The following is a 288358-nucleotide window of genomic DNA, read 5'->3' as shown; positions in this document are numbered from 1 at the left end:
CTCATTTGGATTCCAAGTAACAGAAAGTCTCAAGTACTGAGACTGAGTACTTCTAGGCCTCACCTCCACCCTTTAATGTTCCTCCTCCTTCCTCTATGCTATTTCTCCTTCCTCCACTCTACTACTCCCTCCTCCACACTACTGTTACACATAACCCACCACCTATTCAGTCACCCTGCTTCCACTCAGTCCAAAACACTTCACATCCACTCCTTACACTAGCTCCCCTTATCACTCTTGTTACTCTTCCACACACACTCTCACTGCAGCACCACTTACACTTGAACCAATACCACAGCTGCTCAAGACCCAAGAAATCACCTTCACACTCCGCTTCTCTGTCCTTCTTTGTCTCTTAGCCTTCCACTTCCTCCTCCTATGACCTCACCCAAACAACCCACAACTTCTTTTCCTTCTCTTTATCTTTTGTTGTTCCCCCTCTTGTTTTCTATTGGTCCATGTTTTCTGCCCAATCAGCCCTACCGTCCCTACCCTTGAGGGGTTAGTTACAGCAAAGATCTTAATAAATGGGCTTGGCCCCACCTCCTTTGTCATATGGGACTGCTGCAGTATAGCAATGGCAGCCCGGATAATGCATTGTCCATGTACGTATTTGCAGAGTCTTTGTCCAGATTCCCCTAAGTGAATGAGAGTATGCATGGAGGCCTGTGGCCCCTTATTCAGCCCCAGGTGATGTAGGGTGTTGTCCGCTGTCCTGAGCTGTTTGTAGTTGCTGCAGTAGAGTGCGCTGCAGGCCGTCTTGCTGTTGATTACATGCAGCTCTTCTCCTGTGGTCTCTGGCTCTTCACTGTTACTCTCGGTGTCGGCTGCTCGATGATGATGGTGTGAGCCGCTGGAGGGTCGTTCATACCTGCCCGGGTTTCGATCTCTGTCCGCCTCATGCGTATAGTGTGTAGCGCTGTACTACTGCCCTCTCTCTGCTGGTTCGCACCGATTCCTCTGCCTGGTACGTAGTTCCTTTGAGAGAGAGACCCTGGCAAGCATTTTGTTTGCAAGGTATGTATAGCGTGAGACAAGCGTGTGCTGCACAAGAACATAAATGCACAAGAAGGGGGGGTCGAAATGGGGGTCCTTTTCAGGATAAGGACTGGCTCTGGATTTGTACCTGGTTGGCCTTCCACCCCGGTTGAGAGGTGTTCCCATCACCTCTTGACAAGGCCCAATGTTGAAACCCAAACCATTTGTAACGCTCACCTGACTCCCACGGAGGCGCTGGCCTGGTTCGCGCTGCTGTGACCTCTTCTATGGTGATGCGCAGGGTTCGGAAGACGGACTGGACCGAGCCCCCAAATCTGGCTTGTCTGGCTCGCAGAAGTATCCTTCTGTAGGCGAAAATAGGGGATTAACTGTCTGCGGGGTAATGCAATCAGCCTCCCACTTTCCCCTCTCACCCTCCTCAAAACCCTTCTGTGATTCCTCATAGCGTCTCACCTTAGGGTCTGGAAGGACGAGCTCTCCATCTGCTTCTGATGCAGGGGCGCGTTGGTATCCAGTTACTTCACTGGATTTTCGGATTGGTGAGAACCAAACTTGCTTGGCTTCCAGGTCATTTTTTTGATAAGAGGTTCCCCTTGTGTCCATGCATTAATGTACTAATGCTACTCTCTTTTTCCCCATAGGGGCCGGGGTACAGAATGCCGGGGAACAGGCACCGATCCGAGATGAGAGGTGAAATCCTTGTAGAAATCAGGTAAGTCTTTAATGAGTGTTTTTTGGTAATGTCTTTTCATTCGCTCATTAACGCTGATGTCTCTTTTTCCCCTTAGGGGCCGGGGTCCGGAAATGCCAGGATGCGGCGCGGACCCGAAATGAAGAGGGAATGAATCAACAGGTAAGTCTTAACATGGAGATTTAGATTTCCTTATTCCCTTCTCTCTCTCACCTTTTGTTCTGGTCTTTTTCTCCCTAGGCGCTGGGGCGTGACTGCGAATCCGGATGATCGTTGCTGAACATGGAGGCGCCCTGTAAAGGTGAGTGGAATGTGGCGCTGCAGCGACCGACGCGATGAGCTTTTAAATAAAAGTCTTCCTTTTCAGGATTGTCGGCGAGATGTCTCCGGGATGCGGATTTAGCAGGTAAGGACTTTTCCTTCTTCTGTTCTCTTCTTCTCTTCCTTTGCAGGTGATCCAGGATGCTGGCAGGCGTGGCAGAAGTCAGGATGCAGGAGCAGACATGGTGAGCGTCCAGCTGCTAGATGCAGAACAACGCGAAGCACGTGTGGCTGTTCGGGTGGGGTTTAAATATCCTTGGAAGAAGTTCCAGGTATGTATCCTTCCTCCAATCAGGTATGTATCCTTCCCCGACCACGCCCGGATGGTAAATTAGTCCCACAGGTAAAGTAGTTCCTTTCAGGCCTCAAGGAGGCCGGGATCCTGCAGTATGGTCTGCATCAGGTAAGTGCACCCAAGCACTTCCATAATGAGCCTGGCGCCTATGGCGCCAGGACTGATGTCTTTTATGAGCCTGGCGCCATAGGCGCCAGGACACTGTCCAAAGGGCCCCTATATGGGGTTGCTGGGTCCTTCCTTGGGGACTGGATGTCCGCTTTCGGGGACGCAGGGCTTGAACCGGCTCCCCGGGAGCGGGCATCATGACAGCACTCCCCCCCAAGGCCTCTCCCAAGGTTGTTCCCTCCAGGGGTTTTGGTTTGTCTGGGAAGAGTCGGTGGAATTTCCTGACTAATCGACGTGCATGCACATGGTCGCTGGGTTCCCACAACCTCTCCTGTGGTCCGTACCCCTTCCAATCAATTAGGTAGAACAGTTTTGACCTAAACATTTTTGAGTCTAAAATGTTCTTCACTTTGAATTCGGGCTCCCCATATATTAGAATAGGTTCTGGAGGTTTGAGTAGTCGGGTTCCGGGTACCACTGATTTCAGAAGTGACACATGAAAAACAGGGTGAATTTGCATACTAGCTGGTAAATCAAGTTTAACAGCCACTGGGTTAATTATTGCCGTAATAGAATAAGGTCCCAGATATTTTGGGTTAAAAGTTCGAGGCCCTTTGAGTGGTAAATGTCTGGTAGCTAACCACACTTGATCCCCAATCTGATACGGAGGTGCTTCACTCCGATGTAGATCAGCATTCTCCTTGTATTTTCTCTTGGCTTGTTGTAAATGCGTAGTTGCCTCTTTGAAGGCTTGGGTAATTGTAGAATGCAGATGTTCTACTGCAGGCATTCCGAGGTTCTGAGGTGAGTCAATGTTTGAGGTTCGAGGGTGTTGCCCAAACAAAGTATAAAAAGGACTGTGGCCAGTTCCAGAGTGTACCGAATTATTATATGCGTATTCGGCTATCCAAAGAATGTCTTTCCAGTTGCTTTCAGATTGCTGTAACATACACTGTAACTATTGCTCAAGGGTCTGATTTGTCCTCTCGGTCTGACCATCGGTCTGAGGGTGGTGACTGGTCGATAATCTTACGTCAATCTGTGCCATTTGACAACATTTGCGCCAGAAGTGGGAAATGAATTGGCTTCCCCGGTCAGAGATTAGTATAGATGGGAATCCATGTAGCCGAACAATATTTTCGAGGAATTCTTTGGCTAGGACAGAAGCTGAAGGTAAACCTTTCAAAGGAATAAAGTGGGCCATTTTGGAAAACAAATCCACAATTACCAGAATAGTATTGTACCCCGAACAAGGAGGCAGGTCCGTAATAAAATCCATTGATAGAGTATGCCAGGGTGCTGGCGGTATGTGTAGAGGTTGAAGGAGACCAGCTGGTCTTTTCTTTTGACTTTTATTTTGGGCGCAAACACCACAGGACATCACAAAAGATTTAACATCTTTTCGCCAAGATGGCCACCAAAATTGTCGTTTCACCTTTTCCTCTGTCTTGGCAATACCGGGGTGTCCCTCTATTAATGCATCATGATAACCGGAAATAACTAGTTTGTGTAATTCCTTATGTGGCAGGAATAAGCGTCCTTGGAAATAAGGTAAACCATTATCTATGGTAAAGTCTGATCCCTTCTGTATCCACTCCTGTAAGGTTTTAGGGTCCAGGAGTAGTTTCACTCTGGCTTGAATGTCTTCAAGCGTCTGTAACAAAGTCATGCCTAGAATCCTCTGTTCGGGAATTATTGGTACTGGTTCTGAGTTTGTATCAGATTCTCCCATTCCAATTCGGGATAAGGCGTCTGCTTTGCCATTCTTGCAGCCAGGTCGATAGGTAATCACGAAATCAAATTCAGCGAAAAACAAAGCCCATTGGATTTGCCGTGATGACTGAGCCTTGGCGGTTTTCAAATACTGTAAATTCCGGTGATCAGTGATCACTGTGATGGTATGTCGAGCGCCAAGCAGATAATGCCGCCAGGCTTTAAAAGCGGACTTAATGGCTAACAGTTCTTTGTCCGTGATTGCATAATTAACCTCGGGTGCCGAGAATTTTCTGGACCAAAATGCTACGGGATGCAGTTGGTTGGTTTCGGGATCTCTTTGGGACAGGACAGCTCCCATGGCTAGGCTTGATGCGTCAGTCTCGACGACATAAGGGGGATCTGGACTCGGGTGTTTCAATATAGGTGCAGAGGTAAACTTAGCTTTTAAATCCTGAAAGGCCTGCTCGGCTTCTTCAGACCATTCAAAACGTTTATTTTTCCTCAAGAGTGCAGTAATGGGTTGTACCACACGTGAAAATTCCGGGATAAACCTGCGATAGAAATTGGCAAAGACGAGCATGCTTTGAACCCCTTTTACAGAGCTAGGTGATGGCCATTTGAGGATGGCATCCACTTTTCTTGAGTCCATTCGGACTCCTTTGGGTGTCAGGATAAAACCTAGAAACTCGACTTCTGTGGTATGGAAAACACATTTCTCCAATTTAGCAAATAGTTTGTGTTGGCGCAGTTTTTCAAGTACTGCCCTGACGTGTTTTCTGTGATCAGATTCCGAAGAGGAGTACACCAGAATGTCATCGATATATATGACAACACAAACATCGATGAGTTCCCGAAGGACATCATTCATGAAGTATTGGAAGGCAGCCGGCGCGTTACACAATCCGAAAGGCATCACCTGGTACTCGAATAATCCGTATTTAGTACGGAAGGCAGTTTTCCATTCGTCGCCTTCTATAACTCGTACCAGATGATAAGCCCTCCGGAGATCTAACTTGGTGTATATGCAAGCGTCCTTCACCTGGTCAAGGAGTTCAGGGATCAGAGGCAGAGGATAACGGTTTTTAACCGTTATCTGGTTCAATGCGCGGTAATCGATACAAGTTCTAAGGTCGCCTTCTTTTTTGGGCATGAAGAACAAAGCCGAGGATGCCGGGGACTTTGACGGGCGAATAAAACCATTAGCTAGGTATTGATCCAAATATTGTCTCAAATGCAGATTCTCAGGTTCGGTAAGGGCATACATCCTGCTACAAGGGGTTGTGCACCGGGCACCAGATCGATTTGGCAATCGTACGATCTGTGAGGAGGTAACGTGTTGGCCTGTTCCTTTTGGAAGACGTCCTGAAAGTCTTGGTATTCCGGAGGTAGTTGCATGGAGGCAGAGGTTACAGATGCTAGATTAATCTTCAGGTTTTCTGGGTAGCAGGTTTGTGTACAATCCGGGAAGGTTATTCTCTTAGCTCGCCAATCAATTCGAGGAATATGTGTGTCTAACCAAGGGATTCCAAGAATAACCTGAAACTGTGGAGCCTTGATTACATCAAACACAACACCCTCCCGATGGCCGTCGGGACCAATAAGAGTCACCCCAGTAGTGGAATGTGTTACCGGTCCAGAGGCAATTTCAGTTCCATCGACTGTGGTGATGACATCTTTGCTGGTTTTAGGACGGAGAGGGAGGTTAATCCTAGAGACCAATTCACGATCCACATAGTTTCCAATAGCCCCACTATCGATGTATGCCTTTATTGCATGCAACCGCTTAGGCTGTTCTGGTTCTACGAGAACCATTGGCACAATGAAATGCAAGGTCTGAGAGTTAGTTTTCAAGCTCGGCAAGCGGACCCCTACACTTGTCGGGCAGAGTCGTTTCCCGAGACAGAGTCTTCATGGTTTTTATCAGCGGCTCCTACCGCCTTTCGGGGCGGTTTTGCCGGGCAATCCCGTAGAAAGTGTCCAGAATTCCTACAATAAAGACATAATTTTAACTGCTGCTTCCTTTCACGTTCCTTTTGAGTTAAGGGTCCTTTAACCCCTCCAATTTGCATAGGCTCAGAGACATCAACTCCCTTGGGATTAGCATGGGTCTTCACCAACACCCGGGTCTCAAACCTGGACCGATCTGCTTTTCTGTTTTGAAGTCTGTGATCCAATTGGACCACTAAGTCTATATACTCTGTGCATTCTTGGGGCGGATTTACAACTTGGGCCAAGACATCTTTAAGTTCTCCGCATAGGCCTCGATAAAACAACGTGACTCTTTTATCCTCTGGCCATCCCGTTTCCACAATTAGTCTATTAATGGTTGCAATATAGGATAGGAGGTCCTGAATGCCCTGTCGCAGGGATAGAAGTTCGTCATCCAGAGCCTGCCCCTGAGAGTGTCGAGCAAATAACCTTTCCATGCTTGCTTGAAACCTTTGAAAATCACGAAGAATCGGGTCATCTTGAGTAACCAGTGGAAATGACCAATCGGCAGCGCAGCCGCTGAGATATGACAATACAAAGGCTACCTTGGTCTGATCATTAGGGAAGGCCCCAGGTCTGCATAGGAAGTGCAAACGACACTGATTCATGAATACGGCGAATCGTTTGGGGTCCCCAGCAAAGCGTTCGGGTGGGGCCAGCGGCATGTTTCCAGGTAGATTAATCTGCACAGGGTTACTGGAAACCACAGGAGCGGGGTTCCCTCCGGAACCGGGTAGAGGAGTTTGCCCAGCTTGACCTTGCAAAAGCTGTCTGGCCAGGTCATCAGTTGTTTCCTTTGATATTATTAATTCCCTCCTGAGGGCATTAGTCTCTTGACGAGCGGCATGTACTTCGCCCCGTAATTCCCCCAGTAATTGGGCCAACTGATCAGTCTCAGAACTTTCCATAGCGCCTGGGTGGGAATTTGTAGGAAGGCTTCACGTTCTGTAACGCTCACCTGGCTCCCACGGAGGCGCTGGCCTGGTTCGCGCTGCTGTGACCTCTTCTAAGGTGATGCGCAGGGTTTGGAAGACGTACTGGACCGGGCCCCCAAATCTGGCTTGTTTGGCTCGCAGAAGTATCCTTCTGTAGGCGAAAATAGGGGATTAACTGTCTGCGGGGTAATGCAATCAGCCTCCCACTTTCCCCTCTCACCCTCCTCGAAACCCTTCTGTGATTCCTCGTAGCGTCTCACCTTAGGATCTGGAAGGACGAGCTCTCCATCCTGCTTCTGATGCAGGGGCGCGTTGGTATCCAGTTACTTCACTGGATTTTCGGATTGGTGAGAACCAAACTTGCTTGGCTTCCAGGTAAGTTTTTTTATAAGAGGTTCCCCTTGTGTCCATGCATTAATGTACTAATGCTAGTGTCTTTTTCCCCATTGGGGCCGGGGTACGGAATGCCGGGGAACAGGCACCGACCCGAGATGAGAGGTGAAATCCTTGTAGAAATCAGGTAAGTCTTTAATGAGCGTTTTTTGGTAATGTCTTTTCATTCGCTCATTAACGCTGATGTCTCTTTTTCCCCTTAGGGGCCGGGGTCCGGAAATGCCAGGATGCGGCGCGGACCCGAAATGAAGAGGGAATGAATCAACAGGTAAGTCTTAACTTGGAGATTTAGCTTTCCTTATTCCCTTCCCTCTCTCACCTTTTGTTCTGGTCTTTTTCTCCCTAGGCGCTGGGGCGTGACTGCGAATCTGGATGATCGCTGCTGAACATGGAGGCGCCCTGTAAAGGTATGTGGAATGCGGCGCTGCAGCGACCGACGCAATGAGCTTTTAAATAAAAGTCTTCCTTTTCAGGATTGTCGGTGAGATGTCTCCGGGATGTGGATTAAGCAGGTAAGGACTTTTCCTTCTTCTGTTCTCTTCTTCTCTTCCTTTGCAGGTGATCCAGGATGCTGGCAGGCGTGGCAGAAGTCAGGATGCAGGAGCAGGATGCAGGATGCATACCTTGGAAGAAGTTCCAGGTATGTATCCTTCCTCCAATCAGATAGGTATCCTTCCCCGACCACGCCCGGATGGTAAATTAGTCCCACAGGTAAAGTAGTTCCTTTCAGGCCTCAAGGAGGCCGGGATCCTGCAGCATGGTCTGCATCAGGTAAGTGCAACCAAGCACTTCCATAATGAGCCTGGCACCTATGGTGCCAGGATTGATGTCTTTTATGAGCCTGGCGCCATAGGCGCCCAGACACTGTCCAAAGGGCCCCTATATGGGGTTGCTGGGTCCTTCCTTGGGGACTGGATGTCCGCTTTCGGGGACGCAGGGCTTGAACCGGCTCCCCGGGAGCGGGCATCATGACACCATTACAGTTGTGCCCCCAAAATACTCTTGAACCATATTTAGAGTCTTGAAGTTTTGTGAAGCCATCCATGACCGCAGGCATTGGGAGGGGCAGTGAAACACCGGGAATATGATATCCCTCCATGACCACAAAGAGTCAGCACCGAGAAAGAAATGGTGCCCATGGGCTTGAACTGCTACAAAGCGAAGACAGGAAATCTGAGCACATTGCAAAGCAACCTTCTGCATCTTGTGCTGACTTATTAGAGACTGTTCTAACCTGGCAATGCTAATAATCCTTCTTCTATTTTGTTCTTTCTAGTGCTCGCAAGTGGCCATCTTGGACTGGTGCTGTGTTCAATAACCCCCTCCTCCTATTAACTGTTGGTGATCCTAGCTGCCTAAATCATTCCACATTTCACTCTAGACCAATATTTCCAGTGTCCCTTTGTCCTCCTTCTTGATGAATCCTGCTGTTTTCCCCTTTGGATCCTGACAATTGTCGGTGAGGTGTAGCTTGGGTATCTAGGAAGAGCAGGCTAACCCACTCAGGGCGACATTTGCAAAACTGAAAATTAATGACTTGAGCATTTTTTATTAATTATAACCTCTGGTATTGCTATGGGAAACCTTGCAGACCCTTGTTTTTCAGCCTGTCTGCCTGGCTTGTATGTGGGCCAAGTGAGACCATACCCTCATAATAATCACAACATGACACACTCTCTTTTTCTACATGGATATATTGTTCTTTCTCTCTGTTGTCGCGTGCCTCCTCTGTCACTCGGGGCTCCTTTGTCTCCATCTCTTGGTCACCCCTATATCCTCTGTCTCAGGGCCTCCTAAGTCACCTCTGCTTCTCAGTGCTCAGCTCTCTTTGGTATTCTCTGTCTCTCTGCCTCCCGTTTCACTCATCCTCCTGTGTTACTTGGCCTTCGTAGTTTCTTATGTCTCCTCTGTCCCTCTACCTCCTCCCTCTCCTCTGGCATTGGGCTTCCTCAGTCTTCTATGCCTCCTCTTTCTTAAGAGGCCTATCTCTCTCTTGGTGCCCCTCAGTGTCAAAGGTCTCCTCTTTCTCTCATCCTCCTCAGTCCTTCAGCCTCTAATGTCTCTCTGCCTTCTCTGCGTCCCTTTCCCTCATTTCTCTATATCTCTCTCACACTCTCTACTCCTTTTCTCTTTCTTTCTCTTCTCTTATTTCTAGTCTGCGGTTATTATAGTCACCTAATTAATTTCCCCTAACTCCCACACCTCTGAAGGATTTTACATACTTTGGGAAGGCCACTGTGAGAACGTAAGTTGCATTCCATGCTGCGTAAGAAAGTACACCTAACATAGAGAAAACAGAGCACATTTCTCTTCATCCTGCAGTGAAAGGAATATCAATGTTCACTGAGCTACATCATGCCACACCTCCTTTAAGAGGAAACTGGTATCTTTCACTTCGATAATGTCAAGAAATTATTAACTTTTGCACTAAATGTAATCTCAAATCAACCATTTCTTTTTTTTAATAAATAAAATTCTAAATCAGCATAACCTGCCTTTGCGATGAATTCTACAGAGTCCTCAAAAAGACCCTATCTAATGTCTTCTCCCAGGTGGCCAGGGAAAGGCAGCTGCTACCTGATCCTAACCCTCGGGGTAGTAATAGCCGGGAGGATTACCTGGGAGGAGAAGGGCCCCAAGGGAATAGGAGGAGTCTGTTGGGTAAGACGCAGTATCTGTCTTCCTCACAGGAAGAGATGTCAGTGATGCCAGAATATGTAATGGCTTGTTGTCAAAGTGTGATTTCTTGCTCCAAAGCTATTCGTTCTGGGGGTTGCAAAAACTATCCTAATCAGGCATTTATTAGGAATAAAACTCCCCATCATAAAGTTACCCACATTTATAATGGTAAGAACTATTGCAGCCAACAAGAGAATGTTAAATGTAGACATCAGAACATTACCATATTAAGTTCTGATAATGCTAACTCTCCTTTGACTCCAAAACAATCATTGACTCCTTTTAAATTTGCTCCTGAAAATGTAGTCAATAATAGAGGTGAAGTAAGTTTATGTAGAAACAATGTTCAGCAAGAAAGGGATAATTTGAACATTGGAGACTTCAAGTCTCACAATGCCCAAAGTACTGGGATGTGGAAGAGGGATTTGGAGGCATTAGACTGCAGGGTGCAATCTAAATATTCTAATGACCCACACCTGAGAGGTTCTGGTGAGTATAAAGGACCCCCTCAGGCGCAGGCCATTAGATGAAGCAGAAGGTGGAGTTCTGATCGAGACTCCAAATTGCAGTGGCAGCAGAGGTTGAAGGGAAGCAGAGATACCGGGACCACTGCTAGTTGTGAAGCAGATGCTGGTTTCGTGAGGGTCTCTAACCATGATGACCCTGTATGCAGAGGCTGTGCATCGGGAAGTGTTGTTCTAGCAAACTTTTCCCCTGGTGGCTGAGAATGCAGATGTTGCGCGGTGGGAAGAGTAAATTCGAAAAACTTTCCCCAAACTAACTTTTGCTCTGGTGGCATGCAAGCACCGGAGCACTCTTGGAGCAAAGAATGCTCCTCTCCCGACCGGCTCAGGCCGCAGGAAGAAGGCAGCAGACTAGGTGTTCCAAAGAGCAGAAGAAGCAGAATGCAGAGTGGCATCGGAGTGAGTGGATGCTTATGCAGCACCTGGTGAGCTCACTAATAGTGTATGACCCCGGAACGCTCTGTAACCACCTGATGGCCATTAGTGGAACTATTGAATACTGAATTAATGTAAGGAAAAGAAAGTGGCAAACTACAAACAATTTTGCATATCAAACTGATACAAAATAATCAAAGTGGCAGAATAAGATCCTTGGAAACATATACAAAGGTCAGAATTGTAATTACAAAGATAGAAATACTTGCCTATAACAAAATAAGGCAATATTGAAAGAAGGTTGTCAAAGCCAACAGAGGGAAATTAAGAAGCAAGACAATTGTAACCCCTATTGCTATAGAAGAAGAGGCAATAGTTCATAAAGATCCAAACACGCATATTATAAGCCAAAGAAGAGCAAGGGTGATAAAAAGCCATTTTCACCAATCGGTTGATGTAAGATTGGGAAAACAACAGTGGCAGAAAGGCTGCCCTTCTGACAGAAAGCACTCAGGAGGAGAGGAGCATAATCTGCATTGCATGTGGTATTAATAGCATCAATGTGTCTCATGCCTTTTGAGAAGAAGTATTAATTGCTGATGTTGTTGAAAATCAAAAGACTTTACTAAGTTGTTGAAGTGAAGTTTACCACAGAAGTACTTAAAATAGGGTTCGAAGCGTTTGGTCCAGGCAGGGGTGTCTACCAGAGCAAGATACCTTCTAGTGGTAGACCTGGCAGGTGAGTGGACGAGGTAGAAGTTGTTGAAGTACTGTGTAGTGGTGAAACACTGTGAAGAAGAAGTGGCTAAAACCACCACATTATCTTGTGAAATCATCCTGACAAAACATTGCTGTTGCTAAAGACGAACTGTTGAAGTGTTGTTATTTCCTAAGAAGAAGTTGTGTTGAGCTCTGGTACAAGGGGAGAAACACAGAGTTGTCATTTCTATTGAACTGTTGGAAAGTCCAAGTGAGAAACTTCTGGAGCAAGAAGAACCCTATCACCAGAATGTTGTTATAGAATCGAACTTTCCTAATTTGGAAATATTGATACAATTTCCTGCTTTGAATCTGGGGAAGGGGACATTACCCAGGCTACCAGGAACAGCAGTTATTAAGTTTGTGTTGGCTATAACTGTGACCCTTGTTATATTTGAATTGCCATATATTCCCTTAAAATGTTTGTTGTATGTATAAGTATGAGGGACATATTCCTTTTCTTAGAGTATTTCCTTTAGTTTATTTTGATAGGAAGGGAAATCCTATTTAGGGTAGGGATAGTGTGGTGTTTATTAAACCGTTTTGATTTAATAAAATGGCATCTTTTGATAAACCTTCATAAAGTTGTCCGCTCACATACCTGACCCCTCACACCTGCCAATACTGTTTCATGAGTACATTCACTATAAAGATGCCCTTTATGAAGTGCACATGTTGGTAGATTAGAAATGGAGGGGTGATCCATTCTGTGTGAAACAATGACAAGTAGGTGGCATTTTCTTTCGCTGTTCTCCGGAAGTCACCATGGCACAGCTGTACTGTAAAACCAGAGGGGTTCTTTTGTAGGCTTGAGTAGGCACATATCTGTCCCATCCAGAGCTTGGAAGATATGTTGTCAAATAGTTAAATTGCAGATAGGGCTGAAATCCCAGCTCCACCACTCATTCAAAGTGTGTGATTCTTGGCAAATCATTTATTCTGAATGTGCCTTGCATGTGCACGGCCATCCCTGGAAGTGGGCTATTTTGCAATATATAATCCTATTAAAAAAAGCTTCAGTTGTGGTTTTCTATAGTGTAGCATTGATCAAGCAAACACTTATGAATTAGGATCGTAAACAATGTTTCTTTGTTGCAAAGGTATTACTACTAGACAAAGAAACATTTGCTGTTTCCAATTGTGTGGGTTTCCCTTAGGGTCTTGGTTACAGTTGCTATTGCTGATTGATGAGAGGAGTTTCAGCACAATAATATTGATAGACACATACTTTAAGTCTTTAATGGCTAAGGGTGTTCCAAAACTAATAACAGAGACAAATATGCAATGCCAATGCAATGGACATAGAAGATGAACATTGAAGGATGAGCCCTAAAATATATGGAACACCACTGATTTAACCCACGGAACGATGGCTCGCACAGTTTTCTTCATTCAAGCTGGATTGTCATGTTTATGTATTTTTAGTCTTTCCGAGTCATCTTTGTGTTATAACAACTATTTCAAGCACATTGTGAATAGCTGTAACCTTTTTACAAAGATTGTGTTAATTTTCGGTGTAATACTTGTATGCACCCTTGATGATAAATGGTGATGACGGGGCACTAGGTGTCCGTCTATCCCTTCTATGCTTCCTTCTTTTAGAGAAAAAATGTATTTCATTAGGTAGCTTCTAATACCCGATGCTTTCCATAATACATTTCTTTCTTTCTTTTGCATCCCATCGCTTGGACCACAATCCTCTTGCTCTTTTTCATAGTTCCCAACTCAATTGCTTTTGGCTAATGGTTACCATAATGGAATCAGTAAACTCACCCACCAAGCTGCTTACTGTTCCATAAACATCAACAGGCTCTCGCCATCCAAAACCAAAATGATCGATTTTCACCTGATATGGCAACTCAAATGATTGAGAGGTATATATTTTTTTTGCTTTTTGTTTTACCCAACTCATCTTTTGGCAGCAATGAGATGCTTGTTTTATTATGCACCTTTTTTTATCAGAGAAGTGTTCTGATAAGGCACTTGCTTCAAGGCCTTTTCCAGAAATTGAAACATTTAACTTGTTTGCAAAGGTTTGTTCGAACCGGGTTAAGGGGCGGATTGGCCCTATCGGTCGTTCGGCCACTGGCCGAACGACCTTGAGGACCTGGGCCCGGTTTTCTGGCCTGGCTGTTTTTTTCTTATTGTTTTTTTTATTATTACATTGTTTTCATTATTAGTTACACAAGACAACTGCCTGCGGCCGGCCCGGCCCACCCGCACGCCGCAGTGCACAGTGAGACAGTGTCACTGTCAGTGTGTGCCAGCGGCTGGGGCCGCGCGTGGCATTAAATTATTGATCCCACATTCCCTTGCCGTTGTCTTGCCCACGCACGCCAGCAGCCAGGACAGCACCATTGGCGGATCAACTGCCGCACTCTCTGGCAGGGGCGGCTGGGCTAGGGCTGCGCAGCATATAATCATCAAAGCAAGGCAACAATGTTACAACGTTAACAACGTTACCTTGCTTTGATTATTGATTTAATTTGCATGCATGATGTGATGCATGCATCATAAACCATGATGCATGAATCAGGCAGCATACATGCAAAGTGCATGGAAGAGGGGCGGGGGCCGACGGTTCCGCCACTCCAGGGGGTGGGGCCGCCGCGTGGTGCTGTTCGGTGCCCGGCTGAGACAGAGCAAAGTGAAGTGAACTTCTAACACCTGGGCTGGGGCAGCAGGCTTGGAGCCTGCAGGCTGCCTGCAGGGCTGGGCTGGGAGGGGCCTGGCTGGGCCCAGCAGTGCGCACATTAAATTACTTTCAACTTTGAGGAAGCAACAAATTTGTTGCACTTCAAAGTTGAAAGCAACTTGTTATGCCTGCCTGGGGGTCGCCGGAAGAACAGGCTTGCCATTGTTCGGCGGGCCAATGAAAATGTGGCTGCAGCAGCCGCCAAGCCTCTGTGCTGACAGCCTCAGTCACACGTCGTGTGTCGGTGACTGACTATATTTTGCTTGGGCCTCTGGCACTGTCATACAGGAGGTCAGAGTCGTCAGACTGGACTGGAGCTGCCTGCAGAGAGAGCCACGCTGCCCGCGCACACAGTGACACCAGGAGGACCAGGGCCGCAACTACACTGTCCACACAGGAGTCAGGGCCACAGCAGCAGCCACTCCAGCAGTAGGCTGAGGCCAGGGGCCAGCCCCAGGGCACACAAGCAACCTGCCAGCCACTCCATCCCAGCCCAACAGGGCACAGCCAGCCACCCACCCACAGCCACAGGTGCGCGCCACAGTCTGGCAGCAGAGACGGAGAGACAGCCCTGTCTGAGCTAAAGTAAAACTAAGAGTCAGACCCAGTATTTTTGGGTGGCATTTTTCTCTGACTGTCGAGTGTCGACCAAAGTATAATTAAAGCAAGCCGTGGCCGTGTGAAGCAGGTGGTTATAAATTATGCACTTTCCCACTTTTGATTTCCACTCCTCCCATTTTAGTGTTGCAATGCAACGTCGTTACCCAGAGTGTCAATCTATGGCAAGACTGGAGGCGAGCATTATGCTTCAACTTCTTTAATTACTACTCCTCAGCAGTTTCAAAAAACCATCAAAACCAATAGCAAAACACTGAAAATGTCTCAATGGACTTTTCTTCTTTTGGAACTACAATCCCCATAGTCTCTGTCTCACTCCATCTCACTCCATGCTCATCTATGACCACTTCCTGCCCCTGAGCTCCTCCTCTTCTTTTAGTGCTCTTCATGCAGATAAGTATAGTTTTACCTCATCTCCCTGTATAGCATGTCTGTATAGGGGTTGTAGAATATTACAAACGTGAATATGATAGAGTAATACGAGGTCGTACAGCTTAGCAGCGTTGTAACCGGACAGGAATACCTCATTAGCGCGGGGTGAGCGATACCTTGGCGAACAACCGGCGCGAGGCGCGCGAGATCATCTTGCTAATGCGCTGCGTTTTAGAGGCAAGGGTAAAGTAGTATTGAGGGGCCCCGCGGTGCACTAACCCTGTGCCGCATACCGGTATGCCAGGGGTTGTTTCTGGCGCCCGCGGGAGCCCAGAGAGCCTTGCAGAGGCAGCTGTTCACCGAACCGCTCCAGCCCCCTCCCTCGTGGAGGCAGGGCCAGAGCCCGAACCGTCAAGAGCCCGCATCGCATTTGCAGTGCGACGCAGAGCCAGGACGAATTAAGCCCGGGCACGGCGGTGATGTTCTAGAAGCTTCCTCGATCCCAAGGGGAACATAATTAATTAACCGAACACAAGCCGGAACGGAATACGCTGTGGACCAGCAGCCCCACACGCTCGCGACCTACAGCATGATATGATTTGATATGGCATTTGTTACGCGCCTATACACAAATGTTTCAAGGCGCGATGAGGCAGGGGGGGGGACAAGGGGAGACAGACAACGATCCTACTAGGCCAGGTGTCATTCAGATCGCGCAAGTGCAAGGGTAGAGGGGGCTGGGAAAAGTGCAAGGGGAAGGGGAGAGGGGGAAAAGTGCTGTACATGGTTAGTAGAATACAAGATAAATAATAGGGCCAGCTGGTGGCAAGTGCAAGGAAAGTGCAGTACATGGTTAGTAGAATACAGGATAAATAATAGGGCCAGCTGGTGGCAAGTGCAAGGTACGTGCTGGGAGAAGGGGCTGTAGGATACAGAGACAGTCCCGTAGTGCAGGTAGGCAGTGCAGGGAAGAGTGGCTGGGCCAAGGACCGAGATCGGTGAGTGGCCCAGTAGCAGATTCAGTGCAGGTTCAGTGATTTTAGCAGGGGAGAGAGGGAGAGAGAGCGGAGGCAAAGAGGAAGGTTTTGAGGTGCTTCCGGAACCGGAGATGGTTCTTCTCAAGTTTCAGGGAGGCAGGAAGGCTGTTCCAGAGGGAGGCTCCAGCTGCGGAGAGAGATCTACCCCCAGCTCGTTGCTTGGAGAAGCGGATGACCCTGAGGTAGTTGGAGGTGGATGAGCGAAGATCTCGAGAAGGAAGATATTTCGGAAGAGAGAGTTGAAGGTATTTTGGCCCAAGGCCCCTGTGGACAATGCAGAGGGTTTTGAACTTAATCCTCGCAGCCACTGGGAGCCAGTGTAATGATTTCAGTCCTGGAGAGATACGGTCCCTGGGCTTGAGGCCAAGGACAAGTCTCGCAGTTCTGGATGAGTTGCAAAGGGCGGGAGTAGAGGCAGGAAGATTTAGATAGAGGCTGTTACAGTAGTCCAGCTTTGAGAGAACCAGGGCTCTGGAGACAGTGAGCTTCTGGGCGAAGGAGAGGAAAGGAAGGACACTTCTGAGGAGGTGTAGCTGGTAGTGTGACTTGTTAGAGATGTCAGATATGTGAGGAGAGAAAGAGAGTGTGGAGTCGAAGATGACCCCAAGGTTTTTTGCCTTGCAGGTAGGCGCAGGAAGAGGGCCAAGGGAGGCCGGCCAGAGAGGTGCTGGGAAGGAGGGAGTGGGTGTGCTGATAAGTAGAATCTCAGTCTTACTGGCATTAAGGCAGAGGTCATTGGCGGCACACCATTCCTGGATAGCAGAGAGACAGTCAGAGATGAGGGAAGGGGAAGAGGAGGCCGAGGGTAGCCTGAAAATGCGCTGGGTATCATCCGCGTAGCACTGAAAGTTGGGACAGAGAGCGGCGATGCGGTGAGCAAGAAGAGCCAGATACTGGTTGAACAGCCAGGGGGAGAGGTCAGATCCCTGGGGGACACCACAGGTAGAGAAAAAGATGTCAGAGAGGAAAGAACCCAGTTGGACCTGGGAGGGTCGATTGGAGAGGAAGGAGGTCAGCCACGCCAGAGCCTGGCCAGTGATACCCAGGTTATCACGGAGACGGTTGAGCAGGATGGTGTGGTTGACAGTATCAAATGCAGAAGAGAGGTCGAGCAAAACGAGAACACAAGGAGTGTTAGAGTCAAGGTTAGAGAGCAGGTCCTCACGGATGATCAGGAGAGCAGTTTCCGTGTTTCTGGCAGCTCTGAAGCCTGACTGGTGGTCATGAAGACTACCAACAGATTCAGCATGGGGATTAAGCTTGGAGATGGCCAGTTTCTCCAGGAGCTTGCCCAGGAAGGGAGTGATAGAGATTGGCCGATAGTTAGCTGGGCAGGAGGGGTCAGAAGAGGGTTTCTTAAGAAGGGGGTGCACAAGGGAGTGCTTGAGGGGGATGGGAAGACTCCAGAGGCGAAGGAGCGATTGCAGAAGTCAGCCAGGGCAGGGGGCAGGGAGTCGATGTGGTCCTTGATAGTTTTGGAGGAACAGGGGTGGACCTGTTTTGACGAGACTTTCATAGATCAGACTTGTCTCGAAACCTTGTCAGCAGAAAAAAGGGGAAAGGCAGAGAAGGAGGGAGGAGGGGTGTCTGCAGAAGGGCCAGAGGGAGAGCAGGGAATAGAGGGGGGGAGGTGATATGAGGAGAGTGAGGACAGGATGTCCTGAGTTTTTTAAATGAAGTGAGAGGCCAGTGCCGTGCAGAGGGCCTGGGAGGGGACAGGAGAGGTGGAGACTGCAGCAGGGTTGGCCAGCTTCTTGCAGATTTTAAAGAGTTTGGCAGAATTGTTAGATGCCGCAGAGATGCAGGCTTGGATAAGGGCTCTCTTCTTAGTGAAAACGGAGAGCCGGTATTGCCTTTGGAGCAGGCGGCAGGCCAGTTTGTCAGAGAATGAACATGAAGCACGCCATTTCCTCTCTGCCACCCTGCACTTGCGTTTAAGGGTGACGAGATCTGAGTCATACCAGGAGTTACATTTGGCTTTGGGCTTCAGGCGGATCCTCATGACAGGGGCAAGGATATCAAGGGTATCAGATATAGCAGAGTGGAGAGTGGAGAGGGCTGTGTCAGGGTGGGAGTCAGCCAAAGGGGGAGGAGGGGGCGAGAAGGTGGTAGCGAAAGCTTCAACTGACACACGCTTCATGGGTCGGATGACCGCGAAGGTGGGTGGCAGTGATGAGGGTGGCTTTGCCTGCGGGGTAGGGAGGGTGAGGTGGGAGGATAGGAGAAAGTGATCACTCCAGGAGAGAGGAGTGGAGAGAGGGACAGAGAGGGGAAGGTCAGAAGAGATCAGAGCATCAAGAGTGTGCCCTGCAGAATGGGTCGGCCCAGACGGGAGAATAGAGAGTGAGAGAGAGTCGCAGAGGTCGCGAAAGAGTCTAGAGGGAGGACAGGAGGCATCAAGGTGGATATTGAAGTCTCCAAGAAAGAGGAGTTGAGAGTTTGAGGCCAGGAGTGAGGAGGAGAGGTCAGCCCACTCAGAGAGGAAGGCGGAAATTTGACCAGGTGGCCGATAGATAGTAGCCACGGTAAGGGAATGGCTAGGCGAGAGAGTCGGCAGACAAGGCATTCAAAGGAGGAGTAGGTCTGCGTAGGAGTGACAGTGGCAGGAATCCACTCAGGGAAGATAAGGGCCACACACCCCCAGCACGGTTGGGCCTGGGCAAGGAGAGGATCTTGTAACCGTCAGGTAGGAGTGTGTCAAAGCTGGTGACAGAGCTGGCAGTGAACCATGTCTCAGTGAGGCCGAGGATGTCATGGTCCAGTTCCTCAAGAAGGCGACGGATATCACAGGAATGTTTGACGGCAGAGTGAGAGTTGAGAGTGGCAATGTGGAGAAGGTTGCCATCCTTCGAGGACTTCCGGGGAGGGGTACAGATCAGAGGTACGCCCTGTGGAGGTGAAGAAGAAGGAGCCAGAGAGAGAGGGCAGGGTGAGAGGGTGGAGGCAAGGTAGCCAAGGACAGGGAAGAGGGACAGCAGGAGAGGAAAGGAAAGTACAGAATCAGCTGTACACGAGCAGGGAGCAGATAAGCTCCATGGAGAACTCGAGCCCAGGCTCCATATATAAGCGGGGCTCCCAAGAAGACCCCTTAAGACACTGTACGCCCATCACAGGCACAAAAGAACAATTTACCCAGTGCTGCCCCAGAACTAGCAAAACAAAAATTGAAAAAAATACCAAACATTTATTTCCTACATAATAATTGCGGAGGTAAGACAATAGTTGCCAGAGATTATCAGAACTATCTGCAAGCACCAGCTAGTGAAGTGGGCGTGCTCAGACACCTGTCTCATGTATAAAAGGCACAAAGCAACCTCCCAGAATGTCAGAGTTTGAATGGAGCGAAGAGGAGCAGTCTTTGGACTTGGCTGCCAGCTTCAAAGAGGTACTGGGAAACTCGATAGTGGATGCCGTGGCACAAGGGGTCAGACCCCTACAAGAAAGGCTGGAGACCCTAGAGGCCATCCTACAGCAGCCTAAAGACAACACCGGTATGGCAGATCGCACGCCCACTGAACCCTCGACAGAAGGGTTTAAGGGGAGTACTGGAGTACTCAGGCTCGAAAGAGGAAAACCTCTTGTGACCTCAGGGCCCTTCAGATGGGTCAAGCCCAGCGGAGGCAAGAAAGTCTGCAAAGAGAAACACCTTGAGGAGGTAGAAGAGGATATGTTCGACCTGGACAACATCCAAAACCCGAGGTCATTGGACTGGCAGCCATCACCAAGAGTGGCACAGTACATGACCATGAGATTAAGGAAAGCACTCGACAGAGAGGCCCGACAGCGCCTTCGAGCAGAGTGCCCGAGACCAGACCTCCCGGGTAAAGTAGCCGAGATCCCGGAGCTAGACCCCAAGATGCTTACGTTTGTATCCAAAACTTGCAAGGATCCCTATAAGGGTATCGACAGATCTTGGAAGAGTTGCCAAGAAAAGGTACTAGACATAACCGGCCCGCTCGCAAAGATCATGGACCTGGTGGAGAGGGCTAGAGACACGGTGGAAGAGGCAGACCCCGACGCCCTGGCTGGCTGGGCACAAAGAGCAGTCTGCCTACCAGGCAATGCCAACTGCGCCATCGCCTCGAAACGGAGAAGAGGTCTATTGCTGGAGATTGATCCCAAGCTCAGCGACCTCGCATTTTACGAGGCAGGAGAAGCGGCACAGGGACTCCTCTTCGGAGAAAACTTCCGAAAAGAAATGTGCCGTTTCGTAGGTACCTACACTTCCCTGGAGAAGGTGCAAGCCTCGATCCGCAAGATCTTCCCTGAACCGGGCTTTTGCCGGGACCAGTCACCACAGGGGTCGCACGGCTGATCGAAACCAGGGAGGTAGAAGACCCCCGAATCCCAGAAACCAATACTGGGAGAACAGGCAGCAGGATTCCTTCTTTCAAGCCATAGGACGTTTCCTGAGGGGACACAGAGGGAGAGGATCCGGCTGAGGGCAAGGATTCACACAAGGTGAGAACAGCTCATTACCCTCCAGTAGGGGGGAGAACTGGTATGTTCTGGAGAAACTGGTGCGCGCTTTCCAGCGATGTCTAGGTGTTGCAAACTGTACTAGGTATGCAACTAGAATTTATAGAACCACCCATACAAAAGCGCAGGCCACACCAACAGCTATTAGCGCGCGCAGAGCAGAGACTGCTAGATCACAAGCTATCTGTCAGGAATCAGGGATGGCACAGGCATGGAGTGCTACAATACGCCTATTGAGACATTATGTGCTGGAAGGACAAGGAAACTACAGTTCCCAGCATCCTTTGTGTTATTTTGTAGTTTGACCCGTGCGCGCCTTGCCAGATGTACTGCATCAAGAATTAAGGCAGCTTAAAGGCAGGCAACGGCAGCGGGCAGGTGTGGCTTATTGTTGATTTGGAGCAGGAGGCAGGCGGCCGCGTTCGGCAACAGGAGGAAGGCGTCCGCGTGCGACGAAAAGAGATGCAAGGGAGAAACGCTTGATCGCACGCGTTCACGGTGCGGTAGGAGTAGGAGGGGCGCTGAGTAGGCGGCAGAGACAACGCTTGCTGTTCTTCATCTGGGAAATCCCATGGGGCTCTCCAGACTCAAGATAAGTACCCGTGGGGGCAATATATTTCTGAACTGCTTGGAATGATTTACCGCTGTTTCAATATTTGTCTGGGAAGTCCCGCGGGCTCCCCAGACCTGAGATAAGTAACGCCCTCATCTCTTTGAATTCAATCAGTGGGAAAAAACAAAGTGTGTTTGTTACTCGTATGTTACAGGAACTTTGGCAATCTTGTGTTGGGTTAATGCAGGAAGTACTGCATATGGACAACGACATTTCACTAGTGCCAGGAACTAAGGGAAATGCATTTATGTTGTATGTTGCTAACGCTGCCCGAAGGGCCATGTGTATTGTCTAATCATTTTGGGAAGCTTTCCCTTATGTGTGGTCATATTGCTTGCTTATGTGTTGTAAGAGCATGATATGTCAGAGCAGGATTCAGTACACGTACTAAGGTGTGCTATTCAGGAATCAGGTACATGTTAATAGTGCAGGTGGAATTTCTGTTCATTCTATGTTAGATAGAGTAGGGTTTTTCCTGATGTTTCCCCAGTCCCATCCACATTAGGAGTTTCCTTACCCTCTTTCCAGTGTTCCTAACTTCCCCTCCCTATCCACAACCTCTCCCTAACCCCTCTTCCCCCCATTGGCTGCCACGTGGCGACCTGTTTTCTAAATCAGGCGCCTGTGCCAACCACGGTGGGAGGGTCGAGTTAATTCGGCTTCCGTGGTTCGGGGGAGAGTGTCGATCTCTCTTCCTTTCAGTTAGTGTGATTGTGACACTATCCGCAGAAGAACATCATAGAGAGATGTTGGAGAGCTCCCAGCTTCGTAAGCAACATGTTCCTGGTGCACAGGAAGGAGAAAGCGCGACCAGTCATAAACTTAAAAGAACTGAACAGTTGGGTAGTCTACCGTCACTTCAAGATGGAGGGTATCCATCAGCTCCGGGACTCCCTCAGAGAAGGAGACTGGCTGACGAGATTGGACCTGAAGGATGCCTATCTAACGGTCCCAGTATTAGAGGAATTCAGGACCTTCCTGGCTTTTCGCTGGAAAGGGCGGTTTTGGCAATTCAAGACCATGCCCTTCGCGCTTGCATTGGCTCCTCAGGCCTTTGCCAAGCTGATGAAGCTAGTGGCAGCAGCAATAAGGGAGAAAGGTATAAGGCTGATCATTTATTTGGACAACCTCCTGCTGTTGGTCGAGGACCGAGAAGCACTTATATACCAGACAAGAAGGGTTCAAGACCTACTATCATCCCTAGGGTTTCTAGTCAATGTAGAGAAGTCAGACACTGCACCAGCACAGAGACTAGACTTCCTGGGTTTTGTCTTAGACACCAGGAAAGCCACGCTGGAAAATACGCGACATCAAGAGGGAAATAAGAGGGTGCCTACAGAAACAGAGAGTTTCGCTCAGGACGCTGGCGAGAATAGTGGGGTTACTTGGGGCTCCATATTTCCCGGACCCTTAAAGTATCGCGCGCAGCAGCAATTAAAGATGAGACACCTGCAGCAAGGCTTGAGGTATCATCAGTTGGTACCTTTGGATCAAGAATCTGTGATAGAACTGGAATGGTGGTTGAAAAATATGGACGCCTAGAATGGGCGAGCCATCTTGGGCGATCGATCAGACCATATCATAGAATTCAACGCCAGGCGGTTGGGCTGGGGTGCATGATGCAGGGACCTGCAGACCGGGGGGAAGTGGAGCGAAGAGGAGCTTCGCCTCCACATAAACTGCCTAGAACTATTAGCAGGGTCTTTCGCTATCAAGGCCTTCACGAAGGGAAGGATGAAATCATGTTCTTATTAAAGATGGACAACATCTCTGCAGTCCGATACATAAACCACCTAGACGGCACCCACCAGATCCAAGATGCTAGCAGAGCTGGCGAAAGATGTCTGGCATTTTTGCCTCCAGTCAGAGACATCTGTGACAGTGGAATACCTCCCCGGAACATTGAACGTAGTAGCGGATTGGAACTCGCGCTACCTCACGGACTCCAGCGATTGGAAACTGGATCCGTGAAGATGAATCAGTAGATGAATCAGAAATGGGGACCGCTTCACATAGACCTCTTTGCATCCCGGTTGAACGCTCAAACAGCCTAGTACTTCAGCTGGAGGCTGGACCCGGGTGCTTGAGGGACATACGCGTTCCTACAAGAATTGAGCGGCGGCTCGCACTACGCTTTTCCCCCATTCATGATGCTGAGCAGAGCTCTAGCGAAATGTCGGAGGGAGAGAGCAGAACTGCTGCTAGTAGCACCACTGTGGAAGTCACAAGTATGGTTTCCAATGCTTATCGAGCTAGCAGTGGACCTGCCGAGAATGCTACCAGAAGGAGAACAACTGCTCACGGACCCAGTTGGGTCATATCATCCTCTGAGAGTGAGAGGGACACTCCCACTCATCGTGTGCAGGATATCAGGAGACGCTGGGCGCTGCCAGGCATTTCGCCACAGGCTGCAGAGCTCATAGCAGAAACCTGGGCTCCGTCCACTAGAATTGGGCCAAATGGATTAGCTGGTGCAAGGGGAGAGGTGTTCATCCCATTTCAGCACCTCTAGTGATGATCCTAAACTTCCTAGCACAGTTAATACAAGACGGAAGAGCGTTCCGCACGATAGGAGTATACAGATTCACAATATCTGCATGGCACCTGCCGATCGAGGGTGTGCCAGTGGGAGAACACCCAGCAGTGATCAGACTCATTCGAGGCGCCAGATTTAAGGTCCCCCCAGAACCGCAATATAATACAGTCTGGGACGTATCAATTGTCCTCCAGCTGTTAGAAAGTTGGCCTGTAGACAGATACTTATCCCTTAAGCAATTGTCGGGTAAACTAGCAATGCTTTTGTGCCTCGTTTCTTGCAAGCGCGTATCAGACATGAGAGCGCTGGAGATAAATAGAAGGTTCTTCGGTCCGGAGGGAGTAAACTTCGCAATAGTAAAGAGGACTAAGACAGGTACTTCCTCAGTACACTATCCTTATTTTGCAAACAGACCGAAGTGGTGCGTAGCGAGCTGCGTCAAAGAGTATGAAGGTAGGACAGCAGAACACAGAGCAGCCAGTACCATGCAATTGATTATAGCACAAAGGAAACCTCTCCCGGGCGTATCCACGGCTACTATTGCTAGATGGGTTAAGGAGATCATGCAAGCAGCAAACATTGACTTGGGGAAGTACGGGCCCATTCAGTGCGTGGAGCTATGGCATCTAAGGCCTTTACGACAGAGAGCTATCTTTGAGAGATATTATGTTAGCAGCAGACTTGGCGAATGACCGTACATTTAAAGAGTTTTTATTTTAAGCCGACCGAGACCCTAGCGGTCGCTGTATTGGGAAGCTTTAAACAAGCATAATGCTCGCCTCCAGTCTTGCCATAGAATGAAGATTACCCCTGCTATCTGCGCAGGGAGTATTAATTCTATTAAAGACTAGGAGGCGAGTATTATGCTTCAACTTCTTTAATTGATACTCTTCAGAAGTTTCAATAAACCAATAAAACCAATAGCAAAACACTGGTGTGCCCAGACATACAGGTCCCAAACTGGCTGTACCCATGGTACCGGGCTACACTTCGCCAATAATAGCCTGGAACGGCTATAACCTTGTGCAGAGCAGATGCAACCTAGTGGGTTTAAGTTGACCAACACTGTTAAGGTAGCAGTGGTTCTTATGTGCGTGTGTGTTTTGCTTTTCTGCAACTGCACAGTTGCCCGAGAGATTGTAGAGTGGGAGGCAGTCTAGAGCAATTTCTGGTGGATGTGTTTAATTTGGCTAACCTTTAACCAAATTTTCCATCTCGAAAAAACGAGCGCCGTTTTATTGAGCAGCCGTGTAGTAATAAAAAACCTCACATAATGTATGCTGCTGTTTACATTGTCAATTTAGTTGAAAATAATATTGGGCCCGTTTTTAAATGGCAACGGATGACATTTGATGTATAGGTTTAAAAAGATAAGACGTTCACGACAAGGACGCCCCTTTGGAAATGTTATTTTTCAAGAAGTAGGCACTGATTGGTGGGACAGGTGACGTTTTTAAAGGTGAGTGGATGTCCCGATTAGGGAGCTCATCTTTGTATCTGGTGACCCGGCCGTAGCACGCCACGATGCTGCTGGCACACATTTCTTGATGTAGTTGGAGGCTATTGCTAGCTAGTCATAGGACACTTGGCAGGCCTGCATTCATCCCTCGCAGTAGCCAGCCACTGCATGTTTCTAATGACAACTGCCTCCTCCTTAGGAAGTATTATTAAGACCCTTTTGCTGCATAACAGGGCACCCTTTCCTGTGATTGGTAGGCTCTTTCTCTATATGCTCCCAAAGAGCATTGGTATTGGCCATGCCAATGGGAACCAAGCTAGCTGCACTGAACCCAAGCCTAGCAGAAAGATGCCTCCCAGAGATATATGCTCCCACGGGGCATAATAAACAATGTGCAGGAGGGAGATTTGACAACAAAGCGCAGCATCAGAAAATGCCTTCCAGTATGCCCATGTTCATGCCTAATTTTGACCCACATGCCCTTGCAGGTATGTAAGTTAAAGGCATGGTCTAGTAAAAATTGTTATTGTCCCTACGGGTCGGCCATGTTTTTTTAAGCCTAAGTGGCTCGATTTTAGAAAACTTTCCTATGGACCTTACCCGAGTTTTCGTCCATTAAACGCACGAGAAAACAAGCACCAGGGAGCCGCCATTTTCTGATAATCCTATCTTTTCCCCGATCGCCCTGGCTGACCTGCTTTTGCGGCACTAAATCAATTCCCCCGCCCCAGAGCCTGTCATCAGCAGACTCGTACCGGCCATTTCCCAACGCCAAAGCACGTCTTGTGTCAACATTCGCTGCGCTTCAGCTAATGACGTGTCGCCATGAGTATTCTGTGACTCGTTTCAGTGCTCTGGTCAACTACCTTCACCCCTTGTAGCCCGTGTGAACAGATACCAGTACCACCACTATAAATTATTTTAGTTTGTTTAACACACAATGGCTACAATAATGCCCTACATGTACGAGCTCGAGTATACCGAGGAGGAACTACTGGAAAGGGAAGCACGCGAAAACGATGGGGATTCGGACGGCAGTTGGCAGGACGAATCAACAGATGAAGAGCCTGGGCCTAGTCGAATGGACGGCGTCTCCACCTGGTGCACATGCAATCGGTGCGAGCTAATGCCAACTGAGGACGAGAACTGCTGCCGAGAAAACTCGAGATGCCTGGCCTACATTTCGGAAGGCGAGCCACGACCGCAATGCATCACCGAGCTGCCAGACTTCAGGGCAGCCTGCCTCACACGGGCCATGTTGAGAATAATGATGGTGCTTATGCACGAACTTCGCGCAACTGTTCGTCCTCGTAATCCGAGTAACGAGTAAGTATACTCTGCTTGTCATGCCACTCCTATTTCATGTTCTTCTACTATATCCAAAATTACATCTACATATCATTGTAACGCATGTAAGTCGTTCAATAGTGTGCATTGTCTAAATAGCATTTGTCCGTGCAGAATGCCATTAGTTACAAGAATTGTCATTGACAACAAACGTTTATTAAACTTATCTTGGTCATTCAAAAACAGTTTGTTTCATTCCTTTTCACAGGTGGTACAGGCTGGTGGCCTATCGTTCCTTTACATGGTGGCTCCACAGGAGGTTTGGACACCGCGTTCGAAGAGTGATACCCGCCTGTGCCGTTCGTGCCATTAGAGAAACGTTCCCGAGTGACAGCGGTCAGTACAGGGGATTTTCTCTCGCTGTGCTGCAACCTGACCTGTATAATCTTTAAAGTCTTGTATTTTTGTGTCATGAAAATAAGATACAAAATAAAACACCACATATATTTTAACAACGGTTGTTTTGATTTTTTAAATGAATCAAGTGTGTCTCCATTCAAGGATGGACGTCAGACATCTGTGCTCCGAATGGGTGAAGGTCTGGTCGCTGTGAAGCAGGGTGGTCACTATCTATCTAAGCTAACATAACATATTCTCGATAATGCATGCACTAAATAACACTTGTTCAAAGTCTTTCAGTGGGTTATGTCTCTATAAAAGTCACACATATGTCTATGCTAACAATTACCATTGGATTATACAGGCCTTAGGGTCTTGACCACTATAATACACCGGTTGAAGTGTGGGTCTGTGCTCACAAGAATCTCCGGTATGTGGCATGTTATTGATAAGCAACGATATACTGATATAAAGGCGGTTCGCGCCAGTGGATGCGCGCTGGCATGGGGGGCTGTCAGGGGCGCGAAAGGCCAAGTTGCCAAACTACATGTACACTTCAAAAAGTAACCCACGCCAAGGGGCCATCGGTCACATGGCCTCCTCAGACCCCGTGTCTCCAGCCAGGCCTCCCCTTGAAGTAGGCCGCCCCCCTGCAATCCACATAAGTGTGTCTCCATTCAGCAGTCTTCCTTTGCCTTATCTGCACGCCCCAGGCCCATCCATCCCACCCCCCTCTATCAAAGGCGGTTCGCGCCGGTGGATGCGCGCTGGCATGGGGGGCTGTCAGGGGCGCGAAAGGCCAAGTTGCCAAACTACATGTACACTTCAAAAAGTAACCCACGCCAAGGGGCCATCGGTCACATGGCCTCCTCAGACCCCGTGTCTCCAGCCAGGCCTCCCCTTGAAGTAGGCCGCCCCCCTGCAATCCACATAAGTGTGTCTCCATTCAGCAGTCTTCCTGTGCCTTATCTGCACGCCCCAGGCCCATCCATCCCACCCCCCTCTATCAAAGGCAGTTTGCGCCGGTGGATGCGCGCTGGCATGGGGGGCTGTCAGGGGCGCGAAAGGCCAAGGTGCCAAACTACATGTGCACTTCAAAAGGTGTCCCACGCCAAGGGGCCATCGGTCACATGGCCTCCTCAGACCCCGTGTCTCCAGCCAGGCCTCCCCTTGAAGCAGGCCGCCCCCCTGCAATCCACATAAGTGTGTCTCCATTCAGCAGTCTTCCTGTGCCTTATCTGCACGCAGCAGGCCCATCCATCGCACCCCCCTCTATCAAAGGCGGTTCGCGCCGGTGGATGCGCGCTGGCATGGGGGGCTGTCAGGGGCGCGAAAGGCCAAGTTGCCAAACTACATGTACACTTCAAAAAGTAACCCACGCCAAGGGGCCATCGGTCACATGGCCTCCTCAGACCCCGTGTCTCCAGCCAGGCCTCCCCTTGAAGTAGGCCGCCCCCCTGCAATCCACATAAGTGTGTCTCCATTCAGCAGTCTTCCTGTGCCTTATCTGCACGCCCCAGGCCCATCCATCCCACCCCCCTCTATCAAAGGCGGTTCGCGCCGGTGGATGCGCGCTGGCATGGGGAGCTGTTGGGGGGCGCGAAAGGCCAAGGTGCTAAACTACATGTACACTTCAAAAGGTACCCACGCCAAGGGGCCATCGCTCACATGGCCTCCTCAGACCCGTGTCTCCAGCCAGGCCTCCCCTTGAAGCAGGCCGCCCCCCTAAGACCACGACATACATACGTCATTCATTCACAAACACACCCCTGTTTCTAATACTTTATAAACCACTTGATATGTCTCATGAGAACATCTTTGTGCTTTGCAAGTCAACTCCTGAACGTGTTACCTGGCAACCACTGAGATCTATGCTAATCTGCTTGTTGTCGTGCTATCCGTGAGCTTCTGTGACCGCTTAGAGCAAACCCATCAGAGTGCTACCTGTGGCCACCCACCTATTCTCCTGCAACATACTGCTCTGCTTGCTGAATCCAACTGTTTGTTGGTCAAGGTAAGGCCATGTATCCTAGTCATATTTCGCAGATTTTTAAATTTCTATCTATTTGCGAGTTGAGTACACAATAGTGCTAGGTTCATTGGTCTCATTGCTATTGACTTGAGTTTCCATTGCTATGCTATCAATAGATCTATTTATTTTCATCTGTGTCTATTGTCATCGAATTGCACCCTTCAGGGGTCCAGTCTATAATGTAAGCATGTTTCCTTCTCGTGCAATACAGAACATCCAATAGATGAGTCACATGTTCAGTTTTTAGTCACATCATTTATACATTTCTGCAACTTATGCAAATACTAAGCCGCACATAATGAACTGGTATAGTTCCTGCGACCATAACAAACCTTGCATTGATCATTGTATGATTCATTTACTTTTGTATCAAATCTTTATTCTTGAAGATTGTATAATAATGTCATTATTTACTTTTCAGATTTATCAACAATGCCTGCCTGTTCGATTAGCGGTTGCCCTTCGAAGACCCATGCTAAATCTGAAGGCACTACAATGCATGTATTCCCGAAAACTGTTGATCGAATAAGAGAATGGGTCAGACATTGCGGCTATCCATTGGATGAGCTGGAAAGTAGAGTCCAACAAGTCTTACAGGACAAGAGGGGTGATCGATACCGCATCTGCAGCCGGCACTTTTCCTTGGACATGTACACAACATCTTGGGTAACAAAGAAGAATAAACGGTGAACGACACGGAAATTGCTCGAAAACGCTATTCCCACTCTATTCGTCCACATTCCGCCACCGGTGAGTCAAGTGTCCGGATTTAGCTTTAGGCCTTGGGGTAGTGTGTAGGTATCCGAAAGGATTAATTGATTTTGTAGGTGTTCTATCCCTTGTAATAATTTCGATTTTGATATGAGTGTATAGTTTTTTGAAAAATGACATTTACCGATATATTCTTTTTAGATTTCATAACCCACAAACGCAATGTATATATATGGGAACAGGGAACTGTGCTGTATTGAGCATTTTACAAGTATTCTGTCGCCTTACGTGGCTATTTTTAATATTGGCATTTCATTATCAAACACTAATTTACCTTTACAACTTCTTGACTATCCCTTGAATCTGAAGCAAGAACATTCTACATCCTTGACGTGGTCGCAGTTATCAACCACTTTTAGCGCGTATCAGGTAATCTTACTAGGCTAATCCGCTACAGACCTGTTTTATGCATGTCAAGTAATATTTTTATTTTATCGTGTAATCATTTTACCGAATGTTTGGTTAGTGCTTTCCAATTGATATACACCTTAGTTATCGTCCACTGGTGTTTGTTTTCAGTTATAATTAGTGTTATCCATACTAATGTACTGTCTTTCAGGGAGATGCTGAAGCGTCCGCCATATCTACAACATTTCTAGATGTTCAACAGCTGGAGGTATGGATACTGACAGCTCCATCGAGCGTCATCATCAGAGCTGGAATTCTTGTCGTTTGATTGTTCTACACAATGTTTCATTCATGGTTAGCCATTGATATGTACCTGTGCTGTTGTCATGATGCCTACCTCCAAGGAGCCAGGCCCAGCCCAGCAACCACAGAGGCAGACATCATTTTCCCCAAGGACGTCTCAGCGGGCCCAAGTAGGGGCCTTTTGGACGCAGTCCTGGTGCCTTCGGCGCCAGGCTCATTCTGGACCCCAGTCCTGGCGCCTTAGGCGCCAGGCTCATAAAGCAAGACATGTGTGTAAGTGTTTTAATGTGCACTTACCTGAAGCAGACCGTGCTGCTACATCCAGGCCCTCTTGAGGACTGAATGGGACTACTTTATCTTTTGGACTACTTTATCACTCGGGTGTGGTCTGAGGAAGAATACATACCTGAGTGGAAGGATACATACCTGGAACTACTTTACAGGCTATTTAAACCACACCCGAAGAGCAGCACATGCTTCGCGTTGTTCTGCATCTAGCAGCTGGACGCTCACCGTGTTTGCTCCTGCATTCGGACTTCTGCCAGGCCTGCCAGCATCCTGATCACCTACAAAGGAAGAGAAAGAGAGAATAGGAGAAGGAAAAGACTTTACCTGCAAGATCCGCATTCCGGAGTCAGCTCGCCGACGATCCTGCAAAGGAAGACACTTAATTTAAAAGCACATTGCATCGACCGCCGCAGCGCCGCATTCCACTCACCTTCACAGGGCGCCTCCATGTTCAGCAGCGATCACCCGGATTCGCAGCCACGCTTCCACGCCTAGGGAGAAAAAGACAAGAGCAAAGGTGAGAGAGAGAAGGGAATGAGGAAACCTAAACCTCCATGTTAAGACTTACCTGTTGGGTCATTCCCTCTTCATTTCGGGTCTGCGCCGCATCCAGGCGTTTCCGGACCCCGGCCCCTATGGGGAAAAAGACATTAGCGTCAATGAGCGAATGAAAAGACATTACCCAAAAACGCTCATCAAGACTTACCTGATTTCTACAGGGATTGCACCTCGCATCTCGGGTCGGTGCCTTTTCCCCAGCATTCCGTACCCCGGCCCCTATGGGGAAAAAGACATTGACATTAGCATATTGATGCAAGGACAAAAGGGGAACCTTTCAAGGAACTTACCTGGAAGCCAAGCAAGTTTGGTTCTCATAAAACCAAGAATCCAGTGAAGTAACTGGATACCAACGCGCCCCTGCATCAGAAGCAGGAAGGAGAGCTCGCCCTTCAAGACCCTAAGGTGAGACGCCACGGGAAGCACAGAAGGGTTTTGAGGAGGGTGAGAGGGGAAAGGGGGAGGCTGGTAGCATTCCCTGCAGACAGTTAATCCCTTATTCTCGCCTACAGAAGGATACTTTTGCAAGCCGGACAAGCAGGAATTGGGAGTCCGGTCCAGTCCATCTTCTGAGCCCTGCGCAACACCTTAGAAGAGGTCACAGCAGCACGATCCTGGCCAGCGCCTCCGTGGGAGTCAGGTGAGCGTAACAGATCGCGAAGCCTACCCACAATTTCCCACCCGGGCGCTATGGAGACTTCTGAGACAGACCAGCTGGCCCAGCTGTTGGGGGAATTAAGGGCAGAGGTACACTCAGCTCGCCAAGAGACTAATGCCCTCAAAAGAGAACTCATTCTCTCCAAGGAACAAACTGATAACCTGGCCAAACGATTGCTACAGAGTCAGGCTGGACAAATTCCTTTACCTAGTCCCGGGGGAATTTCCACTTCGTTGGGTTCGAGTAACCCTGTTCAGATCAATCTGCCGGGATCCATGCCTTTAGCACCGCCTGAACGTTTTGCGGGGGACCCAAAGAAATATGCCATTTTTATGAACCAATGTCGCTTACATTTTATATGCAGACCAGGAGCCTTCCCTGATGATAGGACCAAAGTGGCCTTCGTGTTATCGTACCTAAGTGGCTGTGCTGCCAATTGGCCTGTTCCCTTGGTGAACCAGAACGATCCAATTCTCCAGGATTTTCAGGGCTTTCAGGCCAGCATGGAAAGGTTGTTCGCTCGACACTCGCAGGGACAGGCCCTTGACAACGAACTGCTAGCTCTACGACAAGGTAGTCAAGATCTTTTGTCTTATATAGCCTCCTTTAACAGACTGGTGGTGGAAACCGGATGGCCTGAAAATAAAAGGATCACTTTATTTCACTGGGGTCTGCGCGGAGAGCTAAAAGACATTCTGGCTCAAGTAGTGAATCCACCCCAAGGCTGCGCAGAATATATTGACTTTGTGGTACAACTGGATCACAGACTTCAGAATAGGAAAGCAGATCGGTCCAAGTTTGAAACCCGGGTACCGATCAGAACCCTCGTAAACCCCAGGAATACCGAAGCTTCGGAACCTATGCAAATAGGGGGAGTTAAGGGGCCATTAACTCAGAAGGAACGTGGGAGAAGGCGACAAAAGCAACTATGCCTCTATTGCGGGGCTTCCGGTCACTTTCTTCGTGATTGTCCGGTAAAACCTCCTAGGAAGGTGGTTGGTGCCTCTGACAACAACTTAATGGAACCTGTTTCGGGAAACGACCTGGCTCGACAAGCGTAGAGGTCCGCTTGCCGAGCTTGAAAACAAACTCTCTGACCTCGCATTTTGTCTTGCCAATGGTGCTCGTGGATCCAAAAAAGCCCCAACGGTTGCATGCCATCAAAGCATACGTCGACAGCGGAGCTATCGGAAACTATGTGGACCGCAAATTGGCCTCCAGGATGAACCTTCCTCTGCATCCAAAAATAAACCAGGATGTCATTACTACGGTTGATGGTACCGAAATAGCCTCTGGGCCGGTAACGCATTCCACCACAGAAGTGACACTTGTGAGTCAGGATGGACATCGGGAAGCAATAGTGTTTGATATAATCAAGGCTCCACAATTTCAAGTAATCCTCGGAATTCCTTGGTTAGAAACACACAATCCTCGAATAGACTGGCGAGCAAAGAGAATAACTTTTCCAGATTGTGGTCCCACTTGTTACCCTAGAAATCCAGCTATTGGTTTAGCCACAGTAACCCCCGCCACTGTTCAACTACCGGCAGAATACCTTGAATACCAGGACGTTTTTCAGAAAGAACAGGCTAACACGCTACCCCCTCATCGTTCTTACGATTGCCAGATCGATCTAGTTCCCAATGCTCAACCGCCGTGTAGTAGGATTTACGCTCTCACTGAACCTGAAAACCAGCATTTGCGTCAGTATTTGGATCAGTACCTTGCCAATGGCTTTATTCCCCATCAAAGTCCCCGGTCTCTTCCGCTTTGTTCTTCGTGCCTAAAAAAGAAGGAGACCTTAGAACTTGTATTGACTACCGCGCTTTAAATCAGATAACGATAAAGAATCGTTATCCCCTGCCTCTGATCCCTGAACTTCTTGATCAAGTAAAAGATGCTCGTATATACACCAAGTTAGATCTCCGGGGAGCTTATCACCTAGTGCGAATAAAAGAAGGTGACGAGTGGAAGACAGCTTTCCGCACCAAAAACGGGCTCTTCGAATATCAGGTAATGCCCTTCGGTTTGGGCAACGCGCCTGCAGCTTTTCAATTCTTCATGAACGATGTTCTGCGAGAACTTATCGATGTTTGTGTCATCGTATACATCGACGACATCCTGGTGTACTCATCTTCTGAGTCAGATCATCGAAAACATGTTCGAGCAGTTCTAGAGAAATTGCGCCAGCACAAACTATTTGCCAAGCTGGAAAAGTGTGTCTTTCAGACCACTGAGGTTGAATTCCTCGGATTTGTTCTGACTCCTAAAGGAATTCGAATGGATTCACGAAAGGTGGACGCCATCCTCAAATGGCCATCTCCCGGTTCAGTGAAAGGGGTTCAGAGTATGCTTGGCTTTGCCAACTTCTATCGAAGATTCATCCCGGAGTTTTCACGAATAGTCCAACCCATTACTGCTCTTTTACGTAAGAATAAACATTTTGAATGGACTCCAGAGGCCGAACAAGCCTTTCAAGACCTAAAAACCAAATTCACTTCCGCACCTGTGTTGAAGCACCCGCGTCCTGATCTCCCGTATATTGTTGAAACTGATGCATCCAGTTTAGCCATGGGAGCTGTCCTGTCGCAAAGGGATTCGAAAACTAACCAGCTACACCCTGTAGCCTTTTGGTCCAGGAAATTCTCAGCTCCTGAAATTAATTACGCAATTACCGACAAAGAGTTACTGGCCATTAAATCTGCTTTTAAGGCTTGGCGTCATTACCTCCTCGGTGCAAGACACACCATCACTGTAATTACGGATCACAGAAATTTGCAGTATTTAAAGAAGGCCAAAGCCCAATCTTCACGACAACTCCGATGGGCTTTATTCTTTGCAGAATTTGATTTTGTAATTACCTATCGCCCTGGCTGCAAGAATGGCAAAGCGGACGCCTTATCCCGGATTGGCATGGAAGAACCCAATTCGTGTTTAGAACCTGTGCCGATAATACCTGAACAAAGAATCTTAGGTTTGACTTCATTGCAAACCATCGAGGACGTTGAAACTCGAGTCAAACTACTTTTTGACACTTCAGCCTTACTGGAATGGACTCAAAAGGGTCCCCACTTCACCGTTAAGGATAACTTACCGTACTTCCAAGAGCGGTTATTTCTGCCAAGTAAGGAATTGCAAGAACTAGTTATTGCTCATTATCATGAATCGTTAATGGAAGGACACTCTGGTATCGCTAAAACGGAAGAAAAGATCAAACACCAATTCTGGTGGCCTTCTTGGAGAAAAGACATAAAGTCTTTTGTGATGTCTTGCGGAGTTTGCGCCCAAAATAAAGGTCAAAGGAACAGGCCAGCCGGCCTACTTCAACCCTTGGAGATTCCACCGGCACCTTGGCACACCTTGTCTATGGACTTCATTACGGACCTGCCTCCGTGTGGTGGTTACAACACTATCCTAGTAATCGTGGATCTGTTCTCCAAAATGGCCCACTTTATCCCTCTAAAAGGATTGCCTTCAGCTTCCATCCTGGCCAAGGAATTCCTGGAGAATATAGTTCGAATACATGGCTTCCCTTCCGTACTAGTCTCAGATCGTGGAAGTCAATTCATTTCCCATTTTTGGAGGAAGTGTTGCCAACTAGCACAAATAGATGTGCGATTATCCACCAGCCACCACCCCCAGACCGACGGACAAACCGAGAGGACAAATCAGACTCTCGAGCAATATCTTCGGTGCATGTTGCACCAATCCGAGTACAATTGGAAAGACATTCTTTGGATCGCAGAATATGCATACAGCAATTCTATGCATTCCGGAACCGGTCAAACTCCTTTTTATACTTTGTATGGTCACCATCCTCGAACCTCTGACTTAGATCCACCTCTGACCCTGGAAATGCCCGCAGTAAATCATCTGCATTCCACAATAACCCGAGCCTTCAAAGAAGCTACAACTCATTTACAGCAAGCCAAAAAAAAGTACAAAGAAAACGCTGATTTGCACCGAAGTAAAACACCTCCTTACCAAGTAGGAGTCCAGGTTTGGCTAGCAACTAGACATTTATCTCTCAAGGGCCCACGAACTTTCAATCCCAGATTCATTGGGCCTTACCCCATCAAAGCCATAATCAACCCAGTGGCCTTTAAACTGGATTTGCCTTCCAACATGCGTATTCATCCCGTTTTTCACGCATCACTTTTGAAACCGGTACAACCAGGAACCCGACTGTCCAAGCCTCCAGATCCTATTCAAATTGATGGGGAATTAGAATTCGAAGTGAAAGACATTTTAGACTCCAAAATGTTAAAGTCAAAACTCTTCTATCTTGTTGACTGGAAGGGTTATGGACCTCATGAGAGATCGTGGGAGCCTAGTAACCATATTCACGCACCTCGATTAATACGAAGGTTCCACCGTAGATTCCCGAACAAGCCAAAACCCCCGGAGGAAACAACCTTGGGAGGGGCCTTGTGGGGGGGTACTGTCATGATGCCTACCTCCAAGGAGCCAGGCCCAGCCCAGCAACCACAGAGGCAGACATAATTTTCCCCAAGGACGTCTCAGCGGGCCCAAGTAGGGGCCTTTTGGACGCAGTCCTGGCGCCTTAGGCGCCAGGCTCATTCTGGACCCCAGTCCTGGCGCCTTAGGCGCCAGGCTCATAAAGCAAGACATGTGTGTAAGTGTTTTAATGTGCACTTACCTGAAGCAGACCGTGCTGCTACATCCAGGCCCTCTTGAGGACTGAATGGGACTACTTTATCTTTTGGACTACTTTATCACTCGGGTGTGGTCTGAGGAAGAATACATACCTGAGTGGAAGGATACATACCTGGAACTACTTTACAGGCTATTTAAACCACACCCGAAGAGCAGCACATGCTTCGCGTTGTTCTGCATCTAGCAGCTGGACGCTCACCGTGTTTGCTCCTGCATTCGGACTTCTGCCAGGCCTGCCAGCATCCTGATCACCTACAAAGGAAGAGAAAGAGAGAATAGGAGAAGGAAAAGACTTTACCTGCAAGATCCGCATTCCGGAGTCAGCTCGCCGACGATCCTGCAAAGGAAGACACTTAATTTAAAAGCACATCGCATCGACCGCCGCAGCGCCGCATTCCACTCACCTTCACAGGGCGCCTCCATGTTCAGCAGCGATCACCCGGATTCGCAGCCACGCTTCCACGCCTAGGGAGAAAAAGACAAGAGCAAAGGTGAGAGAGAGAAGGGAATGAGGAAACCTAACCCTCCATGTTAAGACTTACCTGTTGGGTCATTCCCTCTTCATTTCGGGTCCGCGCCGCATCCAGGCGTTTCCGGACCCCAGCCCCTATGGGGAAAAAGACATTAGCGTCAATGAGCGAATGAAAAGACATTACCCAAAAACGCTCATCAAGACTTACCTGATTTCTACAGGGATTGCACCTCGCATCTCGGGTCGGTGCCTTTTCCCCGACATTCCGTACCCCGGCCCCTATGGGGAAAAAGACATTGACATTAGCATATTGATGCAAGGACAAAAGGGGAACCTTTCAAGGAACTTACCTGGAAGCCAAGCAAGTTTGGTTCTCATAAAACCAAGAATCCAGTGAAGTAACTGGATACCAACGCGCCCCTGCATCAGAAGCAGGAAGGAGAGCTCGCCCTTCAAGACCCTAAGGTGAGATGCCACGGGAAGCACAGAAGGGTTTTGAGGAGGGTGAGAGGGGAAAGGGGGAGGCTGGTAGCATTCCCCGCAGACAGTTAATCCCTTAATCACGCCTACAGAAGGATACTTTTGCAAGCCGGACAAGCAGGAATTGGGAGTCCGGTCCAGTCCATCTTCTGAGCCCCGCGCAACACCTTAGAAGAGGTCACAGCAGCACGATCCTGGCCAGCGCCTCCATGGGAGTCAGGTGAGCGTAACAGCTGTCGACCCCAGGTGTGTGTTATGTTTTCACTATTGTAATCCTCACTAATGCAAGTACTATGTTTCAGGCAGTTGATGGAGTGTCAACCCCTGCACTTGATGCAGAGCCTGACATTCAAGTAATTCCAGGGGAAGTGGAAGCGGGACCATGCATATACGAATCGGCGCAACAGCTTTCGGAAGTGCGCACTACATTTGCAACATCCATAGATATTCTTCAGCAGCACGAGGTATGGATAATGACAGCTCCATCATGCGTGATCATATAACGTGATTCCATTTGCTATACTTTCTTCCCTATTAGTGCTGTGTTTCAGGGAGACGACGAAGCTTCCACTACAATCACAACATCCAATTTAGATGATGCAGATGTAAATAAATCGGAGAAATAAGTCGATGAAATGTGATTATATTTAGGTTTTCCTTGATTCTTTTGGACAATGCATCATTTGCGGTTATCTCTTTATATGTACCTGTGCGTTCGACCCCAAGTGTGTGTTATGTTTCCAATATTGAAAACCATACTAATCCAAGTACTGTGTTTCAGGGAGACGACGGAGCATCCACCACAATCACAACATCTCATTTAGATGATGCAGATGTAAAGGAATCGCTGAAATAAGTCAATGAAATGTGATCATATTTGGATTTTCCTTGATTCTTTTGGACAATGCATCATTTGTGGTTATCTCTTTATATGTACCTGTGCCGTCGACCCCAAGTGTGTGTTGTGTTTCCAATATTGAAAAGCATACTAATGCAAGTACTGTGTTTCAGGGAGATGCGGATGCCTCCTCTCCAATACAACCATTCATGGCAGTCCATGCAGAGGCAGAGGTATGGATACTGACAGTTCCATCGAAATAGATCATCACTGGTCGAATACTTGTCGTTTAATTGTTGCACACAATGTTTAAATCGTGTTTGGCTGTTGAGATGTACCTGTGTGTTCGTCCTCACGTGTGTTTTATGCTAACAATATTTTGATACATAGTAATGAAAGTACTATGTTTCAGGGAGACGATGGAGCCTCATTCCGTGCTGTCTATGCGGATACAGAAAATATAGTCATTGCAGCGCAAGAGGAAGGGAGGACATGCGGAAACGAATCGGAGCTACAGCGTGCAGATGTTGAAGGTCGAGTCAAAAAAGTTGCAAAGACAAAAAAACAAAAAAGGTTAGTTACAAACAGTTCATAACTTTAAAAAAATGTTTGTGCTGGGGACTATTTTATGTTTTTTTTCCAGTCAATTCTACTACACTCCATCTTGTGTTTAAACTGAACATCCCTTTTCCAATCTCTCCTCCAGTTACCCGTGGGTGTCAGAACTATACACACACAGACAGTGAAGCGAATGAGAGATGTGGCTTGCCAGACCGTGTACACTATGGAGGAACTATTAATTGAGGCGAGGCGTGTTCAGGCTCAAGATGCTCATGTCCAATGGCCAGAACATGAATTAACTGTGTTTGGAGACTACAGCAAAGTTGCATTGGACCATAGCTACAGTGCGAGCGCACCAACACAAGAAGATGTTATTGAATGTATTGAAGATAGCTCTGAAGTAGTTGCACATCAATTTACACAATCTACACCTGCCAAAAATTTGCCACCAAAAAACCTGTCGACATTGTTGTGTTCTCCCATCAATGTTGAAGTAATAGATGTCGAAATGACAGAGAATGAACAAGCCGCAGCATCCATAGACGCATCAGAACTTGATATGAGCGATATTACTTTCCAATGTGTTGAAATCTCCACAACGTCACAGGCCGAAACAACGTTGATGCAGGATGACAGTCTAATGAAAGAGAGCAAATACATTGTATTCGACAGTTGTTTGATTGAAATTATAAGTATGCTGAAATGTGTGCATTCCATTAGAGGGAAAGTATGTGGGAAGCCATTGATTAATGTGACTCGTCAAATAAAAGGCAGTAACGTCAAAATGAATGCTGCCTGTAGATTAAATCATAGGTTCTCATGGTCTGCACAACGATGCTGGGGAAACTTCCAGCAGGCAATCTACTGTGTGCAGCTGCATCACTTTTTAGTGGCTCCAGTTTTAGAAAGTTAGAGGCTTTCTTTCAGTTTGTGGGACTCCATTTCATTTCTAAAGCGCTGTACTACATATACCAACGTGATTATCTGTTTCCGCCCATTAGTGATGCATGGAAAATTGAACAATTGTCTCTAGCAAGTACATTCGAAGGCAAACGATTCAGGCTAGCCGGCGATGGACAGTGCGACAGCCCTGGATTTTCTGCCAAGTACTGCACCTACCACTTTCAGGACATGGATAGTAAGAAAATGGTGAGTTCGGTGGTCGTGCAAGTAACACAATGTACATCGTCAGTGGCCTTGGAGAAACTAGGATTTATAAAATCAGTGGAATATCTACAATCAAGGGGAATGCACATCGACCTCAAAGCCACGGATAGACACGTTTCAATTGCCAAGACAATGAGAGAGCAGTTCCCACATATTAAACATCAATTTGACGTATGGCATCTTGCTAAATCAATCAATAAGAAAATCTCGGCTGCAGGGAAAAAAAAGGTTTTGAAAGTATTTTGCAGTGGTCACATTCTATCACCAACCATCTTTGGTGGAGCTCAAAACTTGTGAGGGGTCCGTGGAAATACTACTTGAAAAATGACGGTCACTGATGCACCACTGTACCAACGTTCACCGCTGGACAGAAAATGAACATTTCCACCAATGTGAACATGGCCCTTTGTCCCCAGAGGAGGCACGGAAGAAGAAGTGGTTGACTCCATCTTCACCGACACACAAAGCCATTGAGAAGATTGTTTTCGACAAAACTCTATTAAGAAATTTGAGAGGACTGACAGAATTCTGTCACACAGGAGATTTGGAGGTGTTCCACAATATGTGCCTAAAGTACAGGCCAAAGCGCTTGCATTTTAGCTTTCGGGGCATGAAACATCGCACTCTACTAATGGTCTTGGCCCATAACAGCAATGTCGGACGTGAACAATCTAGGACTAGTGGTAAAGTAAGGATGCCTCGCTACACTAAGGTGTTTTCAAAACGAAGTAAGCAATGGGTGATCAAACCAGTCTATGATGAAATGCAGTTCGACTTTGTGAAAGGCCTTATTGTTGCTGTGTTAGAGAAGCACAGATATGGAATTTTGGACGTTTCTGTGCAGAGCAGTGATCCATTGCCACCGAACATTGCGACTGTGCCATGCCCACCCGAAGCACAGCTGATTGTGAAGTACAAATCCCGGTTTAAATAATTGCAATACGATTGTCTTTTTGTAAATAAATGTTATTGTACAGTGCACCTGTAAACCTAACCCCTACCTTCACCATCATGGGTGGCGAACAAGCTGGGTGTCATCTTTGAATTCTCTCTATTCACCTCACATATGTGTATGTATATATTTTTCTCATGTCTCATCTCATGTAAATGTAAATGCTGCGCACTGTTAACGGAGGGGAGGCTTGCGTATTGCAAATAATAAAACAAACAAACAAACCATAAATCTCACTTTTAACTCAACTCCTGTGGTACTTTATACTTTCCCTGACCTTCCGCCAAAAATTAAATGTCTCAATTTGGGCTGCAAAGCTCGCAGACAACGGGGACAAAATTGGGGCACTTAGAACGCGCCAGCCAAGCGGGCCATGGCATTTGGGAGAGAAGCCAGTTCGCATTTGCAGATTGAGGCGCACTACATAGATGGATTCTAAACTTCAAGTTCTCACAGATGCCTATACTACGTGATGTTGCAAATAAAGAATGCGAAGGACAGCGCCCAGATGAGGCCCGCAAGTCGCACTGGAAGTATAAGGGTCTATTGTTTTTGACCTTGAGACAGGGACCATGCCGAAAGAACTACATTTGAAGGGAGTGCGCAATATAGTAAAAGACGATAAGGCAGAAAATTCAGAAACTAGACCGAGTTTCATTTTAGTTCAGTATACGAAAAATCGTTGTCAAGAGCATGGTCCGTTTTACAGACTGCATTACGAAGAGACACAATGGAAATTTCAAATATAATGTAAGTAAATCTTTACACGCTTTTATACCGGAATGAAAATTTAATGAATGGATCCATGAATAAATGAATGAATGAAGAGCTAGGAAAAGCAAGTAAAATGTGTTCGTAGTGGGCACATGGGCATGCAGGTCCACTGCTCTCACCGATCTCGGTCCTTGGCCCAGCCACTTTTCCCTGCACTGCCTACCTGCACTACGGGACTGTCTCTGTATCCTTCAGCCCATTCTCCCGGCATTTACCTTGCACTTGCCACCAGCTGGCCCTATTATTTAATTTGTATTCAACTAACCATGTACAGCTCTTCCCCATGCGTGATCAGAAAGACACCTGGCCTAGTAGGATCGTTGTCTGTCTGCCCTTGTTCCCCACCTGCCTCGTCACGCCTAGAAACACTTGAGTATAGGCGCGTTACAAATGCCATATCATATATCATATCATTCCTCACGGATGTAGACTAACTGTCGTTTATCATTGTGTGTTGGCCTCGATTTATCTCGTTACTTTTCGCATTGATTTTAGAGACGAACATACTCCATTGAACTATCCTTGCAAGCAAATAGTTTCTGATTGATCGGCCGTAATAAATAAAATGAGTAATATTAATGAAGTTCGGCTAGCGAGACTAATTATAATTTTTTTGTTTTCATAACAGGTATTTGATCCCATTCTGCCACTGCCATCTGATTGAGACACCGACGGATGGATTCTTCAGCAGACACCTGCAGCTTCGTGTCAACAACTGGAGCACGATCACCATATTATGGGACGATCGCCAAGGGCCCACATGCCCTTACGCTGTACTAGTGGCTAGAAGCAACATACCAACCTTTAGGCTGGACTAGTGCCTAGTTGATGGAACAGCCTTGCGGTTCACCGTGCTTCCAAAGTGATTCTTTTTACGAAAATGAACACCCTGTGTACCATAAAGGAACAGCGCGTGACTCAAGATGAAACGGAACAGTTATTACAGATACAGATAAAAGAAAATAAATGGCTTTCGGAGTTCATATGGCAATTGCTGAATATTCTCTAAACATTTAATGTCAAAAGCAGGTCAGTCAGGGCGATCGGGGAAAAGATAGGATTATCAGAAAATGGCGGCTCCCTGGTGCTTGTTTTCGCGTGCGTTTAATGGACGAAAACTCGGGTAAGGTCCATAGGAAAGTTTTCTAAAATCGAGCCACTTAGGCTTAAAAAAACATGGCCGACCCGTAGGGACAATAAAAAATGTTACTAGACCATGCCTTTAACTCAGTGAGCTATTCCGATTTCTGGTTGCAAACAGACATGGGTACATATTATGCCGCCTATTTATTCTTCCAAAGTGGATTCATTGAGTACCTCTAAATTGGGACATTAAGTAATAATACCTATTATTAGAGTGATGGAATTAGAATGGATTAGAAGAGGATGGAACTTAGTACCGTTCTCCTACAAGGGAAGCACTGGTTCCTTTTTTTATTGGTCTTTTATACCTGAGTTTGGTTTCTAAGCGCGAATCCGGGAGTCAAGCCTTTTTGCTCTGCATAATCTTGCTTCCAAGACCAGCACGTTGCCCCTGTGCTATCCTCCTTTCAGTCAGCATGCACATTTGATGTAAGAGCCCATATGATATGTATGCATGTACTGCACAACTATTTTCCCACAAAACTGTATATATGCTTACAATGCCTACTAATGCATATTTCACCTAGTGTTTAACTAATATGGCACAAAGATGGCCCCCTGAGCACGGAGCTCGCAAACCCCATTGTCATCCTAACCCTCCTTCCCTGTGGGGTTGCAGAGCACTGTATAAGCATCGACTTGCAGGTCCCAAGACCTATCACGACTGTGCCATTTCTTCTAAAAATCTTAGATAAAGTGGCCTATATTCAAATACAAAATTTCTTGGAAACAAACCTCCTCCTAGGATCTCGTCAATCTGGATTCCGCCCTCAACATGGCACCGAGACGGCTTTAATTGATCTTAAGGCCCAAATAGATGAGTCTAGAGACAAAGGCCAAGCAGCACTACTCCTTCTTCTAGACCTCTCGGCTGCATTTGACTTGGTCGACCACAAAGTCCTATGTAGTCACCTAGACTCTGCAGCCCATTTCACCAAGGATGCCATAAGCTGGATCGAGTCTTTCCTGAGTAACCGGACCATGAGAGCCTTCTCTCCCTCTGCCTCAGCAGACCCTATACCCATAACCTGTGGCGTTCCACAGGGATCCTGTGTGTCACCCACACTCTATAACGTATTCACCAAGCCCCTCTTCGACGAAATGGACCATTTGGGTATCGCCTACACTAACTACGCAGACGATACCCAAATCCTCCTCCCGCTTTTAGGAGATTACGCCATTGATCTTGCTTTGGTGAATAGAATTTACAGTATCGTTCAGGCATGGATGGCCACTCATGGCCTATGTCTGAACAACGACAAAACTGAGCTCATCATTCTAGGCACCCCGACCCTCCTAGCCAAATTTAGCCCAGATTATGCCAACTTCGCTTTTGATGGTAATAACATAAAAGTAGCAAAGGAAGTGAAGACCCTAGGTTTTTACCTAGATGCCAACTTGAACTTAACTAAACAAGTTAACTCCCTTGCATCGGCTACTGCATATGCATGCAAACTTATCAGAGCCAGTAAATAATTCCTCTTCACTGACAGTTGCCTCACGCTGGCTAGAGCCCTCATACTTTCCAAATTGGATTACTGCAACGCACTCTACATCGGAGCGAACAAACAAACTATCCATAAAATACAGGTTCTCCAGAACAATGCCTTGAGAGAAGCATTGAAGATTAATAGAAGTGAGCATATCTCCTCTACAAGAAGAAAATACAAATGGTTATCTACCTCTGATAAAAATCAAACTCAAGACTGCCTCCCTCACCCACGAGTGCCTCAATTATAAGACAGAATCTGCAAAAAAACATCCTCCAGACCGACGAGAATAGCTAACTCTAACTGCCTCCAGGTTCCACGATTTAGACTTTCCACTATTGGGGGACATAGCTTCCCAGTCAAGGCTGCACAACTATGGAACTCCCGACCTCCAAGTATTAGAGCCCCCCAGCCTTAAGCCAAATTCAGACAGATTTTGACCAACTGGCTAAAAGAAAACGAAATATAAATCCAAACCAACACCCTCCCCTCACTCTGCTTCCTATCCTTTGCCTATGGACTCACCTACTCTGCACCAGTCCACTTGGACAACTCTCCTAAGGTACTGCGTCTACCTTATTCTATGCCACCTAAACCACGTAACCCACATTGTACATATTGATATGCCACTGTCTACTCTGTCCTGTACCTCATGCACTATTGTAATTTCTATGCACTCGCTTGTGATTATGTAATTTACTCTGGATATATTGATGTGTTATATATGTCGGCCTGCTTGGCCATGTAACTAAATTGAACATATCCTTTCTGCTGCTCCCGGGTCTGGTGCGCATTATAAATAATAAACTAAACTAAATTAAACTAAATCTGCAGTGGGGGTGGTTGGTTCATTCAACTCCTGCGCCTCAGCGCTGTGGACCCTGTCACAGAACTGTATGCAAAGTTATGTTATATTATTAGTTGCATAGCTCTCAACCATTTGTGTCGCAAAGGCGAGTGAAAACACCCGATTTTATTTTTGGCGGGTGAGAGGCCCATTGAAATGAATGGGCGTGCAGGAGGCACGGCCGGTGAGTCAGCTATTTACAAGGCGGGTGACACCCGCCAAAAGCGTGTGAGTTGAGAGCTATGTTAGAGTTGTTGAAATGTGATATTTCAGCATAAATACAACTGGCAAGGTACTTTCCGGTGACATCATTTGGCTGTACTGCTTAGTAAATGCAACTCTATTTTCATTACTGGTGGCAACAAGTAGTCATTCCTTGAGTCTGGTTCTGCAAAATAAGTATTCAGCTATGTGATGATGTGTTTAAAAAAAAAGAACAAATGGAATGTTATCTATCACTTTCTCAAGCATTTACACAAAATATAACATCCAACAAACACATTAGCCCTCCATAAGAAGCATTTTTCTGTACAGTCGTGAATTGATGCGATTCACGAATGATGGTTTGAGGCTTGAGGGACACTTTTTTTAGGCGAGGGGTGTGCCACTTTCATTTGGATGTCCGACCCTGACAGGGTTGCACTTCTACTTCTGATTACAAAAACCTATAATTATGCAGCAGCAATACGCATTTGCTATAAGCTATAGGAGAATGTGCTTTAGACAATATTTATAATACGTAAATAAAGTGATTTTGACTACTTAGCTGCTACTTACTACTTTAAAATACATCTTGGTGAAGCCAGCTTTTGTCTATACTGCAATTATTTGACAACGGGGAGATGGAAGGGGGATGTGCAACATAAGTATATGGCGTATCACCCTGAACTCTAGCCATATTGTCTTGAAAATATCTTGAGCTCAACCGTGGACTCCTGAGGAAGATGGTCTAGTAATAATAATCAAGAGAAGCTGACATTTCAAGATGGCCGCAATAGTGTACACTAAACGTTTGTATAATATCAATAAAGTTTATTGAAGAAGCCCGAAGCCGGTTCCGGAAGCTGCTATCCCGGAAGCAAGAGAGCCGAAGCAGTGGCACTGGTTCCCTGTGTGTGTGTGTGTGTCATTCCCTTCCCCTGTCTGTTCTCCCTGCTCCCTTTGACCCCCCTCTCGCCCAGGCCAGTGCTGCTCCTCGGCCCGGCAGCATCATGATGTTCCTGTCATTTGACTTCCTGGACGATGTGCGGCGCATGAACAAGCGGCAGGTGAGAGAGTTGTAGACCAAACCCCTTCAGTGGCGCAGTCCGCGATCCTTAAGAAATAATGAGAGGCATTTTTGTAGGAATCGAGGTAAAAAGTCTCTCCAGTGAAATGTGCAACACATTAAAGTCATATGCTTCCCAATGAAAGAAGAGCTTGCTTACGACTTATGTGCTGTGAAAAGGCTGGTGTTCAGATGGTCCGTTAAATGCAGATAAAGGTTTTGGCTAGGCGCCAGAGTACATTAACGGGTAGGGTCTCCACTTGGGTGTGAACTCGGGTTTTGATTGCAATTATCTGTCACTGTTAGACCGGATCTTGTAGGTATTAGTCCATACTTCCCAGCCAAAACATTATTGAGGTAGTACAGCACGGAGTGCTCCAATAAGATTTTGTAGTGGGCACATTCATTATAAGATACATGTTAACCTCTTCGAATTTTTAGAGCGCGCAATCAGCCAGGGTGCATCGTGGCGCTGTTACAAATAAAAACATTTGTCTGGTTACAGAGAGGAAAGGTTGAACGGAATACAAGGAATTTTGTTTTACAGTCTAGGCATACAAAGTATTGTGTTTTGCAAGGCATTATGTTTACAGTAGCGTTTTTTAGTTACATTACAGACATCGGAGCGTTTGAGGTACAGATCAGGTAGGGGGTGGAGAGCGCAAGTTAAGTAAAGAGCGTTGTTTTGAGGGATTTACGAAAGGAGAGCATGGATGGTTCGGCTCTGAGAGAGTTGGGGAGGTCATTCCAGAGCTTGGGAGCTATGTGTGGGAAGCCAATGCCTCCAGCTTTAGCTCTTCTTATGGTGGGAACTTGGAGTTGGTTGTCATATTGGCTTCTTATCGGACGGAGCGAAGATTTCCTGTTTATGGTTTCTGATAAGTATGCCGGAGCAGTGTGATTGATACATTTGTGTGTGAGGTTGAGTATTTTGAAATTGATTCTTTCCTTCACTGGAAGCCAGTGAGCATTTCTTCGGGCCTGTGATACATGGTCATAGTTGGGGATGTGCAGAGCAGCGCGGAGTGCATTGTTTTGCACTATTTGGAGCTTTTTTAGATTTTTAGAAGATGTGCTGGATAAGAGGGTGTTGCAGTAGTCTAGTCTGGCTGCTATGGTGGCTCTGGCGATGGAGAGGCAGTTGGGCGTGGTGAGGTAGGGTTTTATGGCATAGATGAGTTTGGTGGTGAGTGCGGATGAAGAGGAGATGGGGCGGACTTGTCTCGACATGGAGAGTGTGGCATCCAAGTAGACTCCTAGGGTCTTAACGGCAGAGGAGATCGGTATGTTGATGTTGTCAACGGTCATGTGTGAATAGTCTTGGCTGAGCTTGGAAAGAATTTCGCTGGGTGCCAGGATGATGATCTCGGTTTTGTCGCAGTTAAGGCAAAGAACATTGATAGCCATCCAGGTTTGGATTGTGGAGTAGATGTTGAGGAGAGCTTCTGTGTCTTTGGCATAGTCTCCAGTGAGTTGGAGGAGGACTTGTGTGTCATCGGCATAGTTGGTGTAGGCTATGCCGAGAGCGTCCAGTAAGTCAAAGAGGGGTTTAGTGAAGAGGTTGTAGAGGGTCGGTCCAGTGCAGGAGCCCTGTGGGACTCCACAGCTTATGGTGGTAGGGGGAGCTTTGGCCTGGTCAGAGTAGACTTTCAATGCCCTGCCTTTTAGAAATAACGTGATCCATGTGGTTGCTTTGTGGGAGAAGTGGGCTGCATTGGAAAGGTGAGATGTGAGGATGTCATGGTCAACTAGGTCGAATGCTGCAGAGAGATCGAGTAGAAGGAGGAGAGCAGGTTTGCCTGTGTCCATTATTTTGGTGATTTGATTCTTCAAATCTAGAAGGGCAGTTTCAGTCCCATGTCCTTTGCGGAATCCCGATTGCCTTCTGCCTAGGATAGCATAGGTTTCACGGTACTGCTGGATTTGGTTATGGGCGGCTTTATCTAGGATTTTGAGGAGGAAGGGGACGGTGGTGATGGGACGATAGTAGTTAGGGAAGGTTGGGTCTAGGGAGGATTTTTTTAAGAGCGGGCGGACCCAGCCTTCTTTTAGACATTTGGGTACGGTTCCTGAGAAGGAGGCATTGATGAATGCTGTGATGATGGGGGTGAAGGAGGCTTTTGAACACTCTTTAATGATGGTGGGCGGCAGATGTCCCCTTTGCAGGTTCAGGGTTTGATGTTTTTGAGTGGGGTGGAGACTTCTAACTCTGACTTCTCTAAAGGCAAAGAGGGGTATTTCCGGGTGGGGGTAAAGGGGGGCGTGGGGATAGTGTTGAGTGCATTATGTTGGGATGCAATTTTGTTGTGGAGCGTTTGACTTTGCTAAGGAGGGCTGTCTGGATGCCTGTGCACCAAGTTTCATCCTTAATGATTTTGTCAGGCTGGACTCGGGGGTAGTGAGTTCTTTGAATATGGAGAATATTTCTCTAGATTTGGAGCTGGCTTTGGTATTTCTCTGATTATATGATTAGGATTTTGCTTTGAATATGGCATTTTTGTAGGTCTGTGCAATGTCTGTGAACTCGTTGAGAGAGGATTGGTTGGGTGTCAATTGCCAGTTGGATAGGGCTTTCCGTTTTTGATTCGCAGGGCAGATAGTTCTTCTGAGAACCAGGAGTTGGAATGCATGGATTTTTTTGGCTTTTTATTTTCTTCCAGGGGGGCAATAGAATCAATGGCTTGGGCGAGGGCATTGTTGTAGATGTTGGCGAGAGAGGTAGGATCTTGTTTAAATGGATGTTTGAGTTCAGGGATATCAAGAAGCGGGGCGAGGTTGGTGGCAGTGAGTTTTTTTTTTTTAGCTTCTGACTTTAGCGGGGCGGGGGCAAGAGTGATGGTTTTACGAGTGGGTGTGGTAGAGATGGAGAACTGGATGAGATAGTGATCTGTCCAAGGAAGGGCTAAAATAGAGGTGATGGTCGATGAGCAGTTATGATCTGCTATTCAGTCGATGGACCGTCCTTTGCAGTGAGTCGGGCTGGTGATTTTTTGTTTGAACCCCATGCGGGAGAGATCCTTGGCTAAGTGTGCGGCAGTCTTATCCTTAGGATCATCTAGGCCATGGTTAAGGTCACCAAGTAAAATGGTTTTGGTCGAGTGTTTCAGATTGCTGCCTATGATTTGGAGGATTTGCTTTTGGTAGTCGGGGGGAGAGCCTGGTGGTTTATATGTGACTAAAAGGTTAATGGTGCAGTTAGGGGAGAGAGCTAGTTTGGCATAAAGAAGGTCGGTGTTGCTGTCCCATTGTTGGTCACGCAGCCTAATGGAGAGGGAATTTTTATAGATGAGGGCAACGCCCCCACCTTTGGAGGTTTTGTGGTCCTGTCTGAGGATGGTGTAGTCCTCGGGGAGGGCGAGATGTATGGATGGGTTGGAGGCCTCATGGAGCCATGTTTCAGATATGGCTAGTTTGTCTAGTTTGTGGCTGGTGGTGAGGTCATTGATTTTAATAGCATGGGCATGAATGGAGTGTGCATTAATTTGTGCGCATTTTAGGGTGGGTTTGGCGGGTGGAGGATCATGATCGCTGGTGTTCATGATGGGCGAGGTGATGGTGGCATGAGTTAGTGAGGGAGGTTGTGGTGTGAGTTTGGGTGAGGGGAGATGTGGGATCTGTGCGTGTACAGGTGGGAGTGTGTGTGAGAAAGTAGTATGGGTGTGATAGCTAAGCTTCAGGTTCCTGCTGTGAGTGGATGGTGGAGAGTTGCGGAGTGAGAGGGATGGCTTGGTGCAGGTTCTTAGTCTGTGCCTCCTAAGAAGGAGTCCAGGTGGGTTAGAGGCGCTGTGGAGAAGTGTGTGGTGTTGTGGATGAGGTGGAATTCATGATGAGTGGTGGCGGTTTGTGGTCTGGGTGAGTGGGGAGCAAGCTGAAGGTGGCGCAGGGAGAGCGAGCGAAGAGGAATAGGAAGGGAGAAGGAAAGGCAGAGGTGCTTGCTGTAAGGTGGGTGGCTGAAGAATGCATTTGAGGTCAAATGATGTTTGATGCTTGTGTGATTGGTTGGGCGGGTCCGCTGGGGCAGGCAATGCTGACACAATCAGGGTGCTGCTAGGGCAGGCAATGCTGACACAATCAGGGTGCTGCTAGGGCAGGCAATGCTGACACAATCGGGGTGCTGCTAGGGCAGGCAATGCTGACACAATCGGGGTGCTGCTAGGGCAGGCAATGCTGACACAATCGGGTTGCCGCTAGGGCAGGCAATGCTGACACAATCAGGGTGCTGCTAGGACAGGCAGTGCACAGTTGCTGATTATACACAAAGGCTATGGGGGTGGTCTGAAGTGGTAAGCTTAGGCCCGTTATGGCCGTGATAGTTCATTATAGTTCCAGGGGGCTGGCGTACTTACGGGCTGGGTTCAGAGAATAAGTCGTGCAGGGATCCTGGCCGACGGCCCGTACGGCATTAGACAGGCATAGGACAGGCCCTTTTACTCGGCCCTTCTAAGAGAAGCTTCCGTGCTCCGGTATCCGCCTATCGGTGGTGGTGGTGGGCAGAAATAGTGCGCCACAACCAATCCGAAGCTAGGAGAGGCTGATCAGGCAACTGCACTAGACAGTGCTACGAAGGACGTGGCGGCCATTGACCGTGTTGATGGCAATGGCGGCGCTGGGCTAAATCAGTTGGGGCAAGGATATAAGGGTATTCATATATCTTGATACTGCACAGCTGCCTTGCAAGGTGCAGATGATGAATTTAGAACAAGGTGGGCAGCAATGCGGATGTTGACGGCGAGACTCACTGGTGCAGTTCAGATGGTTTCCTGCAGATCCCCATTTGCTGGGAAGGTCTCGTGGCGCTGGAGAGGAGGCTCCTGCCTGCCTCTCCCGATGTGGCTGCAGCTGTAGATCGTGCTGTGATAAGTTTCCTCCTGTGGTTCTAGATGTACTACTGAGTGGAACACATCTGAGGAGCTCTGTGTGTCTGAAAGCAAATAACTGGCACTTGGTGTCTGTTTCTTATTTTTGTTAGGAGTATTTGTTACTCTCTATTTTTCTGTTTTTGGAGTATTTGTCTATTTTTAGGGAGTACAAGTGTCTGACACACCCTTATCTGTAGGGCTGGCAGCACATGTTGTGTTTCTCTCATTTGGAAGATGTGTGTAGGGTGATTTAGTTGAGGGTATTTGTTCTTCCAATAGGGAATTTGTTTTAGGTTTCTGGCATTGGATATATTTTTTATTTATATTGTGCGCATACTCAAGTGTTCCAGAGTGCGACCAAGCAAAGGGAGGGGGGAACAGAGGAGGACAAAAATAATGATCTTACTAGGCCCATTGACTTTAAGAACGCGCAAGTGCATGGAAAAGGGAAAAGGGGGAAAGTGCGTGCAAGGGGGAGAAGTGGAAAGTGCAGAACAGAGGAGAGAAAAGAATAAAGTGAAATAATAAATGCAGTGAAAAGGTAGTGCAGCCAGCAAGTGGCAAGTGTATGATTAGTCAGATAGGGTATATCTGATAAGTGCCGAAGAAGAGTGGGGAACTGTATAGGTACAGATGCCAGTACAGATGCAAGTGCCAGGGGTGGCCTGGAGACAGTGCAGGAGGGAGGCAGGGTGAGCAGGTACCTGGGCCCGAGGGACGTAGGGTGGCCAGGTGCACGGGGCCTTGACAGAGAAGCAGATCAACTGGGGAGAAGAGGGGCAAAGGCAGCATTAAAAAGGAAGGTCTTGAGGTGCTTCCGGAACTGGAGATGGTTCTCCTCAAGTTTCAAGGTGGTCGGGAGGTTGTTCCAAAGGGAGGCCCCAGCCGAAGACCGAGATCTGCCCCCAGCTTGTTTATTTGAAAAACGACTGACCCTGGGGGAGTTAAACATAGAGGAGCGAAGGGCTTGAGAGGGGAGGAATTTACTGAGGGGATTGTTGAAGGTGTTTTGGACCCAGGCCCCAGAAAGCCTTGTGGACAATGCAGAGGGTTTTAAATGTAATCCTTGCATCCACTGGGAGCCAACGAAGGGATTTCAAAGCTGGAGAGGTACGATCCCAGGGCATGAGGCCAAGGACAAGTTTCGCAGTTCTGTTCTGGATTAGTTGTAAAGGGCGGAGAGTGGAGGCAGGTAGTTTTAGAAAGAGGCTGTTACAGTAGTCCAACCTAGAGAACCTGGGCGATGAAAGTTCCTATGTTTCAGTAGGCAGCAGGTGGTACAGGTGGAGATTATTGATTTTCAGGGATCGCAATACAGTAGTGTTAGTGAGTGGACTTTAAGATATGGGGTTGTGGGCAGACAATAGTGGATGTTTGATTTAAGTGCTTTCAGCTCTTCTTTCAAATGGATTTGTTTTATGCGGAGAACATTTTATGAATGTGAGAATGTAAATGTGCACGTACCAAAATCTAGGCTCTAGTCCCAAGTTCCCATATAGAATATCTTGAACACCTAGATGAAATACTGAAAAAGCCATAGATCTGTTCCATTTTACTTTATGTATCTTAAAGGTAATTTATCCATTTCATGTTCTTTGTTCATCACCAACATGCCACTAAAGCAAATGTCAGGGTACCTTTATAGACAATAAAAACAAAGGATGGAGTTATTAGTATGTTTTGCCTAGGGACGGACACATTGTTATGATCCTCATAAGAAGACTGTTCAAAATGTTGTTACTGGAGCAGATTGGACAAAAGCTAGCGATGCAGATAAGGTGGTGCATACACATACCTCTTGTTCTGATTTTTGCTTATCAAATTCAAATCAAAAACTCACTTTATTCGGCAGCTAAGCCATAAAGGCTGCAGCAAAGGAAAGAACAGTAACATAACGCACAACCCATACATTTATTTCAGATGACCTAAAAACAATAGCACATTTAAAAAAAAAAAAAAAATGTTCAGGGCAGTTACACAAGATACAAAGAAATTGCTTTGTTCCTTTGCAGCATCCGACACATAATCTTAATTTACGTGGAAACTGGATCGATCTTGGGGTTATGGGAGGCCTAAATTGAGGGGTAAAAATGCTAAAAACAATAAAAAAAAATGCAACTTTAGAATTGGCTATTTTAAACTTTGGCAGGTAATTGGGCCATCTCTGGATGGGACCTTGCAAGTTCTCACTTTGTACTTCCCAAGCAGAGGTTAAATGCATTACTTGCGTTGGCCGACCTATTGAGGCTGAGAGTTCGTTTATCATGGGAGTGAGATTCATTAATGCCCTTGCCCTCCTCAGCCATGACTGGTGGATGTATTTGGCGACATAGTTCTCAATGTTCAAATCACCTGTTCTTTTACAGTAGGTAATTGCCTCTTCCGTCCATCGAATGCCTGCATGCCTGAATATTGAGAATAGATATTTGGATCTAAGATATTTAGATTCTGTGCAGAATACCAAGAAGTGGAGAGTTGATTCCTCCTGACCCCCGCAGTTCAGGCACTCTGGACCAGCTGAACTACCAGTTACGCGTAAAGATTTCTAACCTCTGACTATTAATACAAAAGTCAATATTGAGGGTGTGTGCAAATCGCAGCTTAATGATGTCCAGCTTCATAACCAAAGTCTTGTTTGGTCCTTAAGTAATACGTTTGCAGCATGCTTCTACCATGTAACAGCTTGAAGCCTCAATACCAGCACTTTTGACCAGCTCCTTCGAGTTTGTGGGCATGTTCTCTGGGGACTCCCACAAGTCGCCCAGGTTCATTTCCAACACGTGTTTCAGCCAGCGGAGGGAACTTGGACATGAGGGAAAACCTCTCTATATTTTAACAAACTCTGGAGTGGTTCATATTCTTTTCCAACAGAATGTGTTTCAGGCTAATGGTGTGTTCTATGGGGCAAAGATCGCATTCCAAGTGCATGCTAGCATTTGTAGCACCCTTCGGCTGCATGAGTAGCGATTTTGAAGAATTTATTTTTGATTATTGCTAGCAAGTTCACCATTGTATGCCATATTTCTGCTCCATATAGGGAGAAGGAAAGGGCTTGCAGTCTGTAGATCTGGATTTATTGCACCCCCATGGCTTCAGAGGAATCTCCTTATCCCACGGCTGTATTTTTCTAGTGACCTTTGTTACCTGGTGGGACCAGAGGCTGTTCTCAGAGAACCTAGTGCCTAAATAGTAGTCGCTAAACTGCCTGTTCTAAATTGGTACCGGTGAACTTTTGTGCGCTTGGATAGTCTGTGCCTGAAAACCATGGTCTTTGTTTTATCGTTATTTAGCACAAGGCATAGCTCTCCACGTTTCCTAGTGAAAGTAGCTAAGGTATTGCTAAGACCCATCTGGGAAGTGGCAAGTAGTACAGCGGCATCGGCAAAGAGTAGTGCCGTGAACTTGTCCTTGTCCATTTTAGGAGGATCTAGGCAACACACAACCATCTCTTCCAATAATTTCATTTCTGTAAATGCAAAAAAGGAGTGTGGGCAGTACACACCCTTGCCATACTCCTGTCTGGGACTCTTGGTCTTGGTGAGCTCCCCACTGAGACCCCATCTCACTGTCGCATTGTTTCCGGTGTATAGCAGCTGAATTGCGGCCAGCAATTCCCACGGGATGTTGTTTTTGGCCAGCATTTTCCAAAGCTGCTGTCTAGGTATGCAGTCAAAAGCGGTCCTAAGATCTACAAAGACTGTGTATATCTTGGCTCTACAGAGGATGGTGTACCTTTCCAATATCAAGTCAAGCCGGAAGCTTTGGTTGATGATAGAAATTCCTTGCTGGAGCCCAGCTTGGAATTGACTTGGGATACCAGACGATTCTACCCATGCCTGCAAGCGCCCCAATGATTCTTTGATGAACATTTTGCCAGTCGCATCTATCAAAGAAATTGGTCGGTAGTTCCCAGGTAGATTTCTTCCGCCCTTCTTGAAGTTAGGAACGATTTCTGCTTCGTGCCATGTCTCAGGAACTGTTCCTTGGTTAATAGCTGCATTAAAGTCATGGCACAGCACCAGGCCCCAAATCATTTCATCCTTGTAGAAATCTACTGAGATTCTGTCCGGATTATCTAGTGCCTCACACTGACGTTAGGCAGTTTACCAACATATGGGTGAAACGAAGATTTGGAGGAGTTGTTGGAAAAAGCAGAGTAACTGAGAGAACCTTGTTGCTTGTATAGTGCTTAGCACTGCGGTCATGTCATTTGAAAGCGTCGAGGTTAAAGAGAAGAGGGTGAGGTCTTTAGTTGTGATTTGAAAGGTCAAGAAACAGTTTTACCTAGAGATTAGTCCTTTTTGTGGCCTTTTAATTGATTCATGTAGCAGGCAAATCGGTTTTAGCTAAACTTTTCCTTTGAAAGGCCGCCATTGGCTACATTTGAGTTCTGATCTGATGTTTTGGTTGTGTTTTGACTGTAGCTTGTTTAGTGTGGTTCTGCACAACCTGAATCTTGCAAATGTGTGCTAAGATTAAATCTGGTCTGGAGACCATGGCAGTGGTCCGTTCTAGCAAGCATGGTACTGTTGCACATGGTGCTCTTCTATGGTGGTACGGGGGTGGGGGGTGAGATTAGTTTTTTGTTTAGGTTTTCTAGCTAGAAAGCCGTTGATGAGGCAACATTGTGGGGAATCACAGGTCCAATGAAAGGTGACTTTGTGTTCACTTACGAATGGGTGAGGCAGTGCTGGGTAGGATGCAGTGTAAATAATAAGGAATGGGGAGGCTGCTTTTAGTTATTGGTGAGAGTTGAACCTCATATTTTGGACCGTGACACCAACAAAGAAGATGGTCGTTTTGAGGCAATTGGTTTCAAGGTGGATGGTTTTCAGTTACAATTCAGCAGAGTAGATTTAATTATCATTGGCATATATTTGTTGATGATACAGCAAAAGCTATGAACTTGTTACTTACTGAACACATTACTTTAAAAAAATGTTTTTAAATGTCTTTATTAGTTTTCAAAACAATCCACACACAGCACCTAAACCAGTGCATAAAAAAAACGTTGCCCCATTAGTCTCGCAATTCTACAACATCCTTCCTCTACTTGTGATCATCTCGACTTCCGCACCATCGGAGTAGCTGTCTGTTTCGGTTTCCTCCCGACCAGAGCCTGACAGTGATGCAACCAAATGTTGCCAAGCTGTAAGTATCTCCCCCTCTTTTTTTTTTTATCCCACCCTACCCACCGCCTCCCTCCACACCACTGTTTCAGCATCCGTCCATTTCAGGAGCTCCCGCCACCAGGCTTCTGCGTTTGGTCTCCCACTCACCTTCCAGCTCGCAGCTATCTTGCACTTGGCAAGAATGTAAGCCAGCTCTTTAAGTTTGCTCACATGCTTAAGTTTGCACGGTCTCGAAAATCCCCCTACCATACACGCCCACAGAGAGTCCACTTACAGTTTAACGCCTTTATTAGCAAGGAGGTGTGCTACTTTAGCTATCTCCGGGCACGCCCAGAACATGTCATACCAGCATCCGCCTCCCCGCATTTCGGGCATCTCTGTATAGTGGCATTTGTAAACGTAGCTATTTTTTGGGAGGGTCATAAATGCCCTGTGTGTAATGTACAGCTGATTTGTCCATTTCTTGACACCTTCTTATGGTATCTCTGCATCCTCGCCCATCGCCAGTTGTCTCCCCACTTTCCTCTTCCCAATCTCGCCGTATGTGCATCATTTCCTTCCCGACTTTAGACATTATTTAATAAATTCAGAAAATCTCATGGCCTCCTTCTGACACCGCCTGAAACATTTCTTTAGCTGCATTTGGCTGCTGGGTCAGTTCTACCTCTGACCACGTCCTTAATGAACAGATTACTTGATAATGAAAGCAACTTAATCGGGTAGTTTTGCAAGGAACTTTTTCTTCTCTTTGGCCATAAATGGGGTGGCGTTTGCTGCCACCTCATGTTACCCCTTGTGTGTATTTGTTATAAATATAATGTATTATTTTGAGAGCCATTTTTTCAAAATGTTTTTGCCACCTTGAGGGTAAACATATATTTTTAACACAAGGGGTGATCAATCGTCTTCTTGATTTAGTCTAAATGTCACAGGTCCACACACACAATTGCCTAATTTAAGAGTACTGCGATAATTGCAGAAATATATTACTGACCCTTGATGAGCAGCATATCTGATGGTCTACTGTGTGAAATGCAGCAGAGAGGGTCTAGCAAGATGAGTACTACTCAATCACTTCAGTAACCCCTTTTCGTAAGACTCTTACTGGAGGTATGGCTTTTATATACTTTTGTGTGCCGAGTATGACGATTTTTGTTTATTACATCCGATCTGCATAAAAGAGACAAAGCATGTGGGACACAGCAACCGTTTTGTGCATGAGGCGTTCACTCCTTGGATTGCTCCATGTACTAAGTGGCTAGTATTTGCTTAAATATACTGTTGAACAAAGCACTGTTTTCTTGTGTTTCGTTTGACACTATATTTGAGCAAGCACGACTATCTCGGCGCACAGGTCCCTGTGCCCGTGGTGGCTGCAGCCAACAGGGTACGCCAAAAAAGGGCAAGTGGGGGGAATGGCTGGGCACCACAACTCTCAAAATCGATATCCATGTTGATGCCAATTTATAGGCGTCCTCCAGTAACCTGAATCACTCTCTATTGGCATAATGGCACCAGAGCGATACTCTAATGATTACATCACTAGAACTGGGGACGCCTTCATGTAGTAGAAACTGCTGCAAGATGAACCTAATCATATCGTCAGTACAAAATGCAAACGATGAGACGAGTTGAATATAAATCTTCATTGTGGGCATCTTTTATTGGTGCATTTGTCGTATTCGCTTGGCTGGGGTCACAGACAATAGCTACACCAAGGCTGATTTTTAAAACCTGACCATTGAAGGGAAATGTCCCCCTATTCTATTCATCAAAACGTTCTTCAAAGTTTGTCCAACAAAAAGCAATGCCGTTTTCTGGTCATACAATGCAGATTATAAAAAAAAGGGACCTGTGCCCAGGTGCCATGCTGAACCCATTATGCTGAAGTGTCCAGCTTTGCCAAGCCGGAGCGGGAAAATGTAATAAATCCCTGCCACTGCATTTGGTTTACATCACTAGCAGTACATGAGGACTCCAATCAGTGAAATCTGCTGTGATGAAATGTAACAATTGGAGGCATCATTTTAAGTGTAGGAACGCCAGGTACGTAGAGTTTGAGACCCGATTTAGCAATACCAAAGGACAAAAGTAGAGCTCACTCGCAATATATCGCATTCCTATCTAACTGATCACCCTGGGTGGGTGAATCTAAATCCACGCTAGCCAATGCCAGTGAGATTTCTCAAATTGCAGTCTGTGATGTGATACGTTCTCACCAACAGAATATTGACACATGATGTACAATTTTTATTAAAATAAATATAGTTGGGTTCTTTCTCAGTGACTTTTGATGTTCTCATCAGTTACATTTGTATTGCTCTTGATTCGAGGTTTTTACGTTTCCGAGAATGTACGGGTTTTGGTTGCATTTACGACATCGTTTTATGGCTGTTAAATTCCCCCAAGTGTGTGTTTTTCATTCGATCTTTACAGAATTCACCCTCCCTCCCCCAATGATGCTGTATTTCATATTCAGACTTAGTGTAGTTTTTGTGATTTATGTTGGCCAGAATATACATTTTCAGATTCCGTCTAATGCCATGCTTTGTAGCCTGTTGTGCCGTTACAGAGCATATGCAACTACTGTACATTCCTGCAGCGTTTTCTGCTGTCTTTCTGAATTCCATGCCATGCGACAATTTGTTCTTTTATTGCTTCTGAGACAATGAGCCACTTGCTTTACCCCTGGGGTTGGGCATTTCTGTCTTGCTAATCATCCAGGATATCAGGTTACCCAGCGTTTGTACTTTGCACTGTGCATTTATCTTTACAGTACTGCTTCATATCTATTTTTTATTAAGACATCCTTTTGCATACGAAGTAATTACCTGCTACTTAGTAGCAGGGTTTTGTAACTTGCAACAATTATTAACTTCTTGCCTTGCATGCTATGTTTAGTGATCTTCCCTCCACTTATTTTATAACTGGGCATTTCAACTTGCAACAGTCATCCTCCTTCTCTATGATATAATTTCTCTCTGCTGCATGAACCAATTCTCTTACGGCTCCGTCCAGGGCCTCTTCCCTCGTTCCACTCTTTCAGCAACTCATTGCTTTTGACTATCATCGAGGTGTAGGGCGCATGGGTTTGCCTGTTTACCTGCACAGTAGGGACCTCTGGAGATTTCCCCCTTGCTCATGCTGTTGTCTACCTTGCCATTTGCACAAGTCGGTGCCTCCTGTGAACCTTCTGCCAAATAATTGTCATTTACAGATGCCCATTAAGTGCCAAGAGCCCAATACTCAGTTTCCTAGGCCCCAAACAAGTGGCACAATTGGCATATGTGCATGATCCGCTATCTCACTTTACTCTAACTCGCAGCTCATAGGCAACACATTGCTGCTGCAGAGTCTGGGCCTAGTCTTTCTTTTACTCCCCTTTGTAGTTCACAGATATGATATGCTGCAATTGTTAAGTCTGCTAGTCTGCAGACTGTCTGCATCCAATTTCGGGCTCTTGCCCACCAACTTGTGCTGATCCTCTAGGGCCTGCTGTTAGTGCCAAGAAAGAGCCTCCCGTTTGATGGTGGTAAGGTTGAAGGTGGTGTGGCATACTGAGGATGAGAGCGGGTCTCCCCAACACCATTCTATTTGTCTGCCGTAGTAGCACTGCACATACATACCCACTCTTGTTTAATGGATGCTTGACATTAACGTACAACCTATTTCTCAATCTGGAAAATGATGTTCATCTTGCTGCCCACAAGTTGTACATTCAAGCCTGGTTTCTCACCACACCTGTTGCTTCTTCGTGGGTTCTATGTTCTCTCTGCATCAGATCGACTCTTCCTTCTCTCACCCCTCATCCATATATAACCCTGCAGTGCACCTTTGCCTATTAAGTTGATGGATGGAAACGCCTCCCTTTCTTAGCCTTTCTCTAGATAATTAAGTACAAAGTTGCCTGTTAACCCTGACATTGCCTTGTTTCTCAAGCTTGTGCAACTTTGAGTACATTTGCTGTGTACACATAGTCTCTCATGTTGTGGTTTGTTAGATTATCTCCCATACTTGGCATCTCCTGTACTCGGAGTGTGAAGTCTTTCATGTAGCCCAAGTACAGCACCTTAAGGAAGAGTCCTGGTGTGAGCCCTGATGGCTAGTTCAAAATGGGTTTCTTGCAACCGCTTGTCTGTTGGTGTGATCTGAAGAGTGCATTCTTTTCTGAGAGCCCTTATGAGTGAGCATAGAAGCTGACCAGCTGCTTACACTTGAGTATGCGCCTGCACAGTAATCCATTATACATAAGGGATCTTTCCTACATGTACCCTCGTTTTATAAATTGCGGATCCAGGAAGAGCAGTTTTGACCCTTTAGAAAATGTACTTGTGTTCTTCGGCAAGAAGGAAAAAACGTAACCTACGTAATGGGCTTGATGGCATAGTAAAAATCTAGATCATGATTGCACTTCAAACATGAAATCCCATAATATAAAATATGAAGGTGTTTTCATCATTGTTGCTATCGAAGGTATGACTGGTATGTCTTTTTAAAATCAAAATAAAGTTCTTGAATAGGTTTGAAACTTAATGAAAATGTAGGACATCTTGTCATTTTAGTTACTGCGTGCCTAGACTCAAAAGCCTTGTGAATCGCTAACCTTCCCTTCCTGGTGAAGGTCTCTGAAATCATCATATCCTTACAGCTACATGGATAAACGGGTCTGTTCTGTCAACTAAAGGTCTCTCCAGCTGAAGCATAGAAACGCATGCCATATCATGAATTAAGGGGGATTTAGGTCTTCTGGACATGCTGAACCTCTCGGCAGACTTGGATGCAATCGACTACACGACTCTATTGGCTGTGCCAACTTCTTTCTTGACTGGTATGTCTTCTACCTACAGGACAGACACTAACTTGTCCACGTCGTAGTATCCATATTGATATGCTGCATGATCCATGGGAAAGCCTCCCACGACTCAATCTTTTCCAGTCATCTTTGAGCTATTCATGGACATGTATTGAAATAATTATTTGAACAGGAGCTTAAAGCAGCTCCTGGGTGTCCGACATCACCCAGTAATCGGGGGACGGGGGGCTAGTGATTAGTAACCAGGAGCTGGTACATAGCGAGTTGCAAATTTAACTTCTCATGGGATGCACACTATAACATATATCTGTTTTAAATGTCCAGCATACTTCCCAACATGCTACAAACCTGAAATTTGCCATGTGGGTAGGTTCCACGGTGCAGACAATGTAAAAAGTACATTTTCTGGATGTATTTATTTTTTTAACGGTCTGCAATGACCCCTACCATATGGCTCTTCGCCCCATAGTTCTGCCATAGTTCTACATTCATTGTTCCTAAACTATCCACACTATTATCATTCTAGCTGAGATTAGTGGCCTCACTTTTGAAGTCATGCAGGTGAAATAATACAGCGCTTTTGTAGTAATGCTGGTGGCAGGAAACGGTGCATGTCTCTTCAATAGTGTCCACAATGACGACGACGCATTGTGGCAAATCGCTCATGATAATTACAGAAACTTAATTTCCCACTGAAGTTGATGAATGTATGCCATCTCAACAGTACAACGCTTGCATGCCTCAGCCGTACACGTACAGGTATGGCACTTCAAGTTTGCCAGTTTCAGCCCTAAATGTACAACACTTATGTTGAGTTCGGTGCTGCCTCGGCTTAGATCCGGACACCAGTAAATTTCCTGCACAATCTCAACGCTCCAACTCAAAGTAGCTGGAACCGATTTACTGGATTCATACTTTTCTCATGGTCCGCTTTATGTGGCTTGCTCCAGGGTTGGAAACAAAAACAATTTGTTCACACTAGGTCCTACCGGAAAGACTAGCAATATTGTGTACAAAGAAGCATTGGTTTAGTTAATTAAATAAACTTCAAACTAGGACTGAAGTAGGAATTAACGTGCAACGCAAGGGTACACCTGCTAGTTTTACATATGACTCATTGTGCATGAAATATCTTCGTGTCCCAATGCATCGGTTATACAATTTGTCACATAATGTATGTTTGTATGTCACCAGCTGGCCTGTGGAGTCAAAAGTAGAGCCTGATCGATGTTGAAGGCAGGCCCCCCTCCTCCCCCCCCCGACATGTTAAGTCAAATTGTTAATCGGTTACCAACTGTTATTGTGAGCTCCTATGTAAGGGTTTCCCAAATTGAGGTGGGGATGCCAAACACTTAATCAATTTCCCCTTGGTTATCAATTGACATCTGCGTGAAACACATGTTGACTCCTATTTCAGATATATTCTGGCAAAGACGGCAAAGAGACCGGCTGTTGTGCGGTGCATCTCAATACATTTTACAAGCTTTACCACAGAAGTCTGCACCTTGAGTTCATGGGTCATGTTTTGGAAAGCCAAAGCATCCCAGTGTATCATGCAGTCCGTCCACACAAAATGCTGGTAATCGTGCCACACATTAAGGAGCACTATCAATGCAGATAACCAACACAGAATCCCGCTTAAGGCCTTGAATTCAGGAGGTGGTTGAGGATGTCTGAGTTCAGATGCTTGATTGGCTCTCTTGCAAACCAAAAACTGCTCTAGTTGCATGACAATATCTGACATGAGCTTCCTTTTGAAACGTTGGTGGCCTCATCCAACTGTAGGGATAATTGACTGGATTTAACCATGATATCAATTGTGTATTGATATCCAAGGACAGGTAGGCTATGCAGTGGCAATCTGTCTCTGACAGTAGAATTGTTTTGCATTTATTTTCTGCACTGCCACTAAGCATTACCCAGTTCACTGCAAGTATTGCTGGGGAAAAAAATCAGTTTCTCAGCATCTGCATGCATGCCTCATTCCATTCGGGAGATGCCAGTCTATTCCTGGTTCTAACTATATAATCTCTGATTTTTAATCCCAGGGTTACCTATTCTAAATCCATGACTACATATTTCCAGGACGATGAGTTACAACAAGGGCTGGACCATATCTACTGGAATAGGGCCTGTATGCAATCAGTAAAAGGCTTTTTGTTTTTGCCTAGATAGTATGCAATGTGATAAGCTTTCAAAGCGTGTGGTCATGGAAGCAGCATTTTAATTTAGCTTTTTTTTTTTTTTTGGCAAAAGGCTGACTGCTTTTTTGTTACCGATCACCATGTTTTGTTTTCAAATGACTCCTTAGTTTTGTCGGCTTGAAGCATTTGTTTGCTATAATTATGCATAATGAGGCCTAATTTTTCCACCAACTGCAAATCGGTGTAAACCTAAAGTCCAAGTGTATTTGTATTTTCACTTTTTTGTCTGTATGCAGCTCTCCTGCTTTTTGTTTCACCCCTACCATCTTTGGTTACTAGGAAACTATCCATCCTAAACAAAGTCCCAATCTGAAAATCGTCTGAGCCCCAATATTGGTGTGCATGCTGTGTTATAGCTATTTATAGAGTGTGCAAACTGCACCATATGTTTTTTTTCCCTCCAAGTTTAGGTGCTGTTATTGAAAGGCCTGACCGTACATACATACAGTACATTTCGGAGAATGAACTGGGATCTATGGTTCAGAGTGGTACCCAGACCTTTAATCTTGACCTCCATGATACTGGTGCAGAGGGAGAAAGGCAAGTAGGTAAAGCATAGTGTTTTAAAATGACTGTTACACCAGAAGCCAGTGAAGATGATTAATTATCAACTGAGATAAATATTGGTTGAGACCGAAAATTACTCATTGCAGCATTCTGGAGAATTGCTGGCCGTTACACCAGTAATCCGTCATTCCAAGCAGCAGAGAATTGCCTTAAACCAAATGAGATTGAATTAATGCTGTAGCTGTTTAAATAATAGCGGCATGGATCAGAAAGGGACACATTGATAAAGCACTTCTAAATAATATAAACAGGAGGATGATACATATTTGAGATGAGCACTCATCGAAAGTTTTGAATATAGTTTCACTCACATTTTTCACAACATCTTTGAGGCTAGAACATGGACTTAAATCAGGAGGCCAAAAGGTGTATCTCCATAGCTCCAGACCACCCCCCACCACTTCTGTTTTCTCTATTTTAAGATGCAGGTAATTGCTATTCATTTAAGCCACTAACGCCATTAAGAGTTTAGAAACAAATCACAATTGTGACTAATGCTAGGCTAAGCATCGGTCGCACAGGAAATAAACGTATAAAGACCAAACAAAATGGTTTTTTTTAACAAAATGTTTACATTTTAAATATGAAAACTTTTAAAATACGGCACTTGTAAGAATTGAAAAAATGCACGACTATAAAAAAGCTTAGCCATAGCCCAGCGATTTTGAAAGATGAGTGCCACGGTAGGTTGTGGGAAAGCAGACAACATGAAGGTGCACTTTTACTCACCAGTCTCAAATTAAATTTCACTTTTATATGCAGTTGACGTGGTCCTCTCAGATTATACCGCCATGAGCTTGCAAAGATCCCTGACCATGTTGGGTGATTACCTTAATGACCTTGGATTACACATCAACATCCCTAAATCTAAGGTCTTGATTATGAATAGGTGTAAGCCTTTGTCTGGGAGACCTAATTTTTGTTGGCATTTGGAGGGACAAAGAAGATGGTGTCTGAGTTTAACTATTTGGGGATACTATTCAAAGAGAAGGCATCAGTGGGTTCGGTTAACCAGTCTTTGGAGTTAAGTTATTGCAGCGGCATCCCAACTCGGAGTCTTTGACAAAAAGTATGGTCGGTTTTCTCTAGCCCCAGTGATTAAAATGTACAAACAAATATTGTTCCCTAGGTTGAGAGGTAGAGGAGAACATGCTGTGGTCAAAAGTAGATGCAACTATCTGGAATCTCTCTCTCACTCACATATATATTCCCCTAAACTTTAAGACATGTAATCATAGACTGTGCCTGTCCTGAAGTAATGTTCGATTAGAAAAAGGCCTGTTTTTATTTGGGATCACTTGTGGTGGACTCTGCTCTTAGAACCTAGTGAGCAACTTGTGAATGCTGTGAATAATTTTGAGCAAGATTTGTTTTAAACAACTAATTGTGTATCTTGTAAACTGAAATATTTTGAATGGATATCTTTTTGTTTATGCATACAAATTGCTTGTAATCGTGTTTTTATGGATGTGTACAACTTTTACTGGATAAAGCTAAATCACACAATTAACACAATTAAAAAGACTGGCTGCCTTGAAGGATGCTAGCCATGTGAGCATTCAATGCTCTTTATTCACTGGACATGAGAAAGGGAATGCTTCAAGTACCTTTTAAAGCCCTGGCTAGGATTTCTCTGGAGCCTTTACAATTCTCCATCCTTTCTCATTGATTATTGTTGTGTGTGCTCCCCAACTGTAGCGTAGATTGTGCTGCATGACCCTGTAAGGCCTTTTCCAAGTGACCCCAACATAGTTTAAAAGTTCTGTGCCTGATCTTTTCCCCTGTCACAACACCCAACCTGAAACCTAACGCAAGTACACCCAAAGCACTCATGCAATATCATACCTCAACACCACATGATGGTTACTAACCAAAACTGCACACTCTGTGACTAGTTCTTCCGAACTGAAGCTGCCAACAGCACATCAAAGCTCTTGTTGTTCTCCCTGTCAATCCCACTAACAACCTCCCACCCTCCTTCCATTGCAGAACTGCCATAGCGCCAAGAGTCTGCAAGTGGCAGCAGTGCGCAGTACAATACTACATAATATTAAAAGCCAATCATTTCCTGGGCCAAATTCTACACCAGTGCTCTTGACTCTTGTTGGTGCAACTACTGCTGGGAAATGTCTACTGGTTTAGCTAGAAAGGTTCAGACAATTGGTGTTACAGTGATTTAAAAAAAAAAAGTGAGGGGTGGTGATGCAAACTATGAGGGCAGGTAAATACATGCATTCATGCATACTTGACCGTAAATTGTGCCGAAGAGGACACACACTCTGGACTGTTTTTTATTAAAATAAACGTAGGCAGCCTCACTTTACCTAAACTATGGGTGATGCCTACCTATCTTAATTATTAAGGTGCTTGTTGGTCAGTCGTGAATGTCCAAAGAAACAGGTAAAGGTCCAAAACTACCTTAACTGACGCTAGTACTGATAGAAACTAACATAAGGTAGGAGAGTGACTCCCTTCTCCCTGGGGTACTGCTAGTACCAGTCCTTTTAATATTTGATCCGCAAATAGTCTGTGACTTCTCGTGTCTACTTCTTCAGTTCAACATGTGGGATGCTGAATTTTCTGTTTCTTGAATCCTTTTTGGCTTCTCCTTAGTCAAGTTAAGATTTTGTTTTTGGCTTCTGTATTTAAGCTCTGAGTCATACCTTCTTTTTCTTCAGTAGTATATTGTTCTTGTACAGGATAACACTTTATTTTCCCCCGTTTCCAGAGTATTGTCTTACACTGACTCTTACTGTCCGACTTCTTTTCAGACTGTTCCTGAATTGGTAGCTTTTGCATTTTTTTATGAGTTAACTCGTCACAGTGGAAGAAGTAAATCAGTTAACAGTGTATGAGACTATTTCTTTTATTTGTCTTTGTATCCCTCTAATTTCATTTCATATTGTATACTGTGGCGAGTTAACTGATGGTCATAATAATGTGGCTTCAAGTTTAACTCTTCCAAATTCTTAACTCTGTGTTTATAAAGATTCCTGTGAGTGTTCCTGCACATCCCGGTTACCATCCCTCTTCAAGGAGACTGTTTTCGGGAGGTTTCTGTCTCAGTGTTTCATTCTCTTTGTGTCTCTGCAATGCTGTTGTCTTCTTCCTGACGTTCGCGTCTACGTGCCATCTCTCTCTCGCTCCTCTTCTCATTGTCTGACTGGCTTCATGGACACACTGTTCCTTGGTGCTCTGCGGTATCTGCAATATTTGTGGTACCGTTGGTCAACCACAGAGACGTCTCTGTGGTCCTGCCCCTACCTATGCTGGTGCTTGGGCTCCTCCCTAGCGGGTTTCTTGGTTTATGGGTTTGCTGTGTCTTTGGCGTCCCGTCCAATCTTTGCAGGCAAATTTTAAACTTGCGTTTCCTCTCGTTTCATCTTCTTTGTTCTTCGGATTCATGCTCCCTAACTTACTCATCCCATTGCAGTGGGTTTTTTTATTTAAAGGGAAATTGCCCTTCTCAGGATAACGATATCTCTTTGCAGTTTCTTAGTCCCACTCATAAGTTATATTCTCTCTTGTGTTTCCAGGCACCCCATACGTGCAATGGTATGTTCAGCCTGATGGATTTCTTCACAGGAACAGGAGTCCTTGTCCCCAAATGGGGAGAGCATCCTAGTGAGGTCCCACTTTGCTGTACCCTTAAGGAGGGTATTGCAGAGTGGGCTCAACTCCTAGCCTTACAGAAAGGGGCTCCTCCTTGGGGAGAAGGAACAAAGCCCCTCGATTCCTTATAGAATGTAAGCAAAGGAGCATTAGAATGCGCTTAAAAAAATATTCAAAGCACATTTGGTAATATCAACCGGCCCCAAAATGTGCACTAGCCATTGGCGTGTGATAATTGAGTATTGGTGAGTAAGACATTTTGTGATGCAGAGAATTGAGGGGCTGCATGGCTTGCTAGTAGCTTGCAACTAGCAACGTTCTTCCTAGTATGATGTTACAAGTGTGTTCTAGTATATCTCCTTCGGAGGTTAGATTTTAGTTGCCCTGAGAAATCCCTTGCTTATTGATGGACTACAGAGAAAAGCTGCTTTAGCTCCAGCTATATCTTTATTTTAAGCCCAACATGGTGCTCTGCCTGCTCTGTCACTCGTAAAACAACACCAAGTACATTACTATGTGTTTGGAAATGTAGATAAAGAGTATTAGGGCGCATGTAAAGGACATTTTAAAACGTATGATGGTAATGAGTTATTTCGGGAGCAAGCCCACAAAAACCTTAAGAATATACGTGAACATGCAACTAATTAGCAAGTCTATAAAAATCAGTAACTTCATAAATACATAAAACATGACACGTATATATAATTATCAGATTGCATCTTTTAATTGTCTGTTGCGGGTATGCATACTAGCAATGATAAAATGCTCTAAAGTTTAGCCTGCCACACATTGTTTTGCAAATAACTGATATAAATGTGCCACATGACATTGCCGTCAATAACTGAATCAAATACTTTTTTGTTGTATATAATAACAAGGAAAGAACAAGAGTGCCTATTGGTTTCAATGGAAATACCATTACATTTACATATTCCTTCTTTGTCATCTGCCCAGGTTCTAACATTGGCTGCAGGGGTGAATTGCCCAAAATGTAGTTGGGTAATGCGTTTCAGGCTAAGGAGTTTCGTCCCAAAAATAAATGGCCGTCATAGGCTCCCTTTTAAATACATAAATGGTAAGAAAGCTTTTACAGTTGGTTTCGCTTGTTGCTCTAATAACAAATCCATCTTATTATGAGCCTTCATAAATGTGTTTTGACTGCAATGTAAGTGAAGTATAGTTGAGAAACTGCGCAGCCATTACCACTTTCTAAGAAGTCAACTTAACCAAAATGTATCACTAGGAGGCTCCCATATGATTCAGTACAAGTAAGTCCTTAACAATAGTTTTGATATGTCGCATTTGGGTTTAAACAAACTTAACATTTACAAGGCAACTGGAGCCGGTTGTACTTTTAACGTTAATGTTATTAATTGGAGTTCAGTATATAATTGTTCTTTTTATGTGCCCCTTCATACTCCAAACAATGATTTCAGAAATGCCCATCCATTCTACAAAATCTATGTTCATGTTGGAATGCATTTAAAGCATATATTGTGGCGTGTATAATGGACTAATGCGACAGTGTGCTTCTCGTTTTGGGATTAAATCTGGCACAATATACTCCTCGCCTCCCCAGCCCCTCCAGGTAGATGTTGCATACTGGGTGACACATGGCTTTCTCTAGGGTTGCTTGCCCCTGCAACTAGCCCAATACGGACTGGTAGTTGGGGGGGGGGGGGGGCCCTCCTCTTGGGCTGCCTGCAACTGTAATATATGCTGAAGTGCACCAATTATCTGTCTGTGATCACGCTCACAACCCCCGCAAGATCCTCTCCTCTTCCCACTCTTTGATCTCTTTTGCACACAAACAAAAACACACAGCGCACACACTCGTATGTAGATGCATGCATATTAACCCACTAATAACACCCCCGCCCCTAAGAACTCTGACATGGTCGTGTTCCAGAAATCATGCCAACAGCCTCTGCCTTTTGCCCGTGGTTGATACTTAACTTTGTGTGCTTGTCGAGCTGCAAAAAACGTTCGCAATCAAACTCTTTTTGCAATATGACTCACTTTTTATTTGTTTGTGAAACACCTTATCCCTTGGTATGCTCCCCCCTCAATCCCCCAAATCTGCTCTCTTTTGTCTCCTCGCTCATCTCCTTCCCTCGTGTAGTAGTGCACATTGAAAAGTTCATGAAAATGGTCCCTGCTGGGCTTTAAATGGCCCTGGGCAACACAAACCAGCCGCCCTAGAAATTGTGGGCTTGGCCACAATTTCCCTTGACGCATCCATCCATTCCTGCGTTTATGTGGTGATGAAGATGGCCAACAAAACCGAATGGCCCCGGTTGGAGCAACGCCCCCTGCATCTACCCACCCATGCCAGAGGAGCTGTTGCAGGTTGGGAGTGGATATTTCTTTTCTTTTTCTTTATTAGTTCAATGCAAGAAAGGTACAGATGGTTCTCTGATGAATGAGCATGCTGCTATAGATTTGATTCATTAAAAAAATAATCAATTTCCATCTGTCGACAAATAATAACGATCTGAAAAACGAACCTGCTGGGTGCTGACAAATGCCGGCAAAAAATAACAGGACCGCCCTTCTCTTTTGCGTCAGCGCTGTAGGACCACGTCCCACTACACACCTGGACTGCTCTAACGGTTTTTGCAGAAAGAACTGAATACCCTGCTGAGTACTTAAGTTGAGCACCAGGGCCATGCAGTGTCTAACCCTCATTTTGTGTTGCTCCAAGCCAGCCAAGGAGTTGGATATGGAGATTTTCATCTTTTTTTTAAAATTTCTTTTTTTTAATTCTCTATTAAATTTTTCCAACAACTGTAACAAGCCCCAAAGATCTCCCCCTCCCTACCCTCCCCCCCTCGGTGCTGGTGCAAAATCGTGTGGTTAATCGTCCCAACCAAGCGTTTATTCGGAGTCAATCCAGGTCCAGGAGTCTCAGGCGTTGTGGGCGCCAGCCAATCCTAAAGTCATCCCTGAGAAAGGCAAGGACCTCCTCCCACTCACTTGCAAAGTCCTGTATTGCGTTGTTCATCGCATAGGAGGCCCATTCCATTGCAACTAACTCCCAAACTTTACATAGCCAGTCTTGGAACATTGGGACACTTGCGCCTTTCCATCTTTGCGCGATGATTGTCATTGCCGCCAGAGTGAGCATCACCCTCGCCCTCTCCCTACCCCTTGGGCCGCCTGTCGCTGTTGCTGGCTTTAATCCTAATAGAGACCATTCCGGGGCTATGTCTCCCTCTGCCCCAAACGCTTGTTCCATTGCCTGTTTGTCTTCCCAGAACGGGGCTATTTTTGGGCATCTCCACCAGATGTGTTCCGCAGTCCCCTCCTGGCCGCATCCCCTCCAGCAAGTTCTTGATGACCCTGGGTAAATCCTATGCAGGTGAGCCGGAGTGTAGTGCCACCCGTACAATATCTTGTACCATGTTTCCCGGGTTTGCGAGGCTCTCGCCAATTTGGGGAAAGCTATTGAGCTTTTCCCACTCCGTTTCCTCTATTTACCTGCCCAGTATGCTTTCCCATCTTCCCATATACGCCCATTGCGGCCTAGGGGTTGCGTCATCCAGGATTTTGTAGAGCTGCGAGATGAGGCCCTTCGAGCCATCATTGGTCATCAAGAATTTCTCAAAAGGAGTTGGCGGTCTGATGGCCGCTTCCCTATTCGTGGGGTGTAGGAGCCAATGCCGCAATTGAGCGTATCTCAGCCTTTCGCCCTCCCCACTGCGAAGTCCCTTTTGCACTCCACGAAAGTGCTAATTTCCCCTCCTATGAACATATCTCGCACCCACCGGCAGCCTCCGTCTCGCCATTTCCTGAATGCCCCTCCCTCCAGCCCGGGGGTAAAGTCCTTATTATTGAAGATAGGAGTAAATGGGGATGGATAAGTTGTGATTTCCTTACGTTGGACCAGTCTGTCCCAATTGTCCGCGACCAACCTGGTGATAGAGCTCAAGTACATATGGCCTGGCCGATGGTGTTTGGGTAGCCACAGGACCTCCCCCAATGCATGCTGCGTGGCTGCTCTGTCCATCTTAACCCAGTGTTTTCCCTCCCCTTCCCGAAGCCATTCCCTAATCACCCTTAGCTGGGCTGCCTCGTAGTATTGACGGAAGTTGGGAAGTGCTAGTCCTCCACCCCTTCTTGGTGCCATAAGCAGCTGTTTGCTGATCCTTGCCCTTTTCCCCTCCCATATAAACTCGTTCGTTATCGACCGGAGCTCCTTGAAGAAGCTGGCTGGAACTGCCTGGGGAATAGCCTGGAAGAAGTAAAGGAGTCTCGGGAGAGTAACCATTTTTATTGCCTCCAGCCTCCCCAGTCAGGAAATTCGGAGGTTCCTCCACTTAATGAGATCCTTTTTGATTCTCTGCAAAAGAGGGGGATAGTTCGCCCCATACCACCCCCCAAGAGTCGGAGTGATTCTCACCCCCAAGTATGTGATTCCGCCCGGGCGCCAGGCAAAGGGCGTTGACCTTCTTAATTGCTCCCTCTCCTCCCTTGACAGCGTCAGGTCCATTAATTCGGACTTGTGCATGTTAATGCGCAGGCCAGATGCTGTGCCGAAGTTCTCTAGCAATAGCCTGCATCGCTCACTCGATGCTATGGGGTTGGTCAGGGCGAGCAGCATATCGTCTGCGAAGGCCGCCACCTTGTGCTGTTTCCCCCCAAACGGTATCCCCTGAATCCCTTCCGATTCCCGGATTGCCTGTAGGAGGGGTTCCAGATAGATCGCATAAAGCAGTGGCGATAAGGGACAGCCCTGCTTTGTGCCCCGTTGGAGTTGGAACGCTATAGTTAGGGTTCCGTTGACCACCACCCTCGCCCGAGGCCCCTCATAGAGGAAGGACCACTCCACCCGGTCGAACGCTTTTTACGCATCTAGGGAAAGCAGTACTGCCGGGGTGCCAGTCTTTTCTGCTTTTTCCACTAGATGGGCCACCCTTCTGATATTATCTGCCGTCTGCCTCCCCTTCACAAATCCCGCCTGATCTTGGATCAGATCCGGGAGGAGCCCCTCAAGCCTGTTCGCTAGGATTTTAGTGTATATTTTGGCGTCAACATTAATGAGCGCTATTGGCCTGTAGGAGGATCTTTCGAGAGAGTCCTTGCCCGCCTTCAGAATCGGAGAGATCTTGGCTTCTTTCATAGATGGAGTGATGTGTCCGCTATCTTTAAAGGAGTTGAAGAGGTAGGTCAACTGTGGTACCAACACCCCCGCAAAGGTCTTGTAGAAGGACGCTGAGTACCTATCCGGGCCCAGGGCTTTCCCTGCGGGTAGCTTCCGGATGACCCCCCCCCCCCTCTCACTTCCTCCTCCGTTATGTCTTGCTGAAGGCTGGTTTGGGCCTCCTCCTCTAGTGTGCACAAGTTAACATCTTGCAAGAATGTTTCCTGGGCCTGGTTGCAGGGGTGTTGCGATGTGTATAAGGTCTCGTAGAATTCAGCCATGGCTTCTCGAACATCTTCTGTTCGAGTGACCCTACCCCCTATGTCTGAGTTCAATGCCGTGATTGTATTACTTGAGGTGGCTCCCCGAAGGAGGCGGGCCAGCAGTACATCGGCCTTGTTCCCCCTGGCATAGAATCTTTGCCGCACAAAGACGAGGGCTCCCTCTGCCTTTTTAGTGCGGAGGACCGCTAACTGTCCCACCGCCCTTCTGTAGTCCCTCTGATTGAACCTACTGGGATTCGTTGCCACTCTACCCCTCGCCTCCTCGACCTCTGCCTCCAGCCGGGACTCCAGTGCCTGGAGCTGTTTCTGTCTTTGTGCCTTGGCTGCAATGATTTCTCCCCTCATCGTAGCCTTAAATGCATCCCATCTTGTACCTTCTCCTGTGTCCCCTCTCTTGTTGTTATTGAAGAACTCTCTCCTCTTGCCCTCTATCTCCTCCCTTACCAAAGGGTCTCTCAATAAGTGATCCGGGTATTTCCAGCCCCATAATCCCCCTCTCCTCACTCCCAGTTCCAGCTGCATTGACAATATTTTGTGATCAGCTATTCTAAAGGGCCCCATCTCCACCTCCTTAACTCTACCCACCAGGTTGGCCGAGACCCAGATATAGTCAATTCTAGATTGTGTCCTGTGGACCTCGGAGAGAAAGGTGGAGCCGTCTGCGTCCCCCTTCAGTTCCCTCCAGACATCTCTCATACCCATGTTCGCCACTTTATCCCTTAGTTCGGCCGAGGCCACAGCCCCACCCCCTCGATTCCTAGGTGCTCCTGATCTATCCTTAGCTTTGTCCCATGCAATGTTAAGGTCGCCCGTTATGACTATCTGGCCCCTTGCCCAGTCGCCTATTCTCCCCATAAGGTCGCGGAGGAAGTGGCCCTGCCCCGTGTTAGTCGCGTAAATGACCCCTATTGTGAAGAACTCCTCGGCGATTTTTCCTTTCACAAGTACAAATCTACCCTCTTTATCTTTTAGGGTGTCTTCCATGCGAAAATTCACGGTGCCTCTGATAGCCAGTGACACCCCCCCCCCTCCCGCTTTCGTGGGCCCGGACGCCTGAAATACCTGGTCAAACCCTCTCAGCCGGCTCTGATCTTTCCGGATTAGATGCGTTTCTTGCAGCCCCAGAAAGTCTGGTTTACCCCGCTTTGTGAATTGCTCCAACTGTTTTCTCTTCTGCGGAGTATGGAGGCCCCTGATGTTATGTGTTACCCATTTGAATTGTGAAGAAACTGGCGCTCTCGCCTATCATGGCCCCTTGTCCCATCCTCTACTCTCCCTGTTTGCACTCCTATAGTTCCTCTGGAGCGTGAACCACTTTTACTTCGCCCCTTGGACAGCACCTGAAAAGAACCCCCCCCTGCCAGCTCCCTTCCCCCTCCACCCCCCTCCCAATCCCCGGTGACCTTAACATTAGGCCTTCCCGCCTCCCTCCCTTCCTCACTAGCCTCCCTTGCTCTTAGAGATCCCATGATGTTTGCTCGCAGCTCCTTCTCTTCTCCTCGTGTTCCAATACAACCTTTTTATTGTCCACCACCCCCTAAGATCAATCGAACATCAAGTCAGTCCTCCTTGTCCCTGAGACTCTCCTCCTCTGCAGGCTCCATTGCCCCCCCCCCCGGGGGGGCCTTCGCCGTGCGGGTCTCCTCCTTTTCCCCTCGCCTGCCATCGACCATTCCCATGGCCTGGGTCGTGCTCCGCCGCCTGCCTCCTGTGAGCCATTCGGGCCCGCCACCCTCCGGCCCTCGTGCAAGTCCAGATCTAGATCCAAATGGTGTATTTTCGCCCCCTCCTGCATCGTGGTTATCTGCCTCTGGGAGCCGGCCCATTCGAAGACTAGGCCGAAGGGGAAGGTCCATTTATACCTGATCCCCCTTTTCCTTCAGTTTGGCAGTGAGTGGTGCCCATTGTCGCCTTTTGAGCAGAGTGTTGCTAGCCAGGTCTTGGTACAGTTCAATGCGTTGGTCGTTGAAGGTGATCGGCTCTTTTTGTCTGGCGGCCCTGAGAACTGCTTCTTTTTGAGCATATCTTGTAAATGCAGCTAAAACATCCCGCGGCCTGGATTTAGGGTTCTTATTGAGGAATCCCACCCTGTGGACCCTGTCCAGCTCGATCTGGTCAGGCGAGGGCTCCCCCAGTAGCTCTGCATATATCCCTTGAACCGTCTCCTTCAGGTCCCTATCTTGTATCGTTTCTGGCAGAAATTTCGGCCTGATGTTGATCCTGCGGTACCTGTTTTCCATGTCTTCCATTCTAATTTCCAAGTTCTGCGTTGCCATGTCGAGCCTCTCGATTGCTTCGCTGTTCTCCATGGTTTCCCTGCCTACCTCTTGCAGGCCTTTTTCCACTATATCAGTTCTCTCCCCCAGCTGAGTCACTTCTTGTTTGATTTCCGCCATTGCTTGATTAATGTCCGAGCGGATCAGCTGAAATTGTTCTTGGAATGTCTTCCCTAGCGACGCTTGAAGTGAGAGCAGCTCCCCTCGCAAGTCCTGCCGCGAGATCGATCCAGCCGCTTCCGAGGTCTCCGTGTGCTCCGGCTCCACGGTTCCCCCCTGTGTGGTCCCTCGGCGATCAGCTGCATCTTTGCTTGCCCACAGAGTTATAATGTAGCCGGGGGCCTCCCCCTGGGATTGTCCCCCTTTGTTCCCCTTGCTTTTGGCTGCCATGCTTGCGGGACCAGGGCCCCGTCTGCCCCCTTCTCCTGAGTTCACTGTCAGCCGGGCTAGGCCAACCTTATGCCAGGGGGTGCACGTCTCGGCCTTGATCCCTACCGTTTCTCGGCGCATTGGCGCGCTCCGTATTATGCTGGGGGGGAGCAGGTGTCGGGCCTGGGCACCCCGGTGTCTCAGCGTGTGGCCAGGTGGGGGGGGCAGATGTTAGTCCCAGGTGCCCCCGTTCTGCGCTGTCCCCGGGGGGGCGATCCTCAGTCCCGGGCACCCCCTGACAATGCCGTAGGTGGGGGGTCCTCCGTGCCGAGAGTAGAGGCCTCCCCTCCGCAGCCGTTCCCAACCCGAGGGGTCAACGCGAAACGAGTCCCACACCCCCCGCCGCTTACTGCCTTTCGGTGCCGCGCCTCCAGCCGCCGTCAAAACGGGCTGCTCCACTGCCTCGGAGAGGTTTCCGGGGGCTGCTCCCGGCCTAGTCCGGTGTCGGCGTTCGCCTGGGGCCCCGGTGATGGGCGTCGCCGTGTTTTCGTCTGCTGGCCGCGCGGCTCCCCAGGGGCCACCGATTTCCCTCCTCCTTGCGGCTGGGTCTGACTGCCGCAGCCCGCCGGGGGGCGCAGGGACGCGCCGATCCCCTCGCTCGCTGATCGGTGAGGGGGGGCCCAATACAGCGGGGCTCCGACCGCTCCCCCTGTACTGCTCTGCTACTTCCACTGCGTGGGGGGGAAGCGGGAGCGGGGACGCCGTTCCCTTCCCGCCTTCCTACGCAAGGCCCATTCAGGTGTATGTCGGGTTGACGAACTCTGCTGCTATCCACTGCCGCTTTCAAGCGCGGGGGAGGGTCCAAACCGCCCAAGCTCTCCGCTCTCCAACGCGTAAGGGGTGGTGGAGCTGCCACAAAGGTTGAAGGGACAGGAGCGCCGTCGACACACGTCTACCTGGTGTCAGCGGCCATCTTGGAATGGATTTTCATCTTTTTGTAAAACTTGCATTTTCCCTTTGCAGTGCTCCATTGCTGCCTAGCTGTGTTTGTCCTATAAGCGAGGGAAAATGTGAAGTTACAAGCTACGAGCCAGCCAAAAAGTCACTTGCCACCTCGCTACTACACATACACAGTATCTACTCGTACTCGCCAAGATTCAGTTGCCACTAGCCAATGTCTTTTGCACATTTTGAGCCCTGTTTTAGGTAACATACATGCATAGTTACTGCTGACCCTCTAAACACTGCTTCGTTGCAGACATTGAAACTGTACACTCCGTCACCCCTTTGCTTGGCTTCATTTTCACCTAGATTGGTGACTGCTCTGATGGGCAACATATGACTGCTCTATATGTGGCACTCAGCGAAATGGCAATGTTGTGTTTTGGAGAAAAGGGCAGGTGGCAAAGCAACCATTGGGCCTGTTGCAAAGCGCATGGGGTGATCCCGTTTAGTAAGAACTGACACGAGGACGAGTTGCAAGTTTTGGGACTTAAAAATGTAAGCGTAATCTTCATTTTCTTTTGAGGTTAAACATTGTGCTGAAAATAGATTGTGAAAAGATTTGTGTTTTTATTGCTAATCAGATCTGTATTTGTTTCTTGCCCTAATGCTTCCTTTTCTTATTCCAGCTGTACTATCAGGTGTTAAATTTTGGAATGATTGTCTCGTCTGCGTTAATGATCTGGAAAGGGTTAATGGTAATTACTGGAAGCGAAAGTCCCATCGTGGTGGTTCTCAGGTAAATGCTCTCATTCCTATTTTCTTATTCTCAATAAATACATCCAGCTTTTGACATGATTTGTTTAGTAATGTTCGATGATGAGTGGAAGAGACCCAAATAGCAGTGACTCACAAACACATTTGAAACACTTAACACACATTAGACTTTTACGCCTACCGTCTCACCTACTAATCACCCATGCCATGTGAAGTGTTCACCCAAATGACACTCTGCTTGTGGGTGAGCTGTTGATGAACATTTGTATATCGCCCTCCCTGTTTGCCCACGTCTTATTGTCACTTTGTAGCCATTCCCACCCGTTTTGCGTATTTTCTTGAGAAAAGGTCTACAAAATACTTTTGTAACAACCGCCCACCTCCCAATCTGTAAGTGGTCTGCATCATTGGCACCAAGAAGCTATTTTCGGCTGGTGTGAAAGTTGTTGTGGGCTTAATCAACCAATATTTTCTGTCCAAGTTTTGTCTAATAACCTACTTCTGTACGTATGAATATGGAAACTCCTTTGGTTTAAATTGCCCTGTAATACATTTGTGTTTTGGGATTTTCCTAAAGTCCTCCTCAGAGGATGGGTGGTCCATTTTAATTAACGCAGATAAAAAGTTGTTAGAATCTAATGAAATTTGTATGTGGGGAAACCCCAGCTCCATCTATTTTTCAGTTCCTTTAAGAAGTAATTTGAGCAAAAATAAATATTGTGCTCTTAGATCTATTTTTTGGTAATGGCAGACTCTGGCCCGTTCTGCCTTCATGTCAAGGCTGCCTAAAAGACAATACCTTGTAAAGGTTTGCATTGGCCGACTGTTCTTAGAACATAGTTTGGGCCAATTTCTGTAAATGCTACTGGACTCTTCTCCAGTAGGCTTCATTTATTGGTCAGTGTTTAAAATCCCGCCCTCGACACCAGGTGGAATTATTTCAGGGCCTTTGTCACGTGATGCTATTTCAGACGTTTCAGGCACAATTTGGCCCTTTCTTTCCACAGTCTTTGCATGTGCACCTATTTGAATTACTCTAAAATAGTCTAGGCTTGCCTCGGCATTCCTTTCCGTTTTAATCAGTGGTTGTTTGGAGGGATGGTAGAATTATTTGGAGCAATAACAGTTGAAGGTTTATGACGTTTCACCACTCTGTTGGCTTGTGTGAACGGCAACTCAACATCACATACCACACTCATGGTTTTTGTCTATTGTTGTATTGTCTGGAGAGTCCCTATATTTGTTCATTCGTATTTGTTTTTATGTATTTGGGCTTTCCTTCAGTAATTGTTTGTGGTTGTTTGCCCGGATTCCAAGTACAATCTGTAAACTAAAATTAATTCTGATATTAAATGTGCCTGAGAGGTTGAGGGTAAAGCAGTTTCTTTGTCTGCTTGGATATGTACCCACAATGCCATATGCACTGGTTTGAGTTGAAACTGCACCCTCATTGCCCCTTTCCAAGCATTCCCTTGTTCACTGCTTCTACCTGCTCTCAGCATTAATCGTCCTGCTGCTGGATGGCCCATCCAGGCCACATGGCCACCCACCTCTCCTATTTGAGTCCCCACAGGGCAGTCTTGCCTGTGCAGCCGACAAAGCGTAGTAGCTAAGTGAAACTTTGACTTGCCTCAAGCTCCACACGGCACTTCCCTAGCCTACATAACCACGCTTGTCAGGTAACGGCACCTCCCCTGAAAATACAGATTTGTTCATGGTTAAATCCTTGTGTTAGTTGCACCCCAGTGATAGTCTTGTAGTTAAATGTTCTGCTGTAAACATTTCAAGTTGCAGGCTTCTAGCTATTCCTAAACTCACTCACTCATTTCTCCACATACACGCATCTTGCCCTTTCTTACTTGGTAAGAGTTAATTGTCATTTGCTGATGGATACCTGCACCAGTACTTCACCCTCAAACAATAAATGAAGGTTTGCAATCGCTGTATCCATGTGATTATCAATGGCGAGGTTGTATCTTGCACCCCCCTCCCAATTCCAAATGCCACTCATTTCTTTAAATTGACTTGTGCCTCGATTAATCAAGTCAGGCTGTCCTCCCATTGCACTTTCTCCTTCAAGGAAGGCACCAAACACAGCACTTTCTTTCAATTGACCCAAAACCGTATGAAATTTCCTTCCATTTGGGTCCTCCAAATTGAACTATTCTTTCCTTTTCAATGTGTTACCCTGATTCTGAGCCTCCGTCCTAATTCCATGGTCGGCTGAGAGCAGCATTCTGCAGCCTGATGATCTCCAGATGTTTTGGACTAGAACATCCAAAATCTCTTACCATTAACTATGCTGGCATGTGCTGATGGGTGTTGAAACTCCAAACCGATCCAAATGTTTACCATATTTCTGTATTTCGGCACTCTAAATAATGAATTTGTGTACCCTGTGTTCCAACGAAACTTGGGGCTTTTGCCTTACATTAACCACAGTTCTGTCTTCAAATGTTTATTTCCGACTGACAAGTTCCTCCCTTTAACCAAATGTTCATCTGACCTTCCCACATATACATTTTTTGATTTACATGACGTGCCTGTTCTGCTTGTACGTACTTCTAATCTGAAGCTGTTGCGTTCACGTCATCTTGCATGTATTTTTTTTTGTTTCTACTGGCTATCTCGCTGAAAAACTTCATCTGCGGAGGCCTGCGATCCACCAGAAGTAAAGCAATGTGCAGACTTGAACTGTGACAGTGCATGAAGGAAAGGACCAGAAGACTGGCCTTCTCAGTCAATGCTCCAAGACTCTGGAACCTCTTCCCCCATCAACATCAGACTTTCCCCTTCGCTTCTTCAGTTCTGGAAAGCGCTCACAACCTTCCTCTTCAAGGAACGGCTCCTCCCTAGCACCTAGGTCCACACACCCTGCACTCCCCACCCTACCTCAGACTCTGTCATCTGCTCCCCATTGTCTTCTCCTCTGGTTACTTGTAGTACATCCCCTGCTGCCAAATGCTCACCCTCCCTTGCTAGCTCCCTGCTCACTTTTTCTCTGCCTTCCTCACTGTGTTGTTCTCCCTATGATTGTAAAGCTATCTGTTGCTTTCTGACGCTAGGTCTGCACTAAAAAAAAAAAAACCCTAATAATAATTTTGTTTGTAGCCCGTTTTCTTGCTCTTCCATTTCTGCAGGAGTGAAGTAAAGATCATTTGGAATACTGTACATATTTCATGCAATGTATGTCATTTTTACTTCAGGTGGAGGGGAGTCGCACAGCTGTAACTATCTGCTTTGGCGTAGTTGAATGTGATCACGTTTTACCCTTAGCATCAGTTGTTTGGTTGTTGAATCGTCCCCACTCCTCACTCACTCGACCATGACATGGAACGATAGGCAGATATCCAGACCACCATAACAAACACTGTTTTTCTACTTTTCCTTTGAAGCTAAGTTTGGTTACCCATCTCTGCTAACGCTAAAATAAGAACGTAACTTTATGTATTGCATATCCATTGTACATCAAAGGCAGACAATGTTTCTCATCCTCGCAGATAGCTGGAAAGCAACAGTTGTATTGTTGCCATAGCAATGTCTGGTTTCCCCCTCAAAAGCCTAAAGGAAGATTCATATAAACCTTTTTGTTCTCGCTGTAGTCTACCTCTTACCAAGATTTTACTGGTGAAGGGAAGGTTTAAAATTAGCCGGTAATAGGTGTGATGCAGTGTTTCAGGGGTCTGGGAATGTCCTTTGACAGGAGTGCATTTGGCATTTTTCTTTAAAATTTGGCTAAATGTGGAAAGAAATGCTATTTTGCACAACTGTAGACATTGCTCCACCGCCATGTTCAATGCTTTGATTTCTTGGGCCAGCCTCCTGAACCTCTTCCCATGCTAATATTTGAATGTGGTCAGTAATAACTAGAGGAGACGCCCTGTTAGATGGCACAGTGAGGGTTCAGGATTGCTTGTATTGCATTGTATTGTAGTAGTCATTTATATAGCGCCCTTTCCCATTACTATGGATTCAACATCCTTGTGGTGGGAGCGCCCTTGTGGACCGGAGTATGGGAAATTCTCATAACAGCTTAGAATGTGTGTTTGCATTTTGGCCAAGATAAGGAATTGGGTGGGCTGGCCGTGCTCCAGTAAGCAACCCAAGAAGATGGGGGAGGTCCGGAGTGGGTGAGAGTGCAAGAGACTATTTGTGTCCTTGTCCAGCTGGGCCTGGTTTTGCTGTAGGCGGTCGCTACATTCTGGTGGATGTGTGTGGGTAGCCATACCTGTAGTCGATGTTCACCGCAATGGTGCATTTTTACGTACCCTAAGGCTCGGAATTGAGATTTATTATTTGCACCGCTTTTGGATCTGGTTGTCTCTGTGAGTAATTTCTCAAGGCCCACTACTCGGTTCGCCCTGATGGGTCTTCTAAGCATCATGAACAAGCTGTCACATTTTCTAAGTGTCGAAAACCGGTTGTCTTACCGTCTTCTAGGCGCGATTTCGAGGCTAGCCACTTATCTTTAGTTGCAGTTTACTGGCAATACTCATACATATAAGCGCAGTAGATGGGCTAAAATCAAGGGTCTTCTCTGTGTAATGATAATACCAAGTTCATAGTGGGGAACGATGTCTTGACACTTAGAATGTGACTGAGCTTGGGTCTATGTCTATTTTACTCATAGACCTATTGTAGTTTATATACTGTAGATGGTTGAAGTGCACTGTGTATTTGGAGCGATGCAGAAAGGCTCATAGACGGTGGATGACTGATGCGAGTTGTGTGAATAGAGCACTGCAGTTGCCATATTGCAAGAGTGCCCCACCATGACCTACGGCCGGCGCCACATGGAGGTGTCGGATCGAGCACCTCGGCAGAGTTAAGCAAAGGTGTTGCTAGGGGGGATCGAGATGACTGAGCTGATCCATGTTATGCTACACCTTGCAGAGTGACAGATTTGGATATGAACGCGGTTGTGGCTGGATGAGTGATGCGTTCGTGATGGAGATGAGGGAGAGACTCCCTTCCAATTACACGCTTCATAATGCTTTGGGAAATACCCACGGTTTGAGGTCCTTTCTGAAGTAGAGGTAGTCTTCGTTGCAGCGGATGCATTGCGAAAGGGAGTTCAGAAGGAGGGGGTTGTATAGGAAAGGTGAATCCTCCCAGTCTGATGGAGTTGTGAGTGGGAATTACGAGAAGAGCCTGGATGGAAGGTTCCGGTAGGATGGTAGCGAGTTACCTTGTCTTGTAGGAACTCTGGAATTATGAAGGCACGTGTGTGATGCACATGGCTTTAAAGGTGGCCCATTGCTGATGGGGGGGCCACTGTAGTACTCTGAGGGCGGGTGATTGGTTCTCTGGGTGAGGGCGTGCAGGAGTCTGGCGCGTTTTGCATAGTTTCCTGAGCTGATGTGCTGGGATAGGTGGATCGAGGGAGTTGGCATAGTCAAGACGGGAGAGAATGATAAGTGTTGCAGAGAGTCTTAGGGTCAGAGAGATGAGGGAAGATTCACCTTAGGATACATGGAGAAGGAGTTGATGTGTTGGGAGAGTGATAGCCCAAGAGTCCATTGAGCATCCAAGATTTATTTTTTTTACAGAAGTTGTAGATGCAGGTGGGGCTCCTAGAGTGCGTGGCCAGGGTATCTGTAGGCTCGTAAAAAGGTGGGCTATTTTGCATTCTAATAACATCATGATATGTTTTGCTAGGTTGCAGTTGGGCAGATCTTCTGTGTGGATTATTTCCCAGAATATTTTTAAGTTGGTTGTGGATAGGTTTTTCTTCTCAAATTATTGCTTAAGTAATGTTTCAAATTCTCTTCCATTAATAAAGTTCCAGCCACTCTTTTTGGTTATCAGGCCTTTTTCCTAGGGGTCCATCTTTAGTTTGGCTCTGCCATCGCTTCTTGTACCACTTGTTGGAGCATTTGATCTCCTGTTTAATTTTTCTTGATTTCAGGATTGACATCTTAGTGATGTTGAAATGCAGTGATCGTAACGACTGGGAGCAGGTTAAGCTCCTGCTTGTGGCTCAGCAAAACTGCTTCCACAACCTACAGATTCCATGAAAATCAGCCTAAGAAATCCATTCTGTGTGTTAGGGAATTACATTACATCATTTATATAGCGCGCTGTGGACCCAGAGGCATAAAGGCGCTGACAGTTGGGACAGAAAACACAAAACATCAGGGCAGTTAAGTATCTATCGTTTTATTTTCAAACATGGAGCTCACATAAATGGAGAAGTGAGTGTATAAATGATAGGAGGAAGCTAAGGCCTTATTCAAACAAATACGTTTTTAGGTCTATCTTGAATAGAGATAAGGACTTCTGGAGTCTTCGAGGTCGGTAACAGATTCCACAGTTTGGGAGCAAAGGCTCCCTTGTCTGCTTTTGAGGTTCTGCTCCTAGGAATAACCAACACATTCTGTCCACCGGATCTAAGCTCTCTACCATTGACTTTATTAATGATGTATTCCTGCAAGTAGAGAGGCATTAAACCTTGCCTACATTTAAATATCATAACTAAGACCCTGAACTTAACTCGTGCTCCAACAGGGAGCCAATGGAGCGACGACCTAGCTTCTGAAATTTGATCTGAGTCAGTCCCAGTACTACTCTTACCGTTCTATTTTGTATAGTTTGCAGTCTTTGAGCATCGCACTTGCTAATGCCCACCAACAGGCTGCCACAATAGTCCATCTTGGCGCCAATGATGGCTCTGGCGATTGTGGCCGCACTAGCCTTCGTGATCAGGTCTAAGATGATAGAGGAATTTGACATAGTACAGAGATGCCGATACAAGACTGGTGACATGACGACTCATAGTTGAAGATTGTGTCAAGACCCTCAGCCCTGATCCCCCTCTGGCAAGCCCATTGGCCAGGTGGAATCAGGACTCGGATCGCTTATAAGGCCTGGCATCCACTTCTCAGGCCCTCTTGGGCCAGTCCTGGCGCCTTTGGCGCCAGGCTCATACACAAAGATGGACATCTGCTTGTGGAACTACTTTTTAGGGCTTTCAGCCAACATGGAGGCATCCACATAGCTTGATTACTAGAACCAAGCTATGCGGTATAGTGTTTTGGGTGTGGTGGCCTAGGGACTACTTTACCTGGACTACTTTGCAGTGGCTATTTAAGCCACACCCGAACAAGACAACACGCTTTGCGTTACTTTGTTACTAGCAACGTGACACTCACCATGTCCAGCTTTCTCACAAGCCTGACGAATTCTGGACCTGCAGAAAAAACAAAGAACATTGTTAGCAGCAGAATCTTACCTGTAATATCCATCCTTCACTGCTCGCAGCTCCTGGGCAGCTCTGTTTGAAGAGTTTGCTGCCCGGATCGAAGGGCCTGAAAAAGGGAGAAAGACATTCTTAAAGGAGGTAGAAGAGACATTACAACCACGAAGCGCTTAGAGATTTACCTGGCTGGTTGATTTTCGACCGGCATAGCTCCGGAACTCCAACTGCGCTGGGAGCACACCGCGACCTACGAAAAGGTGAAAAGCACAGGTCAGTGAAGACAAGACATCGCTGTGCTGCGCAAAGCGCCTCCTTACCGCATCATAGCGCTTTTGTGCGCCATCGTTTACCGGCAAGAACCAGCCTACCCAGCTCTCCAAGAGGACATTCTGCGCACCGAAGGGAGATAAAGAGACATTTCAGAACAGTGAAAAGTCATGCAAGAATAACAACTTAATAAAATCGCAATAAGTCCTACCTGAAAGACATTACTAGGGCCGCAGTCAGTGAAGTAACTGGACAGCACGCGCCCACCATAGACAACGCGCCCCTGCCCAGATAGCAGGACAGAGACCCCACCAATTCCGACAACCAGGCAGAATCCCATCGACACCGGGAACCATTGAGAAGGGCATCGGCGACCAACTGGCTGGGTGGCATCCCCGTGGATACCAGGAGAGCATAACAGATTGATCCAAAATGACCCCCAGGATCTTTTCAGACTGGGGTGATGTTGTTTTCCCCTAGTCTGAAAGAGCCATATTTACTGTCTAATTTGGAAAGGGCCACTTGAGTGCCTACAATCATGAATTCTGTTTTACTCTTATTTTGCGACAAGTTATTTTGAAGCATTCACCTCTTAATGAGATCGAAGACTCTATTAAGCTCTCGTTGGTCTTCTAAATGACACCCTGATATTGGGACGACACATTGGGTGTCGTCTTTATAATTCGAAAAATCAATGCCCTCTACCTCTAGATCGGAAAAGAAAGGATATATAGGCACAGAGACGTGCGAGCTCCCTGTGGGATCCCAAAAATGACTGAATGGGGGAGGCCTCGGCTATCTCTGAGCAGACTTTACTATGTCTGTTCTCGAGAAAGGATTAAATCCATGAAACGGCCTGGGATGAAAAATTAGCCACCTCCGTCAACCTAGACTTTTATATCGAGTGGTCGATCAAGTCAAACGCGGCGGATTGATCGAAGGAGATAAGAAGAGATAAATATCCTTTATCTAAGCGATCCAAGAGCTTTGCCTTTTAGTTCACGGAGAGAGATCTCCGTGCCAAAATTACACCTTGCTAAAACCTGATTGGTGCGCATTCAGGACTGGGTACAAATTAAGGTGTTCTGCAACCTTATCTAAACATTTTTATAGGAATGGAGTGTCTGAGATGGGGCGATAATTCAAAGGGTTGTCAGTGGCCATGCCTGGTTATTTCAGGATAGGAGTAACCATAGTTTGTTTCAAGGAGCCTGGGACATTGCCTTCAGTCAAGGAAGCATCGACGAAGCTACAGATGGTCTTTATGAGAAGGAGGGTGGTGGGGGGCTGTTTTTATTAATGAAGAGCGAGAATCCCCTTTACAGTGGGTAGGTTTCAAATTTTCAATAACATTTTGTAGTTCCTCCTCAGTAATGGGGTGTAAGTCAAATTGTGCAGCCTGGGGTTTTTCCCCAAAGGGCATCTGCAGCTTTTCCATGGCCATTTGGGGAAGCTCTTTCTTGCGTACCAGCATCCATGCCCTACTTCCTATTAATTTTGTTTTGCATACCATCCTGTATATGCTGGTACCAAGTGGTGTCTTATCTCTAGTTGGTCGGGGCTACCTCCTTTTGAGTATTTTAAAGATTTCCTTAACATACGATGCAGCATTCATTCTGATATAATGGAAATTCTGCTTAGCATCTAGGATGGCAGTTTTATACTCTTTTGCCGACATTTTATAAGATTGCAAAAGATCTAGAGATGGTAGAGCTTGCCAAGAGTAAAAGGCCTTAAGTGTAACGGCTTTTAGCTTTCTGAGCTCAGCCGAATACCATGGCTGACTTTTGGTTTCGGCAAGCTTCTGTTTCTTTGGTTTTAATGGAGCTAGAGTGTTAGAAATACTAGCAGGCTAAATGCTCACCCTGAGGCCATTACATGAAGCGGTGTGTCTGGGGGGAAATTGATATTACTATCCAATAAAGGCATTCTGTTATTCAGATTGATACATTTCAAATTTCGTGACAGGATATGGCCCTTGGCAGAATTCCTCAATTTATTTCACTGGAAATGGAACAGCAATAGAGAAAAGTATAAGATCATGATCTGACCATGGGCATGGACTAATGGCTACATCATGACAGGGGGGTTTCAAGGTTGAGACCCAATCAAGAGTATGACCAAGTTCATGTGTAGGTGCTATTATTTTCTAAATAAAACCTAGATCATCCAGCGACTGTTCTACTTCAGCAGCTAATATATCATCTGCATCGCTTAGCCAATGATTAATGTCACCCAAGATAATACACTGAGTAAGAGGCTTTAGTTTTGGGAGCATAAGGTTGTTGAGTGTGTCCACCCATCTATCTTTCATAGAGGGGGGACGATGGAGGGGTAGGAAGTTAACAGTTGATTCACTTTACATCAAAATTGGAATGTAAGCAGAATCTATTTCATTCAAAATGGAGTCTGGAACTTCCCATATGGAGAGATCTTTTTTTAAGATAAACACAATACCCCCCAGCCCACCCACCCTTCCTGTCTGTCCTTACGTAACATAACATATCCTGGTGGGGTTGCCAGGTTAAGGCTAATGCCTGCGGCGTCTGATCCCCAGGTTTCTGTCACAGCACAAAGATCCAGGTGATTTTGTTCGATGTAGCCTGAGACTTCTGTGGTGTGTTTGACTAGGGAGCGTGTGTTCAGCAGTAGGCAGCGTAGCTCCGATTTGGGGGTTATAGGGGTTGGTGGTGATGAGCACTTGTTGGATCTATGGGATATGGGTGTTTTTAGTTTCAGATGTTATATTTTAACGGGTTTAAATGGCTTCTAGAATGCATAGCAAAGCTGTCTCTATTCGGAACTAAGCAATTCTCATTCAGATTATCAGCGGGGGAGAATCCTTGATCCTGCTTAGTGCAAATAACCTCTGACTGCGGCAAAGGGTCATGATGTGCCCATTTAAGGAAATCGACAGTTGATTAGGTGACGAGACCACGCTGTTCATGATCACGTGTGTTAACCTTGCAGACCGCTCTAAAGATTTGGTCCTTTCAAATTTGATGAGTGCCAGAACGTCTGTTATGCCCATAGTTTAGCCCCCTGTGGCTTACCTGCACGTCCTGCTCACGGACTGCTGCACACTACCCCTAACGTCCGCGCTGGCGCGTTCTGCACCGTGTTCTAGTGTAAGTTGCTTCCGGAAACTACAATCCTGTTTGGAATTGTAGTTTCAGATTGCCTCGTGTGCATGCAGAGGAGCAAAGTTCCATTGATTCAAATTGCACTTTTTATTTACTAAAATGCTAACGCATGGTAGCCTGTGCTGGTGGCTGCAGTAATGTGCTGTAAGTAACAGTGCTAGAAAGATATATTTTTAAAAAAACACGAAACACTATGTTAAAATATTCAGAATGGTAGCACACAATTTAAAAGAACGATTAAAATGATTTTCTATCTAAATGTATATAAGGGTGCCCAAGGAAAGATGTCGAGGACATTTAAAGCATAATGAGGGGAGGCGACGTGCTTGATTTTATAAGGAAGTTACATTTGTGCTAAGTTATGTTGGCTCCTTGCTCTCTAGAGGGCCTACTGTTCTGTTTGCTGTCTGGAAAACAGGAGCTGCTTTTAGGTACTGTTAATCCAATTTTGATTTCCTCCCTGCAATGCTAATGCGCCCTAGCAGTGTCTTTGGATTAGTTGACTTGTTCAGAATTGAGCTCTTCTTGCCTTTTGTTTGGTGAATTGTCTGGCTGCAGTGGGCTGTTTGATCATTAATTTTGTGCGAGTGCAGTCAGTATATTCTTGAGAAGTGAAGGGTGCTTATTTAGTGGTGAGACCATAATCTCTGGATATGGTATAAAGTAAGAATATAGCGGTCGAGTGTGTGGCCCCTTGCGTGTGTTGAGTCCTTGGCAATAAAGTGAAATGGTCATAAATCATTTCTTGCAGGTCCGATTTCAACTTCATCTCCAATCGTTGGGAAACTTGGAATCTCCAAAATTATTTATTTTATTATTTTTGTAGACTGTGTTCTGCAGATGCTGGGCCAGTTTTATTATTAAATCCAGGAATTTGGGGTGCATGTTTGACAGAATTAGGATTGGTACAAGTCATAACGGCACATTCGGAGGATGAATAATAGCTCAATTCAAATCTTCTCTACAGTGTGAACTAGATGAACCACCCTTAGGGATCTCCTGTTTGGTAATTGGCTTCGCCCATCTTTTCAACAGAACCCATTGAATAGGACAACAGAGGTATCTCCAAACCACTTTTCAAATTATGTGGCCTTTGTATTGTTTTTGGGTTTTGTAACTATTGATTATCCTTCTGTCTGCATTCAGTTGACTGGGTCGAATTTCTTGTACTTCAATTCTCTTTCCGAGCCCAGATGGGGTCGCTCTGTCAAGGGATTGTTTAAGTTCAAAGGAGAGTGCCGTCCGCATAGGTTTAGTGAAAATGAGGTGCCTTGTTAGTTTGAGGATTTCTTTAGACCTTTTTTAGGTAGGCTGTTGGAAATGTCTTTGAATGCTGTAAAGCTGGGTTCTCTGTCATTGGCAATGATTAGTGTGTCATTGATATAAACACTTGCATACCTTTTGTGGATATTGAAATTGTCGGCAGCTTCCAATATGAAGCCCCTCTGAATCAAGGTACTGTTGTAGCGTAGACGGGTGTAGCCAGGCACACGATATACAACTTAACCCTTCACTTATAACTTGACCTGCCTCTTACCTGTCTCCAAACTCTGCTCTCCTGGTTTTAAGATCACTCTTGTGTACTTTGATTCAAAGAAGTTAAGGGTAGGGAGAAACACAAGGTTAGACTAACTGGAGCACAAATGGAGAGGCAGACAAAAGGAATGCTGGTATACGGGTCTTTTTAGTTGTTTTAAGCTTTCTTAATACTTTTCCAGTACACGAGCAGGGATTTCTCTTTTTTTCTTTTTCTTTTTATTAAAAGGGCAGAGCACAATATATTATATAAAGATTACACTAAGCCTAGCCGCTGCATTACTAAAAACACACAAATATAAAGAGTCCTTTTAAAAATATAAAATGTCTTAAATATATACAAAGTCTATACAGTGCACTGTATTAAAACCACTATTTAAAAAGACCTTACTTGTAAGACAACCTGGCCAGGGCTGTCTCACGTTCCATGCTCCATGCTGCTTGCTTGATCCATCTTCCTTCCTTCCTTCCTTCCTTCCTTCCTTCCTTCCTTCCTTCCTTCCGCGCTCTTTGATGGTGACTATCTGGGCAGTGGGCGGCAGGCGACAACGGCTGCAACAGTGTGTGGGGGCCCAAAGTATTTAAGTATTTATTTAGGCTGGGCTGCGTATGTCTGATGCAGCCCAACGCTCGCAGGCAGCATGCCCCCCCCCCACACTGCTTACTCCACCTCTGTCACGTCTGCCTGGTGTGGCCCAGGGAGTTCTGGTGTGCCACCTGTAAGGGACGTGGCACATATTTTTACATGAAGTCCCAAGAGGGCTAATACACATCTAAGGCGCTGCCCTTCTATGGGCAGCACCACTAATTAAAGGTGCTTCGGAATGAGGCCCACCTGGGGGGGGGAAGTAAAACGTATAAGCACTCCCATGCTAATCGGGGGAGTGCCAATATAAAGGCCCGGGCTGTGGCGGTTACCAGCGTTGACCGAAGCGCCTCTAAACTTGTTGAAGGGTTTCTCCAACTGTCACCAGCGCAACTGTTTGTTTCCTCTTTAGAGCAAAGGGACCCTCGCATGCCCATGTGTGAGTGTCCACTCTAACGTGTTCTATACTTCTGGGTCCCCAACGCGGCTTGCATCAGGGACCTGATGCACTTTCATTATTTTGGGATGCGTGGCTTCACACTCTGAGGAATCCTTTCTTTTATCCCCCCTCACTGGGGGTTACATGCTCCCCCTCCCCCACTTTGAACTATCCTCGCCCCCAAGGATAGCTTTGGCCTGGTCAATGAACCGGTCAAGCCATGATTTACAACAGGCCACCAGTTGCCACCATGTAGCTTGTATCTCCGGCACCTCCCACAATACCAATGAACTCACAGGAACAGGCTCTAAGGAATGGGGAAAATGGGAGGAATGGACTGGAACCTCACACTGGACCCCAGGTGTATCACCTGTTAATTTCATAACAGGTCTGCTCTCCTCGGTCGTCTTACGGAGAGTAGGCGGGGTGTCATGTAGTCCCACCCTCCAACCCCCCGACTTGACGGAGTATTCTGCACCAAGTCTGGGACCCTAGCTTCCAGTGGAGCAATGGGTAACAGTTCCTCTACCAGGTCTACCGTGGCAGGGGCGATAGGAGCAGGATGGGAACAACCTATGAAGGAATACTCTTGAGGATGGGATTCAAGTTCACTAGTAGTGGGATCTGGATTAGCGGGTGGAGGGACCCACACTAGTGTCTGAGCTAACCATTTGTCTGGGTAGACGCCAAACTGATCACTCTCGACCTCAGCGTCTTCACTGGCTTCTGGCTGACCACCTGATCTCTCTGCCTCAGTAGCTGGCGAAGCTTCCAGGGATTGAGTCTTCGGAGGATCTTCTGGCCTTTCAGCAGAGTCGCTGCTGTCGCGTCACCGGCCATTTTCCATGTGTCGCCTCCAGTGTCGTCTCAACCTCATCCCCGACAGGGAGCAGGTGATTCCAGTGCAAGGTCTTGATGTTCCTTGGCTGTCCTTCCTCTCGCATTCGGTAGACGGGGCGCTCTCCCAGCTGATGCTCTACGATGAAAGGCTGAGACTCCCACCTAGCTTGTTGCATCCCCTCTTTCTCGGGCTGCGGATCAACACACAATCGCCACGTTGAAGAGTGTGAAACCTGACCTTGGTGTCGTAGCAGCGGTTGTTCCATTCTGCCGCCTTCTCCGTGGCAGCGTGGGCGAGCTGATAATTGACGCTTGAGCTGTTTACATATCTGGTGTAGTTCTCGCTGCCTTGTCGATCTGCGGACACTCCAAAACACAGGTCTACAGGCAGCCGGGTGTCCATTCCAAACAGGAAATATGGTGTGAACCCGGTGGCATAATTCTTCGTACAATTGTACGCATGGGCCTAGGTGGCCACATGTGGATTCGATCTGTTCGGGGTGCCCAGCATGGCCAAGAGGGTACGATTAAATCTCTCCACTTGGGCATCCCCCTGAGGGTGATCTGGAGTTGTACGGGTCTTCTCGATGCCAACTAGCTCCAGCATCTGCTTGATGAGTGTCGATTCAAAGTCTGGTTCCTGGTCGGAATGAACCCTGGCTGGCCAGCCGTAATGTACAAAGTATTTTTCCCACAACACACGGGCAACAATGATGGCGCGCTGATCTTTTGTGCTAAACACCTGCGTTTACTGAGTGAAGTGGCCTATTGCCACCAGGATGTTCTGCACCCCTCGCCTGTCCATCTCCAACTTGAGGAAGTCGATGCAGGCGAGGTCCATGGGCCCGGAACTCTGCAGATGGTGAGGATAGGCTGCAGGACAAGCTTCAAGTCTTCCTGATGATAGTCTTGACGCAGTGCTGGCAATAATACTCAACATCTGCTGCTAGTCTGGGCCAGATAAACCTTGAGCGGACCAACTTGAAGGTTCTGTTGCTGCCAAGGTGTCAGTACTGGTCGTGGAGGACATACAGTACAGCTCGGCGGTATCTCTGTGGCAAAACCAGGCTATGTTGTAGCCAGTCTCCAACGTTGCTTTCCTTGTACAGGATTCCACCCTTCTGCACAAGCGTCTTCCACTCCTTCAGCATTGCAGCTTTTGGGTCACGAAGGACGTATCCGGACACATATGCTCATGTGGACTTGGCTTTCAGGAACTGAGCGATGCCAGGATCCGCTAGCTATGACATACGGATCTCATCTGGGCTCAGATGTGGTAGCTCCGATACCTCCATACTGATGATGTTCCAGTAGATGGCGGGTACCGCCTCAGCTGAGGATCCCAAGCAATCCACTCTCCTGGCTCCTGCTGACTTGCAGCCTGGCAGATAGCTCTGACACCCGCTGAAGACAACTCCTTCCACAACGTGGATCCAGTTGTATCATCCAGATGAGCATGAGGCCTCAGAGGGCATCGGCATCAATGTCGGTGCGCTCCGGGTCTGTACTGTAGACTGAAGTTGTATGTGGACACTGCGGCGAGCAAATGTTGTCCGGTAGCATCCAGCTTTGCCGATTTCAACACATACATAAGGGGGTTGTTGTCCGTCCTCACCATGAAGGTGACGCTGTATAGGTAATCCTGGAACTTCTCTATAGCGCCGCACTTCAATGCCAAAAATTCCATCTTGTGGACTGGGTAATTCCTTTCTGCTGCATGCAGGCCTTGGCTGGCGAAAGCGACCGATCTTGTTTCTCGGTTGGTCGCCTGGTAACAGCTCCCAGTCCCTCCAAACTCACGTCCACATGCAGGATGTAAGGTAACTGCGGATGCGTGTTGGCCAGGGCAGGTGCTTGAGCGCCTCGAAGGCCTGCTGACATCTGTCAGTTCAACGATCACCAAAGGGCTCCAATGGTCTGCAAGTTGGCAGTGTTCTTCCGTCGTCTCTGGATAGGTGGGTACCTTTTTGGTGAGGTCCACAAGTGGTCGGGTGATGTTGACGTAGTCCGCGATGAACCTCCTCTAGTAATTACCGAATCTCAGGAAACTCTCTTGAGCGTTTGAGGTCTTGGCCAGGTGAGGAGGACATCCATCTTTGCCGGATCCACGGTAATGTCATCCAGCACTTCTTGGCAAAACTGGCACTTGTCCACGCTGACCTTTTAAGCCCTTGTTCCCACAGGCAGTCCAGCACCTTCATAAGCCTCCTGTTGTGTTCTTCCAGTGTCATCCTGAACACAATGTCATTTAGGTCCAGTGCCTCCAGGAGGTTCATGTCATGGATGGTCTTCTCCATAAGGCGTTTGAAAGTCGCTGGCGCACCGGAGACATCCTGATACTCGTACAAACCCAAGGGACCAATGAAAGCAGTCTTCTCACGATCTGTCGGATGCATTGGGATCTGGTAGTAGCCACTCCGCAAGTCCAGGGCCGAAAAAACACTTAATCCCAGTCAGGTAGTCCAGTGCCTCATCCACCCAGGGCATGGTGTACTGGTCCGGAATGGCTGGTGACTTTAACATACTTCCATTTTGAGCTAAATGCTCCTGGTGGTTGATGAAAACCCATTTGCATATTAAATCTGAAACATTTGATGCTGGTTGTTGCTAACATTCTTTAAATATATTTCTTAACCTCTTTTTCAGTTTTGATACATACTTTTGTATGCAGGTTTTTGGTTTTGTTGCTGATATTTCTGTAAGATTTTAGCATGTTAGTATTGTTTTTTTCATCTTTTTTTTTATTTTCACTTAATAGTAATCGGTTCTACTAACTGTTTTAGCTGGATGCAAGATAGTTCAGTGGATGGTTTCCAAATTGGTTTTACTGTCATTTACTAATGGCGAAGCGTAAAGCCATCAACCTCCATCCCTCCACCCTCGCCCATGAGCCATCGGCGGTTGGGGGGGTTGAGGGGCAAATTATTGAATCCAAATGACCAGGCAAAAGTAATGATTAAGGACATTTCTCAACTCTTATGATATAGGGCCCAACAATCTGGCGATGAAGGGTCCGACTGCTGAGCGCATGAGGCTCAACAGAAATAGGAGCCCGGCCCGAATGGCAAGGAATTGTGTAGTCCAGGACAATGCGATTTTTTTTTTTTTTTTTTTAAAATGGTTTTTTCTTTTTCTTAAACAGTATTGGTACTTCGCCAACCAAAAAAAGGCTTGCACCCCCTCCAACCCACAACAAACCAATGACTTGTGTTGAGATGCGGGGGGAGAGGGGGAAAGCATAGCTAATGTTCCATTTTGTTTGTTTGTTTGTTTTATTCACTTTTTATGCGCGCCAGACCCAGGGGTAGCAGGGCGCAGTGGCAAGAAAATGCAAAGCTTACAGGTTACATCAAAGCATAACGTACAATATAAATACAGTTGAAATTGACAAAGTATACAAGTTTGCGAAGGTTAATCCAATTACAGGTTGCAACCAGGCAGATGTACAGTAGAGAGAAGACTGTGTGGTCATGGGGCACATGTAATTACAAGTATAAATGGGAAACAGGTGATACAAAATATACACAGGTTTGAGAGCGGGCAGTAGGGTAGTAGAAGGGGACACGGTCGAGTGAGATCAGCTGAGGTTAGTCAGGTGAGGAGTTGGATGACATTTTATGGATGACATTTTTTCTAAAGCGGAGGTAGGGTACGTCTGCTCTCAGGTCTTGAGGTAGTGAGTTCCAACTCTTTGCCGCCTTTACCTGAAAGCTATTACCACCTATCGTCTGTAGTCTAAAGTTAGGTATGGTCAGGCAGTTGGAGTTGACATCTCTGGTCGGTCTGGAGGATGTTCTCCTATGGAATTTGTCAATCAGGTATTTGGGGGCGGAGTTATTGAGGGCTTTATGGGTCAGGGAAAGCATTTTAAGTGTTATTTTGTTCTCAATGGTCATTGCCTGCATTACTGGAGGTGGGCACAATTTTGCCGGGCTATGAGGTGCCGAATGACCCTGCGCAAAGCAAAGGAAAAAGTTATTATACCTGTGCAATGCAATGTACTATCTATTGTCAATGAGCTTGTGCAATGCAATCTAGAATGTGGGGTAGACGACTTGTGGCAGTGGCAAAGAGGGAGTTCTGATGTTACCATCGATTCCACTGACTAACAGGTTTTCTCCCCTAGTTTGCTGATGGATGGGGAGTTAAAGGATTGGATTCACCGGAGTGCGAACGGATGAAAGGAAAATGGGACGGTGGTTGGCGACATGGACAATATGAATGTGAGGAAGAATCCCAATGGGTTCGATCCACCCTCTGGTTCCCGAGTCACACCCAGGTATAGGGCAGAGGTCTGGTTCCCGGGCCACACCCAGGTATAGGGCAGAGGCCGAGGGGGAGATTTCTAAGAATAAGGTGCTAAGGTCAGTTGGAACTCGGATCGATGATGAGACTTGGAATATGAGTTTGACGAGGGCTGGGGAGGTTCCCATAAGTAGAGCAAGTCTTTTCACTGGTTGTGCCTGTAAATGTGGGGAGATTGCGCATATTGGCAGTAGTGTGGAACAGGCTAACATTGCCCTAGCCCTGTTGAAAAAGGAGGTGGAAGCACAGAAATCCCTAATTGGGGAAACAAATCAAGAATTTAGAGTACTTTTAGGCAGGGAACGACTGCCCAGAAAGGAGGTGTGAACAAGCCCACAGCTTGGGTGGCGGAAAAGCAGGCGTACCCGGTCAGTTGTGCTTTTGTAAACTATCCCCCACCAGATTGGCAAAATAGAAGCGATTGGTCTCGAGAGGAGGGCCAGATAGAGAATACCCACCTCCCCAGCAGATGCCAAATCTTCAGCGTTGCAACTCCTATTTCTTTTTGACCAATGTTCCCAGAGTCCTTACTCAGTGTAAGGAATCTGGGGAAGGACTGATAATAAAGCATGTAAAGTATGGCACTGGTTAAGGTGGAAGAGGGGTTGCTTGTCAATAATCGGGAACAATATAGTCCAGTGTACGTGCTCGTCCTACTCCTTCTCAAAAGATTTCATCAGAGTAGACTTAAAATCTAACACTTGTGAAGGGGCTGCTTGGCATGGAACAACTGACTACTCCCCCTAGCCCGCTAGAGATGGTGTTTATTCTGAATCCCCCACCATTGTTGCAGTGGTTAATCTCCCCAGATCCGTTGGTGGTGCACCCAGCCCAAAGAGCAACCACTCAGTAATAAACTTTCAGGTACCTTTCCCGTGTGTATGCTGACTAAAACCAGAGGCGGAACTGATTGGGACCTACAGAGTTCCAACTAAACTAGTTATTGGTAATAGAGTGAGTGCCCTAGCGTTGGGGTGATTGTTTGGAGTGCAGGGGGCTGCGCGAAATGTATGGAAGGGGGTGCACAATCATGAGGGACCTTGTAGTTAAACATATTAGTGACAGGAAGAATCGATTGACTTAAAGCTGCCCAAGGAGTTGGCTCTTCAATCGTTAATAACAAGACCATCCAGGTCTCTTCCAATGGGATTGAATCTGTCATTGCCACATGTGTTTTACCTATACTATTGCGACTGATGTCCTGGAATATTCCTGGCCTCCAAAAATACATGCATGAAACGCCTTGGTTAGATCTGTGCATACTCATGATATAGTGCCTCTTTGGTACCCCATATTCTCCAGCATGGGTCTGGCATGGATTCACATGCTCATGAATATTCACCCGTCGTCAGGCCAGGAATCCTCTGTAAAAGAAAACTGTTTCACTTTCACTTACAAACTGTATTTCTCCTTTAAACCTATCACTGCCCTCTGGGTCATACTACGCCCATCCAATGACAGTCCCCTCCTTAAGCCCCTCCTCTGGCAGCCATCTTCTGATTTTTACTGCACGCTTTAGTGTTGAAGTCCTCAGGTTTGCTCTGCGAGCTAGTTCTAGTTTTTCGTGGTTTTTCATTTTCCGAAAGAGCCTGTGTGCTCTTCTCTCCATCTGCCGACAGCTGGGATCCGTTGTCAGTGAATTTCAGCACCCGTCAAGGGCGAAGATCAACGAAATTTCCAGAAGGCCATTTGGCCTATTTCGTGCCCTCCGACCATGACGGTGGAGAAGGAACGAAGATCCATCTTCAAGCCCTGCGCCAAGTGTGGGCTATGGAACGTGTTTGTGGAGGACAATCACTTGCAATGCCTCTATCTTCATCCGGACCACAAGGAAGGAGAGTACAAGATCTGCCTCGGCTTCTCCAAAAAGACAACGAAGGATAGGCACAGTAGACTGGTGGCATGACTGACTGCCAAGGCCTCTGCCTCGTGCTCCGAGCAGGGTCATGCCTCACCCAGGACGGGCCTGTCCGGGGAGCGGGCTTCTAAGTCCTTTGAGGGTGCCTCATCCATGGGGGCCCAAGACGAGGCCAACCACCGCAAGTCCAGGTCCACAGGGGTCGCCGCACAAATCGGGTCCCGCGATGGACAGGGCGCGATGGACATCACCATCTGCCTCAATTGCCAGCCAGCAATCGAGCTCCTTCTCGAAGAGAAAATCGTCCAACTGGTTCAGCTGCAGGAGAAGTCAGGGACGGAGGAGACAGCCGAACTGGCCAAAAAGCCCAATCAGCTCAGTAGAAGACTTCACCGACTATGGAGCTGGTGGCAGCTGCTCTCATGAAGGCATGACCCCCTTAAAGGTAACCCCCACAGTGCAAAAGGTGTCCCTGCTTCTGAGGCGAGAAACCGCCACAGTGACTTTGGTGAAGTCTGCTAGCATGCCGGAGAAGAGGATGCCGTTGCTGCGCCTGGCTTTTGCCCCCCCCCCCCCCGTGTACCAGGCCATGGAAGTTTCATCCACGGACGTGAAGGACCTGGAGTCCTTACGCATGGTCCACGAGGACGTGGAGGACGACGACGAGGATGCTGGGCCTAGTGTTCCATTACGCCAGCTCAGCCGAATGATTTATCTCTGGACATCTTGTCGCCCCTCCACACTTTGATGTCAGAGATCCAGAAGAAGATTCTCCAGCGCCCGGTTCCTATGGTCCCCCCAGCCCTTGATCAGCCCCTGGCAAAGAAGAGGAAGCGTCATCCGATTTCCCAGTTTCAGCCCCACATCCATGTTGGGCACCCTCTCCCTCAGTGGACATGGGGACGGATACGGCCACAGCGACAACAGAGTACAACTATATTATTGCAGCAGATCTCTGCTGCCAAGGGCGTCCCCACTGGACGAGGTGGGGTCATATCCAGCTTGTGTCTGAGGAAACCAAGGAGGAGGGTTTCCTGTACCGAGGCATGAGGCCAAGAGGAAGACTATCATGGTGGTGCCCCTTCTGGATGATGTGTGGGACGAGGGCCTGGCCCTCTTGAACAATCCTTGCATGGCTCCAACCAAACTGGATAGGCTGGAGAAGTAGTGCCGGAATCCACACCCAAGTGCCTGAGGTCGCAACCATCACCGGATTCGGCGGCTGCAAAGAAACGGTCAGCTAACCGGTCCTCATCTTCAGTCCCTCTGGACAGCAAGGAGAAGATGATGGGCGATATGGGAAGGAAGGTCTTTTAAACTGCAGCATCCACCATCAAGGGGGCCAATGCACTGGTGATCCTAGCCAGATATGACAGGGGGATGTACTACAAGTTGAGCCCAATTCTGGAGTTCCTACCTGACGACAAGAGGATGGAGGCTATCTCCCTCTTCCAGGAGGGAGAGGTAGCGTTTGATCATGCCATCACAGTGGCGTTGTACATTGCAGACACTGGGTTCTGACAGATGGGAAACAGTGTCTGCCTTTGTCAAGGCTGTTTTTTAGGCCACAAATTTCCGCCAGGAGGTCCCGGCGTGGGTACTAGACATGCCTTTCGACTGAGAACCTTTTTGGGAAAGCCATAGAGTCCCTACAGGCCATCAAGGTGGATCCAGAGATGGCCCGTTCCCTGGGTACGCTCCAGCAGCACCGCTCTATCTTTTGCTCCTCCAGAGGGAAATTGGCCATTGTACCGTCGCCCTTCCAAGTCCACAACTCGGGAAGCCTACAAAGGCCTTTACCAGGCCTATGGTGGAGGGTGGCACTGCCGTCGCCCGCAAGGCAGGATGCATGCCTAAACCATGCATGCCTAAACGGGCCAGGACATCAGGCTGTAGCTGAAAAAGGATGTCTACTCTGACCAGATATGGGATAGATGCCTTCAGGCATCCATTAGCATAGACTCCAGGGGGGGGGTCTGGCTATGCCTAGGGGCCGGTAAAAGTCGGGATCAAAATTTAATTGCTATTCCAGGGACTGCCTGGCTCACCCATTTTGAAAATCTTTATAAAGATGTTAACCTGGCCCCAAAAGCAAATGATGGTACCATTCTGGTTGGGACCTGCCAGGAGGTTTTTGCTCCGTTGGTTCTTTCCGCTAAAGTTGAAGTGGCACTTTTAGGAAAAGCGCCTGGTTCTGACATGGTCCCTAGCGATTGGTACAGGCAGGAAGTGGGTATATGGACTCCTTATCGAACACTTTAGTAGCAGCAAATGCAGTCCCACTTTCATGGACCTGAGCAGTACTTGTCCCCATATTGAGAAGGGAAATGGGGGCTCTCCTTCCAACTACAGACCCATCTCCCTTCCTGGTGCTGGGGGAAAGTTGTTGCAAAGGCAATGCTGGGTCATTTGGATGCATGGGTTCTGGAAGTGGGGGGCCTTAAATCATCTTCTGGCCCTGTTCAAGCATAACGTTCATACAATTGATCAGGTTATGAGGCTATACCTGTACCTGGAGAAATGTGTTACGCTAAGGAATATGAAACTCTACGCCATATTTGTTGACCTCAAAAACTCTTTTAGCAGTGTGCCCAGGGCAAGATTGTGGCAGGTATTTATGGACTTTGGCATTCCTTCTGGCATTCTGTGAGCTATACAATCTTTATATACTAACGAACTAACGAGGCAGTAATTAGATGTGCATTGGACGGCCAAACAACAGGAAAAATAAAAATGGATGTGGGAGTGAGGCAAGGCTGTGTCCTTGCCACTAGCTTCTTCTGCTTGTTTATTAATGTGTTTATTGACTTGCTGCTGAGTTAACTGATGCACCATCTCTGGCGAACAAGAGAATCCCTATTTTACTATTTGCAGACGATACGGTCTTGCTCTCACTTACCCTTTCCCCTCTCCCCAAGGTCTTCAGAGGCAATTAACCATCTTTGAAAACTTTTGTGAGGCAAATGGTTTGATTATAAATGCAAAGAAAACTCAGTCACTGGTGTTTACCAAAAGTAGGGCCAAGAGCAAACCACTCAGTACGATTATTTAGGTGTTAGTATGGCGGCCAATTGCACGTAGAGTGACCCGGCAAACAGGGCGGCACTTTGACTAGGCACTGTGGGGCTTTGTTGATTTTTATTCAGGACCATGGGACAAGATCGGTTAGCGCAACCTTGCACATTTACAAGAGCCAAGGTAGACAGGCGGCCCTATATGGGGCATGTGTAGTACATCATGTTGCAGGTTGTCGAACATTACATTCTTAGCTTGTAAACTCCCCTAATGCCCCGGTTTTCTGGGAAATGGATTTTCAGAGCATTGATTTCATCTGTGGAATCCGGCCTGTGTTTTTATGGACCAATTCCAATTTGGTCAACTATAGGAAAGCAGTAAAAGATGTTTTATCCCAGCTTGAAGCTCAAACATACCTTGGTTTGTGGCTATAAAAAGAACTCTTTTCCATGGGGTGGGGAAGTTACTGACACTACCCTGATTCAATCCCCAAAAAATGTTAAGACTCAACTGAAAAAGGCATATGAGGGAAGATGGGTGAGTGTAATTCACTCAAAATTGGCAAATTCAACTAGCTTAACTCTAGATGCATCATGGAAGCTAGAGCCTGGTCTTGAATGCTATTTAGACAGAATGTGGCCGAAATGTAGGAGAATTGTATATAAAAAGCTGCGTTTTGGCATTCTCCCTTTAGCCAGTCGGTAGCACAAATGGAGCACAAGTAACTCTGCAACTTGCCCATTTTGCCCAAATGGTGTTGAAAGCACAGTGCACTTTATCATCTTTTGTCCAGAATATCTTTATATAGGGAAGAAATATCCTATTCCTCTTTTTAGACACATCTGCACAAGAAGACTTAAGTGAGGCTTTCCATTTGTGACTAGTGGGTGGTCTGGGGGGGGGAGCGAATTTGCGACCCATTGTTTGGTGCATTATGTATACCAGGCATGGCGGAAGAGAACAAAGCACATCTGTTTGGCTAATGATGTTTAGTCCTGGATAATGAATTGCTCACATTTTAAACCTTCACCTTTTAATGAATTGCTCACATTTTAAACCTTCAACTTTTAACTATGTACCAGAGTTGTTTCCTCTCTTGGTTTTACCCTATTATTCATTTTACTGTTGACTGTTTCATGTTTTTTGTATGTGACTTTTTTTTATAATCTTTCGGATTGAAATCAAGTTATAGGAAATTAAATATTGCCAGAAACTTGCAAAGCCCCAGTTCTCCAGACTGGGCTGGCTTGAAGCACATGGCAACTGTGACAGTTCTGATGGGTACCTCTATTTTTTGTCGCACATTGAATCTAGAGACTCTAGAAGCCTATCTGCTCTAAGGAGGTGTTGTTTAGGTTTTACTAATTGGAAGACATTGGAAGCAATTACTCTACAAACCACAAGGTTAAAGCTCGGCCATCAAGTGTCCAACGTTACATATACAAAAAGGTCTGCATTATGTATTGTAGCTGTGGGTTATTGGGGTTCAGTGTGTAATTCACACTTTTTTTAGTGTGAATATTGACGATAATACACTTGTATTTATTACATTTTCTGTTTGTTTCTCAAATCTTAGACACATGAATGATTGTACAGGAGTGCTCTGCAAAAGGCAGAGCTGGTGTGGCCAACACAAAGGATTGGAAGGCAAAATTTGTTCTGAAATGATTACACGAGACATGTAAAAATGTACTTTGTGTAAGCCATTATTGCTTCGCCAAAGGACACTGGCAGAACTGTAGAGTCATTCATGATTGCTGCTGCAGTCTACAGTAACATGCAGATCATTTATTTGCTTTGACGGAGGTTTTGGATTATGACTTGCATCAGGCCTAGCCAGCATACTGTTGTCAGTGGTAAGAAGTCATGGGAGTCATAGTTCAAAACATCTGAAAGGCTGCAGGTTGCATACTGTTGGATGTTGGTGTTGAAAGACCGGATGGAGCATGCCCAGCCTTTTCACACCATAAACTGGACTAGGTTTCTCTATGCGAAGTCATCTTAACTAGCACTTAAGTAACTTAGTTGTACTTTTTTGGCATGTATACTTCAGCTGCCCTAGTGGTATGTGCTGCAGTCTATTCCTCATTCAGCTTGGTAAATAGGTGCCAATCAACTTGTACCATGGATTTCACTTGTCTCTTGATGCTGCAAGTGCGTGGTAGGTAGAGTTGTCACTGGTCTTTGGCATACTTGGTTAATTAAGTTCTTACCAGAAACTAATTGGTTTTCATTTTGTCAGCAAAATGGACGTTGATGGCATCACAGAAGGGTTGTGATAGGATAATTTAATTCAAAGGCCATAATGTAACTGCGTCTTGCCGTTACAACTGCCTATTCTCTATCCTCAAATGTCCATCCCAATCCACACTACCCACTGAACACTTTTATCCTCCATGGATGCTTCCCGAGACCGCTTCTGTGCGGTTGTACTTTGAATAGGTTACCAAGGCTTTTTGTGGAAGTGGTGTAACGCTCACCTGATTCCCGCAGAGGCGCCGGTCTTGACTGGGTGAATGCCGTATCTTCAAAGGTGGTGTGTAACACACGGTTGGCTCTTTGGGCTGGACCTCTGTGCACTGTATGTCTGACTCGAAGAGTAAGATGTCTGCAGATAGAAAATATGGGATTAATGAACCTGGGTTATTGGGTGCCTCTCTCCTCTCTCTTCTCCTGTAGAACCCCAAAGGTTAACACCCTCACCTTAGGTAAGTGAACGCCGAGCTCTCCATCTGCCTCGGGGCAGGGTGCCGTAACCAGTTTCTTCACTGGATAAGGGTGCAGGCCTCTTGACCTCAGAGGACTGCTGTCCGTCGTTAACTGCACGAACGGTAAGTTCTGGGCACTTCAAATGTCTTAAGTCTTTTTGTAATGATATCTCTTGTTTTGCAGGGTTCCGGCGATGGCGGATGACGGGCTGATGAGAGTTGAGGATCGAACCCGCGTGAGGAATAGAAGCGCCTGGAAGCACGCAAGTAAGCGCTTGTAGCCTGCTTCACGATGCGCACTAACTGTCCCTTTTATCTTGCAGGTACCAGTTCGGAGCTTTAGAGAAGCTGAAGGGTGCTGGAATACCCACTGGATTCGGCGTGGGAAGGAGTAATGGCACGTGAGTAATAAAGTTGCCCAATGTCTTTAAACGCACCTTCTTTTGTCTTTCAGATGCGGGATGCAGCGCCGAAGGCCTCCGGAGCGTGCGAAGAGCTGGTAAGCTTTTGTCTTTCAGATGCCGGAATGCAGTGCGAAGACCTCCGGAGCATGCAAAGAGTAGGTAAGCCTTTGTCTTTCAGATGCCGGAATGCAGCGCGAGGCGTTGGTGACAGCCGATGGACCAGGTAAGAGATGCGCTGCCACTGAAGACCGTAGTGCTAACCTGTTCTTTCTTTGTCTTTACAGGTGCTGCTGAAGACTGGATTCCAGGATGGTAAGCCTTTGTTCCCTTAGGCCCAGGATCAGAAGCAGAAGACACGATGAGCGTTCTGCTGCAGAGAATGCAGAATAACACAAAGCAAGATTCATCCATCGGGTGTGGTTTAAATAGCCTCCTGTAGTGCTTAGGTGTCTCCTTCCACAGCCACGCCTAGGTAAGAAAAGAGTTCCTGCTTTCCAGAAGAGTTCCATTGTTCTGAACCTAGGGAGTGGCTCCTGCCCCACCCAACAGGAAAAGTAGTCCCAAACAGAAGAGGATCAGGGGTTCAACTGGCAGGTAAGTAAGCAGCATGGTCTGCTGCAGGTAAGTCCACCCAAGCATTATGAGCCCGGTGCTTCCAGCGCTGGGACTGGGCATCTTTATGAGCCTGGTGCCACTGGTGCCAGGACAGGGTCCAAAAGGTCCCAATTGGGACTGGCTGGCACTCGGAACCGGGGTTATGGGTCTGCTTCCAAGGGAGTCGGGCAAGTCCTGATCTTTTGGAAGCAGAGATCATGACAGCGGCTCCACTGGCCACACAGCAGCTCAAGGAGACCTAATCAGAAGCTGCTACATGGGAATAGGATGGTAATGACAATCTACATTACCACCATGTCCTTTTCCTGAAGTCCACTTGAGGTTAAACTTCATAAAAGTATCCCTTGGCATACAAGTCCCCAACTATTAATAGAAGTCTGTACTACTTAAAGGATCTTGGTGAAATTGGCAGAGCAGTCAGGCTTATCATAGGAGGAAGATGGTAGCTGTAGATAAGTACACTGAACCAGTAAATACAATGGTCCAAAGAAACTCTTAAATAGTAAATGTTATATTAAAAATGTACCATTATTATTATTTACACAAGAAGGTAGATAAATACTTTTGTCACTAACCAACACACCCAGACATTATTAATACTTTTCAAAGGTGATTTCTTCAATAGTTGTTTGTGGTTACAATTGTTAAGTTTGACACGAATGGCAGTTCTACCGTCTTATTGGTACTACCGCACACTCTCGTTAATTTACAGGTAAACAGTAATTGTATTTAGTTAGCAAAACCACATCATAGTATTTTTGGAAGGAAAAGGGTTGGTTATACACACAGCAGCAGAGCTTAACGTTATAGAGACACTTTTTCTAGCTTCTAATGCTTTAAAAGTCCAATCCCCAACTATATGAAAAAAGTCGATGTAGGAGTGGAGCCAAAGTCTTACATAGTAGCAGAATAGCAAAGGTCCTCAGGATACCCTCACGCTCTAGGAAAAAGATGCGTTACAATATAAGATAAGTTAGGGAGAAGATGCGAAACAAAAGGATGCCCTAAAGGGGGACAAGCTGGCAAGCTTGGATCAGAGGTACTCCTCTTTATGTACCTCAGTCACACTGGAGTGACTCTTCGGTTCAAGGTAAGTTATGCCTTTCACCACACAGTACCTTTTAGGTTAGAAGAAGTAAACTTGGCTGCATTCTCATCTGTGCGGCAGCGACGGACTAGGTCTCCTGATTCCTCGTTATTGTGATGACAGGAAGGACTCTGAATGGGATGTCTTAAGAGATATAGGATCCTTGACACAGATTTCTTCTCTCGCCTTGGGGGGAGAGAGGGGAAGTCTGTTGTGCTGATAAAAAGACGCCAAAACCACAAAGGACGGTCTTCGCCCGGTAGATCGTCTTCGATTCTGAATGCCTGCACTCCAGTGAGGAGACTTAGATGAGTGGAATTGTGCCTCTGAAGGTCCAACTGGAGCTCACCAAAGTCTTGATCGGATTTGGCCTCGCCAAGACGTTGCACTGCAAATGGGTCAGAGGTCTCCTGGTTTTTGCAGTCTGCAGCTCTGGAAGGGCACAGCACCTTGGGAGATGGGTCAATTTGTAGTTCGTCTCAGGGCTGGTTGCTGCCACCAGCAAAAGGGAAGGAGTCCTCTTTGGAGCTCCTCTGCTGATCAGAAAATGGCGTCAGGACAGCAGCGGTCACTTCACGGTTACTGGAAGGGCCTGCAGGCGTCTCTGGTCATCTTAGGCTCTTCTGTTCCTGTGGTTCACTTGCCTTTGACCTCAGGAACCTCACCTTTTTATTCGGTTTTCCAACACACTCCTCAGCAAACCTTTTCAGCATTTTACAGAAAGCGTTTGGTGGCTGTCCTTTCTGGTTCCGTTCAGTCATGCTGGCAGACAAAGGGCAGAGGAGTGAATAACTCCTCCCCCACTTCCTGCCGGCCCAGACACACTGGAGCCGGGTTCCCATCAAAGGCACACACATTCCACACCCTCCAACCCCCATCCCCAAATGGTAAGGGCTAACCAAGAACAACCACGATAGAAATGGTGAAAAAAGAATGGAGCCACCATGTTAGAACATAGATGACCCTATTGTGAATAGTTGTCTGTGACTTAAGTCGTAGGAGCAGAGAGAAGGTGGGTACTAGGTATCCAGGATAGTGAAAGAATCTCAAAGGAGAACCCCAAGGGTTCCCAGTAACACTGCACATAGGGTGCTGTGTGCTGCAAAAGATAAACACAAGATGCCTTCAAAGAGATGTGGAGGAAAGCAGACGCCATAGAAAAAGTAAAACCCAGAGAACAGAGTTCCAAAAGTCAGAGTAAATAAGAAGGTATGAGGGGGAGGGGGTGGAGGGCTCCACTCATTCAGGATAGAGAGAAAAAGGTCCAGAAGTCCAGCAAAAGGTGCTAGGAGTCTCACTAGGAGAGGGGGATGAAGCATAAAAAAAAATCTCCCACAGGAACAACACCATGTCCCACAATAAAGCCCATGTGCAGCTACAGGGGTTCACTCACTTGTCTTGTGCTTGATATGATAAGTCGTATATAACGTGCTTGTACACAAGAAACGGAAGCAGGACAAAACATCTATCTTATTAGGCCTTGCGTCATTCAGATCACTCAAGTGCTTGAAGAGGGAGGGGAGAAGTGGCGGCGGGGCATTATCTCAAATTTCTTTTCTCCTTTGTCTCCATTGCTGTTTCTTATTTAATCTCTTTTACTAATCTTTTAACCTTGCTTGCTCTTTTAATGTTTTGTTATTCTGTTTTGTAGAATTCCTATTAAGTGTCCTTGTTTATCCTTTTCACCCGTTTACATCTTATTTTGCATTTTTTTCGTAGGATCGATACACAAATTGAATGATTTAAGCTTCTGGCCTACAGATGTGCCAACAATAACCTTGTTTATTATGTGCCTGATGGTGCAAAAATCAGATGAATGATTGTCATTTTTGTCAGCTCCATAAAATGTGTGTGGCCTTTATAAATTACATGTGTGTGGGTTTAAATGAATTTTATTTGTTGGCTCATATTTGCTAATGACCCAAAAAAGAATCCATAAACCAAGCACTTTTATTGGTGAATGTCGCTTTGTCATAATAAGCATTCACAATGGCAGAAGTTTTGACTTTTGTGTAGGCATGGGAAAGGGATTTGCTGAGCACTGCCGTAGTGGTATTTGACTGTCAATGGTAGCAGCTGCAAAATGGTGAGAGAGTACCAGGGTATATAATAGCCATGCATAGCAAATGCCTAATATGTATACACAAGCCAAAACGGTTGGCTTTGCCAATGCTTGCTTTTAACAGAACTTCATTGAAAGACACGCATAGTGCTTTTAAACTGAGGGGGTGAAGTCAGACCTGGTTAAGAAATGTTTATTATACCAGTAGCGCGTTTACAGCTCCAAGTAAGTTATTAACTCTCACAAAACTGCTTTGCAACAATATTGACAGGTAAATTGATCACAACGTTTGATGGAAAGACTTGATAAAGCTTTCTCAAAGAAATACCAGGAGGGAGGCTAACCCTTCCTGTGCCCCAACTCTCCCCGCACATTGTGAAGCACGTAGCTCTCATTGTTGCTCCACGTTTTACTTCCCTTTTCAATGCCTCTTGACAACACCACTTTTCCCTCTTTGTATAAAACCTGTCGTCCCTCTCCTTAAGAAACCTGGACTAGATCCGAACTGTCCTGGCACCTTTCGCCTGGTCTCTCTTCTACCCCACTACTCCTAGAGCGAGTAGTATTCAATTAAATCTTGATACTAACAACCGCTGGGACCTTCTTCCGTCTGGCTTTCGACCACTGCATTATACCGAGACAGCTCTCCTCAATGTCAGCAACGTCATCTCTTCTGCTCTGCATGCAAACCTTTCATCTATTTTTATTGTTATCGACCTCTCTGCTGCCTTCAATACCGTCAACCATTCTGACCTTCCCTCTACATTATCTCTTTGGCATTGGAGATCCGGCCTTTGCTTGGTTTTCTTCATACTTTGCCCCCAGACACTTGCAGGTGTCCTTGAACAGCCGTACCTTCCCACTCACCCCCTTACTCTCTATACTTGAGCTCTTGGCACCCAGATCTCCTCTTATGGCTCCTACTAACTCGACACTGTGATTTTATTCTCCTTTCACTCCTTATCTGACAAAATGTTGTCAAAAATGTCTCTCGGCCATCAAATATTGGTTAGCAGCTCACTCACTCATGCTAAACTCCACTCAGCCTGCGTTCTCTACTTCCCAGCCAAACAGGCTATCTCTTCCTCTCCCCTGACCACCTTCCTTACTCTGTTTCTGTTCGTAACGTTGGTGTCATCTTCAACCCATCATACAACTTCGCTTCATCTCTAAATCTGCCACTGCAGCCAGACTCCCAACTCCTCTATATCAGGAAAATCTGTTATCTTCCTTTCAATACTGGTAAACGCGCTAATCTCCTCCTTTGCCCTTTCTTGATCCAACTACTGTGCCAGTCTCCCCTATGACCTTCCCAGCTATGCTTGTTCACATCTGGACAAAGTCATCCACTCTGCAGTCTGCACACTTTGTAATTTTTCTCACTTTACCTCTACCGCCTCTGCCCATCTCCATTGTCTGGCTATCTATGATACAAAGGGCTAAGTTTAAACTTCTTCTGATCTTCAAAATCTGTGAACATTCCCCACCCTATGTGTTTGCTCATCTCACTCCCCACTCTCCTCCTCGCTCATTAAGATCATCCTTTTCTCACCACCTTGTCACTGATCGAGCCCCCTCTGTTCTCTCGTTTCCGCTCTATCCTCGCTCCCCTACTCTGGAATAGTTTTCCTCTCCCTCTCCGTACTACTCGAACTCTACCATTATTTAAATCCAACCTCAAAGCTCTCCTTGCTGAATAACCTGTTTCCTAGCACTGCATCCCCCTGTTTTCCTCTCTCCCGTCCCTTCATGGACAACCTTAAAGCACTTTTCTGCCATCCTTAATTCGGCACTTTGACCATGTTGTTCCTATATCATTCTTTCCTGTCCTCGTCTCTGCTTGTTTTCCTTTCCCCGTGAAACATCCAGTCTTCAAGCCACGCACTCTCAGCCCATTGGAAATGACCCATGTCCTCCGCTTTGTCATCAATAGTACATTCTGTAAACGTTTTTGTGCCAGAAATGCATTGCTTTCTCTTTTTCTTTTCTTTGTTCTTTTCATTTCAATGTCTTTTTAAGCAGGAATGAGCAAGAAGTGGGTGGGAATTAGCAAGGCCCTGGGCGGTCCATGAGTGGGTAAATAACCAAACCACTGCAAGCTTTGTATCCATCCTTTGTAAACTATGTCTCCCTGGCTGTATGTTAATGGAATCGTTTCTGTTATAATCAAAACTAATGATGACTGTTTTAATCCTGACTTGATAGTTGAGCCTTCACAACTGGCAGTGTGGATCCTTTTTTGGCTGTTTTTATCTTTTTTGTTTGTGCTAGAGAGCTAGTGCAACACCTTGCAGGTGCATTATAGATTTACTCTTCCATGGTACAACGACATAGAAGTAGAGCTTGGTGGCAATTCTTTCCTGCTGGTACCTCTCATTAATTATTTCCAGTTGGGAATTCCAGTAATGCCTTTTCACTAGGCAGGCAATAATGATTGCAAGAATCACCTGATGCTACAGATCCTTCAAGCTTTCATTCGAAATAGGATTTACCGATGACTACTACTTCAGACCATGAATTAAACTAGTGATCATGTCTCCTTTTTTAATTTGTATTCGTGTCCTGCCCTGGGATAATATCATAGACTGTTATCACTTCAAATGATGTTTTCTTGGTTGTGATGTCCAAGCAAGAATGGACAAGACAATAGATGAAGGATTGGTCCCAAAACTAAGAGTCCCACTCAAAGCATTGATGTGAAAGAACCACCTTGCTACCCCCACCAAATAAAGAAAAAAATATAAGTGGGGTTGTTGATATCCTTCTACGAAAGATATCACATATCATGATTTCTCCAGGACCCTGACGGTGCGAAGTTAAGCATGTATTTATTTGTTCTTGAGGATGCCTCAGTAGAGGGTATCAACACAAATGGGGACCATTCCCCTCTATGGGTAATTGCTTTAAATGTATTTACAGTCCCAGACACCTTGTTATCCCCTTTAAAAAAGAAATATATCTTTAATAACAAAGTTTATAACAATACATAAATGTTAATTTTATCCCATCTAATCTTAAATGTTCACAGTAAAAGCTCAAATGTGTGCTATTTCTTTACCTAATACACCGATTTCCTGAAATGTTTCTGATAAGGGCATCTTGTGTCTTCTCCCTTTACTATACATGCAAACATTGAACTAGGTAAAATCTGTGCCTGATTTGAAGGAGACTTTCTCCGCTACTGAGAAGCTGCCATGTTTCAGCTGAAAATCAAAATAAGGAAGAACACCTTGCATTTTAGCATGAGACTCAAATGTCTAAATTGTAAATGGGCATCATTCCACATCATCCATCTTTGGGCAAGAAAATATTTGCAACCAGAAATTGTGTGTGGCCTTGTGTACGGAGTATTTCATCCGTTTTGGAGCTATGTCGCCTCGAATCCCATGTGCACATGGCAGCCTCGTACTTGATATCTCAAGGTGCTTTGTGGTGGGTAAACCACTAGTGGAGAGTGGATGGTGTGTTTGAATGTTTCCATACAATCAAACTTCCCCTATGAGCTTTGTGCTTCTAAGGCAAACAAGTTACTTGATTCATTTTTTGTATCCATGCATAGGCATGTCAAACTTCTAAATAGCATTCCGTAACTCTGTCCCTTACATATTCATTGTTATTCAATACATTAAAAAAATGTTTTTTTTCTTCAGCCGGTCATACAATTATGTAGAATCTTCAAAAAAAGAACCCTATGCAAACGTAATTACACACACAACCTACCAATACTAGCCATCACACAAATTGCAGACCTCAAAATGTACTCCCGCCACTAGCCATTCGGTAGTCGTCATTGACCCTTGATGAGTAAGAAATAGGATGATGTGTGTATTTGGAGAACAAGTTGCAAGACACTTGTTATGCCTGGTTAGTAGCTTGCAAATTGATAGTTTTACCCTTTCATATAGCATAAAAAAAAACCCAATCTGTATGTGGCAGGTCAATGGGAAGCTGCAGTTCTAGTACGGAAGAGCCATTGATGGTAATGTGTTGATACAGGCCAGGTGTACAAATTGACATGTTGTATGATGGCACGCCATTTGGCAAACTAAATTATCAGCAAAATGGAAGGACCGTAAAGTGTTTACCCTTTTTGTAGACTGTATCATTTGTGGACCTGGGTTGGTAGCAGAGCTATCCAAATGACCAGCGCATTGGTTAGCAACTAGCGCCTGAAATCATGTTTGCCCTTTTCAGAAATGAACCTAGGTGGATGCCAACCCTTGGATGTATACTCTGCGCTGCAGCCAATTTATTGCTTTTCACTTCAGTCAGTTTCCCTGCCAGATCTTCACACTACCTCAACATATGAAATAAGTTCTTCACCAAACCCCCACTCTCAGATTACAATTAAAGGACCTAGAGTGTTGATAGGCAGTTGCTCTTGTCATTCTTTCATTTTTAGAATGCAGATCTTTGATGTACAACTTTAGCCTAGCTGAAAGGCAAACTGGCTTGGGCAACATAACCCATCACACATGGTAGGCACTTGCACTAAACTTTTGGTTGGTACAAAGGGTTTATCGACCTCCCCCTCTGACCCGCCCCCAACCAATAACAATCTAAAATGCTGTACATTACGGGTATAATCCATTACCTCACATCCTTTCTGAACAATTGCACTCTGAGGCTGTTGTCGCACAAGTGGCAAAGGCTACTGTAGGTTTGATGTATTGTAATGGGCATTTGTATAGCACTTATCACCATTGGTATGGTCTCTCAGCGCGCCGATAGGAAAGCATGCCTGTTAGTGCTTTAAGACTGTAGGGTGCAGTATTCCCAATGGATCTTTTTATTGTAGTCAAATCTGCTGTACCTCTGTGTCTGCTGTACCTCTTCCCACATAAACATTGTACCTTTTAGAGCCTATGTGGCGGTATGTGAATTTTCTGGTGAAAATAATATATACATGTCAGGAAATATTGGGTTGAGCATCCTTGGCTGTATCGCACATGTCCACCTAGAACAATCTGGGCAACCCAACTTGGATGATTCTGTTTTATGTGTTCCGCAATCATTTTACATCCGATCGCTTAAAACATGACATTTATTCTTAAATAACTAATTATCTTACCAGGCATGTGCTATATGTCGTGCCCTCTTGCTTGGTTGTACTGAGTGATATCATGTTTAGAATGTTCCCAGAGTGCCTGGAATGTTGGTGTGTTGTGGCTTGATTGTCTGAGTTCCAGGCCAGGCAGTTGGAGCCATGTAGCCTGTGGGCTCCCCTCCCACTCCTGTAAGAACGGATGTCTTAATGAAGGAACTTGTGACACCTTGCCTGCAGCCTCCAGAAACCTGCTTCGTAATAGCTTGTTGCCAAAATTATGAAACCCTTTGTGACCGGAAACGATTAAGACCAAGTCCACGGATTACCCATCACCAACCGAAGGAAATGTACTTGCATGGGCTCCACCTGACCAGCATTGTGCAGACCCTAAATTACCCACTGGTTCTGCTTCACAATACATAGTAATAGAATTACCATGTCCTGGTGAGTTGCCTGGTAGACATAGGGCAAGCACACAGCCAGTCGATCTTCGGTAAGAAAATGCTGATTGTGATTTTGCTCCCCTGGTATAATGGAGCAACAAGGGAGCCTCTTCATCAGCAGTGGTGCCGGGTCAAGGCTTCTGTGACATGCAGTGGCACACTTGATACAAGAAAAGGGAGAGTTGATGTTACCGATACGAGAGTATAAGAGGAATGGGCATGGAGCCTGCAGGCATCTCCGGTGCAAAGAGTGAGAGCAAAAATATACCCCTTCTCATGCTGACTCAAGCACCGAAGTGCCATGGGAGAAACAGTAAGGTAGGAGGATAGTATAAGAATGTTGAAATCGCTGGTGTAGCTCGCTCACGTAGGTAAGCTCCAGCAGCTGGTTGCAATGCAACTTTGAAGCCCCTTGGCAATTGCACAGGCAGTGCTGGTGTCCTGAAACTGAAGTCAATAAGTCTGTACCAAATATTTGGTACACCAGGCACATGTTCCAGCTGTGGGTAAACTGAAAAAATAAACTTTGCCCATGGACGAGCAAGCCTGTTTTAGGTCAAGCTGCAGCGTTGGACCTTGCCGTGGTGGGAGGATCCTGTAAACCCTTGTTTGGCTAACCAAGTGTTAAGCATAAGGGTATGCAAATCTAGGTGCCGTGATGTGGGAACATGAAATGGAAGGTGTGGAAACAGAATACAGTGAGGAGTAGGATGACCTTTCACCTGGCAGCATCGTAAGGAGATTATTTGGCAGATTAATGTTCTACAGTTTTGTGATCTTTTTCAGATGTTTTAATGTGGTTCCATGTTGATGCAAAATGTATGGCTTGTTTTATTCATGAAAGCGTTTGCAATGTCGCCTTGTCAAGAAAATGCAAATGTATGTTGATAACATCACACATTCTTCCTGCTGCTCAGCATCTGCCTTCAGCCCTTCCCTTATCACTAGTGGCCTTTTTATGACAAACCGACAATTTAGCCTGTTTCTTTTTTTTGTTATTGATGACTAAATGCTTCAAGTAATGTTTTTCCTAACATTAAACCTCTCCCATCCCATTAAATCGTATTATTGTAAAGGTCGGGTATCGTTCCCCTGCTTTTTTCATTAATATGATGCTATCGTTGGGAACGTCTCAGAATTTGTACAGTGTTTTGAAGCATGGTAAAGACTTTATCGGCCAGCTTGTCTGAATTTGAAAAGGTTAAACTGTCCTCAATTAGACGGTCACTCCTCCAATCAGATTACCGGTTTATGTACATTTGTCTGGCCTTTGTATGCTTTGGTATTCAGTTTTATTGTGCCTGCTTGACAACATGCAGTTATGCCAGGCTGTGCGTTATTAAGCACATCTTAATTATATTAGAGCATTGAAGGTGATTTCAGGTAAAATATTGCTGAATCCCCTAGCGGTTGTCAAAATTTGGTTTCGACTTTTCTGTCAATTGGCTTTGCTTGAAGGTTTGGGAGCATATGTTTCAAGTACGCTTGTATTGTGAAGGCCCATGGAACAGTGTGGCTTGTAAAACGCCCTTGTGCTGTGAGGCATGCATTGATGGGAGCAGTGTAGCAGATGGGAAAGAGTTTAATTTCAGCTCTGTATTAACCAGCGAGGTAGGGGGTTTAAGAATCCTTACCAAAAGTTCCTTCTATTTTTGTAGCTCTCGGGCTGTAATGTTGGTTGTATGAAACCCCCGTTTCCTGGTTAGGGTTCTGTGCAGATCTAAGGAGTTCTCCTGTTTTATGTGTTTTAGCTCCTTTTGCTTCCATCCACAAGATGTATATCTATATCTAATCACGGCTCACGGTAGCGGCCATGTAGTTATGTTTACGTTGCTAAACCCATAGGGAGACCACTTATTGGATGGCTTATTACTTAGCTTCCCGTGGACGGATTTGGCTAAAACGCTGCCAAAAAAGTATATGGGTCCCACTGAAAAGTTGGGTGAGGTTTTGTGGAGGGGGCCCCAATTTCGTTTTTTTCCATAAACTGAATGGGCAAAAACTTTGTGCACGCCTACAGTCAGAACGGCTGGACGGATATTAACCAAATTTGCGGCATGAGCGGGGGCTTGGTTCCGAAAGCATGCTTTTGTGTGTTTGGTGGAAATCCGACCAGTACTTTTGTCACAAAGAACTGAAATGTACGTCTCAAATAATTGGTGATCTCTGGCTCCGCTCTGCAGACCCCTTTCCCTGTTCGCTCTGCAGACATTTGTCTCATTTGCTTGCTGTACGCTGTGATGTCGGCGAACAATGGACGCGGCTGGTGGTTGGCTGGATGGAAGCGTGCTATGCGCCAACATTTTTGGGTAACGCTGCCATGGTGTATCGGAGGACAGTGCGGCGCCGGAAGGGCCTGGAAAATCTACTTTACGCCATGTGGTGGTGGGAAGAAGGGATGGAAAGGGTGGGGGAGTGACGAGTGGTTCATCTGATATCTCATTAGGTGGAAGACGGTGTGCCCGCAGTATCCGCGTGTATTGAACCAATTCATGGGTACCTCCACAGGCGAATCTTGTGTGGTGAATGCAGCTAGCCTGCGTTAAAGCACGATAGCTGGTGTGGCGACCTCTTTCCGTGGTGACTGATGGCAGGTCAGTGGCAGAAGGGGCGTGCATTGTACATGACATGAACATTTTAACAGTGTACTATGGTGTGTTGCGTGCAGTTAGGCTGTAGGCCCTTCGATGCATGGGTGGAGGCCTTCCACCAGCAACTATGTGCCCTGGTTGCAAGTAGGTTTCACATTGTTGCCTTGTGGGTGTGGTTTGTCAACATTGCATACACTGTTGGTTCCATGGTTGTGCGGATGGTTAGCACATCCTACAGTGTGTAGTCCATGGCTGGACCTGATGGGAGTGAACAGTCCTGTAGTGTGTCCACTAGGTGCAGTCTTGAAGTACTGTGTGCGTAGAAGTGGATAGGATTGAACTGCATATTTTATCGGCTTCAGTACTGTCCATTGCACGGAGGGCAGACTACTGTACTGCACCATGAAGTATTGGCTATCTGCACCTATTACAGTACTGGGAGCAGGGCCACTGTTGTCAAGATTTTATGGTTGGTTTGACAGTCTTACAATGCTATGTGAATAGAAGTGGGTACAGGTGCTGCATCCTGTGGTATGTTTGTAGATTCTGCTAACTGTTACATGTGTGCATGCATCGCTGTATTATGGTGCGGGGGTTGGGTAGAAGTATCACTGCCTATGTTATGTTTGTGGAGTGTGGTACCTGGCCACATGTTCGCCTGCATGGCTGTTCTGTTGTGCTGGGTTTGGGCAAAGCCTACACTGTTGGGTGCATGGCGAAAGGCCATAGGCCATGCACCTGAGTCTAGGCCTTCACCAGAGCCACCACAACATAATCGAGCCATGCGGTTTTACCTCTGCATCTTTGAGGGTGGTGACCTTCAAAGAATGGTTATGGAGGACATTTTTGATGTGGTAAAACAGCAGAAGTGAGCTGATATGCGCATAGTACCATATGGTGTAGGTTATTGCACATTAGGGAGCCACGTGACCGTTTGCTATGGTTTGGTTTGGTTTATAACACCATTCCTGTGGTACGTTTGTGGATTGTGGTACATGGCCACATGTTCGCAATCATGGCTCTATTATGTTTTGGTGGGTGTGGGCAAGGCCTTTTTCCATGCTCTTGGGTGCATGGCAAAAGGCCATAGGCCACGCACCCAAGAGCCTAGGCATTGTCGATAGCCACCACAACATAATGCAGTCCTGCAGGTTTGTCTCTGATGGTGGTGACCTTTAAAGAATGTTTGGAGGGGGGGCATTTTAGACTTGGTAGAACACCCGAAGTGAGGTGCTATGCTTACATTACCATATGGTGTAGGTCATTGCACGTGTTGCACATTAGGGAGCCACATGTGAGCATTTGCGTTTGCTATGGTGTGCCTCTTAAAAGACCCTTACTGTAGGAAGTGCTTTAAGATATTGCGCCATGATAGGAAGTCCTCAGCAACACACATTTCAAATATGGACAATGTACACAGCCACCCCCATACTGTTCACCACACCCATCACAGCGTCATGCAGCCATGCATGCATACATGTGGCCAGGGTGAAAGTTGGCAGGCTCAATTGCAGTTGGGGAGTACATTGCAGATGACATGAGCATTTAAACATAGGGTGTACGACGGTGTGTTGTGTGCGGTGAGAAGGTGTCTTATAAACAAAAGCTTGTGTCAGTTCATGTGCAGTGCTGGGATGTTCTTCACCGACCTAGACATCATGAATGTGCGAAATTTGCACTGGCTCCATGCAAATGGCATTTCTTTGATCGCCATTGGCAATGCTGTGTTCTTTTAAACTGTGCAAGAAGCGTTGAAGCGAATCATGGAAAAATGTAAGGAGGAAAAGGAAACAGAAACTGAGATAAAGAGCAAAAACAAACAAGGTCTGTGCAAGCGCGTGTAAAGAAGAAAAAAAAAAGGCTCTTTTCAGAGCCGCCACTACAGACGAAATCCGCTAGCTTGGTTGAAATTTATTCCCCCACTCCTTGCAATGTGGATGAATCTGGTTTCAGAAGTCTTGGATAGTGTTACTGAACTTTGTACTGGAGGTGCTTTCGATTCACACAAAACTTGCAGTCTGAATGTGTAACGGTACATATGAAGTGTTTTACAGAACTGACAGTGTTAGATGCTGACGTCTTGCCTGTGAATGGTGGATACTTGTGTGACTATTTAACAGTGCCCAATGAGGTGGTGCTGGATACAAATAGTGGAAAGGGAAGGAGGACTGCTCCTGCTTTACTGGGACACGGCCCTTGCGGTACTTGGGGGAAGCGCAGGTACCTCAGTCTGTGCTTCTCACCTTGTGGGCCAATGGAAATGGGACTGTGGGGATTATCCATTCGGGTACTGAGGGTGTGGTTCACAAGAAGGGGCAGTAACACTATTCTTCATTACTCTGTGTAGTGAGGAAGGCTGACATGGAGAAACGCATGGATTGATTTTGGGTGATGCCTTTTGTGGTAGATCTGCACAAGTAGGCCCAGGAAAGAGACGTGGATGGCAATTTTGTTTTGGAAGGCGTATACGCATTGTGGTGTGCTGTCCATGTCCGCAGTTTTGGCGTTCTTCTTGACCTTTGCAGACAAGTGGGCAGTTTCGCTACAGTGCACGTTGTCATCGTGCATTATGGCACCATAAAGGAGACGTGTCCCAGCTAAACTAGTCAAAGCTCGCGCCGCCACACTCGCCCCCACTATCACCAACTTTGTTAACTCTTCCTTCAATACCAATACAGTCCCCGCCAGTATCAAAGAAGCATGGGTCACTCCACTTAAAAATAAAACTACCCCGGACCCCAGAATACCGACTAATTACCAACCTATAACCACAGTCCCATTCCTACTGAAACCCATAGATCAAATAGCTCACAATCAAATCCAAGTACACCTTGAGCAGAACCAGCTCTTTGGAACAAGACAATCAAGTTTCAGGCTAAACCACAGCACGGAAACAGCCCTATTAGACCTCAAAATCCAAATGGACACCATTAGAGAGTCAGGGAAACTCTGCATACTTCTGCTCCTAGACCTTTCAGCGGCTTACGACCTTGTAGACCATGACAAACTGCACTTCACTTGCCAAGGATTCTAACTTCTCCAAGGACACCACTATATGGGACAAATCCTTTCTGGCAGAACGCACCTCGAGAGTGGCCATGGGTAAAGAAGCAGCAGACCTGATCCCAGTCCCCATTGGAGACCCCCAAAGCTCATGCCTATACCCCACACTCTATAATGCTTACACAAAGCTCCTCTTCTCGGCATTAGACGATATGGGTGTCATCTACACCAATTTTGCTGACGCCACCCTCATACCCATCACTGATAACTATGACCAAGACTCTGTGACCTGACCAAGACACTGTGACCATTAACAAAATATATGCCATCATAAAACTGGCTGGCATGTAGTATGTCTCAACGATGAGAAGACAGAAATTCAAATTCTCATTGTGGGATCCCCAGCTAAAATAGCCACCCTCCACTCAGAATACGCAACCATCAACATTGATGGTACCCCAATCCCAATACTCCAACAGGTGAAAACCCTTGATGTATACCTAGATGCCAACCTTAATATGACCAAACGCATCAGCTCGCTCTCATCGTCCACGGCTTACACATCCAAGCTCATCGCTCTAAGTAGACAATTTCTGACACCCACCAACTGTCTCACCCTTGCCAGGGCCCTGGTACTTTCCAAGCTGGATTACTGCAATGTGTTATTGTTAGGTACTTCCAACACTAACCTCGCTAAAATGCAGCTCCTGCAAAACAAAGCCTTGAGGGCAGCACTAGGGATAAAATAGTTGATCATATCTCCAAGTCAAGAAAGGAAGCCCACTGGCTCCCCATTAAAGCCAGAATTCGCTTTAATGGGGAGCCAGTGGGCTTCCTTTCTTGACCACCAAATGTCTTGCCAAAAAAGCCCCAATCTACCTCAACAATGCCCTACAGCTAAGAGTTTTAAAGAACTCTCAGATCCACTGACAATTTTCTGCTAGTATTCCCCCCCCCCCCCACTCCCTCCAACCCACCCCCGCTACAAAACTACCAGGGCAGGTGGCAGTAGCTTCTGTGTGCTAGCACCTAAACACGAACACCCTCCCTCTCAATATCAAGAAAGTCTTCTTTCCCCAGCTTTAAGAAACGGCTAAAAACATGGTTATTTAACCAATTTTAGAACATCACCATGACAACCTAGGGAAACGGAAGACTCCCAGTGGTAACTTGTAAATCATGTAAATTCGGCCCATGAATGTTTTGTATATTTTCTATTGTAATTTCTTTTTAAATGTCATTGTGCTCTGTACATCTGCAATACTAATATACCCCATGGTCTGGGCGTGAAATAAATTAGTAAAAATTTAAAAAATGGCAGCATGCATTTGAGTTACATGGCTTGTTCACATTTGTTTTGTCAACTGAAGAGGTTGATGAAGGAAGTGAAGAGCCTTTTTCCCACTGCCCAGGTGGTTTTCTCTGCCATACCACCAAGAAGAGTATGGGGCTATCCTAATATATGTTTTTCCCAGCCAGAGGCTGGAAGGGGTCTCATCAACGGAAGCATGTGTGGTTTTTTCATTTTTTTTCTTTTTTTTTTTTGTCTGCTCATGGGATGTTCTTCTGCAACAATGACAGCATTCATCATTCTCGAAATTTCTTTGTCCAGCAGTGGTGATGCTCTTTTGTTTGCCCATATACAGGAGTTGTTCAAAAGTTTACTGTAAGAATGTGAGGAGAAGAAAACTCTATGAAAATAAAGGTGTTTCTCTAGAAGCATCGAGAGAAAAAGAAGGCTCTTTTCAGTGCTACCACTGAAGACAAAATCCCCTACCCTGGTTACAATTTATTCCCCCATGCCCGCAAGCCAGATATTGGACTTTTGAGGATGTCGGGCATGGAAATGGGACTGTGGAGGCTCAGGGATTGCGCAGTAACCTTTCTGGGTGTGGTGTCTATGCAGAGGAATGTCGTTCAGAACTTGTTACATGGAAATCTCTTAACTGTGATTGGTGGATGCGTGTGTGACTATCCGTACCAAATGAAGGGGTGCTGGAAAGAAGATAGTGGAAAGGAAATAAGGGCTGATACTGCTTTACTGGGGCACGCCCTCGTGTACTTGGGGAAGCGCACGTTCCACATACTACCGTTGTCAGCATGTTGCCCATGGGAATGGGATAGTGGGGATTATCGGTACTGAGGGGGTGGTCCACAGAAAGGGACGTTAATACTTCTCTCCATTACTGTGCGTAGCGAGCCAGGCTGACCTGGTTGCCATTACTTGCAAAGGTAATGTAGCATAGCAGAAATTGTTCCAAACTCAGTTACAGGTCTCAGCTATGTGGCCTGCTACTCTGTTCTGAAAAGCTACAAACAGAATGCAGAGCAGTTCTGGGGTGTGACCTTTTGTAGGGCTGCTGCGGAGACCTTGCAACCGGCGAAGAGGCCTGCATCGTTTAACCAAATACATACATGTGCAATGGCACATTGTGGGGAGTTTGTAAATGTGTAATTTCCCAATAACACACTGTAGATCGCAGAACATTGCACTTTGTGTCTGTGACATAAGGGCCCACGTGCAGCGTGGGTGTTGTCCCATGTTGATGTCACGCATTATCTCGATTGGGCATTCTGCAGGATGCGTTTTAGGCAGAATACTTTGTGCGCATGTGCATAGGTGTCCTATGCACACCGTTTGGATCTCTGCTGTGATTAATAGTGTGACACACACGTGCGCCAACCATTTTGGGGTAGGGTATAGTAGGTGGGATGTTTGTGTTTAGCTACCTGTAGGACGTGGGTGGGCGCCTCGAACTACTTAATTTTGTCACAAGTTTCTTCAAATATGCTGGACAGGGCCAGTGTTACCAGGAGATAGAGGAAGAGATACGCATGTGAGTACTTGTGCAACGGATAAACGTCCGCTCCCACAACTAGTTATAGGTGGTTCACAAGGTGCGGGCATGCGATTCGTACTGGCGTGGTACGGATGCCTCCATTGTGATTGCTGATAGCCTGTGCCGGTGCGGTGTCAGTAGGACACCTCCCTTTTGCTAAATTGCAGTCATTCCCACTAGTACTGTGTGCCGCTGAGTCATAACAGCATTTTAAAACCAAAGGAAAAGCCACATATACACTCAGCAACAATTTACATAACCACGTTTACTTCCACACATGCATACATACCGTTAGGAAAGGAGGGGGGCTAGCAGAAGTGGATACTTACTGGGGGGGATTGGGAATTTGCACAGGTTGGTTGTGAGGGGAGGAATGGATTGAGTTATCAGCGTAACGTCTCTAATCTCATGGATTTTGAGGGGATGGTGGGCTGTGAATTGGGGAAGGGGTACACGTGCAGGTCGGGCAGCGGTATTTTATTTTGACCATAACATGTCTTTGTACGTCATCTTTTAAAGAGGCAACATTGTTACCAATTCTTCCATTTTGGCTTCCAGGCTGTGCAGTTTTCTATTTACAGAGTTTCTTTCCTTTACTGTGCCCGCGTGCTGTTGTGGAAGGGGTGCCGCTTGTGCTGCCTTGCTTTCCTTTCCAATATGTTCTCTTAAAGATCTGTTAGGTGTTCATGAAGCAATAGATATTAAATATTTTACGTTCAGACTGCGGTGCGTACCAATGGGGTTACTATCGTAAGTCATTGTGTCCTGATGGAAATTTTCTTCCAGCCACTCGTAAGGTGCCATTGCTGCGTTAAAAAAAAAAAAAAGAAACGTTATGCTTCTCAACTATTGTATAGTGCACTGCCAGTACAATTATCAGCCAAACTTCAGTGTGCTTACTACGTTGTTGTGACGTTCTGGTCTTCGTACTTTCCAGTCCTTACTCTGCCTGGTCATTCTTTGTTACCATGTAAAGTAGTAGTGCAGTACAATTGTTGAAGGCAGACGTCACTTCTCTTGTTGGTGCATTTTCCGTTATGGTGTACTCCCTATGCCTTTGTGCTGTTTGTTTCATAAGTACACAGGTTGCAGACCTACTCTTTTTTCCCTCGCAATTCATGTACATGGTGCTGTTTGTACATGTTCCTTGTGTTTGCTGAATGGTACCACTACATAAGAGAGCCCCTGCCTTTCTGAGCAGGTTGGTGCCAACGAAGTCTGCAACCGGACGCATAGTCCATGACTGCTGTGCGCATTAACATGGTGCCAGAAGGTTCAGTATGTTGAACAGTACATCTTTACAAACTAAGGGTATCCTGGTAAAAACATATGGAATTCAATGGCAATACATTGTTAGAGGGACGTTATGGTTACAGGTAAAACCGAAACCCACAGAAATTCACCAGTTATGGTAAGCTAAGCAGCTTTAACTCACACTACTACTGTGCACTGCAAGGACTAACACCATGACATCAAAGATGACATCAGAAATGTCATTGATGACCTCACATGTCTGGCTCCCACTTTTTTTGTTCACTGACCTATCTATATTTATTTCTCTCGGGGCATCCCATCCTTAATCCCAGTGCCTGGTTTCACATTATAGATGAGGATCACACCCCAATTATGTGGCCTTTCCTTTGAGCAGTACTTACTCTTATTGAGTGAACCTGGCCAGGGGAAATTAGTCTAAGTGCACACCAGGATACTGTATAGTTGTGGTCATTGCAACTGCTGGTGCCAACGTTGGCTGTCCCAGAAGAGGGGAGAAAAGCATGCAACCAGCATCACCATAAGGAACTTGAAATGTCAGAAGAACCACCACTACTTCTCAAAGTGGGCCAAAGAGCTGTTCTGTTTTAAGAGGATAAAATCTACAACACAACCACTTACTGGACACAGTCGGGGGCAGAAAATAGTTTATATAATCTCACAGATGTGAGAAACACTGGGACAATCCTAGCATGTTTGCTGTAAAGCACTGATGGAGCACAAAGTAAGCTGTGGGCATGGAGTTGGATGGCAAAGGTGCTCCTTGCAAACCCATTCAGAAACCAGCATGTAGCAAGTTAGAAAAAGAACTAGGAATTGATTGCAGATGGCTAGCGCATTACTGTTACCAGTACTCCAGATAAGATTTTGAAGTGGGAGTATTTTACTCCCTATTTGTTAAAGTTGGGAGCAAAATGAATTTTTAGGGAGTAAAAATGTAAGTCCAATTCTAATGGGTGTATTTTCATAAGCGAGTAAAAATATGTTGGAAAAGGGATCGGAAATGTTTTTGTGATTTCTTTGCACCTAGTTATTCATACACACTAAAAGATGTTTGTCTTCTGATCAGTTGGTAATAATTTCTACCTGTGGTACTATGTTGCACTGCTGGTCCAAACATATCCATGGCGCACAAGATCATATGTCTGTCTCCCAATTTCTTTTGGTTGGGAGTGTTTTTACTCCGTTTAAAATTTTTGGGAGTATTTGCCTATTTATTCTAAGTAAAAGTGTCCCATAGACAGACCCCTTATCTGTAGGGCTGACTTCTACTATAGCTATGTGGTGTTTATGTATTGCAGGGTTGGCAAAGGAAGCCAGGAGTTACCATGTTTAGATGAATAGCATCAATGTGCCTATTGGTTTCATGTCTTTTTTATTTATCATTATTTTTTTTAATCATATTCAAACTTCCTTAAGTATGCACCAAATGGCAACCAACTGGTGGTCTGCTCCTCAGTAGCCATCTATGAACACCACACAGTAAAGGATAGCATCAGAATTATGTGAGGAACACTATTCTAGGGAGACTTTGTAAAGACCTACACATTGAGATTTTTCCACTGTGCTGGCATAGACTCTTAGAGTGGAAAATCAATCTATGATGCTTGTAACATGAGCGATGGAAGAATGGTGACGGGAAGGCCAGCGATTTGACACTTGTGAGATCCTTGAGAAATAATGTGCATCATACACGCTGTAACATGTTCACATAAGACTATGCCTGCATGGCAGCCCATACCCAGAATGCACGTGAACACACGAGCACAACCTTGTACCATACACTACACACCCTAGACATGCTTTCTCTGGACCTGCACAACTACCCTCCAATAAACTCCAGCACTTTCAAACTGCCCTAGCACTACTTTGCCCCACATGGGATTACATGCAGCTATCGCTTAATAGAAATAAATACTAAGTATAGCACCTGCACACTTTCGACAGAAAATGGACTAATACTTCCTGATACTAACATTGTACAACAATTTGGGGTCACTGCAATGACTAGGTCCAATCTGCGTGTTCATCATGTGTACTAAAACTCCTTCCATGCACGTCTCGTCTGCAAAATGTTGCAGTTACAACCAACAAAGCTCCTGCACTCTACAGTCCACTTGCCAAATGTTTACAGTACCTTCAAACATTTACTGTATTTCTCATATACAAAGGGAGTACAGTGTTAAGACAGATTTCTGAACTCTGACCTCCCAGCCTTAACTAATTGGTGTACAGCGGAGGGATAGGACTGAAGGTATCCAGTGTTGCGCTCTAGGGAAGGCATTTTGAGTTATTTCTACCAGGACACATAGTGAATTGTTGTAGTATAACTTTTTAAAGGCCATAGTCCTATCTAACAGTATGGAAACAAGTACCTTGTTAACTGTAAATGCTTCTCGATCCGACACATTAAGAAAGATGTGTGTTGAGAGAGGTGTCTCCTCTCAAGGCACGAAAGTGGAAATGATCCAAAGAATCATGGACTGGCAAGAAGTTCAGCTTAGAGCTATAACTTCCGAGGACAGTGCGGAAGGAGGTGGGGATGCTCTCACTGGTAGAACTGATGGTTCTGCTGCTGCACTGAGCCACAGCAACCATGAAGACATGGAGGATGTAATGTCTAATGTTTCCTCTGCCAGTGCTGATGGGGAGGCCATACTTGAATTCAAGAAGCAAGAGCTGCTGTTTAGGCAGAAGGAGCTTGAGTTCAATATGGCCAAACTAAAGATAGAGCAGGCACAAACACATAAAGACAGGGATCACCAGTTGGAACTGGCCAAGCTTCAAGTTGCCAATGGATCCAAGGGTCTTGGACATGGGTCTGGGGCCTCCTCTGATCCAAGGTTTCCGAAAGATCTGCTCAGTGTGTATGAGGAAAAGAATGACATTATGGACTGGCTGAATACATTTGAGTATGCATGTGAAGTTCCACAAGTTGACAATGCTGATAAAATTTCCTGGTTACTTAGCAGACTGCCCAATTCTGGCTGCAGTGCCATTATGGAAATGTCAAAAGCGGAGAGAGCAGATTTTGCAAGGTTGAAGCAGACTCTCATCTTAAAGTTTGGAAAGACTCCTGCCCAATACTTAAAAAGATTCAGAGAGTATAAGAAAAAAGAAGGTGGTACTTGGGTATTTTATGTAACCGAATCCTTAAAAAACTTGACTGACTGGGTTGAAGGTTATAAGGTTTCTACCTTTGAAGGTATGATAAGTCTTGTCATGCTGGAACACATTTTTGCATCTTCTTCCCCTGAGCTTAAGCAGCATTTGGCAGATTCAAAGGAGATAGGTCCTAAGAAGCTAGCCATTGCAGCAGATTTGTGGGTATCACATCGAGTGTCCCATAAGGACAAGACTCATTCTGGTAAGCAGGAGGAAGGGAAAAAGTCCAAAGATAAAGAGGGTGGGTAAACTGAAATCTTCTTCCCAAAAGGGCCACAAAAAGGAAAATAAGGGTAAAGACACAAGAGAACTCGCAGGGTAGTGGAGGTCAGCCTCCAAAACAGAACTCTCGTTATAGTAAGCCTCCCTATGTGAACAGACCCAATGAATCTTGTTTTGCTTGTGGAGCAACTGACCACTTGAAGGGGGATCCCAGATGTAAGGTCAAAACCTTGGGGTCCACTCTGCTAATCTGGCTTTCTCCTCCTATGAGCATCCTTCTCCTCAGACTCCTTCCCCAGTGGGATAGAAGCTGAGGTAGTTTTAGTTTCCCTGGGTGCCTAAAGTCTCAGAGGCTTATGCTAGGTTTCCAGATAACACCAAGCACTACTTTAAAGTTAGTGTGCTGATCAATGGAGTAGATACTGCAGCTCTTAGGGATAGTGGGTGCAGTCGAACTGTAGTGGATTCTACCTTGGTAGACCCATAGGAAGTTGCCAGAGCTACTCTGATGCCCACTAAATTGGCTGACGGCCCACCTCTCATGTTCCCAGTAATACCTGTAAATCTTACTATAATGGTACAGCAGTCAGGATTCCAGTGAACATTTAGAGGAGTGTCCCAGGAAAGGTCTTGTTGGGCAATGATCTCGGAGCTTTAGGGCTTTAGGGCTTGTGGGAGATACTGATGACAGACCCTGCACAAGGTCTCAAACAAGGGCAGCACTGGCCAAGACCAATGCACTGCCCCAGCCAAAGGGGAAACCAAAAAGAGGGAAAGAGAATATTCCCCCTAACTCACCTACCACTGAGGTGGTGGAGGTAGTTGGTCCATCACCAGGACCTGACGAGGACGTGGTGATACCTGAAGTGTTTGACCCCAATGACCATCCTGAACTAAACAATTTGTTAGTAGAAGGTAGTCCTGACAGGGAAGAATTCAGTAAAGGCCAACGTGAGTGCCCATCTCTGGAAGGCCTAAGGAGACGGGCCTGCTCCCAGCTTGAGGGTGAACCTCCTGGGAAGCATCGGATTTATTGGGAAGGTGGGCTCCTGTATAGTGAGCCTACAGAGTCTACAGAAGGGGACCATAGGCGGTTGGTGGTTCCCCTTGCTGTAAGACCCTTCCTCCTGCAGCTGGCGCATGAAGTGCCCCTTGCTGGTCACCTTGGTATTAAGAGGACAAAGGAAAGGTTATCCATGCACTTCCACTGTCCCATGATGGGGTGCAATTAGAAAGTCACTGCAGGAGTTGTGCCTCTTGCCAGTTATCTGGTAAGAGTGGCTCAACAATCCAAGCTCCATTGGTACCACTCCCAGTTGTGGGAGTACCATTTGAGAGGGTAGGGATCGACATTGTTGGTACCATTGACCCTCAAACATTCTCAGGCAATGGATTTATCCTGGTGCTGGTCGACCATGCCACCAGGTATCCTGAGGCCATCTCATTGAAAACTGTGACTGCCAAGTCAGTTGCAAAAGCTTGTTTTCACAGTCCCCCGGTGCAAACATAACATAGACACAGGAGGCAGTGTACCTACCAAAAGTAGGGGATACAGAGTCTCGGACAAAGTAAGGTCTTACATTAAGACAGAGGTCAACAAAATGTTGGATCTTGGGGTTATTGAACCCTCTAGTAGTCCTTGGTCCAGCTCTGTTGTATTGGTGCCAAAAGCAGGTACTTCTGAATTGAGGTTCTGTGTGGATTACAGGGCTCTGAATGTTGTCACCAAGACAGATGCACACCCCCTGCCTCGAACAGATGAGCTGGTGGATACCTTGGGTGCCTCCAAGTACCTCAGCACGTTTGACCTCACTGCAGGCTATTGGCAAATTGCCCTTGCAGAACATGCCAAGGAGAAGATGGCTTTCTCAACTCCAGAGGGCCTTTACCAGTTCAGGGTAATGCCTTTTGGGTTGAAGAATGCACCTGCCACATTCCAGAGGCTTGTGAATCATGTGTTGAATGGGTTGGACTAATTCTGTCTTGCATATCTGGATGATATAGCAGTTTTCAGTGCCACCTGGGAAGACCATGTGAAACACCTTACAATTGTGTTACAGGCTCTTCAGAAGGCCTACTTGACCATAAAGGGCAGTAAGTGCCAGATTGGACAAGGATCAGGGTCTACCTTGGACATGAAGTAGGTGGAGGGAGGAAACAGCCTCTACCCAGTAATGCACAAGCAGTACAAGACTGGGCTACCCCCACTACACAGACCCAAGTGAGAACCTTCTTAGGACTCACTGAGTACTACCGAAATTTCATGGCAGACTATGGTACCATAGCTGCCCCTCTGACTGCTCTCACTACTCCAAAGAAGCCCAAGAAGGTAACTTGGTTTGAAGAGTGTGAGAAGGCCTTCAATGGCTTAAAAGACTCCTTGTGCCAGGCCCCGGTTCTCAGGGCCCCTGATTACCAAAGACCTTTTATTGTGCAGACAGATGTTATGTTATGTTTTGCATTTATATAGCGCCTTATATACCATTGGTATGGTCTGAAGGTGCTGGTAGGTTGAACGCCCTTGGGAACTGAAGTTAGATCAGTAGAGAGTCAAAGGTGCGTGTGAGCACCGGATATGTGTGCAGCTGGTGCGGTATTCGTGTAATAGCTGCTTCTTAGCGGTAGGAGTGGTGGTTGAGAGATCAGGAGTATGTGTTTGTTCTGGCAGGGTTTACCCAGACCGAATGTGGCTGCGTTAGGCCTGAGGAGAACGCCTGGCTGGGGGGTGTGTAACCAGCAGTGTTTACTTAGAATGATGGGGAATGTGCGGCAGATGTTGGTATGAGAACAGTTTTACCGAATGGTGTCATAATATCTCTGTGTTCTAGTTGAGTGGTGGTGTAAAGAGGGTAAGCGTATGATGGGTTATATGCTCTTTCAAACGTTCCCTGCAGTCCGAACCATACTATATACGTCGCGCTAATAGGCACTTTCTCAATTCAACTTTATACAGGGAGGGTATTAGGCATAATTCTAAAATCAACTTTGCACAGAGTGGTTATTAGGAAGATTGGTCAGTTCAGCGGGACAAGCGATTAGACTATTAGGATATTGGGCACACTTCTAAATTCAGCTTTCGCAGAGAGGCTATTGGGCACACTTCTAAATTCGACTTTCATATATAAGCTATTGGGCACGCTTCTAAATTCAACTTTCACATATAAGCTATTGGGCGCCCGTCTAAATTCAATTTTCACATAGAGTATATTGGGCACACATATACGCTATTGGGCACGCTTCTAAATTCAACTTTCCCAGAGAGGCTATTGGGCACACTTCTAATTTCAGCTTTTGCCGAGAGGTTATTGGGCGCACTTCTAAATTCAACCACCACAGAGAGGCTATTGGGCGCACTTCTAAATTCGAATTTCACGGAGAGGCTATTGGGCACCCTTCTAAATTCAGCTTTCACAGAGAGGATATTAGGAACACTTCTAAATCCAACTTTGCACAGAGAGGATATTAGGCACACTTCTAAATTCAACTTTGCATAGAGAGGATATAAGGGATACTTCTAAATTCAACTTTGAGTGGGGGATATGCTACAATCAGAACTCTATCTAGGTCAGGCACATGCTATCATTTACAATTTCATCTAAGTGTGGCACTTGGTAACATTATTGCACCTGTCTTACTTTGAGGCTGGCTAATCATTGTCTCTGGGAGCGGCACTGGTTAACATTGGCAAGTGTGTTAATATGTTATGCAGGACAACATTTACAGTCCAGTCTTGAATGGGTTTAGCTTGGTGGTTGAGTCTCTCTAGGTCTGCATGGTGTGAGACTATGGCAGGTTACATTATGGAAATGTAAGGTAGGGTGGCAGGGGCTTTCTGGAGTAGAGTAATTGCTCTTCACCCCACCCATGCCAGTTCACTGCTGGCATCACTGGCTTCCCCTGCGGACACCTGCAGACATTTTCTGGAGCCGCCATTGTAGGAGCCGCCCTTTGCCTCGGGGTCTTTAGCCGAGGGGGCTGCTGGGCAGGGGGCTGCCCTGGAAAGGCCTGTAATGACCTGGTGACACGAGTGATGGGCCAATCACAGAGGGGAGGGTGGGACTAGCACAACCAGGATGCAGGTAGGGAAGCAGGCCTGGAGCACGGCAGGGCAAAAGCCTCTGACACTGGGATAGGAGCTGTACTATCGCAAGTAGATGAGAAGGTTAAGGAACACCCTATTGGCTTCATTAGTCGTCAGTTTAAGGACAGAGCTCCGATGGTCCACAGTAAAGAAAGAATGTTTCTCTGTCGTGTGGGCCCTTCAGAAGCTGAGGCCCTCCCTCTATGGGACCCACTTCACTGTGCAAACTGACCATAAGCCCTTAAAGTGGCTGATGAACATGAAGGGAGAGCATCCAAAGTTGCTTAGGTGGTCCATAAGTCTGCAAGGCTTTGACTTCACTATTGAGCATAGACCAGGTGTCCAACATAGCAATGCTGATGGGTTGTCCAGAATGTTTAACTGACCTGAACAAGAAACTCAACCAGGGGTGGATTATTTCCCCCTGTCCTTAGTCTGGGGAGGGCGAGTGTTAGGAAAGGTTTCATATTTGTATGTCATTTTCCCTCCATGTGTCAACCCCCAAACGTTTTGCTGCTGTTTTACACCCTGATCTAACCTTTACCAGAGAAGCGCAGCCCTCAGCCGCACTCCTCTGGGCTTTCGCTCAATTCTTATGGGGAAACTGACATGCCCTTAAGACAGTCAGTACTGGGAGACTTTCTTTCCCTTAGTCCTTTGCTCATGTTGCAGCTTTTTGTGCAACATGTAACTGGTGTACAATATAACTTATCTTACAGTACACTTGGGTCTCCAGTCATTCCGACGGTCCTAGAAACTCTCGCTGGACTTATTATGAAATGTGCAGGTGTGTCACGGACAGGACTGGTGGCAGCTATCGTTTATCTTATGTTTGGAACCCTTTTTTGCCATGTTATCCGCGCTTGGCACGAATAGGTGGCCTGGCTCAAAAATGGCCATGCCACGAGGTTCTTTGTCCTGTCCTTTGGCCATCTTGCCCCTTCACCTTCCCCTGTTCGAGACGACCCGGGTCAGTCCTTATTTGGTCATGCACTTTCCCGCGAAACACAATGCTTTCGCGGGCTTCTGCATGCCTTGTGTGTGTGTGTGCCTCCAGGATGTGGGCTGGGATGTCTGTTCCCAATACACATCCTGGGTGCCAGAGAGTCTAGAGTGTCCTGAATGCCTGCGACCACTGTGGTCCGTGATTGGTCCACGTATGGAGGGAGTGTTTGTGAGCAGATCTCCCATTGGGTCCTCTCCGTTTTGGCACGAAGGGAACTTTGGATAAGAGGAGGCTGAAAACACCACTACCATGTCGATCTCCTGAGTTCACACCGAACAAGGGATAAGGAGCCAAGTATCCTGCAACAAGAAGCTGAGTCGAGGAACTGCTGGTGATCCGCTGGAAGGTTTGGCACCTTGAGCCCGCTGTCGTCCTGCGAGACCCCTCTGCATCTGATCGTCCTAGAAGGTCTGCGAAGGCGCTTTGACCCATTGGAATAGTGGGACCAACTATTCTCGGCACCTTCATCAAACCCTGCAAGTAAGCCTCTTCGGAGGTGTCCCTGGGCCAACCAGTGGGCTGACCAGCTTACATGGGACGTTTGCTCTGTCACCGCTGCCGTTTCGAGGAAGCCCTCGGAACTTGGCATACTGCTAGCTCTGTGTCCACTTGGCATTCCCAGGTCTGAAGTGAGACGAGTGCGCCCGGACCCGAGTAAACGCGGTCGCCGTGTTGCCCTGCTGTGGCAACGACCTGTGCATGTTTGCTGCATTTGTGACCCCCTTGACCCTGAAGACTGCTACCGCGGAAACTACACGGTGTCGAGACATCCTGATTGTCGCATTCGAACCTGCCAGCAGAGTGAACTGAACTGGCAAAGGATGGGTCTGCCTGCGTCGGGGACCGGTGAGTAGTCAATACCCCAACCGGTGGCCCCTAGCGCAGGAGCCCATTTCTTTTCTACCGCTGTTGCGAAATAGCGACTCCATCCCGCACCCTCAACCTGCCTCTGCCCGCAAGTGGAGGTCCTGCTTGAGTAGTGGGGACTTGTTCTTCATCGACCGCATCCACCTTCCTGAGCTTGAAGAGACCCTATTTTGTCCATTGGCACCAGCGCGTGCAGGTACTATTGAGCATAAGCCTCCTCTCTTCGTAGGGCTTGGACTGCCTCTTAGTTGGGTGTATTTCTGATGTTGAACTTGGTCTAAAGATTACTTGCACTGCCTGTTTTCCTCCCCATCTAAGTGGTCTACATATGCTGTTAACTCCTTAGACCCCTCGGTCTTGTGTGTGTGTATGTATGTATGTATGTATGTATGTATGTATGTATATATATATATATATATATATATATATATATATAGTAGTGATTGTGATGTATTGGTTTACTTTAGTGTTACTGTGATTCTTTGCTATGGTCTGTTACAAAGGCCTTGTAATAAATTAATAAATGTGTCTATATTTTTAATAATTCATAAGTGTCTTTGCTTTGTGTGCTCATTGAGGTCTTTCAGTCCCCCTCACCCATCTTGAGACTTAGTCTTGACCGCCGCCATCGCTACCCTGATTGGTCTGGCTTGTCCAGAGGTTACCCTGTTCCAAGAAACTAGGCTGGCCTTCTGAACCTCTGCCCCGCCAGGTCACAGTTCAGAAATCCGTTTTAACATACATCATGAACAATACTTCAATAACTACTCTTCTAACAAACTTTGCATGCAACTGACAGTGTGCTTGTTAACACCTAGGCATCCATACCAAATAGATCTCCACTGTACTATGTGACAGTGTCGGGTCATGACCCATTCAAGGAGGCGGGGCAGTGACACCTCCACCTGGAGCTTGAGGCTTGGCTTAGGACAAAAGCTAGAGCCAGCCCTGTACCAGATGCAGGTAGTGCGAGTTGTTGAGATGGGTGAAATTTCTTTGTGTCCCAAGTGTTCCCACTCGTACCGTTCTTTATCCCCGAATGCCCCTGGGTTCATTTTCTAAAATGGAAAAGAATGTGGACGAGAACTCCCATCTCCCTTAGTGCAGACCTGGAACAGAGCCAGGAGAAATTAATCAAAGGCAGCCAGCAAATGGACTTGGAATTCCCAGGCCTAACTGAAATAAGACACTTGACCTGACAACCCCAGACACCCTCCAGGTAAATGGAGGGACCACCAGAAAATAAACTGGGCATGAGGAGAGATTACAAAGTGACAGACGCTGAAACCGTCCCCAAATGGAATTGGCAACAAAACTCACCAACAGGGGAAAGCCACAGGGAGAACTAGCAGCCCCTGGCTGCTACCACACCACATACTTTTTCCAAAACTATGCCCGAAAGGACGACGGGGCAACAGGGGGTTTTCAAGTTTCCCATCTATCAAACCCAATCCATGGGGGAAAGACTCGCACAGATTGGTTCCTAGAGTCAGATGAGCACTGTAGCAAATGAAAGGGTCAGGGGCAGATCAAAACAGTATGAAGGATACCGGAGTGGCAGAGTTCTAGGGGTGTGGTGCGACCGTGGGCCGAGAAACCAGGCATAGGACGAACAGAGTACTGACTGAGGTGTTGGTCGCAGAATTTAAGCTGAGTGCAGTGGAGGTATTTATCAGAGATAATGGTACTGGTTGTGTGGGTTTAGTGTAAAGACAACGAAAAGCTGGAGAAGTGTAGTAGGGTATGAAAAGGATGCAAGACAGTAGTGCAAGTAGAGGGAAGGGTGGAGTGAAGCAGGAGAAGGAGTGAAGATGGTGCCAGAGATGGGCGGGAGAGAGTGTGGCAAGGTTTGAATAAAGAAGTAGGATGCAGTGAGTGTGCAGTAGAAGTGTGGCAAGGGGAGAGTAGTAGTGTGGTGAGCGAGAGTAACTGAGTAAAATCAGAGGGCGAAGAGGAGCATCGGAGGGATAGAGAAGGACGCGTTTGGGAGAGTGAGGAGAGCCGTTCAGGTTCTAGTAGGTGGAGAAGATGAGGGAGAGTGACGGATATAGGGAGTGAAACATAAGAGCGCGTAAGGATAAGGCCAAGTGGGGCATGAGTATCTGGAACGCACAAACCCTTACATTAGATTACCTGGGGGAGGAGGGGGAACTTCGAGCAGGAACAACCCAGATTGTTACTGGAGGTTGATGGAAAGATAATTGTTTGCCTTTAAGCCACCAAGGCCAGCCAGACGGGACTTTAGATAGTAGGGGTTTCTGATCTCTAGAGACCAGCCTGGGTTTGAGAAGTGCCTGGGCTCTGGAGGGGAGGACTGACTTTAAATGAGGCGGCCCTTAGCGAGCCAACCCCTTTGTCCAGCTTGGCGCATTCCATTGAACAGATCCACTTGTCAAAAATGGATCCATCTGTCTGTTTTAAGACTGAATATTCTACGTGTGTCAACCAGTCCTCTTATATTTGAACGGACTGAACTGAAGTTGTTTGGAGAAATGAAAACCCTTGATGGAGACGCTGAGTAAAGGTCATCTATGATGAATACAAATGCTGTAATATTTTTGCACCACATCAGCAATCCCCACTTTCCTCTAGCAAAACCGTTGTACACCGTAACTGCATGCACCTATCTCCTTTACTTGCTGTACTGCTCTGAGCATTCACTGAACTTCCAAATCACAACAGACCGATCCAAATCTCGCAACAAAAGTATGATTATTCTTCACTCTGAAAAATATGTTCAAATAGCGCTCACGCTGGCAGGACCATTCAAAAGCACGAGTTGATTGATGGTAGAACATAACAATGTGCAGTAAATTATTTCATTCGAAAAAAAAGGCCACAGAATATATGCTTGAGATTTCCTTTGTTCCAGAATACCAGACAAGTTGTGCATGCTAGTAGTTCACACCCAGGCATAGTTAAATCTTTAGAATCCCCTGCACAATGTGTCCTATCCTACGCACCACCCTGCAGGAATGGAAACTCAAGGGACTTTGATGCAGTCCTAGATTTTTGATCCACTATACCATAAGTGACGGTTTAGAACTAATGGAAATGGATAATTGTAACATGTGAAGTAAGGATTCAGCAATGAATCTGGTAACGCCACCATCAAAAGGTGTAGTGTGCTCTCAGTAGAATTTTTGAAATCGCAAATTATTTTCAGTGGTCGAAGTGAGCGGGAGCGGTTGGGAGTGGTGCTCCTCTACTTTTTTTAAAATTAAGTTTTACAGCTCCTATACTTTTATTTGAAAAAGAAACCGTTCCAGAACGGTTTCGTTTTAAAATAACAGTGTAGGAAGAAGTTAAAACGTTCACTTTCAGTGCACTGCACTGAAAATTCCCTTTAAACAGCAAGCAAATGTGTTTGGGGGTTTGTATTGTGTGTGGGAGGGGGCCCAACGATGGGGTTTGTGGGGTGCAGGTGCAGGCCAGCAGGGAACATAGTTCCACTACTTCTTTTCTTACACTTCGACCACTGATTATTTTACTAAATGACTAAACTTATCCAGGTAGAATGTTTTTTCTGCAAGGTGTCCTTTACTAAGTAGTCACTCCTTCGGTGGAGCATGTTCTAGGTCTAGTGTAATTTGGAAACTAGTACACTATGGACATTTCGCTACAGTCCCCCATGACAAACTGAGATTTATAATGCTCCACCAAAATTTGCCATACTTTGCCAATTGTGGCCTGAAATGTCAATCCTTGAAAAAGGGTGAGATCGATAGTACTTCACGGTGCATCAAAGTTCAATTTCTTAGACCACTGTTGTATGTCACAAAGCCAGTATCCTGGCCTCGTCAAAGACTGATCAGAGCCCCTCTCTGCTGCGCATGGGGAAACCTAGGGAGAGGTAAAATGCTGTCCTAATCCCAAGGATAAAACAGTTGAAAGATCACAAATTCCGTTTTCATCCTTGTGCCAGCTTGCTTCTTGCTGTGCAGTCATTGCTTGTCTCATGTGCATCCCTCAAATAGATGCCTACCAGACTGTATTTCAGAGCCAACAAAACCACATTGACACTCAAGCAGCAGCAGAGCATTTAACAGCCTCCAATGCCCTGAGTCTTTCAGAGCCAATCTGAGATTAAGAACCGTGTGAGAAACAGGAACCCTCAAGAGCTTTGGGACACTGACAACCCCCGCAGGTGAAAGGCGAACAGGAGTAAGCAAATGCATAGTCCGAGCAGCTGGCTGTGAGCCGTGCACAGCCTCTGAGGCAGCATGTACACCATTAGACCACCGGAGACTTTCTAGTAAAGGAAACCAGGACACAGACATTACCTGGTGGAAAATCAAACCCAGCAATGACTTGAAGCATCCCGGGGCTCCATTGATATTCTGCGTCGACCCATACAGAGAAAGGGATGCGGCATATGCTACTTTTGAACACTTCTCTGTATTCCTGTGGTTCGAATGTTGACCTGCCAGTCCGAGATTTCTCAAGACTGCTATAGCGCTATCTACAAATGACCAGCCTTCATGGCTCTTGGAGCATAAGAAGTGTTCAGTAGAACCAGAGTTGGGGGGGGGGGGGGTTGGAGAGGGAATAGTAGGTCTGTCAGAAAGAACATTTTATACTGAATGTACCAGGAGTGCATTGATGTCTGCCGGTCTATTTGTAAGTCGACTTTTGGGACAATTACTTTAATTTAAGCACAATATTAGGAAGATGCACTCTTGCAAAGAAGCCTTTTTTTAGTACATGGAGCCCCTGTAACAGTAACATACATTTTAATGGATCGTGTTCTCCGACAGAGTCCTCATCTTTGTTATATCTATATCCTACTTTGCAGTGTTTGAACATTTTTCGACAGCTGTGTAGCATTGAATAGTTGTCAGCGTGACATTGATGATGGTATAAATAGCACACACTGCGGCCGTTGCCTCAGTTCCATTTTTCAGCATACTTCGCACGCTCTCTGAATGGGTCGACTCACCTCAGAGATACTAACTTCATAATTTGTATTGAATTTCTCTATCATTTCTACACCGAAGCAGGTTGTAGCACCGAAACAAGCCCAAAGTAGCAGAGGTTCGCCTTTTGGCAGTTCTCACTATCAATTTCGATTACTGGCTTTTGGGCTGCCCTCTGCTCCGAGGGTCTTCACCAAGTTCACGGCGGTGGTGGCAACGAATGTAAGGAGGGGATGAATTCCCATCTTTCCCTACCTAGACAATTGGCTGATCAGAGCCTGTTCTCCCAAAAAGGCTCTGGAACATCTCAACAGCACTTGCATGCTCTCCACAATTTGGGCTTCTCCCTCAACTTCAAGAAGTCCCAGGAGACACCATCCCAAAAGCTGTAATTCATTGGATTGGTCCTGGTGTCTTCCTCTGGGAAGGCTTCGCCTCCCAAGTGGAGAGCTCATAATATCTTGCAAATGGTAACGAGATTTCAGAACTCCCAACATCTACCAGCGTTCAATCTTTAGGTTACTTGGCCTCATAGCATCCTGCATTTTCCTGGTGCCAAAATCCTGTCTTAAGGATGAGGTCCCTCCAGTGGGCCCTCAGATCACAGTGGTCACAATTCTCCTTCGCGTCCTGAGCCGCGTTGCACAGGCTCTCCTGTGGTGGGCCTGCAAGGAGATTGTGATGGTAGGGGAACCTTTTTGGCAACCTTGGCCAGAGATAACAGTAGTCGTATATTCTTCCCTCATGCGCTAGGGAGCTCACATGAGCAATCTTGCGATAATCGGTCTTTGGTCCCCATCGGAATCCAGACTACACACACACACTTACTTTAGAGTTGAGGCCGATCAGACTGCAGCTGATGGCGTTTTTTTCCATCCATAGAGGGAAAGAATGTCCCGGTAATGACGGACAAGACATTGGCCATTAGCTCAACAAGAGAGGTGGTGTAGGATCACTACCACCTTGCAGGGAGGCAGTGCAGCTTTGGTTTTGGGCCCTACAAAACAGGATCTCTGGCTGTTGACCTAGCCGGTGAAGAGAATATGTTGGCAGATTCTCTGAGCAGACAGAGCACGATCTCCCACGAGTGGGAGTTGGCTGAGCAAGTCCTTCTGGAGATTTTCACCCTTTGGGGTATCCTCAAGTAGATATGTTCGTGTACAATATCAACCGGAAATTCAACCTACTTCAGGACATTTCATCAGAGGAGCTCTGGGGATGCGTCGGGGGATGCGTTTGTTGTGGACTGGGAATTTCCATTCCTGTATGTGTTTCCCACTAGTCCTGTCATTTCGCATAATGAGTTAAAGTTCAGGAAGCCCATGATCCTAATTACTTCGGATTGGGTCAGTATGAAGTCGTACCCATACCTTCTAGACATGTCCATCTGCCCTCCATTCTATCTTCCCCAGAGAGTGGAAGTACTCTCACAAGAGGGAGGCCGCTGTCTTTACCCAGAAATCAGAACTCTGAACCTTCATTCCTGTTTTCTGGGACTAAGATACAAGGATTGGGCGTTGAGGTGTTTTTCGGCCAGAAGACCAGCACCAAAAGCACTATACCGCTGTCGTTGGGACATGTTTTTGCAGCTGGTGTACAGCTCAAGGTATTGATCCTTTTTACTTGTGATTAACTAGCAATGCTTTTTTTTGCAGATCCTAGTGCATCAGGGGCTGTAGGTGGCGACCGTCAAGGGTCACCTGGCGGCTTTCTCCATTGTTAAACACACTCCAGAGCAAGGCTAAGATGCCAATTGTCAGTCAATTCCTCATGGGATTGACAAATACTTGCCCACCGGTCCCCTTTTTTGCTCCCGTCCTGGGATTTGAACCTGGTACTAACCTTCTTAATGGGAGCTCCATTTGAACCTCTTCATTCTTGTCAACTCCGATTATTAATCTTTGACGACGATCTATTTGGTAACCATCACTTCTGCTCGTAGAGTGAGTGAGCTACAAGGTCATGTAAACTGTTGTATAGTGCTTGTCTGAGTCTGCTGTGGCTTGTGATGTGCCTGGTGATGTCATGTGGAATGTTGATGTATGAGTGAGAGAATGCCGTGGTGAGTGTTATACTTGGAGTCAGTTGGTCCCTCCCTGCCTGGGTGATGGGAGCCGTTGTTTGTCTATACTGATGTCTTATTGTCCTGTTTAACATGTAACTCAAGAACTGGCAATAAACTTAAGAAGTAGTAACCTAAGCAAGGGTGGAACCTGCTTTTCTACATTGGCGACGAGGATCTTGTTATGTGAGAGAACCCTGATGCAGGGAAAGGTGAAGTAGAGAGGAGGCCCTTCTGCGGGGGTGCAGGAAGGATCCAGACCAGAAGGGACCACACCGCCCCCAAAAACCAAAAAAGAAACCCATTACCCAGGGCGGGGTCAGAGGAGGGGAGAGCCCCATAGTGGTAAGGACCAGCAGCCCACAAACTGGTGGGACTGCTGGTTCCGGGGGTTAAAGGGACAAGAAAGGGCCACCAGATGAGGGAAAGCTCCATATTGGAGCCTGTCCCGTGTGCTGGAGGAGTCCCATCAGCAGCAGAACGGGGGCTTAAGACTCATGAGAGCTAGTTGTGCTGTTAAATCAAGGTGGGGTAACAAGCGTCAAAAGGAAACGTTTGCATGTAAAACAGAACAGAATAGGACGTGAAAGTGCACCTAGAATGCCCCTGCTCAAGAGTTAGCTGCCCCAATTGTACTATGGATGGGTGATCAAAGGTGCCGTGGCCGTATTGCCAATTCCGTAGGAGGGATAGTGAACGATCCGTGAACTGACCAATGGCCCGTCGAAGCCAACGGTGCTTGCGTGCGCTTTATGACAGTGACATCGAGACAGAGACCTCAGAGGGACATCAAGTCAACAGGCATCAATGTGCAGCACCCTCGGCTGCAAAAAAATTCCAAAGCAGCTGAAGCTGGATATGGCAATATCTTAAAATGAGGACTACGTGGGAGGAACATCCAGTCGAAAGAACGTTCCAATGGGTAAGTAACTTGTTCTTCTGCTGTCCCCTAACTTCTGCGACTCATTTAGCTAAATGGCAGGTTCTAGAGGCCACATGTTTGTGAAGCGGCTTCATGTGGCAGATGTGTGTGACTGACGAGTCCGCCCCCACCACAGCTGTGCATATCCAGGGTAAGCATTGTTTCTGTAATAGTTGCTTGCTTCTCATGCAAGCCTGGCAGAATGGTGAAATAGTGCCTTCTGATTGGTCAGGCAGTAGTCTTTTTGAGACTTTGCTCTACACGTAGTATACAACTTTTGCATGAATAAAGCATACGTCTGTCTCGGTCACTTTACAACGTCTTAAGAATGTAGCCATTAACAGTAATTTTACAAACTTTGCGCTTAGAATTATTTTATGTTCAAACTTGTTTTGAGTTGAAATATCCAGTAGTCATTTAAAATGTCTTGTTTCCTTTTTTTTTTCCAGTGGCAGCATGGAGCCAGCATTTCACAGGGGAGACCTCCTCTTCTTGACGAACAGAGTGGAAGATCCCATTCGTGTTGGGGAAATTGTAGTATTTAGGATAGAAGGCAGGGAGATTCCGATTGTGCACCGGGTCTTGAAAATTCATGAAAAGTAAGTGCACATTTTTCGGGGATGGCATTAATCTTTTTATTTTACTTTAAATAGTATATGGCATGCACTTTTGAAATGTATTTTTATAATGTGCTTGGCTCCGCAAGATGAGCATTTGCCGTAAAGATGGGCCATTCAGCAGTTTACAAGTTCGATTTTTCAGAAGGACTCACTCAGCCTTTCAAGGTTAATAAATTCAGCACCATGAGTCGTTTGACTGCTTAGGCCAGTCATGTCCTTTGCAAGACTTACCAGTTGTAGGTCTTGTAGGGCCGCCTCCTAGTCACTCACACTTTTGCTGGTTCTTTCAGTGCATTGTTTTTTATCTCAGCTGAGCAGTTAAAATTTGGAAAGACCACCTAGCACATCAATGAGGAAATGCAGGACTCTGACATGAATAGCTATAGAAACAAAATGTGATCTTGTCAGTGAACAAGGTTAGTAGGAGTCCTCTCTGCCCCTATTAACAGGTTATGATGAGAGGGCCCACAACTAGGTAACCAGGTTACACCACAAGTGCACCTGATTCTTCTAGGGCTAAATGCGACTGAGCACTCAAGGTCGCCCTCTCGGGAGTAGGTGACAAGGTGGTTTCATACTGTAAACCAGTTCTACAAGGAAATGTCAATCTGTTTTGACCCCCAACAGATAATTGTGAGACTTACAGGATCACAGGGCTCTTGTGTGCATTGAATAGCCCCAAGGCTCATCACCATCATTTGTTTAAGATGTATAGCACACTGATGTGACTAAGAGCAAAGTGAATTTCCTCTGGCTGCTAGGATAAAGATTGAGTGCTTATCTGACAACCCCAACAGTGGCAGCAAGAACCTTGGTCATGAGCACACCCCTTCTCGAGTGCATCTTTCTGCTAGGCATCTTGGTGGAAGGGATTGGTAAGCGAGGAAATGGAAAGTGGCAGGATGGCAATGTGGCAAAAAGGGGTGGGGTCTTGCAGAACCCTGGCTAGGACTGCCACACGAGGTATAACTCCATATATCTATCCTTCCTGTTCAGAAAAAAAGGCTTTTTAGAATTGCAGGTCAATGGCTTTCTTAAACTGTTTTACACTAAGGTCTTGGGATGTTCTCACTGGGAGAATTCAAGGAAATCCGTCACCAATGCTGTAGTTGGAATGTAACAATCAATGTTTATACTTCAGGCAATAAACCTCTCCCATAAAAATGAATGCTTGCTGCGTAAAGATAGTAGATGAGCGTTGAAGGTTCTAGGAAAGCAAGAGCAAGCTGCAATAGTTCAAAAATGGTTTTGAAAGTCAATGTTCACCAAAAGATCAGAGCCAGTCTATGGTTTGGCAGCAATGGTCCTGATGAAGAAATGGAACACTCCTATGCAGGAAAGGGCAACTTACATTTCCAGAGTTGATGCTTGGCTGGAGACAAAAGGGAGACCTGTTACAGGACTCTGGTGCAGCAGGCAATGCAGGTCCAGTAGCCAGGTGTTGCAGACTGGTGTCCAGCCATTTAGGTCAGTTACAGCTGGGTTCCTGAGTCCCACCAGTCAATATTTCTTTGTGTTCCGTGTGTAGTGTAACAGTATGTCTCTTTCACCAAATGTTGTTAGCCCTCTGTCCAGTGCACCTTCCTGTTTTTGTCTGGCCAAGCAGGTGATGCTGGAAGGCTTCTTCTGGGAACCTATGGTGGGGAGGCTTATGATTCATCTGGTCCCAGGACCAGCAAGTGGAGAGAGCGCCTTTTGCCGTTTCCTCTGTATGCTAAGCCTGCTTGCCCCTGATTCCATCAGCACTTTGTCTTCAGAGTATGATCCTGGCCAGCTTCTGCAGCAGAGCTTTGAGTAGGTCCTCTGGTTCAGGTAGTTCCGGTGATGGACACATTTTTAGGCACAAAAACACCTATCTTATAAAAAAAAAAAAAATTGGAAGCATTTGTGCATCCTTTCAAACATCTGGCAGCCCCCCCAATCATTGGTTCATACCAGAGTCGTACTTTCCTAGTCAAAATATGCATGAAGAGGATTTAACCCATAATCCATACATCCTAGCCACATACGCCAGTACTTGTCTTGGCTTCCCCTGCCACCTGCTTTTTTGGCTAAGAGTAGGCAAGACCTTTAATGGGCAGATCCATATTCTTCTACACAACAATGTACAACGGCTGAACTTCTGAGTTTGTAATTATGATCCCATGGGTTCAGTGTTTGGGAAAATATACTGTTAACCTAATTGGGCATGGGGGCTTGTAACGTATCACATTAACTATTTTCGGCAGCTCACCACTAACTGGACATGGTTACATGCCCAGAAAAATGGATATCCTTTGGTCACTCCACCCTGTGGGGCTTAAGGTCTTTTAGGGAGCACGATGCACAGTTGCACCTTTTTAGCGACCCTTAGTTTGGGCTAAAATGGTGAGTGTTGTGGCGTGTGTGAAGGTGTGAAGGTGTGGGGGGGTGTTAGTGAACTAGTACACAGGACAAGCGGAAACCTCAGAGGGCTAAGCTAGAACTTGACTGCTTTGGTTGAAAGTACATTGTGGGTAAAAGATTAATGGATTGCGGTCACCAAATGTTTTATCAACAGTGTGATCTTCTCATAGTTTTGCATTCCTAAAAGTAGACCCGTTTCTTTTGGGAGATTAGCACCTGGTTACTTTAGTAACCGCTGTTAATGTGTTTCTACAACCAGTGCTAGATGAGATTTGGAAGTCTGAGTATTTTACTTTCTATTTTTTTAAGTTAGGAATAAAATCATTTTTTAGGGAGTGTAAAAATGTAAGTCCAATTCCCAATGAGAGTATTTTATAAGCAACTAAAAATGTTTTAACTGAAAAGGTTTTGTAATATTGATTTCTTTTTTTGCACCTAGTTAGTTATTCATGCACATTAAAAGAGACTTGTTTACTACAGTCAGGCAGTTAAAATAGTAGTTTCTTCCTGTGGTGGCACGTGTACTACTGGTCCAAACATATTCATGGAGGTATGAGGGTAAAAGCAGGGACGCAATTGTGCATGTCTTTTTCCTATTTTTTGTTGGGAGTATTTTTACTCCCTTTTTATTTTGTGGGAGTATTTGCCCGTTTTTAGGGAGTAAAAGAGGCCAATACACCCCTTATTTGCAGGGCTACCTACAACATTTGATTTCCTTTGAAATTGTTTCCAAGCAGTGAACTGGTGATGGCAAGTCTTTGTGTTCAGATTGCTTCAACAAGATTCGGTACTGCTAACTGAAGGACCTTCACACAATATTTCACGTGAACCTAAATTGAAAGTAGAACCACTATGGACCAAGAGTTGGCTTAACACTGGAAAATATTTATAATGCAATATTTTCCGAGCATGGGTTCTTTCATAAATGCACATTCTTGCATCTCCAAGAATCCATTTCAATGATCTGGAACACATAAAGCATGACATTTTTACCACATTACACCCCCACTCTTTAAACTACATTGGTTGCTCCTACAAACACTCCTCACATTCAAGACCAACTGGATTGTTTAGAATGCTTTCCCTTTGAGCACTACCACCTAACTGTCCAACGTGTCCATCTCTGCGGTTAATTTGCCGTAGGATGCCAGGATCCTGGTCCGATGTGAGCTGCAAATTGATTTCTCAATGTATGCCCCCTCCCCACCCCTGCTGTGGAACCTTGTGCCTATCAACATTAGATTCTTACCCACTCATTACATTCTTACCCACCCTCCTACAATTCGGAAATGAGTTCAAGACTCTCCTCTTCAAGTAGTGTGTTCTTCATGCACCTTAAAACCCCAATCCTACCCTACTGCACGTGTTTATCTTCACACTATAAAGGAGTGTGAATATTCATGTTGCACATTCTTCTGAAGTCAGTAAGAGTGTATACATGATTAGCCAAGATTCACACCCTGAATTACTGCTAATGTTGCTGAACTGTAATGTAACACAACCCTGTTGTAAATTTGCCCCCTAACATTAAATCCTATTAACCTCGAAGCTATGTACACACTCGATAAATAAACAAAATATAACAACAATAGGCACTTATTTTATTTTATATTTTGAAAGAGTGGTGAAAGGTGTCCTAAAATATTCAGTTGAGGGGGAGAAACTCATAAAGCCTTGTTGTATCCTGAGAACCCTTGGGAGTAGCTTAGCCTCTCTTGGCAACTCCACGTGCAGGGTTCTCATTACCAGAGAGCTTGCAGCAAGGACAGACAGATTATTTTGCTCCATACATTGGGATGTGGATTTAAAGGCTTTTTCAGGGTGTAAACAGTTATTTGTTGTAAAGGTATTTTTAGTGAAGTAAAAATGCATTTTAATTTCAAATAAAGTTGTGCGTTTTGTTGTAACACATTTGGTGCCCAGTAATTACCATGCATGAAAGATTCTTATAGGCCCTCTTCCGAGGAGATGACTGAATAGTGGAGCCCCTCTGTATGTTGTTCACGCCAGAGGCATTTGCTGCACACGTGCAGATGACCGCAAGGGACAGACACTGGTTTATCTGTTGCACCATTTGTTTTTTGTTGTAGTAGTTGCCAACTTTGAAGTACAAAAACAGTCAGGTACACTCCTTATCTGAAGGGCTGGTTGCCGCCCCATACCTTTTTTAAACTGCCACATCTTGTAACCAGTCATAACAATGTTACAAATAGAACATTGGCTGATAACGTAGACACTCTTACTGATTTCAGACACATGCGCTACATGAAAATCACACTCCATTGTCCTTTAGAGAGTTGAGACCAACTGGTCACGGCACTGTCAGTCTCTGCAGCCTTTGGCACTGCAGGATCCTTGTCCTTGGATCTAGTGTGCACATCCTAGGTCAATTACAAGTCATTAATCTCCATTCTTCCCATTCATTCACAAGCCCTTTTTGGTGCAGCTCCAATGTCAAATTAATTGTGCCTCTATAACTTTCCACTAGGGTCCTCTCTATTCCCGAGCTTCATAGGGCTTTGCAGTGTTTATCGTAAAAGTGATTGAAATTGTCAGGAAAAGGAAAGGTTTGTGTAAGCAGATGTTGAGGACATTTATTATGTTGTATGTGTAGAACATGAAGTGGGCATTATCTTTGACTATAGATTTGATAGGGTGGGGTTGTCTTAGAGCACACCAGTGAAGAGGACATCCCAGGCTATCTCGATGTGACTGCAAGAAACATTGTGCCAAATCGAATCCTAATTAACCGAAGTTGTGTACTCATCTGGGACTGACTATATTCAAACTCCTGAAACAAGCTATAAGAAATATTTTTTTCGATAAAAACATTTTTATTGATTTTTCTTTAAATGCATAAATCGGCGTACAACATATATTTATAAAATAATCTCTCAACCCGCCTCCACCTTCTCCCCAACCCCATGCAAATGAAATCTTTAACCTTGTCTTAGGACCTTGCATATATTTTTAAAGTATAAAAGTAAATGCCTGCAAACCTGTCTTTTGTGAAATAGCTATGCTAAAAGTGGCCAAGGTCTACGGTATCTCCAGGAAATAAAGACGTAATTGCTCTGTCTATTTGGTATTGTGTTACCCTTTTATATGCTTGCCAGGATACGCCTAGTAAACTTACGTGGCTAAGGCATTTGTGGTCAGTATTGGTGAGGGGGCCGGGGGGGGGAATAGCTCGGGCGCAATGTGTTTTGTCTTGGAAGCAAGACAATGCAGACCAACAGAGGTTTGGATCCCGTGCGTAGAAAGCAATCTCTGGCATTAAGTGTGTTATAAAATAACATAATTCAAACTCCAAAACCACTCTCAAAACATACATTTGTTCTACAAGCATCATGCTTCATCATGCTTCCAACCTGGTTTCACCAAACGGGTGTATCATTTGTGAACAGACCATTCATTTGCCCAGTTTCGGCTATATTAATGTTCAAAATGTGTAGATTTTTGTTTCCCAAACGTGAAGGGTAACATTACGAAGCAGCAACGCACACAAAATGAACAGAACATATTAAAATTGAACATAAAACAAACTTGCAGGCAGAATTTGGTGTGTTTGTTTTATTCGTATTTATATAGCGCAGCCAATATTGTAATTACTACTCTACCATATTGTACTATCTGAAATATTGCCTCTAACCTACTGTGCCTCTTAATATAAGTTAGTTGAGCCTTATACCAGCCCACTATGTTAACTTCGAACGTGCATTAAGCAAACTGTGCTCAACATATGATCCATGCCATAGCCTACCTTGCCTTTACATAAACTCTGTAACTGGCCCACTGTGTTGTAATATCTGACTCATGCTCCTAGCCTATTGTGTCTTGTGACGTTATTGTGCCTTAATGTGATTGTTGTAACTAGCCCACTTTGTAGGTCTACTTTGACTGCATTGGCAACCAGACTATTGTGCCCAGTATTTCTTATCGTGCCATTGTGCCTCCACCTGAGCATTGCAGCCATCCTACTTTGCATCAACACTGTTACATTTGTAGCTATCCAGTTATCCCTACTATGATTACGTATATGACTATGGTTGTGTCAGTACTCTTTGCTCTCACTACTATCCATATCACCATTGCGATGTTCACGGGCAAACCAGAAGTAGTCATACTGAATCAACATAATATGACTTCAAATAACAATTCCCTTGACCTGGCTAAACACCCACTCTTCATGGGCATGGGTAGTCACGACTCTATCCCATGTAATATAACCGACCGTAACCAAACTGCGTGCCAGACTCTCCAAATTACATGAACCACTGACCAGATCTAAACAAGCTACTAACAAGAGAACAATCTGCCACCCCAGTATGAACTAATACGACTAACCGGACTACCCTCATACCCGATCTTTGTAATAAAGTAAAACTGACCAAGACAATCAATTCTATGCACAGGGTCACAAATAGCCCTATTCCCAACCCCCCCCCCCAGATATATGCAAAAACAGAGGCTCTCCCCCTCAAGGGCGCACTCTTAAACGCAAGATCGCTAGTGGCCCACGCCATTGATATAGCCGATCTAATCACAGAAAGAGACTTAGACTTCCTTGCCATAACTGAATCTTGGTTACACAATGCCGCAGGACCTGCCCTACTGCTAGCTATACCGGACGGCTACACCATTTCTAGACAAGACAGAGATGGAATCCGAGGGGGTGGAATTGCCATCATATCTAAAGAAAGTTTATCATTGAGACTAGTCCCACAATCAGCATTGCAATCATGTGAAACTCACTGCTAAACTCCTCCTAAACAACTCCCATACATTTAATCTATAGACCTCCAGGGCTCCTTGGGTCATTTGAGGAAGACTTGCATCGTCTACTGGCCTCTACCCTTAAACCCTTATCCCAACTACTGTTGCTTGGTGATTTCAATCTAGGATTTAATGATCCCGGGATAAACATGCTCTAGAAATAGCTAACGCCCTCAATGCACTCGGCCTATCGCAAAAAGTGGATAAACCTACCCACATAAAGGGCAGAATCCTAGACTGCATAGCCGACTATAACTGCACAAGTACCATTACCGCTATCACACCACAACCCTGGACTGACCACTCTTTGACCTTCACGTTATCTATCACCAGGTCTCCCCTGTTGACCCTACCTAAGGCCCCACCTTGTCTAACGAGAAATAAAAAAAAAATATTACCGTAGATAGTCATTCCTGCTATCTTACCCACTCTAAATGCACTGTCCGATAATCTTGACGCAAGCACTATGGTCCATGAATGCAACAAAATCATGCTCACCACAATGGATAAAATTGCTCCACTTAAACTAAAAGCAAGCAGAGCTAAAGCACATCTCAACAAATGGTTCACCCACAGCTAAAAGACCTCCAGCTACTGAAGAGACAGTGTGAAAATACCTGGAGACTATGCCCCTCTGCTGAGAATAAAAATAAACTAACATCTATCTCAGGACACTATAAAAAAGAAATTTGCCTAGCAAAAAAGAATTCCTATAACAAACACATTGCCAATTCCAATTCAAGTATGAGGGAACTTAAGAGTCCCCAATCTCCACACCCGACATATGTAACAAAAACAAAACTTGGTGTTCAGAAATGCAACAGGCACTAGCCAACAAAATCAACTCTCCAAAAGAAAATCCAACTGAAGAAAGATTCTCTGAATTTACCACACGCTGATATTACTATCCCACCTAATGACTCCAACTACTCAGGCCAACAAATTTTATTTCACCAAAATATCTCCCCTAGAGGTAGAAAAAATCATCCTATCCCTTAAGCCATCTACCTGTAAAGGAGATACCTGTCTATCACAGATCATAAAAGATGCTGCAAGAGAGCTCTCACTTTTATTTCCAAATTGGTCAACGCTTCATTCTCCTCTGGCACTATCCGTGCCAATCTGAAACAATCCTGAGTTCTCCCATTTCTAAAGAAGCAAACCTTAGATCCTCTTAATGCCACCAACTACCGTCCTATATCAACGGTACCATTTCTACTGAAAATGCTGGACAAAATTGCATACCTACAGGTTCAAAAATACCTTGAACTACACAAACTCCTAGGGGTAAGACAATCTGGCTTCCGTCCATTACATGGAACAGAAACCACCCTAATTGACCTGACCACCCAGATCGATGAGCTGAGAGACAAAGGGAAGACACCACTTCTACTTCTTGATCTCTCAGCTGCATTTGACTTAGTGGACCATAAAGTCCTTTGCAGACACCTGCACTCAGCGGCCCATTTCTCCACGGAGGCTATCAAATGGATTGAATCCTTCCTGTGCAAAAGAATCATGAGTGTGTTCTCACTTTCAGCAGCGGCAGATCCCTCCCCGATCCTATGTGGGGTTCCCTAGAGTTCATGTGTCTCCCCTACTCTATAAAACATCTTCACCAAACCTCTTTTTGATGATCGGGACCTTCTGGGTATTGCCTACACTAACTATGCAGATGATACACAGATTCTTCTCCCGCTTTCTGGGGATCACTGCAAGGACTTGGCGATGGTGAGTAGGGTATACCTCATCATTCAGGCATGGATGGCCACACACAGTCGATGCCTGAATGATGACAAGCCAGAGCACATAATTCGAGGGGATTGGGTCCTCCGACTTATTACATATCTAAGACAGTAATCACCACAGCTGTGCTGCTTCGGAAAATCTTCGGCATCTGCGTCCTGGGTCGATGACGTCCATACGCCCCCCTCGAGGACCTCCTCCGATGGCCGACGTCACTGGATGTTATAAGTAGGATGCACGACACCCGTAGCCTCAGTTCTGTTTTTTCCGCGAACGTGTCCGCTTCGGAATCTCGGTGCGCCTCGACTCTCTGGAGTTTCTGTTTCTCGGTTCTTCGAACCTGTTTGGTGTTTGTGAAGTATTTCTTTGTGAAGATGTCTACCTCGTCTTCCACACCGCCTCCGGGCTTTAAGAAGTGCAGGGACTGTGGGTCCAAGATGTCGGTCACGGACTCGCACAATGCCTGCCTCTGGTGTCTCGGGGAGGCCCATGACACAGATGACTGTCTACTGCCATTCGCTCACGTCGAAAGCCTTGCGGGAGCGTAAGAAGAAGTTATCGGTAGGTAAGGTGTCCAAGCCCCAGAAATCGAGGTCTATGGGGCTTTCGACGGACGACTCGAGGGGCGACTCTCCGCGTCGTCGTCGGAAGTCCAGTGGGTCTCAGTCCCGGAGTCGTTCTCGCCACTCCTCTGCCTCGCCACTCCTCTGCCTCGCCACTCCTCTGCCTCTTCGAGGCACTCCCGGAAGAGCCGTCATCGGTCGCCTTACCCGTCCTCATCCAAGGACTCTGCCCGTCGGCGGGTTGCTTACCCCACCAAGCATGCGACACCAGAGGAATGGGCTTCCTTCGGTAAGAAAATGTTGGCGATTCTCTAATCGCAGGGCACTGGTCCGTCCGCACCTCCGAGTGGGGTCGGTTGTGATCAGCCGAGAGACTCCGCTCACACACCTTCGGGCTCGGGTGGTTGTCATGATTCGCGGGAAAGGTCCCACTCGGACAAGGGGAATCGTTCTCGGCATGCCCGGTCCAGGTCCTCGACGTGCTCGAGACAGTGTGAACCTGTGGTGTCTTCACGGAAGACGTCGACGGAGGTGGTGCCGAGGTCGTCAACGGACTCTTTCGAGGGTTTGCCTTTGAAGAAGTCGTCAACGCCATCGGCGTTCTGGCCGTCAAGGGACACGCTCGGGGCCCCGGCCTCGAGGACTGTCAGCGCCGTTGATGCTGTCGACGCCGCGCTCGGCGTTGACGTCGATTCACTCACAGCCTTTCGAGGCTGTGTCGACGGGGGTACCCCGTGGCTCGGGGGAACCACCTAGAAAGGCTCTGGCCAAGGTCAAGCATGGCTTTGGTTCAAGTTCTGTGCCTTCTTACCGCCATCTGGAGTTCACTTCAGAGGTGCATGAGGGCTCTGATGATGGCATGGTAGTGGACACAGTGCCAGACAAGATTCTTTCGGGCCATAGCCAGTTTGAGGACTTGAGGCCGTCCCTGCATGATGCTAGTGGGCTGGACACCTCTCCGGAGGTGGTGTTTGTAGGCCTGAGCCTGGCACTCATGCCGATTCTTCGTACCGGCGCCTTATGTCTGGGGTCACCGAGTACTTAGGATGGTCTGCTCCCCCGGGGAGTTTGTTCAGGATGACCTTACGGATATCCTCGACATTGGTCTACCAACTGACCCGCTACTGCCGTTTCATATGGCTCTACAGAGGAGGGTGGCGGTGGCTTGGACTGCTCCGGAGAGTCTCCCGGCAGTGGGCAAGTCTTTGCCACGAAAATACCACCCAGCCAGTAGTGACCCCTGCTACTTGTCCAAGCACCCTACTCTGGAGAGTTTGGTGGTGCAGGCGGCTACGGCCCCGGCAAAGCAGGCGTCGTACCCTACCATCCCTCCTGATAGGGACGACAAGCGTTTTGACGGATGGGCGAAGAAAGTGTTTTCTGCAGGGGGTATGGCGCTTCAGGCGGCCAACTCCATATGTGCCTTGTCACGTTTCATGCACACTCTGTGGAACTGTGTTTCCTTGGCGGCTGAACATATTCCCGAAGGGGACGAACGGGATGGTTTCCTTGCCATGGTTCAGGATGGCAAGGATGCCATGTGTGAGGCCGTTCTGTCGGGTTTGGACATGGCAGATTGCGTCAGCCGTTCCATGGCGGCGAGCACCGTGATACGCAGGTTTGCGTGGTTGCGGAAGTCGAGGTTTGCTCCTGATGTGCAGGCCCAGCTCCTCAACATGCTCTTTGACAGGGAACATCTTTTTGGCAGCACGGCTGACGAGAGCCTTGAGAGGTTGCAGACCTCAAAAGCTGCAGCAAAGTCGTTGGGTGCTGCAGTTCGACAACCTCTGCCTTTTCGTCATAGGGGACAGCAATGGAGGGGAGGTTCCTTTCGTTATTGCTCATCCTTTGGTAAAGCGAGAGGAGCTGCCAGTCAAAGGGGCTAACGTAGGAGTGCCAGAGGTGGAAAACAAGGTACTTCAGGTGCTAAGGCCACTCAGAATGTTGCCTCTTTGCCCTCGGGCAACGCCGCAGCCGCTTCAGCTCAGTCATGAGGCCATGTCCCATGGTTCGCCGTTTGGGGGAAGGCTGGCGCAGCATCTTGCAGAGTGGTGCACCATTACTTCAGATGTGTGGGTTCTGGAGATCATACCCCACGGCTACTGTCTTCCTTTCCGGCAGAGGCCTCAAGACAATCCACCAGGGAATCTCTTTGAAGAGTCCGGATCCGCTCCTTGCACAGGAAATTCAATCCCTGCTGGAGAAAGGCGCCTTAGAACTGGTGCCTGTAGCGGAGAGGAACAAGGGATGGTATTCCCCTTATTTTTTGATTTCCAAGAAAGACTGGGGATTGAGACCCATCATGGACTTGCGCGGTTTGAACAAACTCCTCAGGAAGGACAAGTTCAAGATGGTTACTCTCTCTCTCAAGTCCTCCAGGCCCTTCAACTTCAGGACTGGTTGGTGTCTCTCGACCTCAAGGACGCTTATTTTCATGTGCCAATCCATCCAAAGCACAAGAAGTACCTGAGGTTCGCGGTTGGCGACTCGCACTTTCAATTTCGGGTCCTGCCGTTCGGATTGACCTCCGCCCCGAGGGTCTTCACCAAGCTCATGATAGTGATGGCTGCGCACCTCAGGAAAGGGGGGATTCACGTCTACCCCTACCTGGATGATTGTTTGATCAGGGCGCGCTCTCCCCTGCAAGTCCTGGATCATCTGTCAGTCACCTGCTACTGCCTCCACAAGCTGGGCTTCTCCCTCAACTTAATGAAGTCCCATTTGACACCATCTCAGAGGCTCCAGTACATCGGAGCAGTGCTCGACACGTCCCTGGGGCAGTGTTTTCCTCCCAAGGTGAGGGCTCATCACATTCAGCAGATGGTGCACAAGTGTCAACTTCCCCAGACTCTCCCAGCATTCAAGTTCTTGAGACTGCTCGGCCTCATGGCATCCTGCATTCTTCTGGTGCCAGAGGCCAGGTTGTGGATGAGATCTTTGCAATGGGCACTCAAGCTCCAGTGGTCTCAGTCCTCCGGCAGGATGTCGGACCCTGTTCATGTGCCGTCTTCGGTCGCCCAGGACCTTCTGTGGTGGGCCGACGAAGGCAATCTGATGAGGGGGTCTATATTTTGGCTGCCCTGGCCAGAGGTGACGATCGTGACGGACGCATCCCTCACGGGATGGGGAGCTCATGCCAATGAGTTGACAGTCAGCGGTCGTTGGTCTCTGTCGGAGTCCAGACTCCATATCAATCTGTTGGAGCTGAGGGCCGTCAGGCTAGCCCTGAAGGCTTTTCTGCCGACTGTGCGATGAAAGAATGTCCTGATCCTGACGGACAACACGGTAGCCATGCACTACCTCAACAAAAAGGGGGGGGGCAGGGTCACTTCCTCTGTGCAGGGAGGCGATGCAGCTCTGGTTCTGGGCAATCCAGCAGGAAGTTTCGATCTCAGCAGTTCATCTGGCAGGAGACGAAAACGAGACGGACGCTCTGAGCATGCAGAGCGTGATCTCTCACGAGTGGGAGTTGGCTTAGGAGATTCTCCTGGAGATCTTCGCCCTTTGGGGGACCCCTCAAGTGGATCTCTTCGCCTCCAGTGTCAACCGGAAGTGCGAGAGGTTCTGCTCGCAGGAATTTCCTCCAAAAGGAGCCTTAGGAGACGCGTTCGTGGAGTGGTCATTCCCACTGCTGTACGAGTTTCCTCCAGTCCCCGTCATCCCGCAAGTACTGCAGAGGTTACGGAGGTTCGGTTCCCGGATGATGCTCATTGCTCCGGTGTGGGCCCGGAGGACGTGGTACCCGGATCTTCTCGACTTGTCCATCTGCCCTCCACGTCGTCTTCCCTACCGAGACGATCTGCTCTCACGGGAGGGGGGTCAGGTTCTCCATCCGGAGGTCAGATCCCTCAACCTTCACGCTTGGTTTCTGAAAGGTTGAGGTATAAGGATTGGGACCTGCCTGAAGACGTGATGGAGGTGTTGCTTTCGGCCAGAAGGCCCGCAACAAAGTCCCTGTACCGTTGCCATTGGAGAAAGTTCTGCGACTGGTGCAGCGTTAAGAATGTGGATCATTTTGCATGTGAAATTCCCATGGTTCTGTCTTTTTTGCTTTCTTTGGTCCACAGGGGCCTTCAAGTGGCTCCCATTAAAGGTTACCTGGCAGGGCTGTCCATATTTAAGCGCTCGTCTGAAGAGTGTTCCTATTTTAAAATTCCTTTAATTTCTCAGTTTCCGAAAGGGCTCACTAATGTGTTCCCTCCTTCGCCTTTCCAGGTGCCCGGTTGGGATTTGAACCTTGTTCTCAAGTTTCTGATGGGTGCTCCGTTTGAGCCTTTGCATTCATGCCCTTTGAGACTGTTAACTCTTAAAACTGTATTTTTAGTTGCGGTCACTTCCGCTCGCAGATTGAGTTACAGGCACTTTCAGTTAAGCCACCTTTCACTGTGTTTCATAAGGACAGGCTTGTCCTTAGAGTGTCCTTCTTTTCTTCCGAAGGTGGTATCCGAATTTCATTTAGGCTAGAAGGTTGTTCTTCCGGCATTTTATCCTCCTCCACATCCTGTTAAGGAAGAGGAGAGGCTCCATACGCTTTATCCTAGGAGAGCGTTAAGCTTTTATATTTCACGCATGTCCCGGGTCAGAGTGGACGATAAGCTCTTCATTGGTTATGCTGGAAAGCGTTTGGGACAGGCTATGACGAAACAGACTTTGTCTCGCTGGATTATTTTATCTCTAGTGTTACCGCTTGGCAGGTAAGGACGTCGGACCATCCCTTCGAAAGAACGTTACCAGGTAAGAGAGTAACTTGTTCTTCTGGGTATTCAATCCAACATTGACAAACTAGGTCCTAAATATTCCTCATTTACCATAGATGGAAATATTAAGGTCTCCAAAGAGGTAAAGACCCTGGGCTTTTACCTTGATTCCACCATGTCCTTTGTAAAACAAGTCAAATCTCTAGCTTCTACAACCTCCTACACATGCAAGCTCATCAGAGTTGGTAAGCCTTTTCCCTCAAATGAAAGCTGTATTATCCTGGCTAGAGCATTAATTCTCTCCAGATTAGATTATTGCAACGCCCTCTACAGTGGTGTCACCAAAGCAACTATTCAGAGAGTACAGATTCTACAAAATAATGCTTTAAGAGTGGCCCTAGGCATGAACAAAAGACTCCACATCTCCTCTACCAGACTTCAATATAGGTGGCTCTCCACACATAATATGATACAGCTATAAATTGCCTCTCTGGCTCACATAGCCTTAAACAATGTCGCACCCAGCTACCTAACAGATACACTGATGAGAAGAACCACTAGTAGGCCTACTAGAACTGGAAACGCCAGTTGCCTGGTGGTACCATGATTTAGGCTCACTAAGATTGGTGGCAACAGCTTCCCTGTAAAAAACTGCGAAACTTTGGAACTCTTTGCCTCATGAGTTGAGAATAGACCAACCTTAACTGCAATTTAGTAAACTACTTATTACCCATCTCAACCTGACTGTTGGCTAGGGAGTCTCTCTCCTCTAGCGTATCTCACTTAGTACACATTATTTAACTGATTAATCATCTTTGAATTTGCACCACTGTTCTATTTAATGTGAACATTTCATACCTCCCAATCATTTTTCCTTGACTGTAATTTTTGACATTATCCAATCTGTAAATTATTTCTGGAATCTGTATTCAACTGTACACTATGTAACTGTATATAATTTGAACTCTTACAATCTACCCTTATCCTTCCGTTGACTGTAAATAACCTCTACTTGCATATGTATGTGGTCTCTCTGACATATCTGTAACCTGTAAGCCTTGCACATTCTTGTCTGCTGCGCCCTGCTACCTCTGGGCTTGGAGCGCATTATAAATAAACAAATGAACAGCAGCCCAAGGGCGTTGTGGCACTTGTTACAGACACATGCTTAGTTACAGAGAATATACAGTGGAACATAGGTTTCATATCTTGAGCAGGTTGTATACAAAGAAATTACATTTATAGGGTGAAAGCAGAGAGAACATATAGTATATGTACATAAATTACTATTTATATTACATTTATATTACAATATATATTTGGACAATTGGGGGTGTTGGCAGAGTTAGTTCTGGAGGGTGGTCTTGAGGTTTTTGTGGAAAGCAGAGATGGATGCCTCAGCTCTAAGAGGGGCAGAGAGTGAGTTCCAAAGTTTGGGTGCAATGTATGAGAAGCCTAGACCTCCAGCTTTAACATTCCTGATGCGTGGTGTGCGTAGGAGGTTGGAGTACTGAGTTCTGGTAGGGCGCGTTGAGGAGGCTTTAGCTATAGCTTCAGCTAGATATGTGGGAGCTGTGTTGATGCAGCTGTGTGGTAGATGCATCTGTGTGTGATGGTGAGAGAGAATTTTGAGAGTAATACGGTCTTTTACCGGTAGCCATTGTGCAGCTTGTCTGGCTTGGGATATGTGGTCTCTTCTGGGGATGCTCATTGCAGCTCTTAGGGCATTGTTTTGTGTGGTTTGTAGTTTGTGAATGTTCTTGGCGGAGGTGCCAGCCAGGAGCGCGTTGCAATAGTCTAGTTTGGCGCCTATTGTTGCTCTAGCTATTGCAAGGCTGTTTGATGTGGATAGGTAGGGTTTAATGGCGTTTATAAGTTTTCGTGCTGTAAGCTGACGCAGAGGCTATGGCGTGGACTTGTTTATTCATAGATAAGTTGGCATCTATGTGGGCACCCAGAGTCTTGACCGAAGAGGATACAGTGATGGTGGAGTTGTCAATGTTAAAGTTGGCGTATTGGGGACTTAGCTTTGTTAAGGTGTTTTTCTGTCCGAGGCTAAGTATTTCGGTCTTGTCCCTGTTAAGACAGAGGCCATTGACAGCCATCCAGGCTTGAATGGTAGCATAAATATCTAAGGTCATGGCATCTTGGTGATAGGAGCCGGATAGTGGTAGGAGTACTTGAGTGTCGTTCGCATAATTGGTATATGTTACACCCAAGGAGTCAAGGTCAAAAAGGGGTTTGGTGAAGAGAATATAGAGGGTGGGGGCTGTACATGATCCTTGGGGAACACCGCAGTTGATGGTTGTGGGGTTAGCGTTTGTTATGTTGGAGAAGACCTTCATGGCCCTGCCTTCAAGGAAGGACGTAATCCAAGAAGCTGCTTGTTTAGAGAACTGTGCTGCCTTAGTGAGATGAGTGGTTAGTGTTTTGTGATCTAGCAGATCAAAAGCTGCTGGTAGATCGAGAAGGAGGAGCAAGGCAGGTTTACCTTTGTCCATGATCTGGGTGATTTGATTTTTTAGGTCTAGTAATGCGGATTCTGTTCCATGCCCCACACGTAAACCAGATTGCCTTTTACCCAATATAGAGTTGGGTTCTATGTATGATTGGATCTGGTTATGAGCTGCCTTGTCCAAGATTTTCAGTAGGAACGCACAGTAGTTATAGGTCTGTGGTTGTTAGGCTGAGCTGGGTAAAGTGTGGTCTTTTTTAGGAGGGGGCGTACCCAAGCTTCCTTGAGACTATTAGGTATGGAGCCAGATTTGAAAGAAGCATTAATGAAGGCAGTGATCAAAGGGGCAAGATCGTTAGCACATTCCTTGATAGTTTTAGGGGGACATATGTCTCCTTTGCAGAGTGATGGTTTGAGGTGTTTGATAAGTTCAAGGACCTCGGATTCCGTAGTGTCTCGAAAGGTGAATTGAGCATGGTTGGGTTTACTACTCTTTGCTTGTGTTAGGGGGTTAGTCTTTTGGTTAGGAAGGGCTTTGCAGTGGTTGTAAAAAAAAAAAAAAAATGAAGGAGCTCTATTTTATTCAGCATTGCGGATTGGATGCTAGCGCACCAGGCCTTGTCTTTAATTATCTAGTCTGCGCTTGTTGATGGTGTGACTAATTTGTTAAAGATTGTGAATATCTCTTTGGCTTGCGAGTTCGCATTGGATATTCTCTCATTAAGAGAGTTTGCTTTTGCTGTGATAGCTTTTTTTATATTGTATAGCTATCTGTTTGAAGAGGTTCTTATTAAGGTCACTTGGGTCCGGTTGCCACATTTTTTGTGATTGGTGTTTTTGTGCGCGGAGCGTTTGGAGTTCATCCGAAAACCAGGAGTTACAGTGGAAGGATTTTTTTCTTTCTTGTTTTTAAGTGGGGCTATTGTGTTTATGGCATTGGTAAGAGTATCGTTGAAGATGGCCGATAGTATGTTGGGGTCCTGAGAGAAAGGCGGTGCTAAGCAAGGGTTGTTAAGGTAGGGTCGGGTGGTTGTCCACATTTTTTTGAGCTTTTTGTTATGGCTGGTGGCGCGTGGGTGAGAACTTTGGGGATAGGGGTGGTAGGGATGAGGAATTCAATGCAGGTGTGGTCTGTCCATGGATAGGCAGTGTTTGATGTGGTTGCACAGTTGTGATCCATGACCCAATCAAGGGTATGGCCTTTAGCATGAGTGGGAGCGTGTACTCCTTGAGAGAATCCGAAGTCTACTAGTTCTTTAGCTAGGGATGCGGCAGATTCATCTTTAGGGTCATTGTATCCTAGGTTTAGATCTCCTAGTAGAAGAATTTTGGAGGATTTCTTGATTTTAAGTCGGTGGGAGAGGTGGTCTTGGAAGTCAGCTATGGGTCCCAGAGGCCTATACAGGATGTGGATATTGATTGCATAGTTGGGAGAGAGTACAAACTTGGCTGAGAGGATGTCTGCATTTCCACCGCAAGTACTAGGGTCCAGTAGCCTAATGGAGAGTGAGTCTTTGTAGATAAGGGCGACTCCGCCTCCAATTCTATCAGGTCTATCTTGTCTTAGTATTACGTAGTCTGATGGTAGGGCTAGTGAGATAGCTGGGCAGGAAGTATCATTGAGCCATGTTTCGGTGATGCTTAGTAGGTCAAGACTATGGGTGGATAGTAGGTCATTTATCTCTAAGGCATTTGCGGGTAGGGAGCGTACGTTCAGCAATGCACATTTGAGAGGTGGGTAATGTGCGATATTGTTTTTGGTGCTGAGGAGGGATGGCGGGATGATGAGAGCCGTCAATGCCTTTGCAGCTAATAGCGTTGCGTGTCGGTGCAGTGCGGGAGCCTAGTCTAGTGTTTCTTGAATTGCAAGGTACGGGTGAGCATGGTGGGTGTCTAGGAGATGTGCGATTTCTGAGTCTGTGGCGTCTGATTGCTGGAGTGGGAGGCTGAGACTGTGTCATGTAGAAGTCTGGTGGGGATGAGAGTGAGTTCATTGTCCCGTAATGAATGAGAAGTGTTGGGTGTGGGCAGTGCCGGATTGGCCCACTGGGACACCGGGACTTTCCTCGGTAGGCCTCGGGGGGCCTAGGGCCTCTTTTCTTGCTTGGGGGTGGAAGGATACATAATTACGAGGGAACATCCAGGCCAGTCTGGATGGTTCGCTAATCACGCTGGCTGTGGCTGGTGCATTTCTTTTCTGCCTGGGGCCACCTGGCTTGCTCTCGCCTGCGCATTTGTGAGGGGCACCGAAACCGCACGTACTTTGCAACCCTAGACTGCTGACTATTGTGCTTGTATCACATGTTACGCATTGCGCAGCTGCAGCGCAGCCCACGCGACTCAGTGGTGGTGCTGACTCTTCTGCTGGTGACGATGAGGCGAGCAGCATGCTCAGGCCGGCACTGCCATTTGATTTCTGGTGAGGAGGTGAGAATGATTGCTAAATATGTTTTATTTTTTATTTTGGGCTATGTAATCTACATGCAGGGTCTGCCGAGTCCGCCTCCCCGGAGCTGTGAAATTATTTGCTGCTGCTCGACCCGTCTCCAGTCTCGATCAACTGATGACAGAAGACTGTAGGAGTAGCTGAATCTTAATTTGCCTTCTGAACTCTGGTGTGGGGGAATACATGTCATGTCACACGTGATCCGTTGGGGTGTAACTTTGACTCTTGGGCAGTCTGTGGCTAGCTGTGGTCCCCAAGAAGTGCGTGTCTATATTTTCAAGTGCATCATGGCGAAGTCGCTTTTGTTGTTGGACACCAACTCCTCCTGTCATGTTCGTAGATTGTCTTGTGGAAGTGCCCAAAGGCGATGTCCTTTCCTGTATGTGCTACATGTCTATCCATCAGTTCTAACCATACACCCGTATGTCCAGCTGTCCAACCGTCCAAGCCCATCCATCTGCCAGTCCCATCCATCGAAATCAATCAGTCCATCCATATAAGTTAAATTGTAGGAGTATGACCGACCCTTGGTGGGCTTAGGTCTTAAAGTTACAGTGTATGGTGTCCATCCATATAGGCACAAAGCAGGGGGCTGCTGTTACGCTCACCTGGTTCCCACAGGGGCGTCAATCGGACCCGGACAGCTGCGGTCTCCACCAACGTGAAGCGTAGTGCAGAGATGAAAGTCTGGACTGGCCCGCCTAATCTCGTCTGCTTGACCCGTAGAGGTATTCTCCTGCAAGTGGAGAAAGGGATTTAGCCCCGTGGATTTTAGTGATGGTCCCTCCCCACTGTTCTCGTTCTCCCCACTAGTCACCTCCGATATTCCCAATTAGTATCCTCACCTTATGTTTTTAAATGATGAGCTCTCCATCCTGCGTGGCATGCAGGGGCGCGTAGATACCAGTTACTTCACTGGTTTGGGGTACTGGAAGAGTTCCGGAGGAATATTGACTCCGGGGTTTATAAAGTTAAGAGTTCAATATGTCCGATGTTCACTCTTGCATCCCCTTGTTGAATTGCAGGTAAAAAATATTGTCTGGAGGCTGCTGATGGTGTTCAGGTAAGAGTCTGTATTACCTAACACTGTCCGGTAAAAGTTGCGTGAGTTTAACTTGTTTTCTCTCCACTTATAGATGCGGCATAAGAAGATGTGGCGTATTGAAGGGTAATGCCTCTGGTGGTAAATCAGGTAAGCCTGGTGGTAAAACTGATTGGTTTTGTCGGCTCTCTAGGCTCACCTTGTTATTCCTTTGTTTTCCCCCAGGTATTGGAGTTCGCCGAAGAAAATGATGGAGGCAGCGCCGAGTCGAAAGATGCTGTGGACTGGTGAGTATGGCGCGGTGCTGCAGCTGGCGATGCGACGCGTGCTGAAGTAATGTCCTTTCAGGCAAGATCCAGAATCGGGTAAGGAATTAAAATAATGTCCGTGATCTAACCTTTTCTCCTTCTTTCCCCTTTTTCTAGGAGCTCCGGATTCGAGGCGAGCGTGGCAGAAGACTGTATGCTGGCTTGCAGGCACGGTGAGCGTTATGCTGCAGAATGCAGAATAACGCGAAGCGTGTGTTGCTGGTCGGGCGTGGTTTAAATAGCCTCAAAAGTAGTCCCAGGTAAGAAGTCCGTAGAGCCACACCCGAGTAAAAAATAGTCCCTGTAGTAAAATAGTCCACTCCAGGCTTCACGTTGGCCTGGATTCCTTTGCAGCATGGTCTGCCTGAGGTAAGTAATGACTATGAGCCTGGCGCCTGAGGCGCCAGGACTGATTTCTATTATGAGCCTGGCGCCTAAGGCGCCAGGACTGAACCCAGATAGCCCCTAACCGGGGCTGCTGAGATTTTAATAAATGTCTGGATGCCTGCTTCCGGGGCTGATGGGCTTGGTCCAGATGCCCGGGGGTAGGCATCCTGACAGCTGCAAGATGCATTGCTGCAAGTGTTTCAATCTTTCCAGTTGCATGGAAGGCTTCCTGGTGCCTCCTTTTGCTGCTTCAAAGGAATGACGGGCGGATGTCAGTGTGAAAATATGGAGGTGGTGAACGACAGGGGATGATCCCCATCCTAGCCCCATCTCTCCCATGTCTTCTCACTGTACGGGCTCTGGGTTGCTATTAGGAGCGTTTTTCTCAGGTGACCTGGTTTGCTGCCGGAGGGTGAATATTTTTGCAGATTGCAGGTGCATCTTTTCTATCTGTACTGCCATTTGGATCATTCTGTGCACCAAGAAAGTGCTGAGGACCCAGGCAGTGCTGTTTGCGGATTGTTTACCCATTCAGTGTTGTACACCAGGAAAATAAAGAGTACCAGTCATTGCTGTTTGCAGGTAGTGTGCCCATGCACTGCTGTGCATCAAGAAAGAACAGAGGGCTTAGGAAGTGTTGTGCACAGGTAGTGTACCCATGCAGTGATGTACACCAATAAGGTGCCATGGGCTAAGGCAATGCTGTATATGGGTAGTGTACTCATGCAGTGCTGCACACCCATACATTACTGAGAACCCAGGCAGTGCTTTGTGCAGGTTGTGTACCCATGCACTGCTGTACCCCGAAATGGTGCTTAGGACCCATGCTTTACTGTGTGCTGGTAGTGTACCCTCGAAGTGCTATAAACCAATAAAGTGCAGAGGACTCAGGCAGTCCTGCCTGCTTGTAGAGTGCATGTGCAGTGCTGTATGCCAGGCAAAGACAGAGGACCCAGGCAGTGCTGCATAAGATCAGTGCACCAAAACAGCGTTGTGAACCAAGAAAGTACTGATGACTCATGCAGCAGTGCTGTGTGTGGGTAGTGTACCCATGCAGTGTTGTACCCCAAGATAGTGATGAAGGCCTATGCAATGCTGCGTGCAGGTAGAGCACCAATGCAGTGATGCAGTAAAACAAGAAAGTACAGAGGATCCAGGCAGTCCTGAGTGCATGTAGTTTACTTGTGCAGTGCTTTACAGCTATCAAACACTGAGGACTCATGCAGTGCTGTGCACCAAGAAAGTACGGAGTACTCACAGTGCTGTGTGTGAGCAGTACACCCATGCAGTGATGTACACTAAGAACATAACCTGGACCCAGCCAGTAGTGCTTGAGGGTAGTGTACCCATGCATTGCTCTAAACCAGGACGGTTCCGGACCCAGCCAGGGCTGCGTGGATAGTGTACCCATGCAGTTTTGTGCAGGGTGATCTGGGCACACAAGTGGTGTCATGCGTCCATGCAGTATTGTCCGGAGAGATATGATGCCTATCCAAGACAGTGATCCGCAGGGAGAGTCATGGTGCACTATTTGCAGTGCATTGCAGGGAAAGGGTGCTGCAAGACAGCAGGAATCAACATTGATGGGGGGACACGAGGGGCCTTATTTAGCCCCTCTCTGAAGCACAGTATATCCTGGTTAGCCAGACACCAACAGCTGCCAAGCACTACTTTTGACTCCCCTGGACAACTGGTGCCATACCGACACATCCATGTAGCATTCACACTGTTAGTAAATGTGAATAAAGGATCATTAGAAAATAAATCCCACCTAGAAAACGTCCAAAGCATAATGGGTCATATATAAAGGATGCAGAGTTATAGTTTGCATCTCAGGTGGAGGCCAGGTTTGCACTCCCTGTTCACGAGCCCACACCAGACCTTGCTCTCAGGTCCTGCTCATCAGATCTTTATTCTGATCCCTGCTGTGAGGTTGATGTTCGTGGATGGGTTAATATTCAGTACGAACGGGTCCGTGTGCACCCATACAGTGCTGTGCATGGTAAGGATACTGTGCATACTAGTATTCAGTGGGAAGCTATTGGGAGACTATAATAGTTCTCCCAGTCAGTGCTGTACTGGGGAGAGTCTACACTGCACCAGAGCAGTGCTGTACTAATCCAGGGCTATCGGGACCTAGACAGTGCTGTGCAGCAGGGACAGGCAGTTGTGCACGCAGGCAGTATTGTTCACCGCCAGTGTACTGTGACTGAGCCATTGTTCTACGTGAATAGAGATGTAAATAGTGATCTGTTTAGCCACGCAGTGAGGTGCTTGAGAGTGATTTGTGCACACATGCAGTGCTGTGGAGCAGGAGCCACTTTTAACCATCAGGCCGGTGGGGGTGGGGGGTTGGGGGGTGGGGTGCAGGGCTTGATATTGAAGAAACTGTGAGTAGTCTCTCGCATGTCCGCATGTGGGTATGGGCGGGCGGGGAAGCCCCGGGCAGCCTGCATACATTGGAACCCGCGTCCCTGTACTAGTAGAATAGCACAGACGAAGCTGCAGTGCTAGCTATTAAATCTCAGCTTGTGCCGGATAGTCTGGCGAGGCTGGCTCTGTGGGTTGTTTTCTCTGTCTATGAAATGTGACGTATTTCTCTTATATATGCATTCTTTCTATATCATCAATGTGTTTCTGTGAGCTGTGATTTGTTTGAGTTACCACTTATTTTTGTGTGGTGTGATATGTTTCTGTGAGTTGTGCTGTCTTTCTGTGTGTTGTGCTGTCTTTCTGTAAGATGTGATGCCTGATGCGTTTCTTTATCTGTGCTTTATGAGTACTGCTGTGTTTCTGTGAGATATGCTGTCTTTATTTGAAATGTGATGCATTTCCGTGAGTTGTGCATTTTCTAGGAGTATCGCTTTGTTTCTGTGGGTGATCACTTATTTCTGTGGGGTGTGCTGCGTGTCTGTAAGGTGTGATGTTTCTGTGAGCTGTTCTGTCTTTCTGTGAGGCGTGATGTGTTCCCGTACGGTGTGAAGTGTTTCAATGAGTACTGATGTGTTTCTGTGAGTTGTGCATTGTTTCTGAGTATCGCTGTGTTTCTGTGAGCTGTGCTTTGTTTCTGTGTACCATGTTAGTGTGTGGAATGGGTAATGCTGATGCTTGTGCTGCACTAGTCATTCTGGGGATCTTTGTGGTGTGGTTTTGAAGGTATGTGCTGTGTGTACGGTTGAATGCAGACACACCCCTCCATCTGGAGCAGCTGGGTTGTGGAAAGTGGGACACTGTAAAGGGATGGGGACCTCTGAGGGGCGGGCCATGATGTCTATATCACAGAGGGCCACTGCGTGTGCTGCAGTGCTACCCACAATATTCCAGCACAAATGGATCTTTGTACATCCCACTTCTCCTTACCTATCATTCCTTTTCGAAGGGATTGTGTCCTCCGGCGTATTCCTTATCTTGATAGATCATCTCCAGCTTGCTGGCCTAGGAAAACATTTTTCAGTAGAGGGCGCTGCGCGTCGACGTCCCTCGAGCCGATGTCCCTCGACAGCCTCTGTATCAGCGCCAACGTTATCATGTGTATAAATAGACTCACGCAGCGTCTGTTGCTCTGTTCCGTTTTTCTTTGCTTCGTGGGCCTCGGAATCGCGTTGCTCAGTTCGTTAGTCAGATATATTCTTCATTATTCCTCGAATACCAACTCTTACTAGATGGCTTCCTCATCCGAACCGACGACTCCACGGTCCGGCTTCAAACAATGTCGAGACTGTGGAAAGAAAATGTCGTTGACGGATCCTCACAGAATCTGTTTGTGGTGCCTGGGATCGGAGCACCAATGTTCGGAGTGCGAGGACTGCATGTCCATGACGGCGAAATCCTTGAAGGAGCGTAAGGGGAAGCTTGAGAGAGGCAAGACAGTTAAAACTCCTTCAAAAGTTTCCTCTGCAGAGTCGAGACATTCGTCTCCTTGCCGACACAGGAAACATTCTCGTTCTAGGTCTCGAAGCAGTTCCCCCCACTCTTCGAGATCCAAGCATTCGAGTAAGAGACGTCGAAGATCCCCTTCCTCGTCTTCTGTTTCTCCGGAAAGAGTCACCTGCCCCACAAAACATAGCTCTCAGGCTGAGTGGGAGGAATTCCGTAAAAGGATGCTTAGCGTCTTTGAGAAAGCGGCCTCGACCCCCTCAAAGACAGCTGAGGGTGGTACCCTGGGTGAAAGACCCGAAAAATCGAAACGCGCGAGTTGTTGCACCCGGCGAAAGAAACTACTCGAGAGCGTCACAAACCCTCGAGCAAAGTCACCGTGCCATCGACGCCATTATCGAAGGGCTCATCGACGCATAGGTCGATCGAATCGACACCGAAAAAGAACAAACCCACGGCCGTAACTACCTCACAGCCAGTGGTCATACCCAGGACCTCTATCACGACTTCGAGAATGTCATCGACAACCTCGAGTAGGATTCCGATCCTCTCGAGCTCTTCGAGGCCTCTTCCGATCTTCTCGATGCCTTTTTCGGTGTCTTCGAAGCCTTTAACGTCCGCGTCGACGTTTTCTCAACCAATTACGACAAATTTGGCCCCTTCTGTTCTGGAAATGGGATTTAAGCCATTTCCAAGGTCTGATTATTTCCCCTTTGTCTTCAATTTATGAAGAAGGGGAGAATTCAGATCAAGAAAGACCCTTTGGGTTGCAGAGAACTACAACACCTGAACCAGAGGAATTTACCTCTGAGGAAAATAGGTTAAAGGACCTTCGAGAATCCTTACATGAGGCAAGTGGGTTAGATACTTCCCCAGAAATAGAATTTGCCAAACCAGACCCAGGAGAACATGCCGAGACCCCTTACAGAATTTTAATGGCAAGGATTATAGAATTCATGGGTTGGTCTACACCTTCACCTGCATTTCAACAGGATGACCTTACTGACATTTTAGTTAAAGGCCCACAGAGGATCCTGTGGTTCCGTTTCACGCTGCATTACAAAGAAAAATATTGGCTAACTGGTAAACGCCCGAGGTTATCCCGGCAGTTAACAAGAAGTTATCAGCCAAATATAGGGTATCTGCTACTGACCCTGAATTTTTGTCTAAACATCCAACTCCAGAGAGTCTGGTTGTTCAAGCAGCAACTGCATCAGGCAGTAGATCGGCATACCCTACTGTTCCACAGGACAGGGATGACATAGATACGACTCTATGGCTAAGAAAGTCTTTTCTGCATGTAGCATGGCGTTGAAATCTATTAACTCTACTTGTACTCTTGCAAGGTTCAGCCATACACTTTGGGAGTGTGCTTCATCAGCGAATGACTGCCTCCCAGAGGGAGAAGAAAGGGAAGCGTTTCTAAACATCATTAAGGATGGTAAAGACGCAATGTGTGATTCCCTTCAAACTGGCATTGATTCTGCTGACCGTATCAGTAGGGCCATGGCGGCAAGTATTACAACCCGCAGATTTGCGTAGTTGCGAAAGTCTGGGTTTGCTTCAGATGTACAAGCCAGACTTTTAAATATGGCCTTTGACGACGACTATGTTTGGTAAGAAGGCGGATGACAGCCTAGAAAAGTTAGACATCCAAAGCAGCAGCAAAATCCCTGGGAGCTGCAATCCGTCAAACGCCATATCGCCCCTCAGGAGCCTCTTGGAGAGGTAAGTCCTTTTGCTTTTATTCCGCATTCGGAAAAGGCAGAGGACAGTCGGTTCAAAGAGGTCAAAAAAGATTCACCCGAGGTGGACGGGGTAAAAATGCAAAAGCCGCAGCAGCAGGTGCCTCTTTACCCTCGGCATCTGCATCAGCCGCCTCTAAATCACTCAGAGGACTCTCCTCACAAGACACCAGTAGGGGGCAGGCTAACTCAACATCTGACGGAATGGCAGGCTATTACGTCAGATGCTTGGGCATTGGAGACAGTTGCCCAATGTTACTGCCTGCCTTTTCTACGCATTCCTCAGTCATCCACTGGGGAACAGCTCTCTGAACGTTCCAGATCCGCTCCTCTTGCAGGAAAATTGTAGACCTGCTGGAGAAAGGTGCCATAGAACCGGTACCTGTAGCGGAGAGGAACAAGGGCTGGTACTCTCCCCTACTTCCTAATACCGGAGGACTGAGACCCATCTTGGACTTACGAGAATTGAACAAGTTCCTCAGGAAGGACAAGTTCAAGGTGGTAACTCTCTCTCTCAGATCCTTCAGGCCCTCCAGCTCCAGGAATGGCTGGTATCTCTGAACCCTCAGGATGCTTATTTCCATGTGACAATGCATCTCAAACACAGGAAATACCTGAGGTTCGCAATTGGCGGCTCTCATCATCAATTTCGAGTTCTGCCATTTGGGCTGACCTCCGCCCCGAGGGTCTTCACCAAGCTAATGTCGGTCTAAGGAGGGAAGGGATTCACGTCTACCCCTACCTTGATGATTGGCTGATCAGAGCTGTATCTCTGGAACAAGCTCAGATCCAGCTAGATTGTGTCCTTCCCAAACTGGGCTTCTCCCTCAATTTAAAGAAGTCCCAGATGAAACCATCACAGCGACTCCAGTTCATTGGAGCGGTCCTGGACACTTCCCTGGGAAAAGCCTCGCCACCAGAGGTGAGGGCCCAAGATATTCTGCAGATGGTCACCAAGTTTCAAAATGCCCAACGTCTCCCAGCCTTCGACTTGGTTGCTAGGCCTCATGGCATCCTGCATCTTCCTTGTACCAGAGGCTCGCCAGAGAATGAGATCTCTTCAGTGGGCAATAAGAACTCAGTGGTCGCAATTCTCAGGGAGAATCTCCTTCAGGTTCCGGACAAGGTGGCTCAAGACCTTCAGTGGTGGGCCTGTCAGGAGAACATTTTGAAAGGAGAACTGTTTTGGCAACCATGGCCGGAGATAACAGTAGTCACAGATGCCTCACTCACTGGGTGGGGAGCCCATGCCAACGACTTGACCATCAGCGGTCGTTGGTCTCCATCGGAGTCCAGACTACATATCAACCTGTTAGAGCTGAGAGCAATCGGACTAGCGCTGAAGGCTTTTCTGCCATCTGTACAAGGGAAAAATGTCCTGATAATGACAGACAACACAGTGGCCATGCACTACCTCAACAAAGAGGAGGCGTAGGATCACTGCCTCTGTGCAGAGAGGCGATGCAGCTCTGGTTTTGGGCAATCCAAGAAAGAATCTCTCTATCGGCAGTTCACTTAGCCGGAGAGGAAAACTTGACCGCGGACGCTCTGAGCAGGCAGAGCACAGTCTCCCACGAGAGGGGACTAGCTCAGGAAGTCCTTCAACAGATCTTCACCCTTTGGGGAACCCCTCAAGTGGATCTGTTCGCCACCGGCATCAACAGGAAGTGCGATCAGTTTTATTCAACGGAATTATTCAAGGGAATTATTCAAGGGAATTTCCCCCTAGAGGAGTTCTAGGGGACGCATTCGTAGTGGACTGGGAGTTTCCTTTTTTTGTACGCGTTTCCTCCAGTCCCTGTCATTCCTCAAATGATCAGGAGGTTTAGAAGGTTCCAGAAAGCCATGATCCTAATTGCCCCAGACTGGGCTAGGAGAATGTGGTACCCGGACCTTCTGGACATGTCCATCTGCCCTCCAATTCGTCTTCCACTCAAGGAGAATCTTCTCTCGCAGAAGGGAGGTCAGGTTCTCCATCCAGACATCAGAACCCTCAACCTTCACGCTTGGTATCTGAAAGGTTGAGATACAAGGATTGGGACCTCCCAGATGACGTCCTGGAGGTGTTGCTTTCGGCCGAAAGGCCAGCAACAAAGACACCACTGCTGTTGGAACAAATTTTGCAGCTGGTGTAGAGAAAAGAATATCGATCCCTTTTCATGTGGAACACCAACGGTGTTATCTTTTCTACTCTATTTGGCGAATTTGGCCTTCAGGTTGGCACTATCAAGGGCTATCTCGCGGCGCTATCGATCTTCAAGCGCACTGCAGAGGAACCATCGTATTTCAAGTTACCCTTAGTAATACAATTTCTGAAGGGATCAACCAATGTCTATCCTCCAAGACCATTCCAAGTTCCCTTATGGGACTTAAATTTAGTCTTAAATTTCCTGATGGGTACTCCTTTTGAACCACTCCACTCTTGTTCGCTAAGATTTCTCACCCTTAAAACTGTCTTATTAGTGGCATTGACATCTGCTAGGAGGGTGAGCGAATTACAAGCTCTATCTTGTAAACCCCCTCATACAATTTTTCATAAAGACAAAGTTGTGCTACGAGTGAAGCCTAATTTCCTCCCAAAGGTGGTTTCTGAATTCCACTCGGAAGATTACCTTACCTTCATTCTATCCCCCTCCCCATCTGGGGAAAGAGGAAGAAAGGCTACATAGGCTGGACCCAAGGCGGGCTTTGAGCTTTTACATCAGCAGACTTGCTAGGATTAGGCAAGCAGACCAACTGTTCGTAGGCTACTCAGGGCACAAATTGGGATCACTGATAACAAAACAGACCATTTCCAGATGGATTATTTTGGCCATTCTGGAAAGTTAGAAACTGGCAGGGAAAGAGCCTCCTCAAAATCTTAGGGCTCATTCAACCAGGGGTATCGCAGCCTCTTCGGCCCTCCAAAGAGGGGTACCGATTCGAGACATGTGCGGCTGCCACATGGTCGTCTGCACATACCTTCACAAAATTTTACAACCTGGATTCCTCCTCTAGCCAAGAGACTAGATTTGGCAAAGCTGTGTTGCACTCTGTTCATTCGTGAAGGGAAACATGGCAATTTTACTCCCACCTCCAGTTACACACCACTGCTATGGGAGTCTATCAAGATAAGGAATACGTCGGAGGACACAATCCCTTTGAAGAACAAGTTACTTCTTACCTGGTAACGTTCTTTCGATGGGATGTTCCTCCGACGTATTCCTTATCGCCCCTCCCATCCATCCCCTCAGTAAAACTTCCCTTGTGGTTATAGCTTATGCTCTTTCAGGGTCAATAACCAATTCATGTAAAGCAACTGTTAAACGTCAAAACGGAACTGAGCAACGGACGCTGCGCGAGTCTATTTATACGCATGATGTCGGCGCCGATATGGAGGCTGTCGAGGGCCATCGGCTCGAGGGACGTCGACACGCAGCGCCCTCTACTGAAAAAAAAATTCCGAGGCCAGCAAGCTGGAGATTATCTATCAAGATAAGGAATACATCAGAGGAACATCCCATTGAAAGAACATTACCAGGTAAGCAGTAACTTGTTCTTCTCCCCCATTGCGCTTTGAAATGCCTTGTGTCGGTGTTAAGCACTGTATAAGAAATATAGCCATGTTTCTGTTTTTAAAGTAACCTTTGACTAATTGTATTCACCATTTTCGTGAGGGATGCTCCCAATTTCTATCAAAGAAGGGTTGGGCTTGCGCGCTGTACTCACTCATTCAGAGAAATAAGGGGCCACTTTGAAAAAATATTTCCAGGGCCACTTTTGGTTCCCAGTCCAGCCCTGGGTGTGGGTGAGGTATAGGGACACTTGCTTTGATGTCTAGAACAAGGGTTATTAGATGGCCGGGAGGGGAGTGGCAATGAGAGTGCGGCGGAGTGAGTGTTTGCTATGAGTGGTGAGTGATGTCTTAGGCCGCATATTGGGGAGTGTCATTAGAGTGCAGCTAGTGTAAGGTGGGGGAGATTGGCGTGACCGTGCAGCTGGTGGGGGAGCAGGTCAGATCAGATCAGATCAGGTCAGTGCATGTCGACTCGGGAAATGCTCAGTGAAGGTGGGTAGGTTACAGGTGGGTAAGCCTATATAGTGTAAACCATCAAAGCCAAGTTCTATTTACACATCACTTACAGACAGTGCCTAGATTCGATTTACAAAATATGGGCAAGAAATGCTCAGTAAGGTAGGGTGGTCGCAGGTGGATAACAGTCACACTAGTTGCAAAACAGTGACCAATAACAATAATGTATGCAGGTAGGTGGGATAAAGGTGTCACTGCACAGTCTACCTTTAGGATACTTATGCCTCAGATAATATAGTTTTGTGGGGTGAGCACGGTAATGAGGACATAGGAGGGGTGGCACCCTGAGCTACTGGAGCGTCATGCATGAGTCACAAGAGTACCTTTTTATGAGAAGACCCTGGGATGGGGTGTCGTTCGTGTAGAGTGTCCGGCCGATGGCTGGAAAGGCGTGGACAGGCTGGGACAGGCGAGAGGCCTTCGTGCAGGCCTTCGTGCAAAGTTAATATAAGAAATTGCAAACTTCCTGTTATGACTGCAGGGATGCACACTTAAGAAAGGGATTGTAAGCAATGGTGGGAATACATGGAAAGAAGGAAAGGTGCCCTTCATTGGAGGCCTTTCTAATTGTGCGTCATCAGTACATCTAATTTAAAGCGACGCAGATTTCTTCATAACCTCGTACTTGTTTCTCTTTTTAGTTGTATTGTATTTAGAAATTTGAATAGGTGAAAAATTGACTATTATGACTTAACTTTGATGAGCAATGTACTCATTACCATGCATCAGAGGGGATACATTTTAATTAGTTTGATAATGAATGTAGTTTCCTCTCCTTCACCCCCAACAACCTGCTCGCAATATTCCTGGACCTGATCAAAGTTTGTGATTTAGGGCAGTTTTGCATGTCACACACTCAATACTTAGCCAGGTTTCGGATTGGATGTTTGACCATCTGGATAAGGGATTTAAGTGTGCGTTGGTAGAGAAGTGTGTTGCCGCTCTGATTCTGCCTGTGCACTTGTTTGTGAATAGTGTATGTGCACATATTGTGAGAAGGTGAGTACTGATTGTTCGACAGTCCTCTGACACCTTAAACGTATTAAAATGTACACAATTTAAATCTCGTAAATGTTCACAACATTCAGTTAAATGTATGGTTAGTGTTTCATTTAGCATCTAACGATCGCCAACATTCAGTATTTGCAATTAGTTGATGATCAACTGTGCTTGAGGAGAATGGCATTGGTTGAGGACTATAATGCAAATTAATTTCTTACTTATTGTAAAATGTATAAGCTAACTGCACTATGAAAATGAAAAGCAAGCTGGGAAAACGTGTGATTTTCGAATGTTTTATTTTTTTCCCTGCCCTTTTGAGCGAGGTGTGACGCTGGTGCAAAGACTTTTTGTAAGAATTCCATTTGGTGCTGTAGTTCTTGTAAACCTTATTTACTGAAGTCAATCTTTTATTATTTTAGGGACAGTGGGGATATCAAGTTTCTAACCAAAGGAGACAACAATGCTGTCGATGATAGAGGGTTATACAAGCAAGGGCAGCATTGGCTAGAGAAAAAAGATGTGGTTGGACGGGCGAGAGGGTAAGTGAAAAGCCACGAGGTAGAAAACTGAATGTAATTGCACTTGACTGTTTTGACCAATTACTTTTGAGGGATGAGTACACACACCTCTGGGTCTTAAAGTAAAGGGCTCTCCTTAATTCCTGCATGATCTGATCAATGCTGCTAGTGGACCTCCTTCAGCCACACACCAGAAGTAGTTTCTGGAACCAAAAAGTACACACTTTATGCATGCAGCCAATCCGAAAAGAATGTTCATTAGCCAAGCTGTGGCGACGATTAGTCTATAACCTGAACCTTTTTGACCCAAACTCCACAAGTAGCACAGTTGTAATGTAATTATCTCTATAAACGTGTATGTGAAAATATTCACACTTTTCTCTTGAAAGACGGATAACTGTTATTTCGCCTGTGTAACGCTCCTCATTAAAATAAATGCTCCTCTTACCACATGATTCATTTAGCCTTCTTTGAAAAACACTGCAGAGTGGTGAGAGGGGGGTGTAAAATACTTAAATTTCAATTCTGCCCCAGGGAGACACACCGTTTTCTGACAGAAGTGGCAATAGTCGCCTGCACGAGAAACTGGTAGTATAGGAATTTTGGGGGCTTGTTGCTGGCTTTTGTGAAGTGATACATATACACCAGTACCATGACCAGTTTCTTATTTAGGGCTATTTAAATTCTCTCACATTTAAGTGATACAAAACGGCCATTCCTGTCTTCAGCAACATTTATCTCCATGATCATGGGTTAGTTATCTCATACAGCAACTTTGCGTGTAATGGAAAAGTAACCAAGTGTGCCTTCATCTGCTCACTTTATTTCGAACTACTAAAACACATAGTACCGAGTACAATAACTTGCACTATTCTTAATGTGTATAAAATGTTGATGCTAGTTGCAACTATAAAAAGGCCAGTCGCCTGATCTTGTTGGGCTGGGAACCTCTCTCAACCGGGGTTGAGAAGCCTACTGGGGAGAAATCCAGAGCCAGTCCTACCTCCGAGGCGAGTGGTTGAGGTAGGAGTTGGATGGGGGGGGTCAATTCCTGTTCCACCTCCCCTTGTGCCAGTGTTTCTTTGCAGTCTACTGTTGTCCCACACCATGCATCCTCCAACAAATGCTTTCAAGTTCTTCTATGGTTGCTTCAGAAGTTCTTGACTGAAGAGCTTCAGAGAGAGACTTGCTTTACTGGCAACCGTTCACCAGGAGCATCAGAAAACCATGACCAGCATTGAGTCCAACCACCTGACAGGCATCCAGTTTACTGGAGTACCGCATTGGAGGATAGAGAGCGCTGTGACATTTCATGGGATATAATCACTTCGCCCCAGAGGGGTGCCCTTCTCTGAGAGGCTAGGGAGCTGAGCCTGCTATGCAACATTCCACCTAGAGGTGGCAGAAATCAGGACCTCACAGGGAGAGACTTGCCTCTTGGGGGCAGAGGGGGACAAGTACTCTCATTCTGTCCAGGGACTCCCTAGACAAGAACTTCTGAATCTCAACCAGTCTGTTACTGTAATGCCTCCAAATATCTATCTCCTCGGGTCGAATTTACTGTGAAGCAGAGTATGCAGTGGTTGGCAGCCAAACCGCCTTGGGATGAAGAAGATGGATCAAGGAGCCATGGGTCCTCAAGTGAAAAACTAAGGACTTTGTGTCTACGGTGGGGAGGGCCCAGCGTGATCTAAAAAAGGACTAGTGAAGAGTGTCTCTGCAGCCCGAGAAGTTCAAACCAGGGCTGTAGAAGAAGCCAGGAGACACTGACCCTTCCTGCGCAGAGGGGATGCTGGAGAGCTGAAGTAGCAAACCAGGTGAAGGCAGATATCCAAGGTGTCAACCTGGGAAGAATCTGTAGGTGGTGTGGTGACACAGAGAAGGTGGACTTGTGGTCCTCCAACGGTCTGAGACCTACCGGAAAGGGCTCCATGCAGCTGTGAGGAAGAAGCAAATGACTGCTGCAGGTTATACGAGACATTAGAACCCGATGCTGCATGAAGAACCAGTGATGCTTACCTGATTCAAAATGGGGAACAGCAGGAGAACCGGGTGGGGGACAGGATGTAAAGAGTAAAGATTACCAAGGGACCAATCCTATTCGTCCCAGTGAATGTCGGTATTGGAAAGAGGATAGAGACTGTCAAGGGACCAGTCTGACCAGTCCCAGTAAAGGGGAATACGATCAACCAAGTAAAGAAAGCCATCCAGGGCACTTCCAAGATAAAATAGACACTGCAAGTTGTAAAGAGGAACCAGCAAACAGACTTTTTCTTGTGGCATAAAGGAACTGTTTGTGTAGAGAGCAAGGCAAAGCCCCGGAGGGGTAGGAGCCCCCTTGAAGAATTAAAAGAACTCATAAAGAACATTCTCGGATGCCATCCTAGACACAATTGTTGAGGCTATAGAAGCCTATCTAAGAGAAGTGAGTCATTCTCCTGGACCCCTCCTTTTGAGTTTTCATGATCTGTGGTACGGACAGAGTATGATAGTTTTTTTTTACAGAGAACAGACTGTTGATTTGGACAGTCTCACTGACGAACACTCCAGTTCGTTTTTTTCTTGGGCAGGGCAAACTCCTTATTGCTAGGGATAAATAGTTATTTTATTTATTATTTGAATGAACAAACTTTTAGAAATGCCACCTAGTGGTGTGTCTCCTTCTGGCCTAACAAAGTGCACAGGTAGACCTGACAACTTGGACAGGCAATAGACGTGCAGCACCCTACCGCGGAGTCAACGCGCTGTCGGTATTAGACACCCTAAACTACCAGGGGCACCTAAAGGGAATCTGACTCACCCCAATACTTACCTGTGGTGCCACAGGACCAAAGCCCCATAACACGAACGTTAACATACACCCTCTCTGGCTGACATTGCTCTTCCATGCTGGGTCCACTTGGACCAGGTGCGTGGGTCATAGCCACCAACTTGTAACATTTCCTGTTTCCGCCACGTCTGGGGGAGGGAAAACTCGGCCACATTAACTATAGTAGGAAATGTGGATTGTTCAGGCGAGTCAGAGGAGGACAAAGAGAACGGCAGGAGGAAGGAAGGTGCGGCAGATTGTGGGGCACCTTCTGTAAACGGTGAGGTATTGTATATTGAGTGCAGGTAGTACTGCTTTGTGTTGGTGTGGCAAGTGAGTTTAGAGTAGATAGTCTAAGGAGTTGCTGTGAAAGTCTATGGTACTGAGCGGGGGTGACTGAATACTGGTAGTGTGGAGGGGAAGGAGTGGGAAGTGAGTAGGAGGGAGTAGTAATATTGGAGACGAGGTAGCAACATCTAAGGGTGGAGGCGAAGACCAGAAGGAGTGAGAAGTATGAGCAGTCCTTCATTTGTAAAAGAAAATCAGTGCTGGGCTCGAATTGTGCCAACTCCCCCATGGCTGGCACCACCCATGGCTGGCACCTCTCGCTGATGGCCCCACCCACATTCAACTTCAACTCCACTCACTGCTGTTGCTCAATGTGTTACCATGTTTAACTGTGCAGTCCCCTTCCATATCCGAGTCCGGCGGTTTGAGAGTAGTCCAGGCCAGAAGGATATGGGTTCAGGAAATATTCTACATTACACTTGAAAGAAAAATAAATTGATAAAATGTTAGAACCTATGCTTTTTGCTTTTTATATATTTGGTTTGGCTAATGACATATGGAAATCGGACGGCCACATTGGTCTTTGACCCTGCAGGAGTCCAAGAGTAAGCAAATATGAGCCCAAGTGTGATTGGAAAAAGGGGAAGCAATGGGAATGTTGAAAGAACCATCATTTCAAGGAAGCCAAACTTGGAATGTGCAGACACGTGATGACTGCTTGTCTCACATTTGAATTCATAATACGTTTGTTTGATTTATTCCAAAATGTGAACTTTACACAATGTAAAATACAGAACAATAAAATGATACAAAACAATGATACAATACTTAATTACAAACTTCCCAGCAGTGTGCAAGTAATACAATTGCGTGTATCTATATGTAAAATCAATAATAAATTACAAGAGCACATAAATAATCATTAATCATGAAATGCCTAATAAATCGCAAGACTTAGAATACATGACACGTAAATATAGTTTCCGTACGGCACTATGATTAGTCAAATAAGTCACCAAGGTAAGAATAGGTGTGCAATATCAGAAATTCAGGGCAGGAAAATGACAGGAAAAAGAAATGAGTACATTTGCGCCCTTCTAGCTAGTGTGAGGAGGAAAATTCATGGTAATACAAGCATTAATACTGGCATTAAGACCCATTATTGTTACTTCACCCTTAATCGGGCAGGAGAATTTTAATGGTATCCGAGTTCAAACAGTCCCAGAAGGAATCTGCAGTAATTTCCTCGTAGCTGTGGACAAATCTACCCAGCAGTTCACGTATACAAAGACCCCAAGGTGTCACATTGCGTTAGTACATATCTAGCAGATTCCAGTTTTCCTACTGTACCACAGATACGGCAGTGCTTGCCTTCTAGTGCTACCTTTGTGCAGGAGCCCAAAGCGGCCATTACTGACAGCTGATTTGTACGAAGTTTCGGTTAGAACAGTCTTACTTCTGGGCAGGGCACAATATCGGCTAAGGCTGTTTTTTCCTGTATCGGTGTACTACGTGCGACACTGCCCCGTACCCCTTTAGCTTTGACAGGTGTATATAGTTCCTGCACATGTCCCATTTGTTAAGTTAGATTGTATGTGCACTTGGAAAAAAATCTTTTGAGCACTGTCTCGCTTGTGGGCGAAAGACCAAGCAATCTCTAGAAAGAATGTTTCGTTCAAGGACTTAACAGGACCCTCTCGGTGTCGTGATTATGTCCTACCAGTGCAAGTAATTTGCAAACTGGGTCGGCACAAGATTTTAAAACACCCCCTAGCCTGGAAGGCCATGCCTCTTAATGATAATCCCAGCTTTAGGCAGAGGAATTCAATCGAACAGGAGGGTCCCAGTTCCAGCACTGCATGCTAGTAATGACCTTTGAGTCTGTTCAACCAGGTTAGATCTTGAATGGCCAGTACCTCGAGGCCATAGAGGATGGCAGGGACAAAGCATTGCTGGTAAAGCTTTAAAATTCCAGCAAAGCTGTATCCTGCATTCCCTTCAGCAAACTTACATGCTTGAAGAGTGAGAAGCTTAGCTTGCCTCTTTTTATGAGCTATTCTCAGCGCGTAGTCTGCCCTGGCGGCAAACTCCAAGCCTAAGTATGTGTAAAATGGAGCATAATCTATAGTACCGATTAAGGTGTCTATCCTACGCTTACTGACCACCTTCCTGGTGATCAAAATGATGCTTGTTTTTTCCAAGTTAATCGTCAAACCTAGCTGAGAGGCGTAAATGGCCAATTCATTAAGCATGTTCTTGATCCCCGAGATGGTCCGATCGAATAAAACCAAATCGTCGGCATATAGCATGCCCACCTTAGGAGTATCTCATCTTCAGGGAGCAATTTGATTTTGCAGACATGTGGGGAAGGAGATCGGCAATGCATAGACTATACAGTGTAAGGGCCGCCACGCACCCTTGCTTAACACCCAAATTTATATGGATGGGGTCGGAAACTTCCCACTCGTTGTTCAGTCTGACATTGGCAAAGTTATTGCTGTGTAAGAGAATCAAAATATGCAATAACCAATTTGGACAGTTCATAGCTCTAAGCTTAGCCCATAAGGTCTCCCGATTAACGTGGTCAAAGGCACTTCTGAAATCAACAAAAGCGATGTATTGCGGCCTCCTTTCTACTGCGTGAGGTGTGGATCAGCTAATCAAGAACTCTGATGTTATGAGTAGTGCCTGATCCTGGTCGGAAGCCTGTCTGGGCAAAGCCGAGAATCTGGTTGGTGTCTAATTCCCTGAGCACTAATGACACGAAAATGTTTCCGGTAACGTCCGACATGGACAAGAGTTGATAATTGCCCATGTTGGTCCAGTCCCCCCTTTTATGAACCGGGATGGGAACCGATCGTTGCCGTGAGGATGGTATAGTACAGGATCTACAAACTCTGGGGGAGAGAATTAACGGAACTTGGGACCAATTACACTTTTTTTTTTTTTTATAATGCTATATTTGCCAGACCATTCAGGCCCAGAGCATTGGATGACTTGAGTTTTAGTATAGCGTTCATCACAATCCTATGGCTCAACAATAAAGGCCAAGCCTCAAAAAGGAAGGGGCTACTATAAATGAGAGGCTTGCCTGTGTGGAATTGTGCCGATATGTGTGTGACCCATTGGTCCCCCGATATGGGGTTGAGTATTCTGGTCATCTGTTCAACCCTTGCTTTTGCTAAAAGTTCCACATTTTTCAGCTGTCTTTACTGGTCATTACCTGCACAATATTCTGCCAAGCAAGTCTTTGCTGAGACAGCCGATAATGTCTCAGCCAAGCACGGATTTTACGTTGAATGACTCCTCCAATGCATTTAGTGTTGGGAGTAACACCAGAATTGATTGCAAGTGCCCTAGCAGCTCTGATTGCATGGTGCATTTTACGGTTTTGATCACGAATTTGGATGTCAAAATGATTGCTTCCCCCGGATTTCCACATTGTTAGGATTAGTCTTGCCTTTAAAAACTGAGCTAGTTAGCTGTTAAATCCACCCTTCAATTGCATCAGTGCGTTTACCCCGTAGAGTGTTACCCACTGTAAAGCCTGAAGGGAAAGTAATAAAACACATCCTCTCAATATTTTTCTGGGTCCATGGAATTCTGTTCCCTGAGTGATTGGGAATCGCCTCTCCACACACACCATTCCCATCACTCCCCCTGGTCGTACCAATTGACAGTCTGAAGGTGTTATGATCGCTATAATCATTAAAGGGAAACCTGAAGCTGGAATACTTGTTCCAATAAACACTCGGTCACTGCCACTGTTGCAGATTTTTTACCCACGGACCACGACACCTGGCCGGGTAGATCCCCAAGTGGTGTGACTGTTTAATATGATACAGTTCTAATCTTTCAAGAAATCCAGCCACTGCCTTCCCTTGTCATTGGACCCGTCCATTGTCATAACACAATGATCATGCACATTGCCATATGACGCACACCCCTTCGGGTCCACACATTTTGCATTCCAGTCACCACAAAGGATCACTGGGGTGCCCTCTGCGTTTGCGTGCCATAAGGCAAGTTTGGTATTCAATTCATCACATATGAGCTCCATGGAGTGGGTACCGGGAGGATCATAAATATTGACGAATAGCATTTTCTTATAAATCCCCCCCATCCCTCAAGAGGAGATAAACAGTCAATATATTACCTCCCGATTTTACCTGATGGCAATCCTGGAGTTAAGGCTATTTTTAACACCAATCAGGAAACCCCCTGAGGGTCGACCTCGCTCTTCCTTGGTAGCCTGGGACTGATATATAACATACCTGTCAAACTCTGGATCAAAAGTAACCCAAGTGTCTTGGAGAATAAACTTCAGAGGACGTAAGCAATTCTCGGGGCCCCACCCTCGTTAAACCCCCTCGTGTTCCAGCTTAGAATGTTATTTCACTCAATTGGCTTCTTTTGGGGGATCATTCTCTTCAACCATTCCCAGCATTGATCATCACTAAACTTAACCGGTGACTTGGAATTCATTTGTTGCGGAATAGCAGGCGTTCTGAGGCACTTGCACTCAGTGCAACATGCAGGGTTTCCTTGCACCAAAAGCGCAGCATCCAGAGAGTAGCCCGTGTGAACGAGGGAAGACTGGTGTTGCCGTATTGGTGTCACTGTTTCAGGTAAGCAGCAATGGATCTTTATTTTTCCCTTTGCTTAAGCAATGGTTCAATAAAGTCGAAGTCACTAGAATTCAAGATCCATAAAATGGAATCTTACAGAGAAATGCCATGAGGGGTGAACGATTTAGGAGTCGACTTTTTTTTTTTAGAAATGTCTGTTGAAGAAATGGTGAGTTTTTTTCACATCAAGAATAGCCATGGGAGCTTTCCTAGGGCTAGTGGCTTGTCCAGAATCTGGCGAGGTAGCTTCAGGCACTTTAACTTCAACCAGAAGTTGGCCAGATTTGTGGAAGGATCTGTATTCCCTTTAATTGGCGCGACTCGTGCTTCTTGCAATAATTGGTCCTTGTCTGGGGCCTCCTCTAGTAGCCAACTTGTCAAGGGGCCCAATGCCTGAGCGGACCTTCTTTTGTGGGGACAGCTCTTTTCCGTGGTTTCTTTGAGGCGTTATTGCCTGGGTGCAGTGTAGAATGTAATGGTTGAATTTCTTCCAGAGAATTCTCCACTAAGGGGGGCAGTCCAAGTTTGGGCTGTTTGGAGGCCTTTAGGAGCAGTCTTTTTGCCAGTCTCACTGTCTCCTTGAGGAGGAGGTGAACTCATGATCACCACTAATTAATGGCACGTTCGCAGATGCCAGAGCCTCGCCATTTGTTGCAGTGGATTTGTGGGGTAAGCCTTTCATATTTTGTTTTTCAGGTTTTTGGGTTGCTTTGTCCCGCAGATCAATAGTAGGCGGGACTTCTACTGATTGAGGATGTGTTAATAGTCTGTGCATAACTGCTATAGTGGCCCTCTGTGCTTTCAAACCTTTCTTGCATCGCACCAATTTCAGCAAACTTAACAGCAAAGTTTAACACACCGGTACTCTCGAGTACCTGTGGTATTGTGGGTGCTGTAGTCTTTTGCCCAGAACCAGAAAGCACCGATACCGATTCATATAGCAGATTGATTAGGGCTGGCAAATAATCTTGGGTTGTTTAATATAGGCACCTGGAGCCTGCCAGCAGTTGGCTGAATGGCTTGGCTGGGCAATCCCACCCTCCATAAAGGGCAGCCTTCGGCTCTTCTCGCGCCCGATTTATGCCTATGCCGGTTTCAATGCTCCCCAGGGCCAACTCCCAACCCCACCTCACACCCCCTTCCCCCCAGGGACCGAGCGACCCGATTCTTCCATGTCCTGATCCGCGGAGGAGGAGCATAGCATAGTTGTAGCAATGAATCGTTATCCACATTTAACGGGTGATAACTGTCCAACCTCTAGTGGTTTTTGAATGGATTCTGCATTTTCCGAGGCCAAGTCCAACCCTGAAGAGGTTGCTGAAAAGGTTGAGGGAGTAAAGAACAGCCTTTATATGCGAACGTTTATACATGCAAATAGTGACAACCAGTAGTCACCAGGTCCCGCGAGTCCCCGAAGCCACGTTTCACGGCAATACACTGGCTCCCTATGGAGCCATTTTTAAAAGCTGAATACGTCCTCTGTGTGCCTGCAGGACGTGAAACAGTGGAACCCGTAGAAAGCCTCTCCTTGCTGCAACGTTGCACGCGAGTGATCCCAGACCACACGGAACACTCGGCAATACACTCCGCAGTCATTTGAATTTATAAATGTAAAACTGCTCCATTGGAAAGTCCTTGAATGTTAGTAATTTTATAGTCTCACTAATTTGGCTACTTTCTAGATTGGGCAAGGAATGTTAGGGTTGAACTACCCCAGACAGTGAAAGAAAATGCCTCCTAAACGTCCACCATTAATTTCATTCATTGTCTGTCACAATATGCTGTATTATTGCACCCCTTTCTAATCATCCAATATGTGCAACTCTTAACGGACATGCCAAGAAACACTTGTGTATAGGCACGTTATAAATGACTTATCATAAAGACTAGCCAACTCCTCCACAACCATTACCCATTAAATTGCTGCAGGAACGTACGGCTGTGCCTGCAGCGATTCGATTTCAAGTTAATTGTGTGTTAATGTAGAAGACAAATGCTGATTACTGCACTGTGTTTGTGGCATTTCGGGAATAGGTTTGATCTCCAAGCAGGCTGCAGAATTAAACGATAATGAAGCATGCAAAGTTCCTCAGTTGAGGTGGTGGAGAAAAACACAAAGGGGCCCCCTGTCTGCTGTTCAGGAACGCTGCTGCAGGTGGGAATAATCTAAGGGAGCACTGCATGTGCTCCCAGTAGGTAGTGGAATGTCTTACCTTTAGTGTCCAACTACTACCATTTCTGGTTTTAGAGAAGCCCCTCTGTCATCCTCTAGCCAGCAAAGAGAGGAGGGCCCAAGGGACTGTTGTCACATTGAAATGTCAGCTTGTGGAGCTGCAGTTAGCATTCGGTCACTGCCTGTTTTGAGGTGCACTTCTCTGCACTGCTGCACTTCAAAGCCAACACCTCACGCAAATCATGCTTTCCAGAGTTGCCCATTCCATGACTAATTCCTGGTCGATGGGGGAGGAGAGGGCCTATTTTTTACTGCAGATTTAATCATGTAGAACAGTAAACTGAACTTGTATGTTTATCACAGACTGTTGTTCTGCAGTGTCTTTCAAGCAGTAGGAGGGCTTGTTGGGGGGAACATTCTCTTGTCAGGCTGTTGGCTGCTTACTCGGCCTTGGGTAAGGTCGCATCACCGTCTAATCTGGTACTTGCAATCTGATATGTATAAAGGGAAAATAACACTGCTAGTATGACTGGAATTAAAATGAGGTAAAATCGAGCATTCGTAGAACATCCCTGCAGGCTCTGCATTTTATTAAATAACTGAATTACCAAGTATTGATGTTGGCCCTCAAAAGTGTGCAGTCTGTCAAAATGAATAGGTGCATTCCCGTTCTCCACCCCCCCCCCTGCCCCCAGCATTTACAGGTTCATGCAGATCGTTATTGGGGTGTTAAAAAAAAAGCATGCTCCACTGCCTCTTGTCAGTAGAAGGCAATGTGACCATGCTGCTCATTCTTTTTTTTTTTTTTTTTTTTTTAATTCAAATTTTTATTTTCACATTAAGCAAACATAAATAAATGAACAGCAGTCCATGAGATACACACATATCAACCAAGTGAAAGCAAAGTAATCAATTCGCCATAAACAATCCAAACATATAACCATCAAAAATAGAACAAGAAGGAAGAAAGGAAAAGAAGAAAAAGAAAAAGAAAAAGAAAAGGAAGAAAGAGAATAAGAGCGTAGGAGTAGAAGACATAAACCAAAAATATCAATGCAAAATACTATACCTCAGACAAAAGGGCATTACAAAAACCATCACACAAACTATAGATATTATACAGATTGAGTGTTCAAGGGTAAGTACATAATACCCCAGGTCAAAGATCAGGTTTATCCATATGCATCAAGAAAGCAGCTCCAAATGTTAACTTCAGATGTTGGCGGAGGTGCTGTGAAAACACTCGTTTGGTAAGTTTGGATTGGTCCCTCAGAGCTTCCCAAACTAAGTTGTTGTTCAGGGCCTATTGGACGCCGGAGAAACTATTCAGGAGACGACTTTTAGACAACAATCTTTGCTGGAAGTGTAAATGTTCGAGAGGATCTCTGAGTCATTTAATTTGGTCCTGTCCCAAGACGATGCAATTCTGGCATATGGTTCGGGAGAGGTTGAGTCTGGTCTTAGATGTCACAATCCCCATGAATGCTTCATTACTGGTTTTGGGTGATAACTCTTCTCTGGAGGAAATTGACTTTGGTAAGAGAGTTTGGTTGCTTCGTGCATGCATGGTTGCTAAAAAATTCATATTGAGGTCATGGAAATCAAGTACTTCATTTAACATTGATGACTGGGTGGAGGAGCTACTTACTGTTTCAACATATGAAAAAGCCATTTACAAACTCACTGGTGACATTGAAAAATTTTGGGACATTTGGAGCATGCTGCTCATTCTGACCGTTCCCAAACTACGTGCAACACGTAGGAAGGCAATATCTGCAATGTGGTACACACTACGGACCTTGGTCATTTAATAATTCACATAGCCACGTAAGTTGACATGGTATATTCATAAAGCTGCTGCTTAGAAGGGCACCAGGGCAGGTTCAGGCGTTATAATGGTTGGGAGGGGGAAATATTAACGAGACAACCAGGGATACCAGAAAGAGCCGTTTTTCTAGAATGGTGAGGAGCTACGGGGTGGATCATTTTAAGCTTCCCAAGTGTTCCTCTTATTGTGATGTATTTTGGAAAGTAAGCAGAGGGGGTTAGGAGGCCGGCACTCCCCAGGATAATACTGGAGCAAAGTGATGCACTAAAAAGATGAAGGGAGCAGGGAAATGTGGCCTGTTTTTGTAAGTACTCGGTACTAACTTTAATAAGGTTCTGTGTATCATCGGGAAAGCTATTAGATGTGTCTTGGCCTTCTTGGAATGAGATATTCGCTTTTATTGTTGTGGAGGGGCTACGCTATGGTATTTACAATGTCGTTGTTTGAAACTAGCAAGCAATGGATTAAAACCTTTATTTTATTACACTGACAACCAAACGTCATTTTCTTTCTTTCTTCGGTCCCCCTCTGGGTTGGATTGGGTTTGTCACCGACTCGATGCAAGCAGAAAACAGGCTCATGTGAGGGCGACTCCAGGACTCCCGCACTAGCAAACCTGCACCTGTATAAAATGTATTTTACATTGAACCCAGCCCCCCATACTATAAATTATATAAATTAGACATGCCCATGCGGGGAAGCAGGGTCGGCCTGCTCCGGTAACCTTAAGTCCTGGGACCCTGATTGCAAAATGCGGCAGAGCCATCCGTGCTACTCTGCGCTCTTTTCGCACATTGCCTGCTCGTGTTGCTGATGTGCAACAATTGCCAGTGCAACATGCATGGCTCAGGGACCATCAATAATAACGCCACCACTGGCACTACAACGGTCAGTGGAGCAAACTGGACCGACATGGTGCTGTGTACTATAACGCAACAGAAAATGGTGCCTGAAGAGTATCGGACACTCCCGTCTCCTACACACCCTATTGCTGAATGTCATCCAAAATTTCATTAATAAATGTAATAATTTATATTCCATTCAGTCCATGGATCTTTTGCAAAATTAACGTTGAAAACATCCATGAAGTGAATGTAATCTAAATTGTCACATACATTGATGTCATTTTGGCTGACATGTTCAGCAATAGGGTGTGCAGGAGACTGGAGTGTCCGATACCCTTCAGGCACCATTTTCTGTTGCATTGTTTATCCAACCCTGTGTCAGGGTTGAGTCCCCCCCGCACCCAAGTTCTCCCTAAAGACTCAGTTTTACATGTAGAGTTAAAGTATTAGAATACCAAGGTGTGCGCTTGTACGATCTGTACTTTTCGCGTCTAACAGAATATGGGTGTGCACAGGCAAGATACACCCGGCCTGCCGGTCAACTCCTCAGTTTCAGTTGCTCAAGCGATTGAGGTGCCGGCTGCACCCACCCCCCGCGAGCTTGGCACCTAGAAATGATAAACTTCAGCACCATTTGCATGGACTACAAATCCAGTTTCTACTTTGCCTTCTCGTCTGCCTCAGATCTCGGACTGACGTGAGTTGCCACCGTGCATGTTGCCATGGCAGCAAGTTTGTGACCAACTGCTGCTTCCCTCTTCAGTTCACACACTCTTTTACAATGTAAAATAACTATAACTTGGCAAATAACATTGTTTATTGTGGATACAACATTACACACACCTAATGAAACGCAAACGAATAAAAAACGCAGTGAAATCGACTGATCCTCTCTCACAATAGGTGCCAGGGCCCGATAAACACTGGGACAAATTAAGTACTGGACCATATAAAAGAGCAGTGGGAGGAGTGAACGGAGGTTGAAGGAGTGGACGGAGAAGGCTAGGTAGGAGAAGGAGCAGGGGCAGAGTGTTTTACAGATACCTGGCTTGAATCATTTTCCCACATCCTCTTTAGACTGTTAACAAGTGGATAGAGTAGGGGCAGTTTTAAGGCTCTGAGGGAGGTTTGATCGATAAGGCACCTTGCCTTTAGGTGCTCACATCCATTCTAACAGTGGTGGAGGGGGGGTGTCAATCAGCATCTCCTAACCCCAGGGCTGTGGGTGGCTGGGGTAGGGAGAAGGTGCTTCACAAGACTGAGGGATGGCCGTAGGGCCCATTGGAAAGACAATAAAAACCCACACACCTTCTCCAAACCTTGTAGAAATTCTTGTGCTATCTGTCACACATGTAAAATGCATTGTATAATGTGTACACATGTATACAATGCAAACGTTGTAATGGTTAAAATATTTGACTTCGGGAAGCATGTCAGTGTATAGAAATGCCAAAATGGTTGCCTTTTCCAGTGCTCATTTAAAATTGAGGAGGACTGAAATCAACAAATAGACTTTTTTCAGCTTTTTGCTATGTGATGGGACGTCTTGGTGATGAAAGGTTAAACGGTGGTGGTTTCCCAAACCAGCCATAACGGCAGTGTTTCATCAGCAATAAGATAACGTATAACGTGCTTGGACGAGGTATTCGGCATACAGTCCTTGGCAACTGTTTTGCACAAGCGCACACAACGTGAATAGCTGGGTAAACTTCAGGCAGCTGACATGGCTTAGGCTAGAAGAGTCCCAGCATCCGAGCCTCTGTATGATCAGGATGTAAGTAGGGTTATGCTGTTGGTATTAATTGAGAATTTAGAGATGCAGGTAGTCATTTTTATTTGTGGCACTCGAGCGTAAACTAGAAGCAAAACATATTTCGAAGGGATTGTGTCCTCCGACGTATTCCTCATCTTAGATATATCCTTCCAGCTCTGCTGGCCTCGGAAAATTTTTTCTTGAGGGCGCTGCGCGTCGACGTCCCTCGACAGCCGCCGTATCGACGCTCGACGTCATCCTGCCTATAAAGGCCGCGCGCAGCGTCCGTTGCTCAGTTCCGTTTTTCCGCGCTTACTCGGTGCCTCGGAATACCGTTGCTCAGTTCTTAGTCAGATTAATCCTATTTACCTCGAGTTATTCGATCCATACTCGATGGCTTCCTCGTCGGAACCGACAACGCCTCGATCCGGCTTCAAAAAATGTCGAGATTGTGGGAAAAAGATGTCGTTGACCGATCCTCACAGAAATTGTCTGTGGTGCTTGGGAGCTGAACACCATTGTTCGGAATGCGAGGACTGTATGTCCATGACAGCTAAGGCCCTGAAGGAGCGTAGGGGGAAGCTGGAGAAAGGTAAGACTTTTAAAGCTTCTTCTTCGTCGACTAAGTCGAGACATTCGTCTCCTCGTCACCATTCGCGCTCCAGGTCTCGGAGTGGGTCTCATCACTCCTCGAGATCGAAGCACTCGAAGAAGAAGCGTCGAAGATCCCCTTCCCCGTCTTCCTCTTCCTCTGTTTCGCCAAAAAGAATCCCTTGCCCCACGAAACATAGTTCCCAGGCTGAATGGGAGGAATTCCGAAAGAATATGATGAGCGTCTTCGAAAAAGCGGCCTCGACCCCCTCGAAGACTGCCGAGAGCGATGCTCTGGTCGAAAGACCCGAAGGTCAAAAACGCCGCGAGTCGCAGTACCCGGCGAAAGAAACCTCTCGAGCGCGTTTCGAACCCTCGAGCAGGACTATGACCTCCAAACCTTCCTCGAAGGTTCCGTCGACGCCATCGACGTCTAGGTCGATGTCTTCGGCGCCGTTGTCGAGGGGACCTTCGACACACGGGTCTGTCGACTCGACGCCAAGAAAAGTCACAGTGACCACACATCCAGTGACTATCCCCAGGCCCTCGACGTCGATGGCGTCGATATTGTCGAGTAGAATTCCAATTCTGTCGAGGTCCTATAGGCCTCCACCTCTGTTTTCGACGCAACGCTCGAAGCCTTCGACGTCGGCATCGATGTTTTCGAGGCCAATAATGACAAGTTCGGCACCCTCTGCCTTGGAAATGGGATTTACTCCCTTTATGAGTTCAGAACAATTGAGAACTATATCCTCAATTTTAGAAGAGGGTGATTTGTCTGAACAAGACACATTTGAGTTACAGGGACCTGTAACCCCAGTTAGAGAGGAATTTTCCTCTGAAGAGCGCAGATTAAAGGATCTTCATGATTCTTTACATGAGGCAAGTGGGTTAGACACTTCCCCTGAGGTGGATTTTGCTAAGCCAGACCCGGGGGAGCATGCTGAAACCCCCTACAGAGCCTTAATGGCCAGGATTACAGAGTTCATGGGGTGGTCTGCACCTTCACAATCTTTCCAGCAAGATGACCTCACGGATATTCTTGACAAAGTCCCACAAGAGGATACTGTGGTGCCCTTTCATAAAGCTCTTCAGAGAAAGATCATGACAAACTGGGAAACCCCAGATGTAATACCAGCAGTAAATAAAAAACTGTCTGCAAAGTACAGGGTATCTTCCACAGACCCAGAGTTTTTGTCTAAACATCCATCCCCAGAAAGTCTGGTGGTACAAGCAGTATCCTCTACCGATGTCAAGACGGCTTATCCTACAGTCCCACAGGACAGGGACGATAAAAAATATGATGCTATGGCAAAGAAAGTCTTTTCAGCATGTAGCATGGCGTTAAAGTCTGTTAATGCTACTTGCACCCTTGCTAGGTTCAGCCATACACTTTGGGAGTGTGCTTCTACAGCGGCTGACTGCATCCCGGAGGGAGAAGAAAGGGATGCGTTCCTGAATATTATACAGGACGGTAAAGACGCTATGTGCGAATCCCTCCAGACGGGCATTGATTCGGCTGACAGTATCAGCAGAGCAATGGCGGCAAGTACATCAACCAGGAGATTCGCTTGGTTGAGAAAGTTGGGTTTTGCCCCAGATGTGCAAGCCAGGCTCTTGAACATGCCATTCGATGGCTCTTCTTTGTTCGGGGAAAAAGGCGGATGACAGTTTAGAGAAACTGCAAACTTCAAAAGCTGCAGCAAAATCCCTAGGAGCTGCAATCCGTCAGACTCCTTTTCGTCCCACAGGAACCTCTGCGAGGGGCATGTCCTTTCGTTTCTACTCCGCATTCGGAAGAGGTAGAGGACGACCGGCTCAAAGGGGTCAAAGAAGAACTACCCGAGGTGAACGGGGTAGATATTCTAAAGCCGCAGCAACAGCAAGTGCCTCTTTACCATCTGCATCAGCCGCCCTAAAACCACTCTGAGGACTCCCCTCACAGGACACCTGTAGGAGGCAGGTTGACTCAACATCTGACGGTATGGCAGGCTATCACGTCAGATGCTTGGGCATTGGAAACAGTCGCCCAAGGTTACTGCCTGCCTTTCCTACCTATACCTCAGAGTCATCCACCGGGGATCAGCTCTCAGAAAGCTCCAGATCCGCTCCTCTTGCAGGAAATTTTGGACCTGCTAGAGAAAGGTGCCATAGAACCGGTACCTGTAGCGGAGAGGGACAAGGGCTGGTACTCCCCTTACTTTCTCATTCCGAAGAAAGACGGAGGACTGAGACCCATCTTGGACTTGCGAGAATTGAACAAATTCCTCAGAAAAGACAAATTCAAGATGGTCACTCTTTCTCAGATCCTCCAGGCCCTTCAGTTTCAGGACTGGTTGGTATCTCTGGACCTTCAGGACGCTTATTTCCATGTGCCTATCCATCTCAAACACAGGAAATACCTGAGGTTCGCAATTGGCAACTCTCACTATCAATTTCGAGTACTGCCATTTGGGCTGACCTCCGCCCCGAGGGTCTTCACCAAGTTAATGTCGGTAGTGGCTGCAAGTCTAAGGAGGGAAGGGATTCACGTCTACCCCTACCTGGACGATTGGCTGATCAGGGCTGTTTCTCCGGAGCAAGCTCAGATCCAGCTAAATCACGTATGCCATTTCCTTCACAGACTGGGCTTCTCCCTCAATTTAAAGAAGTCACAAATGATACCATCGCAGAGACTCCAGTTCATAGGAGCGATCCTGGATACTTCCCTGGGAAAAGCCTCGCCACCAGAGGTGAGGGCTCAAGATATTCTACAGATGGTTACCAAGTTCCAGCATGCCCAACGTCTCCCAGCCTTCGACTTTTTGAGGTTGCTAGGCCTCATGGCATCCTGCATTTTCCTTGTGCCAGAGGCTCGCCTGAGAATGAGATCCCTCCAGTGGGCACTGAGGACTCAGTGGTCACAATTCTCAGGGAGAATGACAGATCTTCTTCAGGTTCCCGACAGGGTGGCTCGAGACCTTCAGTGGTGGGCCTGTCAGGAGAACATTCTGAAAGGAGAACAGTTTTGGCAACCCTGGCCGGAGATAACAGTAGTCACGGATGCCTCACTCACGGGGTGGGGAGCCCATGCCAACGACTTGACCATCAGCGGTCGTTGGTCTCCATCGGAGTCCAGACTACACATCAACCTGTTAGAGCCGAGAGCCATCAGACTTGCGTTGAAGGCTTTCCTGCCAGCTGTACAAGGGAAGAACGTCCTGATAATGACGGACAACACGGTGGCCATGCATTACCTCAACAAAAGAGGAGGCGTAGGATCACTACCCCTGTGCAGAGAGGCGATGCAGCTCTGGTTTTGGGCAATCCAAGAAGGAATCTCTCTATCGGCAGTTCACCTAGCCGGAGAGAAGAACTTGACAGCGGACGCTCTGAGCAGGCAGAACACAGTCTCCCACGAGTGGGAGCTAGCTCAGGAAGTCCTTCAAGAGATCTTCGCCCTTTGGGGAACCCCTCAAGTAGATCTGTTCGCCACCAGCCTAAACAGGAAATGCGACCTGTTCTGCTCAAGGGAATTTCCTCCGAGAGGAGCGCTGGGAGACGCGTTCATAGTGGACTGGGAGTTTCCGCTTCTGTACGCGTTCCCACCAGTCCCTGTCATTCCTCAAATGATCAGGAGGTTGAGAAGATTCCGGCGAACCATGATCCTAATTGCCCCGGATTGGGCCAGGAGAACGTGGTACCCGGACCTTCTAGACTTGTCCATCTGCCCTCCAATTCGACTTCCTCTCAGAGAGAACCTACTCTCACAGAAGGGAGGTCAGGTTCTCCATCCAGACATCAAAACCCTCAACCTTCACGCTTGGCTTCTGAACGGCTGAGGTACAAGGATTGGGACCTCCCTGATGAGGTTATGGAGGTGTTGCTTTCGGCAAGGAGGCCAGCAACAAAGTCTTTATACCGCTGCCGTTGGAACAGATTTTGCAGCTGGTGTAGAGAACAGAATATCGACCCATTTTCATGTGGTACACCAATGGTTTTGTCCTTCCTACTATATTTGGCAAATTCAGGCCTTCAAGTTGGCACCATTAAGGGCTATCTCGCAGCGCTATCCATCTTTAAGCGTACTGCGGAAGAACCATCCTATTTCAAATTACCCTTGGTAATACAGTTTCTAAAGGGGTTAACCAATGTTTATCCCCCAAGACCATTCCAAGTTCCCCTATGGGATTTAAACTTAGTACTAACTTTCCTAATAGGTACACCTTTCGAACCTCTCCATTCTTGTTCGTTAAGATTCCTTACCCTTAAAACTGTTTTATTAATAGCACTTACATCTGCTAGAAGGGTGAGCGAATTACAAGCTCTTTCTTGTAAACCCCCTCATACAATCTTTCACAAAGACAAAGTTGTCCTGCAAGTGAAGCCTAATTTCCTCCCAAAGGTGGTTTCTGAATTCCATATCACTCAGAAGATTACCCTACCATCTTTCTAACCTCCTCCTCACCCGGGGAAAGAGGAAGAGAGGTTACACAGACTAGACCCTAGGAGGGCTTTAAGTTTTTACATTAGTAGACTAGCCAGGATAAGACAGGCAGACCAGCTGTTCGTAGGTTACGCAGGTCACAAGCTGGGGTTACCAATAACTAAGCAGACCATTTCCAGATGGATCATTCTAGCCATTCTGGAATGTTATAAACTGGCAGGGAAAGAGCCCCCTCAAAACCTTAGGGCTCATTCGACCAGAGGTATTGCAGCTTCATCGGCCCTCAAAAGAGGCGTGCCGGTTAAAGACATATGTGCGGCCGCTACATGGTCGTCTGTCCATACCTTTACACGTATCAAGAGACTAGGTTTGGAAGGGCTGTACTGCATTCTATTCATCAATAGAAGACAGCGTGAAGTCAGTACTCCCTCCTCCGAATATAGAATACTACTATGGGAGCCTATCTAAGATGAGGAATACGTCGGAGGACACAATCCCTTCGAAGAACAAGTTACTTCTTACCTTGTAACGTTCTTTCGACGGGATGTTCCTCCGACATATTCCTCATCGACCCTCCCATCCATCCCCGCAGTTCTACTTCCCTTGTTGTTGCAGCTTATGCTCCTTCAGGGTGATTAGTCTAGTCCAGACAGTAATACTGTGGGCTACAAAACGGAACTGAGCAACGGACGCTGCGCGCGGCCTTTATAGGCAGGATGACGTCGAGCGTCGATACGGCGGCTGTCGAGGGACATCGACTCGAGGGACGTCGACGCGCAGCGCCCTCAAGAAAAAAAATTCCGAGGCCAGCAGAGCTGGAAGGATATATCTAAGATGAGGAATACGTCGGAGGAACATCCCGTCGAAAGAACGTTACAAGGTAAGAAGTAACTTGTTCATCGCATTAGTGTATAGATGGGGGCGAGATGGCATGTGAAGAGGGGGACACTATTTGTTGGTTTTTTATCCACCCATTGACTGCCCTTGTTCATGCTAATCCCCATGGCCATTACTACTCCCTACCTGCCCAAGACGGAACATTCTGGTATTTCTTTGAGTTAATTGGTTCGGGAAGTAACATCAAACTTAACGGTGTAGAAGACCTGCCAGTGTTATTTCTACAGTCTTCTGAGAGTAAATGGATTTCTTGAAGGTGCAAACGCACTACTGGTGTGATAAAAATATCTTAACCAAGTGTGCCTTGATTTATAAGCGGTACCGGAGTCCTGGCATCTGGCACTTGCTCTGAAATTCTCTTAAAAATAGGCTTTGGTAAAGCCAAATGTTTTGTGAATAGGTATCAGACATTTGCCAGGCACTACGGTCAAATGCCCAGGTGCTACCACCATTTTACAGATGTTGCTGTCATATGGCCTGATGTACAGTTATGGTAGTACCAGGCAAATGCCTATTCAAAGGTCATACAAAGCAAAATGGTTTGCTTTGCCAGTGCTTGTTATTTTTGTAGGGTTCCTATCAGGGCGTGCTTTAACATACTGGCTGCAGTTCTTATCTCTTACTGGAGGGAAACCGATCATGTTGGATTTCTAGTCACCATGCAAATTTGCTTCATATGTGGAAGTGGCTAACACTTTCCAAACTTCTGAAAGGCGTGCCTGAACCCAGTGGGTTAGTCAAACTTGAGACTCCAGCTTGTTTTGGTGTCCCGCCTGCATCTGCAACAATTTTTCCTTGAGTTGGCTGACATATTTTTGGCTTTAAAAAAAAAATGATACAAGTTCAGCCCAGCACACTTTTTGAAAGCTGACTCGCACTCCATTTCCTCAGTGCCAGTGGACACAACCACTGATGCCTGACAGCTCTTCCTGCGATATCCTTTCCTATAGGGCTCTTAAAAACAAAATCTCAATTTGTGTAGTGGAACGAATTGTTATTACTGCGTTCCCCCACAGCTGTTCATGCCTGCATGCTGGCAGCGGGAGTTGCTCTTATTGGATAAACTGTCTACTCTGATGGGTGAGGGGCCTTTACTCTGGTCTTAGTGACCTTACACTGGTGCTAATAGCAAGGTCCCTCCAGCGACTGTTTCGGACTCATTTTTATTTTTTAAATGTGTTTATTGGCATTTGTAAACCAACATTAATACAGTAGATCATATGCATCAGTTAGAGATGCCTTACATTGACTTGTTGCATTCTGTCAATATAATAAAGCAAACATGTCAACATTTCTCCACGCGTGCTAACTTGGTCTGCGTGTTATCAGTACTATGGTGGAGTCCGGATCAGGGACCAGCAACACTTGGTCTGGGATTATAGGGGCTGGGAGCAGGTCAGCAGTAGCAGCAAAGCAGACTATACATGCAACCCCCTAAATAGTGGCTAGGCATTCACGTTGGCTTGTCATCTGAGGTCCCAAACCAGCTGTTTCCACATACCATAAGCTCCCTCTGAGGTCACCTCAAAGTCTTGCGCCGTTCTGGGCCACACTTTTGTCTCTGCTTCAGCCCAAGTTTCAAAGTCCCTGTGCCAGCGTGAGTACTGTGGGCCCCCAGTCGATTTCCAGGACATGGCAATGCATCCCTTAACAAGTATGACTTCCAGATCTATGAACTTAACAATGTGCTTATGCCTTCTATTTCTCGGGTATGCACCTAGTAGGCACTGCAACGGGTTCCAGGAGTATCTTGTAACCCTCGCTTTTCTACATGCCTGCTCGACCCAGGCCCAGGGACCCTGCACCTTAATACAACGCCAGAACATCTGTATCGTTAATGACTCCAATCAAGCATTCCCACTAAGTCAGTGCCTTGTCTGGGATTGCTCAAGGGAAGCCCTTATTTATATATTTTTATGACAAGTTATAATCTGGATGATGAACCCTTGTATAACGCCCCTCTTAGAATCCTCCTGACCCCACTGAGCCAAGAAGTAGGTTTGTTTTGCGAATTAAAAAGGTTTATTTGAAAAATTAAACAATAGATATCACACTTTTTTATAATACATTAATATTTGATATCACACTTAGACATATGACAGTGATCAACAATGGATGATGTTATACTAGCACACTGGTTTAATTACTTAGGAGTAGTATAGAGGATAAGGTAGCTGAGAATGCTTTATGGTTTCAAGGAGATGCAAAGATGAATAAAAGGCAGTACAGAAATAAACTTGATATGATTTCAGCAAAAGATAATATGATCACTTTTTCTCTGACGATTCACTCCCCCCCCCCCCCCCCTATGCAATGTAAGGAGATGGAAGTAACACACACAGTCTTCAGGAATACAATCACAGTACAATACGAATTCAGTTCCCCCCTAGCAAGCTTATAGCACCAGGGATGATTTTGAAACACAGGCGGAAGACTTTCAGGTGATTTGCAAGGGAGTGAAATATGCTAAAATTGATTTTAATTCCCTCTAGAGGTTCAGGGTGGGTGAGAGATACTTTAAATCAGTTCAGGTCCACACTAACAATGATTAATGAGGGATTATCAGGTTGAAAACGGATTTCAGTAATGGAAGCAAAGGACAAATCTTTCTACACATGGTTGAAATGAAGCAAAATATGAAATCGCAGCATTTTTTTTCGAGAGCGTCGAGCGCAATTACGGAGGCGCTACAAGGATTAGCAAGTCAGTTTTAGGCTTGTTGGAAAGATTAGAATCTTAGCTTTCAAATGAAAATTAAATCTCGTTCCTAGCACCAACGATTCAAAAGATACGGACGAATTTGTGAAGGTAGTTTTTTGAAATTAAATTACAGTTTCAGAATGACAGATGCGCTTTGAAAGGTTTGAATCAACAGGAGGAACACACGATTTCTTATGATGCAGTTCTAAACAGGTTCAAATGTTTTCGATCAGATTATTTTAAGCTAAGAGATGGGTTCTGCACAGTTCTAGCTGGGTACTCGCACTATAAATTTGAAAGGAATGGCCTTGTCACGGATCTGGTCAACAAGTTTAGCTGCGGTTCTCTCTGCTCGGCGGGTCAATCGGGCACCAGTTCTGTTCACAGCGGTCTGGTCTGGGTCTCTGGTTCTGCTGGTCTGGATCAAGTGGATTCTGGATACCGCATTGTTTGCTGGGTACTGGTTCTGTTCTGGATACACAGGACTGTTAGCAAGCAGCAAACCGCACAGCCCGGAGGTTGAATAGTTTGCAAAAGATTTTGAGGCCTGCTGAAGAGTTCAGCTCTTTGGAGTTTTTGTTCTGGAGTTAGTCAGTTAGTCGGGATCTCTGGAGTTCTGGATCTGGAGTTCTCCGTCAGCGTGCTGCGCAGGAATTCAGTTGAAGGTTGGAAAATTAATGTCCCCGTCCGGCTTCCAGTGGCTCTTTTTATGTCTTTTGAAAATGGGTGTGGATGCTAACTTTCTATGCCCAACCCACTCATGATTTGATAGGTCAAGGATTTCTCTTTGACCTGATTTGAGAAGGGAGCAGTGAGTCATCCTATGTCATCAGGTGTCATGTTTATGGCTCCAAAGAAAGAACACTCCCCTTTGCTTTTACCTTAGAAAATCATTTTCATAACTAAACATATTTCCCAAATACACAAGTGGTTGACATTACATGTACATATCATATATTACTTCGGGTAGGTCTCTGTTCCAACTCTGATGTTTCTAAGAGCCAGGGTTCAAAAATGGCAACTTATTTTCGATTTTAGTTGGTTTACCAATATTGGATTTTTACCAAAAATTACACAGATGTACACCGCCTTTCTACACTTATTCCAGTAAATTTTCATTTTTCTAGCGTGAACCCCGTGTCTGCAATCTCCATAATTCATGGGGTTTTGCCTCAGAACATGGTACAGAGTCCTAACACCTCTTAAAATGTGCACAGAAAAATCACAAGAATAATGATATTAATTATATAATGTTGACAAGTCGGTACTATGAATTATCCATCTTTTTAAAATTATGCTCTGGCCCAGAGGGGTGAGGTTTCCCAAAGCACATGGTGAAATTTCTGGTTTGTCCACTTCCTCCAACTCCAGTTGCTCACAGAGGCACTGCCCCTCCCAGTTTCTCTCAAGAAGAAGCCATTTACGACCCCCCCTAGTTTAACATTTGCCGGAGCCAAGGAAGGCTCATTGTTCTGTTTCCCTCCAGTCCTAGGTGCTCCTCCCCTGATTGAATCAGGGAGGTGTCATCTCCTTTTGGTGGGGGCAGCAGAATGCAGTCAGGCCTGGGAAGAGTGGCTGAGCAAGTTTCAACTCCTGTCGGGGGTAGTTGCTTGGCAAAATTCACTCTTTTCAAGCCAGGCTTCAGCAAAATGTCACTTTTGTTCCCAGTTTTTCTTCATCCAAATAAAACTTACAATTTTTACACCAGCAGCTAGAATGCTGATTCTAAGTTCAAAACTATGAAATTTAAACAGTTGCAATCTACGTGACACTCAAAGTAGGTCACTCATTTATTTTAAACATTTCGATTTTAGTGGCTTTAAGTCCAATTTCACTTCAGCTGCTGACATCCACAGCTCGGCCAGTTTCATTATGAACATTATTTTAGGCTCGCTCTTTTCCCAGATTTTGTAAGCACACAAGACTTCATTCTGCGAAATGTCTGCTGGTGTTCAGTGAGATTTTTGAATATCTTGCAATGTTTAAAATGGGCATTTTGAGCTCGCATTCAGAGAAACAAAAGGTGATTTCAAAGTGTTTTTCAGCTAACAGGCACTGCTGTTTTTCCTTTGGCACACCTTCCACTCATGGCACTCCTGGCCCATCACGCTCGCACTGGTGGGTGGCAGGTTCGGCAACCATTTTGGTGTGCGCAAAACTGCACGGTTTTCCTGGATTCTGGCGCGAATGTGGGCTTTTTTTCGGCCATCTTGGATTTTCTGAGCCCACAGCCCCAAATGTTGCAGCATAATAACTCGAACATGGGTCAAAACCCCTGACCGTATCAGATCAGCCCCATCTGCCCGACACCAGTGACAGGTTTACTGCCTACCTACATTAAATTTGGCCGCTCTGCTAGGAGTCCTATAGGTGCGGTGAAGCACATTTATTTGAATCAGTTTAAAGCGTGCATTTCTGGACACATCCTTAGGAAACTGAAGAATGCGTTCCCATTCCCGCTCCCCAATCTCCACCCTAGATCAATTTCCCAGCTTGCTTTTAACTTGAGGCTCTGGGGATTAGGCCTATCATTTAGGACACCATACAGTCTAGACACCGGTCGCCAACCGTCCTCCAAAGAGTACATTAGGACCAGCAGCACAGTTGCCATTGGCTTCTCCGGCCACCTAGGCCATTTTCACTTAGCCACCCTGCTACTCTCATAGATCTCAGGAACTGCCCAGCAGGAAGTCCATTCTGTTTATTTACAGTGTATTGTTCTTTGGATTTTCCATTTCTCCAGCATGGGGTCTGGCATGGATTCACCTGCTCATGAATATTCCCCGTCAGGCTGGGAATCCTCGGTAAAGAAAAATCAGTATCAGTTTCGTTTCTGATCTGTCTTTCGTAGTAGTAACCAATCACTGATCTCTGCGTCATACTGACCACAACCAATGACTGCCATCTCCCTATGCCCCGCCTCTGGCAGCCATCTTCAGATTTTTACCACACGTTCAAGTGTTGGGATCCTCGTGCTACTGCTCTCGAGCTTTAATGCGTTTTCGCACTTTTTCATAGGAAAATTCTCTTTTTTCGGTCAAAAGAGCCTCAAGCTCCACCGTTTCTTTATCCGATCAACGGGGACCCATGTCAGATTCTTCTACGCCCCTCAAGGGTGAAGATTTCGTCGAACCAGGCTTTTGGAGGACTCCAGAAGTTTCTCAGGCCCATCTCGGACATGGCCCAGGAGAAGGGAAGCTCGACGCCTGGAAAGCTGTTCAGGGTCTGCCCTGGATGCCAGCTTCAGAATGTCTTCAAGGAGGACGAACACTCCCTTTGTCTCTGCTGCCTGCATGAGGACAAGACGCACGTGGAGAAGGACTGCATTTTGCGGCAACATGTCGGAGCGGACCATGAAGGACCGCCATCTGCGCCTCGCCAACTGGCTGGAAGGGAAGAGCCCATCAGGCGAGAAGAAGAAGTCGTCGTCCGAGCGGTCTTCTAAGACCTTTGAGGGCGCCCCGGCGACGGGGGCCCAACAGAGGGCCAAGCACCGCGAGTCCGCTGGCACCGGGAGCGCCGAACGGTCGGGCTCTTCGGTTGCCAGGCAGGGCGCAACCTCCCCGGCGCCATCAACCACGAGCCAACGCTCTGGCTCGGGTAGGAGGAAGTCCGAGCACCCGGCGGAGCTTCTGGAGAGGCCCCGGTCGAGCTCGAAGGTCCCATCGGAGGGGGAGCGAGGCGGTGACCCTCCCCCCAAGGAGAAGGCGGTGAGCGCACCTATGGTGGTGAAAGCCTTGATCCACCCTGCCAAGGCCTCTATCGAGAGAGTCGCGGCGACCCTGGCTCAGCCTGTGGAGGCTACACCAGTGGAGGCGACCTCGGGGCCCAGAGTCTCCCTGCCACTGCAGAGGGAGTCCTCTTTCAAGCCCATCGACGGGACCCCCGTGAAACCTCCGGAGAAGAAAAAGGGGGGGGCAGGAGGCCATCGTGGATTCGGCCTCAACCTCTGAAGAGGAGCTGATCGAAGTCTTAAGCCACGGCATTGGCGTGGAAGACCAGCCTGTCGGGAGGGACCCCGACGAAGGAGACGAAGGAGACGACGAGAACGTCGAGGGTGCCGACGAGGTTCCTGTCTGCCTGTCGGAATCCCCTCAACCAGTGCCACAAGACAACTCGGCGGCCATTTTGTTGGCTATACAATCCTTATGCTCGGAGATGAGGACGAGATTGCCGTTACCACCAACGGAGGAACCGCTCCCGATGGGGGACCCGGAGCCAGGCCCTTCTGGGAGCCCTCCTCCTAGGAGAAGGATTCATCCTCCACCTCCTTTTCAACCATCGCGCCCTGCTCAGCCCTCCTCCCCGTCCACGACCCGTGGGGATGATACGGGGACGGACACGGCCGCGACGGGTACAGAGGACGAAGTGTACGATGAGGATCTTCCGTCGTCACCTCCTCCCCGGGCTTCCCCGTCCGACAAGATTGGATCGTTTCATGCCATGATCGCCAGGGCATCCGAGCTTTTCCAGCTCTGCCCGGGAGAGAAGGAGGAAGGTTTCCTTTATCAACGGCGCGAGACCAAGAGGAAGACGGTCCTCGCTGTTCCTCTACTGGACGATATCTGAGATGAGGGTCTCGCCCTCCTCAAGAACCCATCCACAACGCCTGCGAGAAGGGATCGGTACGAGAAGAAGTACCGGGTCCCGGACGCGGCCCCCTTGTGCCTTCAGGCACAGCCGACCCCAGACTCGGTCGTCTCCACGGCGGCCAGGAAGAAAGCGGGGGGGGGGGCTTCGGCCTCTACGTCAACCTCCCCCGTCCCCCCGGACGGCGAGGGAAAGAAATTGGACACGATGGGACGCAGTCATCTCATCGGCAGCAACGACGATTAAGGCTGCCAACGCCTTGGCTATCGTAGCCCGCTACGACAGGGAGTTGTGGTACATGATCGCCACCCTGCTGGACTTCCTACCGGACGACAAGAGGGCGGAGGCCCTAGAGATCTTGCAGGAAGGAGAAGTGGCGTCGGACCACACCATTACGATAGCGACGGATATCGCTGAAACTGGGTTTCGCCAGTTGGGCAACGGCGTGTGCCTTAGACGGCGTGGATGGCTCAAGGCAACAGACTTCCGGCAGGACGTGCAGACCAGAGTTTTGGACATGCCGTTCGACGGGAGCAACCTGTTTGGGAAAACAGTGAACGATTCCCTACAAGCCATCAAGACGGACACAGAGACGGCCCGGGCTCTTGGTGTTCTCCAGCAACGACGGCCGCCCTTTCGGAGCACCAGAGGCAAGCAGGGTGCCTCCAAAGGTTCCGGCGCCGGATATTCCACCTACCGTCAAGCGGCCCGTTCGTCGTCACAGGAAGCCTACAGGGGACGAGTCCAGTCGGGCGGACCCCGCCATCGTCGCCAGGGAGGACAAGGTGGCAAAGCCTCGTCGAAGCAGGACTGAACCGGCCGTGGGGTTGGGCCCCCACCAAAGCATCCTGGTGGGAGGCCGGCTGGCGATCTTGGTCAGCGTGTGGGAGTCCATCTCCACCGACTTTGGGTGCTGGACGCCCTGGCCCAGGGTCACGCGCTTCTAAAGAAGTGCCCGCGCGTCCCCCCCGTGGCCAGGAAGGAACATCACGTCCCTCTACTTCTCTTGGAGGTAAAGGCGATGCTCAAGAAAGGCGCCATCGAGCTCGTCCCAAAGAGGCTTCGGGGCTCCGGAGTTTACTCAAGATACTTCCTCGTGAAGAAGACAGGAGGATGGCGTCCCATCCTGGACCTACGATGACTGAATAAATTCATCAAGGCACAGAAGTTCCGGATGGTCACCCTCCAGCACGTCCTGGGTCAGCTGGAGGAGGGCGATTCCCTGTCGTCGTTGGATTTGGAGGATGCTTACTTCCATATCCCCATCCTAAAGGGACACCGAAAGTTTCTCATATTCGTGGTCCAAGGGCGTCACTACCAGTTCAGAGCCCTTCCCTTCGGATTGAGGTCGGCATCCAGGGTGTTCACCAAGTGCCTCGCACCGGTAGCGGCGCGGCTGCGCCTGGAGGGAATCCACGTCTACCCCTACCTCGACGACTGGCTCATCCGAGCAAAGACAAGGGAGCTCGCCGCGGAGCACACGGCGAGGACCGTCCAACTACTCACGGACCTGGGATTCTCCATAAACTACGCCAAGTCCCACCTGGTGCCCGCGCAAGACGCACTGTTTCTGGGAGCGAAACTCGACACAGTGGCGCTTCTGGCCTCTCCGTCGGAGGAGAGGACGAAGGCCATCTTGGGCAAGGTGCAGCGGATGCTGGTTGCGGGCGCGGCCAGGGTGAGGTCCATCAAGTCCCTCCTCGGAATGATGTCTTCTTGCATTTATCTCACCCGCCTGTGCAGGCTTCGGATGCGCCCGTTACAGGAGTTCCTGGACGCTCGCTGGATCCAGAGGACAGGCAGCTTCGAGGACAGGATCACACTCGACGAGAGCTTCCGACGAGCGATCCGGTGGTGGGGCACCCGTGCGCATCTGACGGCGGGGCATGGACTTCCTGACCCCGGGCCACCAGAAGACAGGGACCACGGATGCCTCCCTGGAAGGGTGGGGAGCGCACACCGAAAATCTGCACGCAAGAGTCCTTTGGCTTCCGATGGAGAAGTCCCTCCATATCAACGTCCTGGAGCTCCGTGCAGTGTTTTGGGCCCTCAGGTCCTTTCTTCCGTCCCTCAAGGGCAAGGTGGTGAGGATCTTCACCGACAACACCACCACCATGTTCTACATCAGGAAGCAGGGCGGTACCAGATCCCCAGCTCTGTCCAAGGAGGCGCAGGATCTGTGGCATTGGGCCGTCGCCCAAGGGATGTTTCTGGTGCTGTTTCATCTGGCAGGAATAAAAAACACCATCGCCGACTCGCTCAGCAGAGAGCTGCGCTCGTGCCACGAGTGGGAACTACGACAGGATCTAGTGGACCGCCTCATCCGACGGTGGGGCACACCCCAGATCGATCTGTTCGCGACGGCGACAAACTCCAAGTGCCGGAGGTTCGCCAGCAGGTTTCCCCAGCCGAGGAGCATGGGCAATGCTTTCTCGTTCCCCTGGGAGGGCCTTTTTCTATACGCGTTCCCTCCATTGCCGTTGCTGATCCGGCTAATCAACCAGCTCAAGAAGTCACGGTGCAGGATGAGCCTCGTCGCACCTGCGTGGCCGAGGCAGATATGGTTCCCGGACCTTCTAGACTTGTCAGCGTCCCCGTCAATCAAGCTGCCAGTGGACACGGATCTTCTCTCTAGAGAAGGAGGCACCATCCTCCATCACGACCCGAAGTCGCTGAACTTGCAGGCCTGGCTCCTGCAGCTTTAGAGTTTGGAGGTTACGACATACCGGCCGACTGCAGAGAGGTTCTTGCAAAGGCCATGGCGTCCTCAACTCTTAAATGCTACGGACACAAATGGAAGAGGTTCTCTGTCTGTTGCCACGCACAGAAGATTAACCCTCTACGGATTACGGCTCCTCAAGTATTGCTGTACCTACTGACGCTGGCCAAGGCTGGACTGGCGCACGCTTCGATCAAGATTCATCTTGCTGCGATCTCCCGATACACCAGAACCACGGGACGGACGTCTTTGTGGTCTCATTGTCTGGTGAAAGAATTCGTGAAGGGACTGTTCAGATCGTTCCCGCCGGTGAAGGCTCCGGCCCCGGCGTGGGAGCTCAATGTGGTGCTGACCAAGCTCATGGGACCTCCGTTCGAGCCTCTGCACTCAGCTCCGTTGAAGTTCTTGTCGTGGAAAGCAGCGTTTCTTGTGGCCATCACCTCCGCACGACGGGTGGGAGAGATCCAGGCCCTTTCCTGCAAGCCCCCGTACTTGACTTTTTACGACACTAGGGTAGTGCTCAGGACGCACCCCTCCTTCATGCCCAAGGTGCCGTCGGATTTCCACCTCAACGAACCCTTGGTGTTGCCTGTTTTCTTCCCGTTGCCTTCGTCGCCGGCTGAAAGGACTTTGCACTCGCTGGATGTGGCTAGAGCGCTGAAGTTCTACGTGGACCGCACTAAGAGTTTTCGGAAGACGTCACAACTTTTTGTGAACTTTGGACCTGTCAATCAGGGGAAGGCTCTCTCAAAGGCTTCCATTTCCAGATGGCTCTCCGGCTGTATCATGTACTGTCATCGGTTGGCAAACCGACCGCTGCCCGGCCGTCCGAGAGCCCATTCCACCAGAGCGATCGCAGCTACCACAGCGTTCCTATCTGGTGTGCCCCTGCTGGAAATCTGCAGGGCTGCTACGTGGAGGTCGACGCACACCTTCACGAAATTCTACTGCGTCGACCGGGATTCCAGGGAGGAGTCCAGGGTCGGCCAAGCAGTGCTGCGCAACCTGTTCGCCTAAGGTGAGCCTGGTGAGAAGGTAAGAGATGCTTAATGTTGAGTTGTTGTATTGCTTAATGTTGAGCCTTTTGCCACCTCCCGTGGTTGTGCATGTGTGTACTGCTATGTATTCTTTTATTCATGAGCATGTGAATCCATGCCAGACCCATGCCGGAGAACAACAGTTACAGGTAAGTAACTTGTTCCTTTTGTACCTTAGCCCTCCCAGTAGCGTGCCACCACAAGATCGTCTCTGATCTGCATACATCTGTCACTATTGGTAAATCAGTTGAGTTAGGGCAATCTACCTTCAGAACTTTCAGTGCCCTGTGCCACACCTTCCTGCCCGGCTAATTTGGGGTGTAGCGTCCAAGCATTTCAGTGGTAACCATATCACCTCTGAGTTGGGCTGGGTCCACCAGCCGCTGAAGCAGCAGCGTCTCGGATGTCACTTCATCCGAGAGCCACTTCGACACATGACTTAGCTGTGCTGCCAAATAGTAACATTCCAGGTTTGGGAGCTGTTCACCACCCACCTTGTATGTTAAACAAAGCGTTGTTAGGGCATTCCTCAGATGAGAGAGGCTCCACAGGAAACCCCTCACCAGTGTATCAAACAAGCGAAAAAAGGAACATTTATGTAGTGGTGGACATTAAGAAAGTAGTACAAGAATCTAGGCAGAACAATCATTTTTACAATGGGTACTCTACCCAGCATTGAAAGTGGGAGCCTAGACCAAAAGGACATCAACTTTCTCAACCCCTTCACTACCCCGGCTGCATTTCGTCTACGCATGTCTTCGGGTGTATGCATGATGTGTACACCCAAGTATCAGAAAGCACTCACTTCCCACGGGAGCCCCATTTTCAGCAAAGCCTCAATACCAACCCTCCCGAGTCCTGCCAGTGGAAAAAATGCATGTCTATTCTCTGTTAAAAGATATTCCGGACAATTTAGCAAAGTTGTCTAAAACTTCCATAATTATTGGTAGGTTGTGTTGCGGCTCCCCCTATGTACAGCAAGACATTGTCAGCATACAATATTAAATGCCTAGCACCCACAACCAAAATGCCAGCCTCCAGGAATTGTTGGTGTAAGTAGACCGCTAGGGGCTCTAGTGCCAGTACGTAAAATATGGGTGATAGCAGGCAGCCCTGTTGCGTTCCCCTTTGTATGTCCCAAGCCGCTGACACCTGCCTCCCAGATTTGACTCTGGCAGTCGGCGTTGTGTATATGATCCTTACCCACCTAATGAACTGTTCGCCAAACTTAAACCCGGTAGTGCTATAAAGTGCCATTCCCAATAGAGCAAATCAAAAGCTTTGATCGCATCCAACGATACTACCACGCACTGTTCAGGGCTGTCATTGGTCTGTGCAATCATGTGTTGCAGTCTGGGTAAGTTTAGAGCTGTACTTCGACCTGGAATAAAACCTGTCTGGTCACTATGTATTAGGCCGCAATCACTCTACGGAGCCTCCCCTCCAGTATCGTCTTTAGAATTGTCATGTCATAACTAAGCATTGCCAGAGGTCGGTACGAGTCGCACCTGTCTGTGTGTTTCCCAGGATTTGGTACTGGGACGACCAGGGTTATGTGCATGCTTGCCAGGAGTGCACCATTAGTGTAGGCTTCCACAAAGACCTTCAGCAGCACCGGAGCTAGTGTTGAATTATACGTTTTATAAAATTCAGGTGGAAGTCTGTTGCTACCCGGAGTTTTACTTGTAGTGAGAGAAGCGATCGCATCCCGCACTTCTTCTACAGTTATGGGTTGGTCCATTGTGGCCTGTTGTGCGTTCTCTAACTTAGGGAGCGCCATCAGCGTGAGAGCCTCAGTTAAGTCTTCATGGGGAACCTGCACTTAATGTCTATACATCTGGGAGTAGAACCTGGCAAATGTATTGTTAATTCTGTCCTGCATACACCCCCTTCTTCCTCAATCAACTCAGTGGTCAGGTGTCTTGGGTGTTCCCGCCTACACAACCACGCTAAAAGCCTTGATGGCCTATCGCCCAGCGCATCTGGTTGTTTTTGCGGTATAGTTGAATTTAGACCCATCTTTCCCACGCCTGAAGGCAGCGGTACAGGGTTTTAGCCAACGTCTCCTCACCTGATCCTAGCCCAGCATTCTGGGTCTCCAAGTCTCTGATCTCATCCTGTAGAGTTTCCAGTTCCACCTTGAAAGTTCTTCTAATACCCCCGGCACCAGCTATTACCCTCTTGCCCCCCCTGACCACGACCTTCAGGGCTTCCCACACAGTACCCCACTTCTTGACGCTGCTGATATTATGTTCAAAGTACTCTACTAGTATTGTTTGCAACTCGTCTCTAAAGACCTGGTCAGTCAGTGCATCCGTCTGCATATGCCACATCGAGATGGGGGTGGGGGGAGGTCTCCGACTCCTTTGATTCCAGGCAACCACTAGAGGGGGTGATCTGATAATGTACTCCCCAAGTACTCTGCCCCACCCATATCAGCCATCTGAAATCGCCCAACAAAAATAATTAATCCTATTTTGCAAGCATGTGGTGAAGAATAGTATGAACCGCTCCTTTCCTCAGGATTCAATTCTCTCCATACATCCACTAAATTGAAATTGGTCAGTACCGCAGTGAGTGCAGTAGATGCAGATGCCGAAACTCCCCGGGGAATAGAGGATCTCTCAAGGACAGGGTCTCTGGCACAATTAAAATGGCCTCCCCATAAGAAGAAACACTCCCGCTGATGCGCTACCCTTGAACAAAGCATGTGAACGTGGGATGGAATACCATGATTTGGGTAATATGAGTTTTCTATACACACCTCAGTATGGTCAACATATCCCTGCAGTATGAGGTACCTCCCTTCCCTGTCTGCCTCCATCTCCAGCAGCTAGAACGGCAGCGTGTTGCTTATCCAGGTGAACATGCTTCTTGCATATTTAGAGTATGCTGACCCCCCTCAAACGCTCACAAACCCTCTCAAGCCCCTCTGCCGTTGGGTGGATCTCCTGAAGCAGGGCAATGGATGTGTTAGGAATGATTTCACCCTATTTCTGTGTAGGTACGTGCCCATCCCGTGCACATTCCAGGTTAACACTTAATGGGATTCATAATTCAGGTATTTGCCCATCCACTTGCTCACTCATCTGCACCCCTCAACCCTGTCAGGATGGATCCAGAACCCCTCGGTCGCCCCTGATACCCTCCAACCTGGCACCCACCCGACCAATCAAACCGTATGCATAATATACGGACCAAAATGTGCAGAGGACATATAACCAGTAACATTAACATAAACCAAACAAATTGAACACACCCAGCGACTGCACAGTGCGTACAGCGCTCGGGCTCACCCGCAACTCAAGAGCCCACCCAGTCCGCCATGTTTCGGGCATTGGGAACCAGCAACAGGCTAGCCACCTACAATAGCGCAGAGCGTTCCAACAATGCCATTGGTGGGTGATCAAACTTCGCCCCTATCTCATGTACGATTGTGTTCAGATCGACATGACATTCGCCTGTTACACACATCACACCAAGAATCTTAGGATCAGATATAATATGTACACCATTCTAGAGGACAGCCATCAGGTTGCAGCCAAAAACCCCACACCTCGCGGTTCCCCAGCAATCTTACAGCTTTTATTACTGCGTGGGATATCTGGGTATCAAAACCTCCAAGCGCATATGTCCCAGCCCCCATGGCATCCGCTTTATCAAGTGTTAGGTTTGTCACCACTAGCCAGATTCTTGTGTTCTAGCCACATATTGGCAGCTGCCAGCGTTTCCAGGAAATGCTCCTTGCCTCTGTAAATGATTTTGAGCCTAGCCGGGTAGATAAGCATGTATTTAATGTTGAGGTGCTGGATTCTCGCCTTGACCGGTACAAACGAGTTCCTGGCCCTCTGTACCACCGGTGTGTAATCCGGGTAGATTGCTACCTTGGAGTTGTCTCTCTGAATCTCTCCACCTTCCCTGGAGTATTTCAATTACACCTCCCTGTCGCGGAAGTTCAGAATCTTTGCAATGACAGGTCTGGGGTAAGAACCCAGAGGGCCGCTTCTGTAGCGAGCGGTGAGCACGCTCAACTGCAAAGCCCTGTGATAAGTGCCCGGATCCTGTCTCCTGCAAAAGGAAGTTCTCAACATATTAAGTGGGGTCTGAGTCCTTCACACCCTCCGTCATCCAAAGCCGTCGTACATTGTTTTGTTGGGCCCTCGCTTCAGCATCCTCAGCCCGCAGCTCCAAAGCAGTGGTCTTCCTCTCCAGGTCTCAAGATCCTTTTGTAGCGTCCCTAGTTTCCTTCAGCTCCATCTCAGCCATCGTGACTCTTTCAGCTAGCTGTCGGATGCCCTGCCGCAGCAACTGCACGTCCACCTTGACCTGGTCTATCTTAGTCTCTAATGAGGATCTCAGCGCAGCTATTGCAGCCAGTACCAGATCTTCCTGGGAGCTTGTGCCCATAATTGTAGCCTTACTCTTACCCTTCGTCGGGGGCATTGTTTCAGGTGAAGACAAAGCAGACCTGGAGCAATGCCGCAATTAAGATCCAAGCACCGCAGCTGGCTGGGGTTACCAGGCCAGTGCCTTCAGGCAGTGTCACAAAGTCCCTGTACGCTTATGTCCCAGTACACTTGGTCCAGCATGATCACCCATTACCCAGAAATCCCAAGGTCCACCAAGCCGGCGGGACACCCAGTGTAGTCTCCAGTACTCATGGGGTCTGCTATGTGCAGACCCACTGTCCCAGTATTACCAGCGCAGCAGCCAGCAATGGCAGCTACATAAGAGTATTAATTCCTGGACAGCAAATGTTCCGCTTGGTGGCGTTCCACTTAGCTATGTACTCTTTCACAATGCACCATCTGCCTCTCCCTTCTCAGAATGTTGTACAGCAAGCGACCGTTGAGTGGCGTTCTGGGTACTAATACTTGCCATCAAGTCTGCGTGGGGCAGATAGTAACAGGCCCACTCCTCGCAGCATCCAGCTTCTGTGAGCTGTGTGCGTCAGAACTCGCTACCGCCCAAAGTTACCAGGCAAATATTAGTACCGCGGTTTGCACTTACCAATCCACTGTATACAAGCCCCCCTAACTGCACCTGCCTGCTACTTTTACGGTGCCAGGAGGTGCCCTCACCATATGTACAGTCCAGGCCACCGGCACCCACCCTTCTAGGCCCACCGTCCTGTGGAGTCAGCACTTGCATCACACCAAGCACATGTTATTTATGTCCCCCGTATGACTAGCTATCCCCTCCAGAAGGCAACAGAGCTGTCCGGTCTCCCTTAGCAGACGCTCTGGATCCTTGCCGCGTACCAGCAGCACAGCAGGTGTCTCGCTGTCCCCCAGATGACTCTTGCGTCTCCCAAGAACTCAACATGTGGAGGCGCCGTGGCTGCCGTGCCGTCAGTTGCCAGGACTCGGATTGACCTGCACACCCCACATTGCTGATATGGGGCTCAGTGAAGACCGCAGTTGGGTTGCCGTCTGCTCCTGCCACCGGGGCAACGGTATAGTCGGCGCAGGTGCGCACGGGAAGAGAGCACAAATCCCCATCCAAGCAGGACTGCTGCACATCCAAAGCATTTCAGGTCCCCGACATGCCTGTCTGTGACGCAACAAGTTCTCCCAAGCAGAGCCACTTCACAGGCACCAGATGTGTCAGTTTACTCGGCTACTCTTCAGGTCCCAACCCGGTCTTCGGTGAAAGCGAGCACGCAGCGGACCTCACCGCACTGGTCCGCTCGCCGCTGCTTCCAGCAGGAATCCGTGCGCACCAGTCTGTCGGCCCCACAGGCAGGAGGACTCCACGCAGGGACAGGCTCAGCAAACCCTGCAATCCGAGGTATATAATCTTTAAATGGCAGTTGGCCGCCGTCCGGTGCAGCCCCCAGTTGCAGGGACACCAGTACTGTATTTCAGCACACCAGCCACTCGGAGTGCTTTAATCAGTACAGTGGCACCACCGCTCCTCATCCTTCTCAATGCAGCGCGGCTCCGGCCGCCATTTTCATTCTGACCAGGCCAGGTTTCTAAAACGCTCATTCTCTGGCAAAACGATTCCGATCGGAACGACGACACCTAGCAAGACGTTGGTTTCCGCCACACGATCATGTTCTTGTTTGTGATGTAGGATATCAATTGCTACCAAACAGGATCGATGAAGGATCTCAGCTGAAGCGGTGTGTGTTTACAGCTCACCACATGGGCTCAGGCCACACCCCCCCCTGTTTCGCACTCATGCGCCTGGGTGTGCCTCGTACCAAAGCACCTCAGCCTGAACACTGACGTTCACAGCAAGCCCATGGTCCTGAAGTGTGTAAGCCTGGCACTGGTGCCAAAGTTGCTATGAGAACTACTGCCGGACACTGTAGTAAGTCTTCTTGGCGACTGTTTGTTTCTGTCTCTGTGCTGTGGCACACCAAAGGGAGCTTGCTTCGCTGACTGTACGGCAGATACCAATGTAGTGGCTGCTTCCAGTTTGCTTAAGGCTGCTTTTGAACCCACTCAGATGTATACTCCTAGAACCCTCTCGGGTGTATGCTCCAGACAGCGTTCAAGTCCCACAAGAACCACTTTTGCAAGCACTGACATTCTGCAGCACCGATGCAACCCTATAACAGTACACAATTGCTCACAGGAGAGCTTTGAGATGCAAAATATCCATAATTATGAGCCTGCATGCCCAAGTATTGCAGAAAGAAGAATTGTACTGCAGAGATGTGTTGTGGTCCTTATGGCATTCCAGCAGAGTAGCCAGCCATTTGCTGAGAGCCCTGCATTGGAGAGAACGCAAATGGCATTCCTGGTCTTCTGCAGTCTCCTCTGCTGGGGCAGCCTTGAGGGAGTTCTCCAAGGCCCGAGTCCTCTACTTCAGCATTTGGTGGATCTATGATGGGTTCTGGGGCTTGACCCTGTCGAGAGGTGGGGGCGCACCTCCCAATATGGGGTAGTCGGCCTATTAGGGTGTGTGCCAGAGCTAATCTCCCCACAAGGGTGCTGGAGGGGGGTGGCCAGTCCCTAGCCCCCTGAACGTTCCCTGTATTGCCTGGTACCAGTGTCTGTTACACCATTTCTGGCCCCTCTGTTTCAGAATAACAATATCCAGCAATCAACTCTGCCGGTGCTGATCCTGAAAGCTGAAATTCCAGCTCCAAATCCTGCTCCGTCAGCGGACACCAGGATAGCTGTGACGGTGTGGATGGCAGCCAAAGGAGAGAAGAGCTGGGGGTTAGGGGAGGGGTTGGTGAACTTGGTCGAAGGCCAGCATTTCAAGACCAGAGGGAAAACGAGACAAATGGAAAGGGGTCAGGGCCAAAGGCAGGCTTGAGAATGTTTGTTGGGAAAGCTTAGACCCTGGGAAAAGCACAAGGGAAGATTATCCTTCAGAGACACCAGCGGGAAGTGGGGGTAGGAGGTACAGAGGTAGAAGAACTCTTGCACAAAATGGTCAGGTGTTCGGTTGAGTGCAGGTGGAGAGATTGTGGACCAAGAGACTAGGTGGAGAGCTCAAGGTGAAGCAGATTGCTGAGGAGTCTGGAGACGTTGGATGGGAGTTCAGTTGAATTGTGTGTGGTAGTCAGTCTGAGAGATGATAGTGGATGTACTGCATGTGAGTGAGAAGTCTGAGTGAATGTAGGCTGTGAGGAATGGGTGTCAAGCTGTGGTCTCCTAAGTGGACTATACCTCTGTCCCCAAGCGCCATTCAAAGAGGGTCAAACTACTCCCTAACCAGTTATTGTGGCCACAGGGGAACTGGAACTGCAGCACCGGATACCCAAGCAGCTAAAACAAAAAAGACAAGGTTATACACCAATAACTGCATACTACTTCAATATATGGAAGCTGTGCTTGTAACCTACCTAGTGAGAGCAGCAGATCGAAGAATGGAACGGAAACACTTGAGTAAGGGAAAATACTTTCCAGAAGGATGCAGCTGACAACAGTTCAGTGGTCAAGAAGTCCCACAATGGTAGTGGAAAACGCAAGTCAGTGTTCCAGAATAGGCTCGACACTATATGGGAAAGTTCCAGCAGCAAATCCAAAAGGAAACCAAAGTTCCCTAAATATCAAGAAGAAAGTCCAGGACCCCAGAACACTGGGGTAATCCAAGACCAATTTAGGGAAGCCAAAGTTAAAATAAAATGATTAAAAAAATAATAAAAAAGCCAGAAGCAAAACCCAAGGCACAAGGAACCCAAAAGTAGTCTAGAAAAACGAGGACATCGTCAAAAATACCAGCAACAGGAATTGCAAGGAGCAAAAACCAGAACACCACTCACAGGAACGCTGAGAAGTAATACAGAACTGTTTTCCCCAATCTTTTATACTGGGCTTCCTTGTTGTGGGATCATGTGACCGCTGAGTCACGTGAGCAGAAGAACAGTGTTCTCGCAGCCTGGCATGCAGGAGGCGCCATGGCAACCTCCATCCACGCTGCCTGGAAAGTCGTGCAGGTGGAATCACAGGAAGGTTGGGAGGAAGCCTGCAACACTGGGGAGGCATGGTGGGGAATTCCCAGCAACCCATGTGTGCGAAGCGGGAAGAGAGGAGACTTGCTCCAGATCCACAGCGGCGTTGAACAATGAGGAGGAGCGTGTCTCTGGACCCGGGGAGACGGTAAGGACATGACAATAGGAGAGCGTTGGAGTAGGGGGTGTGGAAAGTGAGATTAATATGGGGCGCGCATGCGCGAGAGAGAGGAAAATAAGTTATAGGAGATGTTGGAGGAGTGGTTGGAGAACACGAAGTAAGTAGAGGGAAGGTGTCGAGAGGACAGTGAGCAGATCCCAGGGACGGAGCGAGAGACTGAAAGGCATAGTTGGATGAAGGGCGAGAGGAGATGGATGCAAGGAGGAGACCCCGAATAGGAAGGAGAGATCAGAGAGGGAGCACTTAGTAAGATGGAGGGCCGATCAGAGGAGGATTGTGGGGAGAAAGATCAAGGAGAGGCAAACTATCACATTAGACAACTTGTGGGAATACAGAGGAGTTGTAGGTCCTTTGAATGTCCCAGAGGGAGTAAGGTAGATAGGTCTTCAGCCTTTAGGCCATAGCATACCTAGGTGGGCAGGTATTCTGCACCCTGCCCCTCAACCAATGAGCTTGGCCACCTGAGTCATTGTTTCTGGAAATCTTCATTGATTCTGGATCTCTTCAATGGTAAACCAAGATTGTTTGCGTTGCACCCCATCGTCTCAGATAATGCCAGTAAAGGTGCAAGTGAGTGCGTTTCAGCTACTAGATGCTGATGGAGAAAGTGGATCCATGTCGGTGCTTGCTGGATCATGTTGGCCTGTGTGGGTTTTTGGTGGCATTCCTGCAGGCCGTATCCTTCAGCAACCAGAGCATGTTTAAACTCCTTTGGTGCTGATTTTGTTGTTGCTAAAATATCTGCTTTTTAAGATCCTAGTTGCGATTTGAATATTGTGCTCTATTTTGTCAAATAGCTGTTTGAGCCCTAGGCCACCGATGACATGAAGTTTTTGACTTCGTGTTTTTCCTTTGTGGTTTTTGGGGGCAGTTATGTCTGCTTAAGTCAATGAGTTTCTGCCGGGGAAACACTACACGGTGTTCATTGAGACAAGGTTGTGGATAGAACAGTGTTTCTCCGGTCCTCTTGTTCCCCCCCATCTTCATCTTTCATGCACTGGACATGCAGAGAGTCTTTAGGTTTTACCTAGTGTGTGTTGAGCTGTTCCACGCTTCTGCTGGGCTTTTTGTACCTTTCCCGGTAAAATCTGCAGCTAAGTCTTATTGTCAATGCCCATGCCGTCACGGGCAGGATGGCTTCAGATGCATGCCAATGCCCTGTACCAGTGGCCATCTGCAAGTCTGTGACAAAGGCTACTCCGCACACATTCTGAAGGCATTAAGCATTGGACATGATCTCGAGAATTTGCATCAGGCTATGTTAAGCTGTTTTGTTCCCTCTGTTATGTGCTACCTGCTCCATATCATATTTTTCTTGAGTATTCTTGGTTCATCTACCACACAAGGAAAGCAGGTATCTGATTGATCTTAAATACAAGTTATTTGTTGTTGTGCCTCTTGCTTTTGTCCTGTTCCTCGTCGTCCCTATGACGCTTCACCTCATCCCCTCCACCCCTCCACCCCCCCAAACCCGCTCGTCGAAGATCTCCTTTCATGGTTTTGGCAGTGAGGAAAAAGACGGGACGGGAAGCCAGGCAGCAGTAGGGGATGGGGCCTTGAGAAAAGAGCATATTTAGCTTGTAACTATGTTTCTGGCTTCTGCAGAAAAACTCTTGATTTCCACACCAGGGTTGTGAATGTTAAATGAACGTGGGGTTGGGGAATTAGTCCATTCCGTGAGCAAGTTTTGTTTCTCCCTTGCGTGATCTGTTTAGGTGGTCATGAAAATGACACCTGTTGTATTAATTGGGCACCCCCTCAAAACATGAATTTCCCATGAAAATTAAGTCTCTTCGGTTCTTTTTCTTACCTATTGTGTTCTGCCCCTGTGAGGGAAAGGCATTTGAACTGCACAGGTCGCACACTGGTTAATGCTGGTAAATGGGCACAAGTAAAAAGCAGGAACTAGAAAGGCATGTCTTCAGACTCATTGCTAACGTTCATATCCGCTTACGTTGAGGTTTGGTGTAAGAATTAAAATTGCCAGGAAATGCTGCAGTTCTGCTTGGTGCATGCTCCTTTTTTATGTGGATCTTGTTCCACTACCCATTTACTATAGCTTTAAAATTGTGACTGATCCCTAAGCTTTTCTTTTCTCAAGGAGATTTACTTTTTTCCTTTTCTGGTAGGTTTGTGCCGTACATAGGAATTGTGACCATTTTGATGAATGATTACCCCAAATTTAAGGTAAGTTTAATGTTTAAGTTAATGCCGATGGTGGTGATTGGCGTAGTACGTTTTTCTTTTTTATAAAGGAGGTTGCAATCTTTCAACTTCATTTTGAGAAACTGAAATCTATTTAAATGTGATTGATGAATATATATGAAAAGCAAACCATGTACATAAATCTCTTCTGGTATAGGGCATACATGATAATTTCAATCATCTTTTCACATGCCCCTCTGTAAACAAATTCAATTCTAGAATGACCCTCTCCACGTTACCTGTTTAGTCTGCAATGTACGTAAACCTATTACATTTACAATTCTTAATTTTTCTGTCAAACATGCATGCATGCAAGTAACGCATGCAGAAAATTGATGTACATACAATGGTCTCATAAAACAGCCACCATCAAAGGCCCTGGCAGTAAGTCCACTATGGTTTATATAAACGTTGAACATGTGCTGCTCGACCAGTTCCCTTCCACGGAGTTCTCGGGTTGTCAAGTGTTCAGCATGAACAGCCCATACTGTCATGGTGTTGTTTTTTGGCTGCGGCTACTTGTAGATTTTGGTTTTGCCTCATGAATGCAGGAGTGAATGGGAAGGAAAACATTATCTACATGAGTTACTTGCACTTGACGAAGCGAGAGCCTGCTTTGCCTCTTTTTATTGGGTTTTAGAAGTGCAACTTCACCATCTTAGCAAAACACTTAGCCAGTGCCACTGCATGTTTCATTTAATGGGTGCTGGTTGTTTTGCATTCACAAAAGCATTGGCAATAGATATGATAGTGTTTTTCTTTGGGCTGTCCTCCGTTTCAATTTAATTTATCTAAATTTGCCGGTTTGCGTTGTCTTGGTATGTAATGTGTATTAGTGTGTTCTTATGTTGCGATTGCTTGCTCATAGTGCATTATACATAACAAAACATAGCAAGCGCTGTGGGTTGAGATTGTTCATGTGCCTCAGCCACACTTGGAGGCAGAGTTCTTAAATTTCTCCAGCATGGGGTCTGGCATGGATTCACATGCTCATGAATATTCTCCGTCGTCAGGCTGGGAATCCTCGGTAAAGAAAAATCAGTATCAGTTTCGTTTCTGATCTGTCTTTCGTAGTAGTAACCAATCGCTGATCTCTGCGTCATACTGACCACAGCCAATGACTGCCATCTCCCAAAGCCCCGCCTCTGGCAGCCATCTTCAGATTTTTACCGCACGTTCATGTGTTGGGATCCTCGTGCTATTGCTCTCGAGCTGAAGTGCGTTTTTGCGCTTTTTCATAGGAAAATTCTCTCTTTTTTCGGTCAAGAGCCTCAAGCTTCACTGTTTCTTTATCCGATCAACGGGGACCCGTGTCGGATTCCTCTACGCCCCTCAAGGGTGAAGATTTCGTCGAGCCACGCTTTTGGAGGACTCCAGAAGTTTCTCAGGCCCATCTCGATCATGGCCCAGGAGAAGGGAAGCTCGACGCCGGGAAAGCTGTTCAGGGTCTGCCCTGGATGCCAGCTTCAGAATGTCTTTAAGGAGGACGAACACTCCCTTTGCCTCTACTGCCTGCATGAGGACAAGACGCACGTGGAGAAGGACTGTGCGTTTTGCGGCAATATGTCGGAGCAGACCATGAAGGACCGCCATCTGCGTCTCGCCAACTGGCTGGAAGGTAAAAGCCCGTCAGGCGAGAAGAAGTCGTCGTCCGAGCGGTCTTCTAAGACCTTAGAGGGCGCCCCGGCGACGGGGGTCCAACAGAAGGCCAAGCACCGCGAATCCGCTGGCACCGGGAGCGCCGAACGGTCGGGCTCTACGGCTGCCAGGCAGGGCGCATCCTCCCCGGCGCCATCAACCACGAGCCAACGCTCTGGCTCGGGTAAGAGGAAGGCAGAGCACCCGGCTAATCTCCAGGAGAGACCCCGGTCGAGCTCGAAGGCCCCATCGGAGGGGGAGCGAGGCGGTGACCCTCCCGCACCCCCCCCCCCAAGGAGAAGGCGGTGATCGCACCTAAGGTGGTGAAAGCCTTGATCCACCCTGCCAAGGCCTCTATCGAGACAGTTGCGGCGACCCTGGCTCAGCCTGTGGAGGCTACACTAGTGGAGGCGACTTCGGGGCTCAGAGTCTCCCTGCCACTGCGGAGGGAGTCCTCTTTCAAGCCCATCGACAGGACCCCCGTGAAACCTCCGACGGAGAAGAAAAAGGGGGGGCAGGAGGTCGTCGTGGATTCGGCCTCAACCTCTGAAGAGGAGCTGATCGAAGTCTTAAGCCACGGCATTGGCGTGGAAGGTGACCAGCCCGTCGGGCGGGATCCCGACGTAGGAGACGACGAGAACGTCGAGGGTGCCGACGAGGCTCCTGACCGCCCGTTGGAATCCCCTCAACCAGTGCCGCAAGACAACTCGGTGGCCATTTTGTTGGCTATACAGTCCTTATACTCGGAGATGAGGACGAGATTGCCGTTACCACCAACGGAGGAACCGCTCCCGACGGGGGACCCGGAGCCAGGCCCTTCTGGGAGCTCTCCTCCTAAGAGAAGGATTCATCCTCCACCTCCTTTTCAACCATCGCGCCCTGCTCAGCCCTCCTCCCCGTCCACGACCCGTGGGGATGATACGGGGACGGACACGGCCGCAACGGTTACAGACGACGAGGTTTACGATGAGGATCTTCCGTCGTCACCTCCTCCCCGGGCCTCTCCGCCCGACGAGATTGGATCGTTTCATGCCATGATCGCCAGGGCATCCGAGCTTTTCCAGCTCTGCCCGGGAGAGAAGGAGGAAGGTTTCCTTTATCAACGGCGCGAGACCAAGAGGAAGACGGTCCTTGCTGTACCTCTACTGGACGATATCTGGGATGAGGGTCTCGCCCTCCTCAAGAACCCATCCACAACGCCTGCGAGAAGGGATCGGTACGAGAAGAAGTACCAGGTCCCAGACGCGGCCCCCTTGTGCCTTCGGGCACAGCCGACCTCCCCACCGGACGGCGAGGGAAAGAAATTGGACACGATGGGACGCAGAGTCATCTCATCGGCACCGATGACGATTAAGGCTGCAAACGCCTTAGCCATCGTAGCCCGCTACGACAGGGAGTTGTGGTACAAGATCGCCCCCCTGCTGGACTTCCTACCGGATGACAAGAGGGCTGAGGCCCTAGAGATCTTGCAGGAAGGAGAAGTGGCGTCGGACCACGCCATTACGATAGCGACGGACATCGCGGACACTGGTTTTCGCCAGTTGGGCAATGGCGTGTGCCTTAGACGGCGTGAATGGCTCAAGGCAACGGACTTCCGGCAGGACGTACAGACCAGAGTTTTGGACATGCCATTCGACGGGAGCAACCTGTTTGGGAAAACAGTGGACGATTCCCTACAAGCCATCAAGACGGACACAGAGACGGCCCGGGCTCTTGTGTGAAAACAAGGAAATAATGAGGCAGGGTAACCAAAAAGGAAACTCACCAAACACAGGTTACAAAGGACCATACAAAGTACTTTATTTTATACTGAATCCAGTTACAAAAGAACAGAACAAAATTCAGATAGCTATCGACCCTCAGTACAACACAGCGAACTCCGGCGTGGTTCGGTGTGCTCAGTCAGTGCAAATATTCATTGAAACAGTCAGGCTTTTATACATTTCTCCAGCCTGTTGTCCAGCCTTTCTGCAGGTTAACCATTCCATAAATAAGTTACTGCTCTAGGGTCCCTTGCCAGGTCAAATCTAGTTCATCTTAGGTTTATACATTAACAAGAAGAAATGGTAATAATGTATGCTCTAGGCCTAACATTACAATGCAGGACTTAATTTATACAATATAGTTAAGCAGGTGTTCTCATTCAATTATAGATCAGTTTCGGTGATCCAGGTAATCCATTGCACACAGGTCAGCAGAAGGACAAGGTCTCAGCTCATGACCCTAACAAGTGGCCTGCAGGCAAGGTATACATTAGCTGTACAGAGGTCATGACAATCGAGTTCTGTTCTGAATAACATAGGCTACCATTTTAGCTCACATGGTGACTTTATAGAGCAAGAAAACCTAAAATGGCGGCTTGACCCAAAATGACAGTTTACATGGTTTCTAAGGTCAGGACCTTGCAATGCGAGTTTATTCACATGTAGTTAATAAGCAGCTTGTTAGCAGGTTGGCGTATGCCAATATACATATATTCATAGCAATAGGAGGCACGATATAATTTCTAGTTTGACACTTGGTGTTCTCCTGTAACGACGGCCGCCCTTTCGGAGGGCCGGAGGCAAGAAGGGTGCCTCCAAAGGTTCCGGCGGCGGATATTCCACCTACCATCAAGCAGCCCGGTCGTCGTCACAGGAAGCCTACAGGGGACGAGGCAAGTCGGGCGGACCCCGCCGTCGTCGCCAGGGAGGACAAGGCGGCAAAGCCTCGTCGAAGCAGGACTGAACCGGCCGTGGGGTCGGGCCCCCACCGAAGCATCCCGGTGGGAGGCCGGCTGGCGATCTCCACCGACCGTTGGGTGCTGGACGCCCTGGGCCAGGGTCACGCACTCTAGTTTCTAAAGAAGTGCCCGCGCGTTCCCCCCGTGGCCAGGAAGGAACATCACGTCCCTTAACTTCTCTTGGAGGTAAAGGCGATGCTCAAGAAAGGCGCCATCGAGCTTGTCCCAAAGAGGCTTCGGGGCTCCGGAGTTTACTCAAGATACTTCCTCGTGAAGAAGACCGGAGGATAGCGTCCCATCCTGGACCTACGACGACTGAACAAATTCATCAAGGCACAGAAGTTCCGGATGGTCACCCTCCAAGCACGTCCTGGGTCAGCTGGAGGAGGGCGATTTCCTGTCGTCGTTGGATTTGGAGGATGCCTACTTCCATATCCCCATCCTAAAGGGACACCGAAAGTTTCTCAGATTCGTGGTCCAAGGGCGTCACTACCAGTTCAGAGCCCTTCCCTTCGGATTGAGGTCGGCACCCAGGGTGTTCACCAAGTGCCTCGCACCGGTGGCGGCGCGGCTGCGCCTGGAGGGGATCCACCTCTACCCCTACCTGGACGACTGGCTCATCTGAGCAAAGACAAAGGAGCTCGCCGCGGAGCACACGGCGAGGACCGTCCAACTACTCACGGACCTGGGATTCACCATAAACTACGCCAAGTCCCACCTGGTGCCCGCGCAAGACGCACTGTTTCTGGGAGCGAAGCTCGACACAGTGGCGCTTCTGGCCTCTCCGTCGGAGGAAAGGACGAGGGCCATCTTGGGCAAGGTGCAGCGGATGCTGGTTGCGGACGCGGCCAGGGTGAGGTCCATCAAGTCCCTCCTCGGAATGATGTCTTCTTGCATTTATCTCATCCGCCTGTGCAGGCTTCGGATGCGCCCGTTACAGGAGTTCCTGGACGCTCGCTGGATCCAGACGACGGGCAGCTTCGAGAACAGGATCACACTCGACGAGAGCTTCCGACGAGCGATCCGGTGGTGGGGCACCCGAGCGCATCTGACGACGGGCATGGGCTTCCAGACCCCGGGCCACCAGAAGACAGTGACCACGGATGCCTCCTTGGAAGGGTGGGGAGCGCACACCGAAAATCTGCACGCGAGGGGCCTTTGGCTGCCGACGGAGAAGTCCCTCCATATCAACGTCCTGGAACTCCGTGCAGTGTTTTGGGCCCTCAGGTTCTTTCTTCCGTCCCTCAAGGGAAAGGTGGTGAGGATCTTCACCGACAACACCACCACCATGCTCTACATCAGGAAGGTACCAGATCCCCAGCCCTGTCCAAGGAGGCGCAGGATCTGTGGCATTGGGCCGTCGCCCAAGGGATGTTTCTGGTGCCGTTTCATCTGGCAGGAATAAAAAACACCATTGCCGACTCTCTTAGCAGAGAGCTGCGCTCGTGCCACGAGTGGGGAACTACGACAGGATCTAGTGGACCGCCTCTTCCGACGTTGGGGCACACCCCAGATCGATCTGTTCGCAACGGCGACGAACTCCAAGTGCCGGAGGTTCGCCAGCAGGTTTCCCCAGCCGAGGAGCATGGGCGATGCTTTCTCGTTCCCCTGGGAGGGCCTGTTCCTATATGCGTTCCTTCCATTGCCGCTGCTGATCCGGCTCATCAACCAGCTCAAGAGGTCACGGTGCAGGATGATCCTCGTCGCACCTGCGTGGCCGAGGCAGATATGGTTCCCGGACCTTCTGGACTTGCAAGCGTCCCCGGCAATCGAGCTGCCAGTGGATGCGGATCTTCTCTCCAGGGAAGGAGGCGCCATCCTACATCACGACCCGAAGTCGCTGAACTTGCAGGCCTGGCTCCTGCAGCTTTAGAGTTTGGAGGTTACGACATACCGGCCGACTGCAGAGAGGTTCTTGCAAAGGCCAGGGCGTCCTCAACTCTTAAATGCTATGGACACAAGTGGCAGAGGTTCTCTGTCTGGTGCCACGCACAGAAGATTAACCCTCTACGGATTACGGCTCCACAAGTACTGCCGTACCTGCTGACGCTGGCCAAGGCTGGACTGGCGCACGCTTCGATCAAGATTCATCTTGCTGCGATCTCCCGATACACCAGAACCACGGGACGGACGTCTTTGTGGTCTCATCGTCTGGTGAAAGAATTCATGAAGGGGACTGTTCAGATCGTTCCCGCCGGTGAAGGCCCCAGCCCCGGCGTGGGAGCTCAACGTGGTGCTGACCAAGCTCATGGGACCTCCGTTAGAGCCTCTGGACTCAGCTCCGTTGAAGTTCTTGTCGTAGAAAAGTGTTTCTTGTGGCCATCACCTCCGCACGACGGGTGGGAGAGATCCAGGCCCTTTCCTGCAAGCCCCCGTACTTGACTTTTCACGACACAAGGGTAGTGCTCAGGACGCACCCCTCCTTCATGCCCAAGGTGCCATCGGACTTCCACCTCAACGAACCCTTGGTGTTGCCTGTTTTCTTCCCGTCGCCTTTGTCGCCGGCTGAAAGGACTTTGCACTCGCTGGATGTGGCTAGAGCGCTGAAGTTCTACGTGGACCGCACGAAGAGTTTTCGGAAGACGTCACAACTTTTTATGAACTTTGGACCTGTCATTCAGGGGAAGGCTCTCTCGAAGGCTTCCATTTCCAGATGGCTCTCCGGCTGTATCATGTACTGTCATCGTTGGCAAACCGACCGCTGCCTGGCCGTCCGAGAGCCCATTCCACCAGAGCGATCGCAGCTACCACGGCGTTCCTATCTGGTGTGCCCTTGCTGGACATCTGCAGGGCTGCTACGTGGAGGTCGACGCACACCTTCACGAAATTCTACTGCGTCGATCAGGATTCCAGGGAGGAGTCCAGGGTCGGCCAAGCAGTGCTGCGCAACCTGTTCGCCTAAGGTGAGCCTGGTGAGAAGGTAAGAATTGCTTAATGTTGAGTTTTGGATGTAATGCTTAATGTTGAGCCTTTGCCACCTCCCGTGGTTGTGCATGTGTACTGCTATGTATTCTTTTATTCATGAGCATGTGAATTCATGCCAAACCCCATTCTGGAGAAGGAACAAGTTACTTACCTGTAACTGTTGTTCTCCAGCATGGGTCTGGCATGGATTCACATGCGAACCCTCCTGCCTACCCCTCTGCGGCTCTTCACTTGGTCATACTGCCACTTCACGTGCTACCAAATCTGAAGATGGCTGCCAGAGGCGGGGCTTAGGGAGATGGCAGTCATTGGCTGTGGTCAGTATGACGCAGAGATCAATGATTGGTTACAGATCAGAAACGAAACTGATACTGATTTTTCTTTACCGAGGATTCCCAGCCTGACGACGGGGAATATTCATGAGCATGTGAATCCATGCCAGACCCATGCTGGAGAACAACAGTTACAGGTAAGTAACTTGTTCCTTATAAGGTGACTGATCCTTGCTGCAGTGGCCACTTAGTAGGCAGACTTGTGGTGTTTAACTCGGACCATTGCTATCCTTGCCTCTTTTTCTGAGGCTTTATTCCATTGAGATGGCAAAGTATGATGGGGTAGGGTCAATGTGAACCCTATCTTTGCTTTATACCCACACTGAAGTTTGTATGTGTATCAGTAGGTGTTTATACCATCGTAACAGTCAAGGAAAAGTGTTTAAAAGAAAGTGGAAAAGAGGAGCCAGACTGACCGTGACTCTTCCACTTGCTTACATTGTGCAAGGTTTTACGGATTTTCTTTCTTGGTTCCAGGAAAAGTAGCGGCTTAAACTTGGAGATCTTATTGCCTTGGTAGATTACACTTGCTAGATTACACTTGCTAGATTACACTTGCTTAATGCGGATTACCAACAACAGCATGGAGTTAACATTTTTGAACTTGAAAGTTGATCAAACAGTGGAGCCTGAACTACTGAAATTAAGGTTTCCATGCTTAGCAAGAGCTCAGAGAATCTAACCAAACCTTGAATGCAGTAATGCCCCAAACCGTATGAGGTTATGGGGAGTCAATAGAAGTATTAATGCAATGATTAGACAAACCTACGGTATGACCCAGTTTGTTGGACAGTTACTTAAGGAGGCTTTAAGCGATGTGGCGTAGATCCTCCCCTTGAAGACCGAACATGAGCATCCTTTGCCCAAGCTTGGAGCTCAGGTGAATACAAGGAATCCAAAATGTCCATTGGTCTCCACTTGCTTTAAAAATATTCGTAATTGGATAAAGGTGGTGTAGATCCCCTACAAGGCTATTACTACCCTTAGTTAAGCTAAAGTTTAAAAAAACAAACTCTAATTATCGTAACTAAGAGTGGGCTACATTTGTTATTGGTTCAATGTCATTACTTTTAATGCAGTGCTGATCGTTAAATTATGGTTCACATTTCATAACATCCCACTTTCCAGCTGAATGTGATGTCTTGACCCTTTTCAGACGGCCCCAATTTTTCCCTTTTTTTTCTTTGTCCACATCCTTCTAATCATGTACCTCTGAAGCATCGATTCTTTGGATTTCTCTTTTCTATGATTTTCTTTTTTGATTTAATTATGATTCACTGAGCAGATGGAATGAGCTACGGTTGTTAATTAGCTTTCTGTGCTGATGGTGTGCAGGGAAACTGTTGCACGCCATGTTGCAGCAACCAGGAGCACATGTTTTCGTATACATGTACCATCTTGCACACACATTGCATTATGGGCTGGGGCATGCTTTGATCATCCAGAGATGTTGACGGACCATTGGCAAAAAATGGCAAAATGCTCCCTCTCACTCATCCGACACATTGAAGGGCTCCAGATGGAGCAGACTTGGCCTGTTAAGGCTGTGGTCGCAGAGACTGACAGACCAGACGGCAGGAATGGTCCGCTAGTAGGGGGATGGCCAGACACACCGGCATGGGGTCTTCCACTACCCTTTGTGAATCAAGGTTTGCAGTTCCAGCTAGAAAAGTAAGATTGGTTACATTGGAAAAAGCATTGCTCGTTTTGCAAGCTGCTGATTTTAGTAGACTGAATGAGATGCAGCAGTTGTGAACATTTGGGACTCACTGTTTACCCTGGTATTTCTGACCATAAGCAAATTAATGAGATGGCACTGTTTTGCTTGGTTACTAGAACTAAGAGTGCTGCTCTAACTGTATTAAAATCAGGCCTCAGAAGACGGACTGTGTGCATGTGGAGAACAGAGGGGGATGGGCGAGTGTCTTTTTATGCCTTGCTATTAGCTTACACCCAGACTGTTTTAATTACAGCTGCTTAGATACACAGTACGCCTTAGTGGAGGGATTTGTGCATTTTCTTATTAACCAATAGATAGGTGCTGAAAAAGTTATTTTTGCTACTTTCTTCCATTGACTTATCCTTGTTGATTTTGGCATGAGTGAGACCCTTTTGCCTGCCTCACCTGCTTCTCTTCTTTTGGGATGCACTGGTAAGACCTTATCGCTGTAGCACAAGTCGCCTTGAGTGGAGTGCTTCAAGGACACGGTGTCCCTTTGTCATTTTTCGTTAAGATACCTTCCTTTTCAGGACAGGAGGTGCCATATAAGGGCATGTACTTTTGCCTTAGTCCAGCCTTGTACTCCCAGTCAGTGCACTGTTTGTGATAACTAGCTAAAATGGGTTTTAGGGACTGTCTGCTCGCACACCACACTTCAGCCATGTGAACGGAGGATAGCACAGGGGCAATGCGCTGGTCTTGGAAGCAAGACCACGCAGAGCAACAGAGGTTCGAATCCTGGAACCAGGCTTAGAGACTGAACTCTGGTATGATATTAGGCGTGTTATTAAAAAAAATAAAAATAAAACCAACCAATTAAAGTTTGTCCTGCTGCTTCCCAGAATGTGATCTGGGAAGCTGTCCCCGAATGACACTCCTCTGCCTGTTTGAATGTTGCAGGTTTCTTCCATAAAATGCCTGGCATACACCCCCCCCCCACGCCGCTCCTTAGTTCTCCATAAAAAGGTAGAGGTGGAACCATTTCAGATAATTTGCCACATGATCGCAGCACCTTGGGCTTGAGTACCATCAGAGAATCCCATTAGGAGGACTGCTGGTGCTGGCAGAATTAGCAGGGCAACCACAACGTTTTGGACCTCTGCCTTCAAATGGACTAGGAAAACTTAAACTTGGTTCCTTCCTTCTCTGGACTCGTGAAACCAACTTGTCTTAAACCCTGCTTTACTTCCATCTCAGTTCAAAGGTCTGAATCATCACTGGGTCTACGTTTGGTCTGCAGCTTTTGTACTAGCCACTTCCTGCCTTGGCTTGAACCTCGCAAACCCGCTGCTGAATGCACCACAAGGAAGGGCTTGCTGGAACCAGAAGCTTTTGGCCACCCTTGCCTCCGCCATGGCGGTAAGCAAGATCCAAGCATTATCGGCATCAGAACCTTGCATGTTCTTTCACAGGGACATGGTTGCGCTGCGCACAAACCTGGCTTTCCTACCAAAAGCGGTCTTCTCTTTCCATATTAATGAGGAGGCGGTCCTCCCGACCTTCTTTATGAAGCCTCAGCCCTATGCGGATGCTAGCCTCCACACATTAGATGTCCGCAGAGCTCTCAACTTTTACCTTGACGGAACCAAGCATATCAGAAAATCATATGCTCGGTGGTCACAATCCAGGCAGACTAGCATCAAAGGCCCCTATTGGCGGTGGCTTGTATCTGCCGTCAACTACTCCCATTCATCTCGTAAACTGACTGACTAAAGGCATGCATGCACTGTCATGATCCACAGAACACTCCCCTTTTGGACCTCATGGTCCTTGTCACAACTGGGCTTGCACTCCTCGATACTCCCAACATGGCCGTCTAAAGTGTAACATCTTGTCTTTACGTCAGACATAGCGTATTTACAAATGGGCCACGCCCCTGCGCCTCCCCGCGTCTCGATGCTACTGCAAGCAGCGACTAGACGTGTGCCCCGTAGTTCGCTACACTGTTATCCTTGTTCCTGGACCTCCTAATTCCATTCCCATTACCCTCTTCCTTCTTCCTTGTTTCCCGGACTCGTGTGCTCACCTTCTTTGTTCCTGGATCCCGGAGTGTCTGAATCCTAGAGCTCTGAACGCACGCTGGAGCCAGAAGAGGCTCGCGCGGGCTTATACAAAACCAGGTCCGTGCGTAAGACACCGCCCAAGAAATCCTGCAAGGATCGCTCCCAGGTGAGAAAGGGGGAATTCCGTGACAGTTTGAGACGCCAAACGACTGAAGTCGAAGCCGACATGTAAGCGGCTGTTCAGGATCTCATGCATGGCATGCAAGAACTAACGACCGAGGTACAAAATTTAAAGGCGGAAAACGCCGCTCTCAAACAATTAGTTCTATCCCATGACTCTGCCACAAAGGAAAGCCTATTGCTGGGCGGCATTGTTGACAAATATGATGGGTCGGCAAAAACCCTTCGTGGATTCCTTGATTCTTGTTTGGTTCACTTTACTTTTAAACCCTACTTCTTTTCAACCCCTAGGGCTAAGGTTGGCTTCATAATTTCACACCTTTCCGGAAATGCTCTAACTTGGGCTACGACCTTAATCAATTCTGGTGATGCCCTCCTGGATGACTATGACAGTTTCATCCAAGCCCTTAAAAACATGTTTGACTGCCCTGAGCAGGTCTATAGTGCCCAGGAGCGCCTGCTAGACTTTCAACAAGGATCCCAGGATATGCTTAATTTTGTAACCCGATTCAAGCAATTGACCAAGGAATCTGACTGGTCACCTGAAGCAAGTTTGACACTTTTCAGAAGGGGATTGAATCAGGAGTGTAAAGGATGAGTTGGCCGGAGTGGCTCGCCCCAGCTCACTCCAGGCTCTTTTGGACCTTGCCATGCAAATAGATTTTCGTATCCAGGAAAGAGAGGCAGAAAAAAGGAAATCCAAAGTAACCCCCCCTCCCCGAAGGCATCCTTCGAGATTACCTCCAAGACTGACACAAATCCAGGGTCAGCTGTTGAACCAGAACCTATGCAGATAGGAGCCTTCCGTGGACCCATATCCCCGCAAGAAAGGATGAGAAGGATTCATACAGGGTTATGCATGTACTGCGCCTCAGATAAACACCTGGTTAGAGAATGCCCTCTAGCCCCACCTCGGCATTCGGGAAACGCCAGCTCCCGATCCTAGAAGGAGCAAAGCTTCGGGAAAGAGATGTTTGCTCCACATCTATTCGATCCTTGAACTCTACTGGACAAAACAGCCTAGTGATTGTACAGGCCCTTCTATCGCCATCCAAGAATAAGACCTACTCCATTTTGGCCTTGGTTGACTGCGGAGCTATGGGAGTATTCATTGATCAAGATTGGGTTACGTGTCACCACATTCCGTACGAGACACGAAGTACCATGCAACCGGTGGAAGCGATCAATGGAAGACCCCTCACTTCAGGGCCTATAAGCCTGCAGACTAAAGAGATCCAACTTTCAATAAACCATCACCAAGAGCTGATCAGATTTGACATCATTAAGTCTGCGTGCGCATTATCCCATGGTCCTGGGTATGCCCTGGTTACAGAAGCATAATCCTTATATCAACTAGGCATCAGGATCCTTATTTCTTGGATCTGAGTTTTGTATGTCTCACTGTCTATTCCTGGAATCATCCGTGACACCTTCCAAAGAACCATCAATAGATCAGCAAGTTTCGCTCATGGTTTCCAATATTGTATCGGTTCCGAAGGCCTATCAGAGTTATGCTGATGTGTTGTCAACTGCCATAGTCCAGAGGCTCTACCCCCTCACACACCTGAAGTCTGCGCCATAGACACAGAACCCTCAGCAGTGATTCCCTTTGGGAGGATGTTCATCCTATCCGAACCTGAAGAGAGAGCCCTATGAGAATACTTGGATACCAACCTTGAAAATGGCACCATAAGACTATCGAAATCCCCAGCTGGAGCCTCACTGTTTTTGTTCCCAAGAAGGACACCAAGGAACTTAGACCTTGCCTCGATTATCGTGGATTAAATCAATGCACCCTCAAGGACCGCTACCCTTTACCCTTGATCTGGGATATCCTGGAAGCGTTGAGAGGAGCTGTAATCTTCACGATACTGGATCTCATGGGTGCCTATCATCTGATTCTTATCAGGGAAGGAGACAAATGGAAAAAAGCCTTTCGAACACCCTTTGGACACTTCGAATATCTGGTAATGCTCTTTGGACTTGCTAATGCCCCTGCCGTCTTTCAACGTTTCATGGATAGGGTGTTCTCCGATATGCTGTTCATCTTCGTCATTGTCTACCTGGACGATATCCTGATCTATTCCAAGGACATTCTAAGGCATGAAAAACATGTTAAGGCTGTCTTACAACGACTACGTCAACATAGACTCCTAGCCAAGCCCGAGAAATGCCTGTTTAATGTGACCCCTGTTCATTACCTAGGATTTGTCCTTAGTCCAGAAGGAATTGGTATGGATCAGTCAAAGGTAAAAGCCATATTATCCTGGCCGGCTCCCACTTCTGTGAAACAAGTTCAATCCTTCCTGGGGCTAGCCAATTTCTACCGGTAGTTCATATCCACCTTTTCTGAGATTGTTCAGCCGATCATTGCACTCTTGAAGAAAGACACTCCCTTTCTCTGGTCTACACCTCAAGACAAGGCATTCCAATGTTCAAAGACAGTTTACTCCAGCCCCCATCCTAGCCCAACCCGACATAAATCGACCATTCATATTGGAGACGGATGCCTCTAACTGCGCCATAGGAGCAGTGCTGAAGCAAGAGTTTGAGGACAAGATGGAACACCCCATTGCTTATCTTTCAAGAACTTGTGACTCCCAGTGAGACACATTACTCTGTCTTGGAAAAGGAACTGTTAGCCATCCGTCAAGCCTTCACCGAATGGCGACACCTACTTCTGGGAGCGAGAAACCCAGTCCAGGTCCGCACGGACCATCGGAATCTTCAAGTTCTACAATCCTTGGAGTGTAGGAACAGTCGTCAGGCCCGTTGGCCCTTCTTCTTTGCCCAGTACCAGTTCCACATCCATCATGTCCCCAGATCACAGAACATAATTGCTGATGCCTTATCCCGACGTCCTGACTACGAAACAATTGAAGATCGGACCTATCCCAAGATGTTTCCCCACACGATTTTTGTTGCTCAAGCGGTCAGTCTCCTCGAAGAAATTTGGATACAAACCCAATGCCCTGAGCTCTGGAAGGATATTTCAAGGAAGAATCAATGGGATGTAAGAATCAAGGATGGATACTTGTTCAAGGATAATGCTCTAGTCATCCTCACACAGAAATTACAACAAAGGATAATCAACCTCTGCCACGATACCCTTTGTTCCGGACATCGTGGCATCACCAACACTCTCCGTCTTATACAAAGACAATTTTGGTGGCCCAGAATGAAGACAGACGTACAACTGTACATCCAAGCCTGTTCTATTTGCTATCGGGTTTGTTCCGACTACAAGAGACCAGCAGGTCTTCTACTACAGCCTACTCTACCAACAAGACCATGGGAATTCATCGCTACAGACTTCATTGTGCAATTGCCACCTTCCAGGGAATACACGACTATCATGGTTGCCATTGACTTGATCACTCACATGGCTCACTTTACACCCCTCTATAAACTACCATCCTCATCAGAGCTAGCTGGAATCTTCCTGGAACACATTTTCCGCCTACATGGACTTTCTTACAAGATCATATCAGACCGAGGACCTCAATACGTTTCACAATTCTGGAAACATCTGTCGCATTCTGGGAATCCAACGCGATCTATCAGGTTATGATCCACACACCAATGGAGCTACGGAACGTGTAAACCAGACCCTGGAACAATACCTTTGTTGTTTCGCTACAAAGGTTCAGGACGACTGGTCGCTCCTAATACCAGTGGCTGAGTTCGCATACAACAATTCCGATCATTCGGCAATCAAGACCAGCCCCTTTTATTGCAGTCAAGGATTCCATCCATCAGTGTTACCCTCTGTTCTTCCACATCCCACACCTGTTCCTACGGTTGACTCCTGGATGCAAACACTCATCAATGTACACAATGAAGCCAAGGAACACTTCGAGAAGGCCAGAATACGAACTAAACAAAATGCTGATTCTAAAAGAAGACTAGGGCCTTCATATGCAGTTGGTGATCAAGTCTGGTTGTCCTCGAAGCTACTACCCCAACACTTGCGTCTACACAAACTGCCCCCCGCCCCCGGTACTATGGTCCATTTCCCGTCAAGGAAATCATAAATACTGTCTCATATCGACTCAAGCTACCCGACTCCTGGAAGAAGATTCACCCAGTTTTTCACACTTCTTTATTAAAACCCTACATCCGATCTTCCCGGAAATCTTGCAGACTCCCTCCGGTGGTGGTGGACGACCAAGTGGAATATCAAGTGTCCCCAATATGCGATTCCGGGGTCAGCTTCAATACCTGGTTGAATGGAAGGGATATCCTCCAAGTGAAAGAACCTGGGAACCAGCTTCTAACCTGAATACCCCTCGATTGCTCGGAAGATACCATCTCATACACCCCTGCAAACCCGGTGGAACGAGTCTTCGGAGGAGGCATGCTGTCATGATCTACAGAACACGCCCCTTTTGGACCTCATGGTCCTTGTCACAACGGGGCTTGCAATCCTTGATACTCCCAACATTGGCGTCTAACGTGCAACATCTTCCTTGTCTTTACGTCAGACGTAGCGTATTTACAAATAGGCTGCGCCTCCGCGCGTCTCGATGCTACTGCAAGCAGCGACTAGACGTGTGCTCCGTAGTTCGCTACACTGTTATCCTTGTTCCTGGACCTCCTAATTCCATTCCCATTACCCTCTTCCTTCTTCCTTCTTCCTTGTTTCCCGGACTCGTGTGCTGTCTGCTCACCTTATTCGTTCCTGGATCCCCGAGTCTCTGAATCCTGGAGCTCTGAACGCATGCTGGAGCCAGAAGAGGCTCGTGCAGGCTTATACAAGACCAGGTCCGTGCGTAAGAAGACACCGCCCAAGAAATCCTGCAAAGATCGCTCCCAGGTGAGAAAGGGGGAATTCCGTGACATGCACGTAGAGTTAGAGCAAAAGCCTCTGCGGTAGCGTTTGAGTTATGTCCCTTAGGATGTTATCAGCGAGGCTGTCACGTGGTCCATGCCGTCTGCCTTTTGCAAACATTGTTTGGATACCAGTTGCAGGGGTGTCACCAGATTTGTTCAGGCAGTCATGAGTAACTTGTTTGCTCTTAGTTCGACTAACTCAACCCGTGAATTTGTGATGCTATGAAATCTTCCACTAGTAGGGTGGAAAGGGGACGGACATAGGAGTAAAAAACAGTTACTCGCCTTAGTGACTACTGTACTCCTAGTTCATAGTCCCCTTTCCTCCATACGTCCCTCACCAGCTGACGAGCGGGTAAAAAGGACTTGAGGTGGCATATGGGAGGAGTCGGCAGGTACTCCCTGCGTGCATGCATTTAAAGGGGACTTTTTTATGCAGTGCAAAAATGGCTCTTGTCCGTCCCCAGTGGGCTGAGGTATCCCATCAGTATGGTTGAAAGAGGACTATGGACTAGGAGTACAGTAATCAATATGGTGAGTAACTTTGTTTTTAAGGCCTTTAACTTTTCTCTTAATCTCCCCCTACCCCCCCCCCCCCCCCCCCCCCCACGTTAGCTGTTTACTACAGTGTCTAAGCCTAAGATTAATTGTGTTGCATTCTAAGGTGGCAGATAGCCCATTTGGTGTTGGCAAAGTGTAATACGTGTTTGTAAAGTGATTTTACTTCTGAACTGGGTTAATAGTGTATTTTCGTACTTGATTTTGTTGCTTAACAGCCACTACTCTTGTTAACAGTTCTTCACAACAAGCTTACCTCCACCTGAGTCTAAGCTTAATTGCTCAGCCACCCTACCATTGAGCGTTTGGTTCTAGACTTTCATGTGAAACTGGTTGCACTTTTAGGTTTGCTTCTCTGAACCCCTCTCCAGAGTAGGCTCTGAGAAACCCTATTTAACAATAGATAAGACTACATCTACATTGCCACTGTGAAATAATACTTGTTTTTATTGCCCACTGCAATTCCCACCCTCCGTTGTTGTGTTCCTGTGGTAGTAGCAGTATGGCAAATAAGCTGGTCACACTTGGCATAGACCGCCATCAACCGCTCAAACATGAGCAAAAATTAGATGGTCCACAGTACATCCCTGACCTTAAACATGCTAGCTGTGCAAATTACCTGTGTAACCTTGTTGAATGTCTGCATGATCAATAACACGGTTTGAAAGTACTACTTCCTACAAGAAACCCACCTGAACAAGCAGTTAAGCTGGTATTACCCAAATTGATTGTAAATATTGGAACGAAGGGTCAATTTGACCAAATTCGATCACTACCATTAGTTTGAATGTGTGCGTTCAATTTGAATCCGAAAATACAGAACATGAAGAGTGAGGGCTTGCAGTGGTGACCCTTCGCCCTATGTTCGGTATCTTCAGATTCAGGGTTGTCCCCTGCATCCTTAACATTGGTGGCAGGGGACAAAGATTTTATGAATGGTGAAAACGGGGGGCCAGAGCAGTTACGCTGCAGGCAGTCCACCCGCGAACAAACCGTTTGTGGGCAGACAACCCAGATCTGTTAAGCTGGCCAGAATCTGGGTTGTGTACATACTTGATTCAATACAGCTTCCTCTGTTCTGTCCATTCTCTTCCACAAAGGGCAAAAGGGGTTGCCATTGGAAGCGATAAACGGTTGTGGATAAAGATGAGAGATTTGTTGGGTAATGTGAAAAACAGTAACTGGTAAAACCTTGACTAATGTGCATCTGCTGAGAATTAGATCCTTGAGATTGTTTGGTAAATCTGAAAATGGAAAGAAAATGTGCAATTCTAGATGGTGATTTTACCCACTCGACTTACTGCTAGATCAAAACCTTACCACAAAAGGTACTGACATGGAAGACATCATGAGGAGTTATGCAGATTGAGAATGTCTGGAGGCGCCTCAACACTGTGCAATTGATTAGTCTTGGGTATTGTTATGTAAAAGTTTCATATCTACGATTAATCTTTCTGACCTGTGTCCACCCCAGAACACTTTGCTTTGACTATGTAACTATTTTACCTCGTCCCTAGGTGAAGGGGAATCTTTTTCTCCCACCTAGTCTTTCTCTTTTTATGGTTGACCTTTTTATGTCTCTCCATGGTGTATGGTTGAAGTTATAATATGCCATTTATATCGTGCCTGTGCACAAGTGTTTCTAGATGCCACAAGAAAAGAGGGAAGACCAGACAAACTATCCTACTAGGCCTTGTTCGATTGGGCAAGTGCGACAATGACAAGTGAAATTGAGAGGGGAAGGGGGAAGTGCAGCCATGGCAGCGTGGCTCCAGGTAAGTGCTTGGAGGCAAGGGGGCTGTCGGAGTTATAGCTTACAGCCACTAAGGGCATGGTAGGCCAAGAGGCAGTGCACAGAAGACTGGTCAAGGAGGAGTCTGGTACTCAATGAGACTGAGGGTACAATGCAACCAGTCGGCGCAGTAGACAGGTAAGTTAGCAGGGAATCGAGAGAAGGCAGAGGTACAAAGGAAGGTCTTGAGCTGCTTCCGGAACTTCAGGTGATCTGGGTCAAGTCTGAGAGGGGAGGATAGGCCGCTCCAGAGGGGGGGGGGGCACCCGCAGACGAGCGGGATTTACCTTGTATTCTGTCTAGAGAAGCATCTGACCCTCAGAGTTGGAGGTAGCAGAGCGGAGGGTTCTATAAGGAAGGTATTTCAGCAGAGCAAGTCGGATATAGTGCAGGCCCTGGCCCCAGAAAGCCTTGTGGACGATGCAGAGGGTCTTGAACTTGATCCTTGCAGCCACCCGGAGCCAGTGGAGAGATTTCAGTGCTTTAGAGAGAGTCCCTGGGCTTGAGGCAAAGGATAACTTGCAGGCTTGTTAGAGATTAGTTGCAGAAGGCGGAGAGTAGAGGCAGATAGATTGAGAAAGAGGCTGTTGCAGTAGTCCAGTCTGGAGAGAACCAGGCCTCTGGGACAGTGAACTTCTGGGGGAAAGTGAGAAAAGATAGCATTCCTCTTTTTGGCAAGCTCCGTGATGTGATGTGAGGAGAAGAAGTAGTGGAGTTGAAGATGACAAGGTTTTTTTTGACTCCGCGCAACTTGAGGGTAGAGGGCCCAAGCAGGGGGGCCGGAGTGAGTGAGAGATGGAAAGCGGGAGCAGGGGTCCCAATTGGAAGGATCTCCTTCTTACTGGCATTGAGGGAGAGATCATTGAAGGCACATCAATCCTGGATTGCGGATAGACAAACAGGAATGAATGAGTGAGAGAGATGAGGTGGCTGAGGGCAAGCCTGAAAGAGAGCGGAGCGTCATGCGTATAACACAAAGTTAGACGAGAGGGTGGAGATGAAGTGGGCCAAAGGGGCCAGATAGATATTGAAAAGCCAAGGTAAGAGGATAGAGCCCTGGGGGACACCACATGTAGATTATTTTACTCTGCTGTGAATTGTTTATGCCTCTTTTCCAAAAGTAATGCTGTTGGCTTCAGTTAACTATTTCGTTCAGAATATTACTGTCTACGTTTACCAACTGGGTCTTGCTTCCCCTGACCTGCTGTATTGTCTGTCTAGAATAAGTCGGCCTTGGGTTTTACTTACCTTGAATAGCTGTGTGCAATTCTCAATAGGTGTGTTTTAGGTTTTACTTACCTTGGTCTGCATTGTGCCATCTCGGTTAGAGTTACTGCTTACCTTAGTCTGTGTTCCACAAATCTGAAAACCAACTGTAATAGTATATTAGACCCTTAGGTTTTACCTGCCTAGAATAGCTGTGTGCCATTCTTCGTGTCCTGTAGGTGTAGCTGATCTTGGTCTGCCTGGTGCAATCCGAAATTAGTGTTGAAAGTTATTTATTATTGTTTGCTTGTTAGGTGCTTATACAATAAGAATATAATGTTTCATAGCACCCACAGGGCAGGGAGGGAGGGAGAGAGGGAGGGACAGTGGGGAGTACAATTACAACATTAACACAATATTTAAGAGCAGAGGGGGGAAATTAGGGGGATGAAAATACTATGCCTTGTGAGTATTCATAATGTGCAAATGCAGAAAGGAAGCGGGAAGAGGGGGTAAGTGCTGGGGAGTCCGAGCCCATGGGTGAGCCATGGCCTAAATGCTAGAAGTTGAGTGCTTCGCCACCCGGGCCACGAGGGGTGCAAGTGCAAGTCTCCAGAGCGGAGGGTATGCAGATGCAAAGTGCTTTGGAAAGACAGGAGCTGTGAAAAAATTGGTGTGGGAGGTCAAAGCCACGAAGATGCATGAGGGCCAAAGACACTGGTTCAGCAACTGTGAGATTAGCAGAGGAGAGGAGGAGGAAAGTCTTAAGGAGCTTCTAGAATTTGAGAAGATCCTGCTGAAGGCGCAGGGGTAGGGAGAGGTAGGGAGAGGCTTTTCCGAAGGAGGAGCCCAGAGGAAAGAGGGCGACCCTCTGCCCTCTGCTTATGCTTTACACACAAGGAGTTGGTGCCAGAACAGTGGTCTAGGGGGAAGAGTATTTATAGAGATAGAGTTGAAGATAGTGTGGTCTCCGGGCCCAGACAGCCGTGTGGATGGTGCAGAGGGATTTGAAATTGATCTGTGCAGCAACCGGGAGCCAGTGAAGACTTTTTAGTGCATGAGAGATGCGGTCCCTGGACTTAAGGCCAAGGATTAGTCTTGTGCCCTATTCCGGATAAGCTGGAGGGGTTGCAGAGTGGAAGAAGGAAGGTTCAGGAGGAGGCTGTTACAGTAGTTAAGTCTTGAGAGAACATGGACTTGAGTCACATTGAGCCTCTGAGGGAAAGTGAGAAAAGGTAGAATTGCTTTGAGACGGAGGAGCGGATAGTTGGACTTCTTGGCAATGTCCTGAGTGAGGGAGGAATGAAAAGGAGGAGTCTAAGATGACTCCGAGGTTTCTGGCTTCAGTTGAAGGAACAGGGGGGGTGCCCAAGGAGGAAGGCCAGAGTGTTGGGGAGAAGTAGAGAGCAAGTGTACCAATGGGAAGGATCTCAGTTTTACAGGCGTTGAGGCAGAGTTCATTGGAGGCGCACCAGGACTGTTTGCAGATAGGCATTCAGAGATGGTGGAAGGTCAGCAGGGAACCAGAAGAGCTGTGTGTCATCTGTGTAACACTGGAAGTCTGAGGAGAAGGAGATGAGGCTTTCAAGGAGAGCCGGGTAGATGTTAAAGAGCCAGGGGGAGAATATAGAGCCCTGAGGGGACACCACATGTGGAGATGGTAGAAAGCGAGAAGGGGCCCAGGATGACTTGGGAAGAGCAGTTCGTGAGAAAAGAGGACAGCCAATCCAGTGCCCGTACCAAGTGTATCGCAGAACCTTTTTATGAGGATGGAATGGTTAATTGTGTCAAATGCAGAGGAGAGATCAAGAAGGATAAGGACAGCTGGGGAGTGGAGTCCAGAGATGAGAGCAGTTCTTCACAGGTGTTCAGAAGAGTAGTTTCTCTGGATGCCCGGAATCCAGACTGATGGCCTTGGAGGCCTCCAACAAGTTCATTGTGAGAGCTAAGTTGGGGAAAAGCCACTTTCTCAAAAGGCTTCCCTAGTAAGGGGGTGATGGAGATAGGGTGATAGCTGGCAGGGCAATTGGGGTCAGCAGATGGTTGCTGGCAGGGCAGTTGGGGTTAGAGGATGTTTTTTTTTCTGAAGTGGGTGCACAAGGGAGTGCTTAAGTGAGGTGGGGAAGATCCAGTGATAAAGTAGTGATTGAAGTAATCGGCGAGAGCAGGGGCAAGGGAGCCAATGTTATCCTTGATGAGCAAGGGGAGACCTGTTTAGAAGAGACCTTCATGGAGCGGACAACTCTGGTAACTTCTTCATGTGTGACAGGAGAGAAGGAGGTAAAAGATGAAGAAAGAGGGAGTGGAGGTGTGGTGGTGGCGGGGGGTGGGATGGGTTGTGAGGGAGTGCAGACAGGATGGTCAGAATGTCCTAGGTTTTGGTGGCAAAGTGTGAGGCCAGACCATTGCAGAGGGCCTGTGTCTGTATTCCACTGATCTGAAAAGCTACTGTAATTGTATATTACACCAACAGGTCTTACTCACCTTGAATAACTAAGTGGTATCCAGAATGTAGTTCTAGGGTTATACTGTTCTTGAATCTGTGTTCCACTATTCAGAAAAGTATCCTGGTAACATCTACTAAGTGATTCCTTAATGGAGTGTCACTGCATGACTGAAAAAGTCTACTACCGTTGACCTACTGTAAAGTAATCTTTTACTCCCCATGCATAGGTGTGTCCTATACTAAATGTGTTTGATAAGGTCGGACTTCCCTCAAAATACTTTAGTATTCTGAAGAAGGTTCATGCTTTGGGCTTCAAGCATTGTGTTGTGCTTTTTTGGGTTTATGACTGACATAGTACTTACCCCAAGACTTAACTTGGCCTAATTGTATTTATTATAACACTTTATTTTGCATTATACCTCTGGTTGTAAGTGTTTCTGGTGAACCCATGGTATACTACAAGTTATTTGTACCTTCCTACAGCCTTCTCTCCCTCCCAAGGTAAGCCTGGCTGCTCTGTCTATGCTATCATATACACCTGTGGTACAGCCTTGTACTAAAAGTGGAGTTTTGTACTGTCTCAGTTGTATGGTTTTGCTAAGCAATTAGTTGGACTTCAGAAGAACTGTCCTAATGGGTATAAAACCAGGATTGGCGACTACATTGATGCCCCAAAGCCTGACAAATGAGGTTGCTGTTGTAACAATGGAAACTGTCCGCTAGTCCAATCCTGCTCCTAATTTCTTGAACGTTTATTGCACTTCTGTACCTCCCATGCAGTTAATTTGTCACTTGGAATACTTTGGGGATTGTGGTAGTCAAGAAATACATTAAACAACTCCATTGACCACTTTATTTCGAGGAATGAAACTCTGTAGCAACCTACTGTTCGATTTGGCTTGCCCTAAAAGCCTTTCTACAAGGCTGAGTATTGGCCCATGTGTTGTCCGTTTAAGGTGGAGAATTGCTTAGTCCTCAAGAATGATATCAGATGGCACTGTAACCGCGAAAGACGGTGACATTTGCAAACCATTGTAACTCCTTCGTAGGCACCCTGCATAGGTTAAAAAATTAGTTTTTAATTAAGAATTGCCTCCAAATTGGGGATATATGGAAATGCGAGAAAATGGTTTCCTTTGTGGAGCTAGTGGAGCAGTACGAACTGGGCAATAGGGAGTATGGACGGTATTGACCTTTAGCAAAATTAATGGTTGAAAGGCAGCAGATGGTAAGAGAACCAATGATTGGAAAACCCAAAATATGAAATGTTCATACTCCACCCTGTATGATATCAACTTTTATCAAGTTAATGCCAATAGAGAAACACATGAAGGAGTCATGGGAGAAACTATGTCTGGCTTGGGCTACTGAATTGGGGAGGGATCTGTCGGTGAAAGTATGGGAAAATGTTTGGAGGGTGGCGGTAAAAGCTGAGATGGATCAGAAACTGCGTTATGTTCATCAACTGGTTTTGGGTCGTATATACTGGACACCAGAGAGGATGTGTGCAATGGGATTGATGGATGGCGACCTTTGTTGGGGCTGTCAACATAAGAGGGGAACCCTTTTACATATGCTTTGGGAATGTAAGAGTGGTGGATTTCTGGAGAGATATACTAGACCAAATTGATGTAGAGGGGAATCTAATTTCTGAGAAACTTTATGGCAGTTCTCTTTCCTTTCAAGTGAGGGAATATGTGAGAACGCCTGTGATTCTTTGTATTGGATCGATAAAGCTTTATTGATGGCAACTAAGCAGATTGTGAAAGTGTGGAAGACTAGAAAAAAGCCACAACTTTGGATTTGGTTGGTGGATATGCAAATACTTATGAACTTTGAAAAAACTCATTAAGACACAATCGGGAGGGTGAATATATGGAAAGATGGGGGAACATTTTAATGATCTGTATGTGTACGTTTAGGTTGAGGTAGTGAAAAACTGGTAAATGTTAATTAAGGGGTTAAATGTTAGCTGGGGGGATTGTGGGGTTTATGTCTTGTGATTTATGGTGTCTTTGTGTTTTATTTATTAGGCTTCAAAGGCGGGTATTAACTATGCTTGCGTTCAGGGTATTATAGGTTAGACAGATAGACTTGGTTAATTGATTTTTATAGTCACTTATGTTATTGTAATGTTTGTGGAAGAAATCTAAATAAAGATGACAAAAAATGGCCTCCAAAAATTACAATTGGATACTGCCTTAGGAAGCATCCACATAAATGGATAACAATTTTCACTTAACTTGATATAAATGCCGTGAAAACCACCACAGAGGTCGAAGACGTTGGCCCATATGGCCGTGTAGGTGAATTGTATAAATCCTTGACAAATCATTGTCTACAAAAATGGTCTTTAATCGACAATTTGCAGTTGGGACAAACTAGAACAAAGTTTCTATATTGCAATAAAGTGCAAAGATCCATAAATGTTCAAATTACCAAGCAATTTCCATGCTTCACACCAATTACAAAGCACAAATGCGGGTTTTATTGCTGAACAGGGTCATTATTACATGATTGGTCTTTACTGAAGACTGTTTTTTTAGAAGGGGGTCTGGCTAGGAAAACCACAGGCAATTACAGGATTCACAAAACAAGATTCTTTCTTGAAGCACATGAAGTATTTGGTAGCCTTGACTGACCTGTCGTCTCAGCCCCTTTAAACTAGGTTTTGGCCCAAAGTTCTGTTTAGGTCTGAAGCCCCCCTCTGTACTGGCTATTGGTAAATGTCACGGTAAATGAATTGCTCATGAGGTTTTGGATTGAACTGGGTGCTAAAAGAGGATGCCCCGCTCATCCTCATTGTTTTTGCTAATTAACACTTGCTACATCCCAGGGAACCAATGGGGAGTGTAAAGGTTACATATACAGAGCAAACAAATATGTTTGGTGATCTGTTGATCAGAGTTGGCACCTCTGTCATTATCAATGATCAAATGGAGCAATGAGGTGATGTAAGTGGTTTCACAATCAACTTCGATAAAAATATTCTTGTGCCCGTAAAAAGCTTTTTGCATGAAGTAGATTTTAACACTGGAGATTTCAGCTGGCGGGATCACACGTCAATTTAGGAATGAAAGTACCCAGAGGAGTATTCACTGATGTCCTATTAAGATGCATAGGTACAGTTGGGGAAAGATTAAGAAGTCTTAAACTCAGTTTGATACAGACTGTCCTAATATGAATACGGTAAATACAATTTTGGGTAGCATAAACAGTCATGTAAAGTACCGTTTGAAATTTGAGGACTTTTTCAAAAGGTTTCATTATGAAGATAGGCTGCGTATGATTTCTATTAAAGGAATTCAGACATCTGTGATGAAAAGGGTAGCTTGTCCTGCCTGACTTGAGGAAATCATGATTTTTTTTACAACTGGTTTCCTGTAGCCTTAGTCGATTGCTTCAGCACACTAGCCCACTAGTTAGATTGAAAAATCATCCCATCATAGGATTGGTAATTCTGGATTTGGCAAATTACAGGCACTCATAAAACGAAATATTGAATCCTACTGGAACACACATTATTCTGGAACACCGTAACCATGTTAATTGAAGGGAACATGACACCTGGATCAAAGCAACCATGTTTGTTGCCATCGCTTGGTGATGGGGGTAATGAAATCTGTCGGTGCCCTGAAATGCCAGTATTAACTTGAGAAAATTGTTTGAAGCCCACTCCCAAGTGACTGAGTTGATCTTTTCAAGACCACCAGGTGGAACCCATGAGGTTTACATGACTATTACCTTTAGAGGTATCTCTCGGGGTCTGACATCTATTCCAGTTTACTGTGTGATTTGCCCCCCCCCCCCCCCCTGCTCTTTACTTGCCCCAATCGGTGCAGGCATCATTAAAGTGAAACATTGGTGAATGATTTAAAATCTTCTCCATTAAGAGTTCTGTCAAATATTTCGACCGTTCATGGTCATCCAAGTGACCGGCTAATGCAACAGAATACAGGTTTCTAGTGCGTTGTGGAGCCTTTTAAATACAGACTCCAATAACCCCATCTACCATGTGTTGGTAATGTGGGACAGCCTCATGGGTCAGTTTACACATGCTCTTAAAGCGTGGGAAACTGAGGGATGGATGTATTGAGATCTTGCTCACTTAAACTTGGGGTCCCAGATAAAACCCGACCCAGTAGCAGTTCTTTTTAAAGTGTTCTGCTTGCTCCTCACCATAACTTCCGCCAGCAGGTTATGGTTTCAAAAAGCATTGAGTGTGGGAACAATTAATACTGGGGAGTTGCAAACACCAATGGATAACTTAAAGGTGTCTTGAATGGCGGGAGTGACTGCGCTGGGAATAAGGGAAAGTGTTGCATACATGATATAAGGGTGCAACGTTTAACAATTTCTAGAAGGCCATACTTGCCAGCACTGCAGCATGCTCTTACCCATTGAAATGTGCAGTTGCTGAGATGACTAACATCAGTTTCTTCATGAAATCCCACTTCAATGTCTTATGTGTGTACATTGACATACTTGATGTTTGACTGTCTATTCTTTATACAACCATAGTCTATCTGTATTTTCTTTTTTTTAAAAACATATGTTATACAACTGAAATCACCCCATCTTACCCCGCTGCCCCTCATCCCTGCCTTCCCCGGATCTAGTGCGTGATAATCAACTGCTATCATATCCTTCATGTGAAGATTTACGTTCTACCCAGGATACACAGGCCTTGTGGGCACAAGGACTCTGCAGTATTTATGTAAAAACGGCATCCCAGTCTCGCCCTCAGTAAAAACCCTTGGAGTCTATCTGGATGCCCATCTTACACTTACCAGACTAGTCAACGCCATTGCCTCATCGGCTGCATACACCACAAAACGCCTTAAGGCCCTTCCGCCAGACAGCTGCCTGACGATTGCTGTGGTGGGTGCTAGATTAGACTATTGAAATGCTCTATTTGCCGGCACCTCATCCCACAATCTTAAACTCCAAGTCATACAAAATGCCTTAAGAGCTTTCCTCAACCTCCCCAAAACTGAACGCATATCAGCTGCCCGCAGGAATGGACACTGGCTTCCTTTCCGGGAAATAATTCACTTCAAGACACTAACCATTAAATAGAGATGCATCTCCAAGTCGGCACCACCATACATGTCTCAAATATTCTCCAAACCGCAGTCAACCAGGGCTTTCAGAACACCCTATGCACAAAGACTAGTTCAACCCACCCTCAAACATGCCAACGCAGGTGGCTCAAGTTTCCCTCTAATTGGCCTCATGTAACTTGTTATCCACAGTGCCCTGATGCCTGAGGGCTTGCACACGCTATACAAATGCAAAATAAATACATTCCCCATTCCTTGCTGAAGCAGGCTTGCTCCCCTTGGAGGGAGTATGTCAGCCGCTCCAGTGATACAAAGTTCTATATCTTCAGTATCCAATTGTGTTCTCCTGGCGGGTATAGTTTCTTCCATCTTTGTGCTATCACCAGTAACACTGCTAGGGACAATATCACATATGCCTTTACCCTTAAGTTCAGAATCCCTTGTTCCATATCTCAGACCCTCTGCATACCAAACATTTTCCCCAGTTTGCCCTTCACTTCGACCCAGAATTGTTTGTTTTGTGCAGGACCAACATATATGTCCCCCAGTCTTTGACCATTCTACTTCCCCTCCAAATGAAGCTGAGCAATTAGGGTACATTCTATTCAGTTTGGCTGGGGTCTAAGGCTACATAACCATCACTTTCATCCACATCTCCCAGATCTGGATTTCTCTAGTCAAATTAGGGATGTCAGCCCATAGCCTCTCCCATTGTTATGACGGTAATGGGTGCCCCAGAGTGTTTTCCCATTGCTTAATGTATGGCAAAGTTGGGGTCACAGGGTCCGCCCATAGCAATTTATAGAGAACAGATACCGGCTTTCTATTGCCTGTATCGGTGGTGATATATTTTTCAAGCAGTGTGAATTGTCTCATGGCCGCTGCTCTCACCATAGAGTTAAACAACTAATGACAAAGTCGTTGATATCTGAATCGTTTTCTTGTACACCAAAGTCTGATTTGCATTGGTCGAATAGGTTGACGTCCTGGCTTTGGGTCATATCCCCACCCCTAAAGCCCCCTTTCACTGCCTGTATGCCCCATTCCACATTTGGGGAGAATTGGGGGTTCTGGAATAGTGGGGTGAATGGTGATGGGAACATGGTGATCTCTTTGTTTAACCACCTGTTCATTTACCCTTGCCTTTGTGTGAGGCAAAAAACATTGGCATCATCTTTGACTCCACCTTCTTTCTCCTCACATCAAGAAGGCTGACTTACAGCTGCACCTCCTCCGTGGAATTATACCTTTCCTCACTTTCCGTCAGAAGCTTGGTCTCCAGAGCCCTGGTTCTCTCCAAGCTGGACTACTGCAACAGCCTCTTTCTCAACCTGCCTACCTCTACTCTTTGCCCCCTGAAACTAATTCAGAACAGGACTGCAAGACTTATCTTTGGCCTCAAGCCCAGAGACCGTATCTCTGCAGCCCTGAAATCTCTCCATTGGCTACTGGTGGCTGCAAGGAACAAGTTCAAGACCCTGTGCATAGTCCATGTCTTTCTGGAGCCGGGGCCCGCACTACATCCAACTCTCTGCAGAAATACTTTCTTTCTAGATCCCTTTGCTCGGCTACCTCCAACTCTGAGGGTCAGGCGCTTCTGCAGGCAGCGAGTGGGGTGTAGATATCTCTCTCCTCTGCGGGTATCTCCCTCTGGAACGGCCTCCCTGCCCCTCTGACTTGAGCGGGGGACCACCTGTAGTTCCGAAAGCAGCTCAAGACCCTCCTTTTCACAATCTCGCTCCCATGCTAACTTACCTGGCTTCTGCTCTGACTGGTTGCTTGGTGCCTTCAGAGTCTTTTCACTGCCTCCTGGCCTTCCGTAGACTTGAGGGCTGTAACTGTAACCCCTACAGCCCCCCTGTCTCTTGCACTTACCTAGAGCTGTGCTACTATGGTTGCACTTAATAAGAGCCATGCTGCCTTGATGGCACTTCCCCTTTTTCCACTCCCTTGCAACTTCCCCCTCTCATGCCCCCCCCCCTCCAGCCCTCCCTTCCCCTTGCACTTCTATTGTCACACTTGCACAATCCGAATGACAAGGCCTAGTAGGATTGTTTGTCGTATCCTCCCTTCACCTTCCCGCCCTTGTCTTTTGGCTCCTAGAAACACTTGTGTACAGGCACGTTATAAATGCCTTATAGCATTATCCCATATTTTCTCCACCAGGGCCGTAAGCTCACTTTTGTGCATGTTCCCTGGACGATCTGCGTACGGCAGCCATAGTACTTATACAATTTCCCCACTTTCGCCCTGTCCATTCTGCACCAAATCTCATCAGTGCTTCCCCCTTAGCCACTCTTGTAGAACACTTAAGTTGTAATGCCTCATAATGTGTAGAGATTTGGGAGGGCCAGACCCCTTTTTTTGCTTGCGGTCATCAATACCTTCATTGAGCTCCTGGTTTTCTCCCCCCTGCCCCCTAATGCACGAAAAGGCCCTTTTGCGCAGCATTGTCTATTTAGTATATTTGAAATCTACCTGAGGACTTTTGCGGTGCCAATTTATGTTCAAAGTACAGATATCCATGCAATGTCTTTCCTCTAAGATTATGGTGTTATTTGATCCCACATTGTCTTATTAGAATGAAGTACATTGTATAGCTTGATTTTCACAATCTTCTAGTTGGTAAATCTTGAATTTACATGTAATATACTAAATGCCACTAACTGGTGTGACTGCTCAGACAAGTCAAGCAAACATAAACTAGACCGCTTCCTTTCCTCTGTCCTTTGCTAGTCGCAAACCAACTTGTTAGTTTGTTTTGAACGATTGAATGCCCTTGGCACTCTGCCTTAAATTATTTGGAATACATGTTTTGTGTTGCCTTCACCTAATAGTGATGGCATCAAAACAAAAATATCCATTAAAACAAAAGCAAATGGAATCCATTTGAGCAAACCGATTTCCATCAAATCTGCATGCAGTTTTTACTGCATATTTTGCATGAAAGTTGCATTTAGAAGTGTGCCCAATATCCTCTGTGAAAGCTGCACTTAGAAGTGTGTCCAATAGCCATGCTGTGAAAGTTGCATTTAATAGTGTTCTCAATAACATCTGTGAAAGTTTATTATAGAAGTGTATCGAATAGACACTCTAGAAAGTTGCATTTAGAAGCGTGCCCAATAGCCTCTCTAGAAATTGAATTTAGAAGTGTGCCCAGTAGACGCTCTCTGAAAATTTGCATTTAGTAGTGTACCCAACAGCCCTCTGGCCAATAGCCTCTCTGGTAAATTGAATTTAGAAGTGGGCCCAGTAACCTCTCTGGAAAATTGTATTTAGAAGTTCGCCCAGTACCCTCTCTGGGAAAGTTGCATTTAGAAGTGTGCTCATTGAAAGAGCATATAACCCATCATATCACACCACCACGCTTACTCTCTCCTTTACATCACCACTCAACTAGAACACAGATACTATGACACCATTCGGTATAACTGTTCTCATACCAACATCCGCCGCTTACCCCACATCATTCTATGTAAACACTGCTGGTTTCACACCCCCAGCCAGGCGTTTTCCTCAGTCCTAACGCAGCCACATCCGTTCCGGATAAATCCTGCCAGAACTAACACATTCTCCTGATCTCTCAACCACCACACCTACCGCTAAGAAGCAGCTATTACACGAGTACCGCACGAGCTGCACACATACCCGGTGCTCACACGCACCTTTTGACTCTTCCTACTGATCTGAACTTTGGTTCCCAAGGGCGTTCAACCTACCAGTGCCTTCAAACCATACCAATGTTATATAAGGCGCTATATAAGTGCAAAATAACAATAACAATGATAATCCTTGCAGTAAAACACCCATATACCTATTGTAGTCATTTAGCCTTTGTCTATGGAATACTTTGTGCAGCTTATACATATGTTTTATACCTGCAGCAATACCAGAAAGTAACACCTAAAGCCTTGTTTTCTTTGTAGGTTTCATTTATGATTTAAAAGTGCGCAACTTTGCATTCTAAATGCATTCTCTTCTTAACCACTTCTTGTCTTCAGATCTAAGTACCGCATACAGTGGCTACTGAAACATATTCCACCTCCTTACAAATCCTGGATTGGCACTGCGCCAACCAGGAGACTCCACTTCCTAAAGGTGCAGGCTTTGGCAAATAAGAGAGACATTGCTAGAAATGGCTGCCTATCTCCCTGCCAAAGGGTCTTCTACAAAGCCTGAAATACGGTATCCAGTGAAAATGCTGCCAACAAAAATGTAGTTGGTTGAAAAAAGGGGGTGCAAATACCTCTTCAGTGAAAGTAAAATGTAGCTAAAAATGCAATGCTGCTAGGGTCAGCGTTAGGTTTAGGAGGGGTAGTGGGCTTGCAATTGCCTGTCTTATGATGGGTTTTGGAGTACATATTTTGTTTGCAATTAGTATGTAGTGTGGTTTTGGCAGGGCTGCTGATGTTTGTAGTTTGGTTAGTCATCCAGGTAGAGTAAGTGTTGGGGTAGTGATTATGGTAAGGGTAGGGGCTAATGAAGTAATGGTTTGGTTAAGTGCTAAAGAAGGAGATGGGAAGATTTGAGAGGGCTGGTGATATTGGCGTACTATAAGAGATTATAGGATACACCTAGGGGTTAGGGTTGAGTTAACATTAGGGCAATTGTTCAAGTTGCAGTTAGGGTAAGGCTAGCATTAGAGTAAGGGTTTGGGTTAGGAGAAGGGCTATGGAACTTGTGGAGAGCTGGTGATGGGGTTTGAGTTGGGTTCTGTTTGGGGTCAGAAATGTGAGGCGGACAACTTTGTGAAGGTTTTCAAATGTGCCATTCAATTAACTCAAAAGGTTGGCTAAACGCCTCACTATCCCTACCTTGACGAGGATTTCCCTGCTTAAAATAAACTAACGAAACTCTAACAAAAGGTCTCTCTCTCTCCCTCACACTTATACATACAGTAACTCAGCAAAGTAAAGCATGGCAGTTCAAAGGCAACAACAATATAACAGTCAAGTACACAATATAAGTCTATCCCTATAATAGGGGTGAATTGCCCTGCCACAGATTCAAACTGGATTCTGTTCCATAGTTCCAAAAGAAGTGAGGAAATCCTGTATTGTCACACAAGTTCCAACACAATTCTTTGTGACTCCAACTTGACAAAGTTCCAACGCTTTGGAATTGTTCAACAAAAGCTCTTTCTCTTTCACTTGTAATAATAGGACTCAAAATAAACTTCTTCGCATCAACCAAGAATATTTCCTTAATTCCTCAGTATTAACATAAATTGTGAGGATGCTTCTACAACAACATATTAGTTTTGAAGCTATAGGATACTCCTGCAGCAGTTGTATACAGTTCTTGCTTCAGCAATGGAAGTTTGTCAGGATAACTTATCACCACTTCACAACGCTTCATCAACTTGTACTTGGTTTACGCCCATGCCAGGCCTACTACTTCAATCACGCTTGGTTTACTCCGATGCCAGGCCTACTATTTCAAAGTTCGCTGTTCGGGTGTACTCTCCTGCCTGAATCGTATTTTACAAACAAGTGCCTCTTGTTAAGATCAGCTTACAACAACTTTGTAATGCTTCTTATTTTTCAACATCCAGCTTTTAGCAGTTCTTCAGGGAAGACACGATTCACATTGGTGGTCTTTAGGACACTTTTGTGATTTCCAAAACCTGTTTTATGTTCCTCGCCTTCTGAACAGCCTTAACTAGAAGGGCAGCTTTCTTGCCATGCTTGTTTCCCCACTACCAAACACTGACAGTTAAATGGTTTTGTTCTGGTTCTTCCTTGGGTTTGGCAATGTGGGTTAATACCAGCTTTTAAGTGTTTCTTAAAACACGGGCAATACACATTACAACCTTTGGGACTTTCATTTGCCCCCTTTTGACTTTGGTAATATTAGTTTTAAATTTCCTTGCCTTTACTTTTTTTTTGCTTGGATGGTGGGTGTTTGCTTTAAGGTGTAGAAGTGTTGCCCCACCTTGTTGCTGGGCTATAAATAAACCTCATTCTTAAAGTCAGTCATTTGATCTTGTATTATATTTTCTGTTTTCTGCTAGTTTGGTATTCAAAATTGCCTTCTGCCTTAAGTTTGCACATACACGATTGCTTTCCGGTATGAAAAAATCTTCACCGAGCATGCGAGTGTCACAGAGCGGTCTGGTGTTACAATCACTTTTTGAACTCACTGGGTAAGACTTGAATGTCTGTTTCCCTCGCTGCTCACGGGTCTGTTGCTTCAGCGTCTCCTAGCGATCCAGCACTCTGCTGATTTCAGTCTGCTGCCACCCGCAACACTTACACACAGAGCTTCCATTGCGCCAGAGGCTCTCCGGTGCTCGCCTGCCACAGAGAGAGCCTTGAGGAAAGGAAAGCTTCCAAACCGTTGCTTCCCGCTGTGGATTAGGGGAGCTTCTCTTCATAAGTCTCATGGATTTAGAAGGGTTTTAATTTCTCCCAGTGCCTAGTGTTATGAAAGTTTTTACCCAGTTTAAGATGTTCGACTTGGGTAGCAGAAAGATTGTTCTGACAACAAGCCATTACATACTTCGGCATTGAGGAGATGTCTTCCATAGAGGAAGACAACTAGTGTGTCTCACCCAACTGAGTCCTCGTATTCCCCACCCAGGTGATCTCTGGTAGAACACCACCTCCAAGGTCGGGACCAGAAGAGTCTGCCTTTCCCTGGACATCGGAAAGGAGACTTTATTAGGACTCTGCAGGATTTAGCACAGTTCACGGTTCATTTTCAAATTATTTGGTGTTTTGTATTGATTCACAATCAAATACAATGCTTTAGTGCACTGTACGCGTTCAGGGTAAATAAGGGTTGAGTTAGGATAAAGTTTAGGAATGGAGTTGGGGTATTGTGACGGTTTTAGTAGAAGTTTGGGTCATTCATAGAGCTACAGGTTTGCACTTTTGTGTATCGAAAAATATTTTTTCACACTTTGTATTGCTTGTATTGAATGACTACTTTTCTTTTAAAAACACGTTTTGACTACTACTTTCCACATGACTCTTTTCTCTGGGGCATTTTCACATCGAACCTAAAATGCATATTGTCAGTGGTAGTTGAAAGTGTGAAGAAGGTAGACATGTTTGTGCTTAATGGGTTTAAAGTGACATTGTAATTAAGTACATTGCCTACTTTCCCTTGTGCTAACTCTTTTTGGGGGCTGCTATTCTCCCCTTCACCTGCAACCTGTGTTAGAGCGATCTGCATCGCTCCTCCAAAGCTTCCTTAGGAAGGATGAGTCTCAGATGTGTTTACTTTTTAATTTTCAGTAGTCTTCATTTTTGCAGTTTTTCTTTGTGTATCTAGAATAAAGGGAGAACATACATGGTTGAGAAGGGCTTGCCAATATCTCTTCACCACTCTGACTTTGAGCAAGAAAATTAAAAAAGTGTATTGGGTCTGTTGCTTAACCAAAAACTCATGGAAATTATTTTTCTCCGTTTTCCCCCTCAACTTATAGCAACAAGTTCTGGGTTGGGGTCATGCTAAACAAGAGGTGATGGCTGGAATGTTTGGAATGCTTGTGGTCTCGTGCAGAAGGGATGACTTGCCCCTTTTGGGGTGTGACCAAGCCTGGTTTACATATGGTCCTTCCCCTTTTTAATGGCTTGGCAGGTGATGCACGATCGTCTGAAGGGTTGCCCAGAGCAATGCCAGAAGTTGAGATGAATTCTAAACCTTCCAGCCATCAGCTCTTTTGTTTTGCTGTAGGTTGGGGTCAGGCAATATTAGTTTAGTGGGTGGGGAGTGGTTAGTGGTGACTGCGGGGGGGTCGGAGAGGGCTCCTCCATCATTCTGTTAAGAAATGTGAGGCTTAAGAGCAAAGCCAAATTCGAGCATTTTTCTTTCGAGAAATAGACTTAGGCCTGATTCGTGCCCAAAGTAAGCTTGGGCAGGGTTTCACTTCTGCTCAGAGCAGTGCCCTCAACTAGCCACTTCTTGAAATTGCTGGCAAGAATATGGCAACTCAACGATAGGATACAATACTTGTCAAGGATATAGTCAAATGACTGAATCTTAAGGTGTTATGTCACTGTTAACAGTCCAGATTGCCCTGAAGAAAGTCTTCCAGAAGGTGCGAGGGGTTGATGGGGAGTACAGGGTTATTTAACCCAGTTAGTGAATACTGTTTTGAGGGATGATGTCCTGGTGTCCCTGGTATAATTGCTGCAGGAGCACCCAAACTCATGAAATACGAGAATACTTTAGTTACAACATGTATTACTTGGAGGGCAGTTTAGCCTCCTGCACAGAATATGATTGGTGAAAGGACAGGAATGGGTTTTGGAGTTGAGGTTGTAAAGTGTGCAGTATGGTTAATGGGTAGAGAGAGTATTTGAGTTATCTGGCAGAAACGGACCTGCGATTTCATTTTGAGAAATTAGGTTTGTGGGTTAAAGGGAGATCTGTTTTTATCACAGACACCTTGGTCCTGTGAGTAGCATCTTGAATTGTCAATCCGGGGAGTAAAACGGCAAAGAAGTCTGATGGATGGGCTGCTGCTCAATCAAGGGGTAAGAAACAACTTGTTGGTGCTCTCTATATATGCACCAAATGAGAACAACATATTCCCTTAGGTTTTTTCTTTTAAAAGCGCTCTGCATTTCATTAACAATGGGATGTCTAGGGGAAAGTCGAATCTTAAATTAAAAGTTGAGCAGTAGTAAGTTCTTTAAAGAAACCTTAAAGCATTTAGGTAAGTCGTGAACAATGTAAGGGGAAACGGATGGCACCTACTTGGGAATATTTCACCTTTAGTTTAGAATTGATTACATTCTGATTGGTCAACGCTTGGTCATTCATTTGAGATGCCGATATACAAAGGATTTGTACTAGTTCAAAACCTGGTTTGTCTGTAATAAGGATCAAAATAGAGTTAATAAGATGGCACTCAAAACAGCTCCTTTCAGCTAGAAGTACATGTAGAGTGCAGAAAATCTAACCTTAGATTTCAACTTTTCTCACTTTAAAGTCCAATAAATATATATTTCGTTCGATTTTGACATTTTCAAATGTAAAACCAAAAACATTCCCAGGTCATTATGTGCACTTTAGTTTTTCATATAACTTCTTTATTGTTCATGTCACATACGTTTTAAATCTTTAATAAATCAATTGGTCTCATCCAAGCAAATGCTAGTGTACCCTTCCCCTGATAATACCGCTATTTAATCACACATCAATTGTGTGACAGGGTAATGGATATGGACCTGTCAAGTAGGGGGAGCGGGTGATTGAGGCCCCCTATGAACCTGTGTAAAATGGCCTACTGGGGCAACGTCAGAGCCTGATCAACCCCAGAGGCGGTAGGCAGAGTTGAGGGAGTCCCTATCCCTCAGCTCCTGGGATGCTTGTAGCTGTGTGTACCCACTGATGCCTATGGCTTGGACCCAATGCCTATCAGCCTCTACCCTTGCAAGGTCCCTTCAGGTGGTCCCCGGTAGGCAGCAATTTCTATAGAGCAGTGGGGCTACAACTTGGGCGCAACAGACAAGGCCCATCATGGAACAGGAGGGAATGAACTGGTTACCCAAATGAAAATTCAATAGGCTTTCCCATTCAGCTTCTGAATTGGGAGACCAAACCCCTGCTACAGACTGCCCAGGTATGGAACCGGGAAGTGGCAGCTGCAGGGCTGAAAACGGAGAGCGATGCAGCAGTAAGGCAGAGAAGGTCTGTCTTGAACCAGAAGGGGAACCGAGAGCAAACGATGCAGGCTACTGCATGGCCAGCTGTAGGGAAATGGAGATTGAAAATGGGGTAGGGCTAAGGTCCCTTATGAAGACTTCCTGGGGAAACCCTAGCCTACAAGGGGAGGGGTTGAAGTAGCTTAGCTAGCAATTGGCTCAGTGTTGCAGCTGACTCGAGTAGCTAATGAGAGCAAAGGGGACTTTCTAGGCAGGAGTCTATAAAAATCTAGCAGTCAGTCTGCAGTGAGAGCTCTACGGGGAAGGTCAGAGGACGGGAAAGAGGGAGCCAGCAGACCCAAGAGTCTGCAGCAGGTGGAGGAGGACCTACAGACATCTTTGGCGTGTTTGAGTCTGTTGGTTGGATTATGGCAGTGGTACCAATTTTGGCTGTTTGTACGTATGTGGATGAGTGTGTAGGAAAACAGAAAGGATGGTATAGTTGAGGGGAGTAAAGGTGGTAAGGAGGAATATGGGTTGAGGTTGAAGTCTTGTTGAGCCTGGAACTATATCCCTTGGATCAGTATAATGAGCAGTATACCATATGTCTACAGGTGCTTGGAGGACGGTAGAGGCAGGTAACTTGATAGGATGATCGGATTAGGAGGGAGGTGGAGACTATGACCGGAGAAGGGAGAGAAGTGATGAGAACAAAAGATGGAGGGTAGAAAAGCAGACTGGGGGGTTGCACCGAGACAAGGGGGGGGGGTTGAAAGCCGCACAGGGCGAGGGTGCAATGGGGTGGGGAAAGGCTGGGAGATGCACAGGAGCGGGGGACATGCTGACGCACGCACAGGTGTTAAAGGCTATGAAACGCATGCTGGATGAGTCAGAGGCTGGCAGACGCACAATTAGCGTGTTGGAAAGGCAGTCATTCAGATGAAAGGCACGCAAGGGTGATTGAGTTACCCTGTTATGGTCATTTAGGAAGTCCCTGTGCGAGTTTGAGGGTTTAGGCTATGGCCTGCTATGGCCTTTAGGCACTCCCTAGAACTAGGACAGGCCAAACAGCACAGGTCATTTGGCGATAGAGAATCAGTACTGTGATGAGACCTGTTGGGAGTGTGGAGCCTGGGATAGGCAGGTGGAGCTCATTCAAGGATGAGGGAAAGGGGTACAGGGACCACCTCTAGACTTGTTTCCCCAATTTTCTTTTTTCTAAATATATTTTTATAATGGTTGAAACGGTATTTACTTGTCATGTTACACATGGAGGACATTGGCCCATACGTGTTTTGCATATCTTGTGCGTAACTCTTGCACAAGCTGCATTCTTCAGATCCTTTAGATGAAGGGGTGCACAGTTTACTAGAGCACACATTAGTCACGATACAGCTGCTACTACGTCATGGCAGCAGGGCACGCGCACTGGCTGCCAGGTTCACTGCAATTCCGCCCTGCAGAGATGCTAAAGACGAGGCTCATCCAGGCATACTTAAAAATGAGTTATACATATGAAGTGAAAATGCTGTAAGAAGGGAAACGAACACGTCTTTGAAAATAGTTCTGTTGAATACAAGTTACCAGATGAAACATGCTATGGATATAGCACCGTACATAGTTGATCAGGATGTAGATTTGTGTGCCCTGATGGAAACATGGCTACACAGGGTTTCTGGGCAGACTATGGTGTTAATTCATGGATTATTTGCGCCGAAAAAAACGGGATTTGTGTGCCATTCTGCCCGCAAATTCCCATTTGTTAAACGGGGATTTGCAGGCAGAATGGCGCAAATCCTGTTTCTTTCGGCGCAAATAATCCATGAAACATGGCCCCATATCTCTAGCTATACCTACAGGTGTTTGACACGACAGGATAGACAAGATGGGACAGGGGGCGGAGTTGCCAAGCCTGAGCTAGAAGTTTTGTGAGGTCGACCCATCCGGCCCTGAGGGATGTGAAATGCTCCAAGTAAAAATTAGGACGGATGCGGAAACTACAATGAATGTGATTCTGGTTTATAGACCTCCCTCCATTATGCCTCTGGCATCCCAACTTTGTTAAATGTTGTTACCTATTAAGACCCACAACTAAGGTTATGGTATTGGCCGTTTTTAAATTGTGGTTGGGATGTGAAAAGGATCACCTGGCCAAAGCCCTCGATCTCACTTAGCAGTTTAGGCTTTAACCAACTTGTCAATGTTGCAACCCATGTTAAGGGGAACGCATTAGACTGGGTGAACACACATATTAAAACTAACGATGATGCGATACACCCATGTCCCAGGTCTGATCATTTCTTTATCCAGATGACCATGTTATGTGGGGAAAAAAATGAAGACTTGGGTGTCTAAAAGAAAACATGACAACTTTCAGAAATATGAGTAAGTTATCCCCAGCTGCGATGGAGGTGTATGGATCTGCCCGTTAGTGGAGGATGTAGAAACATTTTGGAGTCTGGATGATATTGTTAGTCTATCAGAGACTCGAAGAGCAACCAATGCCCTTGCACCTCTCACAACAAGGTTAGTTCCCATTAAGAGTGAATGTGTGGTTTTCCCCAGAACTCCAAAAGCAATACAAAACAAGTGTTTTTCTCCTTGGACATTGTCCAATGAGATCAAAGAGAAGGAGGCCTATAACACAGCCTCAAAATAATATAAATTAGCTGTCATTTCAGCCAAAAAACAATGTTTGACACAAGGATTTCGAAGGCTCAGTAGGAGTATAAAGAACTTTTTAAGGTACTACAAGAACTAGAAAATCCATGCCCCATCCAACAGGACTCTCATTAAAGATGTAGCATGGTGTACATCCATTCATGAAGCTGTTCTGGGGAAATTGGATCGGATCAAACTGAATATGGAGGTCAGGAGAAAAATGCGGGTACAAGCAAAGGTGTCTCCCAACACATTAACACAAAAGGGTACGGAGCACAAGTTTAATTTCAGAACTGTTTTGCGCCAAGGTGTTGGTTATTATTAGCAAACTCAAACCAACGGGTTGTAAAGGGGATACTTGCCCTGCAATTACAATCAAAGCTTGTGCTCACGCTCCGATAGGGATTCTGTCTAAACTTGTTAAAACATTAAGTAAAGCCATGTTTCAGACGACCGTAAGAATGCCTGCGTTACCCCTCTTTTAAAAAAGACAGGTCTTTGTCCACAGGTGCCAGCTAACTATAGACCTATTACTAATGCTCCTTTTTATTTTTTAATTAAAAACATTTAGATTGTGTGGCATATAATCAGATTCTGGAACATTTGAACAATCGCAACATCTTAAATAAATGGCAGTCTGGCTTTAGGCAAGGGCACGATATAGGAACTGCGCTGCTGGACTTGAAATCTAGATTACTTCAAGTAATGGAGAAGGGTCTTATAGCACGTCTTATGATGTTGGACTTGTCTGCAGCTTTTGATCTGGTGGACCATCCTTTTATTAATCACCAGTTTGAAAAGTTGCTGCTTTTTCTGACAATCGATCTGGACTGTGGGGCGTCCTGTCAATGCATTTCAGTGATTGCAAATATTTTATGCAAGCATATTCGTAATTGTGTAGTGTAACCGAAACAAGAATCCTCTTTGCTTTGCTACTAACCAAAGCAAACCATTACGCAACACTCAGACTAGGTAGTGTTGCTACAGCTTGTATTTATTAGACCGCATCACACATTTTTCAATTTTCATTTTAAGTACCTTTCCTTGGTAAGGACAGCAGTTATCTATTTCACTGTTGCCCAGAGTGAAAAGTTTAAGTACACATGAATTAAGAACAAAGGAGGGACTTTTTAAGGTCCAAAAATGACAGTACAAATACAACAAATGTAATGTGCAGACAAGAACATCTGCATCATTTAGAGCACAATGACATATTATAGAACAAACAACATAATCAATACATGGAGACAAACGGGGTTTAAAAACCAAACTAGAGCCCTGTCAATGCTTCACGGTTGCAAATTAATGTATAGTCCTAGGAGGTGTATGTAGTAGAACACTCCTTGGTAGAGACCTTCGAAAGGTCTACCATTGCCAGGCAGAAGGGTGACCCATAGGTAGGTCGATGTCGGGATAGTAAATCAAAGATGGAAGTTTAAATGCTGGACAAGCGGGTCACCTGGGTGCGGCGTCCAGAGACGTTTCGGCTTGGGTGATGGAAGCCTTCTTCTAGGGCCAGGGATAGGTCTCCCTAAAATGTGGGACATGTAAATGGCGAGGTAGGTTAGTTGAGTGGAATGGGAAATGCTTTGGGCCTAGCGGTATCAACCTGTGCATTGTATACAAACACAAATGAAATCTAGTAAAATTAATCATATGGTTTACTCAGATCCAGTGACACACTGACCTTAAACGCGCATATCCTTATGAGTAAATAGTTGCAATCACTGAAATGCATTGACAGGACGCCCCCACAGTCCAGATCTATTTCCAGCCCATAGTCCTGTCAACTTCAGGGCTGTCCCAGTTACCACAACGCTTTTTCTGACAAAGCTGCACCACAGATTAAGTCCTTCCTTAGTAACAGACTCTCTAGAGTATGTAGTGAGGTCGGAGAGGCTATGCTGGTGCCGCTACAGTTTGGGGTTCCTCCGGGTGCCTGCCTCTCGCCCTCTCTATATAACATCTTTACAGTCCCCCTCTTTAATTTACTGGAAGATAATGGCATTGGGTTCACAAACTATGCCGATGACACATCAGCACTCTGATCAGTTGTCCATTATCCCTTTGGTCTCTTGGTCTGCTCTCACTCATCCTGACCTCACTCATCCAACTTGCGCTCTGCCTTCCATTACCCTCCTGCCCCCTTTATAGTGCTCTTCCTGGTTCGGACTGCACTCCCTCGCCCTCCATTGGTTCCAACATTCACCTGACTGTGGGCCAATCTGTGCCTGTCTTTTCCCCAGGGGCTGGGTTACACAGGTGAAACTCTTGAAAAAGTGCGTTGTATGGTGCCCTTTTTTCAACACGGGTCTTCAGCCTTTCATGGCTTCCTGACCTGGTTTTCATTTGACTGGTTTCCTTTTTGCTGTGGTGAATTTTTGGCTTTGCTGGTAGGCTGTATGCTGTTTTTTTCTGGCTTCAGACAAGCTGGATAGCGCACTGTTTATTTTTTCTCCTGGGTCTTGTGGTTTGTGTTCGGACTCTGGGGTTTCTGGTACCTGTAGTAATACAAAAGAGTAGGTGCTTTGAAAAATGCTGGGATAAAAAAAATGGGAAATGGAACTACACAACTCAAAGTGATGTCGGTGGAGCGGTTATAACTGTATACCAGTGCACTCTAAAAGCAATCCTTTACATTGTACACAATCTCTAAAAAACCCAAATACATGCACTATTCGTAAACGCACATTTTGCAATATTGCATCAGGCGTAGGCATAAGCGATCTGCCCAGAGGCGGCGCGACCCTGTAGGTAACGGCTTGTTCCAACTTTAGGGCCCGAGCACAGCAAGGGTCAGTTGACAAGGGCCGCAGTACCATTACTGAGGGGCATATTGCCATTAGCATCCGTTTAGTTATCTACACGTGTGCTAATGGTGTTTATAAAAGAAATAATTACCTTTTGAAACCTGCCCGACACTGCATTGCTGTTGGACAGGAAGTCCGTTTTCAATGTTGATGATAGACGTGATCAACATTGAATACATGTTTCCTGGATGACAGCACAGCAAGGCGCCGGGCTGTGCTTCAAAGGTGAACTGATTTTTGTATATTTTTTTATTTAAAAAAAAAAAAAACTCTTAGGTGCTAAAAGGTGAGGGGAGCAGGGAAGGCGGCACTGCCTACCTTAGTCAGCTCGGAATGCGGGTTTGTACCGTACAGTACATCCCGTGTTCCGAGCCGGCTGCCCAACACAGGGGGCTAATGTATGTAATTGACAAAATAATGGCGCAGCTCAGCACACGTTTCTATAGGCTGCGCATTCTTTTAAAAATCAGATTTACACATGTTTAAAATATATATTTATGGATCCCCCAAATGGCCTTCATAGTTGAAATGTTGCATTTTTTTTTTATTTGGTTTAATTGTATAATACAATTTTTACAAAATAGATACAATCCTCCCATTAACTGTTCAAATTTCCCCCAAACAAAACGGCACGGAGTCTTTCTTTGACCTATGTTGCAATCCAAGCGTAGTTCCATCTCAGATTCTGCACCTGGATCAAGAACAGGGTCCACGACCCCCACAGAAGTGGCAAGGTAATGACACCCAGCTGGCTATCCTGCCCATCCGTATCTGCGGTCAGGTAATGTTGCATTTGTATCGTACTGGTTGTGAACAAAATACTTCCTGTAGATGGTCTGTTTTAAGGTAGCCTACAAGAAGGAACCAAATTACTCCAAGCGTACAGTTGTTTCAATCCCTGGAGTGACCTTTTTAAAATTGCCTGTTTAAAAGAAAATGGTTTTTTGATGGGTTTATTTTGTCTGTTTTCTGTGTCGTAATGGAGAAATACATTAAACTGTTTAGGTTAAGAAATGTGATCCCTATAGCCAACGTACATCCTGTGAAACACACAAAGCGTATTAGGTTTAGTAACCTCGGCACAGCTGACAAGCTAAGATGCAGAATGCATGCCTAAGTAAAAGGTCTAACATGGAGCAGCGACTTTAAATTGTGCGCTTGTGAAAGAGCTGCAATTACAAGTGGCATTTTGAGCCCAAATATGTGCTATGATTGCTTCTTTTAAACGGTGTTAAGCAAACGCCACTGATGGGTGTTCAACCTTTGGTCACTGCTTAGTATCACACAGGAGAGACAAAGCCCATTATTGTTCTGAGGTCGATACGAGTACCTTCAAAATAGATAGTATCTATTATTGTAGCTCTTAGAAGCAGAAGTTATCTGGCATTGAGCGCTACAGAAAGATGTGCCATTGTTCTGTGGTTATTGAAATGTATAAGGGTTAAGATTAAAAACCAGGCGTTCATGTCATTAAGATTCTGAATATTTACAGAATACTATAGTAATATATAGAAATGTCTGATCTTGTGGACTTCTATTTCCGTCTGAACCAGCTGTCAAATTGATGCTGCCTCTTACAGCCAATATTGAAAGCATTCAAGCTTTGAAGGCTCAACCTTTACAGAATCCTGGTTTGATGGAAACGGCAATTGTATTTCTATGGAAGTAAAAATAAATCTAGGGGCAAAGGGAATCCTAGTTAAAATGCACGTAATGGTTATTTAATGGTTATATTGCTTGACACTATATTTGATGAGTACCCCCTGTGAATCTTTGTCGCACTATAGAAGCTCAATTCTGTGTTATGCTTCATGAATGGTTTCAATTTGGCTTAATCACAATGTACTGCTAATCCTTTGAAATGGCTATTGTGCACTTACTCCACTCACAGGGGACGTTGGACCAGTACTCTTAAGACAAATGGAAACCTGTGTACAGTATCTGAATAGATTTATAGTTTAATTTGTGATTATTTTACTTTCATATGCACACGAACGAGCATATCCTGTATCAAATATATGGGAATCTATGCTGGTTACGGTTTGATGTTATTGCATAGTGCAATTCACTAGCATATCATTGTGGCTTGTACAGAGTATCCTCCTTACTTTATGCCCATATTTCTTAGCATACCAAAATGTAACGTAAGCCCTGCTTCCCAGTTGAGGTTGCGTTTTATATATCCCATACATTTAATGAAATATTTCTTTAGCATTGCAATGTGTTTCTATTTTACTCCAAGTAATATTTACTTTAACTCTGCATCAGTTGGCACAAAGTGTGCATATCTGTATGCTGATTGGTTTATGGGTTGGTGGGTAGACACTGCAATACAGACCTGACAGTAATCCAGTCCGCATTACTCTCCTTCTATATTGTAGCTTATTTATTTGACATCCTGGTGACGTGAGCTGGCATTTTTGTATAAACACGTATTTGAACGGCAAGCAACATAACTCGTCTCTATGTAGCAAACAATTAAAAAAAAAATGTATACCTACCTATTACAACGCAAAATTGTCGCTAGTTGTTCACCTAAACTTATACCAGATGATGTTTTCTTGGAATCGGGTCCACATCTTGGAGGTTTGCTCTACTATATTTGTTTAGCCATATGAAAAATTATTTCATATGATAGGAAATGTCAGTGTTTAGGTGCCAACAGCAAAGTTCTTGAGCCTTCTGTTCTTATTAGCACTTTTATCCCTCTGGATTGAAGAACTTCCCAGCCATTGGACTCTATATGCAAATAACAGCTCCAATTGAATCCATGGGTGTTGGGATGCCATTTGTGAGGAGGTAGTGTATCCGCCGTGGAGACCAAAGCAGGAGCTCTGTTGGGCCCTGGGCATGCATGTAGAGGTAAGTGAAGGACATGAGTGGTGGGGGCATGTATTGGTATAGGAACACCATTACATCAAGCAGGCAAAATCAAGACTTCTGTACATTGTGGTAAATGGAAGTCATTTTAAGATGCCTACGCTTAATTTAATTGTGTGTAATCCCCAGTTTGAATTTACACACATTTTTCAGCCTTCTATGGGTTTAATATCACATTTTGTGGTAACGTTTATGAACGCACTCTAATTTCACACAGTACTTTAAATAAAGCTCATACACCCAGTAAATACATTTTTAGTCTAAAAAAATCGCTCAATGGAGTTCTTTTTACTAGTTCTTTGCTTAATGTAAGACATTGCATGTGTCCTTAAATAGACAAATGGTGGTATTTTTTTCAGCAAAGACATCACAATTGTTTTTACACGTGGTAAATACTGGCAATATTTGGGCAAATTCATTAGTTTCTTACAGTGGCACTACAGGCATTTATGCTATCTAAACTGGATCTTTAATACGTCCCAACGGACTGCCGACATCGATTTGTTTATCTACTTGTGTAGTGCATGTTTTTCTGTTCAGAATTACTTTTTTCTGTTTGGCCTCTTTTTTGCGTTGTGAAAACCCCCAATTGAAGACTTGCACCTTATCGATGACAAGTAATAATAATGATCCAACAATTGAAAAAGGTAAAATATTTATAAAGGAAATGATTTGCCACCAGCTAGTGGCATTGACGCTCTTGACCATCAACAGCAGTCACCTTAGTGCTTCTGAAACACTTCAGATAAGTGTCAGATATTGCACAACACAGTCTAACGAGATCTGGGAATAAAGCACATTTTACACCTGAATCCAAAGATGCTTAATATTCTACTGCAGTAAGCACTAAATTCAGTTTAATCTCTTGTACCACATTGCACACTTCATTCACATCATCTGACATCCTATGACTAGAGCAAACTTACGAATCATGCATATTTACCATGCGTTACATTTGTAACCCCCAAAAAACAATTGCCTTCCAAAGAGCAATCTTTTTGAAGGATTTAAAACCCTTTTTCTGGTTTTTCTTCGCATTCTGCTTCCATTCTACATTGCCTGCACATGTTTTTTGGCATTTCCATCATGGCCGACCTTGAATAGCTGCTGCTGCCTTTTTACCTGGCCTGGCCCCCTCTCACATCGGTTGCTGAGCCTAGATAGGCCAATCGGGGCAACCGGGAGGCAGGAGCCGGCCCAGACCACTAAAGGCTTACATCAAAGGCTCCTGTCTGCTACAGGGACGCCCCCCTGTGATGCTATGCCCCCATGGTTGCCTGTAATGCTGTTTGCCCCCCCTTGGTCGCCTGTGAAGCTGTGTACCCCCCCGGTCACCTGTGATGCTGTTCCACCTCCTTGTATGCCTGTGATGCTGTGTGCCCCCCCGCCCCCTTGGTCGCCTGTGAAGCTGTGTGCCCCCCCTTGGTCGCCTGTGATGCTGTTCCACCTCCTTGTATGCCTGTGATGCTGTGTGCCCCCCCGCCCCCTTGGTCGCCTGTGAAGCTGTGTGCCCCCCCTTGGTCGCCTGTGATGCTGTTCCACCTCCTTGTATGCCTGTGATGCTGTGTGCCCCCCCCGCCCCCTTGGTCGGCTGTGAAGCTGTGTGCCCCCCCTTGGTCGCCTGTGAAGCTGTGTGCCCCCCTTGGTCGCCTGTGATGCAGTCCCCCCCCCCCCCCCCCCCTTGGTCGCCTGTGATGCAGTCCCCCCCCCCCTTGGTCGCCTGTGATGCAGTCCCCCCCCCCTTGGTCGCCTGTGATGCAGCCCCCCCCTTGGTCGCCTGTGATGCAGTCCCCCCCCCCCTTGGTCGCCTGTGATGCAGTCCCCCCCCCCCCCTTGGTCGCCTGTGATGCAGTCCCCCCCCCCCCCTTGGTCGCCTGTGATGCAGTCCCCCCCCCCCCCTTGGTCGCCTGTGATGCAGTCCCCCCCCCCCCCTTGGTCGCCTGTGATGCTGTGTACCCCCCCCCCGGTCGCCTGTGATGCTGTGTCCCCGTCCCCCCCGGTTGCCTGTGATGCTGTGTTTCCCCCCCCCCCCCCCCCCCGTCGGTCGCTTGTGATATGCTGTGCCCCCCCCCCTTGGTCGCCTGTGATATGCTGTGCCCCCTCCATCCCCCCTTGGTCGCCTGTGATATGCTGTGCCCCCCCCCCCCCCTTGGTCGCCTGTGATATGCTGTGCCCCCCCTCCCCCCCCCCGGTCGCCTGTGATATGCTGTGCCCCCCCCCCCCGGTCGCCTGTGATATGCTGTGCCCCCCCCCCCCGGTCGCCTGTGATATGCTGTGCCCCCCCCCCCGGTCGCCTGTGATATGCTGTGCCCCCCCCCCCCCCCGGTCGCCTGTGATATGCTGTGCCCCCCCCCCCGGTCGCATGTGATATGCTGTGCCCCCCCCCCGGTCGCATGTGATATGGTGTGCCCCCCCCTTGGTCGCCTGTGATATGCTGCCCCCCCCCCCCTGGTCGCCTGTGATATGCTGTGCCCCCCCTCCCCCCCCCCCCGGTCGCCTGTGATATGCTGTGCCCCCCCCCCCCGGTCGCCTGTGATATGCTGTGCCCCCCCCCCCGGTCGCCTGTGATATGCTGTGCCCCCCCCCCGGTCGCCTGTGATATGCTGTGCCCCCCCCCCGGTCGCCTGTGATATGCTGTGCCCCCCCCCGGTCGCATGTGATATGGTGTGCCCCCCCCCCTTGGTCGCCTGTGATATGCTGGCCCCCCCCCCCCCTTGGTCGCCTGTGATATGCTGCCCCCCCCCCCCCCTTGGTCGCCTGTGATATGCTGCCCCCCCCCCCCCTTGGTCGCCTGTGATATGCTGGCCCCCCCCCCCTTGGTCGCCTGTGATATGCTGTGCCCCCCCCCTTGGTCGCCTGTGATATGCTGTGCCCCCCCCCCTTGGTCGCCTGTGATATGCTGTGCCCCCCCCTGGTCGCCTGTGATATGCTGTGCCCCCCCTTGGTCGCCTGTGATATGCTGTGCCCCCCCTTGGTCGCCTGTGATATGCTGTGCCCCCCCTTGGTCGCCTGTGATATGCTGTGCCCCCCCCTTGGTCGCCTGTGATATGCTGTGCCCCCCTTGGTCGCCTGTGATATGCTGTGCCCCCCTTGGTCGCCTGTGATATGCTGTGCCCCCCCTTGGTCGCCTGTGATATGCTGTGCCCCCCCTTGGTCGCCTGTGATATGCTGTGCCCCCCCTTGGTCGCCTGTGATATGCTGTGCCCCCCCTTGGTCGCCTGTGATATGCTGTGCCCCCCCTTGGTCGCCTGTGATATGCTGTGCTCCCCTCTACCCTGGTCGCCTGTGATGCTGTGCCCCCCCCCCACCCTGGTCTGGTCACCTGGGTTGCCTGTGATGCTGTGCCCCCCCCCTACCCTGGTCGCCTGTGATGCTGTGTGCCCCCCCTCCCACCCTGGTCGCCTGTGATGCTGTGTGCCCCCCCTCCCACCCTGGTCGCCTGTGATGCTGTGTGCCCCCCCTCCCACCCTGGTCGCCTGTGATGCTGTGTGCCCCCCCTCCCACCCTGGTCGCCTGTGATGCTGTGTGCCCCCCCTCCCACCCTGGTCGCCTGTGATGCTGTGTGCCCCCCCTCCCACCCTGGTCGCCTGTGATGCTGTGTGCCCCCCCTCCCACCCTGGTCGCCTGTGATGCTGTGTGCCCCTCCCACCCTGGTTGCCTGTGATGCTGTGTGCCCCCCCCCACCCTGGTTGCCTGTGATGCTGTGTGCCCCCCCCACCCTGGTTGCCTGTGATGCTGTGTGCCCCCCCTCCCACCCTGGTTGCCTGTGATGGTGTGCCCCTCCTCCCACCCTGGTTGCCTGTGATGGTGTGTGCCCCCCCTCCCACCCTGGTTGCCTGTGATGGTGTGTGCCCCCCCTCCCACCCTGGTTGCCTGTGATGCTTTCCCCCCTCCCGCCCCTCCTGGTCGCCTGTGATGCTGTGTGCCCCCCACCCCTCCCAGTTGCCAGTGATGCTGTGCCCCCCTCCCCTGGTCGCCTGTGATGCTCTGTGCTCACCAAACCCCTTTCTTGCCCCTCATTTCCTCACCCTCCTCTCCTCCAAGCTTCATAATGCTTCCCAATTAATTTTTGCATACACATGCTGTTTCCGCCCTGCAACTTGGAGCAGGAACCATGTATTTGCCTACTGATTTGACGTTCGCATCTGTGTGCTGCCGCCGCCCTGAGTCGGTAATGCCCCCGCCGCGAGGGTCATATTGCTATTAGTACCCCGGCCCGCAATATATGCGTGACCGGGGCACTAAAAGCATTTTTTTCTGTCCCGAAAAGCTGCAGCGTGTCGGGACAGAAAAAAAAAAGACGACAAAGAAAATGACCGCCGGGAAAGGGAAAAACGGGAGTCTGTTTCCTCTTTCCATGGCGGCCTTCGGGAGCAGACGCGCTAGGAACACAAGTGTTCCCAGCGCGTCCGCTCCCGAAAAAAAAAAAAAAAAAGCAGAAGGTAAGTGGGGTTGGGAGGGCGGGAGGGAGGGAAAGGGGGTGGAGGAAAACAAAAAGTACCTGCGTCCCCAGCAGGGGACGATGGAAGCCTCCAGCTGTGTGGAGGCATAGAGTCTCCACACTGCTGGTGGCTGTGATTGTCCCCCACCAGGGACGCAGGAGCAAGAAGGTAAGTGGGGTGGGGTAGTGAGGAGGGAGGGAAGGAAGGGAACAAAAAAAAGCTTACCCGAGTCCCCAGCGGGGAGCGAAGACAGCCTCTCAGCCGTGGGGAGGCTCGGAGCAGGGATGTCCCCGCTTTGAGCCTCCTCCTTGTACATGAGGTGTTGCCACGCCCCCCCGCCGAGGACAAGGCCGCTGGAATCCCGGCCGAGAATCGAAGGATTCTCGGCCGGGTAAGGACCCGAAAAGAGCCAATAGGAATGCGTGTTGCATTCTGCTTGACTCTCGCCGGGTACTAATTAAGCAATATGCCCTGAGCGGCGGGGGCATTACCGACTCAGGTAATGCCCCCCCCCACGAGGGGCATATAGCTATTAGTACCCCGGCCCGCAAAAACTGCGTGCGTTTCGGGGAAAAAAAATTGATGTCAAAGAAAATGCCCGCCATGGAAAGGGAAAACGGAGTCAGTTTTCCCTTTCCATGGCGGCCTTCCGGAGTGGACGCGCAGGAAACGGAAGTGTTTCCAGCGCGTCCGCTCCAGAAAAAAAAGAAGGTAAGTGGGGTTGGGAGGGCGGAAGGGAGGGGAAAGGGGAAAAAAAAACATACCTGGGTTCCCCGGCGGGGGACGATGGAAGTCTCCAGCCGTGTGGAGGCTCGGAGCAGGGATCTGCCCCGCTCAGAGTCTTCACACGGCTGGAGGCTTTCATCGTCCCCCGCTGGTGACCAAGGCATAGAAGGTAAGTGGGGTGGGGAGGGAGCAGGGAGCAGGGAGGAGGGAAGGAAAAAAAAGCCTTACCTGTGTCCCCGGCGGGGGGCGAAGGTAGCCTCTTAGCCTTGGGGAGGCTCGGAGTGGGTCCCTGCTTCGAGACTCCTCATTGGCTGAGGGGCTGCCACGCCCCCCGCCAGGGACAAAGGCCTTGGAATCCCGACGGAGGGATTCCCGGCATGGTAATGACTCGGCGAGGGCCAATCAGAATGGCTCTTTCATTCTGATTGCGCCCTTGCCTGGTACTAATAATCTTTTTAAGGCGCCTGACTTTTTTGAAGTCGACTTTGAGAGATTAAGAGGTTGTACCCATGTGTTCACATGTATGTAACAAATAGAGCCGCCTGCGCTGCCTAAAATGTCTGAGAAGAGCCACAGTTCCCACCCTTTTCTTTTACAGGCCAGGTAAAACAGTACCTAATGTAGGGCTGTTTCAATCGGTCAAGACCAAGCAGGCCTAGACCACCAAGACGATTCCTACCTGATAATTTTCCCACAAGGAATTCTGTGTGTAAAAGGTTTAATCTAAGATGTGTAATGCTCTAGCATGGTTTTGCTTTAATACTCCAAAGAAAGTCTTCATATTTGCCAGATTGCCTATAGTGGCATTTGCCTAGTTACTCTGTTTGGCCAAATCCATACACTGGCTCTTTGCTGCTTCTTCAGCAATAGCATCTTTCCATAAATTTGACATTATTCTATGCATCGGGGAGATGCAACCAATGAGGGGTGTTGATATCACATAGCTCCCTTAAGCCTTCTTCAACAAGGGTACCCTTTTTGAGGATACACTGGCTACAAGATTGCTCTCTTTTACTAGGTTGAATGTGGCTTGTTCGATTGACCTAATTCTCAGACCTATATGTTCATCCATGTGTTTCAAAGCCAATTTGATCTGTGCTATTGACTAGATGGGGGGGAGGGCTGTGATTTTGATAGGCTGAAATGTTTCTACAGGCTCGAAGAAAGATGTCGACATGCTGACATTGTACACAGTTGGTTTTGTGACCCCCCCCACACCCAACTGGGATGTCAATCCTTTTTCGCCTACTTTGCACCATGTACCTTACCATTAAGGCTCCCCTCAAAGCCAACTCCCTAAGTAATGACAGTCCTAAATACCTAGAATTGTCCCCTCAGAGATTCTCTTGAAGCAAAACAATCCTCCCATTATCTGCACTGAAGACTTGGAGCATTGACTATCATGCGCTTTCTTTTCATAAACCATGTTTAATCGTTAACATCTGGAGCATTGCAGTATGTCCCATTAACATCACTGTTACATTGGTGTGCTTGCCACATTTCTGACACAAGTTAGTTGAATTTAAGAAAACTATGAAAAGAGTTTGTCGTTACTTTTGCTGTATTAGACACTCTGAAATTTGCAATGTCCGTGAATAGGTGCTGCTTAGCGTGAAACTGAAGTACCCATTAAATGAATCCCCCGTGTAGCATTAATTGTAGCAGTACACCTACATTTCTTGAAGAGTCTCTTTAAGTTTCTAACGATTTTCTAGCTTATGTCCATTTCAAATTGTAAAACCGGAAACTGCTGATGTTTGTGACCAACTTTGCTGATTGGGTGCAAGCCAGCCAGTTCCAACTTCAGGGACTTCCACCCATGCAACTGTGCTACTATGCAAACATCTGGATCGCATTTTGGGATGTGTGCAAGCAGTGTGTGCATCATTCACTCGCATGACCGCTAATCCTCGACTGCCACAGTGCTGGCCCTAGTTTGCTGTGAAGGGCACTATGGAGGATGCTCCCACATCCTTTGTAGGGTCTTGCTGGCAATGGAATTGGGACGGTCAATCGCCTACTTCTGTCTGATTTGGCATGCAGCCTTTTCTGCTCATGATAATGGTGTATAAGAATGACTACTTAAATGTATGAAATAGTGTTTAGGTGAGACTGATTTTGTTGTAAAAGAACTTGTGTACGAGAGGAAGCTGCATACTAACCAGGATTGTGGATCAATAGATTTATATTGACCCTTAGCTATAAAGGTCATCTTTTCTAGAGCCAAGCTTTTTTGATCGAATACTTCGACTCCATATCTGCATTGTGGCCTATTGTGTGTCCTGGAATTTACAATTGTCCTGTCCTTCTTCTTCTTTTTTTTTTTTTTTTTTTTTTATTTTTTTGTCTTCTAGTCTGGACAGCGCTCAGGCATTTCTTATAGCTCCTTGTCACAGGGGAAAAGCTTAATTTTGAACCAAAAGTTCTAGCTTGGACATTTTCCTTTTTAACCAAAAGACCTTCTCCAACTCAACCTTATCCAACTTCAATCCAATCCCCCTATTTTAGAAGAGATAAAGGGAGACGACGTTGGATGTGGCTACTGTGAGACAGGCATAGTGACAAGAGTGACACAGACTCGGAAGGTAACATTTCAAAGCCTTTATTTAAAGTTTCAGGGTTGCTGTAATACCCAACTAGTCCTAACTCTAAAGGGATGTTTCCTTGAAATTATGCTTTAAAGGGCTGACTATGTCTGAAAGTCAAAATGAAAAGTCTGTCTAAACCTATTCTTGCCCTCACTCTATACAAAAAGTGTTGGGTAGGTGGGGTTAGAGGAGGGGTCTTTTTTCAAAAATGGAAAGTAGTGGTTCAACAGAAAAATCGGAAACCAGGGTTGGTTTCCAGTGGCTTTCTTGTCAGGTGTGGTTTTAAGCTCATCAAACATTAGCTCAGAGGGTTGCCTGCAAGACCTTCGCCACAGGGACCTTGCAGTGAATTCAAATACTTATGTCTGAGTTCATATGGATTGTGTCCTCCCACATATTCCTCATCTTAGATATATCCTTACCTTCAGCTGTGCTGCTTCGGAAATGTTTTCTCTCTCCAACAGAGGGCGCTCCCCTCGAGGCGACAGCGTCTATGTCCCTCGGTGGTATCCGTCGAGCACCAACGTCATCTGTTGTGTAAATGCCTCGAGCGCGCCCGTTGGCTTCAGTTCCGTTTTTCCGTTAGCCTTGCTTTGGATTGTGATAAAACGGCACTTCAGTTCTAACAAATTATGTTGTCTCCTTCGAACCCGCCCACACCGAAAACTGGTTTTAAGAAATGCCAAAGGTGTGGGAGAAAAATGTTGCTGACCGACCCTCATCGTAATTGCCTCTGGTGCCTCGGTTCCGACCATCGAATTGACTGAGGTTCCTGTCAGTCAATGACCCCCATAAGGCCTTAAAAGAAAGAAGAGGTAAACTGGCGGTGGGGGAGGAATCCTCGAAGTTTTCATCGAGAGGGAAGAAAGACTCGGCTGACTCTTCGGCAAAACGCCATAAAAAATCCAGGTCGAGGAGTAGATAAAGTCCTCTTCTTCTAAAAAAAAGCGGAGAAAAGACACCGGTCTCCCTCTTCCTCGACTACATCAGAGGAAGTTATTACATGTCCAACAAAGCATGACTCCCCTAAAAAGTGGGAAGCGTTTAAAGCATTGATTATGAAAATTTTTGAGAATGCGGCCCAGGCCCCCTCAAAAATGTCTGATGACCATGCCTCTACGCACAAAAAGTGGCGGGGCGGTCTAAGACTAGGAAATCCGACAAATTGTCGAGGGTATCTTTGAGGGATTCTTCCCAAACACCTAAAAAGAAAAGCCTTCCAGTGCATAAACAGGAGGCAGACCTTAAGAAAAGGACCTTAGACTTCGATACGTCATGGAAGGCCTCGACGAAAACAGCTTCAAAGCCTCCATCAAAGGCTGTCGAGTATAAGGGGTCAACGACCCAACCGAAAAAAGTTGCGTCGAGTACACTGTCGACGGCTTCGAAGACTCCTTCAACGGCGTTGATGGTCTCGAAGACTCCTTCAACGACATTCATAGCTCCTTCGAAATCATCGAAGAATACCTTGACATTGAAGGTAATAGCCACAACATCGACGCTTCCGTCGATGTCGACATCAATTACAGTGGTGAAATCAACACCAATGTTAACCTATACCTGAAAAGGTGTTTCACCCAGAGAGCAGACATGATTTTTTCCAAACCATGTCATCTATATATGGAGAAATGTCATCAGGAAATGAGGAGGATGAAGAAGATGAACCAGAGGTTTCATCGGCTGGGGTGAAATATGGTACAAGAGAAGTCCCTGAGGAAGGACTTAATCCTCAATCTAAAATGCAAGACCTTTATGAATGTTTACAATCTGCAAGTTGACTAGATACATCCCCTGACTACGAGTTTACAAAACTAATGAATAGAGTTACAGAATTTATGGAATGGGGTAGAAACTCACCTATATATCAGGATGATGACATGACGGATATCCTATCGGGAGGACTTCAGCCAGACCCAATACTTCCCTTCCATATTGCCTTAGAAAGGAGAGTAAATGCTGCTTGGCAAAAACCTGAAACCATTCCAGCAGTAAATAAAGAAATAATATAGACCCTGTAATTCTGATCCAGAAAACTTGTAAGCACCCATCTCCAGAAAGCCTGGTAGTTCAAGCAGCCACATCAACTAAAAATGCTGCATACCCTACAATTCCCCCTGATAGGGATGATAAAAAGATTGATGCATGGTCTAAAAAGGTTTTTACATCAGGGAGCATGGCTCTAAAATCCACAAATGTATCTTGCACTCTGACGAGATTCAAATATACCCTGTGGGACTGCATGTCAGCGGAAGCTCAACACATCCCAGAAGGAGAGGAACGTGATGGTTTCCTATCCATAGTAAAGGATGGCAAGGAGGCTTCGGGGGGGGAATGCCTTCAAGCAGGTTTGGACACAGCTGACAGTATCAGCAGGTCCATGGCATCTAGCGCAGTGCTACGCAGATTTGCATGGCTAAGAAAGTCAGGTTTTGCACCACATGTTCAATCTAGACTTCTTAATATGCCATTTGACGGCTCGAGGTTGTTTGGAAGCAAAGCAGATGAAAGTTTAGAAAAGCTGCAGACCTCCAAGGCAGCGGCAAAATCACTGTGCCGCTATGAGACAACCTCAACAACGCCCCTACACAGGCTCATCTTCCTGGAGGGGTCGTCCTTTTCATTTTTACTCATTTGGGAGAGGAAGGGGACAGGCCAGTCAAAGAGGACAAAGGCGATTTCCTCTGGGGCGAGAAAGGTGCTAGATCTGCCCCAGCAGCAGCATCTGTCCCTTCAGCAGCTGCCGCAAAACCTCTGAGGTTTTGATCCACAAGACCCCAGTGGGAGGCAGAATCTCACATCTGCAGGAATGGCAGGGCATTACCTCAGATGCTTGGGCTATGGAAACAGCATCCCAACGTTACTGCCTTCCTTTTCAAAAGAAACCTCAGAATCACTCACCGGGATACAACTCTACCAAAAATCCAGACACGCTCCTGTTGCAGGAAGTTTTAACCATGCTACAGAAAGGTGCAATAGAACATGTACCTGTAGCGGAGAGGAACAAGGGTTGGTATTCCCCATATTTCCTCATTCCTCATACCAAAAAAAGGCGGAGGATTGAGACCCATCTTGGACTTGAGAAACTTGAACAAGTTCCTCAGGAAGGACAAGTTAAAGATGGTCACTCTTTCTCAGATCCTTAAGGCTCTCCAACTTCAAGACTGGTTGGTATCATTGGACCTTCAGGATGCTTACTTTCATGTGCCAATCCATCTCAAGAACAGAAAGTACCTGAGGTTTGCGATTGGCAATTCTCACTATCAGTTTAGAGTTCTGCCATTCGGGTTGACCTCCTCCCCAAGAGTTTTCACCAAGTTGATGGCGGTAGTGGCAGCGAGTCTCAGAAGAGGCGGGATTCGCATCTACCCCTATTTGGACGATTGACTGATCAGGGCACGTTCTCCAGAACAAGCCCAGGATCATCTATCCAAGACTTGCCACTTCCTTCACAAACTAGGGTTTTCTCTGAATTTAAAGTCAAACATGGTACCATCACAGAAGCTCCAGTTTATAGGAGCAGTCGTGGATACTTGTTTGGGCAAAGCCTCGCCTCCCGAAGAGAGCTCACCACATTCTGCGGATGGTAACAAAATTCCAGAATGCCCAGTATCTACCAGCCTTCGAATTTCTCAGGTTGCTCGGTCTCATGGCATCCTGCATTTTTCTGGTGCCAGAAGCCAGGTTGAGAATGAGATCCCTTCTATGGGCCCTCAGAACTCAATGGTCCCAATTTTCAGGGGAAATGACAGATCTTTTACAAGTTCCAACCAGGCTAGCACAGGATCAACAATGGTGGGCTTGCAAGGAACATATCCTCAAGGAATAATTTTTTTGCCAACCAATGGCCTGATAGAACAGTAGTAACAGACGCCTCACGGGGTGGGGAGCTCACACCAACGAGTTGACAATCAGCGGTCATTGGTCTCCATCGGAGTCCAGACTACACATCAACCTATTAGAGCCGAGGGCAATCAGACTAGCACTGAAGGCCTTCCTGCCATCTGTACGGGGAAAGAATGTCCTGATAATGACGGACAAAACAGTGGCCATGTACTACCTCAACAAGAGAGGAGGAGTAGGGTCACTACCACTGTGCAGAGAGGCAATGCAGCTCTGGTTCTGGGCAATACACGAAGGGATCTCTGTCTGCCATTCACCTAGCAGGAGAGCAAAACACAGCGGCAGATGCTCTGAGCAGGCAGAGCACAGTCTTCCACGAGTGGGAACTAGCTCAGGAAGTCCTTCAAGAGATCTTCACCCTTTGGAGAACCCCTCAAGTGGATCTGTTCGTGACCATTGTCAACAGGAAGTGCGAACTGTACTGCTCCAGGGAATTTCCCCCGAGAGGAGCTCTAGGAGATGCACTTGTAGTGGAGTGGGAGGTTCCTCTTCTGTATGCGTTCCCTTCAGTCCCTGTAATCCCTCAAGTAATCAGGAGGTTGAGAAAGTTCAGGAAGACCATGATCCTAATTGCCCCGGATTGGGCCAGGAGAAAGTGGTACCCGGACCTTCTCGACATGTCCATCTGCCCTCCAATACGTCTTCCAAAAAGAGAGGATCTTCTCTCGCAAGAGGGAAGTCACGTTCTCCACCCAGAGGTCAACATACTCCACCTTCACTCATGGCTTCTGAGAGGTTGAGATACAAGGATTGGGACCTTCCGGATGATGATATGGAGATTTTGCTTTCGGCCAGAAGGCCAGCAACTAAATCTCTGTACCGGTGTCGTTGGAACAAGTTCAGTAACTGGTGCAGGGATAAGGATGTGGACCCTTTTCAATGTAATATTCCAACAGTATTATCTTTTCTGTTACATTTGGCTAATCTGGGGCTCCAAGTTGGTACGATAAAAGGATACTTAGCAGCGTTATCTATCTTCAAGCGTTCATCAGAAGAAGAATCTTACTTTAAGATACCTTTTTTAATACAATTTTTAAAAGGTTTAAACAATGTATTTCCACCAATACCTTTTCAAGTTCCTGTGTGGGATTTAAACTTGGTACTAACGTTTCTGACATGTGTACCATTTGAGCCTTTACATTCCTGCCCATTAAGGCTTCTTACTCTGAAAACAATACTTCTAATTGCATTGACATCAGCCCGCAGGGTAAGTGAGTTGCAGGCACTTTCTAGTGGTCCTCCTCACACCGCCTTTTATAAAGATAAAGTTGTCCTTAGAGTCAAACCTTCTTTCTTGCCAAAAATCGTCTCACTTTCACCTGTCACAGAAAATAATACTACCTACTTTCTACCATTCTCCTCACACAAGTAAGGAAGAGGAAAGACTATATAGATTAGATCCTAGAAGGGCTCTTAGCTTTTACATTTCAAGATTGTCAAAAATATGTCAGTGTGACCAACTGTTTGTGGGATACACTGGCCGTAAATTAGGACTAGTAGTAACCAAACAAACATTATCAAGATGAATAATCTTAGCCATAACTGTTCTAGGCTAGCTGGAAAAGATCTCCCTGAGGGATTAATAGCTCATTCAACTACGGGCATGGCAACTTCAACAGCACTTAAAAAGGGTGTTCCTGTACAAGATATTTGTGCAGCAGCCACATGGTCCTCCATGCATACTTTCATAAAACATTATGCTCTGGACTCAACTACCTCTCAAGGAGGTCTATTTGCTAAATCTGTACTCCATTCGGTACATGACTAAAAAATGTCTGTACTACCACCTCCAATACAAAACTGCTTTGGGAGTCTATCTAAGATGAGGAATACATGGGAGGACACAATCCATTTGAAGAACAAGTTACTTACCAACTGTAATGTTCTTTCGATTGTATGTTCCTCCCACGTATTCTCCATCGACCCTCCCATCCTATCCCGCAGTACAGTGTATGTGCTTTACACTCTAATTTCTTTCAAGGCTTGGGTCAAAAGAAGCACGCCTTTAACTATAATCCATGGGCTCTGATACACGAAACAGAACTGAGGCCAACGGGCGCGCTTGAGGCATTTATACAACGGATGACGTCGGTGCTTGACGGATACCGCCGAGGGACATCGCCTCGAGGGGAGCGCCCTCTGGTGTGGAGAGAGAGAATTTCCGAAGCAGCAAAGCTGAAGGTAAGGATATATCTAAGATGAGGAACATCCAATCGAAAGAACGTTACAGTTGGTAAGTAACTTGTTCTTCTATGGGGTTCCCTTCCCCAAGCTGCAGTCCTTTCAACACTATAGCAAACCAATAAGTCTCCAACTTGGCCCGGGCCTCTTCGGGTTCTCTTCCCCAAACTCGGGTCCCTTCCAGCTTTCAGCACACAACAACATATGCTGGTCAGGATATGCCTTTTCCTCTTTTTACAGCTTTTCTTACATAAAATCCTCTCATGGGGTAGAATCGGAGGCTTTCGAAAACGTTATGCTCTTTGCTTTTCCTTAGCGTGACCACTCTCTTTGCCCCTCTCGATTTCTTAATCTCGCTTTCCTTGGTACCTTTTATCTTCAGTTGTTTATCGTGCATACTTGCATTGGCTTTTATTCCTTTCACTTTGATGTGCACACTTGCGCTGTTCTTTTCCACTCTTTACTACGGCTGTGCCTGTTGCGCCTTCCTGCTTAATCATGCACCCTTCTATTTCACTCACTCCTGCCTTTGATCGTGCACACTTGCACTTTCTTTCCTTTGGCGTGTGTCCTTGCACCTTAATCTGTCACTTTCCTTACTTTACTTTCAGGCTTCTTGCCCTCTTGACTTTATCATGCGCTCTCGCTCTTTCCTCTTGCATTGCTTCGGGCCTCTCCAACTTTGCATTCGGGCCGTTTGCCCTTTCTTTGAAATCTATTTGCTTTCTGTCTTTTATTTCTCTAGCCGCTCGCAAACACTTTCTTTTTCTGTTACTTTCACTCGCTTTCCCTTTCCACTTTTTCTTAAAATTGTCCTCCTTGTTTTCCGCTAGGTGCTGTTTGGTTGCTTTTTCCTCCCTGCCCTGCTCCAGCCACCCACACGCTTCTGAGTTTCTCTTTGCGAAACTCACCAGGTCTCTCTGGATTTTTTGGGTCGAGATCTGGGTCTCCCCCACCTGCCCCTCGGATACCCTTAGGCCCGGCAGACGCCCTAGGGAACGAGCAATTTCATACTCTGCCAGCATGGTCCCAGCTGTTTCTCTCGCTTCCTCTCTATCTCTTTCTCTCTCTTTCTCTCTCTTTCTCTCTCTTTCTCTCTCTTTCTCTCTCTTTCTCTCTCTTTCTCTCTCTTTCTCTCTCTTTCTCTCTCTTTCTCTCTCTTTCTCTCTCTCTTTCTCTCTCTTTCTCTCTCTTTCTCTCTCTTTCTCTCTTTCTCTCTTTCTCTCTTTCTCTCTTCCTCTCTCTTCCTCTCTCTTCCTCTCTCTTCCTCTCTCTTCCTCTCTCTTTCTCAAGAGACACGGCTCCCCAGCCACGCAGCAGCCCTTCTTACACACCAGGCGAGTGTTGCAGCACGCCGCTCTCCTCCGGATCCTCCATCCTGCAACTCCCAGCTTCGTGACTTCTGTGAGCCAAAATACCTCTCCAGCTCGCTCATTCACATGTGAGAAGTCACACCTTTCGTAGCTAAACACAGTCAAGTGGATTCAGGTGTTAATTGTTACTTACAAATGCCTGACTCTAATAATGGGACAGTTTTTTCTCTAAAGTAGGTTGCCCTTACTTTCCCCATGTTATGCCTATGGGTAATCATCATTACTCCCATTTGCCTCTTCATCATCCCAGTATTTGTTGGAAATTGGGAGGGTGTGGTGGTATGAGTTTGGAAATGCCCCCTGAAAGCTGAGGAAAAGGATTTTGAGGTAGAATGAGATTGTAGGGGATTAGCTTGATGGTAATGTCCATCTGCTTGAATACTATTGGGAGATTGACAGCATCCTCTAGCCTTGTTCTTATTTAACGAGATAGCTTCCACAAAGCTTCCCCTTATGGTAGAGTATTCTATCTATTTTATTATACAGGCATCGGTCTTGATGGTATTATTCCCTGTGGTCTAGATGGGTAACAGATGAATGAATATTATCATCCCAGTCCTGTCTCTGTTGTGCTTGATCTTTCTTCTCACCTGATCTCATGTACTTAACTCTTTTCCTTCGCTTACTTGGACCTTGAATAATGGGTCTTGAGGAAGGAAGGACACTGTTGGTGTCAAGAATTTTAAAAAGGTTTGTTCTTCCAGGATATTTTATCTTCCCTTTTTTTGAGGGAAGGTTCGGGGGGGGGGGGGTGGGACTCTGGTGACAATATCCCATGAACAACCAGCGTGGGTAGGATGGATTGGGGCAAGAAAGGGGAAAACAATGTCTCTCCTGGGGATGCCCTCCCTGCAATCCTCAGACCCCCTGCCCAGGTGATCCTCCCTCGCTGGTCCACCCAGGGTTGGAATCCAAGAGCCATGGATGGCCCTTTCCTGGCCGCCTGAGCATTGGATTCCCAGGGACGACTTGTGTGAGAACCCTGAGGGTTTTCTTACTACCCAAGAATGTGTCCTAGCTGTACTGAGAACTCATTCCCCGAACCATAGACATTTGCTCACCTTACTGCTTTTTACAGCACCGTATGGTTTATAGTAAATGTTTACAAATCTGATACATCATATTAGCATGGGAGTTAACTTGCACATTGCATTGGACCACAATTGGAGACTAGTGTCACTCGGCGCTTAGGGCACCTCCTTGTGAAGCCGCCATGATCAAAGAAAAATTACACCCAAAAGAGATTATTAAATGGATGAGGGTGCAGGGGCTTATCTTTTGGAGGATCATACTTCTCCAAATGATGGATCCTTCAGAGCACCTATTGCTAACCACAATGCTAAAAGAATACATATTGTTTTGCCTCGCACTCCTTCAGGTTTTAGACTGAGTTTGTCATTACACTTTCTCACAGTAACCACCTGGTGACCACGCTTATATAAGTGGTGGTGAGAGCTGTGCTTTGCCTGTGCAAAATATGATCAGCGGTCTAATGGTAAATGATTTTGCTGTTAATCATTTATCAATATGTGTGTACCATTTGGTTCCTTAAAAATTATACGTTTACAAATTATTTTAAAAAGTTAGATTTATCTTGAACCAGTTTGACAGGATCAGGGTCTTGACCATATCTGGGGGTACAGGGGTCCCTCACGACTTAGTGTAAGCAGCCTAACTGAGTGTATGCCGGAGCCCATCGTATCCCAGAGGTGGGATGACTGAGTCCTTGTACACACTCTTTGTGGCCGGAATACCTGTGAACTTTGTACCGCTATTTCTCCAGCATGGGGTCTGGCATGGATTCACATGCTCATGAATATTCCCCGTCGTCAGGCCGGGAATCCTCAGTATAGAAAAAATCAGTATCAGTTTCGTTTCTGATCTGTCTTTCTCAGTAGTAACCAATCACTGGTCTCTGGGTCATTCTGCCCCCAGCCAATGACTGCCCTCTCCCTAAGCCCCTCCCCTGGCAGCCATCTTCAGATTTTTACCGCACGTTCAAGTGTTGGGAGTCCTCGTGCTTAGCTCTCGAGCTTTTGCTGCGTTTTTGCGCTTTTTTCAGGAGTCTTTCTCATTTTTTCAGTTAAAAGAGCCTCAAGCTCCACCGTTTCTACTTCCGATCAACGGGGATCCGTTTCAGAGTTTTCTACGCCCCTCAAGGGTGAAGATTTCGTCGAGTTACGCTTTTGGAGGATTCCAGAAGTTCCGAGGCCTACCCCGGACATGGCCCAGGAGAAAGGGAGCTCGACGCCCGGGAAGCTATTCAGGACCTGCCCTGGATGCCAGCTTCAGAACGCTTTCAAGGAGGACAAGCATTCGTTATGCCTCTACTGTCTCCATGAGGACAAGACGCACAAGGAAAGGACTGCGCGTTTTGTGGAAACATTTCGGAGCGGACCATGAAGGATCGCCACCTCTGTCTCGCAAACTGGCTGGAAGGTAAGAGCCCGCCAGGCGAGAAGAAGTCCGAGCGGTCTTCTAAGTCCTGTGACGGTGCTCCAGTGACAGGGGCCCAACAAAAGGCTAAGCACCGCGAGCGCCGAAACGGTCGGGCCCTTGGCTGCCAGGCAGGGCGCACCCTCCCCGGCGCCATCGACCACGAGCCAACGCTCTGGCTCGGGTAAGAGGAAGTCCGAGAACCCGGCGAAGCTTCTGGAGAGGCCCCGGTCAATCTCGTAGACTCTGGCAGAGGGGGAGCGAGGCTCGGACCCTCCCCCGAAGGTGAAGGCCCCGGGCGCACAGAAGGTGACGTTGGCCGTGATTCACCCTGCTAGGACCTCGATTGAGGATGTCGCCGCGGCCCTGGCTCAGCCTGTGGAGGCTACACCAGTGGAGGCGCCCTCAGGTACCAGAGTCTCCCTGCCACCGCGGAGGGAGTCGTCTTTCAGGCCCATCGAGAAGACCCCCATGAAGTTCTCATTGGAAAAAGGGGGGGGAGGCGGTGGTGGCCGTCGTGGATACGGACACGACCTCTGAAGAGGAGCTCATCCAAGTCGTGGAGGAGACACAGCCCATCGGGAGGGATCCTGACGAGGGCGACGACTAGGGCAACGGTGACGCAGACGAGGCTCCTCAAGAGCCCTCACGCCCGTCGTTTCCGGCGCCGCAGGACACCTCGGGGGCCATTTTTTCAGCCATCCAGTCCTTATGCTCGGAGATGAGGACAAGGTTGCCCCTTCCCCCGACGGAGGAGCCTGAGCCAGACCCGACGGAGGATCCGGAGCCAGGACCTTCGGGGAGCCCACTGCCTAAGAGGACGACGCATCCTAGGCCCCCTGTCCCACCTCTGCAGCCTTCTCTGCCCCCCCCCCCCCCCGGTCCACTACCCACAGGGATGATACAGGCATGGACACGACTACGACGGGTACGGATGATGACAACGGAGGCGACGACGGGACGTGTCCCCCGTCGCCCCCCTGCCCGGGCGTCCCCGCCCGACGAGATTGGATCTTTCCATGCAATGATCTCCAGGGCATCCAAGCTCTTCCAGCTCAGCCCCGAGGAAAAGGAGGGGTTCCTTTACCAGCGGCGCGAGGCTAAAAGAAGACGGTCCTCGCCGTACCGCTTCTTGATGACATCTGGGATGAGGGGCTCGCCCTCCTCAAGAACCCTGCCACGGCTCCTGTTAAGAGGGACCGGTACGAGAAGAAGTACCGGGTCCCCGACGCTGCCCCCTTGTGCCTTAGAGCGCAACCTACCCCGGACGTCTCGGCGACGGCCAAGAAGAAAGCGGGGGGGGCATCGACCTCGACTTCAACCTCCCCTCCGGACGGCGAGGGTAGGAAGCTGGATGCGATGGGACGACGGGTCATCTCATCTGCAGCGACGACCATCAAGGCGGCCAACGCCTTGGCCATCATAGCCCGCTACGACAGGGAGTTGTGGTTTAAGATCGCCCCTCTGTTGGACTTCCTTCCGGATGCCAAGAGGGCTGAGGCCCTGGAAATCTTGCAGGAGGGTGAGATTGCCTCGGACCACGCCATTACGGTGGCTACGGACATCGCTGACACCAGTTTCCGTCAGTTGGGCAACAGCATTTCCCTGAGACGAGGATGGCTCAGGGCGACGGATTTCCGCCAGGACGTTCAGACCAAGATTTTGGAAATGCCCTTCAATGGGAACAACCTTTTTGTCAAGGCTGTTGATGAATCCCTTCAGGCGATCAAGACGGACACGGAGACGGCCCGTGCACTGGGGGTTCTCCAACAGCGACGGCCGTCCTTTCGGAGCTCCGGAGGCAGACAGGGTGCCTCCAAGGGAGCCGGCAGCAGCTCCTCTACTTACCGTCAAGCGGCAAGGTCTTCGTCGCAGGAGGCCTACAGGGGACGCGGCAAGTCAGGTGGATCCCGCCGTCGTCGCCAAGGTGGTCAAGGAGGCAAAGCGGCCTCCAAGCAGGATTGAACCGTCCGTCCGGTCGGGCCCCCGCCGAAGCACCCCGGTGGGAGGCCGGCTGACGAAGTTCGTCGGCGTGTGGGAGTCCACCTCCACACTGACCGTTGGGTGCTGGACAGAAGAGGTGCCCCCGCATTCCTCCCGTGGCCAGGAAGGAAAATCACGTCCCTCAACTGCTGTTGGAAGTACGGGCGATGCTCAGGAAAGGTGCCATCGAGCTCGTCCCAAAGAGGCTTCGGGGTTTACTCCAGATACTTCCTCGTGAGGAAGAAGACGGGAGGATGGCGTCCCATCCTGGACCTGCGACGACTAAACAAATACATCAAGGCACAGAAGTTCCGGATGGTCACCCTCCACGTGCTGGGACAACTGGAGGAGGGCGATTTCCTGTCGTTGGATTTGGAGGATGCTTACTTCCACATCCCTATTCTAAAGAGGCACCGACAGTACCTCAGGTTTGTGGTCAAAGGGCGGCACTACCAGTTCAAGGCCCTCCCGTTCGGATTAAAATCGGCGCCCACGGTGTTCACCAAATGCCTAGCACCGGTGGCGGCGCGGCTGCGCCTGCAGGGGATCCACGTCTACCCCTACCTGGACGACTGGCTCATACGGGCAAGGACAAGGGAGCTTGCCGTGGAACACACTGCGAAGTCTGTCCAGCTGCTCACGGACCTGGGGTTCTCCATCAACTTTCCAAAATCCCACCTGGTCCCGTCGCAAGTCGCCCTGTTTCTGGGAGCACAGCTCGACACAGTGGCGCGGCGGGCCTCACCGTCTGAGGAACGGATAAGGACTATCCTAGGAAAGGTGCAACGTCTACTGGCCACGGACGTGGCCAAAGTGAGGTCTATCAAGTTCCTCCTCGGAATGATGTCCTCCTGCATTTATCTGGTGCCCCATTGCAGACTTCGGATGCGGCCCTTGCAAGAATTCCTCGACACCCACTGGATCCAGACGGGCAGCTTCGAGGACAGGATCTCGCTCGACGAAACGTTCCGTCAGGCGATACGATGGTGGGGTGTCCGCACTCATCTGACAGCGGGAACAGGCTTCCTAGCCCCGGCCCACCAGGTGACGGTGACGACGGATGCCTCCCTGGAAGGGTGGGGAGCGCACACCGGGGGCCTCCACGCGAGAGGCCTTTGGTGCTCGGAGGAGAAGACTCTCCACATCAACATCTTGGAGCGCCGCGCAGTGTTCTGGGTCCTCAGGTCCTTCCTTCCGTCCCTCAAGGGCAAGGTGGTGAGGATCTTCACCGACAACACCACCACAATGTTTTACATTCGGAAGCAGGGCGGAACCAGATCACCTGCCCTGTTCAAGGAAGCCCAGGATCTGTGGCATTGGGCCATCGCACAAGTGATGTTTCTGGTACCCTTTCATCTGGCAGGGATAAAAAAACACCATCGCCGATTCACTCAGCAGGGAGCTGCGCTCGTGCCACGAGTGCGAACTGCGCCAGGATCAAGTGGACCGACTCTTCCGACGATGGGGCGAACCCCAGATCGATCTCTTCGCGACGGCGGCGAACTCCAAGTGCCGGAGGTTCGCCAGCAGGTTTCCCCAACTGAGGAGCATGGGCGATGCTTTCTCATTCCCCTGGGACGGCCTGTTCCTTTATGCATTCCCGCCGTTGCCGTTGCTACTCCGGCTCGTCAACCAGCTCAAGAGGTCCCGGTGCAGGATGATCTTCGTCGCACCGGCGTGGCCGAGGCAGATCTGGTTCCCGGACCTTCTGGACTTGTCAGCGTCGACACCAGTCAAGCTACCGACGGACGCGGATCTTCTCTCCAGAGAAGGAGGCGCCATTCTTCATCACGAACCAGAGTCACTGAACTTGCAGGCCTGGCTCCTGCAGCACTAGAGTTTGGAGGATACGACATCCCGGCCGACTGCAGAGAGGTTCTTGCAAAGGCCAGGGCATCCTCGACTCTCAAGTGCTACGGTCACAAATGGAAGAGGTTCTGTGTCTGGTGCCGAGCACAGAAGATTAACCCTCTGCGGATCACGGCCCCTCAAGTATTGCCGTACCTACTGTCTTTGGCCAAGGCTGGCCTATCTCACACCTCCATCAAGGTACATCTAGCTGCCGTCTCACGTTAAATAGAACTACAGGACGGGCGTCCTTGTGGTCTCATCGTCTGGTGAAGGAATTTATGAAAGGACTGTTCCGATCATTCCCGCCGGTGAAGGCCCCTGCCCCGGCGTGGGATCTCAACGTGGTACTAACTAGGCTCATGGGGGCCCCATTCGAGCCTATGCATTCAGTGCCGTTTAAGTTCCTGTCGTGGAAGACGGCAATCCTCGTGGCCATCACCTCTGCACGACAAGTGGGAGAGATCCAGGCCCTGTCTTGCAAGCCTCCATACTTGACTTTTCATGACACGAGGATGGTGCTGAGGACGCACCCCTCCTTCATGCCCAAGGTGCCGTCGGACTTCCACCTCAACGAGCCCTTGGTGTTGCCAGTTTTCTTCCCGTCGCCTTTGTCGCCGGCTGAGAGGACTCTGCACTCGCTAGATGTGGCTAGAGCGCTGAAGTTCTACGTGGACTGCACGAAGTGTTTCCGGAAGACATCACAGCTGTTTGTGAACTTTGAACCTGTGAATCAAGGGAAGGCTCTCTCGAAGACTTCCATTTCCAGATGGCTCTCCGGCTGCATCATGCACTGTCACCGGTTGGCAAACCGACCGCTACCCAGCCGTCCGAGAGCCCATTCGACCAGAGCGTTCGCTGCTACTAGGGCGTTCCTGTCTGGTGTGCCCCTGCTGGACGTCTGCAGGGCTGCTACATGGAGGTCGACGCACACCTTCACGAGATTCTACTGCGTCGACCGGGATTCCAGGGAGGAGTCCAGAGTCGGCCAGGCAGTGCTGCGCAACCTGTTCGCCTAAGGTGAGCCTGGTGAGGAGGTAAGAGTTGCTTAATGTGGAGTTGTTGTATTGCTTGATATTGAGCCTTGTGCCACCTCCCGTGGTTGTGCATGTGTATACTGCTATGTATTTTATATTCATGAGCATGCAAATCCATGCCAGACCCCATGCTGGAGAAGGAACAAGTTACTTACCTGTAACTGTTGTTCTCCAGCATGGGTCTGGCATGGATTCACATGCGAACCCTCCCGCCTACCCCTTTGCGGCTCTTCACTTGGTCATACTGCCACTTCACGTGCTACCAAATCTGAGGATGGCTGCCAGGGGAGGGGCTTAGGGAGAGGGCAGTCATTGGCTGGGGGCAGTATGACCCCGAGACCAGTGATTGGTTACTACTGAGAAAGACAGATCAGAAACGAAACTGATACTGATTTTTTTCTATACCGAGGATTCCCGGCCTGACGACGGGGAATATTCATGAGCATGTGAATCCATGCCAGGCCCATGCTGGAGAACAACAGTTACAGGTAAGTAACTTGTTCCCTATTACACCATACCTTGCAGCCTCGGATCTGTCAAAAATCCTTTAGTCTACGGCAGGACTAACCCCTCAGGAATGCAGTTCTGCACCAACGGAGTACTCCACAAGCGGGAACAGAGACAGCGCATCAGAGTCTCGTTCCCATCATCTGACCATGGCACAGGCCAGAACAGGGACTCCCCGGACAACTGGACGGTGACCCCGGCTGCCAGAGAGGCTGGGACACTGCTTCAGCAACACGACAAACTCAGCTGCTGGAAAGTGGCTGGGTCTAAGAAGGGGTTTTAAAAATGTTAGACCCTGTAACTTGACCTCCGGGAAGATGGAGCAGGATGAATGGCCAGGTGGTAATGGGAGCCAATGGCGAGTGGGAGGAAACAGTTGAACAGGACCTCACGGGTCTAAAAGACCTGTGGGGATAGAAGTAGGTAAAGGGTGTTCAGGTGAAGCCAAGAGGAGAAATGGCAGACCAAGAAACCAGGCAGAGGATTGAAGGTGGAGAAAGAGGTCTGAGGATTTACAGGAGGTTGTGGTGTAGAGTGCATGTTAGAACGTGCGGAGGATAGGACAGAGGGTTAGTAGAGCAGGTTTTTCAGGTGAGACTGAGAGAAAGTAAGGGGGGAGGAAGATCCTAAAGGGTGAAGCAGCAGAGAGACCGAAGATGTGATTGGGTGAGCAGGAAGAAGGGAGTAGTGGGGGGGGGGCTGTAAAAGGAAGAATAAAGAGATGAAAGTATATGAGAAACTGACAAGCCACATCATAACTTTAATTTGTTTGCGATAGAATAGGGTTCCATTACTTATTCCTAGAGTTAGTATGAGAGGGCTATGGCCTAGGCCATCACGGTTATTCTATTTCCGTATTAGTTAGTAGGGGGATACCAGTCATTGGTACCCACTCAAAATCTGGGTCAGGGAAGTGGGGGCCCCACGGGATGGGGAGAAATAGTGTAGCTACTCCCAGTCCAGTTTCAATCCAGTGGAGATCATTCAGAATACATTTTGTGAACTTTCCTGGAAGAATTGTGGAGTTTTGAGGCCCTCTGACACCAGAAAAAAAACCTTAGCTAGAGCCATTGAGGGCATGGATTGAGTTGTTTGGTATGACCAATGGTAATTATCCATTTATTGGCTACGTTGCTGCTCCATTACACTGCTTAATTCCTTATAGGATGCTACCCTGATTGGCCTCCACTAGCTACTGCATTCAAAAACAGCCTCTGAAATTAGGATGTTCTATTATTCCGCAAATTAGGAGGACAAACTATCAGGGCTACCTTCATTTGCTTTGGCTGATCAGTCATGTCTGCAGACAAATTTAGAATTTTTGTTTTTCGAATTTCCATGGTCTGAGTTCTGTACTTTTGAAAGTATGTAAATACCGCATAGGGTTTGAGCTGTTTTTAAGGCTACGATTTTAAAACGTATGCTCTTGCTTTGTTTATCTGTGCTAAATGTAATACTGACGTTTTGTATTGTCTCATTTTGCAGTATGCCGTCCTCTTTCTACTGGGTTTGTTTGTGCTGGTCCACAGAGAATAACTTTCTCGGCACATGTCTTCTGAATGGAAGCGATTTCTGCACCAGGCCAAGGAGCATAGCCCAAACGAACGCTATGGCCCGTGAAATGTCTTGAACACACATTTTAATGCTTTTCGTCAGCACAGGTTTTATGTGTTTTTTTTTTATGCACACTTATAAATATATTTCTGCAAGTATCTTTTTTTTTTTTTTTTGTAAGACTGATCACAGTATTTAAACTTACTCCTCTGTGACACTGTTTAGCGGTTTTTGTACATCAGTGAACTGTTTTATATTAAAAGTTAAAAGCCAAAGCCTTTGGTGTTTGTAATTAGAAGCCCAGCTTCCCTTCCCTGAAGTGCCTACCTGAGAGTATTCTTGTGAGTCAATGCTGTAGCTATGGACATGTTTAAATCTGCCTTGTTTTTTTACTTCCTGACTGTCGACGGTGCTGTCTCAAAGTATGGTCTCAAAGACTTTACACTTTATTTTTCCCCAAATACTTGAATAAAATAATTTACATATCGTGCCCCGGGATCCCCGATTCCTTTTTGCTGCCATTAAAGCCTGCAGTGCTTGTTGAAAGAAATTCTGGAGGCGCTCCCATCCCAGCAGTTGGGACTCTTTGAAGGAAAGTAAAGGTTGTTTGCGTGTTTATGAATTAATTATGTTTCTAACATTAGAAAATAAATTAAACAGTCCTCTCTGGTGAAGGGTTTTATTGAACATTTTGCTGCATGATAGGCTTTTTATGCCAGCATACACAATTCCCCCTTTTACAATGATGGGATCAAACCCTTAGATGGGAATTTCACATGTGGTAGATGGGCACTGCTGATGCATGTTATTGAGACGAGTCACTGCACAAACCCTCTTAAGTGGTATAGTTCCTTGCGTTATTTTGATTTCTTTTCGAACATGCCCCACAGTCATTGGTTTGTACATTTCGGAATAGATGCCTTGAATGAGTTGACCTTTTCAGACAATGTCTCGGTTGCATTCCTGAAAATGTTTTGGGCTTTTAAGACCGCAGATAACGTGGGGTCATTTTTTTTGTTGACGGTGAGAAGTAACAACAAATAAAATTCACAGGATTATGTCTGTAGGATGCGATTTCCCACGCCTCCCCTCCCCAAACTCCATGTTTTACGAGTAGAGCAAGATTGGTCAGGTTTTGTGCCCCCAAACTCTGTTCCTTTGTGTCTGCAGCTTCAGGTGTGTGAGGATTGTACGGAAGATATTGCTTCTAAATCACTACACATCACAGAATACGTATGCCTTACAATGTAACAGAAAACGGGCGTAAAAACAAATATCTTTGGGGCAGGAAGGAACAGATTTCTGTGAACTTGCTCTTAGGATAGCCAACAAAAACACAACTTCCTAATCACGCCCCAAATTAATTACAACACCCCCATTATGAGAGAAACCCCATTTAGATCAAAGGCGCACAAAGAATTATTTGGAGGATGATGATGAAGAAGAGGGTCAACAAATTTGGATCTCGGCAACTAAAGGATTTAAGCAACCCCCAAATCATCCAGTTAAAGAGGGCCAAAAGGGCATGTAAACGGACTATGGATTTATCGAGAACATTTCAGCAGCGCCCATACGTTTGGTATTACTCGACAATGTTTCATATGAGTAACAGGTAAATTATATATACAAAACATTTAAAATGGTACCAAATGTTTGCACATGATTCGGTAAGTCCCATCTTATACAAGACTGCTTTTTCCTTGTAAACATGTATTAGGTCCAGTCATTGATGAGTGTTTTGTGTTTCTTCTCCAGTACTTCAGAATGTGATTGTGAGCAAAACGGTAAAGCTTGACAGAGTCCTCCTGGGCATTTTCAGTGTTATGCTTATTTGACCAATGGAGTGCCTATAAAATTGTAGCCAAGGGTGGTTTTGGCATGGATAAGGATATTTCTATATACAATTTGTCAAATGAATGTGGCCAAAGGGTGATTACCAGCTATAGAGCCATAGCACAAAGGTCATTAAACCCTTCTTTTTCTGCCATGGCCAGTTGAGATCAGAATCCATGAACCCCCACCATACACGTTTTGTTTGGAGTCAAATATTGGTGTAAGCGTTTTTTCTTTTCTGTGCATCACTAATTGTCATCATTCAAACATGTTTTCTCCTTCAAGTAATGCTTTTCACAGGAGTGTGGTGCGTAGCAAACACATTTGGTATTTATTACAAAAATAGAACTATCAGTTGCAAATGTACTTTGTATTTGTCTGCACTGGCCTTTGCATGCAAAAACAATTTCTGTATGTGTTCAAATATCAGGCTTTATGCAATCTCCTTTAATCATTTTTGCCACCATATGCCATTTTTAGGTCACTCAAATGGTGCAAGATTGCCAATGTAGCCAGATGCAGGTGTGAAAATGTCAAACGGGGAATACTACTGTACATATGTCTCATTTCCACAAAGACTGCTCAACACTACTAGATAATGTCATGCAATCTCCCCTTATTCTGCAACATATACATTTGTTTCATCCCTTCTAGCGGTGCATCTGACCTTCAGTAGTGCAACTTATTGCTTCACTGAATTAATCTGTGGGGTAGTCCACAACATGAATATATAGTGTCGCTGTATTTCTTTTTTCCCCCTAGCGTATCGCCCAGTGTGACCAGTGAGTCATTCTCACCTTTTGTTCTCTAGACGGACTCTTGGTCACTGTGGTTCCTGAATCTTAGTGGATCATTCAGTGGGGTGGCAAATCCGTCATTTCATTTGAGATATATTTGCTATATTCTCATGTCTGGAAACGTATGTTGTGTAGGCAACTTGTTCCTTTCGGGTGGCAGCCTGCGCCCAGTGCAAAACCTTTGTGTGTATCTCAGAGCCAAGTAGACCTTCATTGTTGTTGGATTAGCCCAGGTCCTCTTCCCAGCTCAAATGTACTTTGTGTCCAATTACGTCAAATGGATCCGAAGGGGGTTGTTAAAGAGGCTACGTCCCCATCACATTCGACTTACTAAGCACTATTGGTCGCTCACAGAGGGGCCTTCTAGGGATCTGTCTCTTTGCTCAAGAGTGCTTACGTTTTAATATCACCAAGACAATTTCTTCATGCATGTTTTTAAAAGTAAAGCAACACAGCCACTAGACATCTATGCAGTCCATTTTGGGGTCTTTTCTTTTATTAATACAAATAGCTGGATGGATTTGTACTATAGAGATGTCTTTGTGAAGAAGACCATTGTTTCAGACCAAGGCCAGTACTTCCACACACACACACCCTGTTTGTCATATTGAAAGGAGTTGTTGCACTTCAAATGTTTTAATCCTAGGAGAAAAAAGATGCAACTCTCACTGGGGAAAC

General features: G+C 47.0%; 1 protein-coding gene across 2 annotated transcripts; it reads left to right on the top strand.

Annotated features, from left to right (window-relative positions):
- The first annotated feature begins 46689 nt into the window (after positions 1-46689).
- Positions 46690-285540, top strand: SEC11A (SEC11 homolog A, signal peptidase complex subunit). 2 transcript variants are annotated; one of them, XM_069624750.1, is made up of 6 exons: positions 46690-46906; positions 77796-77905; positions 140833-140982; positions 172923-173042; positions 215032-215089; positions 284982-285540. In XM_069624750.1, exons 1-6 carry the CDS (start codon positions 46850-46852, stop codon positions 285030-285032), a joined length of 546 nt encoding a protein of 181 aa, XP_069480851.1. In that variant the 5' UTR covers positions 46690-46849; the 3' UTR covers positions 285033-285540. The 2 variants fall into 2 exon arrangements, with proteins under 2 accessions (XP_069480851.1, XP_069480852.1); XM_069624751.1 differs by lacking the exon at positions 46690-46906 and adding an exon at positions 69146-69167.
- The last annotated feature ends 2818 nt before the right edge of the window (positions 285541-288358 follow it).

The sequence above is a fragment of the Ambystoma mexicanum genome, chromosome 11 (assembly GCF_040938575.1).
Source record: "Ambystoma mexicanum isolate Mex_15411 chromosome 11, UKY_AmexF1_1, whole genome shotgun sequence".
NCBI classification, from domain to species: Eukaryota; Metazoa; Chordata; class Amphibia; order Caudata; family Ambystomatidae; genus Ambystoma; species Ambystoma mexicanum.
This window is presented reverse-complemented; position numbering and strand designations above follow the sequence as displayed.

Bases quoted from the DNA above. Each gene is read 5' to 3' on its own strand.
- SEC11A (XM_069624750.1), top strand. From the start codon at position 46,850: ATGATGTTCCTGTCATTTGACTTCCTGGACGATGTGCGGCGCATGAAC. The intron at 140,983-172,922 runs GTAAGTGCACAT...TTATTATTTTAG, and splicing joins GTCTTGAAAATTCATGAAAA to GGACAGTGGGGATATCAAGT. The intron at 215,090-284,981 runs GTAAGTTTAATG...CTCATTTTGCAG, and splicing joins ATGATTACCCCAAATTTAAG to TATGCCGTCCTCTTTCTACT.